Here is a 221,263-nt window from a genome sequence, read left to right as displayed (position 1 = left end):
GAATTCAGCATCGCCTCTTCTGTGTTTCCCACCAGAAGAGTGGGCCAGCTGTAGACCCTTGCCTCCCTGGGAGGCTTCACCAAACCTAGGTTCCATCTGGATCCCTTTTGCTAACGAAGCAGGCCCCTTCATCATTAGAAATGAGAGCCTGGCGAACAGCTGTGTTTACATCTTAAGGGCTTGTTGATCACTGCTCGGTCCTAGAGGGTATAGTTCCAGCTTATCGTCTCTAGATAGCAATGTGCTGAGGGCTGCACAGTTCTGACCCAGATTGATATCAACTGCAAAACACGTAGTTCTGAACACACGCACACACACTTCTCAGGCAACGTAAGCCAGTTGCAGCTCAGTGACACATCCTTTCTTCAACAGGCTAACTCCTTCCCAGAAGGCTGTAAGCTGAGCCCAGGCAAGCGGGCAGGGCGGCAGAGGTCCCAGGACACTTTGTCTGTTGAGCCAGGACCGTTTCCCTGAGCTGGGTGCCGGCCTCCTGCCCCATATGCCTCATTCTCACGTCTTTCATGCAGGGAGGTGGCTGGGTAAGAGGGCACAGAGGAGAGAGTGGGCATCGGGCTGTGGAACATTCAAGACCAGGGACAAAGGGCAGCTTTTAACCCCTGCACATTTTATGCAAATCCTGAACTACTGTATTCAGGAAATAAAGCCCTTGTAAAAATGGTGGAAGCTGAGCCTTTCTCTTTTAGGAATTCCACAGTCTGGTTTTTCCAGGTGGTAGAGGACTAATAAAACTCTCCGGTCGCCATGGCTCTGATCTGCCCCCTGCCCTAGTCAACAGCCTCTAACAGCTTCCAACAGTCTGGCCCCCTAAAGTCCAAACTACCATTCAAGACCCTTCTTGGACTAGCCACAGCTTTATCTCCCTCCCAGCCTAGAATCACCTTCTTTCTGCCCTCAGCCTTCATAGTCTTTTATCTGTACCCCTCCTAGTACACTTATCACTTTGCACTGCATATTATACTTGTTTTTATGGGTCTTATCACTCCTACTGGTCTAGTCTATGAGCTCCTGAAGGGTAGGGCCTACGCTTATCTTTGTACCCTGAGTCCTTAAAACGGTACAGATTGCTGTGGGGTGCTCAGTAAGAACTGTTGAATTTAACTGAAAACTCTCCCCCAGGGCTGAGTTCACCTTGAGAGACACAGCAAGACATCAAATTCTCCACTGTCCCATGAGCAGAAAGGACACGTTCAACCCAGCCTGATGGAGCGCATTTTACACAGAAACCTCAAGGTCATGTGGCCCAACCCTTCCCTTGCATTTTAGAGACGGGGAGACTGAGACCCAAGCATAGGGCTAGGGGCAGTGGATATTATTTGTTTCCTTTATAGCTGAGAGAGCTGAGGTTCAGCCAGCAGAAGCCACTTTCCCAAAGTCAGACAGGTAGAAGTTGGTAGAGCTGGGATTGACACCTGGGTCTGCCTGAGCCCAAAACCTATTTTCTGTTGTGAAAGGGCCCCCTGCCTCAGCCCCTGTACACCCAGCTGTCCTGCTGGTTTCCCAGAAGGGGGCTCTGGCTGACCAAGGCCAGGGAGGGTTTAGGCACTGAGGCAGGCAGCACCTGGCTCCAGTCTCGTCTGAGCTTTGTGGCTGGAGAAGCTGTTTATGAACTCTGCCTGTCCCAGACCTGGCAGCCCAGCCACCCCAGATGAGTCTTTTCACAGAAAACCCATCAGGCAGGTATTAGAACATCACACAGAACCTTTGGCCGGAGGGCACAGTGTTTTCCAATGAGAAGTTTGCCTTGGCCATGATGAAGGGGGCAAGGGAAGTAGAGGCCTCCAGCCTTCTGCCTTCAGGGCACTGCGCCAAGAAGGCAAAGCCTGCTGCTCCTAGAGGGAGGAGGGCAGAGAGGAGAAGAGAGCGCTTGGGCCAAGAGGGACCCAAGTTAGAAACTTGGGAGGGAAACAGCCTGGGTGGTATCAGGGCCGTGGAGTAGGAACTCCTCAAGGGCTCCAACTGGGTTTTGTGTTGCCAGGCTGCAGTGGGCAGTGGAAGCAGCTCAGGCTTATAGGTCCTCAGGTTCAAATCCTGCCCCTTACTGCTTGGAAGGACTTGGGCAATTTAAAAAATCTTTCTGAGCCTCAGTTTTCTTATCTGGTGTGTAAGGGGATAACAGAAGTGTTTCGCTGGCTGTGTTGAGGATCAGACGCCATGAATACACCCACGCACACAGTAGTCACTCAATCAATGGTGGGGTCTAGGAATTTTTGGAAGCATTCCCTCAGTTCCCAGGTTTATAAACTAATAAAAAGACAGAGCTATGGAGAACACCTGGGTTAGTGGTGTCGCATACTGTTGACCGAGAAAAGGAAACAAAATCACCATGAGTAGACCCACATTTAGAGGAACTCTGCCCCAGAAACAGCTGGGCAGAAAGACGACCTGTTTCCATTTAGGGAGCAGCCAATGGAAGAGCTGTGAAATTTGGAGTTGTTGATTCATGAATGTTTTAAACTTAGCAGGAGTATGTGTGTGGTGTATGATGTATATGTTTGTTGTATGTGTACACGGTTTGTATAGGTGTGTGTGGTGTGTGTGTGTATGGTGTGTATGTGTATAGTATATGTACACGGTGTGTATATGTGTGTGTGGTGTGTATGTGTATAGTATATGTACACGGTGTGTATAGGTGTGTGTGGTGTGTATGTGTATAGTATATGTACATTGTGTGTATAGGTGTGTGTGGTGTATATGTGTGTGTGTGTGGTGTGTATGTATGTGGTGTATGTGTATGTTGTGCGTAGTGTGTGTGTTATCTCTAGAATAAGATTTCATCTTCTTACTGGAGACCTTGTCTTTCACCTTCAATAGTGCTCTATAGTGAAGGAAGGAAACATATTTATTATGTAAATGCTTAATCCTTTAGTATATGTTTTTGGCTTAAGTCTCCCAAAGGCTCTGGAAAATAAGGCTCAGAGAGGCCACTTGTCTAAGCTCAGCCATCTGGTAGGTGGCAGAGGCCAGCCCTAGACCCTGATCTGCCTGACAACAGTAGGTGTTGTTGACTTGACTCTTGAAAAGAAGAAACACCCAGATGCACATCAAGTGAAGGTGTTGTACGCTCTGACCCTCAGGCAGCTTTCTTGTGGTGTGTCACCCGAGTACCTGTGCTCTGCTCTGGCTCCCAGACCTGCAACTTCCTGAGCAGCACTTCAGCACTCTGGTTTTATTTTTGTCAGCTGTTCCTCTGAATTGTGCTCTCCCCAGTGAAGCAGGCTCAGTGAGAGCAGGAATAGCTCAGGGGCTGGGCCCGGCCCCTGCGCTGAGACAGAAACATCAACCCTGCCCCAGCCCATCAGGTCAGCGTGTTCCTGGGACAGCTGGAGTGTTCTTCTGCACGTTCTGCCCAGATCCAGCGTGCCTGGCCTCCCAGGAGAGCTCTGGCTTCCTGCCGTTCCTGGAGGCCCCTACACATTGCCACAGTTCCCCTCCTTGGAATGTTCTCAGCAAAGCCAGGCTTTAGCTACGAGCATTGAAGGCGGCTTCTTGCAGTTTATTCTCCTGGCAACTCCCTGCAGACCCAGCGAGTGACAGGCAGGCATCTGCTGGGCCAAACCAGGAAGTGAAACTCCCACTGACAGCCTCAGACGGGCTCTTGTACAGAAAATCAAGATTGTATTAGTTCCTTTATTCTTTCGCCAGACATTTATTGACGATCCCCTACGCTGTGCCTGATGGAGGAGCAGGGTTTTAGCCCCTCAGGAGCCCATAGTCTATTGGGGAGCCAGTGTGAAAACAAAAAGCTGAGCCTGGGAGAACAGCATAAGACCCGACAGGCCTATCGTGGGCGGGATGGAGAAAGAAACGCTTCACTCGGCCTGGCCCGGGCAAAACTTCTCACATTTTACCCGAGTCTGAAGGATCAGTCAGAATTCAATAAGTAAAAATAATATCAACATCAATCAAAGTATTATTATTAATTAGGTACTTACAATATGTCAGGCATCCTGCTGAGTACTTTACAAACATTATTTTTGAACAACAGCCCTAACGCAATAGGTAACGTATGATCCAGGTGATTTTACAGGTGAGGAAACTGAGGGTCAGGGAAGATGAGATAACTTGCTCAAAACTAGGAAACACAAGAGCCAGAATCGAACCCAGTTCTGCTGATTCCAGAACCTAGGCTGTTATACTTTTTTTTTTTTGGTGGTACGTGGACCTCTCACTGTTGTGGTCTCTCCAGTTGCGGAGCACAGGCTCCGGACGCGCAGGCTCAGCGGCCATGGCTCACGGGCCTAGCCGCTCTGCGGCATGTGGGATCTTCCCGGACCGGGGCACGAACCCGCGTCCCCTGCATCAGCAGGTGGACTCTCAACCACTGCGCCACCAGGGAAGCCCTGTTATACTTTTTAATACGTCCAGAAATGATAGGAATATAAGCAAGTATATGCTGAGAAATCTTGCCTCCATCCTGGACCCTGTATACCTCATCTCCCCTTAGCCCTTATAGATGTAAACAGTTATATTCTTTTCTTGTATATCCTTTCTTTATGTAAATATAAAGAAGTCAAATATTCATATTTCTCCCTCTTTCTTGTAACAGAAATTGTCATATATTAACACTAATATTTACCTAATGCAGTCTTAGAGAATCTTCCATTGAAGTGTATAGAGATCTTCCCTGTTTTTTTTTTTTTTAATTTATTTTATTTCTTTGGCTGTGTTGGGTCATCGTTGCTGCGCACGGGCTTTTCTCTAGTTGTGGCGAGCGGGGGCTACTCTTCATTGTGGTGCACGGGCTTCTCATTGCGGTGGCTTCTCTTGTCGCGGAGCAGGGGCTCTAGGCACGGGGTCTTCAGTAGTTGTGGTGAGTGGGCTCAGTAGTTGTGACTTGCGGGCTCCTGAGAAAGATTTATTTTTGAAAGAGTCCCTATACGTGGCAAGAAGCTGCCACACAGCATAGCCTGCGTGGACATGTGGCCCCTCCTGGATACAAGGACACATACACTGCCACAGTGGTGGCTGGGGAAAGCCCTTCTGTGGAACACGTCCCAGCTTATCTCTGGCCCTGTTCCCTGCAGCCCAGGGCCCCTGCTTTTTATGACATCTTCCCTATGTTATGCCTGCAAAATTTTTATAGAGCTTCCTTTGCCTCGGATGCAGAAAAGCGTATGTAGTCTTAGTGCGTCACCCTGGGCTAATTCACTGATTGTGCAAGAGCCCAGGACCTTCACAGGGGGTACTTAGTGTTCCCAGGCCTCTAGTAGTCCCTGGGAAAGCTTGCCGTCAGGCTGTTACAGACTCAAACACGTTTGAAAGTGAGCTAGAGTCAGCACTCCTTTTCTCTGAGATAGGGGATTCTCCCAGAGGATAATAACGCCAGTGGGAATACATTTAGTCCTTTGAAAAGAGGCATTCGCTTTTAAGGTCATGCTTGGTAAAACCTTGCTGGCTTCAAAGAGGTTGTGCAGTTTCAAAAAAACCAGCCCCATCAAATGTACACGGCCTCCTGTCAGCAGCCTTTTTGTTTACTAAGGTCTATGGCTTTGAGCTTCTCACATGCACTCATCACAGTGATAAAGCCTCCCCCACTCTGCAGTGTGGTTTCATCCTGTCTAGTGCTTAGATATTTACTTTCTCTCTTTGAAGGATTCTTAAGAGACAGTGGCTTATCAGGATAGCAGGTACTACTGTACAGTCTCCTGGATGAAAATATGCATAATCATAGAAAATGGCTATAAGCAGAATCCAAGACGTCATATTGTACAGATCACAGCCCCAGAAAGAATCTGGGAGACGTTTTAAGTTCTGCACCTTTAGGGCAGTCAAATGGCCTAAAGTCACACATCCAATGAGTAGCAGAACTAGGATTGTAATCCAGGCCTCTTGCCTTCTAGCTCAGGTCCCATTCTACTGTATCATTGCTTTCCAGTGTGTATTTCATAAGATTTGAATAGACATTATGTAAAAAAGAATGCCATGGTCAAGCAAGGTCAGCAAACATTGGGTTAAAGAAAATTGAATGAGTTTACTTATGCTAGGATTTCTCAGAACCTTTAAAATACCATTGTTTATTGTGATCCCACAACAGGGGAGACACTCAGGAGTTTTCTCCAAGTTACTTCATCCTAGCTTTTGTGCTGGAACATCTGTGGAGCATATTTTGAGAGACAACATATACTGTCTTCTCTCTTAAGTAAGTTCAAGAGTTTTTAAAAGATAAATTTGTGGATATCGGAGCTATATCCTTTGTTAAAGATACATGGTAGGTTCAGTTTATATAACTGACCCATGGAAGTCAACAAAATAGAAGGTAGCTGTCATACCTGACTGGAGTGTGTATTAGGCTGTCCCAAAATGTCATTCCAGCTCTTTTTAGGACCACTGCTATCTCCACAACCAATTTGATTTTGATTTGTTTCCTTGTTGTGGTTATTTTGAAGGTATTTTGATTCTGCACCTGGTTTGACGTACCAAGGAGAAGCCAGTGGCATTTCTTGGTGGAAAATTCACTCTGAAGATGAGCCTCAACATAATAGCATGCTGTATTCCAGAAGTTCTTGATCTTTTCTGGGATATGACTCTTTTGGGGGTCTTATTAATAGAAGTTACAGACTCCTTGGACCAGAAAATACATATTCCTAATAAAATTTGCATAAAATTTTAAAAGGTTCTTGTACCCTTTGAAGCTCATCAATAAATCACTGACCTAGATTCACTGACCTCAAAGAGAGCTTTCTAAAAACAAAACACGCACACACGTGCACATACACATACACAACACAAGAAATGGTGGTAAGATTTTAAGTGGCCCCCTCAGGAGTTATTTTTTTTTCTTTCTTTTGAATTCTTGGTTCTTGTACTTTGTCGCCTGCTAGTTCCTATTGAGATGCTGGCTTTGTCAGTTGTGCTGGAGGGCTGCCAATCACACTGTGTTAAATGTAGAGTTCGGGGATTTCCTGAGGCTGCTTAAAATGTCAGTCCTGGTTTTTCTTTGTGGAAGCTGCCCTTTATGGAGAGGAAAGGAGAGGAGAGGAGAGGAAAGGAAAGGAAAGGAAGGAAAGAAAGAAAGAAAGAAGAAAGAAAGAAAAAGAGGGAGGAAGGGAGAAAGGAAGGGGGAAAGAAAGACGGAGGGAAGGAGGAAGAAAGAAAGAAAGGAAGAAGGAAAGAGAGAGAAGAGAAAAGAAGGAAAGGAGAAAGGAAAGAAGGAAGGGAGGAAAGAAGGAGGGAGGAAGGGAGGAAGGGAAGAAAGGAGGAAGAGTGAGGACTGAAGGCCAAGACGCTGCAGAGAACCATACTGAGAGAGGAAAGCTGAACATAGCAAGGAGGGGTGCTGTGGCTGTCTGTACCTCGCCTGGAGCCAGACCTCTTCCGCTTTCTGGGCCTCAGTGTTTTCATCTGTATTCTGAGCAAGTTGGTCTCACTAGGCCATCTCCCAGGATCTTCTTCTGTCTCTGACCTTACATGGGGCTAACTTCATTTTATTATAAACATTTCATAATAAAAAGAAATATATGTCTTGGCTTAGCCCTTTTCTTTTCTTACTTTCCACTACTTTCTTTCTTTTTTTTCCCAAAATAAATAGAGGTTTGATTCGTTCCCTTCATTAACTTCCTTTTCTTTGTGTGTCTCCCTCTGTCCAGCAGTGACCTCTTAAGCCCACTCTCCACCCCCTCCAGCCTTCCCTGGTTGTGTTTCTTTGTAGATCAGCCTCTCTTAATCACCACCCATGACCACTCACTCTTATTTCCCAGGGTAAAAAGTCCACGTCAGGGCTTCCCTGGTGGCGCAGTGGTTGAGAGTCCGCCTGCCGATGCAGGGGACACGGGTTCGTGCCCCGGTCCGGGAAGATCCCACATCCCATGGAGCGGCTGGGCCCGTGAGCCATGGCCGCTGGGCCTGTGCGTCCGGAGCCTGTGCTCCGCAACGGGAGAGGCCACAACAGTGAGAGGCCCGCGTACCACAAAAAAAAAAAAAAAAAAAAAGGTCCACATCATTTCACACCAGGCTCCTTGGGCTCTGCTGCCTCGTTTGGGAGGCAAGCGGGCACTGTTCGGATGCAGACTGGACGAGGGCGTAATGGCAGTTTATGTGCACTCAGGGCTCACTGGAGAAGAGGGAAGGAACTCTGAGAAGTGTGAAGCCTAGCTGAGGACCCAGGGTTCCAGAAGAATGCAAAAGAGAAAAAGAAAAAGCCCCAGAGACACAACTGGAGGAGTTCTTCTCTACTCAGACCCAACACAATGAATTCAATGCAGGATGTGGCAGTTTTAGCAAGCGCTGGAAGCACTGGGCTGAATGGTCCCCTGATTGCACAGTTCTGAGGAGCTGGAGTTTTCACAGGCTTACAACTCAGGCCAGGTGCAGGAGATGTGTCATAATTTATGGACTCTTTGGGAAAAGATGATCTGGTGGAGCTTCTCAACCCTAATTTTGCTTGTTTCTAAACCCTCAGGTAGCAGGAGTGATTTGGTGGGGGGAAGAACACAAAGACGAATGCACGAAGAAAAGCCCTCAAAACTCGAATTGGGGAAGTAAAACCTCATTCGCCTTTCTTGGTACACACTATTTTTAAACATTGCATCTACTTCTTTGTGCTGTGCTTCACGTTACTCTATGCTCTTTACTCAGGAAAGAGACTCTTGAAAATGCCTCCATCAACAGCTTCTGAACATACAAAGCCTCCCAGGCCCTACGGCCCCTCCTTCCTCACTTCCAGTAAGCCCGCTTCCTTAAAATGTGCTCATCTGATAGCAGGAGGCTCTGGGGACCCATGTTCATATATTTAACTTTTATCCAACAGACTCAAAGTTGAGTGGCAGAGATAGTCCAGGCCAGGCCTGAGTGCCAGAAGGTCTGGACTCTTCCTGTCAACATGCTCCCTAGCCTGTGCAAGGCTGAGACACTGGGAACTCATTTGCACTCTGGCTCTGCTACTAACTAGCTGTATCGCTCTGGGCAACTCACTTAACTTCTCCGGGTCTCTGTTTCTCCATTTGTAAAATGAAGGGTTTGGACTAGAGATCCCCAAATTTCCTTTTAGTATAAAAGTCCCATGGTTACCAGTGATCTACTCAAGTCTCATTTTCCTCACCTGTAAAGCAGAGAGAGTGCTATCTGCTTGTCCACTTCACAGGGAGGGCGTGAAAGTATATGTGAAAGTGCTCAGTAAGTGTTAAAACGACACAAATGTCAGCTACTGTCATCATTATTAGAATTCTTTATGCAGCTCTCTTTCTTCAGAGCATGCTTCATGTCTTTTACCATTTGTGCTAAAGAAGAATTCAGTGCCTTAAAGGAATTCCTAAAATTCAGTCCTTGGTTTGACTGAATAGGAGGCGAGATATCAGTTCAAGCAATAAAGTTGTTGTAAGTGACGGTAGCATCTGAAAGTTCTTCGGAAGCAAGTGGGCTAAGGCATCCCTCAGTCCCCAGAGAGAGGTGGCCTTTTTTTTTTTTTTTTTTTGCCTCTTCTTGATCTCATTCACGGGCATAAACAGTGGTTGCTAAGAAACTCATGTTCTCAAATGGGGTTTTGCCCAACAAATGAAAAGGGCTTAGAGAGTTCCACAGGCAATAGCAGTAATTTGAGGTGCTTATCTTTTGCCTAGCATCTGTGCATTTCTAAGTAACTTACCCACATTAACTCATTAGTACTCCCAACCCTACACCGGGCTTTGGGATGGAGGGAGGTGATATTATCTGAGTTTTGCATTCAGAGAAAGCCCCTGGGTTGAGAGTGACAGTCCCTCTGTTCACACCTGGTAGAATTCTCCCCTGCCACCAGCAGCAAACCCTCTCATCTCTTGTCCCCCACTACCAGGACCCCAGAGGTGCCATCTCAGTGCCTTGCCCAGCATCATGGGGTGTCAGAAGTGAAATGGCTCTTTAAGGACTCCCTGCAGGGCCAATTCCACAGTGCAAGAAATCAGAGACATCTGATCAACCCAGAGGGGAAGTGAAACACCCAAAGCAACACAGCTAGCTAGGGACATAGTCAATAACTTATCTCAAGAAGCAAAGACTAGAAACCACCCTCTACCCTCACCTTGCCTCCATACACCCTAACAAATTAAACACTCTTTGTGCACCTCTAGGTATCAACAGTGCTTAAACCTGAGGGGTCTGGGGAAGACGAGGTATATAATGTCTATCTGAACACACAGCACAGAGCTTCTGTTGCCACCTCTGAACAGTTATCTCATCCTGGGCCACAGCGGTGGCCCTTCATGGCCTAAGCTCCTGGAGTAGGTCATTCTTAAGGGAAATGGAAGTAGTAATTCCATCATTCTGGAGAGGGGGAAGGGCTCTCTCCTTTTCTCTCATCCGACAGCTAAATTAACATAACCCATAGGCACAGGGTTTTAGGAAATGGAAAAGTCAGTTTGTGAGCAATTATAATGTGAAATGAAAAGGTACGTTGTGGCCCAGAAGCCTGGGCAGCTCTGTGCTTCAGGCATCACCTACCCTAAGGTAGAACACAATGCCTTTTGCCAAGAACACACGTGGATCAGCTCCGTGCTTTTCACAGAATTGGCACACAACAAATATTTGTGGATTGATTTGGTGGGCAAAAATTCTTGGCGCTTGGATACTTTTCCATTTTTCAGCTTATTCTTTTGATTTTTTTATTCTTTTAAAATGTTTAGAACAGGTGGCCAGTGTTCAAAACAGCTGGCAGGAATGTTGGTGATAGAGGCTGTCATCTGTATTTTCCAAAGTGGTTTCTGAGTAACACTGATTCTGTTACTTAGGTTCTGTGTTTAAGTCAGTTGGGGAAACACTACTGAGCTTCCTACTCTGGTCCCTCAAGATTCTCAAGGCACATCAGCTTATTAAAGATACTGAGAAGATTTGGGGCAACAAAACAAAACAAAAAACTGAAAACCAGTTTTAACTTTGTTTAAACAATTTATTTTCAAGTCAATTTAATTATGGAACAATCTCTCCCCCGTTTAAAAAAATGATGTCCATTAAAGTTCCACAAAATTCAGGTTCTTTGGAAAACATCCTGGGAACTACTAACAGAGGCCAATTTCTGAATTTTACTAGTGAAAAAACAGAGGTCCTGAGAGGGGCTGAAGTTCTTTCCGGTAGCTAGTGAGGGGAGCTAGGACTAGAACCTCATTTCCTGACTGCCTGGTCCAAACTGGTCAACCACATCCAACTAGAGGGGCATTCCCTAAGGTGGGTCCTGGGATGCCAGGCATCGTGGGTGGTCTTTGAGATAATAGGTAAAAAGAATGTGAACATTTTACTTTATAATAGGTCCTTTTGGGGGTAATTTGCTTAAAGATAGCGGTTGTTTTAGATGCTTTTAAAAATGGGTAATTTTATCCCACTCTTGTTATCTCATCGTTCTTGGGGTGCCTGCCCATTGCAGCCTGTGTGTGCCATAGGTTATGTGTTAAATGAGTAAATGAAAGAATCTAGCAGGAGTCAGAAAGGGAAAATGGGGAGAAAGAACGGGATGGATAAAAAAGGAGCCAGAAGTCAGTGATCAGTGGAGGATAGTGGCGCTCTGACAGAGAAGGGAAAGGAGACAGTTGTAGGTGATGGAAAAAAACAACAAAACAAAATTGAATTTGACCAGGAAGCTTTGCTTTTAAAAAGTGACTCATGAAGCTAATTCAGAACCTGGCCATGCCAGGAGGCACCTGGCCAGGAGATGAGGATTAGCATCAACTGCTGAGAACCTTTGTGAACCTGGATCAAGTTGTATTTATTGCACTGGTACAATAAATGTGCAAGACATTTTCTTAAGCACTACAACAATAACAGATGAGTAAGACACAGGTCTTGCTGTCAACAAGGTGACAGTCTAATGGAGGAGAAGAGACAGGGACTCAGATAAAACGTCAGGTAGAATGTGATCAGCGCCTCTAGAGGTGCAACAAGCCAATACCGTGAGGAATCAGGAGACTGGCAGATCATATCAAGTAAGAGGCTTAAGGAGGACTGTGTGGGAGACCCATGAGGCATGGATAGGACTGCATCAAGCAGAGCTAAGAGGAGAGGCATTTCAAAGTGGTGGGGAAGCATATGGAACAGTGAGTGGTCCAAGTGGGTTGCAGTCACCGGGTGTGTGTGGACTGGGAGGGGTGTGGAGAGATATGGCTAGAAAGTCTTCAAGTCACACCACGGGGCTTTTTTTTTCTTTTTGTGGTATGCGGGCCTCTCACTGTTGTGGCCTCTCCCGTTGCGGAGCACAGGCTCCGGACGCACAGCCTCAGCGGCCATGGCTCACAGGCCCAGCCGCTCCGCAGCATGTGGGATCTTCCCGGACCGGGTCAACGAACCCGTGTCCCCTGCATCGGCAGGCGGACTCTCAACCACTGCGCCACCAGGGAAGCCCATCCATGGGGCTTTGAATGCCTGGCTGAGGTGATGCTCCAAGCAGGCAACGGGAAGCTAGCAACAGATTTTTGTTGTGTGTGTGTGTATGTGTGTTGCGTGTGTGTAGGGAAATAATAGCATTAGAGATGATTCCCAGGCAGGATGACTGGCAGAAAGGGGTAAGCCAGGGGAAGGAGCTCACTTCGGTTCCAGAAAGACTAATTGACCATTCAGGTGTTGCACATCAGACAATCAGAAAATCTGGCCAGAGATACTGGCTAAGTCCTCTCCTGAGAGGACAGAGATAGCAGAAGGTTCTGGTTATTATCTCAGGGAATAGGGAAACTAGGGAGAATGTGAGGAAAAGACTAGCCAAAGAGAAGGCAGCCAGGAGGAAAAGATGCAGAGAACAGCCACGGGAGGCCAAAGGTTCAATGAAGAAATTATAGCCATGGTTGAAAACCTCAACCTTGGAGCCGGGAATGTGTGAGATTTTTTTTTTTAACACCTTTATTGGAGTATAATTGCTTAACAACGTTGTGCTAGTTTCACCTGCGCAACAAAATGAATCAGCCATATGCATACATATATCACCATATCTCCTCCCTCTTGCGTCTCCCTCCCACCCTCCCTATCCCACCCCCCTAGGTGGTCACAAAGCACGGAGCTGATCTCCCTGTGCGATGCGGCTGCTTCCCACTAGCCATCTATTTTACATTTGGTAGTGTATATATGCCCATGCCACTTTCTCACTTCGTCCCAGCTTACCCTTCCCTCTCCCGGTGTCCTCAAGTCCATTCTCTACATCTGCGTCTTTATTCCTGTCCTGCCCCTAGGTTCTTCAGAACCATTTTTTTTTTTTTTTTAGATTCTATATACGTGTGTGAGTTTGAACCCCAGGGAACCGATTAGGCATACTTAGCAACGGGACTTCAAAGAGTTTTTGAGTCTGTTTCCTCATCTATGAAATGGGAGTGATTTCAACCTCAAAGGACCGAGCACATTCGCAAATCTTCTTAGCATGGGGTTTGCACACAGTAGGAGCTAAGGAGAGAGCAGGGGCCAGCGGGAGAAGGAAATGTAGAGGTTAAGGGTATCCCCTTAAGGAGTGTCGGGAAATTGAGGCAGGGCCCCTCAGGAAGCCCAAAGCCTTTGCTTCCGCCGAGTTTCTGACCGGCCTGTGAGGAGAATGGGTGAGCGGCTTCAGCCTAGTCCGCAGCCCGATTCTCCCACACTTCCATCCCGCCGCACCTCCCAGCCTCCTCCCACTCCAGCCTCCCTCCCCGCTCTTGCTCCCGCTCCAGCCAGGCCCCGGAGCCCGACGCGCATGCGCCCTCCCGCGCCCTTGCCCAGCTTTCCACGTTTCACTTCCCTCCTATTCCCTCCGCAACTCCCGCTCTACCGCCACGATTGGCCAGAAGAGCTCTTCGCCTCGGCCAATAAACGCTGACCTGTCGCCTCCGTGTTACTGGGTAGAACAAAACAAAAACAGAGCGAAACTGGTCCGAGACGCTTCGAGGCGGCTGCAGGGGCTGAGGTGCTGTGTCGGGGCCGGCGGACCAGGGACGTGGACGAGCGGCGGCGGCGGCCTGAGGGGTCAGTAGCGGCGGCGCGGCTCACGCGCTTGGGACGACTGCGACCTCTCCCGCAGCCCCTGCCTCTTCTCGGAGGCAGCCGCTCGTTGGGAGGGGGAGGGGGCGTGGAGGCCGCGGCCAGGTCAGGTCCGAGCCGTCGGGGAGGGGTCCGCTGCCTCTTTGGAGCTCGGCAGGCCCAGCCGCGCCCGCCCCAACGCCCCGGGCTGGGGAGGCCTGGGCCCAGAGCGTGGCGGCGCGGGCCCACCGCCTCCCGGACCCCCTCCGGGCTTAGAGGGGCGCGCGGGGCGCTCGCCGGCGAGGGGCTCCTCGTCCCCCAGAAGGCCGAGTTTATATTTTCCTTTGGGGGTGGGCGTCTGGAGGCGAGTTTCTGGCCTGACTGAAATCCTGTGAGGAAGGTTTGCGCCTTCCCCGCCCCCTGGCCTCCTTGGGGCCCCCGGCCCGTCTTCCCAGACCCGGCCCTCCGGCCGCCCCGGTCCAGCATCCCCCGGGGGTCGGCCTTGAATGGGTGCTGCGAGAGTCCCGGCCTGCGCGGCGGGGAAGCGGGCCGGGCCGCGGCGGGAGTGGCTTCTGGGAGGCGGACACGTGCCCGCCGCCCGGGCTCTGCACGTACTTCGCAGACCGCCCCCCCCCCACCCCCCGGTCGGTTAAAGGGTCGCTGTTTAGTTTAAATGAAATTTCCAGGAGAAAACAAAGGCAGGAAGGGAGCCCCCTTCTGTGAAACGCTTGCTGTATAGGCTGTATTTGTCAATTTGGTGCTGCAGTGTTCAAGGGGAGGGTGTTTGTTTTTCCAAGAGCTTCAAAACTGCAGACGTCAAAATCGCCTGTCTCCCTACACCCTAGTGAGAACTGACCGCATAGCTAGCAACTGTGTGATATCTACAGATGATTAAAATGATTAAAAATGCACCTTCCTCTGGGGGAATATAAAGTCACCGCCTGTGTTTTTGTTGCATTTTCACTGTTAAATTTTAGAATTTTGGCATTCTTACTAATGTAAGGCTTTTTAGGAACCACCATTCACTTTTTTTTAAAAAAGGACCACTGCAGATGTGTTGTAAATTATTGGTATTTATGCCCTTAACTTTCCTTTATTCCAGGTTTATTAAACTCCTTAATATCTCAGCAAGCGTCTTTGAGTTATATTTTGATTGGTTTTTCTGTTGTAGTAATGAGAAAGGAAACATGGTTGCTAGGAGTGCAAAAATAAATGATACTTTTCTTTCCTGCTTATTTTTGCATCATTGTGGTCGAATGCTTTTAGCTGATTTTGTTTTAAAAGGCTAGTTAGCTATGATTGTAGCCCTGGAATGAATACAAGTAGTAGTTAATGTATGGCCTAAACTTGACTCCAAAAAAATGTTGAAGTGGTTTATGAGGTATATTTCAGGAAATACATTTTTGGGGGGAGGTGGGGTGGGAAAGCCAGACTCTTTTAGTAAATGTCTTGGCAATTGAATACTTCTGATTGTATGTTTCTGTGAAACACACTGGAGAAATGAAAACAATGTTTAATTTCAGCCTTTTGTCTAACTTACAGTTTTGTTTTCTTACTGAAAATTAATTTTATGGTTTAGTATGAAGGATGTGGAGTTTAGATTTTTTGCTTTACATTTAAGTTTGGGGCAAAAATTTTAAGGATTGTTAAGTAACTGGAAACCCTCATTACTTTGAAGAGAGTAAAAACAGGGAGCCCATCTTTATCTTTCTGTAAACTCTTTTAAAACACCTGTGTTGCTATCAAGTGTGCCTGAGTTCTTGAATGTGTTATCATTGCCAAAAGACCCAGACAGGACTTTTTCTTGTTGTTGTGATAATTATTTAATAAAAACAAACCTGGTAAGTTATTTGTAGTCAATTACCTGATAATTTTCTTTGCCTGCCGTTTGTGTAATAGTTTAGGTATTATTTTTAGTGTTTGAAAAGCAGTATTTAAAAATTTGTTGTAACAGTAGGGGTCTGTGTTTTTGTAAGCTTCTCTCTGTTAACCCTAGAAAAGAGTCTTCCTGTGGCATATTAAAGTCTTGCGTTGAACTTGTGCAAACAGTAGTGGATTTAGAAGGTCTGGGTTCTAATCCTGGTTCTTCCAGTGAGCAGCTATCTCTCTTTGGAGAGATTAGTGATCTACCTTCTCTGAATCTGTTTAGTTGTATGCAAAGTGGAGTTCCTACCTCAAGATTGTTCTGAGAGGTACATGAAATAATGCGTGTAAAATTCTTTTTGAATTATAAAGGGCTTTTAAAACATTAGTTATAATCATTTCCTTTATTAGTTAGGTTCTTCAGAAAGTATTCTCTTGAAGATCATATTTGTATCAAGAATGAAAATGATTTTTTAAATGTAACTCCAGTTTAAAAATCTCACACACGTATCATGTGGCATTTTCACTTTCCTATGACATGTAATTCATATACTGAAATGAAACAAATAAGGCATTTTCAGTCCTGGAGGATACTAAATGTTTATGTTTACAAACTATTTTTGTATATATATCTTTTTTTTATTTTTAACATCTTTATTGGGGTATAATTGCTTTACAATGGTGTGTCAGTTTCTGCTTTATAACAAAGTGAATCAGTTATACATATACATATGTTCCCATATCTCTTCCCCCTTGCGTCTCCCTCCCTCCCACCGTCCCTATCCCACCCCTCCAGGCGGTCACAAAGCACTGAGCTGATCTCCCTGTGCTATGCAACTGCTTCCCACTAGCTATCTACCTTACATTTGGTAGTGTATATATGTCCATTATCTCTATGTACTTATTTCTGAGGTTCATTTTTTTCCCCCTAAATCTGAAGTTGGTAGGAGAAAGGAGAAGTTTTCTGGAGAAAAGGGCTGTAAAACTTGTAACATGTTAGAATGGTATATATTGAGGAATTTAAAAGTCAGTTTTCCCTTTGAGTTTCAGGAGGCATCATATCGTCTTTCTAAAATGACAACTAACAGTAGGTTATGTTATATAAAAACTAAATGCTTTTTTGTAATTAGTTTATTAGTCATTCTTATTAATTTGTGCACTTTATATCTTAAAAAAAGGTCACACTGTTGGGGAAATGATTATAAGTGGCCGGAAGGACTTACATCTAACCTATGTTACCTAAACAGATAAATTCTTAAACAGATAAATACTTAAGTACTCTAAACCACTATTTAAAAAATATTTCCAGAGAGATTCTGAAATCGCATTTGGTTAAATCTTCTGGTGATAGTTTTTATGAAAATTTTGATAGTGGTTTTTTTTTTTACAAGTAACAGTTGATTTTTTATCACTAATTGTCTAAATAAAAGGTAACTGATTTCATCAACCAGAACCTTCCAGCATTAATAATTTTTAAGCCATTTTGAAACCAAGGTCTAAAATATAGAGATGCTAATGTCATTGTACTTATTCCTTTCTTAAATAGGTAAGATTTAAAAAAAAAAATGGGTTTTTCAGATTATAAAAGTAATTCTCTCATTATAGAAAATGCTGATTTAAAAAATTTCTCCCAAAGGGAGCCCTCTTGCACTGTTGGTGGGAATGTAAATTGATACAGCCACTATGGAAAACAGTACGGAGGTTCCTTAAAAAACTAAAAATAGAACTACCATATGACCCAGCAGTCCCACTACTGGGCATATACCCTGAGAAAACCATAATTCAACAAGAGTCGTGTACCACAATGTTCATTGCAGGTCTATTTACAATAACCAGGACATGGAAGCAACCTAAGTGTCCATCGACAGATGAATGGCTAAATAAGATGTGGCATATATATATATATATGGTGGAATATTACTCAGCCATAAAAAGAAACAAAATTGCGTTATTTGTAGTGAGGTGGATGCACCTGGAATCTGTCAGTGAAGTAAGTCAGAAAGAGAAAAACAAATACCGTATGCTGATACATATATATGGAATCTAAAAAAAAAAAAAAAGGTTCTGAAGAACCTAGGGGCAGGACAGGAATAAAGACACAGACGTAGAGAATGGACTTGAGGACACGGGGAGGGGGAAGGGTAAGTTGGGACAAAGTGAGAGAGTGGCTTGGACATATATACACTACTAAATGTAAAACAGATAGCTAGTGGGAAGCAGCCGCATAGCACAGGGAGATCAGCTCGGTGCTTTGTGACCACCTAGAGGGGTGGGATAGGGAGGGTGGGAGGGAGATGCAAGAGCGAGGATATATGGGGATATATGTGTATGTATAGTTGATTCACTTTGTTATAAAGCAGAAACTGACACACCATTGTAAAGCAATTATACTCCAATAAAGATGTTAAAAAATTTCTCCTGATCTCAGAGTCTTAGAACAGTAATTACAGATGCCTATGTGATAAAATGGCAGATTTATCTGCCTTCAGATATGTTTTAGTGTGAAAAATAAGTCAATCATGTCTTTTTTTTTAACCAAAACCATGTTGTTTGCATTTTAGAGTACTAGTTCTTAGAGTTCATTGGTAACAAACTAATCAATATCTATGTATAGCAGATTAATTATGAGGCCTGGTATTCCTAAAAAGTTTGGAATGTGTATATATTCCTTTAACTTGAAATAAGCATGTATAGCAAACATATCTTTTTCTTTTTAACATCTTTATTGGAGTATAATTGCTTTACCATGGTGTGTTAGTTTCTGCTTTATAACAAAGTGAATCAGCTATACATATACATATATCCCCATATCTCCTTCCTCTTGCATCTCCCTCCCACCCTCCCTATCCCACCCCTCTAGGTGGTCACAAAGCACAGAGCTGCTGTCCCTGTGCTATGTGGCTGCTTCCCACTAGCTATCTGTTTTACATTTGGTAGTGTATATATGTCCATGCCACTCTCTCACTTCGTTCCAGCTTACCCTTCCGCCTCCCCGTGTCCTCAAGTCCATTCTCTATATCTTTGTCTTTATTCCTGTCCAGCCCCAAGTTCGTCAGAACCATTTTTTTTTTTTTAGATTCCGTATATATGTGTTAGCATATGGTATTTGTCTTTCTCTTTCTGACTTCTCTGTGTGTGACAGACTCTAGGTCCATCCACCTCAGTACGAACAACTCAGTTTTGTTTCTTTCTATGGCTGAGTAATATTCCATTGTATATATGTGCCACATCTTCTTTATCCATTCATCTGTCGATGGACACTTAGGTTGCTTCCATGTCCTGGCTATTGTAAATAGAGCTGCAATGAACACTGTGGTATATGACTTTTTGAATTATGGTTTTCTCAGGGTATATGCCCAGTAGTGGGATTGCTGGGTTGTATGGTAGCAAACACATCTTTTAATTCCAAGTTAAAGGGGTGCTTTGGCACATTCAGAAATACAGGCTTTTTTTTTTTTTGACAACAGATAAACTTATCAAGAAGATTGAAACCAAATGTTAATTAGGGAAAGCTCTTTGAAAGTAAAGTGAACACTTAAAAAAAAATGGAATTATGTGGTGGTTTTTTTTTTAACAGTCTGAGTAAGTAAATAAAATTTACGTTAATTATATTGGTTTGGAAGATGTTGAAGCTTTTTTTTTCTTTTTTTCTTATTTTATTTTATTTTATTTTTAACATCTTTATTGGGGTATAATTGCTTTACAATGGTGTGTCAGTTTCTGCTTTATAACAAAGTGAATCAGTTATACATATACATATGTTCCCATATCTCTTCCCCCTTGTGTCTCCCTCCCTCCCACCGTCCCTATCCCACCCCTCCAGGCGGTCACAAAGCACCGAGCTGATATCCCTGTGCTATGCAGCTGCTTCCCACTAGCTATCTACCTTACGTTTGGTAGTGTATATATGTCCACGCCACTCTCTCGCTTTGTCATAGCTCACCCTAACCCCTCCTCATATCCTGAAGTCAGTTCTCCAGTAGGTCTGTGTCTTTATTCCTGTCTTACCCCTAGGTTCTTCATGACATTTTTTTTCTTAAATTCCATATATATGTGTTAGCATATGGTATTTGTCGTTCTCTTTCTGACTTACTTCACTCTGTATGACAGAGTCTAGGTCTATCCACCTCATTACAAATAGCTCAATTTCGTTTCTTTTTATGGCTGAGTAATATTCCATTGTATATATGTGCCACATCTTCTTTATCCATTCATCTGTTGATGGACACTTAGGTTGCTTCCATGTCCTGGCTATTGTAAATAGAGCTGCAATGAACACTGTGGTATATGACCCTTTTTGAATTATGGTTTTCTCAGGGTATATGCCCAGTAGTGGGATTACTGGGTCGTATGGTAGCAAACACATCTTTTAATTCCAAGTTAAAGGGGTGCTTTGGCACATTCAGAAATACGGGCTTTTTTTTTTTTTTGACACAGATAAACTTATCAAGAAGATTGAAACCAAATGTTAATTAGGGGAAGCTCTTTGAAAGTAAAGTGAATACTTTAAAAAAAATGGAACTATGTGGTGATTTTTTTTTTAACAGTCTAAGTAAATTGAATTTACGTTAATTATATTGGTTTGGAAGATGTTGAAGCTTTTTTTTTTTTTTCTTTTTAAAGAAATAACATCCCAGAGGAAGAGTTCCATTTGGTAATTTAATCAGTGCAAGTGAAATTAAGGAACGATGGATGTAGAAAACGAGCAGATACTGAATGTAAACCCTACAGGTAAATAATATCTTGAAGGAACCTTGACTGTATTGTGAGCAAGTTTCAGGCCATACCAAATTTTATGAAAACTTCTTTACTTTAAAAACCATCTTACTCATGCTATAAGAAAACAGGTCATATTTTAAAAATCAAGTTTGTGATTCTTATTTTTATGAAATTCATCACATGTTGTATTTTTCTGCCTGTCCTTTCACATTTCATATGTTTATTCTCCACTATTCATAATAAACTATATGGTGTAGAAAAGGAGAAGAATAGTGAACCTGCTCATTACTGTTCTCACATGAGCTAGTTAGTGGTCTTTATAATATAAACTATTGGTATCATTGATATCTTTCCTAACTAATAATCTGTATATTACAAATTAACTGTGTATTTCCCCTGATTTTCCATAATGCTTCAGTAGTACATTATTATCATAAAAACAGTTTTGTGGAATATGTCCAAAAGCTAAATAACTTCAGATCACTGAAAATGTATATATAGTTTTCAGAGTAATCTTTGTAGAGAGTTAATTAGGATTTTGAAATAGTCTCAAGAGTGAGAACTTTTCATGTTGGTACACTTTAGATAATTCTTTGCTTGATGGTTAATATTGAAAAAATCTCTGTAAATATGTTTAACGTATTTCATTTTTTAATACTACAGCTTCATTTTTTCAGTGACTTTAATTCACTATTGTGTCCAGTTACATAGTTTTCTTTGATCTGAATGCATACTTTGAAGTTGAAACTTCTTTGCTATTTTGTATTTACGAACCTGATTTAAAGTGTACTAGAAAATTATAGTTGAAAAAATTACAATAATTAATGATTATTTTGGTGCTGCTTTATATACAATAGCTGTATGAGTACTTGTTTTTTAGGATTACAAATTGGTATCATGTCCCTGCTTCATTGAGGTGAGAATGGTAATAATAAAATTTAAGAATATATTTCACAGATAGGTAATTGTTTCTTCTCTGCACTGTCTGGTATAGCCAGTAGTCACATATGGCTGTTGAGCACTTGAAATGTGACTTACCTGAATTGGGATGTATCGTAGGTACAAAATTACATACCAGATTTCAAGAGACTTGGTATGAAAGAAAGAGATGAAATCCTCAGTAATTTTTTCTATTGGTTACATGTTGAATTGATATAATGGATCTATTAGATTAAATAAAATATATTAAAATAAATTTTACTTGTTTCTTTTTAGTTTTTAATATGAATACTGAGAAATTTAAAATTACGTATTTGGCTTGCATTATATTTCTATTAGATGGCACAGCTCTAAGTTTTATACTTTTTGTTTTCTAACTATAACAAGTCCTTGTTTTAATCTTGTTCTTGATGTCTCTGCTGAGTACTTCCTTAAATACTTCAGTACTTCGATGAGCCTAAGGCAGACCTTCTTTGCAATAAATGCTTCCTGTAACAAATAGTCCAAGTCAGACAGACTAGTGTACTAATTCCAACTTCTACTTTTACCATCTCTGTTACTTGGGGAAAGTGGGTTATTTGCTTTGACCTTCAGTTCTTCATGTATAAAGCTGGGATTATAAATACCCTCTTTATAGGTTTATTGTTAGGATTAAGTGAGATACCGTGCATGTGTGTCATACCCATAGCACATATTATGTATGTCACAAATGAAAATGAGCTAATATTGTTAATTATATAACTCAGTGGACCAGTAATTGAAAATGTGATCATCTGGTACTGTGGTGTAATATAAGTTGGGCTGGTTATTGAGATGTCAGAGAATTCAGAAAGAGGGAATTAGTACATAGTAGAAAAGAAGTCACCAGATTCTGTACTCAGGGTTTTTATCTTTTTAATTTTGGTCTTCTTAAAGTCAGATCAGTGGTGGTTATGGAACCCCAAAACTTAGGTGAGTATGAATAGCAGAATATAAAAGAGCAGTTGATACAAACATGGGTTAAAAATTATAAGATCTAATATATAAAATATACCTAGATGTGTCTACTGTTGTAGATACATAAATGTGTATTTGAAAGGATATTAAAATAGTTGAAGAGAAGAAACTGAAGTGTAGGACATATGATTGCTTGAATACTTTAGTACTCTGAGGGACATTTTAAAGCATTCTAAGAGAGGCCTTTATCTTCTGGATCAGTTGTGGCAGCTTACCTTAATTGTAGAATAATGAAAGCAATATGTTAGAGGTAGATGTTTAATGTTTTCTTCAGTCATCCACTCTTACATGAAATGCCATCTGATTTGTCTGATCTCTGGTCTTTCCTTCCCTTTCCTCCTCTTCTTTTCTCTCTTTGTATTCATTCCCTTGTTGCCTATTTCTTTAGCTGTCACCACTCTGCTGTACTCTAGCTTTGTATTTTCTATAGTTATAGTCGTCTAAGATTCAAATGTGGGTTTGAATCCTGGCCACAGTCCTTTTTAGATATATAACTTTTCTATGAAACATCTTCTCTCTGAAAAATGAGGATAAACAGCTTCATTATAGAGCTTTGTGAGGATTATAGACCATGTATGTAAAGTGCTTGGAACCTGATACAGTAGGTAACAGTACTGATGGTAATGATAGAAGAAGTAATACGACTATTATGACTGACTACTGCTACTGCTGTTACTACTAGTCATAGTAGTTTAGTTATGATGATGTCTCAAACTGACCCTCCTAACACTGGCTTCCTTTCCTAGTCTAAAAATTTTTAAAACACGATTTTATTCTTTATTCTGTTTGAAAGCCCTTTAGTTTTTCTTTGAAAGTGTCACTTTCTTATTTACCCCAAAGTTATTAACCTTGCCCTTTCCAGTTAGTTTGTGACTGAATACTGCAACATTTTCTTAGCTGGTCTCTCATTTTATAATTTCTCTTTTTTTCTAATATATCCTGTATTCCTCTGACAAACTAATTCCCCCATCATCTACCTATGGTATCAAATCTCAGCTCTGCCCATTTGAATGTGGGAGTGGTCAGCAGCTATTCTAGTGATAGGGGCAAGATCATGAAGGACCTAACATTGCAGTGTAATGAGTTTACACTTCATTTCGACCCAATAGGAATACCTAGGGTTTTCAGTGGGAGAAATCAGTCTCCATGCAGTTTGGAGAATGGTTTGAAGACTGAAGGCAGCAGACTACTTATGAGACTGCCGAAGTAATTTGGCTCTACTTAATGTTTTGTTTGTTTTTTGATTACCACAGGGTTTGTTACTCACTTTCATACTTTTTGTCAAGAATTGTAAAGATTTTAACACATCTGTGCTTCTTTTTATAGGTTGATTTAAAAAATTTTTAGTTTCTACATATTATTACTTAAAAAAAACATGTTAAAGCCCATGCATATAGACTTGATACATCCTAATTATTAGGAATATTTAAAAACATTTGAGGGATTCAGCTCTGAGTTGAGTGAGTCATAATGAACAAAACTTGGGCCCAGGGATAACTAATTCAGTAGCTTTCTGACTTAAAAAGTTTTTGGAGTAATGCCCAGTGTCTCCATGTCATTTGATCTCCATTGACATTGGAGTTGATGGTATAAAGGATACTCTGCTAGGTGCTGAGGATACAAAAACTACAGTATAAGCATGGTTCCTCTTTTGAGGCTTATGACTTATTTGGAAAAGCAATGACATATAAAAAGAAATAAAGTGATTTCCATGATGTGGTAACTGAGCAGTGTATGAGTGTTATTGTGGCTAGAATTGTTAGGAAAGTTTTCATGGAGGAAGTAAGACTCCAGCTGTATATCCTAAAGGATTTTGGTAACTGAAAAGAGCAGTGAGGATGACATTCTAAATGGAGGACCTTTGGGAACTCCTAATGTTGCTGTCTTTCAGGGGATAATGTACAAATCTTACACAGTCTGGAAGATTTTCAGAGATTGGTAAGTAGTGTGAGTCAGGTTTGGAGAGATGAATTAGAACTTTGAGATGATGGCTTTCTTTGAAAGCAGTGAAGCATCAGCAGTTTGGCACAGTAATCGTATATGATCACGTATTTGCTAAATGCCTTTCATGCTCTTTGGATTAGTACTATTTTCTAAGTGTCCACAATTAATTATGAGGTATTTGGCAAGTTATTTAAACAGTCTTAGCCTTAGTTTCCTTATCTGTATAAATAATGTAGTAAATAGCTCTCAAACTTGTGGATAAATGACAAAGTGCCCAGCCTAGTGCCTGGTAAATAGGCATTCTGTAAATATTAGTTTATCTACCTTCCCTAAAGATCCTTAGTCTTTTCTTACTATCTCCAATTGCTTGACTGTCTTAGCTCATAAAAGTCTCAAAGGTTTTGTACTGTATTTGGTGTTTATATTAACGAAGGTTTTATGATACAAACACATGAAATAACGTGCTTTCAGTAAAATTTTTCATTAACATTCAGTGCCTTAGTTCATTTGGCATGGTAATGTGAAAAGTACTACTAGTTTGTTGTCATGTATTGGACTGAGCCATATGAAATTGCCAATATGTGACTGTAACCTACAAAAATGATAATTTCATGTGATTCAACTTGGTATAACTTATGACTATAACTGGTATAGCAGTAGATGGTTAAAATACTTAGAATTCTTTTCCTTCATTTTCTTTTTAAGAGCCTGATAATTTAAGTGACTCTCTCTTTTCTGGTGATGAAGAAAATGCTGGGACTGAGGAAATAAAGAATGAGATAAATGGAAATTGGATTTCGGCATCCTCCATTAATGAAGCTAAAATTAATGCCAAGGTGAAAAGGCGGCTACGGAAAAACTCGTCCCGGGACTCCGGCAGAGGCGATTCCGTCAGTGATAACGGAAGTGAAGGCCTTAGAAGTGGAGTAACTGTACCAACCAGTCCAAAGGGAAGGTTGCTAGATAGGCGATCCAGATCTGGGAAAGGAAGGGGACTACCAAAGAAAGGTTAGTATATACCACGTCCAAAGACACAAATGGAAAAAATATTATCTGATTATTATACTACAGTTTCCTTGTTCTAAGAATGAGAGAAATTTAAACAGTGATAATGTTAAGGTTTTACGGCTTGTATATGTTTTTACATAGTAATAATCTGAGGACCATACCACTTTTTCTTTTAAGTTGAACCTTTTTTTCTTGTTTGAGTAGATTAGTTTTCTTGAGCAGTACTTTATCTCATATTTCCAGCAAAATACACACCAGTGTTCTTCACAGTTAAGAATTGTGCATGTATTCTCTAATTCTGCTTGAAAGAAGTAGGGTCAGAAATTCATCATGTCTATTATCTAATGAATCTAATTAGTTATGTCCATTGTTAAGAATACATGATAAATATAATTTGACTGGTAATATCTGGGTCAGAATTTTAATAATTTTGTAGATCTGGTTCTGAGTTCTTTTCAGGTCTGTTTGTTTTAGGTACTGGAGTGGAATGGTCTTGTTTCACTGCTGTATCTCCAGTGCCTGGAGTAGTGACTAGCAATCTGGGTACTTAAATATTTGTTGAATGAGGGGTCTGTCAGCCTCTGTCTGTCGTAGAATTTTGATGCAATTTGGAGATTTCACCAACTTCTAAATGGTGGGAGCTTCAAATTATGGCCTAGGATACTTGTAAAATGTTTTTGTGCCCTGTCAGAAACTGTTTTTTTTGTTGAATGGCTCTGCAACCATTGGCTGGGTCAAAATGAAACCTAGTTATCAGATTCTGTTTTGCTGTGGTGGCAAGAATTATACTCTATGTGTAAAATAAAAACCTCCCCCCCCAAAACTGGTGATACTGTACAAGTTCTTTAAAAATAATGCAATATACTGAGCTTATAAAAACATTTCAATACGTTTATTTAGTAAAGCAACCTTGAAAGTTGGAATTGTTAAACTTCTGCTGGTGAATTTGTATGTAGAGAAGTAGAAATGATGATTAGTTCTGTTAATGCTTCAATAGCAATTAGTTATTTGTAACATATTTCTAGTTGTGAAGTATTTGTTTCTTTTTATATCTAAAGAGTATTTGACTTTAAAACATTTGATGGTGGTCAGTGTACTTCGTTTTTGAATAATTTCTCCCTTGTGGCGTTTTCCATGCCACATCTTTCTGGCTCAGCATATTTCTTTTTTGTTGTTGCTGTTCCCAAGATATGTCAGATAGAATTTAGAGCTCCACTGCAGTATCACTTGCCTTGAGGTCACCACTACAGCTATTTTTCTGATTTTTTTCGTTTGTTTGTTTTTGCTTTTATTTTAAAGCATCTGCCTTTTTAGTTTTAACTTTGTAGGCTATTTCAACTTGTTTTTCTGGAAATAGGTTATAAACTATGTAATATCTAATCATTACTGAAAAATCAGTGATCTGAATAAAAAGAGGCTTAACATATAATTCTCAACTGGCAAAATCACTAGCATAGAAATTAAAATACAGTTTTTTAACTGCTATTGAATTAACACCTGAACATCTAGAATTATTTCAGATTTCAATTAAAATTTATGAACTATGGACATTATGCACTCTCCTTTCTCAGTTCTAAACTTTTTCAGGTGGTGCTGGAGGCAAAGGTGTCTGGGGTACACCTGGACAGGTATATGATGTGGAGGAGGTGGATGTGAAAGATCCTAACTATGATGATGACCAGGTAGAAGTGTTTTACTTTCTGTAATATATACTTAAAATACTTATAAACTTTTTGACCTCATGTTTGTAGTATACTCATATTTGTCAAATCATGTATTCTATATGTATAGTCTATACCATTCAAATCATATATATATATATAATTTTATAATGTGTCATTATAATTTGTGTGATTATCTGATATGTATATGAGTGTGTATATATGTGTGTACACATATTACACACATTAGTATGTATATCTAAATCATATATATTCAGTCCTTTCAGACTGTCAGGTTAATTTTGGATTAGAAAACCAAGTTAACTGATAGTAATGTATGAATAATTTGCACTTGGTTTCTGAATTTAATAATTAAACATGGAAATATTTCTAAGGGAACATGAAAAATATATTTTAAAACTAGTAGGATTCAAGTACTATAAAATCTTTGCTAAATGTTCTAATTTTAATATATAGTCTTGAAAGACTTGAAAGTATGTTGTTAGACTGAAGCCAGTCACGAGTTGCATATAAACATTTCAGGGCTTTTTTTTGCAGGGAAGGGGGATAGAAGATTATTGGACATCTTATTCTTTTTGAAATTTCAGTTGAATAATGCTTTTTCCTTAAGAGATTTTTTGGTCACTACAACATTGATTTTTGTTATAAGGGCTTTTTTATTATCATAATACTAATCATGAAGGCTTTGGCTCCTGCTGTTTGTTTTTTTTTTTAAGTGACGTTTTAATGAAACTACTAGGTGTGATAGGAAGCTTAAAGCTTTTTGGTCACTGAAGTATTGGTTTTGTGGGAGAGAGAAAAAAAATTAACAGAAGATATGGGGGATCAGAAGCAAGTCATATATTTGCTGTAGTTAGTGGTTTTAATCTGTATGTTGGTTTATTGTATTCAGATTTTATAAAAGAACAGTGACATAGATTCTGCTTTTATATTATACAAGTGATCAAAGTATGTAGCATCTCTTTTTCTTGCCCTGAATGGGTATTACTAACCAGTTGGAGTATAAAATTGTGAAACAATTTCAGTTCATCTGAATATTTTGTTCTTTAATTTATAACTTTCTGCCCCTTCCCTTTCCAGGAAAACTGTGTTTATGAAACTGTAGTTTTGCCTTTGGATGAAATGGCATTTGAGAAGACTTTAACACCAATCATACAGGAATATTTTGAGCACGGAGATACTAATGAAGTTGCGGTAGGTTTAAAGTTGAAAGTATAATTTATTTAATATAGGAGAGCAGACACTGTCAAAAGCAAAACATCGTATTCAGAATGATCTTGGATCACTGAAAAAGTTTAAGCATTTTCTTATGCATAAATGAATTTCTAACTAAGAAATGGACTAAAATTTTATTTAGACCACTTCTTACCTATTTGGGATCAGATGAGGGCTCTGTGCCATTTTCTTCTCTGAAAAATGGCACAACACAATAATTTTTATAATTATAGCATTTTTATAATTGATAGTTTATAAAATATAATTAATTTCAAGGCATTTATGGACCTTCTAAAATGTCCTTAGGGATCTCATTAAAAATGCCTCAGTTCCATTTTTTTGACATTCATTTCAATGCTTAGGACTAGAATAAAATTTATCTTTGTACTCTGTCCAGAAAAGAACACAGATACAAAAGTTTGGAAAAGAATGCATGCAGAAATCAAGAGAACAAATGTGTGGTGGTTTTTTGCTTTAAATTTATATATTTAATTAATTTATTTAATTTATTTAATTTTGGGCTGCTTTGGGTCTTGGTTGCTGTGTGCGGGCTTTCTCTAGTTGTGGTGAGCGGGGTCTACTCTTTGTTGTGGTGTGCGAGCTTCTCATTGTGGTGGCTTCTCGTTGTGGAGCACAGGCTCAAGGCACATGGGCTTCAGTAGTTGTGGCACACGGGCTTCAGTAGTTGTAGTTCACGGGCTCTAGAGCACAGGCTCAGTAGTTGTGGCACATGGGCTTAGTTGCTCCGTGGCATGTGGGATCTTCCCGGACCGGGGCTCGAACCCATGTCCTCTGCATTGGCAGGTGGATTCTTAACCACTGCACCACCAGGGAAGCCCCACAAATGTGTTTTTGAAGCATAATTTGTATGGGAACATTTACTGTGTTACAAATTGTTTGTAAAGTAAATCTAAAAGGGTAAAATTTAATTATTGGTCTAGTTCAGTAGTTTAGTATTACTGACTTAAAGTAATAAAATTGCATCTCCATAGAAGATTTTTATAATTTAGATTCTTTTAATTCAGACTGGTTTTCTTTTTTTTTTTTGTGGTACGTGGGCCTCACTGTTGTGGCCTCTCTCGTTGCGGAGCACAAGCTCCAGACGCGCAGGCTCAGCAGCCATGGCTCACGGGCCCAGCCGCTCCATGGCATGTGGGATCTTCCCGGACCGGGGTACGAACCCGTCAGCAGGCGGACTCTCAACCACTGTGCCACCAGGGCAGCCCCTAGACTGGGTTTTCTTGGTTTGTCTGATAATATGAGGTTTGATAGCTTTGAGGTTTTGTAGGAATAAAACCAAGTATTTGTTCAGCTTACCTAACCGGTGTCCTTGTTAGTAGTCGTTACTCTAAGTAACTGAGTTACAAGTTAGTCTCTGTGGTCATACTGCCTATATTCCACTTCCAACCTGGGCACTCCTCTGGGTGCCCTCAGCAAATACTTAATTTTTCTGTGCTTTGGGTGTGGTGAGTATGATGATAATACCTCCCTCAAAGAGTATAAACTAAGGTGGCTGTTATAATTCCTGATACACTGTAAGTGGTCAGTAAGTATTAGCTGCTGCTATTATATTTTTTAAGAGAAAATTTTACTTTATCCCAGCATTTAAAACAATAATCCCACTTAAAAACAGTGGTTTAAGATCTCATTTTAAACTTTATATGAAAGTATAAATATTTGGGTGAAGAGAGTATAAACAGCTTATGATAATGTAAAATGAATTTCCCTACAAATGCTCATAAAACACTATTTCTAGAAGTAATAGAGTATAAGGCAGAGGGTTAGTTAACTCCTAACACCAAACTTAGCAATACTATGTAGTTTAATAAACTATTTTAGGTGTAGTTCACATTCTTGATTTTAGTGATGTTCAGACAGTTGAAGCTTAAAGTGGATCAGTATTTATATGTAGAAAAAGATGTATTTATCTTATCCCCAAATTTTGAGTGTTTCTCTGATTTTTTCCAGTCAAGGAGAGAGAAGGATATATGGGTAATATCTTGATTTTTTTCAAAAATAAAATTAAATTAAATTGAACTATAGGCAGTGACATACTTTTTTTTTTTTGAATAGGAAATGCTAAGAGATTTAAATCTTGGCGAAATGAAAAGTGGAGTACCAGTGTTGGCAGTGTCATTGGCATTGGAGGGAAAAGCTAGTCATAGAGAAATGACATCTAAGCTTCTTTCTGACCTTTGTGGGACAGTAATGAGCACAAATGATGTAGAAAAATCATTTGATAAATTGTTGAAAGATCTACCTGAATTAGCATTGGATACTCCTAGAGCACCACAGGTTTGTATGATTCTTCCTCTTGTTCATTCTCTCCGTTTACTTCACTTGCAAGTATAGAACTAATACATACTCCTAGGAAATTTTATTAGATGAAAGAAGAAAAACTGGCCCATATTCCCTGTCACACAAAGATAGCCCTCTAATGTTTTAGTGTATTTTTTTCCCTAGCTGTTTTCACCCCCGCAACATAGTTTTCATCACACTGTAATTTTATATCTTACTTTTCCCCCCCATGCTCTGTATAGTTTCTAGGTCATGTTTTTTTGCTGTCTGTATATTCTCTATTACATGTAGTTAAGCTGTTTCATGAGCTAGGATTTTTAAAAAACGTAGATTGTTATAATTGAGGATTGAGTTTGCTTCACTAATGTTTATTATAAAAATAATGATAAATAAGATTGTTCCCTTTTGTAGCTTTGTGGGGAAATAATTAGAAAATTCATGACTTATGTATGCTTTTGTTGTTTAGATTCTGTTCAAAGCTTTTTACTTTTATTAGATTTCATACATGCTGACACTATAATACGACTTTCTGGTTTGAAATTGAAAATGTGTGAAATCGTTGCTATTTACCTGAGCAGAGTTTTAAAGCAAGGTAGGAGCACTTAAACATTAATTTAGGAATAGACTATAGGTAGGTTAACATAAATGCTGTTTCTGTTTTACTTTCCTGTGACAGACAGTAAGTAGTTTGTGTCAGTATTGAGCTGTGATTCAAACATGAATTTTTTTTCTTTTTATACAATACCCATACTTTAAAAAAAAACTGTACATAAGTTAATAGTCATTATAGAAGTTTTGAAAAATAGAAGGCAAAAGGAAGAAAGGACAGCAAAAATAACCACTGTTAACATTTTGGTGTTTAAATCTTCTGTTCTACTTTTTGTGGGTATATATCAGTGTATGGTTTTTACATATCCTTACGTTTTTTGTTTTAATAAAAAGTGGAATCATACTGTATATGTTACTTGGTAAACTTCATTTTTCTTACACCATAAAATGTGGTAAACATATTTGGCCACACGGTGTACCGTCTTACATAAATACCATTCAGCCACACAATTACTGTTAGACACTAAGTTGTTTCCAGTTTTTTTAAGAAATAATGCTATGAACATACTTTCAGATAAATATTTGTGCACAGCTTTTCCCCCTCAGATAAATTCCTTTAATCAAACAGTTTTGAGAGACCATAGTCCAATTTTTTTCTTTCCAGAAGAGATGTTTCTCTTGACTATTAAGTCATTGACTTACTAGCAAGTATTTTTGATTATATGCTATGTTTCAAGCAGTGTGCAATGTGTTGGGGATTCAGTAGTGAGCAAAACAGATATTTTATGCCCCCATGGCTTTTAACTTGAAGGTTAAGATGTGGGAGTGTATGCCAGGCATAAACAGTAGGTGCTAAATAGGTGTTTTTTGAATACTCCAACATGTCTTAGGTATTGACTGTGTAGTTCAACCAGTCTTTATCATTTATGTTTTTAGAAATTGTGTCCTATAAAGCTTTATTTTAGATTTTTTTATATAGCTCTTTTTTTTTTCTTATTATAGCTGGTGGGCCAGTTTATTGCTAGAGCTGTTGGAGATGGAATTTTATGTAATACCTATATTGATAGTTACAAAGGAACTGTAGATTGTGTACAGGCTAGGTAAGTAAATTAATTTTTCTACTTAGACTTTCAAAATAGGGGAAAGTTCTACAGGATTCTGTTGAAATGACACTTGAATTAATCAGACTTTGTGGACGCCTATTTGTCATTTTTGTGTACTCTTTACCATTAAAACAAAATTGAGAGATTCTTGACATGATATAACAGAAAGAAGACAGTACTATAATGCAGAAGTTCTGGGTTTTAGCTAAACTGTTAGCTACCTTTATGTCAAGCCACTTTTCTCTCGGCCTCAGTTTCCTTATTTATAAAATGAAAGGATGGGACTTGGAATGTTTTTTAAGGTCCCTTTAGGTTTTAATATTCTGTAATTATTTAATATTCTAGTAAGATGGACAGTATTAACAAAGGAGCCCTGTTTTCAATTCTGTATTTATTTGCTATAGAAATCTTAGGAAATAATGTTTTTCACTTTTTTCTTTGGTATAATTTTAAGCTAAATGTGATATTTGGGAGTTATGCTCAGTGATTTTTCATAACTTCCTGGAAACTTAGACTTGTACTTAGCCATGTCTTAGGTTTTCACAGGTATAGATATTAATTTTCTAGGACTACTTCAGGTCAGAGTGGCATGGTTGCCCTGGTGGAAAGGCATGGATCTATGTAAAAGTTAGTTTTAGGTGAAACATTGCTTCTCAGGCTAGATCAGTAATTTTGAAATAACGTTATTAGGCTTTTGTTGACCAAGAAATGGAAATGAGTGAGAGAATATTAATATGAGAAGCAACTTTTTTTTGTTCCCAACTTTTTATCTTGAAAAATAGTTTTTTAAGAGACTTCTGAACTTTAGGTTGCTTTTATGTTATATGAAAGCTTTTAGTGTATATGGGGTTTTTTCCCCCAACTTCATCCATAATTTGGTCAATCTCAAGCATGTCCATATGTCAAAATTAACTTTTTTTTTTTTTTTGTAGAGCTGCTCTGGACAAGGCTACTGTGCTTCTGAGTATGTCTAAAGGTGGAAAGCGCAAGGACAGTGTTTGGGGCTCTGGAGGTGGGCAGCAGTCTCTTAACCACCTTGTTAAAGAGGTAACTACTGGGCATTGTCTTTAGCTTAATTTATATGTATTCTTCAAGGAAACAAACTCTACCCTCTAGCTGGTATTGTTGTGGACAAAAATTAATTTCAGTCTTATAGCTGCAAGTGGAAAATGGAATAATCCTTATATATTTGGATTTATGCCCTTTTGCTATAAATTATACAATAATTATATAGTCATTATTAAATTTTTATGGTTTCTCTGACTTAAACTAAGACTGTGTTAAGTTAAAGGGGCTTTCATGAAGTTAAAGGGGTTTTCATGAAGAAGGCTGTGTAGGAACCTCAAAGGAATACCTAAAGTCTTTTTCTTGGAATGTAAAATTTTTCAGACTGTTGAGTTTCTGTTTTGTAGTTATTCAGTAAATGTCCATATTTATAAGAGCAGTTTGAAACTGGATGGTCTCAGATTGTAAGTTATGCATTATGAACACTAGAGTAGATCAGAGTGGTAGATTTTTGTAGGGAAGTTCACTACCTGTATGCATTCTTTAAAAGAAAAAGTAATTGGTTTTTGCATTAATACCAGATTTATTCTCTCTGGATTTTTTTTTCTGGCAGCAAAGTGATATTCTATAATAAGAAACCAGAAAAAGTAGTTAATCCTATTTGAAGATTTTTAAGAAAATTAGAAGATTTATATAGTACATGTGCTTCTGATTTTTGAGTATAATCTTTCATGTGACTATAGTTTTGATATTTAATAAATATTTTAATGATATGTATACCAAGTTTGAGTGTTAAGGAGCTCTAAATATTGTTAGAGCTTTGACCAGTTTTGTTTTTATATATGTTAAGGTAGATGAGTTGGTGTTTGTAATGTCATGATTGCAATATCTGTTTTAAAAAATTTTTAAAGTTATTACAAAAATTGAGGTATAAAAACAGTGGAAGTACCGGAGCAGTTCAGCAAGAAAATAAAATAAAGGCATCTAAGTTGGAAAAGAAGAAGTAAAACTATCTCTGTTCCCAGATGACATGATCTGTATACAGAAAATCCAAGTGAATTCTCAAAAAAACAAAAACACCAAACTATTATAAACGAATTCAGCACAGTTGCAGGATACAAGATCAGTGTACAGAATTTAATTCTAGGTCTTTTGTACACTAGCAATGCAATGAATGGTCTGAAATGAAATTAAGAAAACAGTTGCATTTGTAATAGCATAAAAAAGATTAAAATACAAAGGAATAAATTTAACAAAGGAACTGCAAATCTTGTGCACCAAAAACTGCAAAACACTGTTGAAAGCAATTAAATAAGGCCTAAATAAGTAGAAAGATATCCCATGTTTATGGACTGAAAGATTTAATATTGTTAGGATGATAATGCTTCTCAAAATTAATATTTTGAGAAACTGCCGAACTGTTTTATGGTATGTGAATTATCACAACAACAAAAAATGGTCACGATGAAATTGAAGTAAAACTACCAATATATGAGGTTGACATTATTTGGATATTCATTTATTTTACATGGAAGGATGAGTTGGACAGAGAGGACTTTCAGAAATATATACATGTATTTATAATTTATCGTTCTCAACAATACATGGGACCCAATGGGAAACACTTAAATACTTTAAATTAATAACAAAGTTAAAAAACTAAGTGATATAATTTAAATAATAAATATATTAGCTTATAATTATAAAGTGAAAATACTTTATTCAAGTAACATGCTTCAAATATTTATTTTCCTAAAGCATAATAGCAATTATTCATCAAGATATATTCTGTTGATCAAATTTTACTATACTTTTAATGGAAATACATTGTAGAAGTTGAAAGTAGAACATACTTAAATGAGATTTCAGTCAGCCAATATTCATTGAGTGTCTACTAGGTGCAAAGATTATTTTAACAGGCGATGTATAGGGGAGGACATTCCTCGTTGAAGTTCTTGTGTTGAAAAACTTCTTTTCTCTGGAGCCATAGATGTTCTTGTGCAACTTTCAACAGGAGAGTCAAGACTTGCCTCCTTAGCTATAACTGGAAGCTGAATTACTGACGAACGTTTTAAATAATGGTCCTCAAATCTTCAGTTGTAGAGAAAAGAGAAAACTGCTTTGGAAATCTTTGCCCTGTCTAGTAAAGCCCTATTATCTCTCATTTTTTGGCTCCCACTTAATGTCATGCCGATGGAAATGGGTTTGCACCACTTTAAAAATTCATTTTGAGACTTTCAGTTAGTGCCCTCTAGTGGTATTTAGGGTCCCTTGTTTTACAGGGAGCATTGAAGCATTATGGTCACAACTCAGGCCAAACACATCTTAAGTCTACTCATCGATCGCAGTGGATTATTGAAACACACCGAAACACTGCATTACCTTCATGACTATGAACCATTTAAAATTTGGGAATTTGCTTTTTAATTATTAAAAAATTCTGTTATGATAGTGTCATGTCAAGACTATTCTTAGACAACTGTCTGTGACCTATTTATCATGTACTATATTGAGATGAGGGTAAATAAATCCTTAGGCAAAACAGAATTTTTTAAAAATCAAGAATTCTAACACATCTCAATCTTGAAATCTAATAGATTGTTATGCTGCTGAAAGAGTATTTACTCTCTGGAGACATATCTGAAGCTGAACATTGCCTTAAGGAACTGGAAGTACCTCATTTTCACCATGAGCTTGTATATGAAGTAAGATTACTTTGACATTCCAAAAAGAATTATTAAGTGTTCCTTTTTGCACCACAGTGACATAATGCTTCTTTAATAACATACATTTTTGTTTTCTTTTAAAAATTTTAATATTAAGGGGGAGAGGGTTTTACAATTTTTTCTTTTTTTATCAAGGTATAATTTAGAGTAAAATATACTCTTTAGCTGTGCAGTTCAATGAAGTTTTGACAAATGTATCAAGTCACATAATCACTATCTCAGAATATAGAACATTTCCATCACTTCCAAAAGTTTGGGGCTAACCTGCTCCCCTACCACTATCATCTCCTGGTAACCACTAATCTAATGTTTGTCCCTATAGTTGTGCCCTTCCCAGACTACCAGTCATATAAATGGAATCATACTGTGTGTCTGACCTTCTTCAGGTAGCATAATGCATTTAAGATATGTCCATGTCATTTTATGTAACAGTAAATTCACTTTTTAGTGCTGGGTGATATTGCATTTAATAGACCTACCATATTGTTTCCAGTTTGAGTGATTATTAAAAAAAAGCAGTCATAAATATTCACTCACAGGTTTTGTGTGGACATATCTTTTCATTTTTCTCGGGTAAATACCTAGGTGTTGAATTTCTGGATCATACAGTAAGAGTATTTTTAACTTTATAAAAACATTCATATTCATGATATGTACTTTCCAGATTTTTCCTTTATTTTATAATATCTTTATTAAAATAATGTTTTCATTCCAGAATATGCCCCCTTAACATATTGTATTAGATGTTTGGCAATATGTTAACACAATGCATTGGCTTTAATTTCTATATAGCATCTGTCATTTTATCTCAGATAATGATAATGCCAGGAGGTTTGAGTTAAATGAAAAGTACTTAGATAATGTTTAGCAGTTCTAGATTTAAATCTTAGCCTTGCACTTCTCATCTGTGTGCTTTTGAGTGATTCATTTTAACTTTTAAAGTATTAGTTTCCTCATCTTATTATTTATTTCCCCCCGACACACACACTGTATTTTATTTTTACAAGAGATAAATAAACTGACACCAAGCATTGTAAATGGATGATCGCAACAAAAGCAACAATGATTGCAACTACTGAATACGAAACACACTCATATTATGTCATATGACGTTCAGTCCAGTAATCCTCCACTGCAACAGCTCCTTTACTTTGCAGTGATAATTAATTTGTATATTTTTTGCCTCTGAGTCCTTGTTGGATTTTTTTTATTCAAACAAAGTCACAAAAATTATAATTATAATCATCCTCATCTATACATGTATATACACATATTAGAGATGAGATCTGATAGATTTTAGGAGTAGTTTCTTATATGAAAATGAGCAATAATTCAATCATTTATTCCATTTTTAGGCCATTGTAATGGTTTTAGAGTCAACTGGAGAAAGTACATTTAAAATGATTTTGGACTTATTAAAATCTCTTTGGAAATCTTCTACCATTACTCTAGACCAAATGAAAAGAGTAAGTATAACATTATTTTGAACAATTTTTAGGCTTACATCTTAAATATATATGATTGAATACAGATTACAAATTGTCAATGAATTTTCTTTTAGGCTTGTGTAGTAATATTATGCCTATATATATATATATATATATATATAAATGGTACTGTTTATGTTTGAACCTCTTATAGCCATTTCCTGGCAAGTAATAAATACTCCAGTATTTTTGAACCTGTATTTTGAAAAATGTGATGTGTATGTGTTCTTCAAGAGTTCTAAGATACGATAATTTCTTTTTTATATCTAGAGAGAAACATGAATTTCTAACAAATTTATAAAGTACTTAATTTATTCCTATTTAAAATTGTATGCATTGTTATTAAATATTGGTGAGGTTCTTACTTGCCTTTTATTTTTTAAAAATGTAGTAAATGTATTATAGAGAAGTAGATGGGGAAGAAATGTGTCCAACGTCTAATGTCTGCCTGAAGCTCTTTTGAGAGAACAGTTTTAAAGAAAATATTCTGTAAAAAAATAGACTTACTCTTTGTACTTTTCGAGGTTAGGATCTGACTGCAGTCTAATTATATGAACATTTGGCCTTAAATATAGATTGATAATAGTGATGGATTGTATGGCATTATGTATTTTATATGGGCTAACAACTCTGTATGTAATTCCATTGTTTTTAGGGTTATGAGAGAATTTACAGTGAAATTCCAGACATTAATCTGGATGTCCCACATTCATACTCTGTGCTTGAGCGATTTGTAGAAGAATGTTTTCAGGCTGGAATAATTTCCAGACAACTCAGAGATCTTTGTCCGTCAAGGTACTTTGTTTATTACTTTCTCAACGTGAAATACTGGCTGAGGTGCTTGGGAGGGCTAAGCTAATTTTCTGTTATTCCAGCTGTGTCTGAAAAATAATAGTATCTTCCCTGAAGTCACTCATCAGTGAAAATCATCTGAATTTATGGAGAAACAAGGGTGAAGCTTATTTTGTTCTCTTGTAAATCTGTATAGGACTACCTCATGAAGCCACAGTTCATTGGAAGGAAAATAATTTTGTGGAGTAGTTCTGTGTACCAGGCTCTGTTCTAAGTGGTTTAAATATTATTTCAGAGTAGATATCACCAGTGAGATGAAAAAATTGAGGCTTACGGCAGTGTAATGTACATTTTCTAAGGTCACGGTAGAAGCCAAGGATGGATCCAGACTTTTTCTGGCTTTTAAGATCTAGGTTCGTTCCTGTATTTCATGTGGGTTCCTTTTGCTCCCTCATAGAATGGAGAATTGGGACTGATTGGATTTTACCGCTCTAGAAAGTGTGTGTGTGATTCTTTTGGAGGTATTATATATGTGCTGCTAGGTTCAAACTCCTTAGGAGTTGATGAATTTTTTTTTGTTATTGTTAAAGCTTACAATGAAGTTTGTATTGTAATAGATATAAAAGTTTAGCAACAGCTAACCCTCTGGTCTGGGTCTGTTTTATATTTTAAGTTTTTGTTATTTTTATATGAAGAAGTTTCAGTCTTTATGTATTTTTATGTAAGTGCACTGTGAGAATTAAATCTCAAAAAATACTTCCCGATAGTGTCCTTTGCTCTACAAAGTTTAGAAGCCATTAAGAGAGAAGAAAAAGATAATGGTGGAATATACATTTTAATGGCTTTGATAAAAATGTTTGAAAATGTAGATCTCTACTTTGGTGATGGCATCATTGATGTACTGATGTGCCAAGTGGTATACATCAGTAACAACTGCCAGCTTTGGCAAGGCTTTCTGCTACTTGCTGCTTCATTTCCAGCCTTGATCTCCTAATATTATAGTGTGAAGCCTTTACGTTCAGGAAAATATAGCTGGTTTACATTTAGACTTAGTATGAAAAGGGGTTAACTTTGGCACTGGCTCTTTTAAAAAGTTTTTCAGCCTCTATTCAAAGGTCTAACTAGTTACTTCTATTGTGGCTTTACTTTCAAGGATCATTTGAAGAGATGTCTAAACCTTCTATGTATTCCATAGAACTTTTACTTTTTATCTCTATCCTTTTGCTTATTTGGACGGAGTGCACATTTATGTGTGACCTTGAATGCCTGTGTGTATTGGTCTAGGGTCAGAGAATAATAAGGGCTAATCCTGCTCAAGTTCTGTTTAGCACTTACTGCTTTAGGCTGCTGTTCAACTGTTCCTCTTGGGCTGCTGTCACTACATGTAGCTAGTGTGTGGTTACATTATAGAGGAAGGTCTCTTGAGTTTGAAATAGCAGAAATCTCAAAATGGGGCATATGGGACTTCCATATGGGACGTCCAGTGGTAAAGAATCCGCCTTACAATGCAGGGGACATGGGTTCATTCACTGGTCGGGGAACTAAGATCCCACATGCTGCGGGACAACTAAGCCCGCACACCACAACTACTGAACTCGTGTGCCTCAACAAGAGCCTGCGTGCTGCAAGCTACAGAGCCCACGTGCTGTGGAGCCCGCACGCCGTGGCTACAGAGCCCATGCACCCTGGAGCCCGCGCACCACAGCTACAGAGCTGATGCGTCCTGGAGCCCACGAGTCACAACTAGCGAGAGTAAACCTGCATGCCACGATTAGAGAGAAGCCTGCGTGCTGCAATGAGACAAGTCCACATGCCGCAATGAAGACCCAACACAGCCCAAAAAAAAGAACATAAATAAATAAGTAAATATTTTTTAAAAAGGGGCATATACTGGAATTAACTGGACTCTGTTTTTCCACATTCAGGTTATGGCTTTTCTATATCTGAGAAAAAAATTAAACATTTTTAAACATAGATATTTTGATAGCTTCTGTAGCTCTAGTTTGCATAATTCCCAATCATGTTGGTGTTTCCTAGTTGGTTCAGTGTTTAGCTTTCAAATAATATTAATGACATACTAGAAATAAATACAGGCATACCTCATTTCATTGTGCTTTGCAGATGCTGTGTTTTTTACAAATTGAAGGTTTGTGGCAACCCAGCGTTGACAAGTCTATTGGTGCCATTTTCCCAACCAGCATTTGCTCACTTTGTGTCTGTGTTGCATTTTGGTAGTTCTCAGTATTTCTAACCCTCCACCAGCAAAAAGATTAATGACCTGTTAAAGGCTCGGATAATAATTAGCATTTTTCAGCAATAAAGTAGTTTTAAATTTTGATATGTACATTGGGTTTTTAGACATAATGCTTATTGCACACTTAATAGGCCACAGTATTGTGTAAACATAGTTTTATATTCAGGAAACCAAACAATTCATGTGATTGTAATGTGATAGCACTTTATTGTGGTGATCTGGAACTGAACCCACAATAATTTTGAGGCATGTTTGTATTAAATTTCCAGACAGCATAATAATGTTTGCCTTATTTATATTTTAATTTTTTTTTTTACATGACTTCATTTGGACAGTGAACTTATTTCAATCATCAAGCTTTTATTTAACTAAAAACTGCTCAGATTAAGCAGTTCATTTGATATGTTCTAGGATACGTATCAGAGGAAGTCTTTTCAAAAGACTTAGAGGAATGCTGACTTTTAAAAATATAAATGACAATACACCCCTTCAAAAATTAATGAATAACCAAAAAAGATGAAGTTTTAAATTCTTTTAGTTGACTGTAGTCAGAATTTGTTTTTTTTTTTTTAACATCTTTATTGGAGTATAATTGCTTTACAATGGTGTGTTTCTGCTTTATAACAAAGTGAATCAGTGATACATATTATTATATCCCCATATCTCTTCCCTCTTGCGTCTCCCTCCCCCCCCCATCCCACCCCTCCAGGTGGTCACAAAGCACTGAGCTGTTCTCCCTGTGCTATTTGGCTGCTTCCCACTAGCTGTTAGTTTTACATTTGGTAGTGTATATATGTCCATGCCACTCTCACACTTTGTCCCAGCTTACCCTTACCCTTCTCCGTGTCCTCAAGTCCATTCTCTAGTAGGTCTGTGTCTTTATTCCCATCTTGCCCCTAGGTTCTTCATGACCTTTTTTTTAGCTTCCATATGTATGTGTCAGCATATGGTATTTGTTTATCTCTTACTGACTTACTTGACTCTGTATGACAGACTCTAGGTCCATCCACCTCACTACAGATAACTCAATTTCATTTCTTTTTATGGCTGAGTAATACTCCATTGTATATATGTGCCACATCTTTATCCATTCATCTGTTGATGGACCCTTGGGTTGCTTCCATGTCCTGGCTATTGTGAATAGAGCTGCAGTGAACATTGTGGTACATGACTCTTTCTGAATTATGGTCTTCTCAGGGTATATGCCCAGTAGTGGGATTGCTGGGTCATATGGTAGTTCTATTTGTAGTTTTTTAAGGAACCTCCATACTGCTCTCCATAGTGGCTGTTTCAATTTACATTCCCACCAGTAGTGCAAGAGGGTTCCCTTTTCTCCACACCCTCTCCAGCATTTATTGTTTCTAGATTTTTTTGATGGCCATTCTGACTGGTGTGAGATGGTATCTCATTGTAGTTTTGATTTGCATTTCTCTAACGATTAATGATGTTGAGCATTCTTTCATGTGTTTGTTGGCAATCTGTATATCTTTTTTGGAGAAATGTCTATTTAGGTCTTCTGCCCATTTTTGGATTGGGTTGTTTTTTTTTTTGATATTGAGCTGCATGAGCTGCTTGTAAATTTTGGAGATTAATCCTTTGTCAGTTGCTTCATTTGCAAATATTTTCTCCCATTCTGAGGGTTGTCTTTTGGTCTTGTTTATGGTTTCCTTTGCTATGCAAAATCTTTAAGTTTAATTAGGTCCCATTTGTTTATTTTTGTTTTTATTTCCATTTCTCTAGGAGGTGGGTCAAAAAGGATCTTGCTGTGATTTATGTCATAGAGCGTTCTGCCTATGTTTTCCTCTAAGAGTTTGATAGTGTCTCTGGCCTTACATTTAGGTCTTTAATCCATTTTGAGTTTATTTTTGTGTATGGTGTTAGGGAGTGTTCTAATTTCATTCTTTCACATGTAGCTGTCCAGTTTTCCCAGCACCCCTTACTGAAGAGGCTGTCTTTTCTCCATTGTATATTCTTGTCTCCTTTATCAAAGATAAGGTGACCATATGTGCGTGGGTTTATCTCAGGGCTTTCTATCCTGTTCCATTGATTTATATTTCTGTTTTTGTGCCAGTACCATACTGTCTTGATTACTGTAGCTTTGTAGTGTAGTTTGAAGTCCGGGAGCCTGATTCCTCCAGCTCTGTTTCTAAAGATTGTTTTGGCTATTCAGGGTCTTTTGTGTTTCCATACAAATTGTGCAATTTTTTGTTCTAGTTCTGTGAAAAATGCCATTGCTAATTTGATAGGGATTGCATTGAATCTGTAGATTGCTTTGGAAATTAATGAATAACCAAAAAAGATGAAGTTTTAAATTCTTTTAGTTGACTGTAGTCAGAATTTGTATCTGTTTTCATGTTTGTGTTCTTTTCATTGCAGGGGCAGAAAACGTTTTGTAAGTGAAGGAGATGGAGGTCGTCTTAAACCAGAGAGCTACTGAATATAAGAACTCTTGCAGTCTTAGATGTTATAAAAAATATATATATCTGAATTGTAAGAGTTGTTAGCACAGTTTTTTGGTTTTTTTTTTTTTAGCACTTGTTTTGGGTACAAGGCATTTTTGAAATTTTGTAAACTTACATTTAAGGGAAATTTTTAAAGTAAGTGTTTTTTCTTTTTCTTTTTTGAGCGTGTAAAGGAGGGACAGAAAAGTAACCACTTCTTAAGTGGGATATTCTCATAAGCTACCTTTTTTAAGTGCCATGTTTATGACATAATCATTCCAAGTTTTGCATTGATGTCTGACTGCCACTCCTTTCTTTCAAGGACAGTGTTTTTGTAGTAAAATCACTGGTTTATACAAAGCTTTATTTAGGGGGTAAAGTTAAGCTGCTAAAACCCCATGTTGGCTGCTGCTGTTGAAATACTGTGCTTTGGGAGTAAAAAAAAAAAAAAAAAAAGTTATTTCTTTGTCTTAAAGAATTTTAAAAAAATGACTTAGTTATGAGACTTATTCATCTTTCCAGGGAACATTGCTCGGTCTTAAAGACTAGACAGTTAAGTAAATGGTGGCTGGAACATCTATTTTTCTACAAAACTGGACGAATGAACCCAGTTCTAGAAGAATGTATGACAAAATAAAACATGTGAAGCAGTGTTGATTCTTTATTGGGAGTACCTTTATTTTAGGGCTTTCAAAAAACATATTTCACACAACAAATTTTAAATCATATAAAAGAGCATGTTTGAACCTAGTGGATTTTAAACTTTGCTCCTAGAAAACTTTTAAAAACAAGAGTACAGTAGTAAATGAATTATTTTAATATTATACTTGGTGGGAAATACTTGCACACTTACCTGTTTTTGATCTTATCTAGAGCTTAATGAAATTTCTAAAACATATATACCTTTCATAATTCTTAAGTTCTATTACCAAGTAATGCTTGTGTTACAAAAAATTATTCTTCAAAGACTCATAGTTTTACATTTACCCAGTGTCTGAGAAAATAGTTACCAATAAATAAGTTATCTAAAGAATGATCACATTTCTGACCTCTTTTGCCAAGCCTAAATACTCAGCAAGGCCTCAAGGTCCATACTAATTTAAATTGTCTGATACTGACTGCAGCAAACCAACCAAGAATTATATTGAGAATTCACAGAGGTATTCTTAGAACATACCCATTACAGGTTTAGCTACAGTCTTTTAGAACGAAAACTTCCAATTTTATGTTCATATTTACTTCATGGGCTCTTTCAAGTCCATATTAATTTCCATTTTTAGGGTTTTAAAATTGTGTTTGATACCTGGAAGACAAAGGTGGCCAGGTAAGTCCGTAAAATCAGTATAATTAAAAGCTTAGGTAACTACTGGATAGGTGAGGGTTTCTTAAAAATTAAATTTGTTTAAGAAATACAGTTTTGTCATTACTAGTAGTATCAGTTGGTCAGGCAAGATAGCCTTAAATGTGTCATGACACAAAATTCTTCAAATTCAGTTTTTAATAAACATTTACAGGATTCTCTGACTATAAAAGGTGCATTTACTCACTTGTGCCTAAGAATGTTATCTAGAAAATTGATGGGAATGGTGAACAATAATTGGCAGTTCTAAAAACTTGGGTTAAAAAAAACCAAAATCTGGGTTCAAAGTTTTAAAATTGCTTCTGTTTAGTACAAACTGGAGTGTTTTTTGTTTTAATTATTTTATATTTGTTTTTGGCTGTGTTGGGTCTTCGTTTCTGTGCGAGGGCTTTCTCCAGTTGCGGCAAGCGGGGCCCACTGTTCATAGTGGTGCGCAGACCTCTCACTGTCGCGGCCTCTCCCGTTGTGGAGCACAAGCTCCAGACGCGCAGGCTCAGTAGTTGTGGCTTATGGGCCTAGCCGCTCTGTGGCCTGTGGGATCTTCTCAGACCGGGACACGAACCCGTGTCCCTTGCACTGGCAGGCAGATTCCTAATCACTGCGCCACCAGGGAAGCCCCAAATCGGAGTGTTTAAATTCACAATCCAAGTTTTATTAATCTTGGTTATTTTTATATTATGGGAATAAAATCTGTTTTATTAATACATACTGCTTTCAGCATACAGATGCAGGTTATTTTCTAGCTATTGTTAATAATAAGGAAGGTGTAGGGTGTTCTGCAGAAGTGCTAAGTTATCATTCAGTGACTTATTTGCGGTTGTTCCTTTTCTGCCATTTCCTGTTGGCGAATTGTATCCTGTGCTGCTTGCTGCATTTTCTCCAGTTTTTCCAGAGTCAGAGATTTTAGGGGTAAAAGTTTGGGTTTACACAGCACCATTGTGGTTATATCTTCTACAGACAACTGCCCTAAAGTTTAAAAAGAAAGAAGAATTGGAGTGAGATAACACAGCTGTTTGGTGGTTTGGATTTGCAGCTAGAATTAAGGTGTAAAAACTTAATCCATTGACGTTGAAAAATCTCTTGTTCTCATAGTTCCCCCCCCAGTGTATCTTCAGTATAAAAATATAAAAGCAACATTTACCCTACAGCATATCTTCAATATAAAAGCAACATTTAATACTAGGAAGTTCATAAGGTATTGAATTTTTTAAGATCCTAAGCTACAATGAGACAACTTTTTGTGTCAAACGTTTAATCTCAAAAAAAAATTTGGGGGAAATACAATGTACATAAAAATAAGAGGAGGAACAAGATGGCACAGTAAAAGGACCTTGAGCTCACCCCCTCTCGTGAGCACACCAAAATCACAATGCTGAACAACCGTCGATAAAAAAGACTGAAACCTATCAAAAAAGATACATCCAAACACATAAGGCAGAAACCCAGTGAGATGGCAGGAGGGGCACACTCGCAATAGAATGATATCGCATACCCCCCAGGGTGGGTAACCCACAAACGAGAGAACAGTTACATTGCAGAAGTTCTCCCACAGGATTGAGAGTTCTGAGCCCCACGTCAGGCTCCCTAGCCCCGGGGTCTGGCATCAGGAGGGGAGCCCTCAGGGCATTTGGCTTAGAAGGTCAGTAGCGCCTGAATGCAGGAGCTCCATAGGACTGGGGGAAACAGACTCTCCACTCTTGGAACACACATACCAGGTATTGTGTGCCCTGGGACCCAGGGCAAAAGTGCAGTGACTTGATAGGAGCCTGGGCAAGATGGACCTGCTGGTCTTGGAGGGTCTGCTGGGGAGATGTGAGGTGACTGTGGTTCTCAGGACATAAAGGCTGGTGGCAAACATACAAGAGTACTCATCTGAAGGCTAACATCTTGCTTGGGACGTTAACAAAAACAATAGAAAAGATTAATGAGACTAAAAGCTGGTTCTCTGAAAAGATACATGAAATTGATAAACCTTTAGCCAGACTCATCAAGAAAAAGGAAGAGGGCCCAAATCAGTAAAACTAGAAAAAGCAGAAGTTATAAGCAGCTATATGCCAATTAAATGGACAACCTAGAGGAAATGGACATTTTTAGAAAAGTACAATCTCCCAAGACTGAACCAGGAAGCAATAGAAAATATGAACAGACCAATTATAAGCACTGAAATTGAATCTGTGATTAAAATACCCCTGAAAAAAGTCCAGGACCAGATGACTTCACAGGTGAATTCTACCAAACATTCAGAGAAGAGTTAGCACCTGTCTTTCTGAAACTATTCCAAAAAATTGCAGAGGAAGGAACACTTCCAAACTCCTTCTATGAGGCCACCATCACCCTGATACCAAAACCACAGGTATCACAAAGATACCACAAAGAAGGACAATTACAGGCCAGTATCACTGATGAGCATAGATGCAAAAATCCTCAGCAAAATACTAACAAACTGAATCCAACAATATATTAAAAGGATCATACACCATGATCAAGTGGGATTTATCCTAGGGAAGCAAGGAGTTTTCAATATCTGCAAATCAGTGCCATATACCACATCAACAAATTGAAGAATAAAAGCCACACGATCATCTCAATAGATGCAGAAAAAGCTTCTGATAAAATTCAACATCCATTTATGATAAAAAAAAAACTCTCCAGGAATTGGGCATAGAGGGAACATACCTCAACATAATAAAGGCCATATATGACAAGCCCACAGCTAACATACTCAACGGTGAAAAGCTGAAAGCATTCCTCTAAGGTCAGGTACAAGACAAGGATGCCCAATCTTGCCACTTTTATTCAACATAGTTTTGGAAGTCCTAGTCACAGCCATCAGGGAAGAAAAAGAAATAAAAGGAATCCAAATTGGAAAGGCAGAAGCAAAGCTGTCACAGTTTGCAGATGACATGATACTATACATAGGAAATCCTAAAGACACTACCAGAAAAATACTAGAGCTCATCAATGAATTCAGTAAAGTCACAGGATACAAAATTAATACACAGAAATTTGTTGCATTTTTATACACTAACAATGAAAGATCAGAAAGAGGAAATAAGGAAATAATCCAATTTACCATCACATCAAAAAGAATAAAATACCTAGGAAAATAAACCCATCTAGGGAGGCAAAAGACCTAACTCTGAAAACTATAATACAGGGATGAAAGAAATCAAAGATGACACAAACAGATGGAAAGATATACCATGTTCTTGGATTAGGAGAGTCATTATTGTCAAAATCACTATACTATGCAAGCCAATCTACAGAGTCAATGCAATCCCTATCAAATTAGCAATGGCATTTTTCACAGAACTAGAACAAAAAAATTTAAAATTTGTATGTAAACACAAAAGACCCTGAATAGCCAAAGCAATCTTGAGAAAGAAAAACGGAGCTGGAGGAATCAGGTTCCCTGACATCAGACTATATGACAAAGCTACAGTAATCAAAACAGTAATGGTATGGCACAAAACCAGACATACAGATCAATGGAACAGGATAGAAAGCCCAGAAATAAACCCACTCACCTATGGTCAATTAATCTATGACAAAGGAGTCAAGAATATACAACGGAGAAAAGACACTCTCTTCAGTAAGTGGTGCTGGGAAAACTAGACAGCTACATGTAAAAGAATGAAATTAGAACATTCTCTAACACCACACAGAAAAATAAAATGGATTAAAGACCTAAATGTAAGACCTGATTCTATAAAACTCCTAGAGGAAAACATAGGCAGAACAGTCTTTGACATAAATTGCAGCAATATCTTTTTGGACCTGTCTCCTAGAGTAATGTAAATAAAAACAAAAAGAAACAAATGGGACCTAATTAAATGCTTTTGCACAGCAAAGGGAACCATAAACTAAACAAAAAGACAACCTACAGAATGGGAGAAAATGTTTGCAAATGATGAGACTGACAAGGGATTAATCATCAAAATATACAAATACCTAATACAACTCAATATCAAAAAAACAAACAACCCAATCAAAAAATGGGCAAAAGATCTGAATAGACATTTCTCCAAAGACATACGGATGGCCAATAGACACATGAAAAAATGATCAACTTCACTAATTATTGGAGAAATGCAAATCAAAACTATACTGAGGTATCACCTCACACTGTTCAGAATGGCCATCATCAAAAAGTCTACAAATAATAAATGCTGGAGAGGGTGTCAAAAAAAAGGAACCCTCCTACACTGTTGGTGGGAATGTAAATTGGTACAGCCACTATGGAGAGCAGCATGGAGTTTCCTTAAAAAACTAAAAATAGAGCTACCATATGATCCTGCAATCCCACTCCTGGACATATATCTGAAGAAAACCATAATTTGAAAAGATACATGCACCCCAATGTTCACTGCAGCACTATTTACAATAGCCAAGAACATGGAAGCAAACTAAGTGTACGCTGACAGATGAATGGATAAAGATGTGGTATATATATGTGTGTGTGTGTATATATATATGTGTGTATATATATACACACACATACATGCACACACACACACACACACAATGGAATATTAGTCAACCATAAAAACGAATGAAATAATGCCATTTGCAGCAATATGGATGGACCTAGATACTTTCATAGTAAGTGAAGTCAGACAGAGAAAGACAAATATCATATGATATTGCTTATATGTGGAATCTAAAAAACATGATACAAATAAACTTACATACAAAACGGAAATAGACCCACAGACACAGAAAACAAACTTATGGTTACCAAAGGGGAAAGGTGTGGGAGGGATAACTTAGAAGTTTGGAATAAACATATACACACTACTTTATATAAAATAAACACCAAGGACCTACTGTATAACACAGGGAACTATACTAAATATTTTGTAATAACCTATAAGGGAAAAGAATCTGAAAAAAAGTAGATATATATGTATGTATAAGTGAATCACTTTGCGATACACCTGTAACACAACACTGTAAATCAACTATACTTCAATAAAAAAAAGAAATGGAAATACAACAACAACAAATATGTAGTAAAGTATGGTATTAACATGAATACTCAAATTACTGAATGTAATTGTAATTCGGCTTTTGCTACATTGTTTGATTTAGGTTTCTTTTCCCCCATTTTCACACCTTATTTAGTATTATGGTAAATTATGGTGCTATTTTTTTCCACTGGAAATTCCTTATTGTAATCTGCAATCTTGAGTGTAACAGAATTTCTACATTTAAGAAACAATCCAACTGTCATTTTACATCCTTTTACTAGTGGGGGCGGGGAGGCAATGGATTACTCCTTTACAACCTACTCATGACAAAAGCATAGTAAAGGTGGAGAGTATGTGTGGTGTATAGAACACAAAATAGTTTCAGATATTTAGCTATTGAGCCTGCTACATGACACTGCCTATTAGTTTTTAGGTTCCTACAATATTCTATGACCTAAGTATTTGTAACTTAGATACCTTGTTTTGGAAGAACTTCCCGGAACATTGACTTCATTTCTGCCATATCTGAATTGTTGGATAGTTTCTTCCTTCAATGAGAAAACAATTATTAGTACTATTCAAGAATGAATTACCAAAGCATATTGCTTGAGATAGATATTTCAATTGCAGTTTAAGAAAATCACAATTCCTATAGAAAATGAACTATCCTATCCTTGCATAATTTTCCCATTAATTACCTGTGAGTCTTTTCATTGAAACAAGGTTGAGATAGTTCATATAAGCATGCAGATCTTGTCAACTTTCATTCATAAGTGGTGGTGGTAATTGGAAGGCTGCATGTTCTAAATTTTTCCCCTCCTAGTGAAAATTGGGCTTAAGTTTTTCAGGCAAAGGTAAATTATCCAATAGTTATCTATCCAGCTGAGGAAAACCAAAGGGATTTATGTGCAGCTGATAGCATCTCCCCTGAATGGTGGGTGATGTAAAAGACATGACCATTTGGGAGGTGGGGTAAGGCAGAGTGTTAGGGAAAGGAGGAGGTAGTATGTAAATACTGCCTAACATCCCCACTTCCTTCAGTAACTAACAGCCAGTTTCTACTTTAATTCCTTTGCTATAATGACAAAAAGCATCTTAAGGATCAGTTACTGGCTACATAGCTGCAATTTGTAAGGAAGCAACACAAACAGGTGAAATTGGCTCTTGGATACCAGAAGCGAGGTGTGCTCTCAGTTTATTTTCCTCTAATACAGAGATACTCTATGCTGAAGCATCAGTGAATACCCTCACGTGAGTATTTTGTTATGAATATCCCAGCATATATGTCATCTCTGGCTGATTACAACTGTTCCCAGTGTTACATCCCAGTTTATGCCATGTTATATATATTCAAGGTGTTCTGGACTGTAACTTGTAGCATGACCCCTTTCCAAACACAGATGCTACTCTAGACAGTCCCACCCATTTTGTGATATTTCGCCATACTGATGCAACTCACTGTATATCTTTCACAACATCACCACCACAGAAGAAAGATTATTTATAATGTGGTGATGCTGGCTTGGTGCCTGCCTTTACCACCCACTGCAAATTAGTTATAATCAAGTGAAGCTGCTTCTGGTCTTAGTTATTCCCATTACCTCTACTTTGACATTCCTAAAAAAAGCTTCATACTCCCCATCCACCAAGCCTCTTCCCCTTCTTCTTCAAATTCCTATTCTGGAAGATCTAAAGTTCCTGAGGAAGCTCTATCTGCTTTCCACAACTGTCACTGAAACTTACCCCTATACTGCTCTCTCTGGGAATGAAGATGAAGTAGGGAATGGACCAGGAATAAAGCAACTCATCACTACCTAGAATCTGAGATAAATGCAATATACAATTTACTCAGAATGCACAGCTTCTCCTTCTGACACATTCTTTCCTTCTTGTTACTTAGGCCTGCCAGTGGTAACTAGTGTTCATTCCTTTTTGTTGTTGTTGTTGAAGGTTAGTAATATTGCAGATCTCTGAGTAGCCTGAATACAACTATAACAAACAATACTTAGCCTCTCCATTCAGGATAACACAATGAAAATATTCATTAGGCCCTTATTTGGTACAAATCTGACATGATATGCTACTGAAAGGGAGGATAGACATTATAAATGTTGATGAATGTGAGAGAAATGCATAGCATCTAAGGGTTTTTTTTTTTGAGGTACGCAGGCCTCTCACTGTTGTGGCCTCTCCCGTTGCGGAGCACAGGCTCCGGACGCGCAGGCTCAGCGGCCATGGCTCATGGGCCCAGCCGCTCTGCGGCATGTGGGATCTTCCCGGACCGGGGCACGAACCCGTGTCCCCTGCATCGGCAGGTGGACTTTCAACCACTGCGCCACCAGGGAAGCCCTAAGGGTTTTTATATCACCAAATTTTTAATCACCAAAATGATAAAATGGATGAACAAATACTTAACTCTTAGCTGTTTTAGAGTAGCAACTCTAGTTACTCAGAATTTAATCACTATCTTTTGCTATCTCTTCTTTTTTTTTTTTTTTTTTTTTTTTTTTTTTGCGTTATGTGGGCCTCTCACTGTCGTGGCCTCTCTCATTGCGGAGCACAGGCTCCGGACATGCTGGCTCAGCGGCCATGGCTTATGGGCCTAGCCGCTCTGCGGCATGTGGGATCTTCCTGGACCAGGGCACGAACCCATGTCCCCTGCATCGGCAGGTGGACTCTCAACCACTGCGCCACCAGGGAAGCCCTGCTATCTCTTCTTTATACCTCTTTCACATCCAAAATCTGGCTTGCGGAAAACAATGAAGCTTGGTGCTCTACCAAACCTTAGTTCTCTGAGTAAGCTTCCATTGTTACTGGAAAGGGTGTGGAGCCAAAGGCCTTGTAGGGAGTGGGTTGGGCCTGGTGTGGGGAAGATCAGTGCTGTCACTTGCCTGGGTGGAGTGTCTACTTTGCTAGGGTTGATTCTTGTTCCTAGGCCCCCCTAGGCATTGGCAGGAGAGGAACAGGAAGGGAGGGCTAAAATAAGCAAGGTGGTGGTTGGATGCCCAGCACTGCCAAGGCTACACTGTCTTGATAATCAACTGCCCAGGGAGCCCAGCGTAGGAAGGAGCATTTATATCCTTCTCCAGGGTAACTGCTAATAGCCAAGCATGGGTGTTTTGCCTGGTGTGATGCACCCTAAGGAGTTGTGGCTACCCCTAAGGGTACTTTCTAATTGGTAAGGTAATATGTGTGTACCACCAGGGATAGATGGGCCAAAGAAGAAATATATCAGCTGGGGATGAAATTCATGTGTATTATTCAAGTGCCACATCATTCAATTCAATAAATATGTGAGTGTCTACCATGTGCCAGGCACCATTCATTAGTGAACAAAAGAGAAAAAAATGTTTGCTCTTTCAGAGCTTACAGTCTAGAGTATGGGGAGAGAAATAATATAATGGTAGTAAGTGTTATAGAAAATAAAATAGTTTAAGGGGATTTAGGAGGGCTGGGTGTTGTGATTACAATTTGAACAGGAAAATCATTATAGCCTCATTAAGAAAGTGAAAATCATTGTGGTCTCATTTTGGTGTGTGTGTTGTATCTTTTGAGATTGCAAGAAAATCAGAAGCCTAGTATTCAGTTAGGGAATGTATAGGGTAATGGACACTCTATTGGTGGGCGGGTTTGTTGGTACAGCTTTTTTAGAGGGATAATTTATAGTATCTTTTAATATTTTGTAGTATCTACTAAAACTAAATATGCACATTTTCTTTGACCCAAACCTTCTACTAGTAATGCTCACTAAAGAAACAAAGCATGAGTGTGTAAAGATATAAGAATAAGAATGTTCATTAGGGCACTGCATTCAGGCACATATCACAGGTCAAATAAATCACGGAACCACCATACCATGGAGTACTATGCCAGATTTTAAAACGATACAGATGGGCAAGCCATATTTTAAGAGAAAACATCAAATTGCAAAAGTAAAATGGGGCTTTCCTGGTGGCGCAGTGGTTGAGGGTCCGCCTGCCAATGCAGGGAACACGGGTTCGTGCCCCGGTCCGAGAGGATCCCACGTGCCGCGAAGCGGCTGGGCCCGTGAGCCATGGCCGCTGAGCCTGCGCGTCCGGAGCCTGCGCTCCGCAACAGGAGAGGCCACAACAGTGAGTCCCGCGTACCGCAAAAAAAAAAAGTAAAAGAAAATTCCTACAGTAATAGAACCCAAACTTTTAATGCTTAGAGAATGCAGTGTCAATTAGTCACTTTTTGAAGCTTTTAGTCTGGGTAATTAGAAAATAATCTGCTGTTTCCTTTCCCCCCAGTTTCTTTAGTTTGTAATTTCTCCCAGAGATAATGGTTTTGACGGATAATGTGTTTCAAAATCATGATAAAGGAACCAAACCTGTTGTAGCATTTGAGCTAGATGTCTAAAATTAACACAAAAGAACCCAGAGGGAAACCAAATCTTTGTCATGAAAAATTTTACTAAGTTGTTGGTGTGAGAGTTGAAAAGCATTTATGTCTAGGCAGGATTAGTACTTTAAGTCAATCATACACATGTTGATAACATAAATTAGTCATACAACTTGGACAAGTTAGAAATCTCTGGGGAGATTTAGTTTGATAACCAAACTAGATTCACTTTGACAACCAAACTAAATTATGGGTGTGGGACTGGACAAGAGCACTAGTGTGTCCTTCTGAACCTTAAGAATGTGTTCAGTAGTCCTCAAATTTTATCCTTGTATAACCCTTTTGAAAAAACTAGGCAGAGAAATTAGGTCACCTTTTACACGTTTCTAGATAGACATATAAATTTGTTATAAGTTTAGTTACAAAGGATAAAATTTCCAGCATATTTAAAAATAACATATTAATCCTTAAAAATATATATAATATAATCAAAATATCATAGCAATCTGATAGCTACCATCATCCATTAATAAAAAATGAAGAACTTAAAAAAATTTTTTTTTTAAGATTTAATTTTATTTTTTTGGCTGTGTTGGGTCTTCGTTGCTGTGCGCGAGCTTTCTCTAGTTGCGGCGAGCGGGGGCTACTCTTTATTGTGGTGCGCGGGCTTTCTCTAGTTGCGGTGGCTTCTCTTGTTGCGGACCACGGGCTCTTGGCGTGCAGGCTTCAGTAGTTGTGGCTTGCGGGCTCTAGAGCGCAGGCTCAGTAGTTGTGGCGCACGGGTTTAGCTGCTTTGCGGCACGTGGGATCTTCCCAGACCACGGCTCGAACCTGTGTCCCCTGCACTGGCAGGCGGATTCTTATCCACTGCGCCACCAGGGAAGTCCGAAGAACTCTTTTTTAAGTCAGAAATTTTGTATCTTTTTTTCTCCCTACATCTCTATTTCCACTCCACTTAATTTTATTTTAATGTATGTTTTCATGCTTGAACATATTTTAGTAATTATCCTACCATACTTCTCTGCCACAAAAATGTTTATAAATTTAAATGAAAACTTAAAATATTTTGGATTGAGTTATTCCAATTATTAGTGAAAATCAATAAAAATAAATTACACATCAATAATATAATTACTGAGCATAAAGAATAAAGTTAATGGCTAAAAAAAATCTCTTAGTAGGAAAAAATACTTTTTGTCTGTGGGTTTTGTTTTATAGCATTAGTCTTATTTTTAAAAGATGCTGCCACTGGAACTGTCAGATCTCAAGCTTAATCAGCAATAAGCAACACTTGAAAAGCTTACAAGTTTTGCATATTTTTCATAGATTAGCTTATATGAAAACATACTGTTGAGACCAAGATCATGGGTTAAATAGCTAAACAGGACTGTTAGCTTTAAATTGTACTCTATTTTCATCTAGCCAGCTGGAAAATGTAGACTACAGTCAGATGGGGGCAGACAGAGAAGAGGAATAGATTACTCAAATCCAAATTCCATTCCTGGTAACTCAAAACATATACATATGGATCAGAAATATCAAAATGGAAACATACTGTGGATGCCAAAGCCAAGTCTTAGCTTCTAAAAATGCTCAGGCCAGGATTTGGATATTTTAAAAACTCTCCTCCTAGGTCATACTAAAGTCTCCTTAGTCTAATATTTGATCTTTGATAGGAGCCCCAAAAGAGCCATTCTGTGGGTCAAGTGGTGTGCCTACCACTTCTAGTCCACCATTAGCTTTTCATCATTTCTTTCCCTCCATTAATTTATCTAAACTTACCAGCTTATCCTAATGGTACAAAACCCCATTTTTAAATTCTGAAATTGAATGCTTCAGAGTATTCTAGGATCCCAAGTATTTTAAACAAGCTGCAACAGTATAATCCAATGTATGATTTAAAACAAAAGCTTGTACTGGCATTTTTGTTTGTTTTCATTTTTTTCGGGTCAGTATATTCCATGTTTATACTTTAAATGGGTTGTACTCTGGCTAATTAGCTTTGTGACATTGAAAACATTTCCTAACCAATTGGAGGTTTGATTTTCTCATAAAAAACATGTTTAGTACCAGTCTTGAGTTGCAAGGTTCAAATGAAAAGTGAATGTAAAAGTGCTTAGAAATACAGTGTGACATTTATTATTCCATGTCTAATTTTCGTATCTCTATAATAAAAAACTTGTTGTACATTTCCTGTTAAGTGCCTTCCCACACTTAAAAACCCTCTGAATCCTCATCACCACCACAGTACCTACAAAAGAGCATGATCTATTTAAAGATGTTTTCCTTTAAAAATCTGTCTTAATTATTTACTTTTAAAGAGCATGGGCTACCGGATTGTTCTTTCTTTTCTTTAAATTTAATTAATTAATTTTGGGCTGCGTTGGGTCTTCGTTGCTGTACGCCGGCTTTTCTTTAGTTGCAACCAGTGGAGGCTACTCTTCGTTGCGGTGCGCAGGCTTCTCACTGCAGTGGCTTCTCTTGTTGTGGAGCATGGGCTCTAGATGTGCGCAGACTTCAGTAGCTATGGCACGTGGGCTCAGTAGTTGTGGCGCATGGGCTTAGCTGCTCCACGGCATGTGGGATCTTCCTGGACCAGGGCTCGAATCCGTGTCCCCTGCATTGGCAGGCAGATTCTTAAGCACTGCACCACCAGGGAAATCCCATTTTTCTTAAATATATTAAAGATATGATAATAAAGAAAACTTATTTCCTAATATAATTCAAGGTTGAGAAAATGTGAACAAGTTTTTAATTTGGTGGAAAACAGTAAAAACCTTTTAAATTGCAATCAAGGAAATAGACACTTAGTGTACATAAGAGTTTATCTTTAATTTTTTTTTTTTTTTTTTTTTTTTGCGGTACATGGGCCTCTCACTGTTGTGGCCTCTCCCGTTGCAGAGCACAGGCTCCGGACGCGCAGGCTCAGCGGCCATGGCTCACGGGCCCAGCCACTCCGTGGCATGTGGGATCTTCCCGGACCAGGGCACGAACCCGTGTCCCCTGCATCGGCAGGCAGACTCTCAACCACTGTGCCACCAGGGAAGCCCCTCTATCTTTAACTTTTGATGGAGGCGATAAGTGACTTGTTACCTTACTTAGAGAAGTAAATGCACCTGAAATACGGCAAAAAAGGAAACATTTCTAAAGCATTCTGAGATTTTCAACCAAAGTACCAATTGCGTTTTTATGCAAGAAACACAGAGGTCATAAACTCGTAGCCCTTGGTGTTACCCAGTTAAATGTTTTGCTGGCTTGATTAATGTTTAAAAAGTATTCGAACCAATGTTTAAAAGTCAGGAGATTTCAAAACAAAAAAAAAATTTAAAAAAAATCAGGATATTTCACATTAAGTCCACATTTTAGTTCCTCTTGACAAATCTGGTAACACCAGGTCCATATCCCCAGATGGCAAAATTTGGCTGGGGCTGGGAAGTGATGCCCCATTTAGGTGAGCATGGGGAGTTCTCCAATCCCCACCACTGCCTATTGTTTCCCTTAACATTACCTGCCCGGCAACTATAGGCACCTGACTTCACAACTTCAGTAAAACAGAGCCACGCCAATATATTACATGCCAAACGATCCTCTTTTATCATTAATAGGCATTAAGAAGCAAAAATACAATCTCTGGGAACCGAGGGAGGCACTGGAAGCAACCTTGTTTATGTAGAATACAGTAAGGGGTATTTTTCTTTTGTGACTATTTATTAATTCCTTTTAAGTAAGTTCAATCTCCCTGCTGCAGGTTGTCGATGGGGGTGGCAGGAATGGCAGGAACAAAAATGAAAAAATTTATCTTTTGTCTTATGCAAGACTTGTGTGGTTGACTGACAGATGAATTTTCAAACGCATATTAGATTTCTGAATGTAAACTAACATGAAAAAAGGTGAAAGAGGGAGTCCCAAAAAACGTGGTTTTCAGCAGATACAAATTAGTAATGCTCACTCTCACTCAAGTGGTTGACCACATGCTAGCAGACTGCTTAATTTGGATTGATAATGTTCAACCAGAGATGCCAAATAACATCATATGTCATGTAGTTGGAAACTAGAGTAGATTCTGTTTTGTTTTGCTATCTGGCATCTGCTGGTAGAAAAATGTTGCAACATGTTCAATTTGGCTAATTAATCCAGACTCATGTGAATAATATGTGCAGTGTCTAGTTTCTGAAACATGCCTAGGCCTAAGAACAGGAACTGCTCTTCTTGGGTGAACCTGGATGATGCCATTGGTTCTGTTACATTCCAGTAGCAGACACTACTGTTAAGTTAGTAGAAAATGACATATCCTACTCATGCAGAATACCTTTTTCTAATAATTTGTTTTTTCAAAATTCAGTACTAGAAAGTGGTTCTAAAACTGTTAGCTACTAACCCTTAAAAAAGGGTTAAACCTTTTTTAAAAAACGTATCTGAAGAACTTTTTATATTCTCAGCATCAGAGATATAAACCTACTTCAACAGTATGCAAGGAAGGGGAAATAAAGAATTGTTTGATACTTTACTATTTCTGAAAGCCTGAACCTCAGATCACCTATATCAAAATCCCCTGGACAATTATTAAAAATACAGATTCTTCAGGAGTCTTCCCCAGACTCATGAATCAGAATCTCTAATTTTTAATTAAGTTCCCCACATTAAAGTTGGAGAACCAACTTAAAGTCATTCACTCATTCAATAAATAAATATTTAATGCCTACAATGTACTCAGATTGGACTGCTTTAGAAGCTACTAATAACTACCATACACTGACCATATACCATGTACTATATACTATGCTACAATAAAGCATTTTATGTGTTTGACTCATTCTGTTCAACAATTCTAAGAGGTTTTACAGCTCCATTTAATAGATGGTAAACAGAATGAGTAAACTGTCCAAAGTCACCAGCTAATGAATGTGCCTGTTCCTGAAACCCAGGTCTGATTCTAAAATCTGTGGTCTTAATTGGTATATTATTTTGCCTTATTTGAATCTGGAGTAAACTTAAAACTGTTTCATAGTCCCACCATGAGCAAATTTTCTTCTACACAAAAGAAGTGACTGAAGGAGTGCATTACTTAACTTTCAATATGAAGGCTAAAAACATTCTATATCAATCTAAGAATTTTTGCCCTACCAGAGCATTTTCTTCTGTCCCCTTAAGTGCATTTTCTTCCTTCTGCTTATCTTTCATGATCAAATATAAGTCTAGGATAGAAGGAATACATAAGCTTGGCAATCTGGGGAGTTTTCCTCTTGTGATTATGAAGTAAATTCTGCAAACACTTCTCTATCCATTGGACACAGACTGTACCTAATGTACTAAGTGCTAAGTATAATCTTGATTTTGCAATTTTTAATAAGCTCTGATGAATGCTACCAAAAGCCTATCACAGAAATACCAGGACTAATTAGGACTTGCAAGAGTTTCAGGGAGAAAAATAACATTGCCGAAATTGGATGTGGCCAGATGGCCAGCAGTTGCCCCAGTCTCTGCTTTGATAACATCAAGATTCATCTGTATTTGAATTGCAGGGCCCACACATCTTTCATCAACTGTCCCTGGGGTGCCAGGAGTTGAAAACTCATGAAACTATGCTGACATCAGTACACTTTGCTGAAGATTACATTGCATCAGCTCCAAGTGTAGGCAAAGTAGCAGCAACACTTTATTAAAAGGTAGACAGTCTATGTTGCCATTGCAGGGCACTCTCATACTCTACGTAGACAAGAGGATTAAATACCAAACTCTTCTTTGTAGGATATCATAGAAGGGTGGTATGTTGAGAAGTGGGATGGATTTAACAAGCAGCTCATGGTATGGTAAAAGTAGCTTCATTTGAGAAGACTTAATCATGATTGGAAAAGTATGAATACTGTGAAGTATTCTTGCAAAAAATGTTAAATTGAGTCTAATCACACCTCCAGACCAACTTCTGATTTACAAGAAATAAGAAAAAAGGAGATATTCAAAAAGACCCCTGGCCTGAACACTTCAAAATGACAATGTCACAAGGGAAAGAGAGATGGGGGAACTGTTCTAGATTAAGGCCAAAGAGTTATAATACCCAAATACAATACATAAACCATGACTGGATCCTGGTTTTGTTTCTTTTTTGCAAGGAGGAGAAGGTATAAAAGACATTCTTGGTTCAAATGGGAAAATGTACATACATTCGGATTGAATTTCAAAGACTACAGAATTATTAACTTCCTTAGTTGTGATAATGATGTTTTGCAGGAGAACTTTATAATTCTTAGGAAATACATGTTGGGAATTTTAGAGATGTCTGCCTAACAATAGGTGTCTGCAACCTATTTCCAAATGTCTCAGTGACAAACAGTGTATGAGAAGGAGTGAAATAAATATGGCACGACGTTAACAACTGTTGGATCTAGGTGAAACCTACATGAATGTTTATTGTATTCTTTAAACTTTTTAATGTATGAATATTTCTTTAATAAAATATGGGGGGAAGAAATAATTTTGAAGAGACTTCAGAGTGGAAGCCTAAGAAAAGGTTGAGTAACAGGGACTAATGCTGAATTTCTGATAAACTGAAGTTCCCTTCAACTTTGCTGGCAACATCTTGGGCATCCAGGAGACACCCAATATATTCCATTTTTCAGTATTTATCAAAATAATATCATGTGCAGGGTAAAGTAACAGGCAGATAAATCTGATACAAACCATTCTATTTAGGAGTAAATATGGTAGTGAAGCTAAGAACACAAGCAGCTGTTATACAAAATAGTGGTTGTCATAAAAGAGGTACAGAAAGTGCTAGGTAAGCTCAGAGAAAATTACTTCCTGCTGGGGAGAATCTGGAAACACACCTCCAATTATAACTAGGACATGGATACAGAATCACAAAAGGTTGGTGCTTCAGTGATAAACCTTGTTAGAGAAAAGAATACATAGTTCATTTTGGCTGGAGCATGAGTACTAAGGATACAAAAAGAAACTAAGCAAAGAAGGTAGGTGTGCACCCTTGTTGTTGACTGACCTGGATATAAACAATTTTCAGTTTACCTGAAAGTTCTCCTGATCCTTTTTCCCGCAGCTTTAGGCACCCAACCCGATATTACCGAGATGACTCACAGCTGTTGACTCAAAACCTACAGAAGGAACTACATGAGATAATATGTGACAATTCTGGTAAAGAGCCATATAAAACTAATACGATAGTTTTACGAATATTCACAAACATTGTTTAATAAACCGTAGACACGCAGGATTAGGGCAGTATACCTTCATCCAGAGCTGCAGTCAATGCTTACAAACCCCCACCGGAGGAGAAACAAAGAAAAGGGAGAAAATTCAGAATCTGAAGACAGGAAGTGCGAAAATAAGACTTAGAGGTGTTGCCGCGGTGGTGGGTAACCATCTTTTTCCTTTATAGCTGGGAATGGAAAATGATTTCCTCAAGCTCCAGAATTCTCCCTCCTCAAAGGTCAGGGGGTGAAAGTACGTAACAGACTTTGCGGGGGCGTGGTCAGGAGCTCCACTTCGCGGGAGTTAAGGGCCACACCCAGGCCCCTCCCGTCCCAGCTTGCAGCAGCGCGGCGACGGGAGCCGGTTGAGCCGCCTCACCCCACAGGGAACCTCAAAGGGGCGGAGGGGGGTGGGGGGCGGGCCGCCGCCTGGCCAGCCCGGAAAGAAAACCTTCTTCCAGCGGAAGCGGCTCTGAGTTCGGCTAGCCCCATCTGCGCTTTGTCTCCCAGGGGCCGTTCGGCCTGCTCGGGCCTGACCCACGGTTCGGGACCAAGGGACACTTACCTTACTTCGCCACTCCTGTCAGAATGGGTACTCCCTGGGGCAATGGGGGGCGCAAGCTATTCCCATCCTTCTGCCATAACCCCATTCAGAAGTGTCAAAGGCAACTTCCGGGCAAGACAGGGGATTCCGGAGCCCTAAACTCCTGTCCACCTAAGTAAGTGACCAGACGTCCCAGCAGAATAAGGGCCAGGAAACCTGCTCCCTCTATCCCCGAACCCGGGCAGGTAGTCCGGAATAGGAATTAACTTGTTTAACATGGGATGTCTGGTCACGTTTGGTTCTGTTTCGGGCCTACTTACAGATGCCTCTCTTCCCAGACGGCTCAACTGTTGCCCAGGGCAACTGTGAGATTGGGCGAAGGGAAAACTACGTCACACAGGAGACGGCAGGCCCGGAAACTCCCGATGCCATTATCAGTTATGGCTGCCTTAGCGTCAACAGTAACTTCGGATTGAGAGTTGTCTCTCTACCCAGCTGGAGGCTCTCTCTGTGGCCCAGCTAGCCAGCGGCGCCCTGTGGGCGGGAGAGAGCGCGTTGAGGAGCGGAGGAAAGGAAAAGGGCGGAGAGAGAGAAGCAGGCGCCCATACCTTACTCTGATTGGGTAGCGTCGCTGGCGACAGTGCCTCACTCTGATTGGGCAGCGTCTGTTGCCCTGGCTCCGCCTGTTTTTCTTCCCCAGCGATTGACAGGCCTGCACCGGAGGGGTGGGGCGGGGCGGTAGGAGCGAGAGTGTGTATAGGGGGCGGGCGGGCGGGGCGGGGCGAGTGGGGGAGGGGCGGGCGGGGGGCGGCGGTTGGGCAGAGTCGCCTCCAAGGAGGAGGAGGAAGGAGGGCGAGCGAGGAGGATGGCGGAGTCGCGGCTCCTGACGGTAACTAGGGGCCGCTGAGGCGGGAGGGTGCCTGTTGGCCGGTTCTTCCTGCCTTCCTTCCTGCCCGTCGGGCGGTCGGGCGGGCTGTCGATAGGGGGAGGCCCCGCGCGTCCTGACAGGCGCGAGCCGGCGGGGCCGGGGCGAGGCCCGAGGGGCCGGGGCCCTGGGAGGCGCCGCCGCCGCCGCTTTCCTGGGTGCTGTCTCCGGGAGGGCCGGGCCCTAGTAGCTGGCTCTCGTGCGGGGCCCACAGCCGAGCGCCGAGAGCGAGCCGGCCGGCTGACAGCGTCCGGGGCCGGGCCTGCGGTGGCGGCGGGCGACCAGGACAGCGCCCGGGCGAGGACTAAACCGGCTCGAGAACCGGGGCCGGGGGCGCCCGGAGGACGGTGCTGCTCCACTGGGCTCCCGGGGTCACCGCGCCCAAGCTGCCGGGCGCCCCGTGGGCGTGTGAATCGTTGGCGGGGGCCCTGGCGCGGCGGTAGTGCTACGGGGTGGAGTCTTTCCTCGCCCCTTCCCCAAAGCCCACCGCGCTCTCCCTGTCTTCTCTCCGTTCCTTGAAGAGTGGTGAGTCGGCTTTGGGTGTGTTGCTTGGTGAAGCGAGTTGTAGGCATCCAGGACTGCTCTGTTGGACATGCCTAATGGCAACCTCTTTCCGCGGTAGATTTTAGGGACAGAGGAAAAGTACTCTTCTTTCCCGCCCCCCCCCCCCCCCCGCCCCATGCTAGAGGCTTCAGGACAAAACGATTTTTCCCCAGCCCCTCAGTATCCATTGTTTTGTACCATCCCCCTCCCCCCCTTTCCTAGGTAGAAGAATAATGACGCCAAGCCATTAATTGCTCCTTTTTAAAAAAAAATCAAGAGGGTTTGTGTAATTGTGTTAATATGGATGTACAAACAGGTGAAATGAATACCGTTTCGGTAGTTGAAAAGAAGATGCTTTTGAGTGTGTGTGTGTTTAATTAAGCCTTCAACCCTTGCAGTTGGTGATTTGATTTTCTTGTCTGTTGCTTTGTATTATAATGGGGGTGATGAGAATAAAAGAGGAAGCAGTGTTTTGCAACCTACCCAAAAAAATGTTTTCTAAGTCTTTGGGGATGCTGAAGCAAAATTGGGTTGCAGATGTGGACTGTATAGTATTTGCCTCCCTCACGATAAGTACCAACAGTCTACATCTAAGCTTACACCTGTGCAGTTTTGTACACTTCTTCATAAATGTCAGCACTTTCTCGTATCTGCTCAGAGTAATGGATAATTGTATCTAAAACTATTTTTTGTTATGTTTTTCAGAATCTTAGGGTACACTTGTGTAACTAAGTATTTTTTATTTAAATGTAGCATCAACACTGAAAGATTGTCTTAATTTTAAAAACCTGTTTATTAGTTGCTAACCTCTACCCTCAGCTTTACATGCCATAGCCCTTGTAACTGTTTGTTACTATGTATTTGAAGAGACGTAGCTATTGGGTACAATTTGTAACATTCAGTAAGCTTAGTTCATAGCTTGAATTTGTCAAGTGTTGATGTTTTCTGTGTGACAGTGACAAGAATTATTAGGAATAAGTATGTAAATGACCATTCCCAACATAAGGATCTTAGACTGAATGTGATAAATCTTTTAAATACTAATTTGGAAATCAGGTACACTGTAAAAGTTTTATTTATGAATATGCATTTAAAAATAGCTGAGAAATAAAGGCTTTGTCTTAAGTTTTGTGACTTTCAGATGGCTTAAATGTAAGATAAAGCTGACATATAAAACTGTATTCTTGAAATGCCAGTTTGGAGGTATGAACTTGGTCTATCTGTAAGGTTACTACTTTTCCCAAAGTGTTCAGTTTTTGAAGAAAACATTTATCTCAGGTTGGCACTTGTTTTCTGGTTTCTGATAATACAATTTTCAAGTGTTTAAGATTTTCTCTTATTTGTTATGAATTGTTGTGGATTAAAGAGTGATATTAAGAAATACATTAATAACTTGCAGATGGATTTTTTTTTAGTTTTTAAACTACTGTATTCAGAAAGTTGATCAGAGCTGTGTTTTGATAATTGTAGCAAGTAAGACTCATACAATAACTTGTGAACTAGAAACCAGTCAGAAATATGAAACATTCCACTTTTCAAAAGGAGCACTAAAATTATAAATTCTTTTGTTATGCTTGCTGGAATTATACTTTTTAAATATTGTTTCTTCAGTGACTTGGGACAGGGCTTGTCCCACGTTCAAGAGAGATATAAACTGGAATTCTATGTGGAATGCTCATAGATAGTTTCTGAATAGCTGCTGGGTTTTTTTTTGCCTTGGCTTACCTATATGGATTTTGAGGGGAAGCGTGAATAAAATTGAAATTCTTTGTTATCCAGACAGTTAAATTGCATTCATATTTGTTTTAAACATATGCTGGATTATCAATATCTGTTGTGTAATTTAGTATTTCTGTAAGACGTGTTCTTTAAACAGTTTAAATAGTTTTTAGATTTTATATATCATCTTATGAGAAAAAATATCAAAATCTGTTGTGTTTTTTTTACTAAAAAATATACACTAACCCTGACATACAGCTATAAGGATGAAGTTTTTTGGAGGTTGAAGATTAAATGAAAGACTATATCTTTATAGGATTCAGTTCACTATATCATTCATGTATCATTCATGAATGGAAAAGCATAGAATCTATGCTTATAGTAATAAAAACCCCAAACAAGGCCAAAACACCCCCAAAACAATAAAAAAAAACCCAGAAAAACAAGTTGACTCCAAGTCCTTCAGTCAGTTCTGAGGTCTATAGCTTGGGCTTGGTGGAAGTGTTCTTTTTTTTTGGGGTGGTGGTGGTGGTGGTGGTGGAAGTGTTCTTGAACTAGTTTATATCAATTAGGAGAGGAAACTTAGATACAGAAATGCCAAAGTTTTATAAGACTAGTGGGGAATTAGTAAATACTTTGTTATAGATGAATTAGAAATTGGCTGTCATTTAGCAGCAGAGTGGTAAAGTACTTTTATGTGGTACTTGAGAAATGACTACCTCAGATACTAAATTGGTTGCTATTTTTGCTTATTGTTGGACTTACATTTCATGCATTACATGTTATACATTAGGCATATTATAATTAATAATTTAAGGTTAAATCTTTAACCCGCTAAATAATATATAAAAGTTAAATCTTTAACCCGCTAAAGAATATATATGTAAAATTTGCTATTCCTGTCTTCTGAATTTTACATTGTATCAAAGTTGTGTGCTGTAGGTCTTTCTGGAAATATTTTTTTCTGTTAATGTAATAAAGTTTGTATTTTCCTAACTACACTGACTTTTAAAATATGAAAAGTTTCTGAGTTACAAGGTGACCTATGGTGTGCTTGAACTTGATATATTATAGAGTGTTCTGAAATCTAATTGTCAACCAGTGCAGGTAGAAAAGAGCATGCATAAGTCTAAGAAACTGAGTTATGTTCTAAAATACGTAACTGCATTATTTTAAGGTAAACTAATGTTCCGTCTTTGGCATTTTCTCCTGATTCCCAGTTTTTCAGCACATCATCTTTAACTCAGCAAATCAAAGTTCTAACATGTGAAAAGAGTATTCTAATTACAGAGGGCTCTTCAGCTTTTGAGATGTTGGTAACATATGTGCTTTTTGAGAAAGTATGATATTGCCATTATCAAGATTTAAAGAACTAATTAGATTATTTCACACTATATGTCTCATTCCAACTTTTCTAAAGATTAGAACTGATTGCAAAAAGTAGCTCATGCTGTAAAAGGTAAAGGTTTTTTTATCGGAAAGAATGAACAAATTGCTTGAAGCTAAAACATTACAGGTGACCTTAAAAGAGGGTATAATTGGTCCCTATGTGAAATGAACCTGAAAGACTTTTATGAAGTATTTTGGCATGTCTGTCTTCTAATGTTCATAGCACTGTGAACACACAGTTTAAGCATTTTATTTGCCCTCAAACACTATTTATAAATTTTGAAAATATAATTAAGTAATTTCACAGTTGACAGATAAGTCTTTTTTCTTTTAGTTTTTCTGATGTCTTTGAGGTAAAGTGGAATGACTTTTTCTGACACAGATAATGTCTAGAATTTTGAGTTAGTTTCATCAGTTAAATTTGGGCTTTCTCAGTGTCCACTTTTGTGTTGTACAACAGTCCTTTCTGCTTTCAGGACTTTCACAATTTTGCAGATAGTCTTTAACTTAACTTTTAAATTTTGTTCTATAAATATTTCTTACTAACTAGTTTCATACTCACTAATGTCATAGACCTTCTACTGAGTGCCATGTGTGTCCCATACTGTGAGGGAACAGGAATAAATATACTATGTTTCCTGCTTTCAGTAAGTTCACGGTTTGTTGCATGAATGGGACAAACAGTAAATTGTTTTACAATGTGACAAGCGCTTTGATAGCAGTATACACTGAAGAACTCAGATGAGTTAAGATTCAGACTGCATGTATAACCAGCAATGCTTACTGAAGGTTACAACCTGAACTAACTCTTGAGGAATTAGTTGGATAGGTAGAGGGTAGAAAAAGCATAGAAGTTAGAGATGTTAAGGTCCATTGGAGAACTGCAGGGAATAACAATATGGAGTCCATGTATAACCTAATCTTTTAAGTGATACAGTAGGCTCTCATTAAAGTTATCATTTTTAGAGATTGTTCTGTCTTGTGTACCTCATTTAATTTGGGCCTTGAACTATGGATCTCCATTAATGTTGGGGAGCTGCTCCAAATTATTATTTAAAACTTTTAACTGTATATTTTCCATTAATATTTTAATTAAATACAAGAACATATCAGCCTAATGTGGAATAATTCTGAGAATTAGAACTTGGATAATGATAAAATGTTTCAAAATCATATTTAAATATATATTTCTCAGCATGTATGCATCATGTTAAAGTAACATTTATGAATTTCCTTCCTTAGAACTCACGGTAAGGTTTTATTATACAAACATTTAAAACGTACTCTTCTGAGAACATTAAAAACACCTCTTCGGGCTTCCCTGGTGGCGCAGTGGTTGGGAATCTGCCTGCCAATGCAGGGGACACGGGTTCGTGCCCCAGTCCGGGAAGATCCCACATGCTGCGGAGCGGCTGGGCCCGTGAGCCATGGCCGCTGAGCCTGCGCGTCCGGAGCCTGTGCTCTGCAACAGGGAGAGGCCACAACAGTGAGAGGCCCGCGTACCGCAAAAAAAAAGCACAAAAGAAACACAAAACAACAACAACAACAAAAACAACCTCTTCTCATACTTATTTCAAAGTGTCACTGTTTGCTTTAGGTAAGTCAGACTATGATCAGCAGTTACATCCTGGTAGAAGTCTTTATATGGCTTTATATGATTTAAAAGTTCTCTGAACTTGAATATTAAGTAATTTTTCATATAGGATGATTTAATACTTATTTGAGGGCACAATGAGGGACCTTATTTGTCATTCCAAACTTCATTCCCTCCAAAATGCCATAGTTTTCCCATTTAAAAATTCTTGTGTTGCTTTTTTTTTTTTTTGGTTTTGATTCTTCCTGTTATTTTCATTATAGAAATCTGAGAAATCCTTTTTAAATGTTCACGTTTTAGCAATTACCTCATAAATATTATAACATTTCACTTATCTCAAGGTTATCTTTTAGGAAACTAAAACGTTTCTGGTATCATCTCTTTGGATACAACCCCATGCTCTCTGCACCTGGCTAACTTCCTATAATTGCCCTTCAGGCCTCCATATCATATCCTTGGGGAGGCCTTTGATCTCTAGTTAGGTTCTCCTGTTTTAAGGTCCCTTACCACACCTGTATTTCCTTTTTATAAGACTAAATTATTTTTGTAACGATGTGTTTGTTTTTTTGCTAGACTGTAAGCTTCATGATGAGCATCAGGTATGTCCGCCGCCTTTACTACCATTTCTCCAGTATACAATGTCTTGACTTTGTAGGCTCTTAATAGAAAATTAGTTTAAATTAATAGTCTCGGGCCCCCAAACAAACAGGCCACTGAAAAGAACAAAGAGTTGTCATAGTGCTTTTGCTCTTAAACACATTTCCTGCTCTTTGAATCCCCTAGGTCTTAATTGAGGGCTCTCTAAACTCTTAAAATGTACAATTTAAAAGAGTTTGTTAACCAAATGTAAAAAGGACTGGGGTACTCCTCGAGACCACATGAAAGTTGAAAATAAGAGCAAGGGTAAAATACTTAAAAAGCAGATATAACACATTTAAAAGAATATAGCAGTTTAAGGCAAATTTATGGGATAAACATTTGAAATCTTTTTAAATTTTGTTAAAGATGACACAGGAGCATGTATTATAGTTCAGAAAGATTTCCATCTAAAATGATACAATTAAGAATTTTAATGTGTTAACCTTTTGTTATTGGGAAGATTCGCTTAATGAGACGAAACGTAATAGGTATTGTAAGTATTTACTGAGTAAAACCAAGTTGAAGCAAATAATTGTCTGAAAGTACTGAATCAGTGCAGTATAATATTACTGCCTTAAAGTTTGTAGGTTTTATACCTACCATGTGTTTCTTTATGTACTGAGGTATGAAATATGTAAAATTGAGTAACAACATGTTTTCATCAGTTTTGAATGAAAACATACCTGTTGCAACGATATGACAAAATGACATAAATATTTCTGCAACTTTTAAACTGTTAAAGAGAGTAAGTTTTGTTTATTTATTTATTTTTGGTATTTCTTGGTAACCTGGACTGGAAAAACTAGATTGCAGGTCATAATTACTTCTTTGCTTGGGTGACCTGAAATAGATTATATTTAATTCAACTTTGTTTTTTATATCTTCTGGGATAAAGAATTTGATATTTCACTGAAGGGCTTTAGTTCTGGTTCATATAAATTGCATTTTGTCTTAGTTTTGTAACCTGTTGAATTCTCTGAGTATTATAAGGATAGGTAAAAGAGCTAGTTATTTCTTATTTGTTGCTAAAACAAATACTGGTTTATCTACCATGTGTTAATTACAGTTTTAAACTCATAGAAATGGGATGCTTATATACCAGGGAGCTTAAAATAGTAAGGTTTTATGATTTAATCTTGAAAATAGTTATTTCTGTACTTTGGAAGTAGGGATTTGAAATTCTTAATACTAGAAATATGGCCTAGTTTCAGAACACCCACTAAGCAACTGTGGAAACTCAGCATGTTAAATGGTTTGTAGTGCTGCAATATTTTTTAATTTTTCCCACCTCCTGTTATATAATAGCTTATAGTAGTACGCACAGAACATGAGTATTTAGGACAAGAACAAAGTGTATTGAAGTGCCAAAACATGTGAGACTGTCGGGCTTTGGGCAGTAAGGACCTAAAGGTGATCAAATATAATGATGGTCAGTGAGTGAGTGAGTGACATAGATCAGGTAGTAATGTTTTAGGTTGCAAATAAGGCATGAAAAGCAAGAATTGTTTTGGGGCTTGAGAAAAATGACTTTTTAAAAATGGAGTCACTATTTTTGAAGCACAAACATTAAAAAAAATCTATTAAAATTTAATATTTTTATTTAAAAAGTTTGATAACTGATGTAAACATTTCTATGATGCTTGTGTACAGGACTTAAATATTTCAGTGGAAATAATTTTAAACATTTCCCCTAGAATGTTGTGCAACCCAAACGTTGCAGCATTGTGTCAGACTGTGAGAACCAGATACTGAAACTGATTAGAAACTAAATATAAAGAATGAAATCCACTAGTTTATATCCATTGTTCAGGATAGTATATTGTGAAGGCATTTGGTAAAACATACTTTTACCAGCTTATTTTGTTAATTAAAAAAGGGACTGAGTTGATCTACACTAATTATAATATCAAGCAAATGGATATTAGAGTTAAATGTCTCAGTTTAAAGATTTTTGTGATATGAAAAAGGAATGACAATAAATTTGCCTTAAAAGTCAGCTATATAATTTTTATAGAGTCAGCTCTGTCAACAACACTTTGATGCATAAGTAATTATCTGCATACAAAAATATAAAAAACTTATCTGACCTTTTTTCAACAGGAGCACACTTATGCCTGACATTTCCATACACACACACACACACACACACACACACACACACACACACACTCTGTGATAATTGATATAATAATAATGATCCTGTGGTAAGATCTTGAAGATTTTTGTTTTATCAAAGAAAGTTGAAATTGTTTCATATAATTGAAGTTTTGCTATATTTTATTATATTCAGATTCTTTGAAGATGAATGATCTGCAAATGTAGATTCATGTCTAAAAATACAAATAATTTATTAATTGACACATCTTTTTTCTGACCATACCATTATCCAGTTTTTATAACTAACAATTTGATAATATTTGAGTTGCTTCTGAGAGTAATTGAAATTAAGTAAGGCCAAATAATGTTTTACCTTTCTGGCATAATTTAAGTACTATATCACTTGCAACCTGCACATTACTAAATGGGATTTACATCTTTGTGGTGTAAGAATTTTTTTACATCACAGCTTCTGTAAAGTAGGTGGGAATCGTATTTTGCAGTTATAGTCACACAATAGTAGATGGTACATACCAGTTGGGAACTGGTTAGATTTAATGTGTTAAGTTACAAAAATAAATGTGTGGTTTTTTTTTAATGTATATTCAAAACTATAAGCGAGGGATGCCTGTCAATATTTAGAGTAGCTTCTGATGGGAGAAATTCTTTATTAACCCTAAGTTAAATTGGGCCGGGTTGCTCAACGTATTTCTTTTGATCTTGTATGAGGAGGATTTTTTGCTTTGGGATATTTTTAAAAATGTAATACAGAGATAACAAGATTATATTTTTAAGGCCCAAAATGCACGGTGTAAATCCTATTTTAACAGCTATTAGGACGACTAGATAAATAATTAGTTGAACATACGGTCTTCATCTAAATAATTTCAAAAATGAACTCTGTGAATGTGAGAAAGGCTATTTGTTTTATAATAATGGCAACTTACTAAATACTGATGCTTGAATGTAAGATACCTTCTTTGAGACCACACTTCTAATCTTGCTATGTGTAGTACATTTTTTTTGTTTATATTTTTTTCTGACAGTTTCTGAAAAATAGTTTATAGAATGAGTAATGGAAAGGATTTATAATCAGATAAGACCTAGTGAAAGAATGTGTGGGTTTATACATACAAAAACAAAGCAGTTAAATGTAATTAATTTTTAGCTTAAAAGTACTGAAAATCATTTGTTTAAGTTGAAAATACTTTGTGAATACTGTAGTCACCTTAGTGCCTATAACCTAAGATAGCAATTACATTTTATCTCTTGTGCTTTACACTGATAATTAGGTAACCAGCTTTTTGATTTATTGCCAATTAGCCCATGTTAAATGAAGAGTAAAGTGTATGTTGGGAATACTTAGGTTCTGTGTGACGATTTGAGTTCATTGGAAAGAAAGGCAGTTTAAACAGATATTCACAAGCAAATCTTTGAGATTGTGTGGCATAAGAGTTTTTCAGATAAAGTTTGCTCAAGATATTTGATGTTTATTATTATATCTTAATCATATTGAGATATTTAAATCCCTTCTACCCCACCCCTGCCTTTTCTTTTGCTGGAGAATCTTGCAATTTATATATATATATAGTGAGTTGAAGTGTTATACAAGAGGGCTGTAGTCTCAATTATGGATTGACTTTTAGGTTGAATAAACAAATTTTCAATTCTTTGCTTAAAACTTCTGTTTGCTCAGAATCAAAATTACGTAATAAGTCTTATTCTTTCCCGTAAGAAAGAACACCAGATTTCTTGAAAAACTCTCATGTATTTGCTACTATATAAAATTTAGTCCTTCTCCATGTCAGTCCAAACTATTTCATCTTGCCTCTTTACCACAGCGGGGAAAAGCTGAATGAATGAATTTAGAGGTGCTATGAGTTGTACACTCTTGGCATGATTCTAATTAAGATGGACTAATACAGAGCATTTTATTTCTTTATTTACAGCTATTTCTTTAGCCTCCATGAAAAGTACTCTCACCTCATGTTCACTCATGCTGTTTAAGGATGTGTTTTTCCATTTCTCTCTGAACAATAACATTCCCTTGAACATGTTAATTTTGGATGCTTTCTTGATCTTTGGTCTTCCAGTTTTGAAGATTCCTTTTTTTGACTTTTGAACTACAAAAATATATAGCTTTATGTGATTTGGAGGGGAGAGCAGTTTATTGTCCTTTAAACTACGTAAAAGAGTAAGGAGCATTTCAGATCTTTAAAAACAAAGGAAAATAGTTGAAATGTTGCCATTTTTAGGTATTCATTAAAAAATCGGAGTGATTTAGAGTTAATTTTAGGTAGAGTATAGGGAAACCTTGCAATGAGACAAGGTTTTTGTCTTTGCTTATTGTTCAACTGTCTTCAGCAAGTGTTTAATACATGCTTATTGAGTGCTTAACAAAAAGTTAATAGTATCTTTGAAGTTGTACTTTAGAGTAGAAATTGTAAGGAGGCTGCTATTTAGTAGGGTAGATAAAGCCAAGTTAACAAATATTTATAATTCTTTCAGTAAATATAACTCCCAGGTATTATTTATAAATATTAGGATACAACTGTGAAAAAGACAGAAGGCTCCCTGTTTTCCCACTACTTTAAATGAGAGAGTCAGACAACTAACCTGACAAATATGATACAGTGTGAAAAATATTCTAATGAGGGAGTTTTAAATGGGAGCACAGAGCGGGGGGAGGCAGTATTCAGAAAGGCTTTTGAGTAGTCAAGAAAGGCTTCCCTGACTTCTGAACTGAGATCTGAAGGATACATGGAGTTAGCTCAATGAAGAACTGTAAACCTGTTTCTGGTCGAATGAAATAGCTCATGCAAAGTCCTGGGGACAAGAGATAGCAGGACTTGCTATGGGATCTGAAAGAAGTTCATGTGACCAGAGGACAAGGTGGGGAATGTTGGAGTTATGGCAGGCGAAGTCAGGGGCCAGATATTGAAAGGCTTGGTAGTTATTGCCAAGAATTTTGGATTTTATCCTGAGGGCTGTGTTTGTGGGGCCACCTATTCTCCCCTCCAAGTGTTCTAAATTGGACAGTTGCTTGATTAGATTTGACTATTTGAATGATCACTCTAATTACAGTGTAGTGGTTAGGTTAGGGACAGGATGGGGAGTGCATGTTGTGAGACCAGTTACAAAGCTATTAGAGGAGAGTATTCAGTGTACCCTGGAACAGGGTAGTGGCAATGAGAATGAAGAGAAGTTGAAGAGTCAGAAGTTTTATGGGAAGAATGGGTAGGATTTAGTGATTGTTAGGATATGAAAGTTGGAGGAGAGAGAGGAGTCAGGATGATTCCAGGATTCCTGACTCCCTCCCACTCTTTTTAGTTGATTCCTTCTTAGATGTTATCTCTTTTAAGAAGAAGCCTGAGTCCCCCAAACTCCAAGGCTGGTTTAAGTGCCTTCTCTTTGTGCTTCAACAGCTCTTACCACACTATGTTTTTTGCCTTTTCCACTTGTTGGTGAGCTTACAGGTAAGGACTTTGCCTTGTTATTGTTGCATACTTAGCATCTTGCACAGTGCATAGCATTTAGTATGTATTAAATAAAATGTTGACTGGATGAAAATACAGTTTTTATATTTATAAAAATTGAAATATTCATAAATGGAGGGAAAGACTGGTTTCTGAACTGCCAATATTCAAAAACTTGGTTTATAACTTCAGTGTGAATCAGATCACGCCAGGTACTTTTGAATATCTCTTGTAAAACAATGTACATTACAATTCACATCTGAAGTATTGAATATATTTAGTTCCTCATGAGCTGTTGTAGACTAATTTAAATGGGCTTTGATTATGTTGAGCTCCTCTTGTATTATATATTCAGGTTTTCTTTATAAATACATTTTATTATCCTTTGTCAGGTTAAAAATGAACATAACCAAACTATCATTTTCTGTTTCAAAATGAACATACCTTTCCCCCCCTCCCTGATTATAAAAGGAGGGAATGCTTATTGTATATATTAAAAAAATAATACAGAGATAAATAAAAGTGAAAGCCATCCTAATAACCAAGGGTAAACATTGCTATCATTTGATGGGTGTTTTTTAGACTTTAAGATTTTATATATATTTATATATATAGATAGATGAACAATATGATTAAGTTAAAAAAATCGAGAGAAAATATTATATATAATTACATGTATTTATATGTATGTGTATATATATGCATATATATATATACACACCTATATATCTCCTTCATTGGAAGAATTCTGATAACTAGTACGTAAACAAATAACTCAATAGTAATGGGGTGCTAAACTTAAATTCCTACAGGAGATCAGGCAGGTAACATAAGTGAACTCAGTAAGGTTAATATATGAGATTGTTAAGTTGGAGAGCACTGGGTGGGCACAACTTCTATTTAGCACCAGTTGCTTTTTGTCATTAAGAAATGTTAACCCAGTGGTGCCCACTTTTTTTGAATTTTTTAAAATGAAAGTAGAGGTCTGAATTTGTATGTGAAGCTCCCATTTATTAAATATTGGCACTGTAAGAAAAATTTAAACCACAATGTGTGTTAAAAATAGTGTAGCTATGGTCTGTTTTTTGTCTGAATACCACAAATAGTGAAAGAATGGAAAGATTTGTTCACCCTCACTAATCAAGGAAGTATAGATTAGATAATATATCATTTTTCATACATCAGATTGACAAAAACGAGAACAAATAATAATTGGCAATATTGGGAGAGTATAAATTGATGCCATCTCTTTAGAAGAAGACAGTTTGGAACTACCCATAAATATTTAAAATGCACATTAGATTTGACCAAACAGTCTGCTTTCAGGAATCTGCTTTATGGGAATACTGGTTCCTGTGTATGAAGATTTATGTTGGTTGAAGCATTGTTTGTACTGGCCAAAAAAAAAAAAAGGCTAATAGAAGCAACCTAAATGTCAGTTGATATGAGAATGATTAAGTAAATTATGGTGTAGTCATACCACAAATTATAGCAATGAAAAGGAACGAACTATATCTGTATTCTTGTATAGAAAGAGTCCATAATTTACTGTTTATCATTTATGAACAAAGTTATAATTTTATACATAAATTTATACTGCATGTATATGCTGTCATTTTAAATGTCTAAATGATACTCCATTGTGTGGCACCATAATTTATTGAGACGACTGATGTACATGTAGGTTATTTCTAATGTTTTGCTATTTATATGCACATTGCTATGAACACTTTTTAACATTTGTATTTGTAGTGTTGTCTCCAAAGATAAATACCCTTTGTATATTATGTAGTAACATATTAAATATCTGAACTTTCATAGGTACTTTGAAGAAATACATTTGTCTCTGAGAGTTTGCTATTTATGACCTTTGATCTGAGTAAACGTACCTTAGGCATAGTAGTCAGAGAACTAATCAGAAAAATAGCATTGTGTTCAGTCATCCTAGATTCCTTAACGTTTTTAAGGGTACTGATTTTTAAGTACTGATCTTTACCTGATCAGTATATGCTTATGATACAAAGTCCAAAAGATATAGACATGTGAAGCAAATCTCTCTCCCACTCTGAAACCTCTTCTGCCTGGTTTCCCTTCCTAGGAAACCACTATCAGTTTTGTGTGTACCTCTACAGATAATTTATACATATATAAGCATATGTTAATATATTAATTTTTTCATAAATGATAGCATACTATGCTGTTCTACAGCTGGGTTTTTCTCACTTAACTATAACTAATCTAATACTTATGCAGTGCTTTGTATGTTCTAGGCCCTGTTCTAAAAAGCACTTTGGTATTCATTATTAATCTTCTTCACAACCTTGAGAGTTGTGATAATATTATTTATCCCCTTCTTACAGAGGAAGAAACTGAGGCATAGAAACTTTAAGTAAAATGCTAATAAGTTGTGGAGCTGGAAGTTCAACTCCAGCAGTCTGTCTGCAGAGTCCTTACTATTAGCCAGTATGCTTTACTATCTCAATTGTTTAATACCAGTACATGGGTGTTGCCCCATTCTTTTAAATAATTACATAATATTTCACTGAATAAAAAATAATTTATGTAACCAGGCCCTTGGTGATGGATATTTAGGTTGTTTGAATATATTGTTACATATAGTGTTACAGTGAATATTCTTGTGTCTATATAATACCTATGTCATTTTGAACATATAGAATCTGCCTGTATTTCATTTTCATTCTTTCAAATTTGGGTGAGGTGGGGTGAATCTAGTATGCATAGTTATATTTTGTTTTGTGATCTACTATCAGACTTTTTCCTTTAATGAGTGTATTTAGTTCATCTATATTATACTATCTATATTTATGCTTATTTCCTCATCTTTTATAGCTAAGAGATTAAGACATAGATCGAGCTGTAACAATTGAAGTATACTTAAAGGTATAAAGCGTACAGTATAAAGGTGTGAGCATACCTTAGTCCATTTCCTCTCCAGTTTTTGTTGGTTATATAACAGCATTGTTGGGATTGTAATATATACATTATATTCTGTAGCCATAAACATCTCTCTTTTTTTTAAAATTCTAAGACCAATAATGAAATGGAATTTATGCTCAAAACTTGTCCTTTTGTCAGTAGTTTTTCTTTTTTTTCTTCCAGTTTTATTAAGATATACTTGATATACAGCCCTGTGTAAGTTTAAGGTGTACAGCATAATGATTTGACTTATGTACATCATAAAATGATTACCATAATAGATTTAGTGAACATCCATCATCTGATATAGATATGAATTAAAGATTTGTACAAATTAAAGAAATAGAAAAACTTTTTTTTCCCTGTGATGAGAACTCTTAGGATTTACTCTCTTAACAACTTCCATATGTAACATATAGCAGTGTTAATTATGTTTATCATGCTGTGCATTGCATCCCTAGTACTTGTTTATCTTATAACTGGAAGTTTGTACCTTTTGACTGCCTTCATCTAATCTCCCCTCCCCCTATGGTAACCACAGATCTGATCTATTTTTCTTTCAGGTTTTTTTGGTTTGTTTTTGAAGTATAATTGACCTACAGGACTGTGTTAGTTCTGGTACACAACATAGTGATTTGCTATTTCTGTACATTTCAAAATAATCATTATGATAAGTGTAGCTACCATCTGTCACCATAAAAAGATATTATGTAATTGTACTGTACATTATAATGTACATACTGTACATTTCAGACCCGTGACTCATTTAATTTGTAACTGAAAGTTTGTACCTCTTAATCTCCCTCACGTATTTCTCTTCTCCTCCACCCCTGTAAGCAACCACCTATCCTCTGTATCTATGACTCTGTTTCTGTTGTGTTATGTTTGTTCATTTGTTTTGTTTCTTAGATTCATATATAAGTGAAATCATATGGTATTTGTCTTTCTCTGTCTGACTTATTTCACTTAGCATAATATTCTTTAGGTCCATCCATGTTGTCATAAATGGTAAGATTTCATACTTTTTTAAGACTGAGTGATATTCCATTGTATATACCACATTCATTCACCTATTTGATGGGCACCTAGGTTGTTTACATATCTTGGCTATTATAAATAATGTTGCAGTGAACATAGGGATGCATATATCTTTTCAAATTAGTTTTCTTTGGGTAAATACCCAGGAGTGGAATTGTTGGATCACATGGTAGTTCTACTTCTAATTTTTTGAGGAACCTCCATACTGTTTTCCATAGTGGCTGTACCAATATACATTCCCTCTGGCAGTGCACAAGGATTCCTTTTTCTCCGCATCCTCTCCAACACTTGTTATTTGTTGTCTTTTTGATGACAGCCATTCTGACAGGTGTGAGGTGATATCTCATTGTGGTTTTGATTTTCATTTCCCTGATGATTGAAGATGTTGAATATCTTTTCATGTACCTGTTGGCCATCCGTATCTTCTTTGGAAAAATATCTATTCACGTTCTCTTCCCATGTTTTAATTAGGTTGTTTGTTTTATTGGCATTGAGTTGTATGAGTTCTTTATATATTTTGGATATTAACTCGTTATCAGATATGTCATTTGCAAATATCTAATCTCATTCAGTAGGTGGCCTTTTCATTTTATTGATAGTCTCCTTCACTAATGCAAAAGCTTTTCGTTTGATGTAGTCCCATTTGTTTGTTTTTGCTTTTGTTTCCCTTGCCTGAGGAGACATATACAAAAAAATACTTCTAAGACCGGTGTCAAAGAGTGTACTGCTTGTTTTCTTGTAAAAGGTTTATGCTTTCAGGGTCTTATATTTAAGTCTTTAATCCATTTTAAATTTATTTTTGTATACGGTCTGAGAAAGTCTAGTTTGATTCTTTTGCTTGTAGCTGTCCAGTTTTCCCAACACCGTTTATGGAAGAGGATGTCTTTTCCCCCTCTGTGTATTCTTGCCTCCTTTGTTGTAGATTAATTGACCATAAGTCCATGAGCTTAATTTCTGAGCTCTCCCTTTGTTTCCATTGATCTATGTGTCTGTTTTTGTGCCAGTACCATACAGTTTTGATTACTGTAGCTTTGTAGTATAGTCTGAAATCAGGTAGCATGATACTTTCAGCTTTGTTCTTCTTTCTTAAGATTGTTTTGGCTTTTTGGGGTCTTTTATGTTTTCATACAAATTTTAGAATTATTTATTCTAATTCTGTGAACAGTGCCATTGGTGTTTTGATAGGAATTGCATTGAATCTGCCTTGGGTAGTATGGAAAAATATTAATTCTTCCAGTCCATGAGCATGGTGTATCTTTCCATCTGTTTGTATCATCTTTAGTTTCTTTCATCAGAGTCATATAGTTTTCTGGGTACAGGTCTTTTTTTTTACCACGTTAATTAGATTTATTCCCAGGTATTTTATTCTTTTTGATGCTATTGTAAATGGAATTGTTTTCTTAATTTCTCTTTCTGATAGTTTAGTTAGTGTATAGAAAAGCAACAGACTTCTGTCTGTAAATATAGTATCTTGCAGGCTTATGGAATTCATTAATGGGTTCTAGTGGTTTTTTTGATGGTGTCTTTAGGATTTTCTACGTATAATATCATGTTATCTACAAACAGTGACAGTTTCACCACTTCCTTTCCAATTTGGATTCCTTTTATTTCTTTTTCTTTTCTGGTTGTTGTGGCTAGGACTTCCTATAATATGTGAGTAAAAGCAGCAAGTCTTGTTCCTGGTCTTAGAAAAACTGATTTCAGCTTTCACCATTGAGTGTAATGTTAGGGTTGTCATAATGGCCTTTATTATGTTAGGATATGTTCCCTCTGTACCCACTTTGTTGAGAGTTTTTATCATAAATGGATGCTGGATTTTGTCAGAAGCTTTTCTGCATCTTATTGAGGTGGTCATATGATTTTTAGTCCCTAATTTCTGAATGTGGTGTATCACACTGATTGATTTGTGGATAATGAACTATCATCGTTGTACCCCTGGAAGAAATCCCGCTTGATCATGGTGTATGATTTTTTTAATATGTTGTTGAATTTGGTCTGCTAATATTTCATTCATTGAGGATTTCTGCTTCTGTTTATCAGTGATATTGGGTGTAATCTTTTTTTTTTTTTTTTCAGTGTTTTTTGTCTGGTTTTGGTATCAGTGATGGCTGGCTTCATAGAATGAGTTTGGAAACATTCCTTCCTCTGCCATTTTTTGGGGTAGTTTTAGAAGAATATGTATTAACTCTTCTCTAAATGTTTGGTAATATTCATCTGTGAAGCTCTCTGGTCCTGGACTTTTGTTTGTTGGGGATTTTTTGATTAATGATTTGATTTCATTCCTGGTAATTGGTCTGTTCATATTTTCTGTTTCTCCCTGATTCAGTCTTGGGAGATGGTACATTTCTAGGAATTTGTCCTTTTCTTCTGTGTTGTCCATTTTACTGGTGTATGTTTGTTCATAGTAATCTCTTGTGATCCTTTGTATTTTTGTGGTGTCAGTTGTAACTTCTCTTTCATTTCTGATTTTATTTATTTGGGCCCTCTCTTTGATGAGTCTGGCTAAATGCTTATCAATTTTGTTTTTCTTTTCAAGAACTTGCTTTTAGTTTCATTGATCTTTTCTATTGTTTTTTAGTCTCTATTTCATTTATTTTTGCTCTGATCTTTATGATTTCTTTTTTTTTGGCTAACATTGGGTTTTGTTATTTCTTCTTCTAATTCCTTTAGGTGTAAGGTTAGGTTGTTTGTTTGAGATTTTTAATGTTTCCTGAGGTATGCTTGTATCACTGTAAGCTTCCCTCTGAGAACTGCTTTTGCTATGTCCCATAGATTTTGCTTCATTGTATTTTCATTTTCATTTGTCTCTGGGTATTTATTTTATTTATTTCACTTTATTTCTTCAATGATCCATTGACTGTTTAGTAGCATATTGTGTAGCCTCCATGTGTTTGTGCTTTTTGCAGTTTTTTTCCCTTGTTGTTGATTTCTAGTCTCATAGCCTTGTGATTGGAAAACTTGATATGATTTTATTCTTCTTAAATTTACTGTGACTTGTTTTGTAGCCTAGCTTGTGATGTATCCTAGAGAATGTTCCATATGTACTTGAAAAGAGTGTGTATTCTGCTGCTTTTTGCATAGAATGTTCTCTATGTAGCTATTAAATCCATTTGGTCAAATGTGTCATTTAAGGCCAGTGTTTCCTTATTGATTTTTCTGTCTGGATGATCTGTCCATTGATGTAAGTGGGGTATTCAAGTCCCTTACTATTACTGTGTTACTGTCAGTTTTTTTCTTTATATCTATTAATATTTGCCTTATGTATTTAGCTGCTCTTTTGTTGGGTGCATATATGTATTTACAGTTGCTATAGCTTTTTCTTGGATTCATCCTTTTATTGTCATGTAATGTCCTTTGTCTCTGGTCACAGTCTTTGTTTTAAAGTCTATTTTGTCTGATATAAATATTGCTACCCTGATTTTCCATTTGTATGGTATACCTTTTTCCATTCCCTAGCTTTCAGTCTGTGTGTGTCTTTAGACCTGAAACGAGTCTCTTGTAGGCAGCATATATATGGGTCTTGTTTTTGTATCCATTCAGCTACTCTATGTCTTTTGTTTGGAGCATTTAGTCCATTTACATTAAAAGTATTTGTTGATAGGTATGTATCTGTTGCCATTTTGTTTGTTTTGGGGTTATTTTTGTAGTGCTTTTTGTTCCTTCTTTTGCTCTTTTGTGGTTTGGTGACTATCCTTAGTGTTATGTTTGGATACTTTCCTCTTTTTTGTGTATGTATCTATTATAGATTTTTAGTTTGTAGTTACTATGAGGTTTATATTACAGCAATCTATACCTATGTATGTGAGTATTTTAAGTTTCTGATCTCAAGTTTGAATGCATTTTAACAACCCTCCATTTTTACTCCCCCTCTCTCATTTACTGTTTTGATTGGTGTAAGATATTTTGTATCTTCTTGTTTTACATATCCCTTAATTACTTATTGTGGATATAGATGATTTTACTACTTTTGTCTTTTAACCTTCCTACAAGTTTTATTGATCTACTACCTTTATTGTATATTTCCCTTTACCAATGAGATTTTTCCTTTTGTAATTTTCATATTTCTAGTTGTGGGTTTAACCTTTCTTGTAAAGCTGGTTTTGTGGTGTTGAACTCTTTTAGCTTTTGCTTGTCTGTAAAACTTTTGATCTCTCTTCCAAATCTGAATGAAAGCCTTGTTGGGTTGAGTATTCTTCATTGTAGGTTTTACTCTTTCATCTCTTTAAATATATCATGCCATCCCCTTTTGACTTGTGGAATTTCTGCTGAAAAACAGCTGGTAGTCTTATGAGAGTTCCCTGTACATAAATTGTTGCTTTTCCCTTGCTGCTTTTAATATTCTCCCTTTATCTTTAATTTTTGCCATTTTAATTACAGTGTGTCTTGGCGTGGTCCTCTTTTGGTTGGTCCTGTTTGGGGCTGTCTGTGCTTTCTGGACCTGGATGTCTGTTTCTTTTCCCAGGTTAGGGAAGTTTCCAACTATTATCTACTCAAATATGTTCTCTGCGCCACCCCCAACCCTCACCCCCTTCCAGGATCCCTATAATGTGAATGTTAGTATGCTTTATGTTGTCCTAGAGGTTTCTTAAACTGTCCTCATTTCTTTTTATTCTTTTTTCTTTTCGGCTTCAGTGATTTCCTCTACTCTGACTTTCGTTTGCTGCTCCATTCCTCTGTATCATCTAATCTACTGTTGATTCCTTCTAATATATTAGTTATTTCAGTTATCGTTTTCATCTGTGGTTGCTCTTCATATTTTCTAACTCTTTGTTAAACTTCTCACTGTGTTTATCGATTCTTCTCTGGAGTTCTTTGAACATCTTTAAGATCATTACCTTGTACTCTTTATTGGGTATATTCCATACCTCCACTTAGTTCTTCTGGGGTTTTAACTTGTTCCTTCATTTGGGATATATTCCTCTGTTCCCCTGATTTTGCTTAATTTGCTACTTTTATTTCTATGTATTAAGTAGATTGGTTATATTTCCTGATCTTGGAATAGTGGCCTTATATAGGAAATGTCTTATGGATCCCAATAGCACACTCCCCTCTGGTCACCAGAGCTGTAAGTCCTAGGAATGTCCTCTTTGTGGGCTCTGTCAGCACTTATGTTGTGGTGGGCTGCCTATTATGGGCACACTCCGGTATGGCTGGCCCCCAGTCTAGTTGGTTGCCAGGCCCCGCCTTTTGTGGAGGCTGCTGGCCGCTGGTGGGTGGGGCTGGGTCCTGGCACATTTGGCTACTTGGCCAGAGGAGTCCTGGGGTGGTCCTGGCCTGTTGGTGGGTAGGGTGGGTCTTTACATGGCTGGCTGTGGGGCCACAATAGTTCTGGGACTGATGTTGGCCCACTGGTGAGTGGGGCTGAGGCCCAGGGGTTCTAGGGGCTTGTGCCTGCCCAACAGTGGATGAGGCTGAGTCCTGGTGCCAGTGCTGGCCTACTGGTACATGGAGCTGTGTCTTGGGGTCTCTGGCTGTGGGACCTCGGGGTCCCAGACTTGGTGTGCTGAGGCCCAGGAGGCCACTGGTGGGTGGTGCTGAGGCCCAGGAGGTCGTAGTTTTTCTACTTGTCTTCTGGATGATTGAACTTTATAAACTAGTGTTTTCTTCAAGAGCAGTTCATAGGCACAATATTCCTTGAGTTCTTACATATTTAATAATATTTACCTGTTGTTTTTATACTGAACGATATTGTTAGACTCAGTATTAATTCTTGGTCAGATTTTTTGACCTTGAAGACTCTATACATATTGATCCGCTGTTTCTGCTATTGACTTCCTTCTCCTGTTCATTTTTAGGTAGCAGTGAGTTTGTGTAGATTCTCAAAGAATTCTCTTTGAATCCTTGAAGTACAATAGTCTTTTCCCCACCCCAGGGAAAACATGTACCCTTTTAAACTCTATGATTTCTTGTTCAGTTCTGATTTTCCTATGTCTCAGTGATGCAAAATGAAATCTGTGAAAGCTTCCGATATGCCAAACAAGGGATTGTTGGCCTTACCTTCTGGCCATGCCAAGTACTTTAGAGAACTGAGGTATGATAATGTTGAGATTTGAAGCTGCAAGCCTTCTCCCTTGCTTGAGACCATCCAGCATCCCTCTTTAACCCATTGCATTCTCACATATGGTTAGGGATGTCTCCTGGTGTGCTTAAGGATGAAAGTGTAGTTTGTATTTGTTTCTCATTGTTTTCTTAGTTTTGAGATTTTTTCAAGAGGAGAAAGAGGTCACATCATTTTTTACCCTGCCATTTTTAAACCAAAAATCATAAGGGCTGTAGGTCCAATTTTGTCAGAATTAAGATAATTTTTAAAGTACAAGGAATGGGGGTGGGTGGGATGAATTGGGAGATTGGGATTGCCATATATACCGTACTAAAATAGGTAACTAATGAGAACCTACTGTATAGCACAAGGAACTCTCTCTACTCAGTGCTCGCTGGTGACCTAAATGGGAAGGAAATCCAAAAATGAGGGGTTAAACCACTGCGCCACCAGGGAAGCCCCCTAAACGAGCTTTTTATTCATTAGCTCACATGTTACTCCATTGTATATACAGTATTCTCATTGAGATTCAAGTATACATCTACTTTGTTTTGTTTGGGTTTTGTGATACTTTATGATCTTCGGGAATTATATTTACCATGGTATTTGTAGATAGGAATTCCAAAGTTAACATGGCAGGTTTTCCTTGAATGTTAAGGGAGATATATATATATATATATATATATATATATATATATGTATAGTGTTAGTAGCCTTCATTATGTGGTTAAATCATAGACTTTAGGGCTTCCCTGGTGGCACAGTGGTTGAGAGTCTGCCTGCTTATGCAGGGGACACGGGTTCGTGCCCTGGTCCGGGAAGATCCCACATGCCGCAGAGCGGCTGGGCCCGTGAGCCATGGCCGCTGAGCCTGCGCGTCCAGAGCCTGTGCTCCGCAACGGGAAAGGCCACAACAGTGAGAGGCCTGCGTACTGCAAAAAAAAAAAAAAAAAAATCATAGACTTTAGAGTTAAATGTTAACCTTAGAGGTCATTAAAGTTATTTTGTCAGTTGAAAAAAAGAAAAAGTACAAGGAATAAAATATGTGCTGATGTAGTTTTCTGAAAGTTGAAAACAATTCATTTACAGAGGTTCTTTTAGATCATTTTTTTAATTAAAAAAACACAAACATTTGAGTTTGATTGTATTCCTTAATTTATATTTCTGAAGCCTTGTACATTACAAAGCATTAAAAATGAGACTAGAAACTAATGCCTGTAGTTAGGAATTAGAGTACTCTTTAGTTCTTTAGTTTATTTAGATGTTGATTCCTTTTTCAGTTGAATCTGAAAATTGAACTTTTGTACTTTAGTTGCTACCACTAGAATTTTTTATTTTAAGTCTTTTGGCATAATACATGTTAGTTCTGGAATAATCTGGTATTCTGAATGGCATCTTGTTTTTCAAGGGAAATGCCAATTATTTTCCTCACTTAATGACTCTATTAAAAGAAATATGTTTGAAAAATCTTGATAGCTTAGTGGGCAAGCTTTCTTCTGTTCTCTGATTTGAACATATATTCATTTGACCCAGTTCTGTTTTACCTACCCTTTGTCTACTAGCAGGAGCAGGGTGACAGCTCAGAGAAGGTAGATATTTTTTCCACCCCATTCCTATATGACTGTGTGACTGAATATATTACTTTGTTAGCCCCAGATACAAAAGCTCATTCTAATATCCTTACAGAGAATTGTAATGCCTGGTAGATTATTGGAGATTTCAGTTTTAAGTGTTTGTTACTCCAATTATTGATCCAGTGTTTTTTAAATATCAAATTTTTAAATAATTCTGTAAAGTTCTATCAGTGTTCTAATTTGTCTAACAGTGACTTTTATTTACTGCTAAATATTTGTGCTTTTCACTTGAAACTATGAGATACAGATATTCCTCAGAAAAGGTTTTCTGATGCAAATAAATTGGGAACTCTTGTATATTATATTCTTCATCAAGAGTACATTATTATACTAGGTACTTCCCTAGTGGCGCAGAGGTTAAGAATCCGCCTGCCAGTGCAGGGGATATGGGTTTGATTGCTGGTCCAGGAAGATCCCACATGCTGCGGAGCAGCTAAGCCTGTGAGCCACAACTACTGAGCCTGTGCTCTAGAGCCTGTGCTCTAGAGCCTGTGAGCCGCAACTGCTGGACACATGTGCCACAACTACTGAAGCCCACATGCTCTAAGGCCTGCATGCCACAACTCCTGAGCCCGTGTGCTGCAACTGCTGAAGCCCATGCGCCTAGAGCCCAAGCTCCACAGCAAGAGAAGCTGCCGCGATGAGAAGCCCGTGCACCACAACGAAGAGTAGCCCCTGCTTGCCGCAACTAGAGAAAGCCTGCGCACAGCAACGAAGACACAACTCAGCCCAAAAAAAAAAAAAAGTACATTATTATATTAAACGTACTAATAATTTCTGCTGTCAGACAGCAGAAACACATTTTATTCTAAACCTATTTGACCATGGAACTAGATGTTGTAGAAATACGTTTTGGGAAATGCTGAGACTGTATTACAGGACATATTGTGATTAATACATTGTAAGGGTATTTCCAAACATTTGCAGCTATGATTACCTATAGCCATGTGGACCAAGTAAGCTTTTTAATATATATAGATGGTAACTACTGTCGCAGAATGTAAATATAATCAGAACACACTTAATTTTGGAAGTATCTTTTCTGTAATTCTAAGGGTTTGGGTTTTGACCTGGACATTTTGTTAGAATGAATTTTCCAGTCTGAAGGTAATTCTTAAATATCCTACTATGTGTTGAACACCCAAAATTGGTCTTTGGAACTACTTTCTGTGAAGACTTAGCAGTAAGAGTTTTACAGCTTTAAGGTACCTATGAGATCATATAACTCCCCAAACTCATTTTTCAGATAAACTGAGGCCTAGAAATGTAAGGGAAGTAGAAATCACATTGTAATTAATCAAGGGATTTGGAGCCCAAACCCACAGCCCCGGATCTTATGCTTTTTTTTTTTTAATTGCATTTGTTTTTCTGTAGTACTTTTAACCAAAATCCTTTAGAGACAGAAGCTAACTAGGTGATACCTACATATAACATGAGAATACAGGGTAGAGACTGAATTAGATTATAAGGTGGGTCAAATTTAATATAGCTAGAACTCCCAAAGTCTCTGGACATCCAGTTCCCCCCTCACTTATCTGAATAATTCTCTTTATCCTAGACAAGAGAAAACTAGTTAAAAAATAAGCATGTACTCTTCTAAAAAAATTTATTGGAGTATAGTTGATTTACAATGTTGTGTTAGTTTCTACTGTACAGCAAAGTGAATCAGTTATACATATACATACATCCACTCTTTTTTAGATTCTTTTCCCATATAGATCATTACAGAGTGTTGAGTAGAGTTCCCTGTGCTGTACAGTAGGTTCTTTTTAGGTATCTATTTTATATATAGTAGTGTGTTTATGTCAAATCCCAATCTTCCAATTTACCCCTCCCCCCTCCCCCCTTCCCCCTTAGTAACAATAAGTTTGTGTTCTGCATCTGTGACTCTATTTCTGTTCTGTAAATAGGTTCATTTGTACCATTTTTAAGATTCACATATAAGCAATATCATGGTATTTGTCATTGACTTACTCAGTATGACAATCTCTAGGGCCATCCACGTCACTGCAAATGGCATTATTTTGTTCTTTTTTATGGCTGTGTAATATTCCACTGTGTGTGTGTGTGTGTGTATGTGTATATATGTGTGTGTGTGTGTGTATATATATATATATATATATATATATATATATACACACCACATTTTCTTTATCCATTCCTCTGTTGATGGACATTTAGGTTGCTTCCATGTCCTAGCTATTGTAAATAGTGCTGCAGTGAACATTGGGGTACATGTAATTTTTGAATTATGGTTTTCTCTGGATATATGCCCAGGAGTGGGATTGCTGGATTATATGACAATATTACTATAAGGGAATAGTCAGTGCTAGTTTTTAATAATTAGTGCATGGGCCAAGGATGCCTGAGTCAGGTTCTTTTCTAAATTGAGATGCATCATCACTTCCTAGTGGTCAGTTATTGAAACATTTATTTATATATTCTTTTAATGGAAAAGTGGGCCTAAATGGTTGTAGAGTTAAACTCTAAGGTACTGAATTCAAATTAATTTATAAAATATATTGCTTTTATCATACTTTTCCAGAAGATACCACTCAGTAATAAATAATTTTTTTTAATTAATTATTTTGGCCGTGTTGGGTCTCTGTTGCTGTGCGCGGGCTTTCTCTGGTTGTGGCGAGCGAGGGCTACTCTGCGTTGCGGTGCGCGGGCTTCTCGTTGCGGTGGCTTCTCTTGTTGCAGACCACAGGCTCTAGGCACACGGGCTTCAGTAGTTGCAGCATGTGGGCTCAGTAGTTGTGGCTTGCGGGCTCTAGAGCGCAGGCTCATTAGTTGTGGTGCACGGGCTTAGTTGCTCCGCGGCATGTGGGATCTTCCCGGACCAGGGCTCGAACCCGTGTCCCCTGCGTTGGCAGGCGGATTCTTAACCACTGCACCACCAGGGAAGCCCAGTAGAAAATAGTTGAACTCGTTGAACTTGAGGTTATATGAATTATGCATATAGACATATAATAATATATTATTGGAAAACATTTACCTTTTAAATGCCAGATTGCTAAGTAAACTACTAGTGTGATCTATATGGGGGGCGATAATTTTTTAAAGACAGATATTTAGATTTTCTGTTTTGGCTTTTTTTATTCAGCATTTCTTCAGACTATAGAAAGCAGTCAGTCCTACCTTTTCAAGTCTTGGTTTGTCAGAAATTTTCCTTGGTTCATGTGTCTAATCCTGCTTATTTACATGATTATGTATAACCACTTAATGTATTCTGAAATAGTATATTGGTTAAGACAAGGATTTTGCAGTCAGAACTGTGTTAGTCTTGTGACTTGCCAATTATGGTCTATGTGGTCTTTGACAAGTTGTTTGATTGCTCTTGAGCCTTAGTTTCCTTATCTATAAATGGACTTTAATGTGCTTCAGAATTGTTGCAAGGACTTAACGATATATGAGCTAAAAAGCATTTAGCACTGCTGCTACCTCTAGTGGTGTTATTGTCAGATTCCCACCGTGCTATTGGGCAAATGATTTAACTTCCATAAACCTTGGTTAACTCATCTGTTAATGAGAATAACACTCTCGGGGTGCCTACTTCACAGAGGGTTACTTGGGAAATCAAAGGTAATCATGTGATAGTAGTTGATAAACTTCTCAACCTATCTAAGCTGAGGTAACAAGTCTTACGCCATTAGGACTGGGCAGGTAAAAGCAGAGGGAGTGGAGATTTGCTTTTTGGGAAAGGGCTTAGCTGAAGTCTTGATGACAGATCTGTCTTCCTTCAGTACTGCTAGACTGTGGCACATGCAGACACATAACTTCCTTTCCAGATAAGTCAGGCTCAGAATGCATAGCTGTTTCATCACTGTCCTCCATGTGCTTGTAAGATCCTAGGTGAAGAATTTGTGATAGAGTCCAAACTCTTTTAGTTCAGTAGCTATGGCCCTTTATGATTTGCTCTCAACTTCCATTTCTTTACCTCATTCCCTGGCATTTCCTCTTATCTCTCTCTCATAACCTCTATCTCCTTTGTTTTTTCCAGAGAGAGGAGTAAGCACTTAAATGAACAGTTTGAGAGTATATTCTTTTATTTTTTTCTGTGTTCCTACACAGATGTGTAACTCTCACATACATTTATATTTTTCTTCAAACAAACAAAAAGTGCCAAGTCAATCATATTATGAAGACGCCACATTTTCAGAAAGTCTTTACTGGCTTGTATGCCCATCAGCAGTCTGTGAGGGTACAAGTTTCTCTGTGTCCTCACCAGCATGGTTCTTTTTTATTTTTTAATCAATTTGATAGATAAAACATTACTTCTCATTGTATTTGTTAAATAAATATTCTTCTAATAACTAGTGAAGATGTCTTTCTAGATCTTTCAAACAGCCAGGAGAGGAACTCAAGGTTCATTTGAGCATTTGCTTCAAAATGAAAACATAACTTTGGACTCTATGAAATCCACTTGTCAAACATTGGGTTAGCATACTATCTTACCTTGTCTTTACCCTGAACTACAGCTTAGAAACCACCATCCCAAATTTGATGTTTCTCAATCCTTTGTGTATGTATGTATGTATGTATGTATGTAATCACAGGCCATATACATTAATTTGTATGTTTTGAAACTTTATACACATGGAACCATTCTTTACCATTCTGCAACTTACATTTTTTTGTCTTTTTTTAAAAAACTTTTTATTTTATATTGGAGTATAGTTGATTAACAATGTTGTGTAAGTTTCACATGTACAGTGAAGTGATTCAGTTATGCATGTACACGTATCTATTCTTTTTCAGATTCTTTTCCCATTTAGGTTAGTACATATTGAGCAGAGTTCCCTGTATATAGTAGGTCCTTGTTGGTTATCCATTTAAAATATAACACTGTGTACATGTCAATCCCAAACTCCCTAACTATCCCTTCTCCCCACCCTTCCCCCCAGTAACCATTAGTTTGTTCTCTAAGTCTGTGAGTCTGTTTCTGTTCTGTGAATAAGTTCATTTGCATCTGTTTTTTAGATTCCACGTATAAGCAATATCATACGATATTTCACTTTGTCTGTCTGACTTCACTCAGTATGATAATCTCTAGGTCCATCCAGGTTGTTGCAAATGACATTATTTCATTCTTTTTTATGGCTGAGTAATATTCCATTGTATATATATATACTACATTTTCTTTATCCATTCCTCTGTCAGTGAACATTTAGGTTGTTTCCATATCTTGGTTGTTGTAAACAATGCTGTAATGAACATCAGGGTGCATGTATCCTTTTGGACCATGTTTTTCTCTGGATATATGCCCAGGAGTGGGATTGCAGGATCATATAGTAGCTCTGTTTTTAGTTTTTAAGGAACCTCCATACTGTTCTCCATAGTGGCTGTACCAATTGGCATTCCCACCAACAGTGTAGGAGGGTTTCCTTCTCTCCACACCCTCTCCAGCATTTACTGTTTGTGGATTTTTTGATAATAGCCATTCTGACTGGTGTGAGGTGATATCTCAATGTAGTTTTCACTTGCATTTCTCTGACAATTAGCGATGTTGAACATCTTTTCATGTGCCCCTTGGCCATCTGTTTATCTTCTTTGGAGAAATGTCTATTTAGGTCTTCTACCCACTTTTTGATTGGATTCCTTGTTTTGATGATATTAAGCCACACGAGCTGTTTGTAAATATTGGAGACTAATCCATCGTCCGTCACATTATTTGCAAATACTTTCTCGCATTCTGTGAGTTGTCTTTTCATTTTATTTATGGTTTCCTTTGCTGTGTAAAAGCTTTTGAGTTTAATTAGGTCCCATTTGTTTCTTTTTGTTTTTATTTCCGTTACTCTGGGAGATGGATCGAAAAAGATATTGCTGCAATTTATGTCAGATAGTGTTCTGCCTGTGTTTTCCTCTAAGAGTTTTATGGTGTTCAGCCTCACATTTAGGTCTTTAATCCATTTTGAGCTTATTTTTGTGTATGGTGTTAAAAATTTTTCTAATTTCATTTTTTTACACATAGCTGTCCAGTTTTCCCAGCACATTTGTTGAAGAGATTGTCTTTACACATTGTACGGTCTTGTCTCCTTTGTCATAGATTAATTGACCATAGGTGCATGGGTTTATCTGTGGGCTTTCTATCCTGTTCCAGTGATCTATATTTCTGTTTTTGTGCCAGTACCATACTGTTTTGATGACTATAGCCTTGTAGTATTGTCTGAAGTCAGGGAGCCTGATTCCTCCAGCTCCGTTTTTTGTTTTCAAGATTGCTTTGGCTGTTCTAGGTCTTTTGTGTCTCCATACAAATTTTAAGATTTTTTTGTTCTACTTCTATGAAAAATGCCAATGGCATTTGATAGGGATTTCATTGAATCTGCAGATTACCTTCCGTAGTATAGTCATTTTGACAATACTGACTCTTCCAGTCCAAGAACATGGTATATCCTTCCATCTGTGTCATCTTTGATTTCTTACACCAGCATCTTATAGTTTTTGGAGTACAGGTCTTTGGTCTCCTTAGGTAGTTTATTCCTAGGTTTTTTATTCTTTTTGATGTGATGGTAAATGGGAGTGTTTCTTTTTTTTTTTTCCCATCTTTATTGTAGTATAATTGCTTTACAATGGTGTATTAGTTTCTGCTTTATAACAAAGTGAATCAGTTGTACATATACATATATTCCTATATCTCTTCCCTCTTGCATCTCCCTCCCTCCCATCCTCCCTATCCCACCCCTCCAGGCGGTCACAAAGCACCGAGCTGATCTCCCTGTGCTTTGCGGCTGCTTCCTACTAGCTATCTACCTTACGTTTGGTAGTCTATATATATCCATGCCTCTCTCTCGCTTCGTCCCAGCTTACCCTTCCCCCTCCCCATATCCTCAAGTCCATTCTCTAGTAGGTCTGTGTCTTTATTCCTGTCTTACTCCTAGGTTCTTCATGACATTTTTTTTCTTTAATTCCATATATATGTGTTAGTATACAATATTTGTCTTTCTCTTTCTGACTTCACTCTGTATGACAGACTCTAGGTCTATCCACCTCATTACAAATAGCTCAGTTTTGTTTCTTTTTATGGCTGAGTAATATCGCATTGTATATATGTGCCACATCTTCTTTATCCATTCATCTGATGATGGACACTTAGGTTGTTTCCATCTCCGGGCCATTGTAAACAGAGCTGGAATGAACATTTTGGTACATGACTATTTTTGAATTATGGTATTCTCAGGGTATATGCCCAGTAGTGGGATTGCTGGGTCATATGGTAGATCTATTTTTAGTTTTTTTTTTTTTTTTTTGCGGTACGCGGGTCTCTCACTGGTGTGCCCTCTCCCGTTGCGGAGCACAGGCTCTGGATGCGCAGGCTCAGTGGCCATGGCTCACGGGCCCAGCTGCTCCGCAGCATGTGGGATCTTCCCGGACCGGGGCACGAACCCATGTCCCCTGCATTGGCAGGTGGACGCTCAACCACTGCGCCACCAGGGAAGCCCTATTTTTAGGTTTTTAAGGAACCTCCATACTGTTCTCCATAGTGGCTGTACCAATTTACATTCCCACCAGCAGTGCAGGAGGGTTCCCTTTTCTCCACACCCTCTCCAGCATTTATTGTTTCTAGATTTTTTGATGATGCCCATTCTGACTGGTGTGAGATGATATCTCATTGTAGTTTTCATTTGCATTTCTCTAATGATTAATGATGTTGAGCATTCTTTCATGTGTTTGTTGGCAATCTGTATATCTTCTTTGGAGAAATGTCTATTTAGGTCTTCTGCCCATTTTTGGATTAGGTTGTTTGTTTTTTTGTTATTGAGCTGCTTATAAATTTTGGAGATTAATTCATTGTCAGTTGCTTCATTTGGAAATATTTTCTCCCATTCTGAGGGTTATTTTTTCGTCTTGTTTATGGTTTCCTTTGCTGTGCAAAAGCTTTTAAGTTTCATTAGGTCCCATTTGTTTATTTTTGTTTTTATTTCCATTTCTCTGGGAGGTGGGTCAGAAAGGATCTTGCTGTGATTTATGTCATAGAGTGTTCTGTCTATTTTTTTCTGTCAGACTTTGATAGTTTCTGGCCTTACATTTAGGTCTTTAATCCATTTTGAGATTATTTTTGTGGATGGTGTTAGGGAGTGATCTAATCTCATACTTTTACATGTACCTGTCCAGGATTCCCAGCACCACTTATTGAAAAGGGTGTCCTTTCTTCACTGTACATTTCTGCCTCCTTTATCAAAGATAAGGTGACCGTATGTGCGTGGGTTTATCTCTGGGCTTTCTATCCTGTTCCATTGATCTATCTTTCTGTTTTTGTGCCAGTACCATACTGTCTTGATTACTGTAGCTTTGTAGTATAGTCTGAAGTCAGGGAGCCTGATTCCTCCAGCTCCGTTTTTCATTCTCAAGATTGCTTTGGCTGTTTGGGGTCTTTTGTGTTTCCATACAAATTGTGAAATATTTTGTTCTACTTCTGTGAAAAATGCCAGTGGTAGTTTGATAGGGATTGCATTGAATCTGTAGATTGCTTTGGGTAGTAGAGTCATTTTCTCAATGTGGATTCTTCCAATCCAAGAACACAGTATGTCTCTCCATCTATTTGTATCATCTTTAATTTCTTTTATTAGTGTCTTATAATTTTCTGCATATAGGCCTTTTGTCTCCTTAGGTAGTTTTATTCCTAGATATTTTATTCTTTTTGTTGCAATGGTAAATGGGAGTGTTTTCTTGATTTCACTTTCAGATTTTTCATCATTAGTGTATAGGAATGCCAGAGATATCTGTGCATTAATTTTGTATCCTGCTCCTTTACCAAATTCATTGATTAGCTCTAGTAGTTTTCTGGTAGCATCTTTACGATTCTCTATGTACAGTATCATGTCATCTGCAAACAGTGACAGCTTTACTTCTTCTTTTCCAATTTGGATTCCTTTTATTTCCTTTTCTTCTCTGATTGCTGTGGCTAAAACTTCCAAAACTATGTTGAATAAGAGTGGTGAGAGTGGGCAACCTTGTCTTGTTCCTGATCTTAGTGGAAATGCTTTCAGTCTTTCACCATTGAGGACGATGTTGGCTGTGGGTTTGTCATATATGGCCTTTCTTATGTTGAGGAAAGTTCCCTCTATGCCTACTTTCTGCAGGGTTTTTATCATAAATGGGTGTTGAATTTTGTCGAAAGCTTTCTCTGCATCTATTGAGATGATCATATGGTTTTTCTCCTTCAATTTGTTGATATGGTTGATCACATTGATTGATTTGCGTATATTGAAGAATCCTTGCATTCCTGGAATAAACCCCACTTGATCATGGTGTATGATCCTTTTAATGTGCTGTTGGATTCTGTTTGCTAGTATTTTGTTGAGGATTTTTGCATCTGTGTTCATCGGTGATATTGGCCTGTAGTTTTCTTTCTATGTGACATCCTTGTCTGGTTTTGGTATCAAGGTGTTGGTGGCCTCGTAGAATGAGTTTGGGTGTGTTCCTCCCTCTGCTATACTTTGGAAGAGTTTGAGAAGGATAGGTGTTAGCTCTTCTCTAAATGTTTGATAGAATTTCGCCTGTGAAGCCATCTGGTCCTGGGCTTTTGTTTGTTGGAAGATTTTTAATCACAGTTTCAATTTCAGTGCTTGTGATTGGTCTGTTCATATTTTCTATTTCTTCCTGATTCAGTCTTGGCAGGTTGTGCATTTCTAAGAATTTGTCCATTTCTTCCAGGTTGTCCATTTTATTGGCATAGAGTTGCTTGTAGTAATCTCTCATGATCTTTTGTATTTCTGCAGTGTCAGGTGTTACTTCTCCTTTTTCATTTCTAATTCTATTGTTTTGAGTTCTCCCTTTTTTTCTTGATGAGTCTGGCTAATGGTTTATCAATTTTGTTTATCTTCTCAAAGAACCAGCTTTTAGTTTTATTGATCTTTGCTATTGTTTCCTTCATTTCTTTTTCATTTATTTCTGATCTGATTTTTATGATTTCTTTCCTTCTGCTAACTTTGGGGTTTTTTTGTCCTTCTTTCTCTAATTGCTTTAGGTGCAAGGTTAGGTTGTTTATTCGAGATGTTTCCTGTTTCTTAAGGTAGGATTGTATTGCTATAAACTTCCCTCTTAGAACTGCTTTTGCTGCATCCCATAGGTTTTGGGTTGTCGTGTCTCCATTGTCATTTGTTTCTAGGTATTTTTAAATTTCCTCTTTGATTTCTTCAGTGATCACTTTGTTATTAAGTAGTGTATTGTTTAGCCTCCATGTGTTTGTATATTTTACAGATCTTGTCCTGTAATTAATATCTAGTCTCATAGCGTTGTGGTTGGAAAATATATTTGATACAATTTCAGTTTTCTTAAATTTATCAAGGCTTGATTTGTGACCCAAGTTATGATCTATCCTGGAGAATGTTCCATGAGCACTTGAGAAAAATGTGTATTCTGTTGTTTTTGGATGGAATGTCCTATAAGTATCAATTAAGTCCATCTTGTTTAATGTATCATTTAAAGCTTGTGTTTCCTTATTTATTTTCATTTTGGATGATCTGTCCATTGGTGAAAGTCGGGTGTTAAAGTCCCCTGCTATGAATGTGTTACTGTCGATTTTCCCTTTTTGGCTGTTAGTATTTGCCTTATGTATTGAGGTGCTCCTATGTTGGGTGCATAATTATTTACAATTGTTATATCTTCTTCTTGGATCGATCCCTTGATCATTATGTAGTGTCCTTTGTCTCTTCTAATAGTCTTTATTTTAAAGTCTATTTTGTGTGATATGAGAATTGCTACTCCAGCTTTCTTTTGGTTTTCATTTGCATGGAAAATCTTTTTCCATCCCCTTACTTTCAGTCTGTATGTGTCTCTGGGTCCGAAGTGGGTCTCTTGTAGACAGCATATATATGGGTCTTGTTTTTGTATCCATTCAGCCAATCTGTGTCTTTTGGTGGGAGCATTTAGTCCATTTGCATTTAAGGTAATTATCGATATGTATGTTCCTATTCCCATTTTCTTAATTGTTTTGGGTTCGTTATTGCAGGTCTTTTCCTTCTCTTGTGTTTCTTGCTTAGAGAAGTTCCTTTAGCATTTGTTGTAAAGCTGGTTTGGTGGTGCTGAACTCTCTCAGCTTTTGCTTGTCTGTAAAGCTTTTAATTTCTCCATCAAATCTGAATGAGATTCTTGCTAGGTAGAGTAATCTTGGTTGCAGGTTTTTCTCCTTCATTACGTTAAGTATGTCCTGCCACTCCCTTCTGGCTTGCAGAGGTTCTGCTGAAAGATCAGCTGTTAACCTTATGGGGATTCCCTTGTGTGTTATTTGTTGTTTTTCCCTTGCTGCTTTTAATATGTTTTCTTTGTATTTAATTTTTGACAGTTTGACTAATATGTGTCTTGGCATATTTCTCCTTGGGTTTATCCTGTATGGGACTCTCTGTGCTTCCTGGACTTGATTAACTATTTCCTTTCCCGTATTAGGGAAGTTTTCAACTATACCCTCTTCAAATATTTTCTCAGTCCCTTTCTTTTTCTCTTCTTCTTCTGGAACCCCTATAATTCGAATGTTGGTGCGTTTAATGTTGTCCCAGAGGTCTCTGAGACTGTCCTCAGTTCTTTTCATTCTTTTTTCTTTATTCTGCTCTGCAGTAGTTATTTCCACTATTTTATCTTCCAGGTCACTTACTCGTTTTTCTGCCTCAGTTATTCTGCTATTGATCCCATCTAGAGTATTTTTAATTTCATTTATTGTGTTGTTCATCATTGTTTGTTTCCTCTTTAGTTCTTCCAGGTCCTTGTTAAATGTTTCTTGCATTTTGTCTATTCTATTTCCAAGATTGGATCATCTTTACTATCATTATTCTGAATTCTTTTTTAGGTAGACTGGCTATTTCCTCTTCATTTGTTAGGTTTGGTGGGTTTTTATCTTGCTCCTTCATCTGCTGTGTGTTTTTCTGTCTTCTCATTTTGCTTATCTTACTGTATTTGGGGTCTCCTTTTTGCAGGCTGCAGGTTCGTAGTTCCTGTTGTGTTTGGTGTCTGTCGCCAGTGGCTAAGGTTGGTTCTGTGGGTTGTGTAGGCTTCCGGGTGGAGGGGACTAGTGCCTGTGTTCTGGTGGATGAGGCTGGATCTTGTCTTTCTGGTGGGCAGGTCCACGTCTGGTGGTGTGTTTTGGGGTGTCTGTGGACTTATTATGATTTTAGGCAGCCTTTCTGCTAATGGGTGGGCTTGTGCTCCTGTCTTGCTAGTTGTTTGGCATAGGGTGTCCAGCACTGTAGCTTGCTGGTCGTTGAGTGAAGCTGGGTGCTGGTGTTGAGATGGAGATCTCTGGGAGATTTTTGCCCTTTGATATTATGTGCAGCTGGGAGGTCTCTTGTGGACCAATGTCCTGAAGTTGGCTCTCCCACTTCAGAGGCACAGCACTGACTCCTGGCTGCAGCACCAAGAGCCTTTCATCCACATAGCTCAGAATAAAAGGGAGAAAAAGTAGAAAGAAAGAATTAGTAGAAAGAAAGAAAGGAAGGAAGGAAAGAAGGAGGGAGGGAGGGAGGAAGGAGGAAAGGAAGGAAAAAAAGAAAGAAGATAAAGTAAAATAAAATACAGTAAGAAAAAATATAATGAAGTTATTAAAATAAAAAATAATTATTAAGAAAAAAATTTAAAAAAGAAAAAAAACGGACGGATAGAACCCTAGAACAAATGGTGGAAGCAAAGCTATACAGACAAAATCTCACACAGAAGCATACACATACACACTCACAAAAAGAGGAAAAGGGGAAAAAATCTTAAATCTTGTTCTCAAAGTCCACCTCCTCAATTTGGGATGATTCGTTGTCTATTCATGTATTCCACAGATGCAGAGTACATCAAGTTGATTGTGGAGCTTTAATCCGCTGCTTCTGCGGCTGCTGGGAGAGATTTCCCTTTCTCTTCTTTGTTCTCACAGCTCCCAGGGGCTCAGCTTTGGATTTGGCCCCGCCTCTGCGTGTAGGTCGCCGGAGGACGTCTGTTCTTCGCTCAGACAGGACGGGGTTAAAGGAGCAGCTGCTTCGGGGACTCTGGCTCACTCAGGCCAGTGGTGGGGAGGGAGTGGCACGGAGTGCGGGGCGAGCCTGCGGCAGCAGAGGCCAGCATGACGTTGCACCAGCCTGAGGCACGCCGTGTGCTCTCCCGGTGAAGTTGTCCCTGGATCCCGGGACCCTGGCAGTGTCGGCTCCCCGGAAGCGGGGTGTGGATAGTGACCTGTGCTTGCACCCAGGCTTCTTGGTGGTGGCAGCAGCAGCAGCCTTAGCGTCTCATGCCTGTCTCTGGGGTCCGCGCTGATAGCCGCGGCTCGCTCCCGTCTGTGGAGCTCCTTTAAGCAGCGCTCCCAGTCCCCTCTCACGCACCAGGAAACAAAGAGGGAAGAAAAAATCTCTTGCCTCTTCGGCGGGTCCAGACCTTTTCCCAGACTGCCTCCCGTCCAGCCACGGTGCACTAACCCCCTGTAGGCTGTGTTCACACCGCCAACTTCAGTCCTCTCCCTGCGCTCGAACCCCAAAGCCCGAGCCTCAGCTCCCAGCCCCGCCCGCCCCGGCGGGTGAGCAGACAAGCCTCTCGGGCTGGTGAGTGCCGGTCGGCACCGATCCTCTGTGCGAGAATCTCTCCACTTTGTCCTCCGCACCCCCGTTGCTGTGTTCTCTTCCGCGGCTCCAAAGCTTCCCCCTCCGCCACTCGCAGTCTCCGCCCGCAAAGGGGCTTCCTAGTGTGTGGAAACCTTTCCTCCTTCACAGCTCCCTCCCACTGGTGCTGGTCCCATCCCTATCCATTTGTCTCTGTTTATTCTTTTTTCTTTTGCCCTACCCAGGTACTTGGGGAGTTTCTTGCCTTTTGGGAGGTCTGAGGTCTTCTGCCAGCGTTCAGTAGGTGTTCTGTAGGAGTTGTTCCACGTGTAGATGTATTTCTGGTGTATTTGTGGGGAGGAAGGTGATCTCTGCATCTTATTCTTCCGCCATCTTCCCCTTGTCTCTAATGTTCCTTATTAAATATAATTTATATTCACTGCTAGTGTTCGAGGGTCTCCTGCAGAGGCGGGAGGTGGCTGTGTTTCACCATGGGGACAAGGACACTGGCAGCAGAAGTTCTGGGAAGTACTCCTTGGCATGAGCCCTCCCAGAGTCTGAATGGGATTGTTTCTTGAATTACTCTGTCTGATCTTTCATTGTTAGTGTATAGCAATGCAACAGATTTCTGTATATTAGTTTTGTAACCTGCAACTTTACCAGATTCATTGATGAGCTCCAGTAGCTTTCTGGTAGCATCTTTAGGATTTTCGATGTGTAGTATCATGTCATCTGCAAACAGTGAGAGTTTTAACTGCTTTTCCAATTTGGATACCTTTTTTTTCTCTGATTGCTGTAGCTAGGATTTCCTAAACGGTGTTGAATAGAAGTGGTGAGAGTGGACATCCTTGTCTTATTCCTGATCTTAGAAGAAATGCTTTTAGCTTTTCACTGTTGAGTATGATGTTATCTGTAGGTTTGTCGTATATGGCCTTTATTATGTTGAGGTATGTCCCCTCTATGCCCACTTTCTGGAGAGTTTTTATCATAAATGGGTGCTAAAGTTTGTCAAAAGCTTTTTCCTGCATCTGTTGAGATGATCATATGGTTTTTATTCTTCAGTTTGTTCATGTGGTGTATCACACTGATCGATTTGCAGATGTTGAAAAATCCCTGCATCCCTGGGATAAATCCCATTTCATCTTGTTGTATGATCCTTTTAATATATTGTTGGATTTGGATTGCTAGTATTTTGTTGAGGATATTTGCATCTGTGTTCATCAGTGATACTGGCCTACAATTTTTTGTTCATGTGGTATCTTTGTCTGGTTTTGGTATCAGGGTGACGGTGGCATCATAGAATGAATTTGGGAGTTTTCGTTCCTTGGAACAGTTTCAGAAGGATAGGTGTTAGCTCTCCTCTAAATGTTTGATAGAATTCACCTGTGAAGCTATCAGATCCTGGACTTCGTTTTTTGGAAGTTTTTAAATCACAGTTTTCAATTTCTATGCTTGTGATTGGTCTGTTCATATTTTTTATTTCTTCCTGGTTCAGTCTTGGGAGATTGTACCTTTCTAAGAAGTTGTCTGTTTCTTTCAGGTTGTGCATTTTATTGGCATACAGTTGCTTGTAGTAGTCTCTTATGGTCCTTTGCATTTCTGTGGTGTCAGTTGTAACTTATTATTCATTTTCAATTTTATTGATTTGAGTCCTCTTCCTTTTTTATTCTTGATGAGTCTGGCTAAAGGTTTATCAATTTTGTTTTTCTTTTCAAAGAACCAGCTTTTAGTTTCATTGATCTTTACTATTGTTTTCTTTGTCTCTATTTCATTTGTTTTTGCTCTGATCTTTATGATTTCTTCTAGTAACTTCAGGTTTTGATGTTGTTTCTCTAGTTGCTTTAGGTATAAGTTTATGTTGTTAATTTGAGATTTTTCATGTTTCCTGAGGTAAGGTTTTATTGCTATAAACTCCCCTCTTAGAACTGCTTTTGCTGCATCCCATAGGTTTTGGATTGTTGTGCTTTTGTTTTCATTTGTCTCTAGGTATTTTTTGATTTCTTCAGTGATCCATCGGTTGTTTAGTTGCATGTTGTTTAGCCACCACATGTTTGTGCTTTTTACATATTTTTCTTATAGTTTATTTCTAATCTCATAGCATTGAGGTTGGAAAAGGTGCTTGATATGATTTCAATTTTCTTAAATTTACTGAGGCTTGCTTTTTGTGGCCCAGCATGTGGTCAGTCCTGGAGAATGTTCCATGTGCACAGGAGAAGAACGTGTATTCTGTGGCATTTGGATAGAATGCTCTTCTATAAATGTCAATTAAGTCCATGTGGTCTGATGTGTCGTTTAAGGCCTGTGTTTCCTTATTTGATTTTCTGCCTGCATGATCTGTCCATTGATGGAAGTGGGTTGTTAAAGTCCCCCACTATTGTTGTGTTACTGTTGGTTTCTCCCTTTTTGGCTGTTAGTATTTGCCTTATTTATTGAGGTGCTCCTATGTTGGGTGCATATATATTTACAATTGTTATATCTTGTTGTTGGACTGATCTCTTGATCATTATGTAGTATCCTTCTTTGTCTCTTTAACAGTCTTTATTTTAAAGTCTATTTTGTCTGAAATGAGTATTGCTATTCTAGCTTTCTTTTGATTTCCATTTGCATATAGTACCTTCTTCCATCCCCTCACTTTCAGTCTGTATGTGTCCCTAGGTCTGAAGTGGGTCTCCTGTGGACAGTATATATACAGGTCTTGTTTTTGTATCTATTCTTTGTGTTTTGGGTGGAGCATTTAATTCGTTTACATTTAAGGTAATTATTGATATGTATGTTCCTATTGCCATATTCTTAATTGTTTGGGTTTGTTTTTGTAGGTCTTTTTTCTTCCTTTCCTCTTTTTTCTGCGGTACACGGGCCCCTCACTGTTGTGGCCCCTCCCGCTGTGGAGCACAGGCTCTGGACGCGCAGGCCCAGTGGCCACGGCCCACGGGCCCAGCCGCTCCGCGGCATGTGAGATCGTCCCAGACCAGGGCGCGAACCCATGTCCTCTGCATCAGCAGGCGGACTCTCAACCACTGCGCCACCAGGGAAAACCCCTTCCTTTCCTCTTTTGTTTTCTTCTCTTGTGGTTTGATGACCATCTTTAGTGTTGTGTTTGGGTGGCTTTTTCTCCTTTTGTGTATCTGTTGTAGTTTTGGGGTTTGCTGTTTCCATGAGGTTTTGATATAGCAGTCTGTATATGTACAAGGTTTGCTAAAGTTGCTGGACTCTTCCTGCCTAGAGAAGTTCGTCTAGCATTTATTGCAAAGCTGGTCTGGTAATGCTGAATTTTCTCAGTTTTTGCTTGTCTGTAAAGCTTTTGATTTCTCTGTCAAATCTGAATGAGAGCCTTGCTACATAGAGTATTCTGGTTGTAGCTTCTTCCCTTTCATCACTTTAAATATATTGTACCACTCCCTTCAGCCCTGCAGAGTTTATGCTGAGAAATCAGCTGATAACCTTATGGGAATTCCCTTGTGTCTTATTTGTTGTTTTCCCCTGTTGCTTTTAATATATTTTGTCTTTAATTTTTGTCATTTAGATTACTATGTGTCTTGGCATGTTCCTCCTTGGGTTTATCCTGCCTGGTACTGTCTGTGCTTCCTGGACTTGGGTGATTGTTTCCTTCCCCATATTAGAGATGTTTTCAGCTGTTACGTCTTCAAATATACTTTCAGGTCCTTTCTCTCACTCTTCTCCTTCTGGGACCCTTATAATGTAAATGTTGGTGTGTTTTAATGTCCCAGAGGTCTCTTAGATATTCTTCATTTCTTTTCATTGTTTTTTCTTTATTCTGTTCAGCAGTGATTTCTACCATTGTGTCTTCCAGGTCACTTATCCATTTTTCTGCCTCAGTTATTCTGCTATTGATACCTTCTAGTGTATTTTTCACTTCGGTTACTGTATTGTTCATCTGTTCTTTTGTTCTTTTAGGTCTTTGTTAAACATTTCTTGCATCTTCTTGATCCTTGCCTCCATTTTTTTCCCAAGCTTCTGGATCATCTTCACTATCATTATTCTGAATTCTTTTTCTGGAAGGTTGCCTATCTCCACTTCACTTAGTTGTTTTTCTGGGGTTTTATCTTGTTCCTTCATGTGGGACATATTCCTCTGCTGTTTCATTTTGTCTAACTTTCTATAATTGTGGTTTTTGTTCCCCAGGCTGCAGGATTGTAGTTCTTCTTGCTTCTGCTGTGTGCCCTCTGGTGGATGAAGCTATCTAAGAGGTTTGTGCAAGCTTCCTGACTGGGAGGAAGGGGTGGTGGGTGGAGCCTGGGTCTTGTCCCTCTGGTGGGTAGGGCTGTGCTCAGTAAAACTTTAACCCACTTGTCTGCTGATGGGTGTGGCTGTGTTCCCTCCCTGTTGGTTGTTTGGCCTGAGGCGACCCAGCACTGGTGCCTACAGGCTGTTTGGTGGGGCTCATGGTGGCCTCCGGGAGGTGAGGGTCTCAAGCCAATGAGTACTTCCCAGAACTACTGCTGCCAGTGTCTTTGTCCCCTCAGTGAGCCACAACCACCCTCTGCCTCTGCAGGAGATCCTCCAATACTAGCAGTTAGGTCTGGCCCAGTCTCTTAAGAGGTCACTGCTTTTTTCCCCTGGGTCCTGGTTCACACAAGACTTTGTGTGTGCCCTCCAGGAGTGGAGTTTCTGTTTTCCCCAGTCCTGTGGAAATCCTGTGATCAAATCCTGCTGGTCTTCAAAGCCAGATTCTCTGACGGGGACTCCTCCCATTGCCAGACCCCCAGGCAACTGGGAAGCCTGACATGGGGCTCAGATCTTTCAGTCCAGTGGGAGAACTTCTGTAGAATAATTGTTTTCCAGTTTGTGGGTTGCCCACCCATGGGTATGGGATTTGATTTCATCGCAGTTGCACCCCTCCTACTGTCTTGTCGTGGCTTATTCTTTGTCTTTGGATGTAGGGTATCTTTTTTGGTAGGTTCTAGCATTTTTTTCTGTGGATGGTTGTTCAACAGTTAGTTGTGATTCTGGTGTTCTCATAAAAAAGGGTGAGTGCACATCCTTCTACTCTGCTATCTTGAGCTAATTCTGGAAGGAATTTTCTGTTTTTTTGTCTTGTTTTTATTGTTTACCATCTCTTCTGAGATCTGTTTCTGTTGCTTCCTTTAGGTGTAGTGATTTATTTTTCCATTGGGTAGTATAACCTTGCCGCAGTGGCTCCTTGTGCAAATACAGAAGTTTTCATACTGTAAATACCTAGAAGTAGAATTGATAGATCAAATGGGTTTACCTGGACATTTTCTAATTCATCAAATTTTTGCCATGTTACTCTCCAAAGTCGTTTTGACAATTGATACTTTTACCAGCAGAGTGTGAGTTCTCACAGCTCCACTTTCTCCCATGTTGGTTTTAGCAGACTTTTTCACCTGCTAACCTGATGGCAGTTACAGCTTTTCATATTTCTCTAATTATTAGTGCTATTGAGTATTTAATGGACTTTTAAATATCTCCTGTGAATTGCCTGCCCACTTCTTAGTGCAGTATTTGCCTTTTCTTAGAAATCTGCTAAGTTTTTTATGTTTTCTAGACTCAAATCCTTTTTTAGAAATGAGTTACAAAGATCTGTTCCTAGTCTGTAGCATGTTCTTTTGTTTCTATTATTTCTAATTAACATTTTAAAAGTTGTTAAATGTTCACAAACTTAGAAGTTTGGAGTTCAGTAAAATAACCTGTTTTTTCCCAAATTAATTGAGAGTAAGATGTTCATCTGATGCTCCATCATCCCTGAGTATTTTAGCAGCAGTTCTCTATCCTTTTGGCCTAAGAACAACTTTACAGTCTTAAAAAATTATTTGGAACTTTAGAACTTATTTATATAACGGTTATATTTACTCATATTTACTATATTAGAAATTAAAATTAAGGAATTTAAAAATTAATTTTTAAAAGACATATTACATGTAATATAAATAAAAACTTCTATGAAAAATAACTACTTTTCAAAACAGGTGGATTTGTTTCACATTTTTTGCAAATTTCCTTAATGTCTTCCTTAACAGATAATGGCTGAATTCTCATAATTGTTTCAATCAGTTGCAATATGTTATTTTGGCTGAAGAATATGAAGAAAATCAGTCCTCAAACATATGTAGTTGGAATATTTTAATATCCTTTTCAGATAATTGAAGATATTCAATGATAACTAGTTTAAAATGGCAGTGATAAATAACTTCTTGAAGATTAACTGCAATGTAGAATTTAAACCTATATTAATGAACTTTTTCCCCCTAACTTTTTATTTAGAAATAATGATAGACTCATAGGAAGTTGCAAAAATAACACTTCACTTAGCATCCCTTAATGTTAGCATCTTATATAATTGGAGTACAATATGAAAACCAGGAGATTGACATTGATACTATACGGGACTATAAGACCATATTCTGTTTTTTGCCTTTCTTTTTAGGTGTTTTTGTGTGTGTCTATGATTCTGCATGTTTTTATCCCATGTATAGGTTCACAGTTAAGATATGGAATGGTTTCATCACCTCAAAGGAACTCTCCCTCCCTACCTTGTCCTTATCCCCTGAAAATTCCTGTTCCATTCTCCATCTGTATAGTTTCATCAGTTCAAAAAATGTTGCATAAATTGAATTATAAAGTATGTAAACTTTTCAGATTGACCTTTTCATTAAACTTAATAGCCTTGAGATCCAGCCAGGTTGTTGCATATATCAGTAGCTCATTCCTTTTTTTGCTGAGTAGTGTTACCTTGTGTGAATGTACCAGAGTTTAACCATTCACTCACCAAAGGACTTTTGGATTGATTCCTTTTTTGGGTGGGTGGGGGGATTACAAATAAATGGTATGAACATTGGTGTACAGGGTTTTTTAAAAAATATATTATTTATTTATTTGGCTGTGCAGGGTCTTAGTTGCAGCACGCCGGTTCTTCGTTGCTCTGTGCAGGATCTTCATTGCTGCGTGCAGGATCTTTAGTTGCGGCATGCAAGATATTTAGTTGCGGCATGTGGAATCTTTAGTTGCAGCACGTGAGATGTTTAGTTGTGGCATGTGGGATCTTTTAGTTGCGGCACGTGGGATCTTTTAGTTGCGGCACGTGGGATCTAGTTCCCTGACCAGAGATTGAACCCAGGCCCCCTGCATTGGGAGCGCGGAGTATTTTATTTATTTATAATTTTGGTTGCATTTGGTCTTTGTTGCTGCGTGTGGGCTTTCTCTAGTTGCGGTGAGCTGGGGCTACGCTTCATTGAGGTGCACGGGCTTCTCATTGCGGTGGCTTTTCTTGTTGAGCATGGGCTCTAGGCGCGTGGGCTCAGTAGTTGTGGCGCATGGGCTTAGTTGCTTCTGTGGCATGTGGGATCTTTCCAGACCAGGGCTCGAACCCATGTCCCCTGCATTGGCCGGCAGATTCTTAAACACTGGGGAGTGCAGAGTCTTAATCACTGGACCGCCAGGGAAGTCCCAGTCTACAGGTTTTTTGTGTGAGCACAAGTTTTCATTTTTCTGAGGTAAATGCCGAAGAGTGAAATGCTGGATTATATGGTAGGTATATGTACCATATACATATTAGTTATACGTTATAACTAATTAGTTATAAGTAATCACTAAACTATTTTTTCAGGATTTTTGTATTCACCTCTGTTTTACCTTCCCACCAGCAGTATATAAGATATTTGGCTTCTCTGCATTCTTGTCCGCATTTAATGTTATTACTATTTTTTATTTATTTAAGGTGCTCTGACAGAGTGTAGTAATATTTCATTGTGGTTTTAATTTTCATTTCCCTAATAGCTAATGATGTTGAACACCTTACTTGTGCTATTTGCCATATGTATCTGCTCTTTGGTGAAATGTTTACACCTCTCTTTTGCCCATTTTCCAGTTGGGTTGTTTTTTTAATGTTGAGTTTTGAGAGTTCTTTATGTGTTTAGATGTAAGACCTTTGTTGAATATGAGGTTTTCACATATTTTCTCCCATAGCTTGTCTTTCCATCCTCTTAACAGGGTCTTTTGCAGTGCAAAATTTTAAATTTTTAATGAAGTTCAGTTTATCAATCTTTTTCTTTTATGGGTTGTACTTTTGGTGTCATGCCTGTGAGATCTTCACCTGGCTCTAGGTCCCAAAGATTTTCTCATTTCTTTACTTCTCCAAGTTTTATAGGTTTACATTTTATATCTAAAAATATCATAATTTTGAGTTAGCTTTTATTTAATTAATTTTAAATTAATTGAATTAATTTTTGTACAGTGTGAGATTTAGATTGAGGTTCTTTTTTTATTTTTCTCCTTCCTCCCTCCCTCCTCCCTCCCTCCTCCTCCTCCTCTCCTGTCCTCTCTCTCCTCTCCTCTTTTCTTTTCCTTTTGGCCTATGGATGTTCAGCTTTTCCAGTGCCAACCTGTGGACTTTTCATTCCATTACAATATGGCTCATTCATTTGTCTTGTAATTTGAGTGGCTCTGTTACCCATTTGTGATTTTCGAATCATCATAAATTAGTCAACTGGAAAATACTGTTTTATTGAGTTATGTAGATTTCCTCAATGTTGGCACACTTTATAGTACAATATTTTAAACATCCACATTTGTTAATAATGCCACTGATCTCATCAGAAAAGTCTTCAAAGGGCTTCCCTGGTGGCGCAGTGGTTGAGAGTCCGCCTGCCGATGCAGGGGACGCGGGTTCGTGCCCCGGTCCGGGAGGATCCCACATGCTGCGGAGGGGCTGGGCCCGTGAGCCATGGCCGCTGAGCCTGTGCGTTTGGAGCCTGTGCTCCGCAATGGGAGAGGCCACAACAGTGAGAGGCCCGTGTACCACAAAAAAAAAAAGAAAGAAAAGTCTTCAAATACTGAGTAGCTTTTCAAGCTCATGATAAGAAGATACGTGTTTTCCAAAGTTCTGATTTTTGTTTTAACTCTAATTTTGTCATTGGCAACAAATATTCTCAGTTGTTTTATGTGAAGTGATGGGCTCACTTGCTTCATTTTTAAGAAAATGTCTGCCAAATACCTGGGTCTGCAGAGCTATGTATTCTCCTTATCTGGCTCAGGTTTGATAGTCCACATCAGGCCACTTCTAGTAACACCTTCCTTGGCTTACAGGGGCTCTGACTTCCTTTGCTAGGGAATTGGACACCCTCTTGTGTGGACACTCTTCTCATCTGCTTGGGATTCTAATTCCCTTTGTGGTTTCTTCATAGATTGTTTTAGGAATGTGGTTTTTAATTTCTACATATTTGTGAATTTTTCAGATTTCTTTCTTTTGTTGATTTTTAATTTTATTACTTTGTGGTTGGAGAATGTATTTTCCATTTTACTTACAGAAACTTAAAGTTTTACGTTCCAAAATATAGTTTGTCCTAGAGAATGTTTTCTGTTCACTTGAGAAGAGTGTGAATATTCTGCTGTTGTTTGGTGGAGTATTGATAAATGTCTCTTAGGCCTAGTTGGCTTATAGTGTTGTTCAGGTCTTCTATTTCCTTGTTGATATGTCTAGTTGTTCTACCCAGTATTGAAAGTAGGGTATTGAAGTCACTATTATTGTTGAATCATCTGTTTTTTTCCCTTCAATTCTGTGAGTTTTCATTTAATATATTTTGATGCTCTGTTAGGTGCATATGTGTTTGTAATTGTTTTATCTGCTTGATGGATTTACCCTTCTATTGTTATAAAATGTCCCTTGTCTTTAGTAATAATTTTTGTCTTAAAGTCTGTTTTGTCTGGTTAGTATTGGTGTGGTATACCTTTTTTCATCATTTTACTTTCAATCTATTCATGTGTTTTAATCTAAACTGTTATCCCTTGTAGACAGCATACAGTTGGATCACTTTTTTTTTAATCCATTCTACGAACTAATGGCTTTTAAATTGAGGGTTTAATATTATCTATTTACATTTAGTTATTGATAAGGTAGAATTTGCACCCTGCTACTTTGTTTTCTGTGTGTCACATGTTTTTTGTTTCTCTTTTCCTCCATCACTGTCTTCTTCTGTGTTAGATATTTTTTAGAGTACTTTTAAAATTCTTTTGTCATTTTTTAGTGGCTGTCCTACAATTAACATATTAAGTCATAAGAATCTAGTTTGGATTAAACCACGTTAATTTCAACAGTCTACTTAAACATTGTGCCTATATAGCTAGCTCCACTCCTCCCCCCACCTTTTGCTGTTACTGTCATACAGAATTACATCTTCGTACATTGTGTGCCCATCAACACATTTATAATTACTGCTTTGTGCAGTTCTCTTAAATTGGATAGGAGAAAAAAGCTATGGGCAAGAAATACATTTATAGTGTCTTTTATATTTATTTTTGTAGTTACTTTTGCCAGTGCTCTTTCTTTATTTGTATTCGAGTTATTGTCTAGTGCCCTTCCATTTCAGCCTGAAGGACTCACATTAGCACTTCTTGTAGGGCAGGTCTGCAACAAATTCTTTTAGTTTTTGCTTATCTGGGAATGTTTTAATTTTACCTTTATTGAAGGGTAGTTTTGCTGCATATAGAATTCTTGACATTTTTTGTTTATTTGGTTTTCCTTTCAGAACTTTGAGTATGTCTTCCCACTGCCTTTGGCCTCCATATTTTCTGAAAAGAAATGACTTGTGGAAGTGACTGTTAATCTTCTTATGTCTCATACATGATGACTTGCTTCTCTTGCTGCTTTCAAGATTTATTTTTTTTGTCTTTGTCATTTAGCAGTTGGTAAGGATGTGCCTATGTGTAGATCTCTTTAAGTTTATTCTGCTTGGAGTTTGTTCAGCTTCTTGGAGGTGTAGATTAATGTTTTTCTTCAAAACTTGGAAGGAAATTTTTGGCCCTTACTTCTTCCAGTATTTCTGCCACCTTCTCTCGTCTCCTTCCAGGACTCTATTTATGTGTATTGTTATTTAAAATGTTCACTTGATGGTGTGCGCAGATCTCTGATGCTCTGTGTATTTTTCTTCATTCTTTTTTCTTTCTATTCCTTCTGTCTCTTTTCTTTCTATTACTCAATGGATAATATCAGTTGACCTATTTTGAGTTCATTGTTTCTTCTGCTTGCTTATATCAGCTGTTGAACCTTTCTAGAGAATTTTTCATTTCTAGAGTTCAAAGTTATTGTACTTTGAACTCTAGAATTTTATTTTTTGTTTTTTTGTGTGTTTTTTTGCAGTACGCAGGCCTCTCACTATTGTGGCCTCTCCTGCTGAGGAGCACAGGCTCCGGACGCGCAGGCTCAGTGGCCATGGCTCACGGGCCCAGCCACTCTGCGGCATGTGGGATCTTCCCGGACCGGGGCACGAACCCATGTCCCCTGCATCGGCAGGTGGACTCTCAACCACTGCGCCACCAGGGAAGCCCTAGAATTTAATATTTTTAGTAACTTTTTTTCTCTTTATTCACATTCTCTGTTTGGTGAGACATTTTTCTCTTGCCTTCTTTTAGTTCTATAGACATGTTTTCTTTTAGCTCATATTTAAAATAGCTGGCTTAAAGTCATTGTCTAGTAAGTCCAACATCTGAATTTCCTTAGGGACAGTTTCTGTTGTTTGCTTTTCTTCCTGTGTTTGGGCCATTCTTTCTTATTTCTTTGCCTATCTTGTAATTTTTTATTGAGAAACTATGGACATTTAAAATACTAAATGTACATTTAAATAACGTGAGCATCTTAGATAGCATAAAAATGTCCAAATAACGGACACTTTAAATAACAAAATGTAGTAATTATGGAAATTAGATTTTGCCCCCTTTCTGGGGGTGTTTATTGTTCCTGCTTATTGTGGTTGCTGTTGGTGTAGTAACTTTGTGAACTAATTCTGTTTCATGTGGCCAGTGAAGTCACTATTTGGTTAGCTTAGTGGTTGGCTAATGATTGGGCAGAGATTTCTTTAAATGCCTGCAACCAGTAAATCTCCCAGTCTTTGCCAAAGACCTCTGTGTGTATTAGGGCATACCTTCAGCACTCATCCAGGCAGTTAACTGCCTTAGCTGTTGCTTTCTGCTTGTACACAGCTCCAAAGTTAGTTTGTCAAAAGTGATACCTTAGGGCCTTCTCAGGTCTTGCTGAGTGTACACACAGCTCTAGCCATGCACATAGCATTAAGTGTGTACATAAGCTTCTAGATTCCCAGGAACGTGGGAGCTTTTCAAAGTTCCTATGATATCTCATTCTGAGATATTCCTTTCAATCTTTTTGATTAGTCTGTTTGCCCCAACTGTTGTTCACTGCCTTAAGCAACTGTGAGGATAAAATACTCGCCTGTAATTGTTTTCAACAAACGTCCTCTTGGGGAAAAGGTCTTTTGCACTGAGTAAGTTCTGAGTTAAGTCAAATACAGGTAGTGTTGCAAATGGGGTCTTTCCAGGAGCCACCAGACAGGTCAAATAGTGATAATTCGGAGGGGCTGTTGGTGAATGAAGCTTTGAATGAGCTCCAGCTTTGTTCTGTTCCGTCTGGTGTCTGCTAAGCTGAGCTGGGAATGTGGACTGTAATTTTTCAAGGCTGTCATGGATTTGGAGAGCAGGGGAAGGGGCTAGGGCAAGTTAAAATGTCACAAAGCTTGTTGTTCTTACTGAGATCCTTTCTTCCTTTTTATAAATGCATCCTGGGTACAAGCTCTTGGCTAATTTTGAGAGTTCTGATAGAGTTTATTCCAACTGTTTTTGTCATTTTTCTTGCTGTTTTTATGGAGGAGAGAATTTTCAGAGTTACTTACTGTACTGTTTTCTCTGATGTCACCTCCACTTGGCTTTGACATCCTGTGCTGACAGGCCTCCATGTTTGGAAGTCCTCCCAAACCTCCACCCCCCACCTCACCCAGACTTTGACTCCCCCTGTCAGACCACTCTGCATAGATGACCTCTTCACCTTGCTTGGACTCGTAACTTTCCATGCCATGCCACCTACCCCTTAACCACTCACCCCTCCATGTAGACATGGTCCTCACCATTCTTAGATTCCAGTATCGCACACTGGTTTGTCACCACCTGTGGATGCTCTTCTTGTCCCAATAAGACTCTGATTCTCCATGCTGAGCCATCTCCCTATGAGGATACCCATCCCCACCTCACTTGAACTCTAATACCTCTTGTGTGTTACCAGTACATGTTGATATCCACCCTGTCCTGCTCAGGCTCTGATACCCTATACTGAGCTGCCTCTTGTGGGATTGTCTTTCACATCTCACCCAGGCTCTGCAATCCAAGATGCAGTGGGTCTTCTATACTTATACCTCTTTAATCTGCTTGGGCTATGACTCTTTCTGCTGTGGGACATTTTGATTTGTCACCTCCCACGATCACTCGGGTGGATGCCCAACTTGCTCTGCAACATTCAGTTGCTTTAGTATTGAGTTGTTCAGGATGCAGAATAGATGTGCTTAATTTTTTGACACTCAACAATGTTATTACAGATTTACTAAAGAAATAAGAAAAACACAGATCCTAAAAGGAACAGAGAGAATATATAAAAGACAAGTATACTGCTGTTGTGAAAGTTAACAAGAATTTGAGGTGTAAAGATTTACCTAGGAACTTAAAATAAAACCAGTAATTTTTTTTAAATTCATGTTATATAGTGACAGACATTCATAAGAGCTCCTCCCAGGAGGAGGAGGCTAGATACCTAGCCTAATCAGAAGAATGTAGGAAAGACTTTCTGGCAAAAGTGATTCCCAGAAGTCTCAAGAGATGTTTATGGGTTCATCTGGAAAGGTGGTACTTGGAAAAGGAACAGATGTGAACGGGGAAGACGTACAAGCAGAGGAGCAAACAGCAAGAGTATAGGTATGGACACAGGAAGCAGTACCTTCTGTTCAGGAAATAGAATACTGATGAGGATAGTGTATACAGGGTATGGCCAGGGAGACTAGGGAGTAAATGTGGAGAGGAGGAAAAGATCATCCCCACAGAAGGAGCAGTCCGAGCAAAGATATGGTTATATGAAAGCATTTTAAGCCTACTGTGTCAATAGTATGGTAAGACTGGAATGGAGAGTGTATTAAGGGTGCAAAAGGTAAACATGGAAAAGATAGATTGGAGCCTGATTATGGAGAAACCTAATGTGTGTTTATACATATGTGTAGGTATATGTATGTGTACTTATTTGTGTGTGTGTTGAGTAGGGGAGTGGCTTCAAATCAGTGATTTAGCCTGAAGATGCTTAGTCTGGCATCACTGGTTGGGATGGAGAAGGGGTTGCTGTTTAGAATTTAGAGTCAGGGAGATGAATTTGGAATCTTACGTAATAGCTTAGTGAAGGTTAAGAATATGGTAAGAGTTGTGGGGATTGGGCACAATAAGAAGTAACACGGAGTTTGAGACGCTTGGGAATTGATCATTCGAGGAAGCCAGAGGGAAAAGAAATAGAAAAAGCTAAAACTTGGTGTAGAGATTGGATTATTGTTTAGGATTTAAAATTAAAACTGTGAAGAGGTAATTGGTTTAAGAAATGCTGGGATGGTCAAAGGAGAAATTATCAGCAAGCTCAGCTCCAAAAGTGGGACTTGTGACCCAAGTTGTTAAGATGTTAAGAATTGATTGATTGGCAGCTCTGGAGTGTAAGAGTCTTACATTGTGAGGACACATGGGAAAATGACTGAGCCTGAAGACAGTGAACACAAAGGAGAATGCAATACAGAACTCTAGTGGGTAGAGGGGAGAAGTGTTTGGAACTTTAGTGACTTGAGAATGGCATGAGAAAAGGCTAAGTTTATTTAAACCTTAGGCCTCATGTATAATATGGACAGTAGAGATTTGATATAATCAGTGGAAGGTTAAAAACTGAGAGGATAAACCAACATGAAGCCAGTGACTTATGATTAAGGGCTAGTTAACACCAAAAGACTAAGAGTGTTCCACTTATGAGACTTTGTTCCCCTTACATAAAGGAAACAGTAAGTTGTGGATTTCAGTATGTTGCTCCCTTTGTGTGTCAAGCAGGTTTCAGCTAATGTTACTATTTTGTTAGGTTTCCCAGAGATTTCTACTTGCTGTTATAGGATGAAAAAAATTAAGGAATATATGAATTGGAATGTTTTCATTTTTTAAAAATTGAGCATATCAGTTCATTATAATTCAGCATTGTTCTTTTTCTCCTTTTGCATTAGTCTGCTTTGCTTACTTATTAGTACAATATGTTGCTAGTTTAATTTTATCTTTTATGCATGGCATCATTAATTCAGGTGCCCAGTGAGAACTAGATAAAAGTTTATTTAGATGATGATAGTGTCCTTTTTATGTAAAAAACACTCACTGTTTTCTCTTTCCTCACATCTCCCTTGGGGTTTTCTTGGTAGTATTTCCTTTCAGGTCCAAAGTTTGGACAGAAGTTTTTGAATTCGTAATTAGAATGTTTCCTTAATTCTAGGGAATAGTAATAAATGGATTAGAAATGTGAGACAAAAAGTAATCATTTCAAGTCAGTACTTGCAGGGTATAAAATATATTTTAGGATAATTGTTTTCAATTATATGAAAAAAATTTATTAAAATTTCCTGCCTTTCTGTTTCCTCTGTTTCTGTTCCCCAAACAAGTTGACAAACAGCTGTGACAGAAGCAATCTTAAAATAAACAAAAGTATCTTAAGTTGAATAGTATATGTCATAATATCACTCAATGAAATCCTTTGTATCTTGTTATTGTAGTGGTAACTCTTGATAGGTATGGGAAATGACACAATTCTATATTGTGCCTTCTATATTTTTCATTTTAGTTTTTGTTTTATTGAGGTATAAAAGGTATTTTGAAACTAATCATTTATATTTACTAAAGAGGAAGGAATTCTAAAAAATTATTATCTGGGTTTTTTCATTTGTTCTTTCATTTATGTGTTAAATACTTAATGGGCATCTAGTATTGGCCAGGTTCTAGGCTCTGAATATACAGCTGTAAACCAAACAATCAGAAGTCCTTGCTTTCAGAGAGCTCACATTCTTGGGAGAGAGGGAGACAATAAACAAAATCAATCATTAAGTATATTTTTTGCCAGGTAATGAGTGCTGCGAAGAAAAATAAAGCAGAGGAAGAAGAATAGGAAAGAGATATTTTTATTTTATATGTTGTAGTCAAGAATGAGATATTTAAGTAGGGAGCAAGCAATGTGGATATTTGGGAGAAAGGACTATATAGAGAGAGAAAGGACTAGAGCATGAAAGGGCTCTTGAAGGTCAGAGTAAGAGCCTGGGAAACCATCAGATTTTTTAAAGTGAAAGAGTGACATAATCAGGCTTAACAGTTAAATGGATCACAGTGATTGCTAAGAGAACAGTTTGTTAAGGGGGTAAAGATGGAACGTAGGAGGCCAGAAGGCTAACAGTCCAGGCAAGAGGTGATGGGGGCTTTTAAATGCGGAGGTAGTATGAAGTGGTTGGATTCTTGGTAGATAGAGCAATGGTGTTTTCTGATGGATTGGATGTCAGATTGAGTGAAAGAAAAGTCAAGGAAGCCTCCACGGTTTTTGGCCTGAGCATTTGAAAGGATGCACTTGCCATTTATTGAGATGGAGAAGAAGATTGAGAAGATGGAACACATTCAGGAGTTCAACTTAAGTCATTTTAATTTGAGATGCTTGTTACATATCCAAGTAGAGATGCCAAATAGGCAACTGGATATACAGATCTCTGGAGTTAAGGAAAAACATCCAGGTTGGAGATGGTATTTGAGCATCGAGAGCGTGTAGGTAGCATTAAAATAATGGGACTGGGTGAAATCATCGAGTCCCTACTTGAAAGTGAGTACGACAGAGAAGAGATGTGAGTCCTGGGAATTTCTTATGTTTGGAGATTGCGAAGATGGGAAGGAACCAGCACAGGCTACTGAGGAGTGCCAGTGAGATACCAAGGGAGAGTGGTATCCTGGAAGCCAATTGTAGAGTGTTTCAAGGAGAGAAGGATGATCAGTCTTGTTAAATGCTGTCGATAGTTTTGAGTAAGACAAGGATGAGGAACTGACTGTTAGACTTACCAGTGTGGAAATGCTGAAAGTTTTTTATTAATATGTCAAAATATAAACTCTGAAAAATATTGTCTGCTTTTATGTGAAGAGGAAAAGGAATATACATGTTTAGAACTAGAATTATTTGGGGCAGGAGTCCTTAGTAGTAAGTTGGTTCAAAACAAATAAAATTTGTGATTTTCTGGTTCTGAGCCTACATGAGAAAAACAAAGGCTGCTATAGCCTAAAATATGATCTAGCTAATAACATACAGCATTGACATTGTGTCCAAATCAGTATACCTTTTCTTAAGTTGTGAGCTCCCAAGGGAAAAAACTCTGTTTCCTCAATTCAGTTAATATAACACTTAACATGGTACCTAACTTTGTGGGAAGATACAAATAAGTGTGATTCTTGTAAATGATTTTAATAAGTTAAATTCTTATGTATTTATATAGGAAAGAATTTGTAATAATTTACTCAAGTAGCTGGGTATAAGTGGAAATAACGTATCCATTAGTTATGTATGTATGGTATAGTAGAATGCGGTAGCAGAAAGATTCCTAGAAAGTAAAGCTTTGGTTCATTCCTGCCTCTGCCACTGATTGACTCTGTGAATAAAGAATCAAAGACTTGGCTATCTAGAATCAGCTGTCAGTACCTAGTTAGGTGACAAGAAAATGTTTATGTTGGCATTAAAAGGATAGTAAAGTCATTTTCTGTGCAATGATTTCTTAAAACACTTTTCTCTTTGAAATTAAGTTTAAATATCTGATTTCATTCTTTTAATATGTTATATAGTCTTAGTTTGTAAGCTATAAACAAGTTTTGAATTTATCCATACTATCAGGGATACTCTCTCAATTTGACTTAGTCATTTAGCTCATATTTATTCAGCATCTGCTATATTCCAGACTGATACAGATGCTAACAGTATACCTGTGAAGAAGAGAGACAAGGACTCTATCTTATGGAAGTCTTATGGAGTAAGACTGCTTTCAGGGGACCTCGGGGAAAAATAGAATTTTTTAACCAAGAAACACATTATCTGAGGTAATCTCATTGCTCTGTCTTCTGTAGTTTTTTGTTTCAACCAGTACTTAAGAGCAGATTCGTTCAGCATTGAAAAAGTTCTGCTCTCATTGAACTTACATGCCAGTTGGGGAGAGGGAAGAGTATAAAGACATATAAGAAACAACGAGTAAAATACTTTCATATAATTTAGAGGTCATTGTCATAATAATCGTAGGATATGACAAGAGTTATAAATAGTGGAAATAGGCTTATTAAGTATGTGGGTAGCATGAAACTTAGATAAAAATTACTAAATTGAGGGCTTTGTAGAGTCACCTGTGTAGTTTCATCTACTGTCCATATATGCCTCATTGCCTGAAGTGGCTTCTGTGGGCTCAGCAGGTTTTTACAATCCAATGTCTTTAAAGACCACCCTACTATACCAGGCTAGCCCTGGTCTGTTCACATAGAGAGGCAAGGGTCTGGAGAGAGAGAGCAGAAGCATGCAAGGCCTCTTGCAGTCTAAATTGGTACAGAATTGTTTTTGTTACATTCTATAGGTTAATGAAAGTTAAAAAGGCCAGCTCAGGTTGAAGGCATGGAGAAACAGGTTCTAGCACCTAAGTTTTGCCTCGGGCCTTATTTTCTGTGAAACTCAGACTATGAGATTGTCTATCATGCTACAGTTTTGTTTTTTCTTTAGCCAATGTCCTTGAATATGCTTAAATTTTTTTGGTATAAGTACTATTAAGGTATGATTAATAAAAATAAAACAATACAACATTGTAAATCAACTATACTCCAATAAAAAAATTTTTCAAATTATATATAGTCCCATTACCTCCACAATAAAACAGTCCATTATTTTCCAATTTTCTTTTCTAATGCTTTTCCATATACATAAAACATTTTGCAGTAATTCCTCCTTGACTACTTATCATAATATATTCAGCATTTTTTTCTTTTTTAACCTCACCCCAACATGATAGTCATTACCACTACTGAATTATCTTCAAAAATGTTCCTAATGGCACAATACTCAAATTTTGAGAGATCTGACAGATTATTTTCATTTTTGTTCTATTATTGACTCTGTGGTTTTACTATTAATGATACTCATAAAAATTTATATATAAAGATTTTCTGACCTCTGCTTTTCTAACATGTAGCATGATTGAATAAAAGATCAAAGAACTTGATATGAACAATCACTTAGTATAAAATGTGTTGCAAAATATAGTCACTAACAATAATCTGATTGTTAGCTTTATAATTTTGTGCAGTTTATATAGAAGAGATGAATTGTTTGATTTGTTCACTCAAAAAATATTTGTCATATGCCAGGCATCATTGTAGCCTTCTTAAATACAAATACAAATAAAATATGGAATTGACCTAAAAACAACAAAAACAAAAACACCCTGCTTCTTCAGATACAACTGCTTGCAACTTGTGGTCTGTGGTACTTTTGCTAGTTTTATATCTTTGTATATATATCTTTTCATCAAGGGCTCCTTGTCCTAAAGTTTCCTTCACTGCACTCCCACTTAAATTTTTTCTTTCTGCTTATAGTCCAGTCAGTTGAAATATGTACTTAACCAAATCAAGTGATATCTATGAATGGGTATATATTTTTATCTTATACTGAACAAGATTGAGAGAATCTTTTCCCAGCCAATTTGAATTGCTTATTCACTTATTTTAAAAAATTTTGATTTTCAAAATATGCTTTTTTTAAATGTGCCTTTCAAACTTTCACTTATTTAAGAAACGCCAGTATACTTATTATAATCTACATATGGTAGATTTGTATCGTCCATTGTATTTTATTTTTTACATTTTTCTTTTGAAATAATTTTAGACTCATAGAATTTATAAAATTATTAGTACAGAGAGTTCTCCTGTACCCTTTACTTATTTTTCACCAATGATAACATCTTACATAACTGTAGTACAATTATCAAAACCAGGAAGTTGACATTGGCACAATGCTGTTAATGAAACTACAGTTCTTGTTTGAGATTTCACCAGTTTTTCCATGCAGTCTTTTTTTGGAGGATGGGGGTTCATAGTCCTATGAAATTTGATCACATGTGTAGATTCTTGTAACCACCAATAACCACCACCACAAAGTACAGAACTATTTCATCACTTCAAAGAAGCTCCCACATGCTACTCCTTTATAGTCACACTCTCACCCTAGTCCTAAGCCATGATAACCACTGATTTGTCCCCATCACTGTACTTTTGTCACTTAAGAATATTATGTGAACAGAATCATGTAGTTTGTAACCTTTTGATACTTTGTCACTAACCCCTAATGCCCCTGAGATTCATCAAAGATTTTGTGTGCAAGGATAGTTCGTTCCTTTTTATTGTTGAATAGTATTCCATTGTATGGATGTACCACAGTTTATCAGTTCACCCAGTAAAAGGCGTTTGGGTTGTTTTCACTTTGGAGGTATTACAAATAAAGCTGCTGTGAACATTTGTATACAGATTTTTGTGTGAACACAAGTTTTTATTTCCCTAGGACAAATATCTAGGGGTGCAATTGTTGGGTTGTGTGCTACAAGTGTATGTTTAACTATGAGAAACTGCCAAATTGTTTTCCATAGTGACTCTACCGTTTTACATTTTCATCAGTTTCTCCACATTTTCATCAGCACTCGGTAACATCTGTATTTTTAAATTTAGCTTTCTAATAAGTGTGTAGTTATATTTGCATTTTTCTAATGGCTAATGATGTCCAACATGTTTACATGTGCTTATTTGTCATTTTTACCTTTGGTGGAGTGTCTCTACAAGTCTTTTGCCCATTTTCTAATTGGATTGATTGTTTTCTTACTGATGAAAGGTGTCCTTTATGTATTCTTGGTACATTTTCTCCCAGGCTGTAGCCTGTCTTTTCGTCCTCTTAACTGAGTGAAATACAGTGCAAAAGTTTTTAATTTTGATGAAGTCCAGTTTATCAATTTTTTCCCTTTAATGTTTGTGCTTTTACTGTCTTATTAATTCCTTGCCTAACCATAGGTTATAAAGAGTTTCTCCTATGTTTTCTTCTAAAAGTTTTATAGTTTTTTTTTTTTTCACATAGATCTTTGATCCATTTTGAGTTAACTTTTTTATAAGGTATGAAATTTAGGTCAAAGGTCTTTTTCTTGCTTATAGAGGTCCAGTTATTCCAACAGCATTTGTTGAGAGGCTGTTCTCCTCCATTGGGTTGCTTTTGCATGTTTGTCAAAATCAACTGGACGTTGCCAAATGCTGGCGAAGATGTGGAGCAACAGTGCTGGTGGGAATGCAAAATGGTATAGCTACTTTGGAAGGCAGTTTGTTAGTTTCTTACAAGACTAAACATACTCTTATCATTACAACCCAGCAATCACTCTCCTTGGTATTTACCCAAATGAGTTGAAAGTTTATGTCTGAACAAAAACTTACACAAGAATGTTTATAACAGCTTTATTAATAATTGCCAAAACTTGGAGGCAACCAAGATGATCTTCAGTAGGTGATAGGTGAATAGATAAATAAATTATGGGACATCCAGACAATGGAATATTGTGTAGCAGTAAAAAGCTATCCAGACCCAGAAAGAAATGGAGGAAACTTAAATGAAGGTCATTTTTTATTTCTTTCATCATTGTTTTATAGTTTTAAGCACACATATGCCATATTATATATATACTTAAGTATTTAATTTTTTGGAGTGATTGCAAATGGTATTAATTTTGGTTTCCACTTGTTTGTTTCTAACAAAGAGAAATATGATTGATTTTTGTGTGTTGACCTTGTTTCCTTTGACCACGCTAAACTCTCTTATTAGTTCTATGAGTTTTTTGAGAATCCCTGTAGTGTTCTACATAGATAAACATTTCATCTCCAAACAGGGACAGTCTTATTTCTTCCTTTGTAGTCTGTATGTTGTTTCTTTTTCTTGCCTTATTGCACTGGTTAGGATTTTAAGTACTGTGTTCAATAGGAGTAGTAAAAGCTGTATTGATTTGTTTATATGTCATTGAAGATTTTTGCATCTCTGTTTCTGAGGGCTGTTGGCCTGTAGCTTGCTTGCTTGCTTTTTTTTCCCCTTATTGTTGTTGTATTGTCTTTATCTGGTTTTGGTATCAGGATAATGCTGGCTTCATAAAATGAGTACTTCCTGGAAGAGACTGTGTAGAATTGGTGTTATTTCTTTTTTAAATCTTTGTTAGAATTCTCCAGTGAAATCATTTGTGCCTAGCAATTTCCTTTTTTGGAAAGTTTTAAACTATTAATTCAGTTTCTTTAGCAATTATAGATAGGACTATTTAGATGATCTGTTTAATCTTGGGTGAGTTTTGGTAATTTGCGGTTATCAAGGATTTGGTCCACTTTAACTTGTTGAATTTAAATCCAAAGAGTTATTTTTAGTGTTCTCTTATTATTCTTTTAATGTCTGTGGAGTATTTAACTATATTCTCTGTTTCATTCCTGATATTGGTAATTTGTGTTCTCTTTTTTTTTTTCTTTGTCAGAGTTGCCAGATGTTTATCAATTCTGTTGATCTTTTTAAGGAACCAGCTTTCAGTTTTATTGATTTTTATTTATTGCTTTTCAGTTTTCAATTTCATGGATTTCTGTTCTATATTGTATTTTCCTTCTGCTTGCTTCGTGTTCCTTTTGCCCTTTTCAAGTTTCTTGATGTGGGAACTTAGATTATTGATCTGCAGTTTTTCTTCTTTTCTAATGTAATCTAATATAATCATTCAGTAATATGTATTTCCCTTTAAGCACTACTTAAGCTACATCTCATAAATTCTGATATAGTTTTATTTTTATTCAGCTCAATATATAGTTTAATTTTCCTTATTACTGTTTTTGACCCACAGATTATTTAGAAGTATGGTGTTTAATTTTCAGGTGTTTGGAGATTTTTGTTATCTTCCTATTAGTGATTTCTAGTTTAATTCCATCATAGTAAGAGAACATACTTTGTATGATTTCAGTTCTTTAAGATTTTTTATGATATAAGATATAGTCTGTCTTGGGGAATGTTGCATATGCCTTGAAAAGAATATGTATTCTACTTTATCAAATGGAGTATTCTGCAAATGTCAATTTAAATCCATTTGATTTATGGTATTTGTTTGTTATCTTATATCCTTGCTAACTTTCTGTACTGTAGTTTGTCCGTTACTGAGAAGGTTTTGAAATCCCCAACTGTAATTGTGGATTTGTGGATTTTTCTTAGTTCTATCAGTTTTTACTATGTCTTTTGAAGCTCTGTTCTTTGGTGCATACACAGTTAGGAAATGTTTTATCTTATTGGAGAAATGACCATTTCTTTTTGTAGTCTAATCTCCCTCTTTGTCCCAGGTAGTTTTCTTTGCTCTGAATTTTATTTTGCTATTAATACATCCACTCAAACTTTCCTTGATGAGCATTTGCATGGTATAACTTTTTCTATACTTTTAACCCTCCCCCTTTGTTATTAAATTTGAATTGAGTTTCTTGTAGATGGTATATAGTTGCGTCATGTTTTTAAAAACTCATTCTGACAAATTCTTTTAATTGGTGTGTTGAGAATGTTTACATTTAATGTAATTATTGCTACATTTGGATTTAAATGTGCCAGTTCATAATTTTCTTTTTGTGCCCTCTGTTTTTCTTTTTTCTCTTTCCCTGTCTTACTCTGGGTTACTTGAACAAAGATTTCAATTTATCTGTAGTGTTTTTGAGTATACTTCTTTCTATATTTTTTCTTGTGATTGTTCTAGGAAATACAACATACATTCTTAAGTTATCATAGTCTACTAGTATCAACATTTTACCACTTCAAATACAATGTAGTAATCTTAGCATCACTCAGGTCCTTTCACTCTCATTCCCTTGTCATATACTTGTCTTAGTACCTCTATATACATTGACAACCACCTCAGAGATATCTTCTTTGCTTTCAGCAGTCAAACATAATTTACAAAACTGAAGAGGAAAAGAATTGCCAGTTATATTAATCCATATTATTACTCTTTCCATAGATCTTTCTTCATTCCCGATGTTCTAATTTTCATTCTGTTTGCTTTCTTGTCTGAAGGTCTTCCTTTGACAATTATTTTAGAGCAGATCTGCTGGCATCAAATTCTCTTTGTTTTCCTTCATCTCAAAATGTCATTATATTTCCTTCATTCCTGAAGAATGCTTATGCTGAATGAAGAAGGCTTTTTGACTTCTTTTCTTTTTCAACACTTGAAAAATATCACTTCCTTAGGCCTGTTTGATTTCTCATGAGAAATCCACTGTCATTCAAATCATTGTTCCCCTATAGGTTTATGTTGTTTTCTGGCTGCCTTAGTTTTCAGAAATTTTATTATCATATTCTGGGAATGAATTTCTTTGGGTTTTTCCTGTTTGGGATTTGCTCAGCTTTTTGTCTCTATAAGTCCAACCCCTCCCCGCCAAATTTCAGATGTTTCAGTCATTGTCTCTTTAAATAATTTTTCACCCCCATATCCATTCTTCTCTTCTTCTGGGATTCTGAAGAAACAAATATTAGACGTTTTGTTTCTGTCCCACAGCTTACTGAGGCTCTTTTGAGTTTTGTTTTTTTTTTTTTTTTTTTTGCGGTACACGGACCTCTCACTATTGTGGCCTCTCCCGTTGCAGAGCACAGGCTCCGGACGCGCAGGCTCAGCGGCCACGGCTCACGGGCCCAGCCGCTCCGCGGCATGTGGGATCTTCCCGGACCGGAACACGATCCCGTGTCCCCTGCATCAGCAGGCGGACTCTCAACCACTGCGCCACCAGGGAAGCCCTCTTTTGAGTTTTTAAAATCTCTTTTCTTTCTGCTGTTCAGATTGGATCATTTCTACTGATCTTTCTTCAAATTCACTGAGTTTTCAATAATCTCCATTATCCTATTGAGCCCCTCCAATGAGTTTTAAAATTTCATTTATTATGTTATTTGGCTCTAAAATTTTCATTTGATTCTCGATTTACCTTTTATTTCTTTGTTGAGACTTTATAGTTATTTGTATGTTTCCAGAGTATATGTAGTTGTTGGAGCATTTTTTTTTGGTTTTGTTTTTTGAGACCTGCTTTAGAATCCTTGTCAGATAATTCCAACATCTGTCATCTCATTGTTGGTATCTGTTGATTGTCTTTTCCCATTCAAGTTGATATTTTCCTAGTTCTTGGTATGATGAGTAATTTTGGATTACATAATAGGACATTTTGAGACTTATAAAATTTTGATTTCTTTTTAAGCCTTCTGTTTAGCAGTCAACTTGTTTTGTTTCAGAATACATGCCCTAACCCATTTTTGTGGTTTTTGGTTCCAATATAATTTTTTTTCTTTTACATCTTTATTGGAGTATAATTGCTTTACGATGGTGTGTTAGTTTCTGTTTTATAGCAAAGTGTATCAGTTATACATATACATATGTTCCCATATCTGTTCCCTCTTACGTCTCCCTCCCTCCCACCCTCCCTATCCCACCCCTCCAGGCGGTCACAAAGCACCGAGCTGATCTCCCTGTGCTATGCGGCTGCTTCCCACTAGCTATCTACCTTACGTTTGGTAGTGTATATATGTCCATGCCTCTCTCTCGCTTTGTCACAACTTACCCTTTCCCCTCCCCATATCCTCGTCCATTCTCTAGTAGGTCTGTGTCTTTATTCCTGTCTTACCCCTAGGTTCTTCATGACATTTTTTTTCCTTAAATTCCATATATATGTGTTAGCATACGGTATTTGTCTTTTTCTTTCTGACTTACTTCACTCTGTATGACAGACTCTAGGTCTATCCACCTCATTACAAATAACTCAATTTTGTTTCTTTTTATGGCTGAGTAATATTGCACTGTATATATGTGCCACATCTTCTTTACCCATTCATCCGATGATGGACACTTAGGTTGTTTCCATCTCCAGGCTATTGTAAATAGAGCTGCAGTGAACATTTTGGTACATGACTCTTTTTGAATTATGGTTTTCTCAGGGTATATGCCCATTAGTGGGATTGCTGGGTCATATGGTGGTTCTATTTTTAGCTTTTTAAGGAACTTCCATACTGTTCTCCACAGTGGCTGTATCAATTTACATTCCCACCAACAGTGCAAGAGTGTTCCCTTTTCTCCACACCCTCTCCAGCATTTATTGTTTCTAGATTTTTTGATGATGGCCTGGTGTGAGATGATATCTCATTGTAGTTTTGATTTGTATTTCTCTAATGATTAATGAAGTTGAGCATTCTTTCATGTGTTTGTTAGCAGTCTGTATATCTTCTTTGGAGAAATGTCTATTTAGGTCTTCTGCCCATTTTTGGATTGGGTTGTTTGTTTTTTTGTTATTGAGCTGCTTATAAATTTTGGAGATTAATTCATTGTCAGTTGCCTCATTTGCAAATATTTTCTCCCATTCTGAGGGTTGTCTTTTGGTCTTGTTTATGGTTTCCTTTGCTGTGCAAAAGCTTTTAAGTTTCATTAGGTCCCATTTGTTTATTTTTGTTTTTATTTCCATTTCTCTGGAAGGTGGGTCAGAAAGGATCTTGCTGTGATTTGTGTCATAGAGTGTTCTGCCTATGTTTTCCTCTAAGAGTTTGATAGTTTCTGACCTTACATTTAGATCTTTAATCCATTTTGAGATTCTTTTGGTGTTAGGGAGTGATCTAATCTCATACTTTTACATGTACCTGTCCAGTTTTCCCAGCACCACTTATTGAAGAGGCAGTCCTTTCTCCACTGTACATTCCTGCCTCCTTTATCAAAGATAAGGTGACCATATGTATATGGGTTTATCTGTGGGCTTTCTATCCTGTTCCATTGATCTATCTTTCTGTTTTTGTGCCAGTACCATACTGTCGTGATTACTGTAGCTTTGTAGCATAGTCTGAAGTCAGGGAGCCTGATTCCTCCAGCTCCGTTTTTCGTTCTCAAGATTGCTTTGGCTATTCGGGGTCTTTTGTGTTTGCATACAAATTGTGAAATTTTTTGTTCTACTTCTGTGAAAAATGCCAGTGGTAGTTTGATAGGGATTGCATTGAATCTGTAGATTGCTTTGGGTAGTAGAGTCATTTTCACAATGTTGATTCTTCCAATCCAAGAACACAGTATATCTCTTCATTTATTTGTATCATCTTTAATTTCTTTCATCAGTGTCTTATAATTTTCTGCATACAGGTCTTTTGTCTCCTTAGGTAGGTTTATTCTTAGATATTTTATTCTTTTTGTTGCAATGGTAAATGGGAGTGTTTTCTTGATTTCACTTTCAGATTTTTCATCATTAGTATATAGGAATGCCAGAGATTTCTGTGCATTAATTTTGTAGCCTGCTACTTTACCAAATATATTGATTAACTCTAGTAGTTTTCTGGTAGCATCTTTAGGATTCTCTATATATAGTATCATGTCATCTGCAAACAGTGACAGCTTTAGTTCTTCTTTTCTGATTTGAATTCCTTTTATTTCCTTTTCTTCTCTGATTGCTTGGCTAAAACTTCCAAAACTATGTTGAATAAGAGTGGTGAGAGTGGGCAGCCTTGTCTTGTTCCTGATCTTAGTGGAAATGCTTTCAGTCTTTCACCATTGAGGACAATGTTGGCTGTGGGTTTGTCATATATGGCCTTTATTTTGTTGAGGAAAGTTCCCTCTATGCCTACTTTCTGCAGGGTTTTTATCATAAATGGGTGTTGAATTTTGTCGAAAGCTTTCTCTGCATCTACTGAGATGATCATATGGTTTTTCTCCTTCAATTTGTTAATATGGTTTATCACATTAATTGTTTTGCATATATTGAAGAATCCTTGCATTCCTGGAATAAACCTCACTTGATCATGGTGTATGATCCTTTTAATGTGCTTTTTAGGGGTATTCTGGTCTGCCCTGTTTGTATGCCACCCCAAGGCCAATCTGAAAAATAGGTGATATTCCACACTACAGTTCAGTTCTCAAAGCATTTGTTGTTTTCATTCTGGTTGGTTTCTTGCTGAGCTTCTAAGGAGTGTGCTTGGGAATACACAGATTGAAAGAATCCCTTTCTCCAGCTCCCTCCTCTCCATAATTTTCTCCTTCCCCCTCTAGTTGTGAAGGAGTGGTGTGCTGTCTCTTTGCTAACATTTGCTTAGTGCACGGCAGGGGATGATCCACAGGATTCTTCCTCATAGTACAGCTTTTGCACCAGTGGGGAGGGAGAGGGCTACCACTTCTTGGCTGACATTTACTAAGTACAGGGTGGGGATGGTCAACAGGGCTCTCCTCCATAGTTTCCATGGCTGCAGTACTGATGCCAAGGGGGATGTGTACTGCTTCTCTTCAAGTTAGTGCAGAGCTGGGTGGTTGGCAGAGTTTTACTCTACAGTCTTTGTGGCCTCAGTGCCAGTTGGGAGGGGTGGGACATGACTTCTTCTGTGGTGTTCAAGTGGAATAAGGAGGGGTATAGTCAAAAGGGTTCCATCCTGCAGTGCTATTCTCTTCATAGTCCTTTGACTAGAGACAGCAGACTTTTCTTGGACCTTGTTTTAGTCCATGCTTATTGGTGTTTTGTGTTTATGGGCTTCTCTACTGCCCAGGCCAGGATATATAGGAAATAAAAACAAAGCAAAACAAAAAACCCCTAGAGTACTAACCACCAGGTCATCTGCAAACCAAGGTTCCTAACCAGTCTGCCTTCTTTTCTCTACCTTTCAGAATATTCTGCTAGTTGCTTCATGTATTTTGTCAGGGTTTTAAGTTGTAATTAATGTGAGGAACAAGGTAGAGTGGGCTTATTCCATCTTGTATGGAATCAGAAGTCTTGTTTATTGTAATTCAAGATTCAATATTGTAAAGCTTTCACATTGGCATTTAAGGTAAGACTAAGGAATATATTTAGTATATATGGTCTATTGATGTGGTTTTTTAAGTAAATAATTATTAAATGTGATAATCATCATTATAATCTTATACCAAGAATAGATCTTATTAGGTTAGTGCTGTCTCACTTCCATCTCCCCTCATCTTTTCAATCTTTGTGGATCATTTTGGGTCAGTCATGTTACCAGTGAACCTTTTCTACTTCTAAGAACCTTTAATCCTTCTCACTATCAACTAAAAAAGCTACCTTTGCAGTTCCTAGAATCTGGTAATTAGCTGCAGATAGAGCAGTTTTACCGTAGTGATTAAGAATATAGGCAGTGTACCACCTACATTGGAATCTTAGCTCTGCCACTTTTCCAGGATCACAAAGCTAATTACTAAAAATATTTCTGTGCCTCAGTCGTCCCTGTGTGTAAAATAGAGATAAGAATTTGTCTCATAGAGCAGTTATAATGTTTGTAAATTCCATACAATAGTGCTTGTACATAGAAAGCACTCAGACATTAGCTGCTGTTGTGATTTCTCCCACTTTTCAGCTCTTAAAAACATTTGCAGTTTGGTGACTTGCATACCTGTCTTACCTCTTCCTGTTAGATTGTAAATTCCTTAAAGAGAGAGCCCGCCTTGTTAATTATTATAATTTTTCAATGGATTTTGCAAAGTAGAAGGTGTTCGATAAATACTTACTGTATCAAATCTTAGGAAAATAGCAAAATTTTCAGTAAGATTGTTTTTCAGAGCCCATTTACTTAATATAAATTTATAACCTAAAGTAATATAATACTCTCTCTGTATTATATTTCAGGAATTCTAATGAATCATTGATTGACCAGCACCATTTTACCAGTTGGAATGAGTTATCAGAAATGGGCATAGTGCTTTTAGATCCAACACGTAACAGATGGCGATTACTTCTTGAAGCCAACACCTTTTTTGATTGTGTAGGATTTTTGTCTCTTCATCTTTGAATTCCAGTTTCTGCTGTTGGCAGATAAAAGGAGTTCATGTAGTTTTTGCCCAAGCTTGAGTCACCATGAGTAGTAGTTTAGGAAAAGAAAAAGACTCTAAAGAGAAAGATCCCAAAGCACCATCAGCCAAGGAAAGAGAAAAGGAGGCAAAAGCCTCTGGAGGTTTTGGGAAAGAGAGCAAAGAAAAAGAACCTAAGACCAAAGGGAAAGATGCCAAAGATGGAAAGAAGGACTCCAGTGCTGCCCAACCAGGGGTGGCTTTTTCAGTTGATAATACGATCAAACGGCCAAATCCAGCACCTGGGACTAGAAAGAAATCTAGCAATGCAGAGGTGATTAAAGAGCTCAACAAATGCCGGGAAGAGAACTCAATGCGTTTGGACTTATCCAAGAGGTCTATACACATATTGCCATCATCAATCAAAGAGTTGACTCAATTAACAGAACTTTATTTATATAGCAACAAATTACAGTCCCTCCCAGCAGAAGTGGGCTGTCTAGTAAATCTCATGACACTTGCTCTAAGTGAAAATTCACTTACCAGTTTGCCTGACTCTCTTGATAACTTGAAGAAGCTGCGGATGCTTGATTTACGGCATAATAAACTGAGAGAAATTCCTTCAGTGGTGTATAGGCTGGATTCTCTTACCACTCTTTACCTTCGCTTTAATCGAATAACTACTGTGGAAAAAGACATCAAAAACCTGTCAAAACTCAGCATGCTTAGCATTCGAGAGAACAAAATCAAACAACTACCTGCTGAAATTGGTAAGAGGCCTTGGGTTACTATTATTGTTTGTAGTATTTGTTATGCCCAATAATTTTGTCCAGTGCTTTTCCATATCAGAAAATATCTGATACTTGTCTAAAAAACAGCTGGTTTCTAAGTTTTGTCTTCTTTATGGTTTACTTTAATCAGTTATAGCGGTATTAATAGTACATGGTTTGAGATTATTTTATAGACCTAGATAATTAGTTAGAATGTATATGTAATTGGGCCTTTTTCACACAAATCTAGTCTGCTTTCATTTTCATTGGAAAAAAGTAAATTTGAAGCAGAAAAAGAATTTGTACCTAATTTTTTAATTGTTACCACCTGTTTTTAAAGTATTTACAAGATATGATTATATAAGATGCTTTAAGCCTGCATTTTCTCATTCTCTGACACCTTCTTTTTTACCTAAAAAGTGTTTGTTTAAATTCATATTACTTTTCTACCTAATTTACCACAAAAGATTGGCATATCAGAGCCTTGTGAAGAAGCAGGGTTGTAAGAAAGTTGAAAAGAAAATTTCATTTTGAAAGTACTTACATGTTCATTAAAAACAATCTAAGGATACAGAAAAGTAGAAAAGTTAGCGATAGTTAATGCCAACACTTAGTATTTCGGTAGATTTCATTCTTGTTTTTATATGTAAAGCTAAATTGTACTGAAAAAAGGGGACTGTTTTTAAAAGAATAGATAGTAGAATAAAAAATAGGAAATACACATGTGTAAACAAGTCAGTAAAAAGAAGTTAGTTGTTTTGATATTTTTAATTAAAAAAAAATTTCAGCAACTTTTGGAATGTAGTCAACCGTTGACTTACCGATTTTGAGAAATTGATAGACGGTATTATCTTTGTGGGCCCTTTTTATGAGAGTTTGAAAAATTGACATAAAAATTGATTATACAGCTTTTAAAGGGAAGTTTCCCTTTTTTGTGTGAAACACAAATTTATTCTGAATAAAACAGGTTAAATATATTGGTTGAGCATTGGTCTTATAGTGGGTGATGAAGGAAACTTTGTTTTTAGGCTGTGCAGCTATGTAGAGATATAATATTCTCTAGGTGTTTCAAAATTTTTATTTAGCTTTGAGAAAGATGCAGTTTAAATTTTAGGTATGGTGTTCTATTATATTTAGCTCTAACCAGACACTTAATTTAATTTTGGTTTAATTAAATGTATTTAGAAAATCCACAGTCATTTTTCTCAAGCAATGTACTTGTATTTATAAAGTGTGACACACTTATGAGATACTAAAATATCCCTAGGAATTCGAATGGATATGTTCCTTTCCATGTCTTCAGATAACAATGTGGTTGTTGAATGACATTTGATTTTTGTACCAGATTCAGTCAAAATTTGACCTGTTTGTATGACTCATTGTAGAATAGAATTATAAGCTGTTGGGGAAAGAAATGCTGAATTTTTATGTAGAAATATAAAATGTTATTTCCAGTCTTTGTACTTATTGTTGTTTTGTGCATGTGTTACACTCCATTCTAAAATGTTGGCTTTCATTCATATGAAAGTCTTTCTTTGAGGATTTTTTTTTTCTTTAGAAGATGTTGTCAAATTACCTGGGAATTAAGAACATGCATTTCTTAAGCAGGAAATTATTTCATAGGACTTTAAATTTACTTCACTTTGTTCTTGAGCAGATGGTTACAACATTTTTACTAAAAAGTGAATTTATTTTTAAAAATTGGCAAATTATATTTAATTAAATGGTTGATTTTTGTGGCTGCCTAATCTTTGGAACTTTATTCCTAAATTTGTAATTTATAAAATAACCATTGATTTGTTTTTTAATGAGCACCCTCCCACCATTAGTGACATTGAAGTTTTGTGTTCCTGTAATTTCTGTATTTCTATAAAAATAGTAACTTCATAAATGTCATTTATTTTATTCCGAGCAGGGCATCAGATAGAAAGTAAACTGCTTTAAAAAATAAAACAATATTTCTTATAAGGAGTTAGAATTTATAAGGTTTAACTTACATGCATGGATTTGGGACAAACATTGCTGAAGTCTGCGTTATGTTTCCTTATAGGGAAAAAGAAAATAAAGATCTAGTAAAAATAACATAATTGTAATAATAAGAGTAGCTGTTGTTTGAGCACAGTATGTCATAGAACATACACTATTTTGTACACGTAAATTTACATCTAATATCTCATTAAATTCTTACAGTAATCCAATGAAATAGGTACTTCTCACCTCATTGTACTGAAAAAGGAACTGAAAATTTAGTGAGATTAGATAATTTACTAAAGATCATACAGTTAAGAAGATGGCATAGTCAGAGTTTGAATCTAGGTCTCACTGTACTGCTCCCACTAGTCTAGAAGAGTGGGTCTCATCCCATAGATTATGATTTACTGGTCTGGCAGGTCCAGGGGATCTGTACTTTTAATGAGTAAGTTGGGTTATTCCAAGTGTAGCTGCAGTTGAAAGCTATTACAGTAGATTTTTTTTTTTTTTGAGAGGGGACAATGTTAACAGCTTAATTGAGATATAATTCACATACCATATGATTAATGCATTCGAAGTATACAATTCAGTGGGTTTTAGCATGTTCACAGACTTGTTCACTATCACAAACAATTATGGGAGATTTTCATCACCCCAGAAAGAAACTCTGTTCTGTTTGGCAGTTACCCCACCCCACCCATGTTTTCTCCCAACTCCTTAGCCCTAGGCAAACACTAATCTACTTTCTTTTTCTATAAATTTACCTATTCTGGACATTTCATATAAATGGAATCATAAAATATATAGTCTTTGGTGGCTAGCTTCTTTCACTTAGCATAATGTTTTCAAAATTCATCCAGGTCATAGCATCTATCAGTACATCGTTCCTATTTATTGCTGAATGATATTCCACTGTATGATTATACCACATTTTGTTTATCCACTCATCAGTTGTTGAACATTTGGGTTGTTTTCACTTTCTGGCTATTATGAATAAAATTACTATGAACATTTGTGTAAAAGTTTTTGTGTAGACATTTGTTTTCATTTCTCTTCGGTGTATACCTAGAAGTAGATTTACTGAGTCATATGGTAACTCTATGTTTAATCTTTCGAGGAAATACTGGACTATTTTCTTAAGTGGCTACACCATTTTACCTTCCCATTAGCAGTGTATGAGGGTTCCAATTCCTCTATATCGTCAACATTCTTGTGATTATCTGTCTTTTTTTATTATAGCCATTCCATGAGTGTGAAGTGGTATCTCATTATGTTTTTTATTTATAGTTTCCTGATTATTATTGATCTGTTTTTAACTCTTGAAGGCTATCTTTTATTATAAAGGAAAGACAGAAATAGTTATTTTCTGTGATGCAGATCTTGCTTTACTGCTTTTTTAATTACAAAAAAACCCCCAAAATCCTGAGCTCCTTTGAGAATGCTTACAAAATAAGACTCATGCACCCAGATCAAATAAAATGGAATTTGACATTTCTAAAAGTTATACGTCTTTAATGCAATTTGACTTACTGCTGAAACTCATAACAAGAGAATTTACAATTCAAAATATATGCTAATTATCATTTTGTTAAACTTTCATTTATACGTATTAGATCCACATTATTATAGAGATATATATATATTAGATTTATATTATGCATATTAAGTGCTTATTCTTCTCTGTTGTTTTTATGAGTATACCACTTTCAATCATGCCATCCAGTTTGTGTTCAGCAGTATATTTGAGGAATGTGAGAAATTAGAAGTTTGTGAAACATAGCCTAGTATTTAGTTTAAATAATGTATTTGGAATTTAGCAGCTGTGCTGTTGCCTTTATAGGGAAATTATGTTAAAATCTGAATACCTGTTTAAGCATTAATAGTATCTTTATTAATGCCATGTGATTTGATACTAATGATGCATATTCACGTGGGTGAATACTGGCAGAAAGCAGTAAAAGGATACTGAAAGACATACGAAGAGCCAGACATAATACATTAGAGAGCAGCCAAGAAAACTCTTCACTTGGTAATATTGACTTACTTTTTTCCTTTTGTATGGTAAGTCATGGACAAATAAAGTAAATGTCCTATCTTTTTGTGTTAAATAAGATAGATGGAAACCTTAGTCATTGCTTTTTTAGATTAGTGTTTCATTATTCCTGCCCATACCTCCTTTCACCATTTTTAATCTTGAAAGAGACTCTTCACTGAACACCAAGGCACTCAAGAAATCATGTTTTCAGAGGGAAAACAGTGAATAACCACTCCCTTACCCCATCCTTCCCTGCACCGCCCACCCCCACCCCCACCCCCCCGCAATTGGCCTGGTTCCTTTGAGTTTCATGTTAGAGATGTGCTTTTGTAAATTTTTTTGGGTGGGCCTGAATAGATTAGAGTGAGGGTCATCAGGTTGTCAGTTTGAATAATTAATCACTTTACTTAAGGAAACTCTGATTAGTGAAGTTTTAAATGATTTTATTTTTCTAGAAAGAAAATGATTACTCTTTGAAACCAGAAATAAACTCCATCTTTGTCTCTTACTAATATTCCTACAACTTTTCCTTCATTGAATTAAAGGCTGGTTTAAGATTGCTTCTCCTTAAAGTATCCTCCTATTATTATTTATAAAAACGGCTAAGTTAGAGGGAATCTTAAAAAAATCTGTTTGTCCTATATATTGTATGTTCAATAAAATGCTACATCATTTATATTGTATACAATTTTGTGTAAATTTCTCTTAGGAGAATGATCTGCTATGTTATGTATGCTTTTTGAGAACCCAGATCATTTTTACTCATTAAAAAAAACCTCTCACAGCATTCAGATACATGAGAAATTAGAAACAGCAATTTTTTAACCCATATGACTCATTAACATTTATTGAAAACAATCAATTTTCTACTATATATACTATAGTACTGCAGTTATTTTTTATGTCAAGTAATATATAATAAATATGTATAATCAATATATATAAAAATACTAAGAACAGAATCAGCAATTTTTTTAAGTTGAAGGACCTTAGAGATCTTATTTAATTCCCTATTATGTAATTTTCTATGAATTTTTGCAGGTAATAAACGGTGGGTTTTCAGTAAATGTGGCTTGAAGTGAATTTAGTGAAGCCAAATACTATTACCCAATTTTTAATATTAACCCAAATTGTAACCCTTAGTTCCTAAAATTCTTGAAGTTCTCCTAGGACTGCCAGAGGTGCTGCAATTGCTTTCATGGTCCAGGTAACATTATTTAATGATCTCATTTGAGTGTTTTGTACAAGTGCTAATGAGTAACTTAGTTTGGCAGGAAAACGAAATCAGGAAAGGGAGTTCATAGTTGTTAATAAATAACTTCTTTTCACTGGAAATCAGTAAGAAACCTTAGAGGCCTAGAAATGAACTGTTAACTTAGTTGATTGTTATCAAATTGTCAGGTGTTTCACTAAACAACAGAAACCTGGAAAAGTTACTCTTATTGCTAAAGGAGGATGTAAGAGAACAGAAAAAAACACTTCAACCATCTTAGAAGGATCTGATAGAACCAGAGGATACATTTGACTTCCCACACTGCTAAGGTGTAGGGAGGAGGGCAATCATTGTACTCTAATGATAGCATGCTATCCATTCAAAGAATATAGACACTGTTGTCCATGTTGCTTAGTTACAGAAGCACTTGCTCAGAAGAACTACTAAAGTTTTCTTTGCAATGAAAGGGAGAATTAAGCTTTCAAGACAAATTTATGCAAATATAATAGTGTGTATTCTGACCTAAGTCCCTAAATCTATTCAAGCTTGTGTAATAAGTATTTCCAGCCCTTGTTAATTATGTAGTTTTACAAATGTATTTTAGTAAGATTTGATGTGATTTTTATAGAGCTAAGCTCTGAATGTTTGAAAAGTAACCCTATAAGCTCAGGAACGAGAGTTACTTTAAAAATGTAAGCGTCCTTATTAACGTGAGTCAAATGATAATATACGGAAGGCCACAACTTATGAAAGAAACCTAAATTATTTATTTACCAGTATTTGAGTGCCTGTTAATAGATATGTTTTAATAGGGCCTTTCTGTATGTTGCTAGGTTTAATTTACTAAAATTTAAAGAGTTTTTGCATTTATATTCATCATGGATATTGATCTGTAATTTCTTTTTTTTCTTCTGTTTTTTTGTAATGGTTTTCTATCAGGGCAATGCTGGCTTCATATTGTGGAATGAGTTGGAAAGTGTTCCTCTTTTATGTTCTGGAAGAGTTTGTGAAGAATTAGTATTATGTCTTCAAATGTTTAGAAGAATTTATCAGTCTTGTAATCTGGGACTGGGGTTTTCTTGGTAGGAAGGTTTTAAATGACTAACTTAATAGGAAGTTATTTGGGTTTTCTGTTTCTTCTCAGTTGAACTTTGATAGTTTGAATCTGTCAAAGCATTTGTCTATTTTATTTGATCTGTTGAATTTTTTGGCATAAAGTTCATAATGGTTCTTTATTCTTCTAAAGTTTGTAATATATATATTATCACATCCCTCTTTCATTCATTCCTGATATTGGCTTTATTGGTCCTTTCAAAAAAACTGCTTTTGGTTTTATTATTTTTTAAATTATCTTCCATTTTTTTTGTTTTCTGCTCTTAATTATCTAGTTCCTTATTACTTTATGTTTAATATGTCCTTTGTCTTCTGTCTTAAGTTGTTAGATTGATTTTGTATCTTTCTTCTTTGCATTATGTAAGGGCATTGATAGCTATAAACCTCCAAGTACTATTTTAGCAGCAGCACATACATTTTGATATGTTCTGTTTTCATTATTATTTAGTTCAAAGTATTTTCTAAATATCTCTTGCTATTCTCTAATCCATGGATTATTTAACAGTGCATTGTTCAATTTCCAAGTATTTCAGAGATGTTTTCATATTTTTTTTTTCCCTTTTTTAACTTTTTGGCTGCACCATGCAGCTTGTAGGATCCTAATTCCCTGACCAGGGATCGAACCTGAACCCTCAGCAATGAAGGTGTGGAGTCCTAACCACTGGGACTGCCAGGGAATTCCCTATTTTTTGTTACTGATTTATAAAATACAGTCTGTCTTGGTAAATATTCTATATGCAGTTGAAAAGAAGGTGCATTTTGCTGTTATTTCTGGAGCAAGGTCAAATTGGTTGATGATGTTATTAATTTCTTGTATACCCTTATCGATTTTCTGTCTACTTTTTTCTTCAATTAGTAAGAAATGAGTGTTGAAATACCCAACTATAGTAGTAGATTTGTCTTTCTCCCACTAGTGCTATTATTTTTGCTTCTTACATTTTGAAACTCTGTTACTAGTTGTATATATACTTAGGATTTTTTTTTTTTCTGATGCAGTTTATATCATTATGAACCATCTGTCTTTATGGTAATATTTCTGGTAGTATCTCTTTTTCTAAATTCTGATTTTATTTGATATAGCCATATCTTTTTCTATCTTTTTACTTTTTGTGTCTTTATATGTATTTAAAATTGTTTCTTGTAGACATCATATGGTTAGGTCTCTTGTTTTATTGTGACAGTTTGTCTTAATTGGAGGGTTTAGACCATTTACATTTAATATAGTTATCAATATGATTGGTTTAAATCTGTCAGCTGGCTGGCTATTTTCTATTTGTGCCATTTGTTACTTTTCCTTTTACCCTTCATTTCATGCCTTCTTTTGGATTTTTTTTATAGATTCCACTTATCTCAACTGCTGCATATTAGTTATACATCTCTGATACCTCTTTTAAGTGTCTGCTCTAATATTTACAGTGCATATCATAACAATAAGTCTACATTTATATAATATTATACCACTTTACATGTATCCTAAGAACCTTACAATAGAACACTTCTGTTTCTCCTGTTTTTTGTGCCATTATTGTCATACAATATATGACAATATACGTTCTATATATTATGTTATTCATATATCATAAATCCCATAATAATATATTGCCATCGTTTTTACTTTAAACTTTATCTTTTTTTTTTTTTTTTTTTTGTGGCACGCGGGCCTCTCACTGTTGTGGCCTCTCCCGTTGCGGAGCACAGGCTCCGGATGCACAGGCTCAGCAGCCATGGCTCACGGGCTCAGCTGCTCCGCGGCATGTGGGATCCTCCATGACCGGGGCACGAACCCGCGTCCCCTGCATTGGCAGACGGACTCTCAACCACTGCGCCACCAGGGAAGCCCTAAACTTTATCTTTTTTAAGCTATCCATTTTGGACAAATTTTAGAGGTAAAGAAAAATTGCAAAACAAATACTGAGGGTTCCTTGGTGGTTCTTCCCCAAAACAATTATTACTATATTCTAATGATGATTTTTTAAAATTTCCCTTGTTCCTTTTGCATTTATTAATTGAAATTCTTCTATAAGGAAGAGCTGTCCTTCACATTATTTATCATATTGGTGTATATAGTTAGAGAATATTCCTTCTCATTACTGCATAATATTTCATAGTGTGAATATACCATGATTTTATTTATTCATTCTATTGTTTTTGGTTGAACAATACCAAATGCTGGTGCAAACTCTCATTCATTAACTGTGGGAATGCAAAGTGGTACAGACACTTTGGAAGACGAAGACAGTGGCAGTTTCTTCCAAAACTAAACATAGTCTCACCATACAATCTATCAATCATGCTCCTATTTACTCAGATGAGTTGAAAACTTATGTCTATGCAAAAAACTGTACACAAAATGTTTTTAGCTGTTCTATTCATAATTGTTAAAAATTGGAAGTAACCAAGATGTCCTTCAATAAATGAGTGAATAGTAAACTAGTACACCCATACAATGAAATATTTGTTCAGTGGTAAAAAAGAAATGAACTATCAAGCTACAAAAAGACATGGAGGAACCTTAAATGCATATTGCTAAATGAAAGAAGTCAATCTGGAAAAGCTGCATATTATATGATTCCAACTATACAACATTCTGGAAAAGGCAAAATAAAAGATCGATGGTTGCCAAGGGCCCCAGGAGAGAGATGGATCAATGAGTAGTGAAGCACAGGGGATTTTTAGAGCAGTGAAACTTCTGTATGATACTATGATGATGGATACATGATATTATGCACTTATCAAAACCTGTAGAACTGGACAACACAAAGAGTGGGTGGTGATGTAAAATATGGACTTCTAGTTAATAATAATAATGTATAAATGTTGGTTCATCAACTGTAACAAATGCACCAAATGCAGGATGTTAATAATAGTGGAAACTGTGGGGAGGTGGGGTATGTGGGAACTCTGTACTTTATGTGCAGTTTTTCTGTAGACCTGAAACTGCTCTAAAAACAAACAAAAAAACTACTCTTACTACCCTCACCACTACCGCCTTAGTCAAAGCTGAAGTCCTTACCTTAGCCCACAAGACCCTGACTCCGGGCTGCTTCATCTCCTATCACTTTCTTCCTTACTCATTCTTCCAGCCACACTGGCTTTCTGTTGTGTTTTGAACTACTCTCTTGCCTCAGAGTCTTTGTGTTTGCTGTTCACTCAGCTTCCCCCAGATATTTCCATTGTTTCTTTCTTCTCCCATTATTCAGGTGTATACTCAAATGCTACTCCATCGGGGTTACTTTCCCCTTCTACTTACTATCAATATCTCTAATCTCCCCTTCCCCCATCACACTCTTTTATCCTGCTTTATTTTCTTTTATAGCTTTTATACGTCCTCACCTTGGTTATATATTATTTATTTTTTCCATATTAAAATATAAGTTCCATGAAGGCAGGAATTTTTTTTTGTTTTTTTTGTTTGTTTGTTTGCGGTACGCGGGCCTCTCACTGTTGTGGCCTCTCCCGTTGCGGAGCACAGGCTCCGGACGCGCAGGCTCAGTGGCCATGGCTCACGGGCCCAGCCGCTCCGCGGCATGTGGGATCTTCCCGGACTGGGGCACGAACCCATGTCCTCTGCATCGGCAGGCGGACTCTCAACCACTGCACCACCAGGGAAGCCCAAAGGCAGGAATTTTACCTCTTTTTTCCCTATTGTATCTTCAGTCCCTAGAATAGTGCCTAGTACATGGTAGGTGCTTAATAAGTATTTGTAGAATGGATCAGTGAATGAAGTCCGTGTTCTCTCTGTAGGCAAATCTATGTAGGAAGTCAAACTTAAAAGATTGCTTACTAAATATGGAATATGAGTCATAAGATGTATCGTATTAATGGCTCGTGTCATCAATATGATAACATGATGTGTTCATTTTCACTAAAAGATACATCTGCTCCACAGACAGGAAACTTCTATTTAAGAGTCAAAAAATGCTCTTCCATGTACAGTGTAGGAGAGACTGCTAGTATTTACCTCTTGAATCTCCCTTTTTTTTTCTCTTTGGATTAAAAAATGTGTAAAAACAAGGAAAAATCACAAAATACAAATATATAAAGTAGAAAATAAAAACCACTCTTCAACCCAGCCAGAGACAAGTCACTGTTAAGACCTTGATTATTGTCCTTTAGAACCATCTGAGATGAACTTATATTTTGTTAATAATATTTGGATCATATAGTAAAATAAATGTTTAAAGTACTAACTAACTGGACAGAGTATAGAAATAATAAATAGTGTGAAAGTAGTTTATGAACTCCTTAAATATTTAATATTCTGTCTTTTGTGATTTGTAGCATGAGCTCTTATCCTGGCACAGTATTGTCTAGTGCAGAATTTATCATATATTCAGAATTTTCAAATGTTTTTGATTATTTGAATATGAACAAGAAAAGCTTGGGCAGTTAGGAGTGTTGCTCTAAATAAGAGAGATCTTAAACTCCTTTTTTTTTCTCCTCACACTAGAAATGTTTTGTTAATTGCATTTAATAGGACATTTTGGATTAGTTCCAAAAATATTTTAGATTTTCCTGGAAACTATCTTTTATTAATTATAAACTTCCTGAAGTTTTTTAGATCTTTTTCATTAGACTGAAGAAAATTCAAAGTTCCTAAGAGAAAATGTTTTGCATGAGTCCTTTAAAATGTATACGTGGATTTTGGGGAAAATCTAAAGTTTCAAATTTAACTCAATAATATATATAATTTACTTGTGAGTTTATTGTATTTCATGGACTAAAATAAAATTTAAAAATCATGTTACTTTTGTGTGCTGATGCTGTTAAAAACTTAAATCACATTTCCTGAGTTTTAAGCATTTTCAAAACTTTTCGTCATTACTAGATTGTGAGAAAGAAGTATTAGTGTTATTAGATGACACTCTTCTTAATGTATCGGTGTTAACATGATTTCCTGACTTTGCAGAGTGTTGTATTGCTGGAGGATAATTTTCGGGAGAGAATATATACTCAAAATAATTCAGTTATTATATGGTGACTTATATAAATCAAAAAAGGATTTAGGATTTAACTTAATTTGAGTCTAGATAATTATACTCCCTGCTTTTTAAAAACACTTATTTTTTAGTTTAATATTAGATAGTCATATGTAAGTTCCTGTCCTAAGATATTGGTAATTCATCTGCTTCTGTGTTCAGAGGTGTCAAACTGGCATCCTGAACACTGAAAAAAGCCCACAGATACGTTCGATAACACAGTGTTTTGTTCTGTTTCAACCTAAAAATTAGTTGTTAGTATTTGAACATTAGAAGATTTTATATGAAAATATAAATTTCCAACTTCTTTTGACAAGCATGAGAATTGGACAATATTGAGCTTTCTCGTCCCAACATTGCTGTGATTCTCAACCAGGGGCAATTTTGGCAGTGTTACAAAAAAGGACATTTGTCAATGTCTAGAGATAGTTTTGATTGTCATGACTTGGTGGGGAGGTGCTATTGACATCTTATGGGTAAAGGCCGGGGATGCTGCTTATGCACAGGACAGCCTCCTACAGCAAAGAATTATCTGGTCCGAAGTATTTCAGTATTAAAGTTGAGAAGTCCTGTAGTGTAGCAATAATTGACCTGAGTTGAATCATATCTGTTCCGAATAGGCTAAAGTTAGCCAGTCTCCTCCCGACTTGCTTTATTTACTTTCTGGGACTCTATACACTTTTGAATTTGTGCATATTCCTTTAAAGTAGTGGGATTTACTTTCATGGGAACTGAAACAACTTCAAGTATTATTAGAAAAGTTGCGGCAAATACAAAAAACATTTATTACTTCTGGCCTGAAGAGTATTAGAATCCAAGTTTTATTTTCCCCAGTTATCATCATTTATTCTTTCAGTTGAACATGGTTCTGTGTACTAAGCACTATACTAGATATGGAGGAGATGAGCAGCTGCTTACACTTTAAGGATTATTATGTCTTGGAGATATGTTCTGTTTACCATTATGTAATGCTTTCTATATCTTTGATAATTTTCCTTGCTTTGAAGTTGACTTTGTCTGAAATCTGTGTAGCTACTTCAGCTTTCTTTTGATTAACATTAGCATTGTATTTCTTTCTCCATCCCTTTATTTTTAATCCACTGTGTCTGTAAAGTAGGTTTTTCGAAGACAGTACTATTTAGTTGGGTTTCGTTTTTTAATCCACTTTGATAGTCTCTGTCTTTTATTTGGTGCATTCACATTCACATTTAAAGTGTTTATTGACTTAGTTGGCTTTTTTTAAATTAATTTTTATTGGAGTATAGTGGCTTTATAATATCAACTATATATGGAACTGTTTTCTATTAGTTGAACTTGTTCTTTTTTTTTTTGTCTTTCACCATTTTTCTGCATTATCTGGGTTTAATTGAGCATTTTGTATTATTTCATTTTCTCTCTCCTTAACATATCATTTATACTTGTTTTAATTTTTTTTGTTTGTTTGTATGTATGTATGTGTGTGATTGCCCTGGAGTTTGCAGTAAGGATTTACAGCTAACATAAGTCCACCTTCAAACAACACTGTACCATTCAGGGGTAGTGTGGGTACCTTATAACAGAATATTCCCAGTTCCTCCCTCCTGTCCCTTGTAACACTGCTGTCATTCATTTCATTTATCCTTAATCTATAATCACCTGCTATATTGTTGCTGTTAATACTTTGAACAAACTGTTATCTGTTAGATTAAGAATAAGAAAATAAAAGATTTTATTTTGTCTTTATTTATTACTTCTCTAAAGTTCTTCCTTTCTTTATGTAGATCTGAGCTTCTGACCTATATCATTTTCCTTCTTTCTGAAGAACTTATTTTAATATTTCTTGCAAGACAGGTCTGCTGGCAACAAATTCCCTCAATATCTGTTTGTCTGAGAAAGTCTTTATTTCTCCTTTACTTTGAAGGATAATTTCATTGGATATAGACTTTAGGTTGGTGATTTCATTTTTTCTCTCAACACTTTAAATATTTCATTCCGTTCTCTTCTTGCTTGCATGGTTACTGAAGAGAAGTCCAATGTGTTCTTATCCTTATTCCTATATAGGTAAGGTGTTTTTTTTCCCCCCTCTATCTTCTTTCAGAAATTTCTCTTTGTCTTTGATTATCTGTATATGATTTTGAATATGATATGCCTAAGTGACAATAGGAGGGGACTTTTATCTTCACCCTGAGAACCTGGGGTGGGCCTCCTGGAGGTAAAGCACAAGGATTCCAATTTCTCCACATCCTTGCCAACATTTGTTTTGTTTGTTTGTTTTCTTTGTTTTTTTGTTTGTTTGTTTTGATTGTAGCCATCTTCATGGGTATGAAGTGGTATCTCATCGTATTGATTTGCATTTTTTAATGATTAGTGATGTTGAGCATCTTTTCATGTGTTTATTGGCCATTTGTGTATCTTTGGAGAAATGTCTGTTCCAGTTCTTTGTCCACTTTTAAATTGGGTGGTTTGTTTTTTTGTTGTTGAATTATGGGAGTTCTTTATACATTCTGGATAATTAATCCCTTAGCAGATATGTGATTTGTAAATATTTCCTCCTATTCTGTGGGTTGTCTTTTCATTCTCTTGATAGTGTCCTTTGATACATGTAAGTGTTAAATTTTGATGAAATCCAATTTACTTTCTCTTTTGTTGCTTATGTTTGTAATATGTGGCTTAATAATATGCCCTACACCCATTTTTCAGTTTTATGCACTTCATTTGCTTATCTTACTTTTTCAGTATTTCCAACCTCTGCCAAAAAAAAAAAGGAAAATCATGAGAGAGCCAATATAACTTTTATAAATAAGTTTTTGAAGACAGAAAAACACTAAGAATAATCTGAATTGCCAAATACAGTCCTTTCAACCAGAATGAGGAGAAAAATACCTTATTTTCTATCCTTTTGGAGTACTATTAAATTGAGAAGCAGTTTTGATTTATAAATCTCAGTTTACATATTTATATAACATCAGAACATATGCTTATTTGAAAGCATACATATTTTGAGGTAAAGGTGACCCTCAAGTTAAACTCAAGATGTATTTGATATTATTGTGTTGAATTTGGTTTAAAAAATTAGTAAGCTCTTTTTGAAGTAATGGAATATACAAATGTAAATGTGGTTAAATTGGTTACTTAAGTTAAAAAAATATATAATATTGGTTGGTAATGATTTACAACCAACATTTTAACATTATCAGATGTCATTTTCCTTTTTTCTTTAGGTATAATTGACATATAACCTTATATTAGCTTCATAATTCAGTATTTGTAAAATGTCATTTTCAAATAACAGCTTCAAATTTTGTGTTTGACTTTTACTTTTTCAGAAAAAGTATAGTTATGATATAGAAAATGTTTTTTCTTTCATTATTTAATATATTCTTTAAAAATTCTTATTAAATTTTTATGTTGGTCAATTTACAGGTGAATTATGTAACCTCATTACGCTGGATGTAGCTCACAATCAACTTGAACACCTTCCAAAGGAGATTGGAAACTGCACACAGATAACCAACCTTGACTTGCAGCACAATGAATTGCTAGACCTCCCAGATACTATAGGTATGAGAGGAGAAAGAAGATACTGTTCATCATTTATAGCTACTTGGACATTAAAATCCATTTTGATAATAAAAAATTAAAATTCAGTGTTGTCAAAGTGGTAAAACTTCTAAAAGACAGTATTTTAAAATCATTTTTTAATTTCCATTTCCAGGCAAAGAAAATAACTAAATTTTAGGAAATGATCTCAATTAAATTGTAAAGAAGACAGAATATTGAGTAATATGTATATGTTCTATAAATCTGCTTAAATTGCAGAATGGGTGCATTTTCTGTTTTTGCTTATTTCAGAATGTTGCATGCTCTTGTATAGGGTGTGGTCCCTTCTTTGCTAAAATAGACCACACTGAAAAATAAAATCATTGCTGTTTAGTTTTTAAAACATGGCCAGTATATTTTAAAGTTTGTTCATCTTAATATTGAGGGACTAAAAGATGTCTCAGAGTGCAAAATGTGTTTTGAAAGTGCATAGCCAAAGAACAGAAAGTTGGATTGCACTTACTCTGATGTGTTCCATATTTATATATTCTTGTTTCTTTTTCTAAATGACCCCAAATTTATACAAACAGTAGAGGGAATTTTTACATTAAAAAAATTACTCTATACTAAGTTTATATAATTTTGGTAATGAATATTTACAAGGTTCTCTTACTAAATCATTTGAGGCCTGTGATAATGTTATCTTTCTCCAGAAGGATTTTTGTTTGCTTCTCTCAGGTACCTAGGGTGACCACTTTATTCCATCTGTGTTCTAAGGTTTGTGATTTTTCTGGTCCCCCAAGTGACTCAGAGACAAGCGGCAGACTAATTGGAGGGTTGTTTTAATTCCGTTTTACCCCTTGTACTAGGGTGCAGCCCTGTAGGGTCTCAGTTGATATTGATTACTAGACTCCCCGCCCTTGGCAGGCTCTAGATTTTGACTTTTGGTGGAAACATGCCTTAGCCTTTCAGCTGCATCTTCTAGCTAGGAAAGCACTCTCGGGACAAAATCTTCTCCAGTGTTCTGCTTGTTTCTGGGTTCCCAGCTGGTTTCCAGCCTGGTTACTAGTCATTATCTTGTTAGCTTTCTGGTTTTTGTTTTAGAAGTGTTTTTAGTTTTCTTCAATGGGAGGGTTGCTTGAATTATCTAGTCTACCACTACTTGAAACAGAAGCAGTTGTTATGGAATTTTTTAATAAGTTACAATAGACTGTCTTTGGTTAGATGACACCTGTTCACAGAAGAGTAATCTGAGACTTCTTCAGGATATAATAGCTAGCCATTAGAACCTATATCTTTCTGATTCTTGTGCCCTAGAGTCTAGAACAGACAGAAAAATACCAAATAAATACAAAATAAATGAAAAAAAAGTCATGGAAGACAGGACTAGAAGTTCTAGAAAGAGAATAGAGTAAGATAATGAAGAAGCTATAAAATATAATTTAATATTTCCCTGAACTTGACAAAAACCCAGATAATAAGATTGAAATTGCTTACCAAGAAGAAATAATGAAAAAACATACATTCTGGTAGAAATTTTAAAAATTAGATTTACTTAATTAATTTTAACAAACAATATATTCATACATAATGTTATAAAACCTGTTTTTGTCTAGTTTCAGTTTCAGGGTAATCCTGGCCATATATAATAAGTTGGGAAGTACTCCCTTCTCTTCAATTTTTGCAACAGTTTGTATAAAATTGACATATTTCTTCCTTTAATATTTGATAAAATTAATTGGTAAAGCCAGCTGGGTCAGGATTTTTCTTTGTTGGAATGTTTTTGAAAACAATTTCAATTTCTTTGATAGACATAGGGCTATTTAGGTTATCACTTTCTTTTTGAGAAAACTTGGTCATTTGTGTCTTTCAAAGAATGTGTCCATTTCTTTTAAGTTGCCACATTTAATGGGCATAAAATTGTTCATAATAATCCATTTTTATTTCAATATCTATAGAATCTGTGGTAATGCCATTTCTCTCATTCCTGATATTGGTAATTTATATCTTCTCTCTTTTTTTTTTCCCTAATCAGTCTGGTTAGAGGTTTATCAATTTTACCAGTTTTATTGATTGTCTCAAAGTATTGATTTTTCTCTATTCTTTCCTTGGTTTTTGTTTCATTGATTTCCACTTTGACCTTTCTTCTTCCCTTTCATCTGCTTACTTTGAGTTTTATTTGTTCTTTTTCTAGTTTCTTATGGCAGAAGATTGAGATTATTGATTTGAGACCTTTCTTCTCATACAGGCATTTAGTGCTATAAATTTTGCCTTACATACTGCTTTAACAACATCGCACAACTTCTGACATCTTGTGTTTTCTTTTTTGTTTTGTTCAAAATACTTTCTAATTTACCCTTTTGTTTTCTGTGATCTGTGTGTTATTTAAAAGTATGTTATTTAGTTCCCAACATCTGACAGTTTTCCAAGGGTTTTTCTGTTATTGATTTCTAGGTTAATTCCATTGTGGTCAAGAACATACTTTGTGTGACTTGAATCATTTAAATGTATTGAGACTTATTTTATGGCTCCGTGTATGGTCTATCTTGATAAGTGTTCCATGTGCAATTGAATGTGTATTCTATTTTTGTTGAGTAGAGTAATGTAGATGAGGCAATCAGTGAATTTATTCTACTACTTGCCCTTTTTGGTCTCTTTTCCTCCCAATTTTTATTAGCTTTGTTGTTAGGACATGCAACATTTATGTTATGTCTTGTTATGCCGGTCTGTATTTTTATTTTAGTCATAATGTTCATCATCAATGCTGTTGCCATAATTGCCCAAGTCATTTCTTGGTTGGCTGAAGTCAATCTTGTAGTAGTTTTCTCAGAAATGGTTCATGAACAGTAGTTCCCTAGTTCTTGTATGTTTGTAACCTTTATACTTAAAGAACAGTTTGATGGATGTAAAAATCACTGGGTTCAACTACTTTTCCTTGAGCATTTTAGGAGAACTAGGAGGTAGCTCTGTTGTCTTCTGGAATTGAATATAAAGTATGAAGCCAGTCTAATTTTTTTTCCATTATAAGTGACTTAATCTTTGTGCCTGGCCACCCAAAGTGTTCTTTATTTCTAAAGTTCAAGAACTGTATTATATCTCGCCACCCAAAGTGTTCTTTATTTCTAAAGTTCAAGAACTGTATTATATCCCAGGGCCCATTTCCCTGGGATACTCTGATCCAGTTCAACATATAGGTTTAATCTTTATTTCAGTATAGTTTTCTTAAATTACATATTGACATATTTACTTTGTGTTGTATGTTCTTACATTGAAATATGTCTAAATTTGCTTATTTTGAACAACCAACTAATTTTAATAGTAAAGGAGGAAAGAAAGAATAATGCATTTTAACATGATCACTTTTCGGTGGAATGAAACATGAAAGCACTTTAGAAAAGAAACTTATAAAATTAAAGGCTTGCTCAGTCTTAGAAAAAAGTAAAGATTGTTTACTCTAGCAAATCAGACAGGGGAACTGAAATTAAAGATGCTTGAAATGTTATAAAGTTATGTCCTTATCACTCTCATTGAGGGATAATTATTGTATATTTCTTAGGATATTATAGATGCATATACTTTATTGTTCCTTGAGCATATCAGCCAAGTTCTAGCCTCAGGGTCTTTGTACTTCCCAGTTTCTCTGCTTAGAACTCTTTTCTCCTAAATATACACATAATTTCCTCTACTCTTTCAACTGATCATATGGATATATAGAGTTCTATAAAGGGCATGGTCATCAATCAGCCCTGTTCTTACTCTCAAATTATCTAACAATATTTTGTTATTTAGTATTTTATGCATGTGTCTGTTTTCCTGTCTTGTTAAATAACAATCAAAGAGGGATGCAATTAAAGTACTAAAATGAATAGTCTTGGCAAACAGAGATAGCATAGGTAGTGGAGGATGGTAAAATCATCCAGTTAGTAAGACTAGGGTGCTGTGGATTCACTTCCTCTGACAAAGGGTAACTTCTCCATGTATCCTTCTTTCTCCTGGCTTTCTTAATTTTACATTTCTTTTCTCTCTTCTATCAGAAGTAATTCTTCTGTATTTCAAGTGTGTTTATTAATATGAAAACATTTGACTTCATTATTAATCTCTACCAGTTGACATATTATCTCAGAATAACACAGGTGCCTCACTTCTAGCACATTCTACATGGTCAGATTACAAATATGTATTGTAAATCAATGAGAACTGAAACATTAACAGTAATAAAAATTTAAATATCTCATTTATTTTTATATGCTTTGATAGTTGTCAGCAAACTAATACAGCTGTTATTCCAAGTAGTAGCAAAGTGAATAAGTATTGTTTATTGAAAGTTTTTATAATATTGTAGTCATTTATCATATACCGTGTTTATTAAAATAATTATTTTGCCTTTCTCCATCCCTCTCATCCCCCATATTTTGATTGTATAGCGGAAGGTTGAGATTTGGTGAGAAATCAGAACATTTGGGTCTTGGTCTGTTACAAATCTCAGCAGTCATAATTGACCTTTGAGATCCTCCCTCTCATCTACTGGAGAAGAGCAATTCACCCCAAACCGTCAGTGGCAGACTTTTAGAATATAGTTCTCCTGATACTTTTCTTCTCTTTTCTGGACTGCTTCTTGAAAAGTATAACTTAAAATGAAAAACAACAACAAAAAATAACACCTATCCTGGAGAGTTGATGCTAGTCCCACAGAAGTTGCCGTGCTCTTTTCCCTGGTCTAAAGAAACTAGCCCTAAACTCACAATTGAAAAATCAAATCTTCTATCACCTTAAAATCACTTTTCCAAAAATCACTTTAATTCTTTGCCTTTTCTTTTTCTTGTAAGTAGACCCAGATATTTTAAACCCTCTCTTTATTTAACACAAATACTCCTAGAGTAGTTACCATTCTTTGGCAGCACGCACTGCCATTTACTTCCAGGCTGAGCAGTGCCAGGATCACTGACAACTCAGGATGTGAAGAAGAGGCAGAAGGAAATGGGGAGAGGGGCAGCTGGTTGCCGTTAAGTGAAAGAGCGCTTAAAAACATATTTAGAGTTTCTCTGATTTAACCATTAATCTGCCCTGTTGAAGAGTATAAAGTATATTCTTTTCATGTGAATATTTTCTAATTCAAGAATCAGCTATAAACTTAAGAAAATGTTAAGATTCATTATAGAAGTCGTTTTGTTTCAAGCTATGAACCTGATATCTTGAAGCCTTCTGAGGTCTCAGGTGGTTTTATGAAATCAGGGAGAGGAGGGTCTGAAGTAGGAAAAAATATTTTATTTTCTATTTCTTTTCAGAATGAGAGAAATAAGGAACAAGTCCTTGCCTTCAAGGCTGGAGCACAGAACAATTCACAGAGGTCTTTTTGTTGCAGTGGTCTCTGAAGAAATGTTACAGTAATTATGGTTATATCAACAAGCAGAGTTTTAGTGATTCAATTTTAGGTAATTACAGTGCTGCTTACATATAACAACTTGTTTGTTTTTTAATGGTGGCATTCTTTTGAGTTTTTAACTTTTAAGAATTTTTGTATAACTTTTCAGTTTATTTTCAGTTTCTCAGTTTAATGTTTCTGGAAAAAATTGTACCTTTGACATTATTTCATTGTTATAACTTGTGTGCCTTTTCTACTGATTTTTTGCTACTTTGTTAAAATAAGATAAAGACTATTTGAGGTAGAGTCTTACTCAAAAGACTAAATTAACCTAAAAATGCTGATTATATTTGCTGAAATTGAAAGCATCTAATTTTAACTCCTAGCCATTTGATGTTTCCATATTTTAAAAATCTGACAGCATAAGAAAGCAAGCTGTCAGAGCAGAACACAGAGCAACTTACAGTCAAAGTTAAGCACAACTGAATGCCAGTGATTGGCAGTGATCAGCCTACATTTATACACAGAAGCTCAGCAACGTTGATTTTATTTCTTAGTCACAATGGATCAATATTAAAGCAAGCTATGGCTTGATTTCTAGGTTGCAGTTTAGTTTGTGGTTAAAACCACTTATTGAAAGAGGTTAGAGTTGAAACCACTGCAGGGGGTGAATCACAGTAAATGCCAGACTTCTGATGTCAAGTTTTCTTCTGGCATAAGAAAGCGTTGATATTTTATCCTTACTTTTTTTCACCTCTTTTGTTTTGCTGGGAGTAACGGACTTTGACAAAATGTGGATGACTTCTTGAACATGCCATGTTCTCAAGAAAGTGACAAGTGCTTTGCAAATGTTAGTTTCTTCATCAGAATAGCATATTCTCATACGTTACAATTTTTAAAGTTCATGCTCTTCTACACCACCCTCCCCCCCCAAAAAAAAGGAGAAAAGAAAAAAAAATGTTTAGGAAAGTAGGAGGTATCATTTTTGTTTAAATAACCACTAGTTTTGGTACTAGATAATTTCATGTGGCATTTTCACTACTTCGTTTTCATCTTATAATTTTTATTTATTTTTTAATTAAAATTTTTTTGTTTTTGTTTTTTTGGCTGTGCCGCACGGCATGAGGGATCTTAGTTCCCTGACCAGGGATCAAACCTGTGCCCCCTGCAGTGGAAGCACCAAGTCCTAACCACTGGACCACCAGGGAATTCCCCATTTTGTAATTTTTAACTTCTAGAAACCTATTCTGACTTTAAAACTGAGAAGCTTATTTTGCTTTTGGAAGAGAAATTTCAGGAATGTGGTTCTATTTACTGGGTTTGTGAGTTGATAAGCATTTAGAATTTGGTTACCATACTAATCTTTGTTACCAGAGAAAGTTTTTGGGTTTCATTGAGAATAAAAATTGGTTAAAATATTGTATTCACCTACTTTTCTACTGTAAACAATTATTGAGGCATGTCAGTTGGTGGAGCAAAATTATGGGGACTTTCTGCTATTAATAAGCCCTTTCCTCTTCTGGCAGATTTCATAGACCCTTTGGTAAATGCTTCTGCCATTTTATTACAATGGAACAACTTTCTTTCATAGGGAAAGCAGTGGTATGAAGGAGAGAAAGGGATGAGCTTCTTTACTTCCAGTTCTTTTTTAAGATTGAGCCTCTTTTATCTTCAACTTTGTATAGCAAATTAAAATTTTATCAGAAGATTTTGACATTCTTTGTAGTCAGACATTATCACTGCTTGCAAGAAAATTTCCACCTTTACCAGCCTTGTAGCTATAGTGGCCGTGGGCACGGGATAGACAAGGGATAAAATATTGATACCTTCCCTCCCTCCCCATTTTGAAAGGATATGAGTAAATGGCCGCTGTCCTTCAATTTTGGTGGGAATGAAATCGATATAGCCTAGTGGCACTGTCTTATCAAGATTTAAAATATCTATATCGGGGCTCCCCTGGTGGCGCAGTGGTTGAGAGTCCACCTGCCGATGCGGGAGAGGCCACAACAGTGAGAGGCCCGCGTACCGCAAAAAAAAAAAAAAAAAAATCTATATCTTTTGATACATCAGAAATATTTTCACATGTACGCACAGATATGTATTAGAATGTTCATTATAGAATTCCTTTTTAAAAATTAGAAACAAATGCTGTCAATTGGGGAATGTTTAGATAATGGTGCACATCGTAGAATACAATGGTTAAATAAAATTAAGTATATCTGAATTTACTCACCAGAAAATATTTCTGTGACCTGTTATATAGGGGGAAAAGTACGTAAAATGATCCCATTTATGTAAAAATAAACACGGAAACATTAAAAAAAATCCTGTATTTGTATATGTGTAAGTAAATGCTTACAGAAAGGTCTCAATAGGTACATATTAGACTACAAACCATGGTTCTCTGGGGAAGAGAGTAAGTTGCACGTATATATTTTGTAATTAAAAAATGATTTGGTGGGATGGGAGGAGTGCAAAGAGTTGGAAATGATTAGTTCATTCTCCGATATCTAAAAATGGGCTGCGTAGACATTGGGTGTCTCAGAAAAAAATTATTGCAGATATTTGTAAAAGAACTAACTTGTACTCAGACCAGACAAATCTGATATGTATTTTAAAACCATGTCCAGTTAACATCTGTGTTTCATAGACAGGCTATTTTATAAGATGAGAATGGGTCAAAGAAAAAATCTTTTTATGAACCTTTCATATAATTTTAAGTTTTTGCATCTTGTTCCTAATGGAAAGGAGGACAAAGTGAAATATTTTAGCTTCTATAATTATTAAGAAAGTATGAATGAGTGCCTGCTGTGTGCTTAGCACTGAATTCTGTGTGGAGACAGAAGTACATAGCAACCTCCCTTACTTAAAGGATTTTCAGTCTTTTGGGGGAGGTAACTAATCCATGAAACAACTAACAACATAAGACCAAATATAAGTAAATGCCAACGTATGATGAAAACAATGTGTGGCCATGAGTCCAGTTTATAGGGAAATCAATAAGGTCTTCATAGAATGACCAGAGAAAGCTTCATGAACAAATATGCTGGACTCAGTATGGAATAGAAATGCATTCCATGAGCACAACAAGGACAGTCAAACAGTGTGGAGGCAAGAATGAACATATCATGCTTCTGTGTTAGGAGGAAACAAGCTCACTGGAGCAGAGTCGATGAAATTCACAAAAAATGATTACTTGATAAGGAGCCAACTGACTTTGATTCTAGCTCTGCCATTAATTCACTTTGCATATCTTATGCTAAAGTCTGTGCTGAGTACTCTCAGTTGGCTCTTACTGCTACTTCTTGGGTATCTTTCTTATCTCCTGTCTTTTTTATCAGAATGGCTATCTAAAACTTCAAACTACCGTGCTCTGTTTTTCCACAACTTAGCTCATATCCTCACTGTATGGAGAAAATGAGCCTCACAATGTAAAATGTCCAAACATCTTGGTCTACATTAGTATAAAACTTCTCCAAAATGTAAAATATTCATTGAATAAAAGGCTGGTATAAAGATATCACAGTTTTTAAAAGTAAAATGACTTTAGAATTATAGACTTTTTCTTTATCAAAAGGGTGTTTTAAAATTACAAAATTATAGAAAATTAGGGAAATTATAGACAAGTTGACAGAAAAAAATTTAATCTTCCATAATTCTATCATGCAGAGATAACTGTTAGGGTTTTTTTGGTTGGTTTTTTTTTTTTTTGTGGTACGTGGGCCTCTCATTGCTGTGGCCTCTCCCGTTGTGGAGCAGAGGCTCTGGACGTGCAGGCTCAGCGGCTATGGCTCACGGGCGTAGCCGCTCTGCAGCATGTGGGATCTTCCCAGACCGGGGCACGAACCCGTGTCCCCTGCATCGGCAGGCAGACTCTCAACCACTGCGCCACCAGGGAAGCCCTAACTGTTAGTTTTGATGTGTTTTTCCCCACTGTTTTTGCATGCATGTGTTTTTTACAATGTTGAGGTAATAAAAAGCACGTGATTTTGTTATCTGGCTTTTTTCATTTAATATCGTAACTTAGTCTTTCACATCTTAAAGATTTTTGTAACATAATTTTAATAGGTACAGACTGTAACAGAATATAGAAATACCATAGAATAAAATCATGTTTTGAAGATCTGTTAGGTATCAGTCATTGTGCTAAGTATCTTACACACATTGTATTTAATCCTTAGAGTGACCCTGTCGGATAGGTGGCATTATCCCCACTTTATGAGTGAGGAGATAGACTGTTGTTAAATAAGTTGCCCAGGGTCACATAGATAATATAATATCCTTTGTTTTTTCTATTACACTGTGGTGCCTTCAATTTAAATAATTATTCATCTATTCTTGAACATATAGGTTGTCCCCATTTTTTGCTATTAGAAATATGACTATAATTAACATACTTCATCATAAAGCAGATTATTTTTTGCCATCCCAACTTCTAAGTAACATTTGTATCAAATTCAATGTCACAGTGCAGTGACAACAATAGTAAATATTATTCTTGCCCTTATTTCTGATCTCTAAATTCTCTGGAGCTTTGAAAAGTGACCCAGCCCTCTGCTTGTTTGTTTTTTCTCCCCTTCCAAAATTGACACATCTCACTGGAGTGTCATCAGAAAGATACTAGTGAAGCATCCTTAGTTAATTTAGAAAACAATTTAAAGGCAAATTTAACTTGTCTTTGCTAAGTGGTAGTTTTTTTTTTTTTTTAAACCCCACATTTGTTTATTTATTTATTTTTCTGGCTGTGTTGGGTCTTCGTTTCTGTGCGAGGGCTGTCTCTAGTTGTGGCAAGCGGGGGCCACTCTTCATCGCGGTGCGCGGGCCTCTCACTATCGCGGCCTCTCTTGTTGCGGAGCACAGGCTCCAGATGCGCAGGCTCAGTAGTTGTGGCTCACGGGCACATTTGCTCCGCGGCATGTGGGATCTTCCCAGACCAGGGCTCGAACCCGTGTCCCCTGCAGTAGCAGGCAGATTCTCAACCACTGCGCCACCAAGGAAGCCCTAAGTGGTAGTTTTTATTGTTGCTTTTTAATTCAGTTTTCTGCCTGTTGGAATCTTAATTAATCATAAATAGCAAACTCTCGGCCTAGTTTCCAAGCACTGTTATAAGAAAGTAATATAAATGAGCATAGCATACCTCTATAATAGTTCTAATTGCAGGAATTGAAATGGTTGCTAAGGTTTTTTTCACATTATAGTTGGCTGGACTTATGGTATAGAATTATCATAGTATTTTTTAAAAATATTTATTTGGCTGCACCGGGTCTTCGTTGAGGCATGTGGGATATTTAGTTGTGGCATGTGGGATCTTTAGTTGTGGCATGCAGGATCTAGTTCCCTGGCCAGGGATCGAACATGGACCCCCTGCACTGGGAGCACAGAGTCTTAACCACTGGACCACCAGGGAAGTCCCCAGAGTATTTTTTTTTTTTTTTTTTTTTTTTCTGTACGTGGGCCTCTCACTGTTGTGGCCTCTCCTGTTGTGGGGCACAGGCTCCGGACGCGCAGGCTCAGCGGCCATGGCTCACGGGCCCAGCTGCTCCACTGCATGTGGGATCTTCCCGGACCGGGGCACGAACCCGCGTCCCCTGCATCGGCAGGCAGACTCTCAACCACTGCGCCACCAGGGAAGCCCTCCCCAGAGTATTTTTGATAGCAATACTAACTCTTGAAAATGTAAAGGGTAAAAATTAGCTCCATTTAGTCATTTCTTAGAACCTTGATCACTGTTTTCTTCAGCAAAAGGGAAGGATGCAAATGAGTATAACAGGATAAGGAATATGAGGCATGGTGACTACCCTCCTAGGTTTTAAGGCTTAACTTATTCTATAGGCTAATATATATTTTCTGTAAATATTGAAGTAATGTTAGACATATCTAAGAAAGAAAATTATTCGTACAACAACTTTTTGAAAAGTGGTCAAAGCAAAAAGAAAGAAATGGACAAACATCAGAAAGTGGCTGAAAGTTGAAAGGCATAAAAATATTTATCTCCAAAAAGTTAAGTGTGACACAGGCATCCACTTCTATACAGGCATACCTTGGAGACATTACAGATTCCATCTCAGACCAGCACAACAAAGCGAATATCACAATAAAGCATCACACAAATTTTTTGTTTCCCAGTGTATATAAAAGTTATGTTCATACAGTACTGTAGTCTATTAAGTGTGCAATAGCATTATGTCTAAAAAATGTACAAATCTTAATTTAAAATAGTTTATTGATTAAAAAGTACTAACCATAATCTGAGCCTTAAGGGTCTTGCCTTGGTCCTCATGGCTGCTGACTGATCAGGGTGGTGGCTGCTGAAACTTGGGTGGATGTGGCAGTTTCTTAAATCAAACCACATAAAGTTTGCTGCATTGACTGACTTTTCCTTTCATGCAGCATGTAATGGTATGTAATACCATTTTACCCACAATAGAGCTTCTTTCAAAATTGGAGTCAGTTCTCTCAAACCCCTGCCGCTGCTTTATCAATAAAAGCTTATGTAATATTCTAAATACTTTGTTGTCATTTCAACAGTCTTCACAGCATCTTTACCAGTAGAGTAGGTTCCACCTCCAGAAACCACTTTCTTTGTTCATCTATAAGAAGCAGTGCCTCATCTGTTAAAAGTCTTATCATAAGATTGCAGCAATTCAGTCACATCTTCAGGCTCCACTTCTAATTCTAGAAGTCTAGAGAGTCAGCCTGTCTGAAGCTTTGAAGCTAAGCATTGACTTCTCCTCTATAGCTGTGAAAGTTCTAAATGGCATCTTCAGTATAAGGCTGTTTTGTCTACATTGAACACCTTGTTTAGTGTAGCCGCCTTCATTAATTATCTTAGCTGCATCTTCTGGATGACTTGCTACAGCTTCTACATTAGCACTTGCTGGTTCACCTTGTACTTTTTTTTTTTTTTTTTTTTTGCGGTATGTGGGTCTGTCACTGTTGTGGCCTTTTCCGTTGCGGAGCACAGGCTCCGGATGCGCAGGCTTAGCAGCAATGGCTCATGGGCCCAGCCGCTCTGTGGCACGTGGGATCTTCCCGGACCGGGGCACGAACCTGCGTCCCCTGCATCGGCAGGCGGACCCTCAACCACTGCGCCACCAGGGAAGCCCACCATGTACTTTTATGTATGGAGAGCCATCTCTTTTCTTAAACCTCATGAACCAACCTGTTAGCTTCTAACTTTTCTTCTGCAGCTTTATCACCTCTCTCAGCCTTCATAGAATTGAACAGAGTTAGGGCCTTGCTCTGAATTAGGCTTTGGCTTAAGGGAATGTAGTGGCTGGTTTGATCTTCTATCTGGACCACTAAAACATTCTTTACTTCAGCAATAAGGCTGTTTTCCTTTTCTATCATTCACGTGTTCACTACAGTAGCTCTTTTAATCTCCTTCAAGAACTTTTCCTTTGCATTCGCAACTTGGCTGACTGGCGCAAGAGGCCTAGCTTTCAACCTAGCTGTCCACATGCCTTTCTCACTAAGCTTAATCATTTCTAGCTTTTTATTTAAAGTGAAAGACATGCGACTCTAACTTTCACTTGGTTGGAGGTCACTGTAGGGTTATTATTGGCCTAATTTCAATATTGTTGTATCTTAGGGGAGAGGGAGAGAGACAGGGAAGCAGCTGGTAAGTGGAGCAGACAGAATACACACAGCATTTATCAATTTAAGTTCACCATCTTAAATGGGTGCAGTTTGTGGCAACCCAAAACAATTATACTAGTAACATCAAAGACCACTGGTCAGGCTTCCCTGGTGGCGCAGTGGTTGAAAGTCCGCCTGCCGATGCAGGGGACACGGGTTCGTGTCCCGGTCCAGGAGGATCCCACATGCCACGGAGCGGCTGGGCCTGTGAGCCATGGCTGCTGGGCTTGCGCATCCGGAGCCTGTGCTCCGCAATAGGAGAGGCCACAGCAGTGAGAGGCCTGCGTACCGCAAAAACAAAAACAAAAACAAAGATCACTGGTCATAGATCACCATAACAAGTATAATAATAATGGAAAAGTTTGAAATATAGCAAGAATTACTAAAATGGGACACAGAGACATTAAGTGAGCAAATGATGTTGGAGAATGGCACCAATAGACTTGTTCAATGCACGGTTGCCACAGACCTTCAATACATAAAGTTGCAGTATCTGTGAAGCACAATAAAGCAAAGTACAGTAAAATGAAGTATGCCTATAATTTCTAATACTGGTAATACTGTTTAATTTAAAACTAGAGGCTACATTTAACATTTTAACCTAGCCCAACTAAAAATGTTATAGCAACAATTGCAATGTGGAATCAGAAAATAAATTAACCAGTCATGGCAAAGAAATACATTGAACTAAATTCTCATTACTCTTATCTTTTTTGCTATCAAAATGAACTTATTTTCTGATGTATATTTGGGAAATTAAATTTGATTTAAACCTTCTATGATAGCAGATATCATCATATTCATCCATGTAGCTTACATGTAGCTTGCCATGGGTCTTAGCAATAAAAGTAGAAAATGTCTATTTTTATGCTTTGCTTATTTTAGTTATTCAATAGTGGCTAATATGCTCAAGCTGGATATGTTTAGATAATAAGAGAGACTATAACTTTCACTTTTGTTTGTAAAAAATTACTTTGAGAAATTTTTTTACCATCAGGTCAACTTTTTAGAGAAATTTTGGAATGTTTATATTTAAATTCATGGAAAATATTGAACCTTTCTGATCTCACAAAATAGTTGTGCATCTTATATTTTAAATAATACCATTTTAGAAATTTGAAAATTTTTTCTTCAAAATTACATGTACATTTTTATATATAGCCACTTGTTCTATATTGGATCACCATCACATAGATACAAATGGGATTAACTATTATAAATTTAAAATATTTACTACTTTGATGTTATTCAATTAGGCCTTATCTAAAGGTTATTTTTTTGTTAAAGTATGACAATACTTTCCAATAATTGATTTTAAAAATTGACTTATAGCTGTGTATTTCATTATTTCTCTAAGAGGGCACGAAAGTGGTTTCAGTTTCATCCTAATTGATAGAGTGTAGTGTGCAGTTTCTTGGTACAAAAAGTTAAGGATCTTGCTGAAATAGTGCTTCAAAGTAATTCATAAATACTGCTTGATAGCCTGGGACAGTGACAGGCTCATCGGATTAAAAGAAATTCCCTTTTTTTGTGTGTTCACAGGAAACCTGTCCAGTTTAAGTCGTCTTGGTCTGAGATATAACAGACTGTCAGCAATACCCAGATCATTGGCAAAATGCAGTGCACTTGAAGAATTAAATTTAGAGAACAATAACATTTCTACTTTACCAGAGGTAAGAAGTGGATTACGGTAAACTCTTGAAACAAGCCTGTAAGATAATGAAGGGAAAACTAGTCAGTCTTTACAGCTGGGTAAATAATATGATGATTGAAATTGCTTAAATAATGGGTATGCTATGGACATATAGCCCACCACTAAGATAAAAATTCCGAAAAAGAAAGAGTAGATACGATTATAGGAACAGAAAGGAAGGTGGAAAATCAGTGTTCTACTTTCCGCTTTAGTACCATGTAAATCTTTCTCATGTCATTTGGGACTTGACAATAAAAGCCATTGAGGAGAGGTTGTATAGCTGGTTTTAAAACTCAGCTACCCCACCCAGTTCAGTAATAAAAGAAAAAAGATATTGTAGAAAGATGATAAAAGAATGACTATATAGAATACACTACTTATTATCCAGATTAATATGAGCTGCAACATGCCTGTGACCCAAATTATTGCCCTGCTTATACAATAACATTAAAGCCTGTTTAGCAATACCAGTCACCAGAATCTGCTATTTTTTTAACACATTATTTTAAATTTGGGTTTTGTTGGTTCTGTTAGAAAAATATTTTCACTTTTGCGTAGAGATTAATTGGGCAAGATGCAATATTCTTTTTTAAATTGTTTTTCTCAACTTTATTATTTTTTACTCTTGCCATTTCTTCTTTTGCTACCTGCTGTTTTAGCATACCCAACAACTAGTAAGTTTGCTTGTAGTTATTCAAGCATAATATCTTACTGTAGTATTCTAACAAGCAAAAGAATGGAATTGTGGAGTTATTGATTGAACTTTGCGAAGTCTTTTTTCTCTAATAATTAAAACTATATAAGTAGGCCTATTATGTTTAGATTATTACTAATTTTCCCATCTCTGTGTGTGTGTGTGTGTGTGTGTGTGTGTGTATATTTGAATTAAGAATAAAGGTGCTTTGGATGAATGTTTTTCAGATATATGCTTTGATTTATAATGAACAATTTGAGTAGGTGAGGCTCTAGGTTTGTAGCAATTATTTTATCAAATAAATTTATTTAATTAATTTGTTTCTTAGGCATACAGAAATAAAGTAGCACCTATTAATTCGGTTCCTATTAATCTAGATGCTTGCGTTTTCAGAAAAAACTTGGTCAGAGTACAAAAATGAGTTTCCCAGGATTGTAGTTTCTAGTCTGGACCAGTTCACTAAAACTACTATGACAGTATATCACCTGTGTCAAAAGAGTACTATTGTTAGTAGTAGTTTAAGTGGGATAAGGATTAGAATCCACAGATTGTAGATATCGCCCTGACAGCTAGACTGTTTGGATTTTTTAATTTCTGTGATGTTGGTAATTTACAGTGATCAGAATGGGTGAGGTTCTACTGTTTAATGTCATCCTCTTTTTAACAGTAATTCATATCCATAATAAGGGAAATAATTAGCATATTAATTAGACCTTGTTGGGATTTTTTTAGGATGTGATTTGTGAGCTTAAGTAAGACTGACTGCTTTTACAATGTCAATATGCCTAAATATAAAGACTGGGTGTATATCAAGTTTCATCAAGTGAGAAATTTTAATATTTATTTATATATCCAGTCTTATTGTTACTGAAGGGAAACATAGTTATTGGAAACCTCTTAGGATAAAGACACGTGCTAAGTATATAATATTTTGTTACTGAAATAAGTTAGGATTTATTTTTGATAAGAGAATTATAAAGAAGACAGCTCTCTTCAGTCTGGCTGTGGAAGAAAGGGTGTATGTGTATTTAAACAGGCCTGTTTTCAGATAGAGAAGCTATGGGGGAAATCCTTGATTGGCCTTGTTCAAATATTGGAAAACATTGTTTTATTTAAAAGTAGTCTATGTGCTTTGGAAGTAGTGTATTCTTAATGCAAATGTGTAATTATCTGCGTTTATAATCACAATAAGAAAAATAATAAAATCCATTAAACAGCACTTAGACGTTCAAGCTGGCAAGAAAAATCAGGAAAGTGGTTTTCACTGGGGGCGCATTATATTGCTGAAATCAGAGCTGGCAAAATGACTACTTTTCCATTTGAAGACTGTCTGAAAATGGACTAGTTTTAATGTAGACATAAACACAAAAGGAGAAAGAACTTAATGAATTTAAGCACATATACTCAAGGCATAAGGCTAGGAGCTCTACATGTATTATTCCATTTACATCTTCACTATAATCCTACTAGTTATTGGGGTAGTCTCATCAAATAGGGAAATAAGACTTAAGAAAAGTCATGTTTTTGGCCAAATTTGTCACGCTTAAATATTTTTTCTGGAAATATGGTGAGAGATATATTATCTAATTAATTCACCAAAGATCACAAGGCTGGTAAGTAGAAGATGTGAGATGGGAACCCAGATGTGCCTGACTCTAAAGCAATGATGAGCAGCCCCAAAGCCTCATAGCATGACCTAAGAATGGAAAGGCTGGAGAGCTGCATTCTTGTTGCCCCTTTTCAAATATCCTCAGGTGTTAACATTGTTTCATAAAAGAATATCAATTCAATAAAGTAAGTCAGCTCTAAGAATAATAAAAATAACATTTTTGCCATGAGACTCAATAGAACTCCTTTATTTACAGTGGAGTAGGATGTAGACATTTTCCCTGAATTGACTGCCATGAAAGTTTTCTCCTTCTCTATTCTTTCTTTTTTCTGTGTATAGCAGTTGACAAATGTTGAGTAGCTTATTCATGTTCATCATAAAGGACAAGTTTCAGTTCACTTCACTAATTATAACTTCAATTATATAGTTATTTTTTTCCTTCAGTGGGCCTTGCAAATCACAGCTGACACTTCAGGTACTAAGTCTTCAGTTTCCTCATGGTGGATAGCCAAAATTAGAACATTATTTAAAACACACACCTCACAACGTTTGTTTTCTCCTTGCTTGGGCCTTTACATCAATCCAGAATATTTTCTTCTGCTTCTCTGAGTATTTAAAATTTTTTTTCATCCTTTAAGATCTGGCACACTCTCAGACTCTCAGCCTTCTTCCTGCTTTTCTGGTTATTCCAGTATTTATTCTTTTCTTTGAATTTAAATAAAGAAGTGACTTAAAATTTGAGCACTTATTATAATGCGAGGTATTGTAAAGCTGTTTATATATTTTTATTTCTTTAAAAAAACTCTATTATAGCCTATAAAATAAGGCATCATCATTTTACAAATGAATAAAACTAGTGTTCAGAGAAATAACTTGCCCAAAGTCACAAGCTACTAAAAGATAGGGCCAGGATATAAAACTGCTTTATAGCCTGTACCAGTGTTTCTCAGACATTAATGAGCATACAGATTACCTGGGAATCTTAAGACTCATATTATGATTCTGTAGGAGTGGGGCCTAAGAGTCCTTATTTCTAGCATGCTCTCAGGGGATTCTGATGCTGCTCTTCCTTGAGCCAGACTTTGAATAGCAAGAGCCTATTCTGTATACTTTATTACTGATTATATACAGTTATATATTATTTTCTTTTTCCTATCTGTGTGCTTTATTTCTCTAAGTGGGATTTAGTCTTCTTAATGGCAGAGACTCTTTTATAACACCTAGCACTGTGGTTTCATGGTGGGAGACTGAAATAAGAGGGAATATGGGGTTATATGCTAAGTAAATACTTGTTTGGTAGATGTATATTCCCTCAGAAATTTACTGTATGGAAAAGCAATATATAATATGAGGAAGTATATTATCTTCTGAATTTAATATTCCTAAAAGGAACATTTAAATTACTGAATGACACATTACTCTGTGCTAAGCATTATATTAACCTTAGTAATAATTTAGAGATAGGTACTTAACTAAGACCTGGATAGGATTGATCACATAGCAGGTGGCAGAGTCAGGACTCAGACCCAGGACTGTCTGATACCAATGTTTCTGCTTTTATAGAGGTCTAAAACTAGCCACTCATGAAACACCTCTTACCCACAGATATATTTTCTTTACCCTGTAGACTGTTTTAAATAAATTAAAGCCAAAGAATAAAAATCAAGAGATTTAATATAAATAAATGAATTTCCTGTTTCTTTGTAAAGTCTGGAAATCTGACTACATTGGCTCCACATTCCTGCAAGGCAACAGTTAGCTAGAGCTGAGTAGGGAGTGACTTTCCTCTAGATGAGGCATCACAGAACCGGTCCAACCGGTCTGTCATTTGTTACCTGCAAGGCCCTTTGAGGCATTTGTTTGGGACTGCTGCTCTGTACTCTACAGAATAAGTCTTGTTACAGTTCTAATTCTTATGTTTATTTCATTTTTTATTTTTTACAGAGTCTTTTATCAAGTCTTGTGAAACTGAATAGTTTGACCTTAGCTAGAAACTGCTTCCAGTTATATCCAGTAGGTGGTCCATCTCAGTTTTCCACCATCTATTCTCTCAACATGGAACACAATCGAATCAACAAAATCCCATTCGGAATTTTCTCCAGAGCAAAAGTGTTAAGTAAGCTGAATATGAAGGTAAGCCTCTATTTGTATTAGGGGAAAATAACTACTATGACTAGTACTTCTAATATTTATGGTTTATCAGAATGGGTACTTGTTTCTGGCTGATGAGAATCTAAACTGATAATAAGGATACTTCAGGACAATTTGTGTTAGACAACAAATAGCTTAGAACCATGCAATATCCTTAGCAGTTTGAATAATCATGAATATCCATAAAGCATAGTTGTAGGGATATTTATTACAGAGCTTTCCATTTAACTGGTACCAACTTATTGAAATTAATAGGGATTTCATTTCTTAAAAGTACTATATCTTCAGTGAAATAATATGAAGCAATTACAAATAATACTCTAGTGTAGAAGAATATTAAATAGCAGTTGAAATATTCTCAATTTATTAAGTAGGAAAAAGTGAAGCATGTAAAGATTCTCTTTGTACACATTGTTTTTAAAAGCTGTTTTTAATGTGTTCAATTATATATTAAATATCTGTAGATTTATATGCATACATACAGCCAGTGTTTACTAAAATATAATGTTTATCTTTGAATATCAGAATTATTTATGGGTGATCTCTTTTTTTTTAATCTTTTTTATTGAGGTATAATTGACCTCCAACATTATATTTCAGATGTACAACATAATGATTCAGTATTTGTATATATTGTTAAATGATCACCGCAGTAGGTCTAGTTAAAATCCATCACCATACATAGTTACAGAATTTTTTTTTCTTGTAATGAGAACTTTTAAGATTTACTCTCTCATCAACTTTCAAATATGCAATACAATATTATTAACTATAATCATCATGCTGTACTTTTGACTCTCTTCATCCATTTCATCTACCCTCTACCCCCCTGCCTCTGGCAGCCACCATTATGTTCTTTTTCTCTCTGAGCTTGGTTTTTGTTATTGCTGTTGCTTGTTTGTTTTTTTTGGATTCCACATATAAGTGAGATCATATGGTATTTTTCTTTCTTTGTCTGACTTATTTCATTTAGCATAATGCCTTCAAAGTCCATCCATGTCCTCAGAAATAACAAGGTTTTTATACTTTTTTATGACTGGATAGTATTCCATTGAATATATATACCACATCTTCTTTATCCATTGATTCATTGGTGGACACTTAGGTTGTTTCCATATCTTGGCTGTTGTAAATAATGTTGCAATGAACATAAAGGTGCATATTTCTTTTTGAGTTAGTGTTTTTGTTTTCTTTGGGTAAATACATTGGCGTAGAAATGCTGGATCATATGGTAATTCTCTTTTTAATTTTTTGAGGAACCTCCGTACTGTTTTCCATTGGGACTGCACTGATTTACATTCCCACCAACAGTGCAGAAGGATTCCTTTTTCTCCACATTCTCACCAACACTTGTTATTTCTTGTCTTTTTGATAATAGCCATTCTGACAGCAGTGAAGTGATATCTCATTATGGTTTTGATTTGCATTTCCCTGATAATTAGTGATATTGAGTACATTTTCATGTATCTGTTGGCCATCTGTATGTCTTCTTTGGAAAACTATCTATTCAGATCCTGTGCTCATTTTTTTTTTTTTTGCGGTATGCGGGCCTCTCACTGTTGTGGCCTCTCCCGTTGTGGAGCACAGGCTCCGGACGCGCAGGTTCAGCAGCCATGGCTTACGGGCCCAGCCACTCCACGGCATGTGGGATCTTCCCGGACCGGGGCACGAACCCGCGTCCCCTGCATCGGCAGGCGGACTCTCAACCACTGCGCCACCAGGGAAGCCCCTGTGCTCATTTTTTAATTGGATCGTTTGGGGGTTTTTTTGCTGTTGAGTTGTATGAGTTCTTTATATATTTTGGATATTAATCCCTTGTCAGAAAGATGATTTACAAATATTTTTTCCTAACGGGTGATTTTTAGTTTCTTTTTACTTGTCTGTATTCTCTACAGTGAATGAATTTCACATTTGTAATAAGAAAAAGGAATTTTATTGCAAAAGGAGGAAAGAAATGAAAAATGATTTGTCCAGTGATTTAATTTGTAGTGAACAAACTTTAGGCCCACAGGTAATAATAATTGGCCACATAAGTAATTCATGGCTGAGGTAGGAATCCAGAAAGCGTAGATTTCCTGCTTTCAGGTATAGTGTTCTTTATATTGTATCATACTACATCCTTTTGTCTTTGAACCATTTCAGAATAATTGTGGTTCTTTAAACTACAGTCTAGTTGTATAATTTTTAATTCTATGTATACTTCTTCATAAGTATATGTATCTTTTATAATTGTTTGGAAGTATATAATAAGTGAACCAGTGGAAGTTCAAAATAGTCTTATAATCTTAAACAAATAAAATGTACTGTTAACTAATCTGGTTATATGAGGTTTACCAGTGGTAATGGCATTAGTTCTGAATGTTCAATTTGTAATACGAGGCTTAGACAGCAGTCCAGGTATTCATTTGGTTAAACATTTTCTTTAAAATAAATTTATTCATTTATCTATTTTTGGCTGCACTGGGTCTTCGTTGCTGCACACGGACTTTCTCTAGTTGCGGCGAGCGGGGGCTACTCTTTGATATTGTGCACAGGCTTCTTATTGCAGTGGCTTCTCTTGTTGCGGAGCACGGGCTCTAGGCACACAGGCTTCAGTAGTTGTGGTTCACAGGCTCTAGAGCACAGGCTCAGTAGTTGTGGCACATGGGCTTAGTTGCTCCATGGCATGTGGGATCTTCCCGGACCAGGGCTCGAACCCTTGTCCACTGCATTGGCAGGTGGATTCTTAACCACTGCGCCACCAGGGAAGTCCCATTTGGTTAAACATTTTTATGGATGTTATGTTAATTGTAATATGTTAGCTTGGAAAAGCTTGCTGTTTTCAGTGAAATGATAAAAAAAAATTGCATAGAGCTTTGAAATTAATTTTTCTTCAAAATCGAGACAAATGGTTAACAAAACATTTTCTTGAAAGAAGTCAGAATGATGCTTGACATTCTCCTCCTCACATAAGCATCAGTAGTAAATTTTTTTAATGAAAATGCTTTATCGTGCTAATAACTATCAGTGGTTTGGGCATAGGTAGATAAGAAGTTTAAATAGGTAATAAGTTTAAATATTATAATAAAAGAAAAACTTGGCTTTCAAATGTATGTTTGCTACTTGGGATTTCTCTTACGGATGATTTTGTGTAAAATGAGATCAGTAATTAATGTACATTGCAGAAAAAATTTTAAATACAGATGAACAAAAAGGACATAAAATTTTAAAATTCCACTGCTGTTAATAAATTGGCACATATCATTGATACCCAACTGGGACAGGGAATACTGATGGTCCCATCTCAGTACCAAAATACCCTGACCACACAACAGTGTGGTAAGAGTTGTTTTATAAGTGAATATGAGGAAGCGGAGAAAAAAAACTAATGAATCACTGGCATGTATTTCACTCTATTTTCTGTGTATAGCTATATCTAATTTTTAAATAAAATTAGAATCACAGTGTTTCATCATTTGTTTTTATTATTTAATGATAAGTATGTTTTTACCATCTTTTCGTATGGATTTTTAAAGTAAAATCATGAATACTTAGTGTTTTAATGATTTAATTTGCTGTCTTATTACAACTTTTTTCCTCTCCTACTTTATTGTTCAGCATCTCTAGAATTGCTGAGCTTATCTGGATTCCTTGTGGATTATAGTTAGATATGTCTTCTTCCATTGTGCTCATGAACATTCAGATTTTATTCAGTGATTTCTATACATTACTGTGAAGTGAGGAAAACATTATATTTATCACTGGGACCTTTGAAATCTCAAGTGTTCATCTGTATAGTGTATTTTTCCATATCCAACACAGATAATCGCATAGGGAACAAACTTCTAGTTTAGACTTAAAAATAAAAACCTAATTACTGTTTGAAAAACTTTGGAGGCTTAGAGTTTTTGTTCCTTTTCTTTTCTTTCTATTGGGTGGGCCAGAAGGTTCGTTCGGTTTTTTCCTTAAGATGGCTCTAGTAGCACTTAGTTGTCTTTAACTTCATTCAAAACAATTTTGTTAGATTGTATGTGACAGCTGTCATATCATTGTGCATTTAAAAAAAGACTTACCAAATTGGTGAATTTTTGTGTAGCCATTTTAATATTGAAGAATAAGAAGAATATTGAAAAAAGCAACATTTTTGGCATATTATGCTTTATTATTTCAAGAAAGGTAAAAATGCAACTGAAATGCAAAAAGAAGATTTGTTCAGTGTATGGAGAAGGTGCTGTGACTGATCGAACGTGTCAAAAGTGGTTTGCGAAGTTTCATGCTGGAGATTTCTCGCTGGACGATGCTCCACGGTCAGGTAGACCAGTTGAAGTTGATAACGATCAAATTGAAACAATAATTGAGAACAATGAACATTATATTATGCGGGAGATAGCCGACATACTCAGAATATCCAAATCAAGCATTGAAAATAATTTACACCAGCTTGGTTATGTTAATCGCTTTGATGTTTGGGTTCCACATAAGTTAGGCGAAAAAACCTTCTTGACCATATTTCCACATGTGATTCTCTACTGAAACGTAATGAAAATGTTCCCTTTTTAAAACAAATTGTGATGGGCGATGAAAAGTGGATAGTGTACAACAATGTGGAATGGAAGAGATCATGGGGCAAACAGAATGAACCACCACCAACCACACCAAAGGCTGGTCTTCATCCAAAGAAGATGATGTTGTGTATATGGTGGGATTGGAAGGGAGTCCTCTATTATGAGCTCCTTCTGGAAAACCAAATGATTAATTCCAACAAGTACTGCTCGCAGTTAGACCCACTGAAGGCGGCACCTGACGAAAAGCGTCTAGAATTAGTCAACAGAAAACGCATAATCTTCCATCAGGATAACGCAGGACTGCGTGTTTCTTTGATGACCAGGCAAAAGCTGTTACAGCTTGGCTGGGAAGTTCTGATTAATCTGCTGTATTCACCAGACATTGCACCTTTGGGTTTCCATTTATTTCGGTCTTTACAGAATTCTCTTAATGGGAAAATTTTCAATTCCCTGGAAGACTGTAAAAGGCACCTGGACCAGTTCTTTGCTCAAAAACATAAAAAGTTTTGGGAAGATGGAATTATGAAGTTGCCTGAAAAATGGCAGAACTTAGTGGAACAAAAGGGTGAATACGTTGTTCAATAAAGTTCTTGGTGAAAATGAAAAAATGTGTCCTTTATTTTTACTTAGAAAACCAAAGGTGCTTTTTGGCCCATTCAATATATTTAGACATCAAAAAAGGGAATGACTTTTTCTGTTTAAGAAATCTCTTTCTATAGGGAGGTACATATGGTGCTTTGTTTTTGTGGTTTTACCTTGAATGCTTCTTTTTGTCTTTGTCAGGACAATCAGTTGACATCACTTCCCTTGGATTTTGGAACTTGGACCAGTATGGTAGAATTGAATTTAGCTACAAATCAGCTCACGAAGATCCCTGAGGATGTGTCTGGTCTTGTTTCTCTTGAGGTGAGTATAAAAGAGCATCTAGAACTCCTTAGACTCTTCCACAGTTTTCTCACTTGTGAAGTTTCCAGTTAAACAATTTCTAAGTGGGTGAAGATCATAATTACCGGGGTTGGCCAAAAAGTTCGTTCGGGTTTTTCTGTAAGATGTTACGGAAAAACCCGAACGAACCTTTTGGCCAACCCAATAGAAATGTTAGTGCTCTCGGGACTTCCCTGGCAGTCCAGTGGTTACAACCGTGTGCTTCCAATGCAGGGGGCATGGGTTCCATCCCTGGTCTGGAACTAAGATCCCACATGCTATGCAGCATGGCCATAAGTAAATAGATAAAGTCCAGATTTAATCAGTTAAGAAAAAGAAAAGAAAAGAAATGTTAGTGCTCTCTTAAACATGCAGCCCTATTAGGATGATGAAGTGTTGACTTAATCTGGGCTCAATGCTTTTGAATTACTCTTGCCCACTAAAAGTTGGTAGGTTTGAATGCTATAAAGTATCTTTGAAAGAAAGGGTCTCTAAAACTTAGCATCTTTTAGAACATATTTTTTTCTTAGCTCTGTTTAAGAATGTTGCACCATTGTCCTCTAAAATAATTATGGGGTCCTCAGATGGGAATTCAGAACCCTTCATGTAATTCTGACCTACTTTTCTGTCCTGAATACCCACCTCCTCTTTTATTTACTAAGTTGATTATTTTCTTTGTTGGCAGTGTGTGCATATTTCTAGCTCTGTACCTTTAGTCTTATTGTTCCCAATATCTAGTATGCTCTCTTCTCATCCCCATAAATTTTTCTTTTAAAATTATTTCTCATAATTAAAGATCCATCTTCCTGTCACCTCCTCAGTCAAGGATGATTTCTCCTGCCTCTAAGTTACTAACATTTTCACCCTTTGATGAAAAAGTTTACTAATAGTAAATAAGCATTTCTAAAAATGTCCTCTGTATTCATGTTTTAAAAAAATCTAATTTCTCTATTATTATTGTATTTAGTAAGGTGAAATAGTATGGTGTAGTGGTTAACAGCAGGAGCTTTGAAGCCGAACAGATCTGGGTACAGTTCCACTTGAACTCTCTCTATTTATGGATTTAACATGCCCAAGCTTCAGTTTCCTCAGCTGTGAAATGGGGATGATAGTATTCTCCTCATAAAGTTTTAGTTAGGATTAAATGCAATAATGCACATTTCTCATTTAGTATAGTACAATGCAAATAGTAGTAAACTCAGTAAATGATAGCTCAATAAATGATATCATTTCTTGGTCTTACTGAATATGTTTACTTCATTATGTGTAGTATAACTTTGGGAGAAATAAGTGGGCATAAAAAATTAGCCAGAACTTTATATAGATCTTTTCATTTAGTGCTCTTTTCACTATCCCTGTACCCAGTATTGTTTCCCCACCTAACCCTCCCCCATTGTAACTTCTCTGAGAATAAGGACTGTTATCTTCTTCAACCTTTTTTTTTTCCTTCTTCAGGATATTTCAGGATGCCTTGCAATGTAATAAATTTTCTACAAATAATAACTGTAGTGGATTGATATGGGCAGTTTAGAAGTCAATTGTCTCCCTTAAATGATGGTTTGTAAGGAGTTTTGAATAAATAATTGGTTTCCTATTAGATACATATTTGTAACTATTCAGTATCAAAATACCATTAACTGTATGAATCTTAGTGCAAGTAGTTAATAATTTTATATTTTTTGTAATTTAGTTAAAATTAAATTCTTTCCTTTTGCTTTTATTAGTTTTGTCTTAAACTATTTTGTTTCCAATAACTATGGTGATTTTTTTTTAGAATAGTAAGTTTAATGTTTTGTTATATAATTAAACATTACCCTTAACATTCACTGTTTAGGAAATTAGCATTGCTTAATAAATTTTAAGCCACACAATAATACATAATTCTGTTTTGTGAGCTGTCAGACATTATCAAAAATTTCTCTTTAGGTTCTGATATTATCAAACAATCTTCTAAAGAAGCTTCCCCATGGTCTTGGAAACCTTAGGAAGTTAAGAGAGTTGGATTTAGAGGAGAACAAATTAGAATCCTTGCCAAATGAAATTGCTTATCTTAAGGATTTACAGGTAAAACATTATTCTGATGATTTTATAGGTATATAATTAAAGTTTTTGTAATGCATTCCAAATTGCATGTTATTCTTGGACCAAATAGATTTTCCTGTTATAGCATTAGGGCTGAATTTTATGTTCATGTAACCTATCTGCTTTTGTCTTCCTAACAAATGATATTTTTTGAAAGAAAAGCTTATTTAGTGATTCTTATATTATCCAATCTAATTTCTATGTTTATTTTATTGGTTTAGTAGTTTAGATGTAGTTTTTAAAAATTTACATCAGTTATAGGAAATATATATGTAACCGTCTTTTATTTTGTTAATCTTTTAGAAATTAGTCTTGACAAACAACCAATTAACCACTCTTCCAAGAGGCATTGGTCACCTTACCAATCTTACACATCTAGGCCTTGGAGAGAACCTACTTACTCATCTTCCTGAGGAAATTGGTATGAACCCTTTGGATACTTGACTTTGTAGTAATAATTTGCTTTTGTGTGTTCAAGCAGTATTTCAGATAAATATAACAAATCTACTATTTTTTTCATCTTAATCAGGTTACATCAGGCTCAAGATTTTTTTATAGAGCACCAGTAGTGGTTGGTTGGTTGGTTGGTTTTGATTAGGTTTCCTCGTGGGGTTTTAGGGTTAATACTATATTTGACAATGTTTTAGCATACTTATATTTCAGTAGATTTAACCTCAATTTAGAAGAGTTATTTTTCTTCCAAATTTAAAAAGTACACAAGCTTGAATTAAATTAGTAGTGTCCTATGCCAAAAGAACCTTCCCTTGTGAGGTTTTAGGATTGATACTAATATTTGATTAATATTAATATTTGAGAGTACTTTAGAATTTTCTAAGTGTTTTCATATCCATTATTTCATACTATCAATGTAAACACCTTAAATTTTAGGCAGTGTAAATTGCCTCATTTTACAAAGAGAGTTAATTGATTAAGGTCACATAGTAATTCTAAAATTAGTAATCCCATGTATTATATTCTCCCATCTGTATACCATGCTGTTTCAGAGGCACTATAGATTAGTGGTTAAGAATGGTTTTGGAGTAAAATAGACAATTCAAAATCTGGCTCTGCTGCTTATTGGTTTTGTGGCTTGGATAAGGTACAGAAACTCCCTAAGCTTCAAGTTTCCTACCTGTAAAATAAGGATAGTAGTAACTTCTCATAGAGTTGCTCTGAATAATAAATAAAATCTTAAATGTGAACAAATCCATTACCTAGTAACTGTTGTTTTTTTATTTTCTACATACCACTATCAAATAATTATAAATTTTGAAGTTTAAAAATTGGAAACAATAAGGCAACTATACACTTTTATTTCTAGTATGTTTATCCATCTGGCCTCATGCAATTGCTAGAAACATTTGCCTAGAAAGTATGAGTATCCTAAGACAGTCTAAGAAAAAATTTTAAAAGATTACATAAATTGATTTTTGGCCTACTGTCAAATATGTAATAACTCTCTTAGTGAAAGATTTATACAAAGTAATAAAAACCTTTCACATGAGAAATTTATTACTGAGAGAGATTATCACATTTTCTCCAAGAGGAAAGTGATTATAGGCATTGACTGTATAATAAACTTACCTCTGGAATTTTGAAAAAATACACATGAATGCCAAGCTATCCCAAACAGAGTCTCTGGAGTTGTAGTATATGTTTTTTCAAATAAACTCCAAGCTTGAAAACTAACCATAAAGGAAGAGATTCTGATTTAATTAGTATAGAGCGTGATCTGGACATCAGTTTATGTGAATATGCGGGAACGTTTGAGATCCACAGTTGTAGAGTTTTAAAACTAAGAGAAGAGAGTAAAAGGAAATGTGTGTTCAGTATGCATAATACCCAGGATAAGGATCATGCCCAGTTGAACTTTTTAAATAGTAATTAATTTTCTTAAAAAATAATTTTGTTTTTTAAAACAGGTACACTGGAGAATCTAGAAGAGCTGTATTTGAATGACAACCCCAACCTGCATAGCCTTCCCTTTGAGCTGGCTCTTTGCAGCAAGCTTTCAATCATGAGTATTGAGAACTGTCCACTCAGCCATCTTCCACCTCAGATTGTTGCTGGGGGTCCTTCTTTCATCATTCAGTTCCTAAAGATGCAGGGTCCATATCGTGCCATGGTCTGATACAAATCTGCTGGTCCCACACACTGTTCGAAAATAGACTGCCGTTAATGTTTCATATCTATATCTGTATCTATTTATGTAGATATTGATATATTTGGCAGATTTATAAAGACTGCGTTATGTGTTTCTGCTAATAGAGGAATCATAGCCATTTAGATTTTTTTAAATTCTGTACAAAAGGCTTATATAAGTTTTCTTTGCTGAACTTGATGGATGTTTTCTGTTGTGTAATATGATATGCCAGTTTGCTTAAAACATTTGCCAACAAATTATGAAGTTATTAAATTTAAGGGCCAGAGGTAGTATAGTTAGATATACTTTCTCTTAGCAAAAATACTGGGCAAACAATTTTGTTGCAACTTTTCATATATATTTTCCCCTTACCAATTGTCAGATCTTTATAGTATTATAGGCCCTGAAGGTATAATTTTTCTTTAACTTATTTTGAAATTTGAGATTTGAATTTTATATATTGTTTACAGTCAGAGTAAATCACTGGATTTTTTTTTTTTTTTTGGTTTTGATTTGCTCTGTTTTGATCAGTGAAATCTAGAGTTTATATCCTCTGCTAAAGAATTTGCATCAGCTGATTTAAATATTAAACGATATTTGCTTGTTAAAACAACTGGCAAAGTGAAAAGATACAGTCAGAAATTCTAGAATTCCTTTAATTATGTTTCTCTGATCAATTGTGAAGCAAAATATCTGAAGTGAGTCTTTGGGTTTGGGGGGAGGGTATTGAGACCTTTTCTAGTATAAATATCTTTTCTTAAGTTTGGGGGAACAGAAACTTGTAGTGTAAAGGAGTTTTCATTCCTGAAAGTTGCAGATCCACAAAAACTAACAGAATAATTTGGCAAAAAAAAAGGACAAAGATACACATAAACACACATTCTATATATGTATATACAATGCTATATAGATATGTATTTATTATATCATAAACTACGATAGGTAACTTTAAGGATTTCTCCCTAGCCTTGTACAATGAAATGAATGTTTTTCTTTGAACACTGCAATATATGTATGTTTCAAGGTTATTTAACAGTGTACTATGGTTTTATATCTTGACTTGCCTTGTACATCTTTCAGTTCTGGAATATCTGCGTCTAAGCACAATATCTTCACACTGTGCTATATTGCTGCTGAACTAAATGCACTTTTCCCCACATGTGGAGTACTGGCTTCAGACAATTCAGTTCAGTACCTTTGATTTCAATCTCATCTTTCCTTTTTTGGTAGTTAATACAGTTATGGAAAAGAGCACATTGCATAGAAGCCATTGATAGTTCAGTGGAAGTTCTGTAAGATATGCATGTGCTGTTTGGTATATTTTCTTTTGCTTTACTGCTTTTAAGGCTAGCAGTATTGTGTGTGCCCCTTATTACAGTATGCTTACTTTTGATAGTGTCAGTCTAGTCGATTTAATTTTTGAAGAGACTCACAGAGCAAGTGCATTCTAGATATCATCCTAAAAAACACTTCCCATATAATGAATAACTATTATGTATAATTACATATTGCTGCTTGGTTTTCTTTTCTTTTTTTTTTCCATTTAGATGGGCATTGTAGTTTAAATAAAACCATTTTTGAAGTAAGGTTATAACATTAAGATAGAAATTTGGAGTGTTGTTTTGCTTTTCCTGGCACTCAAAATCAGGACTAAGTTTGAGGTTCAACCTGTAGACGTAATTGGCAATTTTTAAAGGAGCAACTAAGAAATGGAAGGCAGGTAAAGATATAAAACCGTAGAATGCTTAAATGTGCTGTAAAACTATTGTAGATGTCACTGGATTTTACCAAGTAATATCCTTTCTTCTTTTTTTCCATCTACTGTGGCTTTTCAGTTAAAGTTGTGTTTATAAAAGGAATTTGTTTATTACAGCTCTACCTAGAGCTTGTGTGTATGTGTGGTTTTTAAAAATCTCATATCCAGGTGTGTTTATATCTTAAGATAATGGAACTTGAACTTTAAAGGCAGTAACATAATGTCTTTTTTTTTTTTTGAAAAAAATATGGGTATTGTTGCTTAAAAATGAATATAGATATGGTTTTTAAAACATTTTGGTCCCCCTACTCTCATTTATGTTAGTTTGCAGGAGAAATGCAAAGTGATCACAGTCCTACATGTAGAAGTGATATAACAGGCAAACCATCTATAGCTGAGGAATTATATATATATTTTTAAGATGCATATAACGTGTCACATGTATGGCTGCCGCCTTGCAAGAACTCATGAATTTCATTACTTCTAACACAAAACTAAAATGGACTCTAATTTCCCAATTATCCTGTGCGATCATACTTAATATTTAAGTAGTTTGAGTATAGTAAGGGATATTGTTGAATGACTACATATGAACTAATATTTTCCTAAAACTGCAGTGGGACGAATTGCCATATCCATCAATTGTCCTTTATTTTTTTTTTAAAAGAATTTAGGTTTGGTTTCTCTGTGAGGCTCAGTAAATAGAAAATGTCATAGAATGTTACACTGTAAAAACATTGCTCTAAACTTTGCTTTTTGTTAATATATATAGTAGCAAACTGACAATGTCAAACAATCCTTTTGTGGTAGTTTAATACTTTTAAAATCCCAAATGATTATTTCATACAGAAAGAATCGGGAGATGCTAAGTAATTTATGGATTTGACGGATACATATGAAAACAATAGAAGATAGAAACTCTTGGAGGAGAAAATACACATAAAATATTTATTTGTACTTTTAGTAAAAGGTGGATAATACAATTGAAATACAATTGAAATGAGCTCTATAAATGTAATTGCGTATTTCTAATTTATCTCACTGTAAAAGCCTGAATCATTTAACGTAGATAAACTGTTATACATCACAATTTAGTCTTTCTCTGATAACTTTTGTTGTAACTTTTGCTTTTCATCTCAGTTATTGCTAAGCCATGTATAAATAGTGAGTCCAAATTTCAGCTTGCAGAATTTGTAATTGTTCATCAGTAAGAAAGGGTCGTGGTTAAAGTGTATAAAGTGGTACACTTTGAAATGGAAAGGGGGCTATAAATTGTTGTGTTGGGCCAGTAGCCATACATCAGAACTGTCTGGAAAACCAGGATATATGGTTATTCTTGCATGATTAAAACTTAGATGAAAGCAAGTGATACAACCCAAAATAAGAAAAAGAATACATTCCTGAAATTTTCAAATTTAACTAAAATAAATAACTTGTGAAGAAAGATTTCCTTCTGCCTATACCAGAAGAAGATGGTATACCACATATCCTTAGCTAGAACTTTTCTCTTGCCTTATTCTTTTGGTTGGTTTAGCGTTTAAGAGCCAATTTGGGGAACTGGAATACACATGACAATCTTTGGTTAATTATCAAATCTCAGAATTTAAATATGCAAGAGTTGTAATACTGATTTGGTATCTAAGGGAGTATCTTGAATGCTGTTGTATTACAAAAATATTATGAGAATGTTTTATAAAACATCAGTACTTTGTTATTGAATAGAATGTCTTCTTAAACCTGACAACACTAATTCTAAGAAAACATTTGTGGGGTTAATTTTTAATTTTGAAATTTAATTTAAAATATAAAGTTTGAATTTTTTGTTTTAACTTTTAAAACTGAAGTTGGTCCTCAGTACCTTTTGAAAAACTTTCTCTTTACACACTTATTTTCCTGTTGATAGCATACATTCTAAATGTAAACTGTTTTGAATATAAATACCTGTTAGTGATTAAGACTTCAACTGGATAGTAGTTTATAGTGTTTCAGACTGGGGACTTTTTAAAGTTTGGTAGGAGGAATAGTGTCCACTATTGAAAGTAGTATGGGCAGGGCTATCACGTACGGGTTTTGCAGGTTGTGCAGCATACAACACTACATGTTGGGGGGATTTAGTCACATCATAGATTTGCATATTTATTATGACAGTTTTTCAGCAGATGGCAGTAAAGTGCCTTGTTCTAACAAAATCATGATATTATGTCAAATTTCTGATACATGGAAGTAAAGAGTCTTGAGGAAGGAGCATTTTCCCTCCTCATTTGCACAAATGGCACTAGGTGGGATAGTGGAGAGACTTTGATCTTCATGCAAATTATTAGAGCTCCATCCTAACAATCCTAATAACAAATAATATTTAAATGACATTAAAATCAGTTTATTTGTTATAGGTACTACTAAAAAGGATCTTACTCTAAAAGTCTAATTAGAGCCTATAGGTGCTTTATCAGTGACCATTATTATTTAGATTTCATATGTTATCTAATTTACCTTTTATCATTACTGGTATTATTTATATGCTGAATTTAACCTTCCACTGGTCTGATGAGGCTTAATATACAAATAACATTTGCATTAGTCATCTATACCACTTTTATCATGATTTTGTAGAAATTGTTTTTCAATAAGTCTAGCTAGCTAGCTAGCACATAAAACCTCATTCCACTACCAAAGGCAATGTTTCATATATGGCTCAAAACATTTATTTTAATATTAGTCTTTAATAGAAAAGTATACTGATGTATATTTTTTCCTCATTTCTCACCTCGAAACTCATTTTTAACAGAGTTCAGAAAGTTATCTTGTAATTAAGAATGAAACAAAGTATTTTATATGATGATGGTGTCTTTTGATTATATTTTAATCTGCACACCAGAACTTGTTTTTAATTAGATACATGATAATTTACATAGTACACAGTTTACAAGGAATAGACAGAACACTACAAAAATGATACCTGAGAACAATATTTAACAGTTTTGACTTTTCTCCTAGTAAAAATCAGCCTTCCACCGATGTTTAACGTGGTTTGTGCTATTCTGAGTTATGACTCAAGGCTAAAAGGTATAAACAGCCTTCAGAAAATGTACTTTTAACCTGATTTATACTGTTGATTATTTTGACTACATAAAAATTTCCTTTTTTAGTCAGTCATTAGTAGGTATTCAGTATAAATAATGTATTTTTTAATGTTTTGCCATTGAATCTTTTAAGAAACCTGCAATCCTATGTGTAACTGAAGTTGGACATGAAATCAGTCTTTGCAATGTCATTGAACCACAAGAATGTGGAACTAAGAGAAATGATTCTTCACTACCATTTAATCTTCTGGAAAACTTTAAAAAAGCAAATGGCATGCATAAGATACACAAAAACAGATGCACAGAAAAATGCAACAAAGTATTTTGTGTGGTGAATAGTGACCTTCAGCATAATTATTATATTGTTCATATTTACTATTTATAAAATTCCAAACTTATAGGATTTTGGGAGATTTTTAAAAAACAGTATATAATGAATATATCCTGTAATGAAGACTGTCCTATAATGGAGACATTGAATTATTAGAGGTAATTCCCCATTCTCTGAGCCTTCATTGAAGAAAATGCTTTCTGTTTTGTTTGTAACCTTTCATAAGAAAGTCTGCCGTTTAAGATGTCTTGGTAACTAAAGGTGGAAATTGAGTACAGGATTCCTAGAAAAAGAAAGTTTTAATATTGGCTAATAAAGACCATTAAGTTGTGTTTTCAAATGTTAATGAGAACAAAAACTATAAGGGTAAAAGAGACCTTACCCAGTGGGAACTATTTAATTGGCTGAAGAAAACTTACCAGGGCAGGTAACAAATATTTGTCCTGTTCACAATGTGATTAACTGTCATCTTTCCTCTTAACATTCTATGATATGTGTTGAATATTTTTAAAACTTCACTCTGGCCATCTTGAGAAGAATGGATTGGAGGGAATCAAAACTAGGAGCCAAGTGGCCACATGGGAGGCTGTTGGTGTGATCCAGGTGAGAGATGACAGTGGCTTTGATTGGGATTGTAGCATTGGGGATGGAAAGCAATAAACATTTAAGGGAGTCTTAGGAAGAAAGTTTAGTAAGACTTGATGACTGGTTGGAAAAAGTGAGTTAGAGAATCAAAGGTTACTTCCAGGATTATGGCTTAAGCACCTGCATGTATTTGCTAAACTATGGTACTTTGCAGGAGGACCAGGTTCTTTTAGTTGTCTGGGTGTGAGGGGAAGATGCGTTCTAGTACCTGTGGGACATTAAGTGGAGATGTCAAGTAAGCAATTAGATACTTAGATCTGGTGCTTAGAAGTTAGGCCTGGAAACTGATGATCCAGCAAATAGATGGTAATTGAAGCAAGAATTTCCTAGGGAGAACATGGAGAATGGGAAGAGGGTGGAATACTGATGAACTCCAACATTTAGCTTTTGCAGAGAAAGGGAAGAATCTGCAGAAATTGAGAAGTAGCTGTAGTAAAACTGTGAAGGAGACAAGGAATATGGTATTTTGGAAATAGAATAGTCAATTTCATTCAGAGTTTACTTTTTCTAACCTCTCAATGTATTCTTCAATATCATTTTACTTTCTATGCCCATTTTTCTAGGACTCTGCACTGTCTGAAATAGTTGCCACTAGCCACATGTGGCTAGTTAGATTAATTAAAATTAATTTCTCAGTCACACTAGTCACGTGTATGTGAGTACATATATATGAATATGAGAAAGAGCACAATGGTGAAAACATAAATGAAGTGAACTTTATGTGTTTTAACTCAGGCAGGTGACTGATTTGTAAAGAAGTTCTCTGGGTTTTCTTGATTTGGAGGGTTGTTATGTGTCGCTCAGTTTTATTATAGGTTCCATACTTTAGCACTATTACTTGGTGCAAAGCAATGTTTATCATATACCTTGTCAAACACACACTGCGGACACAAAATTTTGCCTTTGAGGAGATTACAATCTAATGAATTTCACACCTATTTGAGTAATCTGCTTAAAAAAAATTAAGAATAGCTGATTTCATTGAGAGTTCAGTTTTTCTAACCTCCAGAGCAACTCCTGTTACTGTTTAATAAAGGCCATCCCAAGGCAATTGAGAACACTAATTGAGTTATTAAAAGTACTGATAGACTGGTTTAGAGAGAATAAAATATTAACGAGTTATGAAGGAGCCTGGGTTTGGAGTGGTAACCATTTTTCCACCAAATGTTTGGTGATTTCTTTTTCCTTCCTTGAACATCAGCGTAGATGCAAGTAATCTACACATTTTGACCTTTGATGTCAACTTGAAAAGAACCCCGTACAGTCAAGAATTCTTCTAAGTAACTCCTAATTCGGATTGCAGAAGCAAAATTTTTCTAGTTTTATGCTTTTGTACAGTCATAACTTATTCTGTGACTTCTCCCAAGACAATTAGTCTTACCACATTCATTAGATGCTATCACAGATGAGATATCTGAGTATTAGGATTTACTTTTTTCATTTTATATGCATACACACGCATACACACACCACTCACTCTGTGTCGAGATTACATTTCTCCAGTTTGAATACCATGTAGTAAATACCAGCTTTTTAAAATATTGTAAAATGTACAAATAATTCTTTCAAGGGAAGTCTTTAAAACAAGTTCTAAGGTCAAAAAGGGTTTGCTTATACCAAATTGCCTTGGCAGTTATTTTATCACTTTTTTCCACTCTACTATTATTTCTCCAACAGTGAATTTTAAAATAATTTGAATTACTACAATTCCATGGCCTATGAATTTTATTGAGGATTCAGTTTTATTAAGGATTCGGTTTACTTCTGTATCTTAAAAAACAACATTGATAATTTCTCCTACTTTCTTGGCTTGGGTTATGTTTAGCTTTAAGGATCAGTTGTGTATTACTCTAAGTAACTAAGCTAGTTTCATTATTCCCTTGCTGTTCTTTTGGTTTTTATGTAAATCTGACTCCATTATCTTTATTTTCAAGATGAGAGAATATCCAGGGTAATTAAATGAGTTACACACTGGTGAGTATCATGTCAACATTGAAATTAGAGCCTGCGTCTTCTGACTCCTTAGTCGGTGTTCTTCCTACTCCACTCCCAATAAACCACGTCATCTGCATGGCCCCAGTTGAAATAGGTTACTCAAGTGAAAGCTGATGAAGTGAGGCCTGATTTAAACAGGTTAACCAGGTGAAAGCCAAATCAAATTTTCCTCTGTTAAGAATCTGCTAATTTGAAAAATCATACATTGTAACAGCCATAATTTTGAACAGTTTAGATTGAGTTCCCCACTTCTTTCCTTCTCATCCTTTTAAACCAAATGCAAGATACAGAGTGTCAGACTTAAGTCTATAATGTGTAATTTATATACTTAACTGCTACTGTTTTTGTGTGGGTAGTCTTTCATCTTGATTATAGGTGAAATATTACTAATGAAATATTTGTTTTGGACAAAGGATCAATGATTTTAGAATTGGGGATTCAAAGACATCACATGGACCATTCCCTTTCAGGTAGATAAGACATTACCTATTTTAAAGATAAACCAAACCAAAGAGCTTGTTAAGTCAGCTAATAAGTAGTGCAGTGGACCTGGGGACTACCTCTACTAGTGCAGTGTTCTTTTGACTCTATCATGTTGACTTTGTGATGTTGTATGCTTAGCTGTGAACACATTCTCCTTACTAAAAATTCAGCTTTGGGAGAGAGAGATGTTTGGAGCTGTGTGAGTAGTAATTAAGAAAGGTGGCTTCCTGGCTAGCCATCCTGATCAGTTTAAATTAATCCAAGGGAACAATGGAGTGACAGGTGTTGTAACTAGACTTCATTTGCTTCCAAGACCATTGAATCCAGGTGGCCTGCAGGGTATAAATCCAAATTAAAGTTATCACAGTTGTCTTTTGTGGTATGGCTGATAGAGGATTCTGCATTGAAGTTCATTTGTTTTTCTATACCCTAGACTTGGATATGAAGAAATGGTGGGCATCCATTCAGCAAATATTTGAGCACTCTCTGACATGCCAGGCACTGAGCTAGGTGCAGGATATATTAGTGAGCAAAACACCAGAATAAATGAAACTTACATTCTAGTGGAGTAAGGCAAGTGATGAACATAATAAAACTTCCAGTCTATTAGAGGCTGATAAATGCTATAAAAAACAACAACAAAAACAAAATTCGAGTTTCTAGTCCTGCATGTAAGGAGCTTGGGAGTTGTCACTATGTCCTAACAACAAATGGAAAGCTAAACAAACTGAAAACAACTCTTATTAGATTTGTCAGAGAATTGAGGTCACAGGGAAAATTGCTGCCCCCCAGATTGGAGAGGTGAGTGGATACAGATAATCACAATTACCAGAGCAGAAACCGATGAGCATAAGTTTCCATGGAAACCAGTGCTGGGGTAGGAAACCTAAACTGTAATTAATAATTGCTGATGGTTCAGCATGGACAAGTCTTGAGAATTAAAAACTTGCTGTGGCCCAGTCTAAAGGGGTCCCCACACTTATTTTGAGTTTCTATCTCCAGAAGCTCTAACAGGTTCTCACAGTGAAGATTGGAGAAGAATCTCTTCATACTTCTAGCATGGGGAGGTAAAAAGTAGCCATTTTGAAATATACGGAGAGCATTTCTGTTCTTAAAAAGCCCTGCCCTCAAGAGAAACTGTTTTACCAGAGCCTAATCTCTGGGGTTTTATCAGGGCCTGACTGTTCTTGGGGAAGAGAAATATCCAACTATAGGTCCCTCCAGCTCTCCACGTGTGGGAATGGAAATATCTAACTCTAGCCTTCCTGTCCCACTGAAGGTGGGGCAGTGGGGAGTAGAACTAAGTATTTCTTGGTCACAGCCTAGGAGCAAAAACACAAAGATGTGCCTATGCATAAGGCTATGGAGCACTTCCCTTTCCCCCAACCTCTTAGCACCACATCACTGAAGCCGTATCTACATCAGCTCCTTTTACCCAATATGTCATGTCTAGCTTTCAACAAAATGTTATAAGGCATACTAAAAGAGGTACTTGAAGAGACAATCATCAGAACCAGATTCAGATATCACAGGGATGCTGGAATCATCAGACCAGGAATTTAAAATGACTAACATGCTAAAGACTCTAATGGAAAAAGTACACAATGTGCCAGGAAGAAGGGTAATATAAGCATAGATGGAAATTTTAAGAATTAAAATGCTAGAAATGGAAAACCATAACAGAAAAGAAGACTGCCTTTGATGGGTTCAGTAGATGACACTGCTGAGGAAAGAATCAGCTTGAAGATATGTCAGTAGAAATATTTCAAATGAAAAGCAAAGAGAAATAAGATCAGACAAAGAAAACAAAAACCAAGAACTATGGAACAGGGACATCCCTGGTGGTCCAGTGGTGAAGAATCCACCTTACAATGCAGGGGATGCAGGTTCGATCCCTGGTTGGGGAACTAGGATCCCACATGCCGTGGGGCAACTAGGCCCTCATGCCACAGCTACTGAGCTTATGCACCTCAACTAGCACTTGCGTGCCACAAACTACAGAGCTCACACACTCTGGAACCCGTGCGCCACAACTACAGAGCCCATGTGTCCTGGAACCTGCGCACCACAGCTAGAGAGAGAAAACCTGCAAGCCACAACTAGAGAGAAGCCCTCGTGCCACAATGAAGAGCCCATGCACCACAATGAAAGATCCCGCATGCCTCAACGAAGACCCCGTGCCATAACTAAGGCCCGATGCAGCCAAAAATAAATCAAATAAATAAATCTTAAAAATAGAACTGTGGGACATCTACAAAAAGTTTGATGTACATGTAATGGGAATACCAGAAGGAGAAGAAAGAGAAGAACAATGTTTGAGCAATAATGACTGAGAATTTCTCAAATTTAATGTCAGATGCCAAAGTACAGATCCAGGGAGCTGAGAGAATACCAAACAGGATAAATACCCTCAAATCTATACCTAGGCATAGTACATTCAAATGACAGAAAAATCAAAACTAAAGAAAAAAAAATTGAAAGCCAGAGAGAAAAAAAAAACTTACGCGTGGAGGAGCAAGGAGAAGAATTTCATCAGACTTGTTTTCAAAACCATGCAAGAAGAGGGTGGAGTAAAATATTTTGTGTGTTGAGAGGAAGAAAAAAAAACCAACCTAGAGTTCTGTACCCTGTGAAGTATTTCCTTCAGAAATACTTCCTTACACAACTAAAATTTAGGGAATTTGTCACCAGTGGACTTGGCTTGCAAGAATTGCTACAAGAAATTCTTAAGAAGGAAGGAAAGTGATGTAGGTGAGAAACTTAATCTACATAAAGGAAGAGCATTAAGGAATAAATGAAGATAAAATAAAATCTTCCATTTTTCTTAACTGATTTAACATAACTGTTCAAAATAATAACTATATTTCGTGACTATAGATTATGGATAAGTGAAATGGCAGTAATGTTATATATAAAGGATGAAAGAGAGGAATTGGAAACACTCTACTATAAAGTGCTTGCCCTACCCATTAAGTGTGTAAGTATTATTTGAAAGTGAACTTGGATTAGTCATAAATGTATATTGCAAACTCTAGGTCAACCACTAAAAAAAGTTAAAATATACTTAATATGTTAAGAGGAGAGAAAATGGAATCATAAAATGCTCCATTCAAAGCACAGAAGGCAGAAAAATTATGGAAGACAGAAAAAGAGAACAAGGGTAATGAAGTTAGATATTAATTCAACTATATCAGTGATCACGTCAAGCACCAATGAAAAGAGATTGACACAGTAGATAAAAAAACAAGACCAAATATATGTTGCCTCCAAGAAGCACACTTTAAATATAAAGATACATATATATTAAAAGCAAAAGAATGGAAAAGATATACCATGCTAACACTAATCAAAGTTGGAGTAGCTATATTTCAGACAAAACAAACATAAGAGCAAAGAAAATTATCAGAGGTAAAGAGGCATTACAAAATGATTAAAAGATCAATTCTCTAAGAAGACATAATTTTAATGTGTGGATGCCTAACAACAGAGCATCAAAATATGTGAGACAAACACTGATAGAACTGACTGTAAGGAGAAATAGATCAATCCACTGTTGCTGTTGGAAACCTCAATACCCTTCTGTCTCTGAGGGATAGATCCAGCAGTTAGAAAATCAATAAGGACATAGTTAAACTCAATAGCACCACCAATCAACTGATCTAATTGAAATCTATAGACTATTTTACGCAACACTATATGAAGAGAAGGCTTTATGCACTGATATGGAGTCACTTGCCGGAGGTAACTTATTCAGTTAAAAAATGGAAGTGGAGGGCTTCCCTGGTGGCACAGTGGTTGGGAGTCTGCCTGCCGATGCAGGGGACGTGGGTTCGTGCCTCGGTCCGGGAAGATCCCACATGCCGCGGAGCGGCTAGGCCCGTGAGCCATGGCCGCTGAGCCTGCACGTCCGGAGCCTATGCTCCTCAACGGGAGAGGCCACAACAGTGAGAGGCCCGCATAGCGCAAAAGAAAAGAAAAAAAAAGGAAGTGGATATTACATATATACTACCTTTTGTTTAGAAATAAGGGGAAAGAGGGAAAATAAATATATGTTTATCTTTATAGAAGGAAGACGATTAAGTTTGTTCAAGTGGTGGTGTATTACAGACCGGAAGGGATAAAGGTGGGAGTGACACTTCTCTGAGTATAACTTTTGGGTATAGCTTTCACTTTTGGAAGCATAGTCAGCACATTCACAATATAAAATATGCAAGGATTGGAATGGGAAATTGAAAAACCCGAAAACTGGAAGCAAACGTACAAACTCAAATGTATTTGACTGTATTCCCTCAGTCATTGGGGTTGCAGGATAGGGGAAAACTGCTTATGATTTCTGAATTCTTTAAAAAAAAAATTAGGTGAAATTCACATAACATAAAATTAACCATTTTAAAGTGAATATTTCAAAGTGCTCTTTGGTACATTCATTATGTGTAACCACTACCTCCATCTGGTTCCAACAATTTTTATCACCCCCAAAGAAAACCTCATACCCCAAAGCAGTCATTCCCTATTTCTCCCTTCTCCCAGACTCTGGCAACCAGAAATCTGCTATCGGCCACAGTGAATTTACCAATTCTGGATATTGCATATAAATGGAATCATATAATATGTGAATTTTGTGTCTGGCTTCTTTCATTTAGCCTACTGTTATCTCTGAAATCTTTTGAGGAACTTGATTTTTTTTTTTGTAGTGGTTTAGGTGAAGTGATCCTGAAATTATTTTATATGTATTATAAAATTGAGCAAATGGATGGGAGCCAGGATTCTCACTATGAAAGAAGTGTCATACACATTTGGAATGGGGAAAGCAAAAAAGAACCCTGTGGGGATGGACTGACACTGGAAGTAACAATGTAAGCTCATGATTTCCAAAATATGTACATGTGCACATGTATGTGTGTGTGTGTATCTAGGTGTGTGTATGTGTATATACATTTGTATATTTCTTAGCTCACTGGAAGGACCTAGAAGCAGACACCCCAGGAGCAAAGAGTACTCCTCGTATCCAGATCTTTGTTTCTATTACCCCACTAACAGAATCCAGGGCTCCTCAGAAATGGCTGATTCCAAGGCTGCAGAATCCTTGAAACATCTTGTTAAGTAAGAGCAAGAAAGTGCTCCCCAAATTAATGGGAGCATGTCACAATGACAGAGAAGACAGCTTGAAGGACTGGCCAAATCAGGGATTATTTGGACACCAAAATAAGAGCAGTATTTAATTATAAATCATGAAAAAAATAGGAAGCCATGAATCCATATTTGTGATAGACACATAAACAGGGAAGAAGTGAGGGTTCTGTGCAATGTCGTAAATGAAGAGGCAGTGCTGAGAAAATAATTTTGCAACCATCACAGTAAAAAATGATTCAAGCAAATATCAGTGATGATAATTTTTTATTTTATATTTTGGCCTCGCTGCATGTGGAATCTTAGTTCCCCGACCAGGGATCAACCTGCGCCCCCTGCAGTGGAAGCGCGGAGTCTTAACCACTGGACCGCCAGGGAAGTCCCATCAATGGATGTTCAATCTAGGGGAGAAGTTTTGATGAGGAGCAGGACATTTGCATGACCAAAAAGTGGGTCCCCACAGATTGCTCATTAGTTGCAAGGGGGAAAATCATAGTTATTTTTTTAAAAAAATCCAATAAACATCTTAGCTAGGTGATTAAAATTAAGATCACCAATGAGGGGCAGATGGATATGAAGTTACTCTGGATGTGATACACTAAGAAGGATACAATGTCACACATATTAGTATTCCTGCTGGGAATGTATAACTGGAACCTAATCAGGAGGACATCAGACAGACCCAAAATGAGGAATCTTCTATTAAAAAACAAAATGAAACTCTGTTCTTCAAAAATGTCAATGTTATAAGAGACGAAGAAAGGCTGTAGAATAATCCGTTGGCGGCTACTCTAAAGACATGACAAGTACAGTAAGTCCCCATACATACTAACGAATTCCATTCTGAGAGCCCGTTCGTAAATCCAATTTGTTGGTAAGTCCAACAAAGTTAGCCTAGGTATCCAATTAACACAATCGGCTATATAGTACTGTACCGTAATAGGTTTATAATACTTTTCACACAAATACATAACAAACACAAACATTTTTAATCTTACAGTACAGTACAACGGCTGGCATACAGGGGCTGCCATCAAGGGAACGGGCAAGAAGAGTTACTGACTGGAGGAAGGAGAGGAGGTGGGAGATGGTAGAGCTGAAGGATCGCCAGCAATAGGAGATGGAGGGCAAGCTGCAATTTCACTCACGCCTGACGTTGATGGAACACATGTTCTCATCTTTGAAAATTCGCAACTTGAAGGTTCGTATGTAGGGGACCTACCTAAATGCATCCTAGACTGACTTCTGTATTGGAGAAAAAATGCTGTTGGGTCAATTGACAAAACTGAAATACAAAGGGAGATTGATAAAATAATGTACCAATGGAAGTTGATAACTGTCCTGTGATTATGTAAAAGAACATTTCTATTCTTAGGAAATAAACACTGACGTATCTAGAGGTGAAGTTCCATGATATTTGCAACTTACCCTCAGGTAGTTCTGAAAAGTAATATTGTGTAATTATGTGTGTGTGTGTGTGTGTGTGTGTGTGTGTTTGAGACGCACACATACATACACACATAGAAAGTATATGATAAAGCAATTGGGATAAAATAGGTGAATCTAGGTAAAGGGCATATGAATCTTCTTTACACTATTCTTATAACATTTTTTGTAAGTTTGAAATTATTTTAAACAGTTTCTGTAAAAAAATTATTTGGCGATTGCCTGACATATACACAAAAAACTAGTTTAGCTAGATCAAAAAATAAATAATTTTCATTTATTTCTTATTAGAAACCAAAATATTCAAAGTCTGGGAAGATAAAAGGCTTTTAATACTTAACAAACATCTCTTTAAGGCACAGCCAGGAAATCCTTACCTCTGCTTCCTTTAACCTAACATCACGTTGGGGTGATGCTTCTTTTGCCAGAGAGTTTTAAGAATTTCCATTAGCTTAGAAATATTGTGCTATAATTACTCTGTCTTCACACTTTATTCACCCTCAGTTCAAAATCTGGCTTTCAACATCAATAGACCAAGAAGTGAAGAGTGACCATTAAGAGAAAATGAATGTGCCCTGTCTCTTCGCAGCCAACAGGTATCATTATCCTGTGTCGTATCATTGGTCATTTTGGTTAGAGGTTGATCAATTTTATGTATCTGTTCAAATAACCAGCTTTTGGTTTTATAGATATTTTCTCCATAGTTGTCCTGTTTTTAATTGATTTCTGCCCTTCATTTTTCCTTCCTTGTTTGTTTTGGGTTTAATTTACTTCATTCATTCATTCACTTAGTATTGAGATATAAATTAACATATAACATTTTATTAGCCTCAGGTATACAACATAATGATTCAATATTTGTATATATTGTGAAATGATCACTACAATACATCTAGTTAACATCCATCACCATATATAGTTACAAATTATTTTTTCTTGTGAGAACTTTTAAGATTTAGTCTCTTAGTGACTTTCAAATATGCAATACAGTATTATTAACTATAGTCATCATGCTGTACACTACATCCCCATGACTTATTTATTTTATAACTGGAAGTTTGTACCCTTTGCCCTTCACCCATTTTGCTCACCCCTTATTCCTCACCTCTGGCAATCACCAATCTGTTCTCTGTATCTATGAACTTGGTTTTCTTTTTGTTTGTTTGGTTGAATTTTCCTTAGATTCCACATGTACAAGTCAGATCATATGGTATTTGTCTTTCTCTGTCTGACGTATTTCACTTAGCATAATGCTCTAAGGGTCCATCCATGCTGTCACAAATGGCAGGATTTCTTTCTTTTTTATGGCTGAGTAGTATTCCATTGATATATATATACATACATATATATATATATATATATATATATATATATATATATATACCACATTTTCTTTATCCATTGATCTACTAATGGACACAGGTTGTTTCCATACCTTGGCTATTGTAAATAATGCTTCCATATCTTGGCTATTGTAAGTAAAGCTGCAATGAATGTGAGGGTGCATGTATCTTTTTGAGTTAGTGTTTTACCCAGAGGTGGCATTGCTGAACCATATGGTAGTTCTATTTTTCATTTTTTGAGGAACCTCCATACTGTTTTCCATAGTGGCTGCACTAATTTATGTTCCCATCAATAGTGCACAAGGGTTCCCTTTCTTGTCTTTTTGATAATAGCCATTCTAACAGGTGTGAGGTGGTGTCTCATTGTGGTTTTGATTTGCATTTCCCTGATGATTAGTGATTTTGAGCACCTTTTCTTGTACCTGCTGGCCATCTGTATGTCTTCTTTGGAAAAAATGTCTATTCATATCCTCTGCCCATTTAAAAAAATTAGATTATTTATTTATATTTTTGTGATTGAATTGTGTGGATTCTTTATATATTTTGGATATTAACCCTTTATCAGATACATGATTTGCAAATATATTCTCCCATTCTGTAGGTTGCCTTTTCATTTTGTTGATGGTTTTACTTTGCTGTGCAGAAGCTTTTTAGTTTTATGTAGTCTCGAGACAAGGGACTTCCACCCCCTCCCTTGCCGTTCGCACACACAAAAAGGAATAAATACCTGTTAAAACTCATTAAAGTCACGTTTCCCCAGTTTTATTTTGTTTTTTAATTCTTATTTCTCATGCCAATTTAAAAATATTTATTTTTGGCTGCATTGGATCTTCATTGCTGCACACAGGCTTTCTCTAGTTGCGGTGAGCGGGGGCTGCTCTTCAATGCAGTGCGCGGGCTTCTCACTGCAGTGGCTTCTTTTGTTGTGGAGCACGGGCTGTAGGTGCACAGGCTTCAGTAGTTGTGGCACATGGGCTTAGTAGTTGTGGCACACGGGCTTAGTTGCTCTGCGGCATGTGGGAATCTTCCCAGACCAGGAAGCAAACCCGTGTCCCCTGCATTGGCAGGTGGATTCTTAACCACTGCACCACCAGGGAAGTCCCTCTCATGTCAATTTATTAACTAACTATCAAACTTTAAGTGGGCAGGTCTTAGGATCTCTTTGCATCTGTCTGAGGAAGAATCAGATTAATAAAGAAGAAAGTTTTGCCAAATAAACAAATGTACTTAATGCATGTCAAGCATTTATTAAATACTGAACACTGTGTTATGTATTTTCCATGTATTTGTTCATTTAACACTCACTTAAGAGCCTGCATGAGGTGCTTACTACTATTTTCCCCATTTCCATATGAGAAAAACAAGGTCCAGAAGGTTAAGTAAGTTAATACTGTTACTAAGTGACAGAAGCAGGACCAGAGCCCAGGTTTATCTTATTCCAAAGCTCAAATTCTTAATGACTCCACTCTAATGCCTCCCAGGAGCTGGCAGGCACCCCTCCCTTTAGAAGGGAGAAGCTTGTGCTTTGCTGGTGTCATTAACTAGGGAGAATGGAAAAAAGAAATCATTTCCAGGGAGCAGAATGACCAGATTACCTTTTATACTGTGTGTGTGTGTGTGTGTGTGTGTGTGTGTGTGTGTGTGTGTTTCAGGCATGGGGTCTCCATGGTTTCTTTACGTGAATGTGAAGGGGGATTCACCTTACCTAATTTGGTTAATGAATGTTAGTTTAAAAGTTATTAATGTTGGTGACAGATATCTCCTTTACACCCAAGGGCCAGTGGCTCTCGCTCACCTGTGTGCCACAAATAGCCATCACTCGCCATAACTGATTCAAGGTGTGCTTTTTCTTATGCTTCTGGACAAAGCAGTCAAGGCAATTCACCTGGATGTGGTGGGAAAGGGCCCTTATTTGTGAGAACTGACCTGGAAAACTCAGGAGGTGATGGTAAGTTTCATGTGTGCGGACAGCTCTCAGCAGTCACATTTTAGGGGAAACACACATATGTCCTGCAAGGTTGGCAGCAGCAAAGAGCCAGATGGGAGCCCAACCTTTCTTGGCATCCTTAAGGTAGAGTTGATCCTGGCACAGACTGCTGTCTTTTGGGTCTTGGCCGGAGGCCCTTGCAGGGGCAGAAAACACTTGGCTTCATCTTCCAGGTGGGGGCAGGATGGGCTAGCACCTTGGAAAAAAGATGAAGGTGGCGGTAGGACTTCATACTTGTTTTCATGGGAAAAGCAGGATGGACCTGCCAGTCAGTGACGAGAAACACGGAAGGTGGTAAGTAAGGCAGCTCCTTCCAACAACACTCTTGGAGGTGATGCTTTTCTTTTGGCTTACATTCACCTTCAGGAACAATGTGCTTGCAAAGAGCTCCAGCACTGGTAGCAAGAAAGTGGAGGAATTAAATTATAGCTCAGAGGAAGCAATAGATATTTTTCTGGTGACTGCCACCCCCTCCCTGCCCCTGCCCCTGTGTCAGCAATGCAGTGACTTGACAGATGTTTGTAGTTTACTGCAGCATTCGGTTCCAGCTATGTGTGGGGCATGGGCGGCAGTGGGAACATTGTGTTCCCCACCTGCTCATCATGTTCAGACGGATGACCGTGTGTTTTTTGTTTGTTTTTGTTTTTTGCTGTACACGGGCCTCTCACTGTTGTGGCCTCTCCCGTTGTGGAGAACAGCCTCCGGACGCGCAGGCCCAGCAGCCATGGCTCAAGGGCCCAGCCGCTCCGCAGCATGTGGGATCTTCCTGGACCGGGGCATGAACCTGTGTCCCCTGCATCGGCAGGCGGACTCTCAACCACTGTGCCACCAGGGAAGCCCCAATAGTACATTATTATTGACTAAATTCCCCACACTGTACATTTCATACAGGTGACTCATTTATTTTAGAGCTGAAAGTTTGTGCCTCTTAATCTCCTTCACCTATTTTTCTTCTCCCCCACCCCCTCCCCTCTGACAAACACCTATTTGTTCTCTGTATCTATAACTCTGTTTCTATTTTGTTTTGTTTATACATTTGTTTTTTAGATTCCACATATAAGCGAAATCATGCAGTATTTGTTTTTCTCTGACTTATTTCACTTAGCACAATACCCTCAGGGTCCATCCATGTCATCACAAATGGCAAGCTTTTATTCTTTTTTATGGCTGAGTAATATTCCATTGTATATATATATAACACATCTTCTTTATCCATTCATCTATTGATGGGTACTTAGGTTGCTTCCATATCTTGACTATTGTAAATAATGCTGCCATGAACATATATATATATATATACATACATATATATTTAAATTTTATTGGAGTATAAGTTGATTTACAATGTGGTATTAATTTCAGGTGTACAGCATAGTGATTCAGTTATAAATATACATATATTCATTCCTTTTTCAGATTCTTTTCCCATACAGGTTATTACAGAATATTGAGTAGAGTTCTCTGTGCTATAAAGTAGGTCCTTTTTGGTTATCTATTTTATATATAGTAGTGTGTGTATGTTAATCCCAAGCTCCTAATTTATCCCTCCCCCACCATGTTTCCCTTTGGTAACCATAAGTTTGTTTTTGAAATCTTTGTTTCTGTTTTGTAAATAAGTTCATTTATATAATTTTTTAAAAAATTAGATTCCACATATGAGTGATATCATATATTTGTCTTTCTCTGTCTGACTTACTTCACTTAGTATGATAATCTCTAGGTCTATCCATGTTGCTGCAAATGGCATTATGTTGTTTGTTTTTTTATGGCTGAGTAACATTCCATTGTATATATGTATCACATCTTCTTTACCCATTCCTCTGTCAATGGACATTTAGGTTGCTTCCATGTCTTGGCTATTGTAAATAGTGCTGCAATGGACATTGGGGTGCATGTATCTTTTCGATTTATGGTTTTCTCTGGATATATGCCCAGGAGTGGGATTGCTGGATCATATGGTAGTCCTATTTTTAGTTTTTAAAGGAACCTTCATATTGTTCTCCATAGTGGTAATGTAATTGTACAAATTTACATTCCCACCAACAGTGTAGGAGTGTTCTCTTTTCTCCACACCCTCTCCAGCATTTGTTGATTGTAGACATTTTCTTTTTCCTTTTTCCTTTTTTGGCCATACCACACAGCATGTGGGATCTTAATTCCCCAACCAGGGATCAAACCCGAGCCCTCTGCAGTGGAAACGCAGAGTCTTAACTACTGGACCACTGGGGAAATCCATAGACTTTTTCATGATGGTCATTCTGACTGGTGTGAGGTGATACCTCACTGCAGTTTTGATTTGCATTTCTCTGATAATTAGTGATGTTGAGCATTTTTCTTGTGCCTTTTGGCCATCAGTATGTCTTCTTTGGAGAAATGTCTATTTAGATCTTCTGCTCATTTTTTGATTGGGTTGTTTGTTTTTTTGACATAGAGCTTCATGAGCTGTTTGTATATTTTGGAGATTAATCCCTTGTTGGTCACTTCATTTGCAAATATTTTCTCCCATTCTGAGGGTTGTCTTCTTGTTTTGTTTATGGTTTCCTTTGCTGTGCAAAAGCTTGTAAGTTTAATTAGGTCCCATTTGTTTACTTTTGTCTTTATTTTCATTACTGTAGGAGGTGGATCAAAAAAGGTATTGCTGAGATTTATGTCAAAGAGTGTTCTGCCTATGTTTTCTTCTAAGAGTTTTATAGTGCCTGGCCTCATATAGATCTAAGTCTTTGATCCATTTGGAATTTATTTTTGTGTATGGTGTTAGAGAATGTTCTAATTTCATTCTTTTACATATGGCTGTCCAGTTTTCTTAGCACCACTTATTTAAGAGACTGTCTTTTCTCCATTGTATATTCTTGCCTCCTTTGTCATAGATTAATTGACCACAGGTATGTGGGTTTATTTCTGGGCTTTCTATCCTATTCCATTGATCTATATGTCTGTTTTTGTGCCAGTACCATACTGTTTTGATTTCTGTAGCTTTGTAGTATAGTCTGAAGACAGGGAGCCTGATTCTTACAGCTCTGTTTTTCTTTCTCAGGATTGGCTAGTTGGGGTCTTTTGTCATGAACATATATATTTTTTGCATATATCTTTTCTAATTAATGTTTTCATTTTCTTTAGTTATATACTCAGGAGTGGAATTGCTGGATCATATGTTAGTCTGTTTTTAAGTTTTGAGGAATCTCCATACTGTTTTCCACCATGGCTGCACCAATTTACATTCCCACCAACAGTGCACAAGGGTTCCCTTTTCTCTGCATCCTCACCAACACTTGTTATTTGTGATCTTTTTTGATGATAGCCATTCTGACAGGCGTGAGGTGATATCTCATTGTGGTTTTGATTTGCATTTCTGATGATTAGCGATGTTGAGCATCTTTTCATGTGCCTATTGGCCGTTCGTATGTCTTCTTTGGGAAAATGTCTATTCAGATGCTCTGTAGTATCTACTAATAGTAGAAATAATAGTGGATCCCCATTTGTGTGCCCAGGAGTGACTTCTCCTCAGGCCAGGAATGCCAACCTCCATATTTACAGTGGCTCTCAACTGTTTGTTATGCCTTGTGTGCCTGGAGGGTTGTGACACCCTCCTGGCTGTCCCAGGAGAATCAGGACAGTTATTCTCAATTTGGAGCCCATTCTTGGTAGCTCAGGCTGGCTTGATAAAAGTTCCCAGGTCATTTGGACACCCCCTTCTTGCCCCCACCAAGGCAATTGCTCATCACTCCTGCCCCCACTGAGATTTATTACTTAGAGCAGCGAGTCTTAACTGAGCACGCATATTAGCATCTCTCACAGAGCTTTGTTAAAATACACACTGCATCCCATCGCAGACCTGATGAATTATAATTACCCTGGTGGAGCACCAGTAAGTGTATTTCACCTTCCCAGGCAATGCTGATATACAGGCCTGGTTAAGAATTATTGTCTTTGTGGATATCTCTCTGCTCAATGCTGTCTCACTCAGCAAGCACAACACTTAATCTTCTAGCAATAAATAAATAAATAAATGGCATCCACACAGCTTTTTAAAGCTCAGAGATACTGACCATGAGTGTCAAACTAAGGAGGCAGAGCCTTTGGTGATAAGATATGTGTATCCAGAGGAAGAACTCTGCATGTAAGAGGGCTCTGTATATAGCCCTGGACGTGTTGCGTACTAGGAACTTAACAAAAGGCAGCTATTGTTATTATTAATAATTGTGGTGTATTGGCCTCCGAGACCCTAGCTCTTTGAAAAGCCTGTTTCCATTTGAAAAGCCTGTTTTCCATTTCCACTTTCCAGAAAAGTTTCCAAACCCAGGAATTAAGAAAATGACTGGCTGTTTGGGAAGCATTTAGAAAATGTGACAAGAGGTGTCATACACAGGCTAGCAGCAGAGATTCCAAGAAAGGAAAGCACTGTGGCCTGTGTTTTCATTTCCCTTTTTGCTTCTGAAATGAGATAGGAAGGAGAGATGTGTGTCAGCAGCTGGTGTGGAGATGGGAGTTGATGGCCTCTCAAAACTCAGTCCCTAAGGTCTGGGAACAACACAGCGAAGTCCACATTGCCATGGGCTTTGGCTTTTGGCTCTCTTAGCATTCATACTTGAGGTTTGGGGCTCCTAGTTTCTGTGCAAGGGTGAGTGTAACCACATTTCCAGCTGAGCCTAGTGCAATGTCTCTGCCCCCTGACAGAATATACAGAGCTGAGAATTGGTTAGAAGATGGAAAAGAATGGACTCAACAGAGGGAGGAAGTTCTGCCTTAACTTTCTTTAGATGCTCCAGAAAAGGGGATTAGAAAGGCTCTTCAGAATTAAGACTGGAAAGGGAGGTCATCCCACTGGAGCAAAAATCGGGAGATAAACCTACTCAAGTCACATGAGACACCTGTGAAGTACTCTGAAAAGTACAGACTTCAGGACTATCTACATCAAGAGCAACAGCATCAATCACTGTATCACTGGTCTGTATCACTGGTGGATGCTGTAGACATCAGCTGCTGTTGAGGGTGATGCTCAAGGTCCTTAATCTAGTCCTCAGCCCCTGAGCCTGAACCCTGCCGGGCAGAGAGGCAATCTGCTCAATACTTGGAACTTCCAGCTTAGTTGACTACATAAGGTATTTTGGTTTAGTAGGTCCTTAAATAAGACAATTTTTCTTTAGGTCTAATCTCTCTCCTGCTGACAGTTCCTATCCTCCTGGGCCTCACCCTTAAACTGCCTGCTGCTTATTTGAAAAGTGCAGATAGCACAATGCAAGCTGGTACTCTAGCAAACGTTAAAATCTATCTCAGGACATCTAGCAGGCAGAGGAAAACTGCACTCACCCCCACTCCGTGCTATTCCTATCAGAGAGGACATAGAAAATATTCTCTTCTCTTGGCCGGCATCCTCCCCTTACTGAAAGACGCAGCGTGTGTGCATCTGAAATGGAGGTGTGGAGTGGGGGGTGGAGTCTAGCTTTCTGGCCTCAACAAAGACACAATGGTTCAGAGAAGGCCAGAGCAGAGCAACCAGCCAGGCAGAATCCAGGCCTCTCGGATCTGCGGGAAGGGTGGGCTGCCCTGTGCCGGTCCAGGGTGGAATGCCAGTCCTGGGCTCTGTTGCCGGCCGAGCCCTTCCTGATGTGACTTTATCAGAACAATCCTCACTCTCGCTGGTGGAGAGGGTACACACACAAGATTTCTCCTTAGGAAGATTTCTCCAACATGACAAAGTGCAATTAGAAATCTGGGTTCTCTTTTCCTGAGCTTGGACACAAATTTGTCCTGAGATGGGAGAAGGCTCTGTAGGCAAAGGACTGCAGGGGCGGGAGTAGGCTACAGGCGCTGGCCTGTAGCTTCGCAGCGGTGACGGCAAGCGGCCGGCAGGTGTCAGTGCGCCCTCGCTCTGCCGCCGCGCGCGGCCTCCGCTCCAGGACCCTTCCTCACCGCTGTCTAGGGGGCGCGGTTCAGATCCTGCCTGCTAGTGTCTCTCAGACAGCTCTGCAGCTGGGACAAGTGGCCGTTTCTCCCCAGAGCGGAGCTCTGAACTCTGGCGGGGCCCGCTCCCCGGGGGATGCTTCCCATTTCGCCCCAGGAGTTGCATCCGGACGTGCACCTTCCTCTCTCACCAGCCCCACTGCCCCGCCGTCAGGAGCACTTGGGGGGCTGCTCCGGATGCGACCCGTACCGGTGTGTTGCTTCTCCCGATTCGGCCGGGGATCCCTACCCTTTCCGCCCGAGTCCCACTCAGCTCGATGTGGGCACTCCCGGGTGCCCGACGCGTTCTGCTCGGCGGTCCCAGAGATGCTTGGCCAATTCCCAGCAGGGACCGCTGCTCACTGCCCGGGCACGCTCTTTAAATCCCTCTCTCAAGGTACCCGCCTCCCCAAAGGGCCAGTTTTGCCAGGGGGCCAGGGCTCCAGTGGGTCCGGCGCCCGGCGCGGACTCCAGACCCGCGGAGGGGAGGCGCAAGGGGCGGGGGAGGGTCGGCTTCCCACGTGGGGGTGACGCCGGCTGCTCGGCAACGCCGGCTTGATCCTGGGGCTATAAAACCAGTCCACCGTGAGCGCCACGGAGAAGCACCGGCCCCAGCTCCCGTGCAGACGCCCAGCAGCCGGCGCGCCGCCGCCCGGCCACCCCCAGCACCTTCTCCCCCAAGCCCTGCGCTCCTGCCCCAACTCACGCTGCCCTCGGACCCCAGCTGTCCCGTCGCGCTCAGCGCCCGAAGCTCGCCGGGCCGACGCCCAGGAGACCCCCTGCCTCGGCCGCGGCTCCTGGAGGGCCGATCGCCCACCCGCCTGGGCCCGCCTTAGGACGGGGGCGCCTTCATGCGGCCCGCACACCCCTCACCCCGCCGCCGCCTCCGAGCTCCACGCGCTGCGCCCCAGCCCCTGCAGGGCACGCAACTTTGGAAGTCCCGCGGCGCTCCGAGAGGCGGCAGAGTCTGCGCCCTGGCCCTAGCCCGGGCCTCGCCGACCCCGCAGCGTCTGGGGGAAGCGAGAGAGTCGGTAATCGCTTCGGGGATGTAAGGAGACAGACATAGGACCCCAAGCCAGCATCAGCACCCCTCGGCTGCCTCTCGGGGTGGGGGCGGGCCCCGCACACGGTAAGACCTCTTGCTTTCGCTCAGGCTCCAGAGTCAAAGATATAGATATATTTAATTTCCTGTTATCCTTCCAAGTCATCAGGCCACCGATTATTTTTGTTCTCTCTTCTTGAAGAATAAATCTCTCTTTCCTCATCGGCTCGACCTACTACTCTCTCCCGCCGCTTAGAAATAAAACTTGGCGGTGCTTAGGAGCTGGGAGCGAGAAGGCGCCGACCCCGAGCGCTCGAAGCGCGGGCCGGGCGTGCTTCCCGGGAGCCGGGTCCATGGGCCGTTAGCGGTCCCCCAGCTCGGGCTCGGCCTCCCAGAGGCCGCTTCTCCATGTGAGGCGCGGCGGGGCGAGCGGGGCGCAGGAGGAAGAGGAGGCTCAACGGGCGCCGGCCGGAAGGCAGCTGGCAGCAGGCCCAGGCGAGCGGGCACCCGCGTTCATGTTCCGCCAGGAGCAGGCGCTGGCCGAAGGCAGCTTCGCGCCCATGGGCTCCCTGCAGCCGGACGCGAGCAACGCTAGCTGGAACGGGACCGAGGCCCCGGGGGGTGGCGCCCGGGCCACCCCCTACTCCCTGCAGGTGACGCTGACGCTGGTGTGCTTGGCCGGCCTGCTCATGCTGTTCACGGTGTTCGGTAACGTGCTTGTCATCATTGCCGTGTTCACAAGCCGCGCGCTCAAGGCGCCCCAGAACCTCTTCCTGGTGTCTCTGGCCTCGGCCGACATCCTGGTGGCCACGCTTGTCATCCCTTTCTCGCTGGCCAACGAGGTCATGGGCTACTGGTACTTCGGCAAGGCATGGTGTGAGACCTACCTGGCGCTCGACGTGCTCTTCTGCACGTCGTCCATCGTGCACCTGTGCGCCATCAGCCTGGATCGTTACTGGTCCATCACCCAGGCCATAGAGTACAACCTGAAGCGCACCCCACGCCGCATCAAGGCCATCATCGTCACCGTGTGGGTCATCTCGGCCGTCATCTCCTTCCCGCCGCTCATCTCCATCGAGAAGAAAGGAGGCAGTGGTGGCCAGCAGCCGGCCGAACCGCGCTGCGAGATCAACGACCAGAAGTGGTACGTCATCTCGTCGTGCATCGGCTCCTTCTTCGCGCCCTGCCTCATCATGATCCTGGTCTACGTGCGCATTTACCAGATCGCCAAGCGCCGCACCCGCGTGCCGCCCAGTCGCAGGGGTCCTGATGCCGCCGCCACGCTGCCGGGGGGCGCCAAGCGCAGACCCAACGGCTTGGGCCCGGAGCGCGGCGTGGGCCCCGTGGGCGCCGAGGCGGAGTCGCTGCCGGCCCAGCTCAACGGTGCCCCGAGGGAGCCCACGCCGGCAGGGCCGCGGGACGCCGACGCGCTGGACCTCGAGGAGAGCTCCTCGTCCGAGCACGCCGAGCGGCCCCCGGGGACCCTCAGGTCCGAGCGCGGCCCCCGGGCCAAGGGTAAGGCCCGGGCGAGCCAGGTGAAGCCCGGGGACAGCCTGCCGCGGCGCGGGCCAGGGGCGACGGGGCCGGGGGCACCCGCGGCCGGGCACGGGGAGGAGCGCGGCGGAGGCGCCAAGGCGTCGCGCTGGCGCGGGCGGCAAAACCGCGAGAAGCGCTTCACCTTCGTGCTGGCGGTGGTCATCGGAGTGTTCGTGGCGTGCTGGTTCCCCTTCTTCTTCACCTACACGCTCACGGCCGTCGGCTGCTCGGTGCCGCGCACACTCTTCAAGTTCTTTTTCTGGTTCGGCTACTGCAACAGCTCGCTGAACCCGGTCATCTACACCATCTTCAATCACGACTTCCGCCGCGCCTTCAAGAAGATCCTTTGCCGGGGGGACAGGAAGCGGATCGTGTGAGCGCGGAGTCCGCGCCCCGCGAACAGACTCGCGCCGACAGCGGCCGCTGGGATCCAGGGGTGCGTCTACGCAGTCCCAGTACTCCGAAACCTGGGTCCTGCCTATTCCGAGTTTCTTGGCCTGAAGGTTGCTCTGCGGCGCCCTGCCGGCATCTGCACTCTCCTACCAGAGAAAAGTACTGGCTGGGGGTGGGTGGGGGACCGTAAGGGCACACGCCCCCCCCCAATTGTTCTTAGGGCCGCTCCTCACTCGGAGCCATCTTCCTGGGTTCTTAGGCGGGCCCCCAAATCAGTATTGTTTCCTAAAAGTATTTTCACCTCCCCTGGATCCAGCTCTCACCGTGGTTCAGAGCAAGCACGAGAGCTCAGAGGGGATGGCTCTCAAAGGGTTAATAGATGGTGGCACCCAGCCCTGGCTCTCCTCCTCCCCCGACTCTATTTTTAAACAAAAGCTCAGGGCAGCCCTGCCCGCCCTCCCATCCCCCCCCATCCCCCCCCCCCCTTGTAAATATACACTATTTTTGATAGTACACGTTGTCTGCAATGTCGCTTGGCTTTTGATGTTGGCATCGTGGCTGTTGGAGATGCTCTCCAGGCAGACACATTGTGGCTAGCTCAGGGCAAGCCTCTTTGCAATGTGAGCCCTTTTCTGTTGTCATTACCTCCCTCTGTGTCATTTTCACCAGCAACTGGTGACTGTCCCTTGGGACTGGACCTGCTTTGAGATTTCCTGAGGGGGAAAAGATTTCTGTCCATTTTTTCCCCTGTGCCTAACAGCATGATTGCCTTTTCCTATGTAAATATTACAATGATGGACCAAGACAGAAGTAAATGAACCTTTCTGCCTTGCAGCAGCCCTGTGTATAAAGCCATTATCCTCTGATGCATCCTTCTTCGCCCCAGTACCTCACTTTAAAACCTCCTCTTTCCAGTGTCCCCTCCCTCCTTTCCTCGGGGGCCACTGCTTGAAAAATATGTATGTTTCCATCTTGTATGTATGTGCACCCCTCCCTCCCCCAAAGTGCTGACTGTGGGGAATCTTTTACCTGCTGTTTTTAGACACGGAGAAGTGGAAATTATGTGGAAGAAGCAAACCTGATACAATTTGCCCAAGGTAAACAGTCTGAAGAGACAAATGGGCCTGCCAAACTGTACAGTTCCTGCCCCAAGAGCTCCTAGGTATCAAAGTGTTGTCCATTTTTTCCTCCCTGTTTTTTCTGGTTGAGATCAAGTCATTAATGAACTCCCAAAGTCAAGGCAGGAGGGTGGAGACCTTGTTTACATCCAAGTTTCCCCATGTTTTAGACAGAGACTCTTTAAGGCCTGTGCTCTTATTTCACTAAAGAAAAACTAATGTCAGCACATGTTGTTAATGACAGTGGAATTTTTTTTTAAATAAAAAGTTTACAGATCAAATGTGAAATAAATATGAATTAAATGGTCTGTCTGTTATCTGAGTTTTCAAAATCATTAAGACTCTGGGAATGTCTGAATTTATGTATATTTGAAATTCAAAGATACTTATGCATTATAAAACACCTTTAAAAGTGCAAGCAATAACAAAGCTGTCATTTACCATGTGTTTCTCCTGTGCTAGACACGATGGTAAGTCTGTTATAAGCTCTGTTTCATTTAATCGTCCCCCAAACCCCATGAGGTAGGTACTATTATGATCCCCATTTAACAGGTGAGGAAACTGAGTCTCAGAGGACAAGTGATTTGCTCAAGGTTAACCACAGTGGTGGGAGTGCACTGCATGCAGCATGATCAGGTTCTAGGGTCTGTACTCTTCACCCTGCAGCCTTGCCGGAGTTACATCACTAACACTTTGCAGAATGCTCCCAGAAGTGAGGTCTCTACACAAGGTGTGCTGTATCCACAGAGCATGGGGTATATCCCAAGTGTGGAGATATACACAAAGTGTGTACGTGCTGTAAAGCGTCTTTATGCCCTAAAGTTTGTTATGCCTCAAAGTGTGTGTATCCCCCAAGTACGGTACATGCACAAAGTGTGACATATACTCCAAAATGTGTACCACACCTTACAGTGTGATGATATATAACATGTGGTATACAGCCCATAGTATGGTATATGCACCAAGTGTGGTATAGACACCTAAAGGGAACCACGCAGAAGGTTCCCTTTGTTCCCTGGTTCCTGCTGGTCTCTGGCAGAAGGTTGGGGTGCTTCCTGCTGCATTCCTGTAATATCAAGTTCTGTCCTGATGTCCAGGAGGGCCTAAGACCCCTGCCCTGTGCTTATGGGTACGGCACTTTGAAGCTGGAAGTGTCCTTAGAGATCCAGGAATCCAGCCCCTCATCTTCCCAGAGGAAGTGACTGCTTAGGGTCCCACAGCTCTGGGTGACATTCAGTTAGAAGCAGCTGCCCAAGAGCGGAATAGTTCTTGGATGTGTATAATCAGATGCTGCGCTGGTGAAGGAGAGACGCTGCCCCAGGAGCTGGGTTTGAGGGGCAGTCAGAAGTGACAGGTTGCGGTTTGGGGGAAGATGGGTTTGTAAGGCCAGCCGCCTACAACACAGGTGCAGCCCAGCTCTGGACACCCCGGAAGCAGGGCTTCAGCTCTCCTCCACGTGTTCCCTCTGGGCAGCACCTGCAGCATCTCCTTATCTTATTAAGGAGGGTAGGTGTGCAGGGGTGGGAGGGTGCAGAGCCCTGAGAAGTTACCTGGGCCTTGAGGAGCCTGGGAGAAGAAAGACCATGGTTCTGAGGGGTTTTGTTAGAGGTGGGAAGGAGTTTCCACCGTCATCAGGGTCCCCTGATGCTGAAGAGAGGACGGTGGGCAGGCCCTTAGCTCCAGCGACCCTTGTCTGGAGCTTCAGAAGCCATGGCCTTTGGCACCAAGGCTGCCTGGTCTCGGGCTGTGCCCTGCTCCCCACCTCCACTTCAGCCTCCTTGTCCCTCCCCGCTCAAGGCAACCATTGCCCCAAAGGCAACAGTGCCAGACAGTAGGCCACCCTGGCAGGTCCCCAGGAACTGGGCTGTGTGTCCCAGACATGGGGCAGATACAAACACTGCTTGCTATTAACTCTGTGTTCTGCTCCGTCTTCAGGGAAGTGACCCTGCTCCCTGGGAAAGAGGGAAGTGTGGGCATTGGTGCCACAGAGGGCAGGCCTCTGGTGTCAAATACCACCCCCCCCTCCATTCCAGCTGCAGAGAAGCCTCAGAGATGGATGGGGCCTGGGGAAAGTGGGGGAGAGAGGGCTGGAGCCAGGCTAGGATGCTGAGGGCATCCCTGTTTGTTCACTGCAGAGAGCTCAAGCCACAGTCTAAAAGGTCTCAGGTGGGGAGGGGATTTGAGGAAGATAAATGGCTCACTCGGGGCTCTCAGCCTAAAAATCAGGAGATGAGACGGTCACCCTACATCTTCCTGTCCCTACCTGGTCCTGATTATCTGGGCCTGTCACTGTGGTGGAGTCTTCTATTTTATGCGACTTTGGTTGGGGCATCAAAAACCACTGGCTTTGGGGTCTGAAGTGTCTTGCCAGATACACTCCCACAGGGTGCCTGGAGTTGGGGGAGGGGCAGCCTTGTTTGAGCCTGGGCACCAGTGCTACATCCTCCCTGCAAGTCTTTGTTCAATTTCTTCTGTGCTAAAGGGCTGGAGAAGAGAATGACAACAAAGTGGCTTAGGCTTTCCCCTCTGTATGATTCTATAATAAAATTGCATCAGAGTTTTAGAGCTAGAAGGGTCCACCTACATCCTCAACTCCCATGTTGTGTGGTGGGGGGCACTGAGACCCTGAAAAGCAGGCTGGTTCTGTGGCTTCCTGGGATCCCTCGAGCCTGCCCCTCCCCATGACTCTCTGCCTGTTGCCACAGATATCCAATAGGAATTCATCTTGCTGTTGGACATGGTGAGTTGCTACAAACCCCAAACACCCTGGCAGGCACTCTTCCATCTATGTGTGTGCCCTGCAGAGCCCAGCCCTCGTCCCTGGGAAGCTAGCAGAGATTAGGGCCTGCCCTGCACCCAGCAATCCTGAAGGCGCTGTAGGGAGACAGGATGTGTCTGCGTGAGGCATTAAGTAGCCGCCATGTAACAGCGATAGCTGGGGGCAGTAGTGGACATTGAGTGTCCACTGAGGTAACGTGCCTCTTTCTGGACGGTGAGCATGCGGTGGGGTACAGGTCGCTGTGGCTGCAGGAGCTCAGAGATGCCCAGGGAGCAGGGGCAGGAAGGCAGATCTGGTTCTAGCAGCTGAGCCCCATGAAGCAGTGCCAGGCCTAGGCGGTGCCCCGAGGCCTAGGTCAGGCCCCAGATTTCCTTTCTGCAACCCCATCCCTGGGGACAGCATGGCAAGTGTCTGTTCCCATTTGGGGACACACATCAGGAAGCCCGCCTCCCCAGCTCCAGCAGAGTAGCAGGATCCAGGTACCCAGAGCCAGGACTCAACATCACCCTCACCTTCAGGCCTCTGTCCTGGGCCCTGCCACCCCACCACGGTGGGCCTGGAGTCTGGGATGCAGGAAAGAGCGCCTTCCGCAGCAGAGAGCACACTTGAGAGGGAAGCCCTGCGAATACACTGAGTGCAGTCACAAGCACCAGGGTCTGTTTTGGAAATAGCATCCATCTCTTTCATCACCAGAAGTCCTGGGGGTTAGAGTTAAACGGAAAAGGAAACAGGGCCTATTGGAAAGAGCATTAAGAGACCTGGGCTCTAGCGCCAGCTTTGCCTTTTACCAGCGGTGTGACCTTGGGCAAAGCCCTTTCTGAGCCCCCATGTCTTCATTATAAAATGAAAATTGTTGATCTGGATCCGTGTTATTTAAAAGTCTGTTCTGTTGAATTTATGTAACTATAAAATCAGTCTCTCTTTCTCTCTCCCATCTATCATCTGCCTCTCTGTCTGTCTATCTATCTACATCATTTAGCTGATGAAATGCTGGGTTAAGTGACCTTTAACAAGTATCTTTTGTTCAGGACCTCTCAGAACCTTGGCTATGCCAGTGTGGATGTGATTCTCAAAAGGGGACGTTATGGTGTGCTGTTTCCCAGACTCCCTGGACTGCAGAATCGCATTTTTCACAGAGCATCTCAGTGAATTGTGTTTTGCTGGAACACTTGTTGGATCTCACCAGGCTTTTCTGTTGATGGGTTTTGAGCTTCTATGAAATGCCGGCTCTGCTCTCTCCTGTCCCTGCTTTAGGTGAGGCCCACTGGCTCGGGAAGGAATGTTCTTCTTGGGGACAGCCGGCTCTAAGAGTCATTGGCTTTACTGATGCTTGGGGTAAAAGTGAGTTTGGTGTGTTTTTCAAATGTGGGCTGTGCCTTTGTGTGTGTGTGTGTGTGTGTAAACATGTGAATAAGTGTGTGTGTGTGTACATGTGTGAAAAGTGGATGTGAATGTGTCTGTGAATGGATGTGTGTGTGTGAACACCTGTTTTAAATGGATATTTCGCTCACCAGGATGTGGGGAGTAAGCAGCAGGGGAGTTGAGGGTAGATGTGTATGTACCGGATGAAGAGGTCATAAGGGGTGTGAAGGGCAGAGCAGGGTTGTGCCGTCAATCCACTTATAAAAGCCCCTCCAGCTTGTGAGGTGCTCCCCCCCGCCCCCCGCGCTGCAATCCCACTCGCCTGTCAGGCAGTGGAGCTGAGTCAGAAGGAGGAGGCTTGGAGGACGGGGTTGGCTGTTTTGGAGAAGCTGACGCGGGTTCTGTAGCAGTTTACTTAGCAGCCGGGCTGTCCTGTTCTCCATGGAGGGGGGAGTCTGACCCCAGGGAGCTCAGGAGGGTGTGGGAGTGGCCTTTAAGGCACCAGTCTGCTCAAGGGCAGGAACTTGGGGCCTCTTTGGAATCTGCATCTGAGAAAAACAAGATGGTGCACTGAGAAGGGGTGGATAAAGAAGATGTGGCACATGTATACAATGGAATATTACTCAGCCATAAAAAGGAACGAAATTGAGTTATTTGTAGTGAGATCGATGGACCTAGAGTCTGTCATACAGAGTGAAGTAAGTCAGAAAGAGAAAAACAAATATCGTATGCTAACACATATATATGGAATTTAAGAAAAAAAATTGTCATGAAGAACCTAGGGGTAAGATGGAAATAAAGACACAGACCTACTAGAGAATGGACTTGAGGATATGGGGAGGGGGAAGGGTAAGCTGTGACAAAGTGAGAGAGTGGCATGGACATATACACACTACCAAACGTAAAATAGATAGCTAGTGGGAAGCAGCCGCATCGCACAGGGAGATCAGCTCGGTGCTTTGTGACCACCTAGAGGGGTGGGATAGGGAGGGTGGGAGGGAGATGCAAGAGAGAGGACATATGGGGACATATGTATATGTATAGCTGATTCACTTTGTTATAAAGCGGAAACTAACACACCATTGTAAAGCAATTATACTCCAATAAAGACGTTAAAAAAAAAAAGGAACTATTTACAAGGTGCAGCTGGGTTAAATCTGACAAGGGGAGGTGAAGTGCCCTGGTGGGAGCTGTCAGGGGTGAGGGGAGGGGAGGGAGGGAGCTGTAACTCAATTCATTAGAACTGCAGTTTGGAGGGAGGATGGCTGGAAGGTGCTGTTGGTCGAGGGTCATTGTAGCCCACGGGCAGAGAGAGAGCCCCGGGTGTCAACACCTCCTCCTTGGCCACGTCACCCCTGCGCCCACACCTGCTGGTGTGTGCCCACAGCCAGGACTCGAGAGCATGGCAGAGACAAAGAGGAAGGCAGCAGCTCCTGGAGGCCGCCTTCCAGGGCTTGGAGCAGATGGGCAACGGCAGGGGCAGGTGGGCACTACCCAGCGCAGAACCTACCACCTGAGAAAGGCTGAGCGATGTCGCTGCTTTTCAGGATGGGCTGGAGGGAGGTCAGTGCCTAGTTCCTTCAATTTGTCCATGGCCAGCTGTGTGGGCCACTGGGCAGGTGTCGAAGAAAAACTCAGGCCCTCCTTCCTCCTGGACTTGGTGGATGGGAGGGCGTGTATTGGAGTCGTTATGAACATGGCCAGGCTGTGCACACACACAGATATACAGACATGCACAGACACACAGACACAGACACACAGACACAGACGCACACACCTGCCAGCTGGCGCGTCAGGTGAGAGAGAGCCCCAGACACCCTGTGGCTGGCTCTTGGCCAAAGTTCTCTAGACCGTCTTCACATCTGTGGTTCAGGTCCAGCTTCGGAGGCCAAGAAGCAGACGCTGAGCTGCCCGGAAGTGATGACCCAGGACGCTGGGCCTGGGTGAGCAGTGGTGGGACTGGCCCAGCTCAGTGACCCCGTCTGTCCCCTGGGTACATTAGGGATTCGGCTGCTTGTTACTCGGCCCCCGTGGACACCCCTTAGCCTTCCTTCCCAGCATATACGCACCTTTAGGATTCTTTTTCATGCGTTGGCCTCAGAGGAGGCACTGAGAGTTTTAATGCATGACCGATTCCTTTCTTCATTCATTCATTCATTCATTCCCTCAACAACTATTTTTTGGAGCTGTCCCCAAACTCATATCACTGACAGTGCTCTATTCGTGTTTGGTGAGGCGGGTAGAGTGGTGAACACGATAATTAGATCTTTACCCTGCGGAGCTTCTTCTGTGGGGCAGTCAGATATTAAGTGGGTACTGAGGAGTGGTAAGCAGGTTGACAAGGATGAGACAGTGGATGACAGGGACTCACTGTGCGGGTAACTGGCCTGGGCTAAGGTGTCAGGGGAGGGGCCTGGAGAAGTGACAGCCGGATGAGAACTGAAAGCTGGGCAGGAACAGGTCTGGCGAAGGGACTGCGGTTGAGAGTGGGAGAAACAGATGTTCAAGCAACTAAACGAAGTCCACTTTGGTTGGAGCATGTGTCGTGAGAGGCCAAAAGGAGGACGGAGAGGCTGGAAGAGGTTGGGGCCAGATCATGCAGCCACCTGGAAAGACTTATCTTGAGGGCAATGGGGAGCCCCTGGAGGGATTTTAAGCAGAGGGTGAACGTGATCCGATTTTTTTTTATTTGGAACAATACTCTGGCTGCTGGGTCGAGACTGATGGGCAGGGGTGTGTCGGGAGCAAGAACCTGGAGATGAGGGCTTCCCTGGTGGCGCAGTGGTTGAGAGTCCGCCTGACGATGCAGGGGACGTGGGTTCGTGCCCTGGTCTGGGAAGATCCCACATGCCGTGGAGCGGCTGGGCCCATGAGCCATGGCCGCTGAGCCTGTGCGTCTGGAGCCTGTGCTCCACAACGGGAGAGACCACAACAGTGAGAGGCCCGTGTACCGCAAAAAAAAAAAAAAAAAAAGAACCTGGAGATGACAGGGGCCTGGAAAGTCTAGGGCCCCTGCCTCCCCCAAGGTCACTCAAGGGCAGGGCCAGTCTCCGTGCAGACTGAGATATTGGGATTTCAGAGGTGCCCTTGCTTGCAAAGTACTGTACACCACCGCCCCTACCCTCTGTGAATTTCCATCTCTAGAGGGTGGTTCTGGGCTCAGAGCTTCCTGTTGCCGTTGACACGAAAACATCTTGACGCGTTAACTCCGTCATCTTGGTGGTCTGTAGACCTAACTGGTCGTGCGACCTGGTCTGACTCGCTGCCCATTTTGAACCTCAGTCGCCTTGTCTTTACGACGGTCAGGGAGGATTAGAGGAGACCATGAGAACAGCAGGCTGTGTGCTCTACTGAGCTTCCCAAAGCCTCGTTGGCAATGCAAGAGCATGAGAGTTGGAGGCCCCCAGCAGCCCATGGATTCCGCTTGGGATCAGAAAATCTGATAACCCACAAATCGGGGGCTCGCCCCGCTTACTCCTGCACCCGGCTTAACCAGGACTCTCCAGGAGAAAAGCCCCCTGTTTGCAAGGAGTTCAGGAAACCCGTAACTTGGCACACCTGTCTGTTCTGCCTGCTGCCAGGCGCTCGCAGCTGCAGACCCATGACTCCTGAGCGCCTCTTCCTCTGACTCTCTACACCTGCTTGTTTGCTTAAAACCCAATCCCTAGGCTTTCAACAAGTGCTTATTTGCTAGCGAGCTCTCTCTCCCAGGAGTTCCCGGAGAACGTGTCCAGGTCTTGGAGGGAATGGCTGGCATTTCTGAGAAGGACATTTTAAAGTTAAGACTTGGGAGTCAGAAGACCTGATTGCAATCCTGGTTCTACCACATTGCTTTGATTTTAACCTTGAACAGATGACCAAGCCTCATTTTCCCCACCGGTAACTTGGAGATAATGGTTCCTAGCGTTTCAGTGAGTTGCCCAGGCTGGTGCTCGCATAGGGCAGAGACCAGTACTGTTAATCTTTTCTGCTCCAGTTTGGAAGCTGGAGGCTTCTTTTTGCTCAGGAAGCTGCTCTGGGCTGAGTCAGGCTGGGCTGGCCAGTTTGGGTGGTGTTAGCATCACACCCTTAGAACCGCTGTTTTAGGGAGATTTGTGACGGTGATTTGAACTGTTAGGCTGTTAGCTTTCTCTCTTTCCAGCCGGATGAAAGGAAGACCTTGTGTTCTTTATTACAGCCAGAGGGTGGGACTGGATGAACTCCAAGACCCAGACCAGACCCATGGTGGCCACGATGGTTTCTCTTGAAGCAACCTTGAAACAGAGGCCTCCTGGTGGCCAGGTTGGTGCCCTTCCCTGCCTTGCTGCACCCCAGGCTGTTTTTACTGTGTCCTGATGATAACACTCTTGCTCTTGCCTCCATAACTCTGCTTCTCCTACATGGGGAACGCCACACCACTCTTCCCCGGCTGCCTAGAAAAATCATACCCAAACTTGAAAGCCAAGCTGCGCCACAACACCCTTGAATGTTAACAGTGGGAAGAACCTGGGGTCTGGCATCAGTTATTCCAGGACTTAAACCTTGGGTCTGACTCCCTGTCACCTTCCCTCCCTGTCCCTGAAGGTGGCAAATGGGGGTGCATGGGGAGGGGTACCATGCTTCTACTCAGAGGGGCTGCTCCTGGGCTTGCCGCCTGCCCAAGCCCATCCTCCAAAGCTCTGAGGGAACGTCTTTTCACCACTCCTTCTTGCTCAAATGGCTTGAGGCTGAGGACTGGTGTCTTCACCAACTCTACTGTACTCGCTTCATGGGGGAACTTTTGTCAGAAGAGTTTCAGACATGAACCAAGAGGAAAACGTGAGAAATGTAGATATTTTGCTTTTGAAAAGTTCTCTCCCCTTTCAGCTACGCTTAGCCTACAAGTTCTCCCAAGCTCTCCAGCACCTGGGTAAGAGGAGCTTAGATTTTGGTGTTAGAAGTGGGGTCACACCGTGGCTCCATCTCTGGCTGTCTATATGACCTTTTTCCACGGTGTCATGGCTGCATGGTTATCATGTCATATCCACATGTTCATCATGTTTTATCCGTGAGAGTTTAAGTTCCACAAGGGGAGGGACTTTGTTACCTGCTGAATCTCAGGCATCTACAGCCCATAGTAGGTACCCAGTAAACGTTTGTTAGGTAATGAGTGAGTGATGCTTAGTGTGATAGAGTACACCCAGGGCAGTAGACATGACCATTGAGAACCAAGATAAAACACAGAATGGTGAGTGCAAAAGTGAAGGCATGGTGTCAAGTGGGAAAAGGAAAGCCTAAAGCAGGTGCATATACTATGTGATGCTCCCCACGTGTACCTGCCCACTGGGCAGGACAGAACAGGGGGTGTGCTGTCCAGCAGAGAAGAACCTGTCTCCAGGTAGATGAAGTCCCGTCTCCTAAAGGTATTTAAGTAGGGGTTGATTTCGTCAAATGTTTCTTCTCTGGGCTCGGGTTGAATCAACCGAATTCGCAGGTCTTCTGACCTCCAAGAACTGAGGTTCTGCTGTGCTTTGGTGCCTGAAATGACTAGAGAATGAAGGCAGGTGTTCCAGGGTATGTGGACAGACTTAAAGGCTGTAGAGGTCCCAAGGGGCCTGACATGAGCACAGGCTGCAGGGTCATGGAGGGATCCCCAGAGAGAATACTTTTGTGCAGGGCCTTGGTATAGAGGAGTATGTGTGTGTATCTATCTATCTATCTACCTACCTATCTATCTATTATCTACCTACCTACCTATCTATGTAGATTAATTTTAGAGAATTGGCTCACACAATTGTGGAGGCTGGCAAGTTCAACATCTATAGGGTAGGCTGGCGGGTTGGAGGGCCAGTGAAGAGCTGTAGTTTGAGTCCAAAGGTGGTCTGCTGGCAGAATCCCCTCTTGCTTGGTCGGGGGGGGGTCAGTCTTTTTCCAGTAAGGCCCCCAGCGGAAAGGCTGAGGTGCCCCCACATTATGGAGGTCAATCTGCCTTACTTAAAGTCTACCTATTTAAATATTAATCTCATCTAAATAAAAACTTATCCTTATCCTTCATGTGTTTCTAAAGAGGACAGAGCTGTTGTTCTCACAACAGTCTCCTGGCTGAGCAAATACTACAACATGGCCATCAGCACCAAAGGCAACCGAGCTGATGACGCAAATGCTGACTGTCCCTGAAGAGGAGCTATTGCCACCCAGTGATTTATTTCACGGCTAAGCCTTCCAGGAAATGGATTTAGAGGTTGTTGGAATGCATGTGTATTTTTTTGTGTTCAGTTTTGGGGATATTCTTCTTTGACCTAGTTGGCAAAATGAAACCGTATGAGCTGAGAGCATGCGCCATTTGGGCTTCCAGCTTTCTGCCTTTACATTCTGCCTCTTTTCACATTTTTATAGATGTTCAGCCTTCAAAGCTGTGCAGCGGTGATTGGGCACGAATCCTATAAGGGCCAGTAATATCTGCAAGTCAGCTCTGTGTGAATGTGGGTCCAGTGAAAAATGAGGGAGCCCTGTGGTCAAGAATATGTACACTGGGTCTGCAGACCTGTGCTCCTTACAAGCTACGTGATTCCAGAAAAAGAGGAATGTCTGGGGACCACATTTCTCTCATCTTTCCAAGATAAGCTGGGGTGTCACGAACTCTCCAAATTCCTCAGGTTTTTTTCTCACTTAGGATCTTTCTCTGTTGCTTCCACCATGTACAGGGATGAATTCTGGATATGTGTCTTGCCATATGGTTTGATGGTTTTTTTTGGAGGGGGGGAAGTTGGTCAATGTGAGCCTTTCCTTTGTCTCAAGCTAGCCTGAAACCGCTGGGTAGGTCAAGACTGTGCTTTACTTCTCTACAAATCCACCTCTCCTTCTCCCTCAGCCCCCAGCGTCTATCGCAGGGCCCTGCATATAGAGGGCGTTTGGCATGGCCTTTTGCCCCCAGGCCTTTGCTGTCCGGGACGTGGGGCGTGGTCAGTGAGTGTGAGGGAAGAGTCTGAGGGCAGACGTTGGGTATAGGAGGGGAGGTACAGGTGGAGTAGAGGGCGGAAGTGGCCAGTGAAAGGTGGAGGCTAAATACCTGTTCTGTTGTCCAGTCTGTGTTCAGGTGCCTCATAGCTGCACTGAGCCTCAATAGCGTCCGACTGGATTCATGGCTTGAGGCAGAAGCAAAAGTGACCACAGCCACTTACACGAGGTGGATTGACTTGCAGGTGTGGTGTCCTTCCCCTGGGCCAGCCCTTCCCGTGGGCCAGCCCTTTTGGGTGGTCTGTGTCCTGACGCATGACCTGTGAAAGACATGGAAGGGCTAGAGGCCAGAGCTGTGGGCAAAGGGCTTGCCCTGGCCCTTCTTCCACAGAGAGCATGGAAGGCATCTGGAGTTGTTTCTGATCCTCTCCTGTCTGCAGTCTTATCCTAAGGATCTCATGGCTGCAGGAATCTTGAAAGTCCCAGCCCTGTTCTCAGAATGGCTGCATTGATAGTGGGACCTTCTTCCCTACTATCTCAGCCCCAGGATGACTGCTACCCACTCCATGGGAGACACCCCTCACCCACTGGCCTTGCACATGGACTCTGTGTTTGATTGTTGGCCAGGAAAGAAATTTAAGCTCCCCAGAGGAGCAGCCTTACCCCTCCCCCTCCCATCTGAGATGGCCTGGGGGTCTCTTGGATGCTGGATCCCAGACTCACCTGGGGGCATGTGTGCATGTGTGTTTGTGTCTGTGTGTATGGAGGGAGAGAGAGACAGACAGACAGATAGACTGATTGAGGACTGGACAGGAATAGGGGGCAGAGACAAGTAGAAAGTCACAGAAAGGACTTCCTCTCTCTCTGCTGCCCTGGTCCCCGTCCCTGTGGATGGTGACTGTCCTGGCATGAGGAAGCTGTGGTGGGAGTGAAGTACAGAGGGCCCAGGCACTTGCGGGACCCCTCACTTCCCGCAGTGGGCAGTGCGCTTCAGGGAGAGGAAACACGTGAACAGCGACCTCTCCTTGGTTACCCAGTGTGTGGACAAAAATGGGCATCTGGGCCTGGCTTCTGAGCCAAGGCCCTGGGGCCATGTGAAGGCCGATCCTCCCACTTACTGTCTCTGTGGCTTGGATACGTCATCTTCCTCTACACTGCCTTGACTTCCCCATCTGTAAAATAGGTATCCTACCACCACCTCCATAGGGCAGTCAAATGAGACCATGGATGAGGCAGCGCTTTGCAAACTGTAATGTTCGTGCTGTAGTGATGATGGGCAGGGCAGACGCCAGAGCACGGGAACCCCGCATTGCTGTGCTGTGGGTCTGCAGAGGGACAGGAGGGACAGGAGAGGCTGCTCCGAGGAAGGCAGTTTGGTCCCCACAGGCGTCTCGGATCTTTCTCCTTTTGCGCTGGGGCACGAGAAACCAGGAGCTCAGTGTGGTTTCGGGGTGGTGAGTGTAGGTGGCTGAAGTGGACGGAAAAACCGGCAGAGGGACCACTTTCCTCCTTGCCTCCAATTTATCTGGTCACTTGCCGCTGTTCTCGGAGCTGATGCCTTTGCCGACTGCAGCAGCAGCTACGGGGGCCCTTGGACCTTCAAGTGTAATCTTTTAATGGAGGTGGTGTTTGGGGACTCAGGAAGAAAAGCAGCCCTCTGGCATTGTCTCAGTCTTGGCTGCCCCTAAAAATACGATGTGATAACGGCTAATGAGAAAGCACAGCAGGGCTGGCTCGGCATGACCTAATATAGCCTGGCGTTCGAGCCCAAACCAGGACAGAAACGGGGACTGGTAATTGAAAGCACAAGATGTCTCTCCGATGGGGCGGCAGGGAGCCTGCTGTAATCTCCAGAGCCCGCCCCACCGGGGGCTCTCCTGGATTTCCCAGTGTGGTGGGGTGAGGGCCTGGCTGAGATCACCCTGCAGCCTCTTGCCCCCTCTTCGGCAGACGGCTCAGCAGCAGGTTGACTGGCCCAATTAGCTCTTGTGGGGAGGATCAGTGTGCCTGTGCCACCAGGGCCGTCATAAATTCCATTCCTCCAACCCTTCGGAGAGCGGCACGGACCAGCCTGCCCTGCCCCCAGCCCTGTGGACCGCTGGCTAGCCTGGTCTTGGCCCTCCATCGATCTCTGAGAGACTCTGGCCCAACCCTCCCATCTCAAACGATGGGTTGATGCCAACCTTCAGTGTGGAAACATGGCAGCAACACCAAAGCCTTACTCATCCTCTGTCTCCCTCCTTCTACATAGATGCGGTCCCATGGGTCAGCTGCGAAGCCAAAGGGCTCAGATGCTGCTCTGTGTTGACTTGTGACTCAGATCTGGGAAGAGGAGTTGGCAGAACATGAGAGGGAGAACCAAGACTGTGAGTGACCAACTCATTCCTCTTTGCTTGAGACTTTCCTGGTCTTGGCACTGAAAGTCCTGAATCCCAGGAAATCTCTCAGTCCCGTGAAAGCCAGGATGGTTGGTCACCCTACTGCATTGCCCCCTGCGCCCCTAAACTGGCTCATTGTGGGGGTCCAGCCTGCTCACTGGAGTCCCAGGCGACCCACCCAAGGTCACAGGGCTGCCAACCAGGAGAGCAAGGAGTTGAATCCAGGCCCTCTGCCTGCAAGTTCAGGGATGGACGTGGTGGTGAAAGAGCAGAAAGAGGGCGTAGAGGGGGGAATTGGTCACCCTCGGGGGATTGAAGGCTCAGGGCTACGAGACTTAAAGAAGGGAAGAACTTAATCTCTGCTCTTAAGAATCTGACACTCTGGTTAGAAAAATGCAGCAGGCTGGCCTGTGGCTGCCTGGCTGAGGTGCCACTTTGCGCCTCCCACCTCACACACACACGCACACACACGCACACACACACGCACACGCACACGCACGCACACGCACACACACACGCACACACACACGCACACGCACGCACATACCACGGAACAATAGATAAAAGATACGGCTTATGGAGACTGTATTACTCTCACTTCCCTTAAAGAACTTATTAGTTCAACAAATATTTATTGAATATTTGTTCTTAAACATGTTGTTCCCTCTGTCTGGAACACAGTCTTCCTCTCCCTCCTCCTTTATCTCTGCCCCATCCCTGCAGCCCAATTCCATCCATTCTTCTGGCCTCAGCTTAATATATCATATTTATTGAACACTTAGTATGAAGCACTTTGCACTGAATAACTCACTTAATCCCAATGAATATGGTATGAAGCTATTAGACCCAGTTCACAGGTGAGGAAACTGACCGGTTAACTGGCTTGCTCAAGGACACATGGATCTTAACTGTTAGGCGGGGTTGCAGCCTGGCTTGTGATTTTCCTGGAAGGAAGGCTTTCCCAATCCCCACTTCCCTGCTCCCAAAGCCCTCTGGTTCTTCCCTGTTGGGACACTGGTCACAGAGCCATGAAATGCCTAGTCTCATCTGTTTCTTCCATGAGACAGTTCCTGGAGGGCTGGGATCCTCCTTGCTACATCACGAGTTCTAGGCATTTAAAAAGAGTTTAGTAAATACCTGTTGAATGGATGGATGGATGGATGGATGGATAGATGATTTACTTCAATGGCTGAAGGAGCTCTGAGGCTGAGTTCCTCAGTGAAAGCTTTTGTTTTGTCCCCGTGGGGCACCGCACACGACATTGAGTCACTGGACTCTTGATGTCACGGGATAAACGCAGCTCTCCTGTCTGGGGTGACACTGTAACTGTGAGATAAGAGAACAAACTGATTTTTAAACACTAAGACAAACTTGGACTATGTTTTTGAAATAGAGTGAGATATTTTTATGAATTCTTAGGATAAAACTGAGATTTGGAGGGAACTTCATACTTGCGGAGCCCTTGACAGGCAATTCTCAGGTATTGCTTCCCTCCCCGCTCCAACCTTCCACTGCAATTTCTCCTCTGCTCTTCGGGGTGCTTTGGCGGAAAAAATTTGAGAGGAGCCACTCAGAGGAGTGGCTGGAACTCAGGGATTGGGGCGGCGTGACTCAGTGTTGGGGAGAGGGGAAGCCATTCTGGGGAGAGCACAGCAGGAGAAAGACGTGGAGATGGGAGCAAGGTGCGGCTCTGCTGGCCCCCGGGAGCTGGGTGACCAGTCTGTCACCGTCACAACAACCATCACGGTGAGTGGCCTTGGCTTTGAGCTCGTTGAAATAAAGGCTTCATAGCCACATCCTGAAGTACCACTACAGCCTCTTGGAAAACCTCACACTATTTTTAGTCCTTTTAGCTCAAGAAAATGCCATCTCTTTTCCTCCCCACAAGCCAATTCATTGTTGATCTTGCCTGGGTTTTAAAACCTCGTTCTCCTTTTTAGCTCAGGGAGACCAATCAGCTGTGGGGTGGAGTTCCTCTGTCCATTTCTATTTTCATATCTTGTGTCACTCATTCACATGGGAAAAATCCAACCATTTCCCCACACTGGGGCCCCGTGTAACCTGCTTTCTCAAGTAGGCATGTGATTGTTGTGAATCACATAGGGGGGCAGACGTGAATGAAGGAACATCAGGATTTAGGGTTCAAGGTGCCTGAAGTTGGTACAACTTGGGCTTCACACAGAGCTTGTTTATTTCAGAAAGCATTTCCAAGGCGAAGAGGAGGAACCAGTGCCTTCTAGGCTGTGAGGAACAAAGAGGGGTGATTCTCTCCACTGGAGGAGTTCACTCTAATTCATCAGGAACCAGGGGACGCACAGCAGTCAGTCCTCTGCAGTTTACCAAATGCTTTTCTTGAGTTGCCTGTCTATATGTGTGCTTCTGCATTAGGGAACTGAACACAAGGCTGTGGGCAAACAGATGATGGAGGGGCTGAGTCTGTCTGGAGGGATCAGGAAAGACTTCACAGAGGAAGTGACATGTTAGCTGGCTCTTAAAGGCTGAGAAGAAAGGGGGACATGTTCCAGGCAGAGGGAGCAGCACGTGCAGTGCAAGGACGTATGAAAGGGCGCGTGCTGAGGAGACTAGGGAGCCAGGTTGGGTCCAGAATTGGAAGGGCCACAGGTTTTGCTGGAGGCAGCAGGGAGCTGTCAGTGTCTATTTCGTAGGACGCTCACTCTGGAAGCTGAGTAGAGGCTAGACCATTCTGGAGTGTGTAGGGGGCTGTGCTGGGCACAGCATGTTGGACCCCAGTGTGAGACGACTGACCTTTTATTTTAAAGGTCATATGGCTACAGACTGGACTGGCCAGGGTGGGGAGCTTTAATTTAATCCCCCAAATAGGATTCTGTTGGTGTTTTATAAACCAGTGGTTAGGCGTACAGGTTCTGGAGTGAGACTTCCTGTGTTCAAATCCCTGTTGCCACTTACTCTGTGAGTTCGGGCAAATTTGTTAATTTTTTAAAGCCTCACTTTCCCCATTGTATATTTCATAAGAAACTGTATCATATCATGAGAATCTTCACGAAAAGAACACAGCCAACGCATTTCATCTACTGTGTACCAGGTACGATACAATGATTATTTCTGATGTTATTCTTATAATCATCATCAAAATAGCTCCGTGACAAAGTGTGTCCACATCAGAGTAGCCATATCTCGATGTCATGTGTCGCTTGTGGGTGACAGAGAAAGCGGGCTCTAGCAGCTCCTGTGTGGCTGCGAGATTGGGGTGATGAGGGTGGAGGGCCTTGGGTAGGCTCTTACCAGGGGTTCTTCAAAACCCCTGTGCCCTAATATTTAATGTATTGAAGTTTCTGGGGGCTGGGAGTGTTGTTGGCTGGACTTTAAGTCTCAGCAAACAACTCCCCTCTTTGCTCCTCCCCCCCTTTCTCAGCTCCTCCCTCCAGCACAGAGAGAGCAGCCTGAATAATAACAAGAACGATGATAATAACAACGTTTGCCAGACGTCTCTTACCATGAATCCTCCCAACAACCTGGAAGCAGAAGCTGGGAAGGCACCTGAATCCTCTTGGCCATTCCATATTTGTCAGGTTTTTTTTTTTCCATCAATATGCATCTTCCAACAATTACTGTTGGGCCGGAGTTCTGCATCTTTTTCTTGCTACTTGGAGATGACCAGATTCTGCCACGTGAAGAGCTGTAGGCAGGTGTATGAAAACATCACACCTGTTCCTATGAGCTGGGAGAGCTCCTTGCTCTGTCCTTGGTGCTGGGACAGCTCCATGCATGAAACCACTCCAGGTGGAAGAAACAGTGTTTGGATGGCAGGACCTGCCACCCTTCTAGGCAAATTAGGTGACAGACCCCTCCATTAGGTAGGGAGTGGGGCATACATGACCAAAGGGAACACTAGTCCTCTGCTAGGTGGCTGGGTTTCTGAATTCTTGAATCCTGTTTATGCAAAGACAGTCTTTCCAGCCAGCCCCGTTCCTTGAACCCCTACCATTTCACCCATGGCAAGTATATCTGATCTCCTTTAGGTCAGGCTACAGACCCTATGGTTCAAATTTAGGAAAGGATATTTGAAGCCCTCGGTAGCACCTTCTTTTTTTTTTTTTTTTTTTTTTTTGCGGTACGCGGGCCTCTCACTGTTGTGGCCTCTCCCGTTGCGGAGCACAGGCTCCGGACGCACAGGCTTAGCGGCCATGGCTCACGGGCCCAGCCGCTCCGCGGCATGTGGGATCTTCCTGGACCGGGGCACGAACCTGTGTCCCGTGCATTGGCAGGCGGACTCTCAACCACTGCACCACCAGGGAAGCCTGGTAGCACCTTCTTAGAGTGTCTGGACAGGGAACTGCAATTATTGACTAATTGCCTCAGAGTGAAGATGACAGTAAATTTATATACACATATACATTTACTTCACATTGTTTATACATAAGTATTTTAAAGTAAGTAATAGATGACATAATAGGGACTTATTTTAACCGTGACTTCACATATGGGGAAACTAAGCCTCAGGAAGTAGAAGCAACTTGCCCAAGGTCACATAGCCACTGATTGGGGTGCCAGGATTGGAACCCAGGGCTCCACCAGCCCAAAGTCTAGTCCTCTGCCCTATCCAGCTTTTCCTGAACAAGACTCAGAGCCCTTAGGATCCTCCATCTGGAATGGCCTCCATAGAGTCTGGGTGAGGGCTCTGGCTTAGGGTGGCTTTAGACCCTCGGTTCCAGGGCCTCAAGGAACTGGTGGGAAGGGGCCAGGGCCCAGGCCCTGGAATCAGCTCTGCCACTTCCAGCTGTGTGACCTTGGGCAGATTACTGCATTTCCCTGAGCCTCAGGTTTCCCTTCTGTGCAGTGTGAGTGATAATTCCAACATCACACAGTGTGTATGAAGAGCTTAATTCAGGGCCCAGTACTTACTAGATGTGGAACAACTTTTGCAGTCATTGTAAGGAATAGAACTCCCAGCTTGAACTGGTTTAATCGTGAAAGGTGATGTTTGGTTCATGTAACCAGAAAGCCTGGAGGTGGGTAAATTGCAGGACTGGTTGATCCAGGGCTTCAGTGATGTCACCAGGGACCCAGCTTCTTTCCATCTCTCTGTCTGATGCACAGTGACTGCCGGCTGCCTCAGGCTGCATAGCTGGGCTTTTAGGCCAAGACAGAGTCTCAGGGATCCTTCTGACTGGATGGGCTTTGGGCTTTGGTCACATGTGCTCCCTCAGACCAAGAACTCTGACCAGGAGATAGAATGTACTGATTGGCTTAGCCCGTTTGGGGCCTACCCCTTGAGCTGTAGGTTTCAATTCCTGCAAAGCACGTGGTGTGTGTGTGTGTGTAAAGGGTGGCTATCCCAGTGTCAATCTGGGTTTGGTTGGATAGAGGAAAAGAGGGCTGGGAGATGAGTGGGCAGCTAACAAGCGTTCTTAAGGTTTTCTTTTTTCCCTTTTCCTCCACCCCAGCAAGTATAAAGAAAACTGCCCCCCCATGACATCATTGCTGCCCTGTGGTGGACCTGGGCACCAGAATTTCTTCTCTGCCCCACAGATGGCCAGGAATCACTCCTGTCCTGTGTTGTTCTCATTTTGGACACCCCCAGCCTGTCCAAATGGGTCCTCTGTGAGGTTTCTCCAGGAAGCCTTCCAGAGGCTTCCAGCCATCACAAATGGGAGCCTCCCTGCACTGCGGCCTCACAAACGGGCACCCAGGAGCACTCTGCCTGCCATGCTTTCTAACTGCCTTGTGGAGACTGACTCTCCACTAAATGAGTGCATGTGCAGGAGCCCTCACCCTGAGCGTGTCCCCTGACTACACTCCTGGTCCTTCACCCGGCAGGTGTCATCCCAGTCATGGGCTGGGCCATTCCTAACCAGGGTGGAGTGTAGAGGGAAGCACTGTGGCCTCCACATGGAGAACAGGGCTGGGCATTGATCTTGCAGCCCTAAATCCTCTTGCCCTTTTCCACCTCAGGACCTTTGCACTTGCTGCACCATCTACCTGAAAATCTCTTCCCAGAGCTGGCTCTTTCACATCCGTTAGATCCTTGTGAATATGTTACCACTTTGACGAGGACTTGCTTGATCACCTTTCTAAAGCTGGACTCTATAATTCTTTATCTCAGCTCTCATGTTCCCCTCACAGAACTGCCCATGATGTGCAGTTATTTCATGCATTTGTTTGGGTCCAGCTCTCCCAGTATAAGAAAGCTCTTCCATGGAGGCAGGGGCCATAGTTGTCATGTTCACCCTTATATCCCCAGTGCTTAGCACAGGGCCCAGGGCAGATGAGGTAATTAATTTTGTGGAATGAATGAATGAACATATATGTAAAGAAGCAAGGGAATGAATGCCTGACCTGGAATCTGGCATGAACTCAGGTATCCAAGGGTCTATCCAGCTGCCCTTTACTTCTTTCATTGTCTCTGCTGTTGGTTTCCTGTGGCTTCTGTTCGGGTCCCATGAACCTCCCTGGCTGGGCCTGGAGGCACGCCCTGAGTCATAGCTTGCACTATGCTTGTCAGAATTCTGAGACCCCAAGGTTGTCAGAGCTCTGAGACCATGTGGTTCTGAGGGTGTGATGGGGGACAGAGGGCTTCCCTTCCTCCATCTCATGCTGCCTGCAGGGCATT

The 221,263-nt window shown here is 38.8% G+C and overlaps 4 protein-coding genes across 16 annotated transcripts; 3 read left to right on the top strand and 1 right to left on the bottom strand.

Annotated features, from left to right (window-relative positions):
- Positions 1-13,757: 13,757 nt before the first annotated feature.
- On the top strand, positions 13,758-43,575 carry PDCD4 (programmed cell death 4). Of its 2 annotated transcripts, none has more exons than XM_019939977.3 (12): positions 13,758-13,896; positions 20,377-20,484; positions 25,099-25,359; positions 26,947-27,041; positions 28,122-28,235; positions 30,330-30,551; positions 32,106-32,203; positions 33,139-33,253; positions 35,809-35,916; positions 37,293-37,403; positions 38,080-38,219; positions 42,847-43,575. In XM_019939977.3, the coding sequence occupies exons 2-12, from the start codon at positions 20,442-20,444 to the stop codon at positions 42,905-42,907; spliced, it is 1,368 nt and encodes a 455-aa protein (XP_019795536.1). In that variant the 5' UTR covers positions 13,758-13,896; positions 20,377-20,441; the 3' UTR covers positions 42,908-43,575. The 2 variants fall into 2 exon arrangements, with proteins under 2 accessions (XP_019795536.1, XP_019795535.1); XM_019939976.3 differs by having other exon boundaries at positions 25,057-25,359.
- On the bottom strand, positions 43,340-61,904 carry BBIP1 (BBSome interacting protein 1). Of its 6 annotated transcripts, none has more exons than XM_033842588.2 (4): positions 61,670-61,904; positions 60,598-60,721; positions 49,719-49,789; positions 43,340-45,237 (listed from the first exon to the last, which is right to left on the bottom strand). In XM_033842588.2, exons 3-4 carry the CDS (start codon positions 49,762-49,764, stop codon positions 45,071-45,073), a joined length of 213 nt encoding a protein of 70 aa, XP_033698479.1. In that variant the 5' UTR covers positions 49,765-49,789; positions 60,598-60,721; positions 61,670-61,904; the 3' UTR covers positions 43,340-45,070. The 6 variants fall into 6 exon arrangements, with proteins under 6 accessions (XP_033698479.1, XP_019795549.1, XP_004330323.1 ...); XM_019939990.3 differs by having other exon boundaries at positions 60,624-60,709; positions 61,670-61,900; XM_004330275.4 differs by having other exon boundaries at positions 60,624-60,721; positions 61,670-61,899.
- Positions 61,905-62,155: 251 nt separating this feature from the next.
- Positions 62,156-174,896, top strand: SHOC2 (SHOC2 leucine rich repeat scaffold protein). Of its 7 annotated transcripts, XM_073793975.1 has the most exons (10): positions 62,168-62,238; positions 103,032-103,096; positions 128,412-129,342; positions 144,056-144,193; positions 158,715-158,845; positions 163,113-163,301; positions 168,647-168,769; positions 170,714-170,851; positions 171,173-171,290; positions 172,792-174,896. In XM_073793975.1, the coding sequence occupies exons 3-10, from the start codon at positions 128,640-128,642 to the stop codon at positions 172,998-173,000; spliced, it is 1,749 nt and encodes a 582-aa protein (XP_073650076.1). In that variant the 5' UTR covers positions 62,168-62,238; positions 103,032-103,096; positions 128,412-128,639; the 3' UTR covers positions 173,001-174,896. The 7 variants fall into 7 exon arrangements, with proteins under 7 accessions (XP_019795538.1, XP_073650076.1, XP_019795543.1 ...); XM_019939979.3 differs by lacking the exon at positions 103,032-103,096 and having other exon boundaries at positions 62,156-62,238; XM_019939984.3 differs by lacking the exon at positions 144,056-144,193.
- A 17,636-nt stretch (positions 174,897-192,532) lies between these two features.
- On the top strand, positions 192,533-201,680 carry ADRA2A (adrenoceptor alpha 2A). The gene has a single exon (XM_019939991.3). It carries the CDS (start codon positions 198,706-198,708, stop codon positions 200,101-200,103), a length of 1,398 nt encoding a protein of 465 aa, XP_019795550.1. The 5' UTR covers positions 192,533-198,705; the 3' UTR covers positions 200,104-201,680.
- The last annotated feature ends 19,583 nt before the right edge of the window (positions 201,681-221,263 follow it).

The sequence above is a fragment of the Tursiops truncatus genome, chromosome 16 (assembly GCF_011762595.2).
Source record: "Tursiops truncatus isolate mTurTru1 chromosome 16, mTurTru1.mat.Y, whole genome shotgun sequence".
NCBI lineage: Eukaryota > Metazoa > Chordata > Mammalia > Artiodactyla > Delphinidae > Tursiops > Tursiops truncatus.
Note: the sequence above shows the minus strand (reverse complement) of the source record. Positions and strands in the feature narration are given on the sequence as shown.

Bases quoted from the DNA above. Each gene is read 5' to 3' on its own strand.
- SHOC2 (XM_019939979.3), top strand. From the start codon at position 128,640: ATGAGTAGTAGTTTAGGAAAAGAAAAAGACTCTAAAGAGAAAGATCCC. The intron at 158,846-163,112 runs GTAAGAAGTGGA...TATTTTTTACAG, and splicing joins ACATTTCTACTTTACCAGAG to AGTCTTTTATCAAGTCTTGT. The intron at 171,291-172,791 runs GTATGAACCCTT...TTTTTAAAACAG, and splicing joins TCATCTTCCTGAGGAAATTG to GTACACTGGAGAATCTAGAA.
- BBIP1 (XM_033842588.2), bottom strand. From the start codon at position 49,764: ATGGCAGAAATGAAGTCAATGTTCCGGGAAGTTCTTCCAAAACAAG. The intron at 45,238-49,718 runs GTATCTAAGTTA...TTTAAACTTTAG, and splicing joins GGAAGTTCTTCCAAAACAAG to GGCAGTTGTCTGTAGAAGAT.
- PDCD4 (XM_019939976.3), top strand. From the start codon at position 20,442: ATGGATGTAGAAAACGAGCAGATACTGAATGTAAACCCTACAG. The intron at 32,204-33,138 runs GTAAGTAAATTA...TTTTTTTTGTAG, and splicing joins GTAGATTGTGTACAGGCTAG to AGCTGCTCTGGACAAGGCTA. The intron at 35,917-37,292 runs GTAAGATTACTT...TTCCATTTTTAG, and splicing joins ACCATGAGCTTGTATATGAA to GCCATTGTAATGGTTTTAGA.
- ADRA2A (XM_019939991.3), top strand. From the start codon at position 198,706: ATGTTCCGCCAGGAGCAGGCGCTGGCCGAAGGCAGCTTCGCGCCCATG.